Source organism: Anopheles maculipalpis, chromosome 2RL (genome assembly GCF_943734695.1).
Source record: "Anopheles maculipalpis chromosome 2RL, idAnoMacuDA_375_x, whole genome shotgun sequence".
Classification (NCBI taxonomy): Eukaryota; Metazoa; Arthropoda; class Insecta; order Diptera; family Culicidae; genus Anopheles; species Anopheles maculipalpis.
In genome coordinates this window covers 98,386,057-98,666,793 of record NC_064871.1, presented here as the reverse complement: position 1 = coordinate 98,666,793, position 280,737 = coordinate 98,386,057, and the positions used below count along the sequence as shown (strand labels likewise).

At 43.2% G+C, this 280,737-nt stretch overlaps 31 protein-coding genes across 34 annotated transcripts; 13 read left to right on the top strand and 18 right to left on the bottom strand.

The window, feature by feature from the left end:
• Positions 1-86,307: 86,307 nt before the first annotated feature.
• On the bottom strand, positions 86,308-109,597 carry LOC126568735 (insulin-like receptor). The gene is given in 17 exon segments (XM_050225250.1): positions 86,308-86,917; positions 87,907-88,029; positions 88,105-88,166; positions 89,212-89,342; positions 90,106-90,609; positions 102,297-102,469; positions 102,534-102,772; positions 102,872-104,393; positions 104,482-104,710; positions 104,782-104,899; positions 105,002-105,608; positions 105,690-105,834; positions 105,929-106,414; positions 106,480-106,645; positions 107,917-108,045; positions 108,609-108,895; positions 109,039-109,597. Coding segments are annotated over 17 exon segments (6,090 nt in total).
• An 8,663-nt stretch (positions 109,598-118,260) lies between these two features.
• LOC126568649 (uncharacterized) lies at positions 118,261-130,657 on the bottom strand. The gene is made up of 11 exons (XM_050225164.1): positions 130,561-130,657; positions 128,784-130,473; positions 128,511-128,692; positions 126,792-128,416; positions 125,470-126,608; positions 125,269-125,403; positions 124,239-124,301; positions 120,197-122,505; positions 119,679-119,778; positions 119,016-119,598; positions 118,261-118,951 (listed from the first exon to the last, which is right to left on the bottom strand). Exons 1-11 carry the CDS (start codon positions 130,593-130,595, stop codon positions 118,278-118,280), a joined length of 8,535 nt encoding a protein of 2,844 aa, XP_050081121.1. The 5' UTR covers positions 130,596-130,657; the 3' UTR covers positions 118,261-118,277.
• A 3,920-nt stretch (positions 130,658-134,577) lies between these two features.
• Positions 134,578-135,129, bottom strand: LOC126567708 (uncharacterized). The gene is made up of 2 exons (XM_050223924.1): positions 134,815-135,129; positions 134,578-134,748 (listed from the first exon to the last, which is right to left on the bottom strand). The coding sequence occupies exons 1-2, from the start codon at positions 135,127-135,129 to the stop codon at positions 134,578-134,580; spliced, it is 486 nt and encodes a 161-aa protein (XP_050079881.1).
• An 889-nt stretch (positions 135,130-136,018) lies between these two features.
• On the top strand, positions 136,019-137,955 carry LOC126568072 (feline leukemia virus subgroup C receptor-related protein 2-like). Of its 2 annotated transcripts, XM_050224482.1 has the most exons (4): positions 136,019-137,248; positions 137,326-137,420; positions 137,485-137,662; positions 137,731-137,955. In XM_050224482.1, the coding sequence occupies exons 1-4, from the start codon at positions 136,019-136,021 to the stop codon at positions 137,917-137,919; spliced, it is 1,692 nt and encodes a 563-aa protein (XP_050080439.1). In that variant the 3' UTR covers positions 137,920-137,955. The 2 variants fall into 2 exon arrangements, with proteins under 2 accessions (XP_050080439.1, XP_050080440.1); XM_050224483.1 differs by lacking the exon at positions 137,731-137,955 and having other exon boundaries at positions 137,222-137,248; positions 137,499-137,629.
• A 432-nt stretch (positions 137,956-138,387) lies between these two features.
• LOC126568628 (uncharacterized) lies at positions 138,388-138,991 on the top strand. Its single transcript, XM_050225136.1, has 3 exons — positions 138,388-138,464; positions 138,610-138,779; positions 138,851-138,991. Exons 1-3 carry the CDS (start codon positions 138,422-138,424, stop codon positions 138,905-138,907), a joined length of 270 nt encoding a protein of 89 aa, XP_050081093.1. The 5' UTR covers positions 138,388-138,421; the 3' UTR covers positions 138,908-138,991.
• Positions 138,992-139,266: 275 nt separating this feature from the next.
• LOC126567884 (exocyst complex component 1) lies at positions 139,267-142,089 on the top strand. The gene is made up of 3 exons (XM_050224225.1): positions 139,267-141,080; positions 141,143-141,653; positions 141,726-142,089. Exons 1-3 carry the CDS (start codon positions 139,267-139,269, stop codon positions 142,071-142,073), a joined length of 2,673 nt encoding a protein of 890 aa, XP_050080182.1. The 3' UTR covers positions 142,074-142,089.
• Positions 142,090-142,137: 48 nt separating this feature from the next.
• LOC126568474 (DNA-directed RNA polymerase III subunit RPC7-like) lies at positions 142,138-142,952 on the bottom strand. Its single transcript, XM_050224958.1, has 3 exons — positions 142,800-142,952; positions 142,599-142,727; positions 142,138-142,518 (listed from the first exon to the last, which is right to left on the bottom strand). The coding sequence occupies exons 1-3, from the start codon at positions 142,950-142,952 to the stop codon at positions 142,138-142,140; spliced, it is 663 nt and encodes a 220-aa protein (XP_050080915.1).
• An 894-nt stretch (positions 142,953-143,846) lies between these two features.
• Positions 143,847-144,489, top strand: LOC126567707 (mpv17-like protein 2). Its single transcript, XM_050223923.1, has 2 exons — positions 143,847-144,008; positions 144,077-144,489. The coding sequence occupies exons 1-2, from the start codon at positions 143,849-143,851 to the stop codon at positions 144,487-144,489; spliced, it is 573 nt and encodes a 190-aa protein (XP_050079880.1). The 5' UTR covers positions 143,847-143,848.
• Positions 144,490-145,035: 546 nt separating this feature from the next.
• On the bottom strand, positions 145,036-146,890 carry LOC126568017 (N-acetylgalactosaminyltransferase 6-like). The gene has a single exon (XM_050224415.1). The coding sequence runs from the start codon at positions 146,873-146,875 to the stop codon at positions 145,046-145,048; it is 1,830 nt and encodes a 609-aa protein (XP_050080372.1). The 5' UTR covers positions 146,876-146,890; the 3' UTR covers positions 145,036-145,045.
• A 1,756-nt stretch (positions 146,891-148,646) lies between these two features.
• Positions 148,647-150,393, bottom strand: LOC126567706 (G2/mitotic-specific cyclin-A). Its single transcript, XM_050223922.1, has 6 exons — positions 150,331-150,393; positions 149,995-150,230; positions 149,494-149,916; positions 149,202-149,406; positions 148,859-149,106; positions 148,647-148,781 (listed from the first exon to the last, which is right to left on the bottom strand). The coding sequence occupies exons 1-6, from the start codon at positions 150,391-150,393 to the stop codon at positions 148,691-148,693; spliced, it is 1,266 nt and encodes a 421-aa protein (XP_050079879.1). The 3' UTR covers positions 148,647-148,690.
• Positions 150,394-153,088: 2,695 nt separating this feature from the next.
• LOC126568259 (ceramide glucosyltransferase) lies at positions 153,089-154,347 on the top strand. The gene has a single exon (XM_050224706.1). It carries the CDS (start codon positions 153,151-153,153, stop codon positions 154,345-154,347), a length of 1,197 nt encoding a protein of 398 aa, XP_050080663.1. The 5' UTR covers positions 153,089-153,150.
• Positions 154,348-157,995: 3,648 nt separating this feature from the next.
• On the top strand, positions 157,996-209,406 carry LOC126567992 (protein pangolin, isoforms A/H/I/S-like). Of its 2 annotated transcripts, XM_050224386.1 has the most exons (4): positions 157,996-159,636; positions 208,253-208,376; positions 208,974-209,141; positions 209,232-209,406. In XM_050224386.1, the coding sequence occupies exons 1-4, from the start codon at positions 158,153-158,155 to the stop codon at positions 209,355-209,357; spliced, it is 1,902 nt and encodes a 633-aa protein (XP_050080343.1). In that variant the 5' UTR covers positions 157,996-158,152; the 3' UTR covers positions 209,358-209,406. The 2 variants fall into 2 exon arrangements, with proteins under 2 accessions (XP_050080343.1, XP_050080344.1); XM_050224387.1 differs by lacking the exons at positions 208,253-208,376; positions 208,974-209,141; positions 209,232-209,406 and adding an exon at positions 161,108-161,250.
• Positions 182,979-187,410, bottom strand: LOC126568074 (zinc finger protein 260-like). Its single transcript, XM_050224485.1, has 4 exons — positions 186,715-187,410; positions 184,003-184,386; positions 183,424-183,702; positions 182,979-183,340 (listed from the first exon to the last, which is right to left on the bottom strand). Exons 1-4 carry the CDS (start codon positions 187,408-187,410, stop codon positions 183,014-183,016), a joined length of 1,686 nt encoding a protein of 561 aa, XP_050080442.1. The 3' UTR covers positions 182,979-183,013.
• Positions 194,523-196,201, bottom strand: LOC126568133 (beta-1,3-glucan-binding protein 1-like). The gene is made up of 2 exons (XM_050224557.1): positions 195,160-196,201; positions 194,523-195,079 (listed from the first exon to the last, which is right to left on the bottom strand). The coding sequence occupies exons 1-2, from the start codon at positions 196,154-196,156 to the stop codon at positions 194,523-194,525; spliced, it is 1,554 nt and encodes a 517-aa protein (XP_050080514.1). The 5' UTR covers positions 196,157-196,201.
• On the bottom strand, positions 196,523-198,446 carry LOC126559936 (tRNA (uracil-5-)-methyltransferase homolog A). Its single transcript, XM_050216099.1, has 3 exons — positions 198,264-198,446; positions 196,865-198,185; positions 196,523-196,797 (listed from the first exon to the last, which is right to left on the bottom strand). Exons 1-3 carry the CDS (start codon positions 198,441-198,443, stop codon positions 196,523-196,525), a joined length of 1,776 nt encoding a protein of 591 aa, XP_050072056.1. The 5' UTR covers positions 198,444-198,446.
• On the top strand, positions 198,923-203,544 carry LOC126568171 (protein disulfide-isomerase). Its single transcript, XM_050224606.1, has 3 exons — positions 198,923-199,300; positions 202,057-203,327; positions 203,408-203,544. Exons 1-3 carry the CDS (start codon positions 199,147-199,149, stop codon positions 203,456-203,458), a joined length of 1,476 nt encoding a protein of 491 aa, XP_050080563.1. The 5' UTR covers positions 198,923-199,146; the 3' UTR covers positions 203,459-203,544.
• Positions 209,407-210,687: 1,281 nt separating the features above from the next.
• Positions 210,688-214,900, bottom strand: LOC126568174 (alanine--glyoxylate aminotransferase 2, mitochondrial). Of its 2 annotated transcripts, none has more exons than XM_050224613.1 (5): positions 214,606-214,900; positions 213,707-214,535; positions 213,519-213,632; positions 211,739-211,873; positions 210,688-210,822 (listed from the first exon to the last, which is right to left on the bottom strand). In XM_050224613.1, exons 1-5 carry the CDS (start codon positions 214,869-214,871, stop codon positions 210,703-210,705), a joined length of 1,464 nt encoding a protein of 487 aa, XP_050080570.1. In that variant the 5' UTR covers positions 214,872-214,900; the 3' UTR covers positions 210,688-210,702. The 2 variants fall into 2 exon arrangements, with proteins under 2 accessions (XP_050080570.1, XP_050080571.1); XM_050224614.1 differs by lacking the exon at positions 210,688-210,822 and adding an exon at positions 211,357-211,550.
• LOC126568409 (protein amnionless) lies at positions 211,986-213,504 on the top strand. Its single transcript, XM_050224879.1, has 2 exons — positions 211,986-213,021; positions 213,086-213,504. The coding sequence occupies exons 1-2, from the start codon at positions 212,007-212,009 to the stop codon at positions 213,502-213,504; spliced, it is 1,434 nt and encodes a 477-aa protein (XP_050080836.1). The 5' UTR covers positions 211,986-212,006.
• A 4,112-nt stretch (positions 214,901-219,012) lies between the features above and the next one.
• LOC126567737 (mucin-4) lies at positions 219,013-226,562 on the top strand. The gene is made up of 8 exons (XM_050224006.1): positions 219,013-219,029; positions 219,612-219,789; positions 219,887-220,825; positions 220,937-221,278; positions 221,343-225,122; positions 225,279-225,555; positions 225,625-225,891; positions 226,030-226,562. The coding sequence occupies exons 2-8, from the start codon at positions 219,751-219,753 to the stop codon at positions 226,506-226,508; spliced, it is 6,123 nt and encodes a 2,040-aa protein (XP_050079963.1). The 5' UTR covers positions 219,013-219,029; positions 219,612-219,750; the 3' UTR covers positions 226,509-226,562.
• Positions 226,563-233,136: 6,574 nt separating this feature from the next.
• Positions 233,137-234,174, bottom strand: LOC126567705 (exosome complex component RRP43-like). Its single transcript, XM_050223921.1, has 4 exons — positions 234,150-234,174; positions 233,620-234,089; positions 233,425-233,545; positions 233,137-233,347 (listed from the first exon to the last, which is right to left on the bottom strand). The coding sequence occupies exons 1-4, from the start codon at positions 234,167-234,169 to the stop codon at positions 233,137-233,139; spliced, it is 822 nt and encodes a 273-aa protein (XP_050079878.1). The 5' UTR covers positions 234,170-234,174.
• Positions 234,175-234,534: 360 nt separating this feature from the next.
• Positions 234,535-236,480, bottom strand: LOC126568047 (probable maltase). Its single transcript, XM_050224452.1, has 3 exons — positions 235,400-236,480; positions 234,717-235,312; positions 234,535-234,640 (listed from the first exon to the last, which is right to left on the bottom strand). Exons 1-3 carry the CDS (start codon positions 236,459-236,461, stop codon positions 234,559-234,561), a joined length of 1,740 nt encoding a protein of 579 aa, XP_050080409.1. The 5' UTR covers positions 236,462-236,480; the 3' UTR covers positions 234,535-234,558.
• Positions 236,481-237,413: 933 nt separating this feature from the next.
• On the bottom strand, positions 237,414-239,587 carry LOC126567704 (maltase A3-like). Its single transcript, XM_050223920.1, has 4 exons — positions 239,036-239,587; positions 238,393-238,959; positions 237,714-238,321; positions 237,414-237,555 (listed from the first exon to the last, which is right to left on the bottom strand). The coding sequence occupies exons 1-4, from the start codon at positions 239,510-239,512 to the stop codon at positions 237,414-237,416; spliced, it is 1,794 nt and encodes a 597-aa protein (XP_050079877.1). The 5' UTR covers positions 239,513-239,587.
• A 522-nt stretch (positions 239,588-240,109) lies between these two features.
• Positions 240,110-242,023, top strand: LOC126568028 (maltase A1-like). Its single transcript, XM_050224424.1, has 3 exons — positions 240,110-241,210; positions 241,269-241,376; positions 241,439-242,023. Exons 1-3 carry the CDS (start codon positions 240,110-240,112, stop codon positions 242,021-242,023), a joined length of 1,794 nt encoding a protein of 597 aa, XP_050080381.1.
• Positions 242,024-242,216: 193 nt separating this feature from the next.
• LOC126568414 (COP9 signalosome complex subunit 7) lies at positions 242,217-243,595 on the bottom strand. The gene is made up of 4 exons (XM_050224884.1): positions 243,386-243,595; positions 242,845-243,318; positions 242,630-242,768; positions 242,217-242,368 (listed from the first exon to the last, which is right to left on the bottom strand). The coding sequence occupies exons 1-4, from the start codon at positions 243,581-243,583 to the stop codon at positions 242,343-242,345; spliced, it is 837 nt and encodes a 278-aa protein (XP_050080841.1). The 5' UTR covers positions 243,584-243,595; the 3' UTR covers positions 242,217-242,342.
• Positions 243,596-244,142: 547 nt separating this feature from the next.
• LOC126568565 (DNA-directed RNA polymerases I, II, and III subunit RPABC3) lies at positions 244,143-244,743 on the top strand. Its single transcript, XM_050225062.1, has 2 exons — positions 244,143-244,410; positions 244,487-244,743. The coding sequence occupies exons 1-2, from the start codon at positions 244,196-244,198 to the stop codon at positions 244,722-244,724; spliced, it is 453 nt and encodes a 150-aa protein (XP_050081019.1). The 5' UTR covers positions 244,143-244,195; the 3' UTR covers positions 244,725-244,743.
• A 2,848-nt stretch (positions 244,744-247,591) lies between these two features.
• On the bottom strand, positions 247,592-256,814 carry LOC126568489 (gonadal protein gdl). The gene is given in 4 exon segments (XM_050224974.1): positions 247,592-247,780; positions 256,011-256,343; positions 256,415-256,575; positions 256,642-256,814. Coding segments are annotated over 3 exon segments (612 nt in total). The 3' UTR covers positions 247,592-247,780; positions 256,011-256,065.
• On the bottom strand, positions 250,492-251,773 carry LOC126568460 (peptide methionine sulfoxide reductase). Its single transcript, XM_050224941.1, has 4 exons — positions 251,762-251,773; positions 251,473-251,675; positions 251,139-251,399; positions 250,492-250,886 (listed from the first exon to the last, which is right to left on the bottom strand). The coding sequence occupies exons 1-4, from the start codon at positions 251,771-251,773 to the stop codon at positions 250,652-250,654; spliced, it is 711 nt and encodes a 236-aa protein (XP_050080898.1). The 3' UTR covers positions 250,492-250,651.
• Positions 252,694-254,054, top strand: LOC126568461 (peptide methionine sulfoxide reductase-like). Its single transcript, XM_050224943.1, has 4 exons — positions 252,694-252,705; positions 252,792-252,994; positions 253,068-253,328; positions 253,581-254,054. Exons 1-4 carry the CDS (start codon positions 252,694-252,696, stop codon positions 253,813-253,815), a joined length of 711 nt encoding a protein of 236 aa, XP_050080900.1. The 3' UTR covers positions 253,816-254,054.
• A 1,566-nt stretch (positions 256,815-258,380) lies between the features above and the next one.
• Positions 258,381-261,302, top strand: LOC126568544 (MAPK regulated corepressor interacting protein 2). The gene is made up of 5 exons (XM_050225040.1): positions 258,381-258,568; positions 258,720-258,798; positions 260,475-260,605; positions 260,888-260,947; positions 261,012-261,302. The coding sequence occupies exons 1-5, from the start codon at positions 258,517-258,519 to the stop codon at positions 261,188-261,190; spliced, it is 501 nt and encodes a 166-aa protein (XP_050080997.1). The 5' UTR covers positions 258,381-258,516; the 3' UTR covers positions 261,191-261,302.
• Positions 261,303-262,446: 1,144 nt separating this feature from the next.
• On the bottom strand, positions 262,447-264,622 carry LOC126567976 (uncharacterized). Its single transcript, XM_050224362.1, has 4 exons — positions 263,753-264,622; positions 263,076-263,646; positions 262,851-263,014; positions 262,447-262,790 (listed from the first exon to the last, which is right to left on the bottom strand). The coding sequence occupies exons 1-4, from the start codon at positions 264,620-264,622 to the stop codon at positions 262,452-262,454; spliced, it is 1,944 nt and encodes a 647-aa protein (XP_050080319.1). The 3' UTR covers positions 262,447-262,451.
• A 3,269-nt stretch (positions 264,623-267,891) lies between these two features.
• On the bottom strand, positions 267,892-269,135 carry LOC126568520 (mpv17-like protein). The gene is made up of 4 exons (XM_050225009.1): positions 269,007-269,135; positions 268,832-268,920; positions 268,182-268,294; positions 267,892-268,112 (listed from the first exon to the last, which is right to left on the bottom strand). The coding sequence occupies exons 1-4, from the start codon at positions 269,133-269,135 to the stop codon at positions 267,892-267,894; spliced, it is 552 nt and encodes a 183-aa protein (XP_050080966.1).
• Between the last annotated feature and the right edge of the window lie 11,602 nt (positions 269,136-280,737).

Genomic DNA, 280,737 nt, shown 5'->3' with positions numbered 1-280,737 from the left:
ATCGTTGGATGCGTCTTGAGCTCGCGCAACTTTTTGCTGAACACCCCGACCCGATCCGACCGCCCCCCGCTGAGTTATTCCGGAAAAACTGGTTTTCCGGGAATAACTCAGCGGGGAGCGGTCGGATCGGGTCGAGGTGTTCAGCAAAAAGTTGCGCAAGCTCAAGACGCATCCAACGATATGCCGGGCATGAGAATCGGACAAAAACTCAGGAAGTTATCGCCGATTCAAATTTGTGAAAAGTTTCAAAATTTTGAAATGTTTCAAAATTTTGAAAAGTTTCAAAATTTTGAAACTTTTCACAAATTTGAATCGGCGATAACTTCCTGAGTTTTTATCCGATTCTTATGTCCGGCATATCGTTGGATGCGTCTTGAGCTCGCGCAACTTTTTGCTGAACACCCCGACCCGATCCGACCGCCCCCCGCTGAGTTATTCCGGAAAAACTGGTTTTCCGGAATAACTCAGCGGGGAGCGGTCGGATCGGGTCGAGGTGTTCAGCAAAAAGTTGCGCAAGCTCAAGACGCATCCAACGATATGCCGGGCATGAGAATCGGACAAAAACTCAGGAAGTTATCGCCGATTTTCCACGGGAATGCTGCTGGCGGGACAGCATTCCCGTGGAAAATCGGCGATAACTTCCTGAGTTTTTGTCCGATTCTTATGCCCGGCATATCGTTGGATGCGTCTTGAGCTTGCGCAACTTTTTGCTGAACACCCCGACCGATCCGACCGCTCCCGCTGAGTTATTCCCGAAAAACCAGTTTTCGCTGGAATGCTGCTGGCGGGACAGCATTCCCGTGGAAAATCGGCGATAACTTCGATTCTAATGTCCGGCATATCGTTGGATGCGTCTTGAGCTTGCGCAACTTTTTGCTGAACACCCCGACCCGATCCGACCGCCCCCCGCTGAGTTATTCCGGAAAAAACTGGTTTTTCCGGGAATAACTCAGCGGGGAGCGGTCGGATCGGGTCGGGGTGTTCAGCAAAAAGTTGCGCAAGCTCAAGACGCATCCAACGATATGCCGGACATAAGAATCGGACAAAAACTCAGGAAGTTATCGCCGATTTTCCACGGGAATGCTGTCCCGCCAGCAGCATTCCAGCGAAAACTGGTTTTTCGGGAATAACTCAGCGGGGAAGACGCGGTCGGATCGGGTCGGGGTGTTCAGCAAAAAGTTGCGCAAGCTCAAGACGCATCCAACGATATGCCGGGCATAAGAATCGGACAAAAACTCAGGAAGTTATCGCCGATTTTCCACGGGAATGCTGCTGGCGGGACAGCATTCCCGTGGAAAATCGGCGATAACTTCCTGAGTTTTTTGTCCGATTCTTATGCCCGGCATATCGTTGGATGCGTCTTGAGCTTGCGCAACTTTTTTGCTGAACACCCCGACCCGATCCGACCGCTCCCCGCTGAGTTATTCCCGAAAAACCAGTTTTCGCTGGAATGCTGCTGGCGGGACAGCATTCCCGTGGAAAATCGGCGATAACTTCCTGAGTTTTTTGTCCGATTCTTTATGTCCGGCATATCGTTGGATGCGTCTTGAGCTTGCGCAACTTTTTGCTGAACACCCCGACCCGATACCGACCGCCCCCCGCTGAGTTATTCCGGAAAAACTGGTTTTCCGGGAATAACTCAGCGGGGAGCGGTCGGATCGGGTCGGGGTGATCAGCAAAAAAGTTGCGCAAGCTCAAGACGCATCCAACGATATGCCGGGCATAAGAATCGGACAAAAACTCAGGAAGTTATCGCCGATTTTCCACGGGAATGCTGCTGGCGGGACAGCATTCCCGTGGAAAAATCGGCGATAACTTCCTGAGTTTTTGTCCGATTCTTATGCCCGGCATATCGTTGGATGCGTCTTGAGCTTGCGCAACTTTTTGCTGAACACCCCGACCCGATCCGACCGCTCCCCGCTGAGTTATTCCCGAAAAACCAGTTTTCGCTGGAATGCTGCTGGCGGGACAGCATTCCCGTGGAAATCGGCGATAACTTCCTGAGTTTTTGTCCGATTCTTATGTCCGGCATATCGTTGGATGCGTCTTGAGCTCGCGCAACTTTTTGCTGAACACCCCGACCCGATTCCGACCGCCCCCCGCTGAGTTATTCCGGAAAAACTGGTTTTCCGGGAATAACTCAGCGGGGGGCGGTCGGATCGGGTCGGGGTGTTCAGCAAAAAGTTGCGCAAGCTCAAGACGCATCCAACGATATGCCGGACATAAGAATCGGATAAAAACTCAGGAAGTTATCGCCGATTCAAATTTGTGAAAAGTTTCAAAATTTTGAAACTTTTCAAAATTTTGAAACATTTTCAAAATTTTGAAACTTTTCACAAATTTGAATCGGCGATAACTTCTGAGTTTTTGTCCGATTCTTATGTCCGGCATATCGTTGGATGCGTCTTGAGCTCGCGCAACTTTTTGCTGAACATCCCGACCCGATCCGACCGCCCCCCGCTGAGTTATTCCGGAAAAACTGGTTTTCCGGGAATAACTCAGCGGGGGGCGGTCGGATCGGGTCGGGGTGTTCAGCAAAAAGTTGCGCAAGCTCAAGACGCATCCAACGATATGCCGGGCATAAGAATCGGACAAAAACTCAGGAAGTTATCGCCGATTTTCCACGGGAATGCTGCTGGCGGGACAGCATTCCCGTGGAAAATCGGCGATAACTTCCTGAGTTTTTGTCCGATTCTTATGCCGGCATATCGTTGGATGCGTCTTGAGCTTGCGCAACTTTTTGCTGAACACCCCGACCCGATCCGACCGCTCCCCGCTGAGTTATTCCCGAAAAACCAGTTTTCGCTGGAATGCTGCTGGCGGGACAGCATTCCCGTGGAAATCGGCGATAACTTCCTGAGTTTTTGTCCGATTCTTATGTCCGGCATATCGTTGGATGCGTCTTGAGCTTGCGCAACTTTTTGCTGAACACCACCCGACCCGATCCGACCGCCCCCCCGCTGAGTTATTCGGAAAAACTGGTTTTCCGGGAATAACTCAGCGGGAGCGGTCGGATCGGGTCGGGGTGATCAGCAAAAAGTTGCGCAAGCTCAAGACGCATCCAACGATATGCCGGGCATAAGAATCGGACAAAAACTCAGGAAAGTTATCGCCGATTTTCCACGGGAATGCTGCTGGCGGGACAGCATTCCCGTGGAAAATCGGCGATAACTTCCTGAGTTTTTGTCCGATTCTTATGCCCGGCATATCGTTGATGCGTCTTGAGCTTGCGCAACTTTTTGCTGAACACCCCGACCCGATCCGACCGCTCCCCGCTGAGTTATTCCCGAAAAACCAGTTTTCGCTGGAATGCTGCTGGCGGGACAGCATTCCCGTGGAAAATCGGCGATAACTTCCTGAGTTTTTGTCCGATTCTTATGTCCGGCATATCGTTGGATGCGTCTTGAGCTTGCGCAACTTTTTGCTGAACACCCCGACCCGATCCGACCGCCCCCCGCTGAGTTATTTCCGGAAAAACTGGTTTTCCGGGAATAACTCAGCGGGGAGCGGTCGGATCGGGTCGGGGTGTTCAGCAAAAAGTTGCGCAAGCTCAAGACGCATCAACGATATGCCGGGCATAAGAATCGGACAAAAACTCAGGAAGTTATCGCCGATTTTCCACGGGAATGCTGCTGGCGGGACAGCATTCCCGTGAAAATCGGCGATAACTTCCTGAGTTTTTTGTCCGATTCTTATGTCCGGCATATCGTTGGATGCGCTTGAGCTCGCGCAACTTTTTGCTGAACACCCCGACCCGATCCGACCGCCCCCCGCTGAGTTATTCCGGAAAAACTGGTTTTCCGGGAATAACTCAGCGGGGGGCGGTCGGATCGGGTCGGGGTGTTCAGCAAAAAGTTGCGCAAGCTCAAGACGCATCCAACGATATGCCGGGGCATAAGAATCGGACAAAAACTCAGGAAGTTATCGCCGATTTTCCACGGGAATGCTGCTGGCGGGACAGCATCCAACGATATGCCGGGCATAAGAATCGGACAAAAACTCAGGAAGTTATCGCCGATTTTCCACGGGAATGCTGTCCCGCCAGCAGCATTCCAGCGAAAACTGGTTTTCCGGGAATAACTCAGCGGGGGGCGGTCGGATCGGGTCGGGGTGTTCAGCAAAAAGTTGCGCAAGCTCAAGACGCATCCAACGATATGCCGGACATAAGAATCGGATAAAAACTCAGGAAGTTATCGCCGATTCAAATTTGTGAAAAGTTTCAAAATTTTGAAACTTTTCAAAATTTTGAAACATTTCAAAATTTTGAAACTTTTCACAAATTTGAATCGGCGATAACTTCCTGAGTTTTTGTCCGATTCTTATGTCCGGCATATCGTTGGATGCGTCTTGAGCTCGCGCAACTTTTTGCTGAACACCCCGACCCGATCCGACCGCCCCCCGCTGAGTTATTCCGGAAAAACTGGTTTTCCGGGAATAACTCAGCGGGGGGCGGTCGGATCGGGTCGGGGTGTTCAGCAAAAAGTTGCGCAAGCTCAAGACGCATCCAACGATATGCCGGGCATAAGAATCGGACAAAAACTCAGGAAGTTATCGCCGATTTTCCACGGGAATGCTGCTGGCGGGACAGCATTCCCGTGGAAAATCGGCGATAACTTCCTGAGTTTTTGTCCGATTCTTATGCCCGGCATATCGTTGGATGCGTCTTGAGCTTGCGCAACTTTTTGCTGAACACCCCGACCCGATCCGACCGCTCCCCGCTGAGTTATTCCCGAAAAACCAGTTTTCGCTGGAATGCTGCTGGCGGGACAGCATTCCCGTGGAAAATCGGCGATAACTTCCTGAGTTTTTGTCCGATTCTTATGTCCGGCATATCGTTGGATGCGTCTTGAGCTTGCGCAACTTTTTGCTGAACACCCCGACCCGATCCGACCGCCCCCCGCTGAGTTATTCCGGAAAAACTGGTTTTCCGGGAATAACTCAGCGGGGAGCGGTCGGATCGGGTCGGGGTGATCAGCAAAAAGTTGCGCAAGCTCAAGACGCATCCAACGATATGCCGGGCATAAAAATCGGACAAAAACTCAGGAAGTTATCGCCGATTTTCCACGGGAATGCTGCTGGCGGGACAGCATTCCCGTGGAAAATCGGCGATAACTTCCTGAGTTTTTGTCCGATTCTTATGCCCGGCATATCGTTGGATGCGTCTTGAGCTTGCGCAACTTTTTGCTGAACACCCCGACCCGATCCGACCGCTCCCCGCTGAGTTATTCCCGAAAAACCAGTTTTCGCTGGAATGCTGCTGGCGGGACAGCATTCCCGTGGAAAATCGGCGATAACTTCCTGAGTTTTTGTCCGATTCTTATGTCCGGCATATCGTTGGATGCGTCTTGAGCTTGCGCAACTTTTTGCTGAACACCCCGACCCGATCCGACCGCCCCCCGCTGAGTTATTCCGGAAAAAATGGTTTTCCGGGAATAACTCAGCGGGGGGCGGTCGGATCGGGTCGGGGTGTTCAGCAAAAAGTTGCGCAAGCTCAAGACGCATCCAACGATATGCCGGGCATAAGAATCGGATAAAAACTCAGGAAGTTATCGCCGATTCAAATTTGTGAAAAGTTTCAAAATTTTGAAACTTTTCAAAATTTTGAAACATTTCAAAATTTTGAAACTTTTCACAAATTTGAATCGGCGATAACTTCCTGAGTTTTTGTCCGATTCTTATGTCCGGCATATCGTTGGATGCGTCTTGAGCTCGCGCAACTTTTTGCTGAACACCCCGACCCGATCCGACCGCCCCCCGCTGAGTTATTCCGGAAAAACTGGTTTTCCGGGAATAACTCAGCGGGGAGCGGTCGGATCGGGTCGAGGTGTTCAGCAAAAAGTTGCGCAAGCTCAAGACGCATCCAACGATATGCCGGGCATGAGAATCGGACAAAAACTCAGGAAGTTATCGCCGATTTTCCACGGGAATGCTGCTGGCGGGACAGCATTCCCGTGGAAAATCGGCGATAACTTCCTGAGTTTTTGTCCGATTCTTATGCCCGGCATATCGTTGGATGCGTCTTGAGCTTGCGCAACTTTTTGCTGAACACCCCGACCCGATCCGACCGCTCCCCGCTGAGTTATTCCCGAAAAACCAGTTTTCGCTGGAATGCTGCTGGCGGGACAGCATTCCCGTGGAAAATCGGCGATAACTTCCTGAGTTTTTGTCCGATTCTTATGTCCGGCATATCGTTGGATGCGTCTTGAGCTTGCGCAACTTTTTGCTGAACACCCCGACCCGATCCGACCGCCCCCCGCTGAGTTATTCCGGAAAAACTGGTTTTCCGGGAATAACTCAGCGGGGAGCGGTCGGATCGGGTCGGGGTGTTCAGCAAAAAGTTGCGCAAGCTCAAGACGCATCCAACGATATGCCGGACATAAGAATCGGACAAAAACTCAGGAAGTTATCGCCGATTTTCCACGGGAATGCTGTCCCGCCAGCAGCATTCCAGCGAAAACTGGTTTTTCGGGAATAACTCAGCGGGGAGCGGTCGGATCGGGTCGGGGTGTTCAGCAAAAAGTTGCGCAAGCTCAAGACGCATCCAACGATATGCCGGGCATAAGAATCGGACAAAAACTCAGGAAGTTATCGCCGATTTTCCACGGGAATGCTGCTGGCGGGACAGCATTCCCGTGGAAAATCGGCGATAACTTCCTGAGTTTTTGTCCGATTCTTATGCCCGGCATATCGTTGGATGCGTCTTGAGCTTGCGCAACTTTTTGCTGAACACCCCGACCCGATCCGACCGCTCCCCGCTGAGTTATTCCCGAAAAACCAGTTTTCGCTGGAATGCTGCTGGCGGGACAGCATTCCCGTGGAAAATCGGCGATAACTTCCTGAGTTTTTGTCCGATTCTTATGTCCGGCATATCGTTGGATGCGTCTTGAGCTTGCGCAACTTTTTGCTGAACACCCCGACCCGATCCGACCGCCCCCCGCTGAGTTATTCCGGAAAAACTGGTTTTCCGGGAATAACTCAGCGGGGAGCGGTCGGATCGGGTCGGGGTGATCAGCAAAAAGTTGCGCAAGCTCAAGACGCATCCAACGATATGCCGGGCATAAAAATCGGACAAAAACTCAGGAAGTTATCGCCGATTTTCCACGGGAATGCTGCTGGCGGGACAGCATTCCCGTGGAAAATCGGCGATAACTTCCTGAGTTTTTGTCCGATTCTTATGCCCGGCATATCGTTGGATGCGTCTTGAGCTTGCGCAACTTTTTGCTGAACACCCCGACCCGATCCGACCGCTCCCCGCTGAGTTATTCCCGAAAAACCAGTTTTCGCTGGAATGCTGCTGGCGGGACAGCATTCCCGTGGAAAATCGGCGATAACTTCCTGAGTTTTTGTCCGATTCTTATGTCCGGCATATCGTTGGATGCGTCTTGAGCTCGCGCAACTTTTTGCTGAACACCCCGACCCGATCCGACCGCCCCCCGCTGAGTTATTCCGGAAAAACTGGTTTTCCGGGAATAACTCAGCGGGGGGCGGTCGGATCGGGTCGGGGTGTTCAGCAAAAAGTTGCGCAAGCTCAAGACGCATCCAACGATATGCCGGACATAAGAATCGGATAAAAACTCAGGAAGTTATCGCCGATTCAAATTTGTGAAAAGTTTCAAAATTTTGAAACTTTTCAAAATTTTGAAACATTTGAAAATTTTGAAACTTTTCACAAATTTGAATCGGCGATAACTTCCTGAGTTTTTGTCCGATTCTTATGTCCGGCATATCGTTGGATGCGTCTTGAGCTCGCGCAACTTTTTGCTGAACACCCCGACCCGATCCGACCGCCCCCCGCTGAGTTATTCCGGAAAAACTGGTTTTCCGGGAATAACTCAGCGGGGGGCGGTCGGATCGGGTCGGGGTGTTCAGCAAAAAGTTGCGCAAGCTCAAGACGCATCCAACGATATGCCGGGCATAAGAATCGGACAAAAACTCAGGAAGTTATCGCCGATTTTCCACGGGAATGCTGCTGGCGGGACAGCATTCCCGTGGAAAATCGGCGATAACTTCCTGAGTTTTTGTCCGATTCTTATGCCCGGCATATCGTTGGATGCGTCTTGAGCTTGCGCAACTTTTTGCTGAACACCCCGACCCGATCCGACCGCTCCCCGCTGAGTTATTCCCGAAAAACCAGTTTTCGCTGGAATGCTGCTGGCGGGACAGCATTCCCGTGGAAAATCGGCGATAACTTCCTGAGTTTTTGTCCGATTCTTATGTCCGGCATATCGTTGGATGCGTCTTGAGCTTGCGCAACTTTTTGCTGAACACCCCGACCCGATCCGACCGCCCCCCGCTGAGTTATTCCGGAAAAACTGGTTTTCCGGGAATAACTCAGCGGGGAGCGGTCGGATCGGGTCGGGGTGTTCAGCAAAAAGTTGCGCAAGCTCAAGACGCATCCAACGATATGCCGGGCATAAGAATCGGACAAAAACTCAGGAAGTTATCGCCGATTTTCCACGGGAATGCTGCTGGCGGGACAGCATTCCCGTGGAAAATCGGCGATAACTTCCTGAGTTTTTGTCCGATTCTTATGCCCGGCATATCGTTGGATGCGTCTTGAGCTTGCGCAACTTTTTGCTGAACACCCCGACCCGATCCGACCGCTCCCCGCTGAGTTATTCCCGAAAAACCAGTTTTCGCTGGAATGCTGCTGGCGGGACAGCATTCCCGTGGAAAATCGGCGATAACTTCCTGAGTTTTTGTCCGATTCTTATGTCCGGCATATCGTTGGATGCGTCTTGAGCTTGCGCAACTTTTTGCTGAACACCCCGACCCGATCCGACCGCCCCCCGCTGAGTTATTCCGGAAAAACTGGTTTTCCGGGAATAACTCAGCGGGGAGCGGTCGGATCGGGTCGGGGTGTTCAGCAAAAAGTTGCGCAAGCTCAAGACGCATCCAACGATATGCCGGGCATAAGAATCGGACAAAAACTCAGGAAGTTATCGCCGATTTTCCACGGGAATGCTGCTGGCGGGACAGCATTCCCGTGGAAAATCGGCGATAACTTCCTGAGTTTTTGTCCGATTCTTATGTCCGGCATATCGTTGGATGCGTCTTGAGCTCGCACAACTTTTTGCTGAACACCCCGACCCGATCCGACCGCCCCCGCTGAGTTATTCTGGAAAAACTGGTTTTCCGGGAATAACTCAGCGGGGAGCGGTCGGATCGGGTCGGGGTGTTCAGCAAAAAGTTGCGCAAGCTCAAGACGCATCCAACGATATGCCGGGCATAAGAATCGGACAAAAACTCAGGAAGTTATCGCCGATTTTCCACGGGAATGCTGCTGGCGGGACAGCATTCCCGTGGAAAATCGGCGATAACTTCCTGAGTTTTTGTCCGAGTCTTATGCCCGGCATATCGTTGGATGCGTCTTGAGCTTGCGCAACTTTTTGCTGAACACCCGACCCGATCCGACCGCTCCCCGCTGAGTTATTCCCGAAAAACCAGTTTTCGCTGGAATGCTGCTGGCGGGACAGCATTCCCGTGGAAAATCGGCGATAACTTCCTGAGTTTTTGTCCGATTCTTATGTCCGGCATATCGTTGGATGCGTCTTGAGCTCGCGCAACTTTTTGCTGAACACCCCGACCCGATCCGACCGCCCCCCGCTGAGTTATTCCGGAAAAACTGGTTTTCCGGGAATAACTCAGCGGGGGGCGGTCGGATCGGGTCGGGGTGTTCAGCAAAAAGTTGCGCAAGCTCAAGACGCATCCAACGATATGCCGGGCATAAGAATCGGATAAAAACTCAGGAAGTTATCGCCGATTCAAATTTGTGAAAAGTTTCAAAATTTTGAAACATTTCAAAATTTTGAAACTTTTCACAAATTTGAATCGGCGATAACTTCCTGAGTTTTTGTCCGATTCTTATGCCCGGCATATCGTTGGATGCGTCTTGAGCTTGCGCAACTTTTTACTGAACACCCCGACCCGATCCGACCGCCCCCCGCTGAGTTATTCCGGAAAAACTGGTTTTCCGGGAATAACTCAGCGGGGGGCGGTCGGATCGGGTCGGGGTGTTCAGCAAAAAGTTGCGCAAGCTCAAGACGCATCCAACGATATGCCGGGCATAAGAATCGGACAAAAACTCAGGAAGTTATCGCCGATTTTCCACGGGAATGCTGCTGGCGGGACAGCATTCCCGTGGAAAATCGGCGATAACTTCCTGAGTTTTTGTCCGATTCTTATGCCCGGCATATCGTTGGATGCGTCTTGAGCTTGCGCAACTTTTTGCTGAACACCCCGACCCGATCCGACCGCCCCCCGCTGAGTTATTCCCGGAAAACCAGTTTTTCCGGAATAACTCAGCGGGGGGCGGTCGGATCGGGTCGGGGTGTTCAGCAAAAAGTTGCGCGAGCTCAAGACGCATCCAACGATATGCCGGACATAAGAATCGGACAAAAACTCAGGAAGTTATCGCCGATTTTCCACGGGAATGCTGTCCCGCCAGCAGCATTCCAGCGAAAACTGGTTTTTCGGGAATAACTCAGCGGGGAGCGGTCGGATCGGGTCGGGTGTTCAGCAAAAAGTTGCGCAAGCTCAAGACGCATCCAACGATATGCCGGACATAAGAATCGGATAAAAACTCAGGAAGTTATCGCCGATTCAAATTTGTGAAAAGTTTCAAAATTTTGAAACTTTTCAAAATTTTGAAACATTTCAAAATTTTGAAACTTTTCACAAATTTGAATCGGCGATAACTTCCTGAGTTTTTGTCCGATTCTTATGTCCGGCATATCGTTGGATGCGTCTTGAGCTCGCGCAACTTTTTGCTGAACACCCCGACCCGATCCGACCGCCCCCCGCTGAGTTATTCCGGAAAAACTGGTTTTCCGGGAATAACTCAGCGGGGGGCGGTCGGATCGGGTCGGGGTGTTCAGCAAAAAGTTGCGCAAGCTCAAGACGCATCCAACGATATGCCGGGCATAAGAATCGGACAAAAACTCAGGAAGTTATCGCCGATTTTCCACGGGAATGCTGCTGGCGGGACAGCATTCCCGTGGAAAATCGGCGATAACTTCCTGAGTTTTTGTCCGATTCTTATGCCCGGCATATCGTTGGATGCGTCTTGAGCTTGCGCAACTTTTTGCTGAACACCCCGACCCGATCCGACCGCTCCCCGCTGAGTTATTCCCGAAAAACCAGTTTTCGCTGGAATGCTGCTGGCGGGACAGCATTCCCGTGGAAAATCGGCGATAACTTCCTGAGTTTTTGTCCGATTCTTATGTCCGGCATATCGTTGGATGCGTCTTGAGCTTGCGCAACTTTTTGCTGAACACCCCGACCCGATCCGACCGCCCCCCGCTGAGTTATTCCGGAAAAACTGGTTTTCCGGGAATAACTCAGCGGGGAGCGGTCGGATCGGGTCGGGGTGTTCAGCAAAAAGTTGCGCAAGCTCAAGACGCATCCAACGATATGCCGGGCATAAGAATCGGACAAAAACTCAGGAAGTTATCGCCGATTTTCCACGGGAATGCTGCTGGCGGGACAGCATTCCCGTGGAAAATCGGCGATAACTTCCTGAGTTTTTGTCCGATTCTTATGCCCGGCATATCGTTGGATGCGTCTTGAGCTTGCGCAACTTTTTGCTGAACACCCCGACCCGATCCGACCGCTCCCCGCTGAGTTATTCCCGAAAAACCAGTTTTCGCTGGAATGCTGCTGGCGGGACAGCATTCCCGTGGAAAATCGGCGATAACTTCCTGAGTTTTTGTCCGATTCTTATGTCCGGCATATCGTTGGATGCGTCTTGAGCTTGCGCAACTTTTTGCTGAACACCCCGACCCGATCCGACCGCCCCCCGCTGAGTTATTCCGGAAAAACTGGTTTTCCGGGAATAACTCAGCGGGGAGCGGTCGGATCGGGTCGGGGTGTTCAGCAAAAAGTTGCGCAAGCTCAAGACGCATCCAACGATATGCCGGGCATAAGAATCGGATAAAAACTCAGGAAGTTATCGCCGATTTTCCACGGGAATGCTGCTGGCGGGACAGCATTCCCGTGGAAAATCGGCGATAACTTCCTGAGTTTTTGTCCGAGTCTTATGCCCGGCATATCGTTGGATGCGTCTTGAGCTTGCGCAACTTTTTGCTGAACACCCGACCCGATCCGACCGCTCCCCGCTGAGTTATTCCCGAAAAACCAGTTTTCGCTGGAATGCTGCTGGCGGGACAGCATTCCCGTGGAAAATCGGCGATAACTTCCTGAGTTTTTGTCCGATTCTTATGTCCGGCATATCGTTGGATGCGTCTTGAGCTCGCGCAACTTTTTGCTGAACACCCCGACCCGATCCGACCGCCCCCCGCTGAGTTATTCCGGAAAAACTGGTTTTCCGGGAATAACTCAGCGGGGGGCGGTCGGATCGGGTCGGGGTGTTCAGCAAAAAGTTGCGCAAGCTCAAGACGCATCCAACGATATGCCGGGCATAAGAATCGGATAAAAACTCAGGAAGTTATCGCCGATTCAAATTTGTGAAAAGTTTCAAAATTTTGAAACATTTCAAAATTTTGAAACTTTTCACAAATTTGAATCGGCGATAACTTCCTGAGTTTTTGTCCGATTCTTATGTCCGGCATATCGTTGGATGCGTCTTGAGCTCGCGCAACTTTTTGCTGAACACCCCGACCCGATCCGACCGCCCCCCGCTGAGTTATTCCGGAAAAACTGGTTTTCCGGGAATAACTCAGCGGGGGGCAGTCGGATCGGGTCGGGGTGTTCAGCAAAAAGTTGCGCAAGCTCAAGACGCATCCAACGATATGCCGGGCATAAGAATCGGACAAAAACTCAGGAAGTTATCGCCGATTTTCCACGGGAATGCTGCTGGCGGGACAGCATTCCCGTGGAAAATCGGCGATAACTTCCTGAGTTTTTGTCCGATTCTTATGTCCGGCATATCGTTGGATGCGTCTTGAGCTCGCGCAACTTTTTGCTGAACACCCCGACCCGATCCGACCGCCCCCGCTGAGTTATTCCGGAAAAACTGGTTTTCCGGGAATAACTCAGCGGGGGGCGGTCGGATCGGGTCGGGGTGTTCAGCAAAAAGTTGCGCAAGCTCAAGACGCATCCAACGATATGCCGGGCATAAGAATCGGATAAAAACTCAGGAAGTTATCGCCGATTTTCCACGGGAATGCTGCTGGCGGGACAGCATTCCCGTGGAAAATCGGCGATAACTTCCTGAGTTTTTGTCCGAGTCTTATGCCCGGCATATCGTTGGATGCGTCTTGAGCTTGCGCAACTTTTTGCTGAACACCCGACCCGATCCGACCGCTCCCCGCTGAGTTATTCCCGAAAAACCAGTTTTCGCTGGAATGCTGCTGGCGGGACAGCATTCCCGTGGAAAATCGGCGATAACTTCCTGAGTTTTTGTCCGATTCTTATGTCCGGCATATCGTTGGATGCGTCTTGAGCTCGCGCAACTTTTTGCTGAACACCCCGACCCGATCCGACCGCCCCCCGCTGAGTTATTCCGGAAAAACTGGTTTTCCGGGAATAACTCAGCGGGGGGCGGTCGGATCGGGTCGGGGTGTTCAGCAAAAAGTTGCGCAAGCTCAAGACGCATCCAACGATATGCCGGGCATAAGAATCGGATAAAAACTCAGGAAGTTATCGCCGATTCAAATTTGTGAAAAGTTTCAAAATTTTGAAACATTTCAAAATTTTGAAACTTTTCACAAATTTGAATCGGCGATAACTTCCTGAGTTTTTGTCCGATTCTTATGTCCGGCATATCGTTGGATGCGTCTTGAGCTCGCGCAACTTTTTGCTGAACACCCCGACCCGATCCGACCGCCCCCCGCTGAGTTATTCCGGAAAAACTGGTTTTCCGGGAATAACTCAGCGGGGGGCAGTCGGATCGGGTCGGGGTGTTCACTGGTTCACGGGGAAAAACTGGTTTTCCGGGAATAACTCAGCGGGGGGCGGTCGGATCGGGTCGGGGTGTTCAGCAAAAAGTTGCGCAAGCTCAAGACGCATCCAACGATATGCCGGGCATAAGAATCGGACAAAAACTCAGGAAGTTATCGCCGATTTTCCACGGGAATGCTGCTGGCGGGACAGCATTCCCGTGGAAAATCGGCGATAACTTCCTGAGTTTTTGTCCGATTCTTATGCCCGGCATATCGTTGGATGCGTCTTGAGCTTGCGCAACTTTTTGCTGAACACCCCGACCCGATCCGACCGCTCCCCGCTGAGTTATTCCCGAAAAACCAGTTTTCGCTGGAATGCTGCTGGCGGGACAGCATTCCCGTGGAAAATCGGCGATAACTTCCTGAGTTTTTGTCCGATTCTTATGTCCGGCATATCGTTGGATGCGTCTTGAGCTTGCGCAACTTTTTGCTGAACACCCCGACCCGATCCGACCGCCCCCCGCTGAGTTATTCCGGAAAAACTGGTTTTCCGGGAATAACTCAGCGGGGAGCGGTCGGATCGGGTCGGGGTGTTCAGCAAAAAGTTGCGCAAGCTCAAGACGCATCCAACGATATGCCGGGCATAAGAATCGGACAAAAACTCAGGAAGTTATCGCCGATTTTCCACGGGAATGCTGCTGGCGGGACAGCATTCCCGTGGAAAATCGGCGATAACTTCCTGAGTTTTTGTCCGATTCTTATGCCCGGCATATCGTTGGATGCGTCTTGAGCTTGCGCAACTTTTTGCTGAACACCCCGACCCGATCCGACCGCTCCCCGCTGAGTTATTCCCGAAAAACCAGTTTTCGCTGGAATGCTGCTGGCGGGACAGCATTCCCGTGGAAAATCGGCGATAACTTCCTGAGTTTTTGTCCGATTCTTATGTCCGGCATATCGTTGGATGCGTCTTGAGCTTGCGCAACTTTTTGCTGAACACCCCGACCCGATCCGACCGCCCCCCGCTGAGTTATTCCGGAAAAACTGGTTTTCCGGGAATAACTCAGCGGGGAGCGGTCGGATCGGGTCGGGGTGTTCAGCAAAAAGTTGCGCAAGCTCAAGACGCATCCAACGATATGCCGGGCATAAGAATCGGACAAAAACTCAGGAAGTTATCGCCGATTTTCCACGGGAATGCTGCTGGCGGGACAGCATTCCCGTGGAAAATCGGCGATAACTTCCTGAGTTTTTGTCCGATTCTTATGTCCGGCATATCGTTGGATGCGTCTTGAGCTCGCGCAACTTTTTGCTGAACACCCCGACCCGATCCGACCGCCCCCGCTGAGTTATTCCGGAAAAACTGGTTTTCCTGGAATAACTCAGCGGGGGGCGGTCGGATCGGGTCGGGGTGTTCAGCAAAAAGTTGCGCGAGCTCAAGACGCATCCAACGATATGCCGGGCATAAGAATCGGATAAAAACTCAGGAAGTTATCGCCGATTTTCCACGGGAATGCTGCTGGCGGGACAGCATTCCCGTGGAAAATCGGCGATAACTTCCTGAGTTTTTGTCCGAGTCTTATGCCCGGCATATCGTTGGATGCGTCTTGAGCTTGCGCAACTTTTTGCTGAACACCCGACCCGATCCGACCGCTCCCCGCTGAGTTATTCCCGAAAAACCAGTTTTCGCTGGAATGCTGCTGGCGGGACAGCATTCCCGTGGAAAATCGGCGATAACTTCCTGAGTTTTTGTCCGATTCTTATGTCCGGCATATCGTTGGATGCGTCTTGAGCTCGCGCAACTTTTTGCTGAACACCCCGACCCGATCCGACCGCCCCCCGCTGAGTTATTCCGGAAAAACTGGTTTTCCGGGAATAACTCAGCGGGGGGCGGTCGGATCGGGTCGGGGTGTTCAGCAAAAAGTTGCGCAAGCTCAAGACGCATCCAACGATATGCCGGGCATAAGAATCGGATAAAAACTCAGGAAGTTATCGCCGATTCAAATTTGTGAAAAGTTTCAAAATTTTGAAACATTTCAGCGTGAAACATGCGTCTTGAGCTTGCGCAACTTTTTGCTGAACACCCCGACCCGATCCGACCGCTCCCCGCTGAGTTATTCCCGAAAAACCAGTTTTCGCTGGAATGCTGCTGGCGGGACAGCATTCCCGTGGAAAATCGGCGATAACTTCCTGAGTTTTTGTCCGATTCTTATGTCCGGCATATCGTTGGATGCGTCTTGAGCTCGCGCAACTTTTTGCTGAACACCCCGACCCGATCCGACCGCCCACCGCTGAGTTATTCCGGAAAAACTGGTTTTCCGGGAATAACTCAGCGGGGGGCGGTCGGATCGGGTCGGGGTGTTCAGCAAAAAGTTGCGCAAGCTCAAGACGCATCCAACGATATGCCGGGCATAAGAATCGGATAAAAACTCAGGAAGTTATCGCCGATTCAAATTTGTGAAAAGTTTCAAAATTTTGAAACTTTTCAAAATTTTGAAACATTTCAAAATTTTGAAACTTTTCACAAATTTGAATCGGCGATAACTTCCTGAGTTTTTGTCCGATTCTTATGCCCGGCATATCGTTGGATGCGTCTTGAGCTCGCGCAACTTTTTGCTGAACACCCCGACCCGATCCGACCGCCCCCCGCTGAGTTATTCCGGAAAAACTGGTTTTCCGGGAATAACTCAGCGGGGACAGTCGGATCGGGTCGAGGTGTTCAGCAAAAAGTTGCGCAAGCTCAAGACGCATCCAACGATATGCCGGGCATGAGAATCAGACAAAAACTCAGGAAGTTATCGCCGATTTTCCACGGGAATGCTGCTGGCGGGACAGCATTCCCGTGGAAAATCGGCGATAACTTCCTGAGTTTTTGTCCGATTCTTATGCCCGGCATATCGTTGGATGCGTCTTGAGCTTGCGCAACTTTTTGCTGAACACCCCGACCCGATCCGACCGCTCCCCGCTGAGTTATTCCCGAAAAACCAGTTTTCGCTGGAATGCTGCTGGCGGGACAGCATTCCCGTGGAAAATCGGCGATAACTTCCTGAGTTTTTGTCCGATTCTTATGTCCGGCATATCGTTGGATGCGTCTTGAGCTTGCGCAACTTTTTGCTGAACACCCCGACCCGATCCGACCGCCCCCCGCTGAGTTATTCCGGAAAAACTGGTTTTCCGGGAATAACTCAGCGGGGAGCGGTCGGATCGGGTCGGGGTGTTCAGCAAAAAGTTGCGCAAGCTCAAGACGCATCCAACGATATGCCGGACATAAGAATCGGACAAAAACTCAGGAAGTTATCGCCGATTTTCCACGGGAATGCTGTCCCGCCAGCAGCATTCCAGCGAAAACTGGTTTTTTCGGGAATAACTCAGCGGGGAGCGGTCGGATCGGGTCGGGGTGTTCAGCAAAAAGTTGCGCAAGCTCAAGACGCATCCAACGATATGCCGGGCATAAGAATCGGACAAAAACTCAGGACGTTATCGCCGATTTTCCACGGGAATGCTGTCCCGCCAGCAGCATTCCCGTGGAAAATCGGCGATAACTTCCTGAGTTTTTGTCCGATTCTTATGCCCGGCATATCGTTGGATGCGTCTTGAGCTTGCGCAACTTTTTGCTGAACACCCCGACCCGATCCGACCGCTCCCCGCTGAGTTATTCCCGGAAAACCAGTTTTCGCTGGAATGCTGCTGGCGGGACAGCATTCCCGTGGAAAATCGGCGATAACTTCCTGAGTTTTTGTCCGATTCTTATGTCCGGCATATCGTTGGATGCGTCTTGAGCTCGCGCAACTTTTTGCTGAACACCCCGACCCGATCCGACCGCCCCCCGCTGAGTTATTCCGGAAAAACTGGTTTTCCGGGAATAACTCAGCGGGGGGCGGTCGGATCGGGTCGGGGTGTTCAGCAAAAAGTTGCGCAAGCTCAAGACGCATCCAACGATATGCCGGGCATAAGAATCGGATAAAAACTCAGGAAGTTATCGCCGATTCAAATTTGTGAAAAGTTTCAAAATTTTGAAACTTTTCAAAATTTTGAAACATTTCAAAATTTTGAAACTTTTCACAAATTTGAATCGGCGATAACTTCCTGAGTTTTTGTCCGATTCTTATGTCCGGCATATCGTTGGATGCGTCTTGAGCTCGCGCAACTTTTTGCTGAACACCCCGACCCGATCCGACCGCTCCCCGCTGAGTTATTCTGGAAAAACTGGTTTTCCGGGAATAACTCAGCGGGGAGCGGTCGGATCGGGTCGGGGTGTTCAGCAAAAAGTTGCGCAAGCTCAAGACGCATCCAACGATATGCCGGGCATAAGAATCGGATAAAAACTCAGGAAGTTATCGCCGATTCAAATTTGTGAAAAGTTTCAAAATTTTGAAACTTTTCAAAATTTTGAAACATTTCAAAATTTTGAAACTTTTCACAAATTTGAATCGGCGATAACTTCCTGAGTTTTTGTCCGATTCTTATGTCCGGCATATCGTTGGATGCGTCTTGAGCTCGCGCAACTTTTTGCTGAACACCCCGACCCGATCCGACCGCCCCCCGCTGAGTTATTCCGGAAAAACTGGTTTTCCGAGAATAACTCAGCGGGGAGCGGTCGGATCGGGTCGGGGTGTTCAGCAAAAAGTTGCGCAAGCTCAAGACGCATCCAACGATATGCCGGGCATAAGAATCGGACAAAAACTCAGGAAGTTATCGCCGATTTTCCACGGGAATGCTGTCCCGCCAGCAGCATTCCAGCGAAAACTGGTTTTTCGGGAATAACTCAGCGGGGAGCGGTCGGATCGGGTCGGGGTGTTCAGCAAAAAGTTGCGCAAGCTCAAGACGCATCCAACGATATGCCGGGCATAAGAATCGGACAAAAACTCAGGACGTTATCGCCGATTTTCCACGGGAATGCTGTCCCGCCAGCAGCATTCCCGTGGAAAATCGGCGATAACTTCCTGAGTTTTTGTCCGATTCTTATGCCCGGCATATCGTTGGATGCGTCTTGAGCTTGCGCAACTTTTTGCTGAACACCCCGACCCGATCCGACCGCCCCCCGCTGAGTTATTCCCGGAAAACCAGTTTTCGCTGGAATGCTGCTGGCGGGACAGCATTCCCGTGGAAAATCGGCGATAACTTCCTGAGTTTTTGTCCGATTCTTATGTCCGGCATATCGTTGGATGCGTCTTGAGCTCGCGCAACTTTTTGCTGAACACCCCGACCCGATCCGACCGCCCCCCGCTGAGTTATTCCGGAAAAACTGGTTTTCCGGAATAACTCAGCGGGGGGCGATCGGATCGGGTCGGGGTGTTCAGCAAAAAGTTGCGCAAGCTCAAGACGCATCCAACGATATGCCGGGCATAAGAATCGGATAAAAACTCAGGAAGTTATCGCCGATTCAAATTTGTGAAAAGTTTCAAAATTTTGAAACTTTTCAAAATTTTGAAACATTTCAAAATTTTGAAACTTTTCACAAATTTGAATCGGCGATAACTTCCTGAGTTTTTGTCCGATTCTTATGTCCGGCATATCGTTGGATGCGTCTTGAGCTCGCGCAACTTTTTGCTGAACACCCCGACCCGATCCGACCGCCCCCCGCTGAGTTATTCCGGAAAAACTGGTTTTCCGGGAATAACTCAGCGGGGGGCGGTCGGATCGGGTCGGGGTGTTCAGCAAAAAGTTGCGCAAGCTCAAGACGCATCCAACGATATGCCGGACATAAGAATCGGAGCGAAAACTGGTTTTTCGGGAATAACTCAGCGGGGAGCGGTCGGATCGGGTCGGGGTGTTCAGCAAAAAGTTGCGCAAGCTCAAGACGCATCCAACGATATGCCGGGCATAAGAATCGGACAAAAACTCAGGAAGTTATCGCCGATTTTCCACGGGAATGCTGTCCCGCCAGCAGCATTCCCGTGGAAAATCGCATAAGAATCGGATAAAAATTAAGGAAGTTATCGCCGATTCAAATTTGTGAAAAGTTTCAAAATTTTGAAACTTTTCAAAATTTTGAAACATTTAAAAATTTTGAAACTTTTCACAAATTTGAATCGGCGATAACTTCCTGAGTTTTTGTCCGATTCTTATGTCCGGCATATCGTTGGATGCGTCTTGAGCTCGCGCAACTTTTTGCTGAACACCCCGACCCGATCCGACCGCCCCCCGCTGAGTTATTCCGGAAAAACTGGTTTTCCGGAATAACTCAGCGGGGAGCGGTCGGATCGGGTCGGGGTGTTGAGCAAAAAGTTGCGCAAGCTCAAGACGCATCCAACGATATGCCGGGTATAAAAATCGGACAAAAACTCAGGAAGTTATCGCCGATTTTCCACGGGAATGCTGCTGGCGGGACAGCATTCCCGTGGAAAATCGGCGATAACTTCCTGAGTTTTTGTCCGATTCTTATGCCCGGCATATCGTTGGATGCGTCTTGAGCTTGCGCAACTTTTTGCTGAACACCCCGACCCGATCCGACCGCTCCCCGCTGAGTTATTCCCGAAAAACCAGTTTTCGCTGGAATGCTGCTGGCGGGACAGCATTCCCGTGGAAAATCGGCGATAACTTCCTGAGTTTTTGTCCGATTCTTATGCCCGGCATATCGTTGGATGCGTCTTGAGCTTGCGCAACTTTTTGCTGAACACCCCGACCCGATCCGACCGCTCCTCGCTGAGTTATTCCCGAAAAACCAGTTTTCGCTGGAATGCTGCTGGCGGGACAGCATTCCCGTGGAAAATCGGCGATAACTTCCTGAGTTTTTGTCCGATTCTTATGTCCGGCATATCGTTGGATGCGTCTTGAGCTTGCGCAACTTTTTGCTGAACACCCCGACCCGATCCGACCGCTCCCCGCTGAGTTATTCCGGAAAAACTGGTTTTCCGGGAATAACTCAGCGGGGAGCGGTCGGATCGGGTCGGGGTGTTCAGCAAAAAGTTGCGCAAGCTCAAGACGCATCCAACGATATGCCGGGCATAAAAATCGGACAAAAACTCAGGAAGTTATCGCCGATTTTCCACGGGAATGCTGCTGGCGGGACAGCATTCCCGTGGAAAATCGGCGATAACTTCCTGAGTTTTTGTCCGATTCTTATGTCCGGCATATCGTTGGATGCGTCTTGAGCTTGCGCAACTTTTTGCTGAACACCCCGACCCGATCCGACCGCTCCCCGCTGAGTTATTCCCGAAAAACCAGTTTTCGCTGGAATGCTGCTGGCGGGACAGCATTCCCGTGGAAAATCGGCGATAACTTCCTGAGTTTTTGTCCGATTCTTATGTCCGACATATCGTTGGATGCGTCTTGAGCTCGCGCAACTTTTTGCTGAACACCCCGACCCGATCCGACCGCCCCCCGCTGAGTTATTCCGGAAAAACTGGTTTTCCGGGAATAACTCAGCGGGGAGCGGTCGGATCGGGTCGGGGTGTTCAGCAAAAAGTTGCGCAAGCTCAAGACGCATCCAACGATATGCCGGACATAAGAATCGGATAAAAACTCAGGAAGTTATCGCCGATTCAAATTTGTGAAAAGTTTCAAAATTTTGAAACTTTTCACAAATTTGAATCGGCGATAACTTCCTGAGTTTTTGTCCGATTCTTATGTCCGGCATATCGTTGGATGCGTCTTGAGCTCGCGCAACTTTTTGCTGAACACCCCGACCCGATCCGACCGCCCCCCGCTGAGTTATTCCGGAAAAACTGGTTTTCCGGGAATAACTCAGCGGGGGGCGGTCGGATCGGGTCGGGGTGTTCAGCAAAAAGTTGCGCAAGCTCAAGACGCATCCAACGATATGCCGGGCATAAGAATCGGACAAAAACTCAGGAAGTTATCGCCGATTTTTCACGGGAATGCTGCTGGCGGGACAGCATTCCCGTGGAAAATCGGCGATAACTTCCTGAGTTTTTGTCCGATTCTTATGCCCGGCATATCGTTGGATGCGTCTTGAGCTTGCGCAACTTTTCGCTGAACACCCCGACCCGATCCGTTCGCTCCCCGCTGAGTTATTCCCGAAAAACCAGTTTTCGCTGGAATGCTGCTGGCGGGACAGCATTCCCGTGGAAAATCGGCGATAACTTCCTGAGTTTTTGTCCGATTCTTATGTCCGGCATATCGTTGGATGCGTCTTGAGCTCGCGCAACTTTTTGCTGAACACCCCGACCCGATCCGACCGCTCCCCGCTGAGTTATTCCGGAAAAACTGGTTTTCCGGGAATAACTCAGCGGGGGGCGGTCGGATCGGGTCGGGGTGTTCAGCAAAAAGTTGCGCAAGCTCAAGACGCATCCAACGATATGCCGGGCATAAGAATCGGATAAAAACTCAGGAAGTTATCGCCGATTCAAATTTGTGAAAAGTTTCAAAATTTTGAAACTTTTCAAAATTTTGAAACATTTCAAAATTTTGAAACTTTTCACAAATTTGAATCGGCGATAACTTCCTGAGTTTTTGTCCGATTCTTATGTCCGGCATATCGTTGGATGCGTCTTGAGCTCGCGCAACTTTTTGCTGAACACCCCGACCCGATCCGACCGCCCCCCGCTGAGTTATTCCGGAAAAACTGGTTTTCCGGGAATAACTCAGCGGGGGGCGGTCGGATCGGGTCGGGGTGTTCAGCAAAAAGTTGCGCAAGCTCAAGACGCATCCAACGATATGCCGGGCATAAGAATCGGACAAAAACTCAGGAAGTTATCGCCGATTTTCCACGGGAATGCTGCTGGCGGGACAGCATTCCCGTGGAAAATCGGCGATAACTTCCTGAGTTTTTGTCCGATTCTTATGCCCGGCATATCGTTGGATGCGTCTTGAGCTTGCGCAACTTTTTGCTGAACACCCCGACCCGATCCGACCGCTCCCCGCTGAGTTATTCCCGAAAAACCAGTTTTCGCTGGAATGCTGCTGGCGGGACAGCATTCCCGTGGAAAATCGGCGATAACTTCCTGAGTTTTTGTCCGATTCTTATGTCCGGCATATCGTTGGATGCGTCTTGAGCTCGCGCAACTTTTTGCTGAACACCCCGACCCGATCCGACCGCCCCCCGCTGAGTTATTCCGGAAAAACTGGTTTTCCGGGAATAACTCAGCGGGGGGCGGTCGGATCGGGTCGGGGTGTTCAGCAAAAAGTTGCGCAAGCTCAAGACGCATCCAACGATATGCCGGGCATAAGAATCGGATAAAAACTCAGGAAGTTATCAGGAAGTTATGTTTCAAAATTTTGAAACTTTTCACAAATTTGAATCGGCGATAACTTCCTGAGTTTTTGTCCGATTCTTATGCCCGGCATATCGTTGGATGCGTCTTGAGCTTGCGCAACTTTTTGCTGAACACCTCGAACCGATCCGACCGCTCCCCGCTGAGTTATTTCCGGAAAACCAGTTTTTCCGGAATAACTCAGCGGGGAGCGGTCGGATCGGGTCGGGGTGTTCAGCAAAAAGTTGCGCAAGCTCAAGACGCATCCAACGATATGCCGGACATAAGAATCGGACAAAAACTCAGGAAGTTATCGCCGATTTTCCACGGGAATGCTGTCCCGCCAGCAGCATTCCAGCGAAAACTGGTTTTTCGGGAATAACTCAGCGGGGAGCGGTCGGATCGGGTCGGGGTGTTCAGCGAAAAGTTGCGCAAGCTCAAGACGCATCCAACGATATGCCGGGCATAAGAATCGGACAAAAACTCAGGAAGTTATCGCCGATTTTCCACGGGAATGCTGTCCCGCCAGCAGCATTCCCGTGGAAAATCGGCGATAACTTACTGAGTTTTTGTCCGATTCTTATGCCCGGCATATCGTTGGATGCGTCTTGAGCTTGCGCAACTTTTTGCTGAACACCCCGACCCGATCCGACCGCTCCCCGCTGAGTTATTCCCGGAAAACCAGTTTTTCCGGAATAACTCAGCGGGGAGCGGTCGGATCGGGTCGAGGTGTTCAGCAAAAAGTTGCGCGAGCTCAAGACGCATCCAACGATATGCCGGACTTAAGAATCGGACAAAAACTCAGGAAGTTATCGCCGATTCAAATTTGTGAAAAGTTTCAAAATTTTGAAATGTTTCAAAATTTTGAAACTTTTCACAAATTTGAATCGGCGATAACTTCCTGAGTTTTTGTCCGATTCTTAAGTCCGGCATATCGTTGGATGCGTCTTGAGCTCGCGCAACTTTTTGCTGAACACCCCGACCCGATCCGACCGCCCCCCGCTGAGTTATTCCCGGAAAACCAGTTTTTCCGGAATAACTCAGCGGGGGGCGGTCGGATCGGGTCGGGGTGTTCAGCAAAAAGTTGCGCGAGCTCAAGACGCATCCAACGATATGCCGGACATAAGAATCGGACAAAAACTCAGGAAGTTATCGCCGATTTTCCACGGGAATGCTGTCCCGCCAGCAGCATTCCAGCGAAAACTGTTTTTTCGGGAATAACTCAGCGGGGAGCGGTCGGATCGGGTCGGGGTGTTCAGCAAAAAGTTGCGCAAGCTCAAGACGCATCCAACGATATGCCGGGCATAAGAATCGGACAAAAACTCAGGAAGTTATCGCCGATTTTCCACGGGAATGCTGTCCCGCCAGCAGCATTCCCGTGGAAAATCGGCGATAACTTCCTGAGTTTTTGTCCGATTCTTATGCCCGGCATATCGTTGGATGCGTCTTGAGCTTGTGCAACTTTTTGCTGAACACCCCGACCCGATCCGACCGCTCCCCGCTGAGTTATTCCCGGAAAACCAGTTTTTCCGGAATAACTCAGCGGGAGGCGGTCGGATCGGGTCGGGGTGTTCAGCAAAAAGTTGCGCGAGCTCAAGACGCATCCAACGATATGCCGGACATAAGAATCGGACAAAAACTCAGGAAGTTATCGCCGATTCAAATTTGTGAAAAGTTTCAAAATTTTGAAACTTTTCAAAATTTTGAAACATTTCAAAATTTTGAAACTTTTCACAAATTTGAATCGGCGATAACTTCCTGAGTTTTTGTCCGATTCTTATGTCCGGCATATCGTTGGATGCGTCTTGAGCTCGCGCAACTTTTTGCTGAACACCCCGACCCGATCCGACCGCCCCCCGCTGAGTTATTCCGGAAAAACTGGTTTTCCGGGAATAACTCAGCGGGGAGCGGTCGGATCGGGTCGGGGTGTTCAGCAAAAAGTTGCGCAAGCTCAAGACGCATCCAACGATATGCCGGGCATAAGAATCGGACAAAAACTCAGGAAGTTATCGCCGATTTTCCACGGGAATGCTGCTGGCGGGACAGCATTCCCGTGGAAAATCGGCGATAACTTCCTGAGTTTTTGTCCGATTCTTATGCCCGGCATATCGTTGGATGCGTCTTGAGCTTGCGCAACTTTTTGCTGAACACCCCGACCCGATCCGACCGCTCCCCGCTGAGTTATTCCCGAAAAAACAGTTTTCGCTGGAATGCTGCTGGCGGGACAGCATTCCCGTGGAAAATCGGCGATAACTTCCTGAGTTTTTGTCCGATTCTTATGTCCGGCATATCGTTGGATGCGTCTTGAGCTCGCGCAACTTTTTGCTGAACACCCCGACCCGATCCGACCGCGATAACTTCCTGAGTTTTTGTCCGATTCTTATGTCCGGCATATCGTTGGATGCGTCTTGAGCTCGCGCAACTTTTTGCTGAACACCCCGACCCGATCCGACCGCCCCCCGCTGAGTTATTCCGGAAAAACTGGTTTTCCGGGAATAACTCAGCGGGGAGCGGTCGGATCGGGTCGGGGTGTTCAGCAAAAAGTTGCGCAAGCTCAAGACGCATCCAACGATATGCCGGACATAAGAATCGGACAAAAACTCAGGAAGTTATCGCCGATTTTCCACGGGAATGCTGTCCCGCCAGCAGCATTCCAGCGAAAACTGGTTTTTCGGGAATAACTCAGCGGGGAGCGGTCGGATCGGGTCGGGGTGTTCAGCAAAAAGTTGCGCAAGCTCAAGACGCATCCAACGATATGCCGGGCATAAGAATCGGACAAAAACTCAGGAAGTTATCGCCGATTTTCCACGGGAATGCTGTCCCGCCAGCAGCATTCCAGCGAAAACTGTTTTTTCGGGAATAACTCAGCGGGGAGCGGTCGGATCGGGTCAGGGTGTTCAGCAAAAAGTTGCGCAAGCTCAAGACGCATCCAACGATATGCCGGGCATAAGAATCGGACAAAAACTCAGGAAGTTATCGCCGATTTTCCACGGGAATGCTGTCCCGCCAGCAGCATTCCCGTGGAAAATCGGCGATAACTTCCTGAGTTTTTGTCCGATTCTTATGCCCGGCATATCGTTGGATGCGTCTTGAGCTTGCGCAACTTTTTGCTGAACACCCCGACCCGATCCGACCGCTCCCCGCTGAGTTATTCCCGGAAAACCAGTTTTTCCGGAATAACTCAGCGGGAGGCGGTCGGATCGGGTCGGGGTGTTCAGCAAAAAGTTGCGCGAGCTCAAGACGCATCCAACGATATGCCGGACATAAGAATCGGACAAAAACTCAGGAAGTTATCGCCGATTCAAATTTGTGAAAAGTTTCAAAATTTTGAAATGTTTCAAAATTTTGAAAAGTTTCAAAATTTTGAAACTTTTCACAAATTTGAATCGGCGATAACTTCCTGAGTTTTTGTCCGATTCTTATGTCCGGCATATCGTTGGATGCGTCTTGAGCTCGCGCAACTTTTTGCTGAACACCCCGACCCGATCCGACCGCCTCCCGCTGAGTTCTTCCGGAAAAACTGGTTTTCCGGGAATAACTCAGCGGGGAGCGGTCGGATCGGGTCGGGGTGTTCAGCAAAAAGTTGCGCAAGCTCAAGACGCATCCAACGATATGCCGGGCATAAGAATCGGACAAAAACTAAGGAAGTTATCGCCGATTTTCCACGGGAATGCTGTCCCGCCAGCAGCATTCCCGTGGAAAATCGGCGATAACTTCCTGAGTTTTTGTCCGATTCTTATGCCCGGCATATCGTTGGATGCGTCTTGAGCTTGCGCAACTTTTTGCTGAACACCCCGACCCGATCCGACCGCTCCCCGCTGAGTTATTCCCGGAAAACCAGTTTTCGCTGGAATGCTGCTGGCGGGACAGCATTCCCGTGGAAAATCGGCGATAACTTCCTGAGTTTTTGTCCGATTCTTATGTCCGGCATATCGTTGGATGCGTCTTGAGCTCGCGCAACTTTTTGCTGAACACCCCGACCCGATCCGACCGCCCCCCGCTGAGTTATTCCGGAAAAACTGGTTTTCCGGGAATAACTCAGCGGGGGGCGATCGGATCGGGTCGGGGTGTTCAGCAAAAAGTTGCGCAAGCTCAAGACGCATCCAACGATATGCCGGGCATAAGAATCGGATAAAAACTCAGGAAGTTATCGCCGATTCAAATTTGTGAAAAGTTTCAAAATTTTGAAACTTTTCAAAATTTTGAAACATTTCAAAATTTTGAAACTTTTCACAAATTTGAATCGGCGATAACTTCCTGAGTTTTTGTCCGATTCTTATGTCCGGCATATCGTTGGATGCGTCTTGAGCTCGCGCAACTTTTTGCTGAACACCCCGACCCGATCCGACCGCCTCCCGCTGAGTTCTTCCGGAAAAACTGGTTTTCCGGGAATAACTCAGCGGGGAGCGGTCGGATCGGGTCGGGGTGTTCAGCAAAAAGTTGCGCAAGCTCAAGACGCATCCAACGATATGCCGGGCATAAGAATCGGACAAAAACTAAGGAAGTTATCGCCGATTTTCCACGGGAATGCTGTCCCGCCAGCAGCATTCCCGTGGAAAATCGGCGATAACTTCCTGAGTTTTTGTCCGATTCTTATGCCCGGCATATCGTTGGATGCGTCTTGAGCTTGCGCAACTTTTTGCTGAACACCCCGACCCGATCCGACCGCTCCCCGCTGAGTTATTCCCGAAAAAACAGTTTTCGCTGGAATGCTGCTGGCGGGACAGCATTCCCGTGGAAAATCGGCGATAACTTCCTGAGTTTTTGTCCGATTCTTATGTCCGGCATATCGTTGGATGCGTCTTGAGCTCGCGCAACTTTTTGCTGAACACCCCGACCCGATCCGACCGCGATAACTTCCTGAGTTTTTGTCCGATTCTTATGTCCGGCATATCGTTGGATGCGTCTTGAGCTCGCGCAACTTTTTGCTGAACACCCCGACCCGATCCGACCGCCCAACGCTGAGTTATTCCGGAAAAACTGGTTTTCCGGGAATAACTCAGCGGGGAGCGGTCGGATCGGGTCGGGGTGTTCAGCAAAAAGTTGCGCAAGCTCAAGACGCATCCAACGATATGCCGGACATAAGAATCGGACAAAAACTCAGGAAGTTATCGCCGATTTTCCACGGGAATGCTGTCCCGCCAGCAGCATTCCAGCGAAAACTGGTTTTTCGGGAATAACTCAGCGGGGAGCGGTCGGATCGGGTCGGGGTGTTCAGCAAAAAGTTGCGCAAGCTCAAGACGCATCCAACGATATGCCGGGCATAAGAATCGGACAAAAACTCAGGAAGTTATCGCCGATTTTCCACGGGAATGCTGTCCCGCCAGCAGCATTCCAGCGAAAACTGTTTTTTCGGGAATAACTCAGCGGGGAGCGGTCGGATCGGGTCAGGGTGTTCAGCAAAAAGTTGCGCAAGCTCAAGACGCATCCAACGATATGCCGGGCATAAGAATCGGACAAAAACTCAGGAAGTTATCGCCGATTTTCCACGGGAATGCTGTCCCGCCAGCAGCATTCCCGTGGAAAATCGGCGATAACTTCCTGAGTTTTTGTCCGATTCTTATGCCCGGCATATCGTTGGATGCGTCTTGAGCTCGCGCAACTTTTTGCTGAACACCCCGACCCGATCCGACCGCTCCCCGCTGAGTTATTCCCGGAAAACCAGTTTTTCCGGAATAACTCAGCGGGAGGCGGTCGGATCGGGTCGGGGTGTTCAGCAAAAAGTTGCGCGAGCTCAAGACGCATCCAACGATATGCCGGACATAAGAATCGGACAAAAACTCAGGAAGTTATCGCCGATTCAAATTTGTGAAAAGTTTCAAAATTTTGAAATGTTTCAAAATTTTGAAAAGTTTCAAAATTTTGAAACTTTTCACAAATTTGAATCGGCGATAACTTCCTGAGTTTTTGTCCGATTCTTATGTCCGGCATATCGTTGGATGCGTCTTGAGCTCGCGCAACTTTTTGCTGAACACCCCGACCCGATCCGACCGCCTCCCGCTGAGTTCTTCCGGAAAAACTGGTTTTCCGGGAATAACTCAGCGGGGAGCGGTCGGATCGGGTCGGGGTGTTCAGCAAAAAGTTGCGCAAGCTCAAGACGCATCCAACGATATGCCGGGCATAAGAATCGGACAAAAACTAAGGAAGTTATCGCCGATTTTCCACGGGAATGCTGTCCCGCCAGCAGCATTCCCGTGGAAAATCGGCGATAACTTCCTGAGTTTTTGTCCGATTCTTATGCCCGGCATATCGTTGGATGCGTCTTGAGCTTGCGCAACTTTTTGCTGAACACCCCGACCCGATCCGACCGCTCCCCGCTGAGTTATTCCCGAAAAAACAGTTTTCGCTGGAATGCTGCTGGCGGGACAGCATTCCCGTGGAAAATCGGCGATAACTTCCTGAGTTTTTGTCCGATTCTTATGTCCGGCATATCGTTGGATGCGTCTTGAGCTCGCGCAACTTTTTGCTGAACACCCCGACCCGATCCGACCGCCCCCCGCTGAGTTATTCCGGAAAAACTGGTTTTCCGGGAATAACTCAGCGGGGGGCGGTCGGATCGGGTCGGGGTGTTCAGCAAAAAGTTGCGCAAGCTCAAGACGCATCCAACGATATGCCGGACATAAGAATCGGATAAAAACTCAGGAAGTTATCGCCGATTCAAATTTGTGAAAAGTTTCAAAATTTTGAAACATTTCAAAATTTTGAAACTTTTCACAAATTTGAATCGGCGATAACTTCCTGAGTTTTTGTCCGATTCTTATGTCCGGCATATCGTTGGATGCGTCTTGAGCTCGCGCAACTTTTTGCTGAACACCCCGACCCGATCCGACCGCTCCCCGCTGAGTTATTCCGGAAAAACTGGTTTTCCGGGAATAACTCAGCGGGGAGCGGTCGGATCGGGTCGGGGTGTTCAGCAAAAAGTTGCGCAAGCTCAAGACGCATCCAACGATATGCCGGGCATAAGAATCGGACAAAAACTCAGTAAGTTATCGCCGATTTTCCACGGGAATGCTGCTGGCGGGACAGCATTCCCGTGGAAAATCGGCGATAACTTCCTGAGTTTTTGTCCGATTCTTATGTCCGGCATATCGTTGGATGCGTCTTGAGCTTGCGCAACTTTTTGCTGAACACCCCGACCCGATCCGACCGCCCCCCGCTGAGTTATTCCGGAAAAACTGGTTTTCCGGAAATAACTCAGCGGGAAGCGGTCGGATCGGTTCGAGGTGTTCAGCAAAAAGTTGCGCAAGCTCAAGACGCATCCAACGATATGCCGGGCATAAGAATCGGACAAAAACTCAGGAAGTTATCGCCGATTCAAATTTGTGAAAAGTTTCAAAATTTTGAAACATTTCAAAATTTTGAAACTTTTCACAAATTTGAATCGGCGATAACTTCCTGAGTTTTTGTCCGATTCTTATGTCCGGCATATCGTTGGATGCGTCTTGAGCTCGCGCAACTTTTTGCTGAACACCCCGACCCGATCCGACCGCTCCCCGCTGAGTTATTCCGGAAAAACTGGTTTTCCGGGAATAACTCAGCGGGGAGCGGTCGGATCGGGTCGGGGTGTTCAGCAAAAAGTTGCGCAAGCTCAAGACGCATCCAACGATATGCCGGGCATAAGAATCGGACAAAAACTCAGTAAGTTATCGCCGATTTTCCACGGGAATGCTGCTGGCGGGACAGCATTCCCGTGGAAAATCGGCGATAACTTCCTGAGTTTTTGTCCGATTCTTATGTCCGGCATATCGTTGGATGCGTCTTGAGCTTGCGCAACTTTTTGCTGAACACCCCGACCCGATCCGACCGCCCCCCGCTGAGTTATTCCGGAAAAACTGGTTTTCCGGAAATAACTCAGCGGGAAGCGGTCGGATCGGTTCGAGGTGTTCAGCAAAAAGTTGCGCAAGCTCAAGACGCATCCAACGATATGCCGGGCATAAGAATCGGACAAAAACTCAGGAAGTTATCGCCGATTTTCCACGGGAATGCTGCTGGCGGGACAGCATTCCCGTGGAAAATCGGCGATAACTTCCTGAGTTTTTGTCCGATTCTTATGCCCGGCATATCGTTGGATGCGTCTTGAGCTTGCGCAACTTTTTGCTGAACACCCCGACCCGATCCGACCGCTCCCCGCTGAGTTATTCCCGAAAAACCAGTTTTCGCTGGAATGCTGCTGGCGGGACAGCATTCCCGTGGAAAATCGGCGATAACTTCCTGAGTTTTTGTCCGATTCTTATGTCCGGCATATCGTTGGATGCGTCTTGAGCTCGCGCAACTTTTTGCTGAACACCCCGACCCGATCCGACCGCCCCCCGCTGAGTTATTCCGGAAAAACTGGTTTTCCGGGAATAACTCAGCGGGGGGCGGTCGGATCGGGTCGGGGTGTTCAGCAAAAAGTTGCGCAAGCTCAAGACGCATCCAACGATATGCCGGGCATAAGAATCGGATAAAAACTCAGGAAGTTATCGCCGATTCAAATTTGTGAAAAGTTTCAAAATTTTGAAACTTTTCAAAATTTTGAAACATTTCAAAATTTTGAAACTTTTCACAAATTTGAATCGGCGATAACTTCCTGAGTTTTTGTCCGATTCTTATGTCCGGCATATCGTTGGATGCGTCTTGAGCTCGCGCAACTTTTTGCTGAACACCCCGACCCGATCCGACCGCCCCCCGCTGAGTTATTCCGGAAAAACTGGTTTTCCGGGAATAACTCAGCGGGGGGCGGTCGGATCGGGTCGGGGTGTTCAGCAAAAAGTTGCGCAAGCTCAAGACGCATCCAACGATATGCCGGGCATAAAAATCGGACAAAAACTCAGGAAGTTATCGCCGATTTTCCACGGGAATGCTGCTGGCGGGACAGCATTCCCGTGGAAAATCGGCGATAACTTCCTGAGTTTTTGTCCGATTCTTATGCCCGGCATATCGTTGGATGCGTCTTGAGCTTGCGCAAGTTTTTGCTGAACACCCCGACCCGATCCGACCGCTCCCCGCTGAGTTATTCCCGAAAAACCAGTTTTCGCTGGAATGCTGCTGGCGGGACAGCATTCCCGTGGAAAATCGGCGATAACTTCCTGAGTTTTTGTTCGATTCTTATGTCCGGCATATCGTTGGATGCGTCTTGAGCTCGCGCAACTTTTTGCTGAACACTCCGACCCGATCCGACCGCTTCCCGCTGAGTTATTCCGGAAAAACTGGTTTTCCGGGAATAACTCAGCGGGGGGCGGTCGGATCGGGTCGGGGTGTTCAGCAAAAAGTTGCGCAAGCTCAAGACGCATCCAACGATATGCCGGGCATAAGAATCGGACAAAAACTCAGGAAGTTATCGCCGATTCAAATTTGTGAAAAGTTTCAAAATTTTGAAACTTTTCAAAATTTTGAAACATTTCAAAATTTTGAAACTTTTCACAAATTTGAATCGGCGATAACTTCCTGAGTTTTTGTCCGATTCTTATGTCCGGCATATCGTTGGATGCGTCTTGAGCTCGCGCAACTTTTTGCTGAACACCCCGACCCGATCCGACCGCCCCCCGCTGAGTTATTCCGGAAAAACTGGTTTTCCGGGAATAACTCAGCGGGGAGCGGTCGGATCGGGTCGGGGTGTTCAGCAAAAAGTTGCGCAAGCTCAAGACGCATCCAACGATATGCCGGGCATAAGAATCGGACAAAAACTCAGGAAGTTATCGCCGATTTTCCACGGGAATGCTGCTGGCGGGACAGCATTCCCGTGGAAAATCGGCGATAACTTCCTGAGTTTTTGTCCGATTCTTATGCCCGGCATATCGTTGGATGCGTCTTGAGCTTGCGCAACTTTTTGCTGAACACCCCGACCCGATCCGACCGCTTCCCGCTGAGTTATTCCCGAAAAACCAGTTTTCGCTGGAATGCTGCTGGCGGGACAGCATTCCCGTGGAAAATCGGCGATAACTTCCTGAGTTTTTGTCCGATTCTTATGTCCGGCATATCGTTGGATGCGTCTTGAGCTCGCGCAACTTTTTGCTGAACACCCCGACCCGATCCGACCGCCCCCCGCTGAGTTATTCCGGAAAAACTGGTTTTCCGGGAATAACTCAGCGGGGAGCGGTCGGATCGGGTCGGGGTGTTCAGCAAAAAGTTGCGCAAGCTCAAGACGCATCCAACGATATGCCGGGCATAAAAATCGGACAAAAACTCAGGAAGTTATCGCCGATTTTCCACGGGAATGCTGCTGGCGGGACAGCATTCCCGTGGAAAATCGGCGATAACTTCCTGAGTTTTTGTCCGATTCTTATGCCCGGCATATCGTTGGATGCGTCTTGAGCTTGCGCAACTTTTTGCTGAACACCCCGACCCGATCCGACCGCCCCCCGCTGAGTTATTTCCGGAAAACCAGTTTTTCCTGCTGCTGGCGGGACAGCATTCCCGTGGAAAATCGGCGATAACTTCCTGAGTTTTTGTCCGATTCTTATGTCCGGCATGTCGTTGGATGCGTCTTGAGCTCGCGCAACTTTTTGCTGAACACCCCGAGCCGATCCGACCGCCCCCCGCTGAGTTATTCCGGAAAAACTGGTTTTCCGGGAATAACTCAGCGGGGGGCGGTCGGATCGGGTCGGGGTGTTCAGCAAAAAGTTGCGCAAGCTCAAGACGCATCCAACGATATGCCGGGCATAAGAATCGGATAAAAACTCAGGAAGTTATCGCCGATTCAAATTTGTGAAAAGTTTCAAAATTTTGAAACTTTTCAAAATTTTGAAACATTTCAAAATTTTGAAACTTTTCACAAATTTGAATCGGCGATAACTTCCTGAGTTTTTGTCCGATTCTTATGTCCGGCATATCGTTGGATGCGTCTTGAGCTCGCGCAACTTTTTGCTGAACACCCCGACCCGATCCGACCGCCCCCCGCTGAGTTATTCCGGAAAAACTGGTTTTCCGGGAATAACTCAGCGGGGAGCGGTCGGATCGGGTCGGGGTGTTCAGCAAAAAGTTGCGCAAGCTCAAGACGCATCCAACGATATGCCGGGCATAAGAATCGGACAAAAACTCAGGAAGTTATCGCCGATTTTCCACGGGAATGCTGCTGGCGGGACAGCATTCCCGTGGAAAATCGGCGATAACTTCCTGAGTTTTTGTCCGATTCTTATGCCCGGCATATCGTTGGATGCGTCTTGAGCTTGCGCAACTTTTTGCTGAACACCCCGACCCGATCCGACCGCTTCCCGCTGAGTTATTCCTGAAAAACCAGTTTTCGCTGGAATGCTGCTGGCGGGACAGCATTCCCGTGGAAAATCGGCGATAACTTCCTGAGTTTTTGTCCGATTCTTATGTCCGGCATATCGTTGGATGCGTCTTGAGCTCGCGCAACTTTTTGCTGAACACCCCGACCCGATCCGACCGCCCCCCGCTGAGTTATTCCGGAAAAACTGGTTTTCCGGGAATAACTCAGCGGGGGGCGGTCGGATCGGGTCGGGGTGTTCAGCAAAAAGTTGCGCAAGCTCAAGACGCATCCAACGATATGCCGGGCATAAGAATCGGATAAAAACTCAGGAAGTTATCGCCGATTCAAATTTGTGAAAAGTTTCAAAATTTTGAAACTTTTCAAAATTTTGAAACATTTCAAAATTTTGAAACTTTTCACAAATTTGAATCGGCGATAACTTCCTGAGTTTTTTTCCGATTCTTATGTCCGGCATATCGTTGGATGCGTCTTGAGCTCGCGCAACTTTTTGCTGAACACCCCGACCCGATCCGACCGCTCCCCGCTGAGTTATTCCCGAAAAACCAGTTTTCGCGGGAATGCTGCTGGCGGGACAGCATTCCCGTGGAAAATCGGCGATAACTTCCTGAGTTTTTGTCCGATTCTTATGTCCGGCATATCGTTGGATGCGTCTTGAGCTCGCGCAACTTTTTGCTGAACACCCCGACCCGATCCGACCGCCCCCCGCTGAGTTATTCCGGAAAAACTGGTTTTCCGGGAATAACTCAGCGGGGAGCGGTCGGATCGGGTCGGGGTGTTCAGCAAAAAGTTGCGCAAGCTCAAGACGCATCCAACGATATGCCGGGCATAAAAATCGGACAAAAACTCAGGAAGTTATCGCCGATTTTCCACGGGAATGCTGTCCCGCCAGCAGCATTCCCGTGGAAAATCGGCGATAACTTCCTGAGTTTTTGTCCGATTCTTATGCCCGGCATATCGTTGGATGCGTCTTGAGTTTGCGCAACTTTTTGCTCAACACCCCGACCCGATCCGACCGCTCCCCGCTGAGTTATTCCCGAAAAACCAGTTTTCGCTGGAATGCTGCTGGCGGGACAGCATTCCCGTGGAAAATCGGCGATAACTGCCTGAGTTTTTGTCCGATTCTTATGTCCGGCATATCGTTGGATGCGTCTTGAGCTCGCGCAACTTTTTGCTGAACACCCCGACCCGATCCGACCGCCCCCCGCTGAGTTATTCCGGAAAAACTGGTTTTCCGGGAATAACTCAGCGGGGGGCGGTCGGATCGGGTCGGGGTGTTCAGCAAAAAGTTGCGCAAGCTCAAGACGCATCCAACGATATGCCGGGCATAAGAATCGGATAAAAACTCAGGAAGTTATCGCCGATTCAAATTTGTGAAAAGTTTCAAAATTTTGAAACTTTTCAAAATTTTGAAACATTTCAAAATTTTGAAACTTTTCACAAATTTGAATCGGCGATAACTTCCTGAGTTTTGGTCCGATTCTTATGTCCGGCATATCGTTGGATGCGTCTTGAGCTCGCGCAACTTTTTGCTGAACACCCCGACCCGATCCGACCGCCCCCCGCTGAGTTATTCCGGAAAAACTGTTCCGAAAAAAGTTATTCCCGAAAAAACAGTTTTCGCTGGAATGCTGCTGGCGGGACAGCATTCCCGTGGAAAATCGGCGATAACTTCCTGAGTTTTTGTCCGATTCTTATGTCCGGCATATCGTTGGATGCGTCTTGAGCTCGCGCAACTTTTTGCTGAACACCCCGACCCGATCCGACCGCCCCCCGCTGAGTTATTCCGGAAAAACTGGTTTTCCGGGAATAACTCAGCGGGGAGCGGTCGGATCGGGTCGGGGTGTTCAGCAAAAAGTTGCGCGAGCTCAAGACGCATCCAACGATATGCCGGACATAAGAATCGGACAAAAACTCAGGAAGTTATCGCCGATTTTCCACGGGAATGCTGTCCCGCCAGCAGCATTCCAGCGAAAACTGTTTTTTCGGGAATAACTTTTTTCGGAACAGTTTTTCCGGAATAACTCAGCGGGGGGCGGTCGGATCGGGTCGGGGTGTTCAGCAAAAAGTTGCGCGAGCTCAAGACGCATCCAACGATATGCCGGACATAAGAATCGGACCAAAACTCAGGAAGTTATCGCCGATTTTCCACGGGAATGCTGCTGGCGGGACAGCATTCCCGTGGAAAATCGGCGATAACTTCCTGAGTTTTTGTCCGATTCTTATGCCCGGCATATCGTTGGATGCGTCTTGAGCTTGCGCAACTTTTTGCTGAACACCCCGACCCAATCCGACCGCTCCTCGCTGAGTTATTCCCGAAAAACCAGTTTTCGCTGGAATGCTGCTGGCGGGACAGCATTCCCGTGGAAAATCGGCGATAACTTCCTGAGTTTTTGTCCGATTCTTATGTCCGGCATATCGTTGGATGCGTCTTGAGCTCGCGCAACTTTTTGCTGAACACCCCGACCCGATCCGACCGCCCCCCGCTGAGTTATTCCGGAAAAACTGGTTTTCCGGGAATAACTCAGCGGGGGGCGGTCGGATCGGGTCGGGGTGTTCAGCAAAAAGTTGCGCAAGCTCAAGACGCATCCAACGATATGCCGGGCATAAGAATCGGATAAAAACTCAGGAAGTTATCGCCGATTCAAATTTGTGAAAAGTTTCAAAATTTTGAAACTTTTCAAAATTTTGAAACATTTCAAAATTTTGAAACTTTTCACAAATTTGAATCGGCGATAACTTCCTGAGTTTTGGTCCGATTCTTATGTCCGGCATATCGTTGGATGCGTCTTGAGCTCGCGCAACTTTTTGCTGAACACCCCGACCCGATCCGACCGCCCCCCGCTGAGTTATTCCGGAAAAACTGTTCCGAAAAAAGTTATTCCCGAAAAAACAGTTTTCGCTGGAATGCTGCTGGCGGGACAGCATTCCCGTGGAAAATCGGCGATAACTTCCTGAGTTTTTGTCCGATTCTTATGTCCGGCATATCGTTGGATGCGTCTTGAGCTCGCGCAACTTTTTGCTGAACACCCCGACCCGATCCGACCGCCCCCCGCTGAGTTATTCCGGAAAAACTGGTTTTCCGGGAATAACTCAGCGGGGAGCGGTCGGATCGGGTCGGGGTGTTCAGCAAAAAGTTGCGCAAGCTCAAGACGCATCCAACGATATGCCGGGCATAAGAATCGGACAAAAACTCAGGAAGTTATCGCCGATTTTCCACGGGAATGCTGCTGGCGGGACAGCATTCCCGTGGAAAATCGGCGATAACTTCCTGAGTTTTTGTCCGATTCTTATGCCCGGCATATCGTTGGATGCGTCTTGAGCTTGCGCAACTTTTTGCTGAACACCCCGACCCGATCCGACCGCTCCCCGCTGAGTTATTCCCGAAAAACCAGTTTTCGCTGGAATGCTGCTGGCGGGACAGCATTCCCGTGGAAAATCGGCGATAACTTCCTGAGTTTTTGTCCGATTCTTATGTCCGGCATATCGTTGGATGCGTCTTGAGCTTGCGCAACTTTTTGCTGAACACCCCGACCCGATCCGACCGCCCCCCGCTGAGTTATTCCGGAAAAACTGGTTTTCCGGGAATAACTCAGCGGGGAGCGGTCGGATCGGGTCGGGGTGTTCAGCAAAAAGTTGCGCAAGCTCAAGACGCATCCAACGATATGCCGGGCATAAGAATCGGACAAAAACTCAGGAAGTTATCGCCGATTTTCCACGGGAATGCTGCTGGCGGGACAGCATTCCCGTGGAAAATCGGCGATAACTTCCTGAGTTTTTGTCCGATTCTTATGCCCGGCATATCGTTGGATGCGTCTTGAGCTTGCGCAACTTTTTGCTGAACACCCCGACCCGATCCGACCGCTCCCCGATGAGTTATTCCCGAAAAACCAGTTTTCGCTGGAATGCTGCTGGCGGGACAGCATTCCCGTGGAAAATCGGCGATAACTTCCTGAGTTTTTGTCCGATTCTTATGTCCGGCATATCGTTGGATGCGTCTTGAGCTCGCGCAACTTTTTGCTGAACACCCCGACCCGATCCGACCGCCCCCCGATGAGTTATTTCGGAAAAACTGGTTTTCCGGAAATAACTCAGCGGGGAGCGGTCGGATCGGGTCGGGGTGTTCAGCAAAAAGTTGCGCAAGCTCAAGACGCATCCAACGATATGCCGGACATAAGAATCGGACAAAAACTCAGGAAGTTATCGCCGATTCAAATTTGTGAAAAGTTTCAAAATTTTGAAACTTTTCAAAATTTTGAAACATTTCAAAATTTTGAAACTTTTCACAAATTTGAATCGGCGATAACTTCCTGAGTTTTTGTCCGATTCTTATGTCCGGCATATCGTTGGATGCGTCTTGAGCTCGCGCAACTTTTTGCTGAACACCCCGACCCGATCCGACCGCCCCCCGCTGAGTTATTCCGGAAAAACTGGTTTTCCGGGAATAACTCAGCGGGGAGCGGTCGGATCGGGTCGGGGTGTTCAGCAAAAAGTTGCGCAAACTCAAGACGCATCCAACGATATGCCGGGCATAAGAATCGGACAAAAACTCAGGAAGTTATCGCCGATTTTCCACGGGAATGCTGTCCCGCCAGCAGCATTCCCGTGGAAAATCGGCGATAACTTCCTGAGTTTTTGTCCGATTCTTATGCCCGGCATATCGTTGGATGCGTCTTGAGCTTGCGCAACTTTTTGCTGAACACCCCGACCCGATCCGACCGCTCCCCGCTGAGTTATTCCCGGAAAACCAGTTTTTCCGGAATAACTCAGCGGGGGGCGGTCGGATCGGGTCGGGGTGTTCAGCAAAAAGTTGCGCAAGCTCAAGACGCATCCAACGATATGCCGGACATAAGAATCGGACAAAAACTCAGGAAGTTATCGCCGATTGTCCACGGGAATGCTGTCCCGCCAGCAGCATTCCAGCGAAAACTGGTTTTTCGGGAATAACTCAGCGGGGAGCGGTCGGATCGGGTCGGGTAGTTCAGCAAAAAGTTGCGCAAGCTCAAGACGCATCCAACGATATGCCGGGCATAAGAATCGGACAAAAACTCAGGAAGTTATCGCCGATTTTCCACGGGAATGCTGCTGGCGGGACAGCATTCCCGTGGAAAATCGGCGATAACTTCCTGAGTTTTTGTCCGATTCTTATGCCCGGCATATCGTTGGATGCGTCTTGAGCTTGCGCAACTTTTTGCTGAACACCCCGACCCGGAAAACCAGTTTTTCCGGAATAACTCAGCGGGGGGCGGTCGGATCGGGTCGGGGTGTTCAGCAAAAAGTTGCGCGAGCTCAAGACGCATCCAACGATATGCCGGACATAAGAATCGGACAAAAACTCAGGAAGTTATCGCCGATTTTCCACGGGAATGCTGTCCCGCCAGCAGCATTCCAGCGAAAACTGTTTTTTCGGGAATAACTCAGCGGGGAGCGGTCGGATCGGGTCGGGGTGTTCAGCAAAAAGTTGCGCAAGCTCAAGACGCATCCAACGATATGCCGGGCATAAGAATCGGACAAAAACTCAGGAAGTTATCGCCGATTTTCCACGGGAATGCTGTCCCGCCAGCAGCATTCCCGTGGAAAATCGGCGATAACTTCCTGAGTTTTTGTCCGATTCTTATGCCCGGCATATCGTTGGATGCGTCTTGATCTTGCGCAACTTTTTGCTGAACACCCCGACCCGATCCGACCGCTCCCCGCTGAGTTATTCCCGGAAAACCAGTTTTTCCGGAATAACTCAGCGGGGGGCGGTCGGATCGGGTCGGGGTGTTCAGCAAAAAGTTGCGCGAGCTCAAGACGCATCCAACGATATGCCGGACATAAGAATCGGACAAAAACTCAGGAAGTTATCGCCGATTCAAATTTGTGAAAAGTTTCAAAATTTTGAAATGTTTCAAAATTTTGAAAAGTTTCAAAATTTTGAAACTTTTCACAAATTTGAATCGGCGATAACTTCCTGAGTTTTTATCCGATTCTTATGTCCGGCATATCGTTGGATGCGTCTTGAGCTTGCGCAACTTTTTGCTGAACACCCCGACCCGATCCGACCGCCCCCCGCTGAGTTATTCCCGGAAAACCAGTTTTCGCTGGAATGCTGCTGGCGGGACAGCATTCCAGTGGAAAATCGGCGATAACTTCCTGAGTTTTTGTCCGATTCTTATGTCCGGCATATCGTTGGATGCGTCTTGAGCTCGCGCAACTTGTCCCGCCAGCAGCATTCCCGTGGAAAATCGGCGATAACTTCCTGAGTTTTTGTCCGATTTTTATGCCCGGCATATCGTTGGATGCGTCTTGAGCTTGCGCAACTTTTTGCTGAACACCCCGACCCGATCCGACCGCTCCCCGCTGAGTTATTCCCGGAAAACCAGTTTTTCCGGAATAACTCAGCGGGAGGCGGTCGGATCGGGTCGGGGTGTTCAGCAAAAAGTTGCGCAAGCTCAAGACGCATCCAACGATATGCCGGACATAAGAATCGGACAAAAACTCAGGAAGTTATCGCCGATTTTCCACGGGAATGCTGTCCCGCCAGCAGCATTCCAGCGAAAACTGGTTTTTCGGAAATAACTCAGCGGGGAGCGGTCGGATCGGGTCGGGGTGTTCAGCAAAAAGTTGCGCGAGCTCAAGACGCATCCAACGATATGCCGGGCATAAGAATCGGACAAAAACTCAGGAAGTTATCGCCGATTTTCCACGGGAATGCTGTCCCGCCAGCAGCATTCCAGCGAAAACTGGTTTTTCGGGAATAACTCAGCGGGGAGCGGTCGGATCGGGTCGGGGTGTTGAGCAAAAAGTTGCGCAAGCTCAAGACGCATCCAACGATATGCCGGGCATAAGAATCGGACAAAAACTCAGGAAGTTATCGCCGATTTTCCACGGGAATGCTGTCCCGCCAGCAGCATTCCCGTGGAAAATCGGCGATAACTTCCTGAGTTTTTGTCCGATTTTTATGCCCGGCATATCGTTGGATGCATCTTGAGCTTGCGCAACTTTTTGCTGAACACCCCGACCCGATCCGACCGCTCCCCGCTGAGTTATTCCCGGAAAACCAGTTTTTCCGGAATAACTCAGCGGGGGGCGGTCGGATCGGGTCGGGGTGTTCAGCAAAAAGTTGCGCAAGCTCAAGACGCATCCAACGATATGCCGGACATAAGAATCGGACAAAAACTCAGGAAGTTATCGCCGATTTTCCACGGGAATGCTGTCCCGCCAGCAGCATTCCAGCGAAAACTGGTTTTCCGGGAATAACTCAGCGGGGAGCGGTCGGATCGGGTCGGGGTGTTCAGCAAAAAGTTGCGCAAGCTCAAGACGCATCCAACGATATGCCGGGCATAAGAATCGGACAAAAACTCAGGAAGTTATCGCCGATTTTCCACGGGAATGCTGCTGGCGGGACAGCATTCCCGTGGAAAATCGGCGATAACTTCCTGAGTTTTTGTCCGATTCTTATGCCCGGCATATCGTTGGATGCGTCTTGAGTTTGCGCAACTTTTTGCTGAACACCCCGACCCGATCCGACCGCTCCCCGCTGAGTTATTCCCGGAAAACCAGTTTTCGCTGGAATGCTGCTGGCGGGACAGCATTCCCGTGGAAAATCGGCGATAACTTCCTGAGTTTTTGTCCGATTCTTATGTCCGGCATATCGTTGGATGCGTCTTGAGCTTGCGCAACTTTTTGCTGAACACCCCGACCCGATCCGACCGCCCCCCGCTGAGTTATTCCGGAAAAACTGGTTTTCCGGGAATAACTCAGCGGGGAGCGGTCGGATCGGGTCGGGGTGTTCAGCAAAAAGTTGCGCAAGCTCAAGACGCATCCAACGATATGCCGGGCATAAGAATCGGACAAAAACTCAGGAAGTTATCGCCGATTTTCCACGGGAATGCTGCTGGCGGGACAGCATTCCCGTGGAAAATCGGCGATAACTTCCTGAGTTTTTGTCCGATTCTTATGCCCGGCATATCGTTGGATGCGTCTTGAGCTTGCGCAACTTTTTGCTCAACACCCCGACCCGATCCGACCGCTCCCCGCTGAGTTATTCCCGAAAAACCAGTTTTCGCTGGAATGCTGCTGGCGGGACAGCATTCCCGTGGAAAATCGGCGATAACTTCCTGAGTTTTTGTCCGATTCTTATGCCCGGCATATCGTTGGATGCGTCTTGAGCTCGCGCAACTTTTTGCTGAACACCCCGACCCGATCCGACCGCTCCCCGCTGAGTTATTTCCGAAAAACCAGTTTTCGCTGGAATGCTGCTGGCGGGACAGCATTCCCGTGGAAAATCGGCGATAACTTCCTGAGTTTTTGTCCGATTCTTATGTCCGGCATATCGTTGGATGCGTCTTGAGCTTGCGCAACTTTTTGCTGAACACCCCGACCCGATCCGACCGCCCCCCGCTGAGTTATTCCGGAAAAACTGGTTTTCCGGGAATAACTCAGCGGGGAGCGGTCGGATCGGGTCGGGGTGTTCAGCAAAAAGTTGCGCAAGCTCAAGACGCATCCAACGATATGCCGGGCATAAAAATCGGACAAAAACTCAGGAAGTTATCGCCGATTTTCCACGGGAATGCTGCTGGCGGGACAAGTTGCGCGAGCTCAAGACGCATCCAACGATATGCCGGACATAAGAATCGGACAAAAACTCAGGAAGTTATCGCCGATTTTCCACGGGAATGCTGTCCCGCCAGCAGCATTCCAGCGAAAACTGGTTTTCCGGGAATAACTCAGCGGGGGGCGGTCGGATCGGGTCGGGGTGTTCAGCAAAAAGTTGCGCAAGCTCAAGACGCATCCAACGATATGCCGGACATAAGAATCGGATAAAAACTCAGGAAGTTATCGCCGATTCAAATTTGTGAAAAGTTTCAAAATTTTGAAACTTTTCAAAATTTTGAAACATTTCAAAATTTTGAAACTTTTCACAAATTTGAATCGGCGATAACTTCCTGAGTTTTTGTCCGATTCTTATGTCCGGCATATCGTTGGATGCGTCTTGAGCTCGCGCAACTTTTTGCTGAACACCCCGACCCGATCCGACCGCCCCCCGCTGAGTTATTCCGGAAAAACTGGTTTTCCGGGAATAACTCAGCGGGGAGCGGTCGGATCGGGTCGGGGTGTTCAGGAAAAAGTTGCGCAAGCTCAAGACGCATCCAACGATATGCCGGGCATAAGAATCGGACAAAAACTCAGGAAGTTATCGCCGATTTTCCACGGGAATGCTGCTGGCGGGACAGCATTCCCGTGGAAAATCGGCGATAACTTCCTGAGTTTTTGTCCGATTCTTATGCCCGGCATATCGTTGGATGCGTCTTGAGCTTGCGCAACTTTTTGCTGAACACCCCGACCCGATCCGACCGCTCCCCGCTGAGTTATTCCCGAAAAAACAGTTTTCGCTGGAATGCTGCTGGCGGGACAGCATTCCCGTGGAAAATCGGCGATAACTTCCTGAGTTTTTGTCCGATTCTTATGTCCGGCATATCGTTGGATGCGTCTTGAGCTCGCGCAACTTTTTGCTGAACACCCCGACCCGATCCGACCGCCCCCCGCTGAGTTATTCCGGAAAAACTGGTTTTCCGGGAATAACTCAGCGGGGGGCGGTCGGATCGGGTCGGGGTGTTCAGCAAAAAGTTGCGCAAGCTCAAGACGCATCCAACGATATGCCGGGCATAAGAATCGGATAAAAACTCAGGAAGTTATCGCCGATTCAAATTTGTGAAAAGTTTCAAAATTTTGAAACTTTTCAAAATTTTGAAACATTTCAAAATTTTGAAACTTTTCACAAATTTGAATCGGCGATAACTTCCTGAGTTTTTGTCCGATTCTTATGTCCGGCATATCGTTGGATGCGTCTTGAGCTCGCGCAACTTTTTGCTGAACACCCCGACCCGATCCGACCGCTCCCCGCTGAGTTATTCCGGAAAAACTGGTTTTCCGGGAATAACTCAGCGGGGAGCGGTCGGATCGGGTCGGGGTGTTCAGCAAAAAGTTGCGCAAGCTCAAGACGCATCCAACGATATGCCGGGCATAAGAATCGGACAAAAACTCAGGAAGTTATCGCCGATTTTCCACGGGAATGCTGCTGGCGGGACAGCATTCCCGTGGAAAATCGGCGATAACTTCCTGAGTTTTTGTCCGATTCTTATGCCCGGCATATTGTTGGATGCGTCTTGAGCTTGCGCAACTTTTTGCTGAACTACCCGACCCGATCCGACCGCTCCCCGCTGAGTTATTCCCGAAAAACCAGTTTTCGCTGGAATGCTGCTGGCGGGACAGCATTCCCGTGGAAAATCGGCGATAACTTCCTGAGTTTTTGTCCGATTCTTATGTCCGGCATATCGTTGGATGCGTCTTGAGCTCGCGCAACTTTTTGCTGAACACCCCGACCCGATCCGACCGCTCCCCGCTGAGTTATTCCGGAAAAACTGGTTTTCCGGGAATAACTCAGCGGGGAGCGGTCGGATCGGGTCGGGGTGTTCAGCAAAAAGTTGCGCAAGCTCAAGACGCATCCAACGATATGCCGGACATAAGAATCGGATAAAAACTCAGGAAGTTATCGCCGATTCAAATTTGTGAAAAGTTTCAAAATTTTGAAACTTTTCAAAATTTTGAAACATTTCAAAATTTTGAAACTTTTCACAAATTTGAATGGGCGATAACTTCCTGAGTTTTTGTCCGATTCTTATGTCCGGCATATCGTTGGATGCGTCTTGAGCTCGCGCAACTTTTTGCTGAACTCCCCGACCCGATCCGACCGCCCCCCGCTGAGTTATTCCGGAAAAACTGGTTTTCCGGGAATAACTCAGCGGGGGGCGGTCGGATCGGGTCGGGGTGTTCAGCAAAAAGTTGCGCAAGCTCAAGACGCATCCAGCGATATGCCGGGCATAAGAATCGGACAAAAACTCAGGAAGTTATCGCCGATTTTCCACGGGAATGCTGCTGGCGGGACAGCATTCCCGTGGAAAATCGGCGATAACTTCCTGAGTTTTTGTCCGATTCTTATGCCCGGCATATCGTTGGATGCGTCTTGAGCTTGCGCAACTTTTTGCTGAACACCCCGACCCGATCCGACCGCTCCCCGCTGAGTTATTCCCGAAAAAACAGTTTTCGCTGGAATGCTGCTGGCGGGACAGCATTCCCGTGGAAAATCGGCGATAACTTCCTGAGTTTTTGTCCGATTCTTATGTCCGGCATATCGTTGGATGCGTCTTGAGCTTGCGCAACTTTTTGCTGAACACCCCGACCCGATCCGACCGCCCCCCGCTGAGTTATTCCGGAAAAACTGGTTTTCCGGGAATAACTCAGCGGGGAGCGGTCGGATCGGGTCGGGGTGTTCAGCAAAAAGTTGCGCAAGCTCAAGACGCATCCAACGATATGCCGGGCATAAGAATCGGACAAAAACTCAGGAAGTTATCGCCGATTTTCCACGGGAATGCTGCTGGCGGGACAGCATTCCCGTGGAAAATCGGCGATAACTTCCTGAGTTTTTGTCCGATTCTTATGCCCGGCATATCGTTGGATGCGTCTTGAGCTTGCGCAACTTTTTGCTGAACACCCCGACCCGATCCGACCGCTCCCCGCTGAGTTATTCCCGAAAAACCAGTTTTCGCTGGAATGCTGCTGGCGGGACAGCATTCCCGTGGAAAATCGGCGATAACTTCCTGAGTTTTTGTCCGATTCTTATGTCCGGCATATCGTTGGATGCGTCTTGAGCTCGCGCAACTTTTTGCTGAACACCCCGACCCGATCCGACCGCCCCCCGCTGAGTTATTTCGGAAAAACTGGTTTTCCGGGAATAACTCAGCGGGGAGCGGTCGGATCGGGTCGGGGTGTTCAGCAAAAAGTTGCGCAAGCTCAAGACGCATCCAACGATATGCCGGACATAAGAATCGGATAAAAACTCAGGAAGTTATCGCCGATTCAAATTTGTGAAAAGTTTCAAAATTTTGAAACTTTTCAAAATTTTGAAACATTTCAAAATTTTGAAACTTTTCACAAATTTGAATCGGCGATAACTTCCTGAGTTTTTGTCCGATTCTTATGTCCGGCATATCGTTGGATGCGTCTTGAGCTCGCGCAACTTTTTGCTGAACACCCCGACCCGATCCGACCGCCCCCCGCTGAGTTATTCCGGAAAAACTGGTTTTCCGGGAATAACTCAGCGGGGAGCGGTCGGATCGGGTCGGGGTGTTCAGCAAAAAGTTGCGCAAGCTCAAGACGCATCCAACGATATGCCGGGCATAAGAATCGGACAAAAACTCAGGAAGTTATCGCCGATTTTCCACGGGAATGCTGCTGGCGGGACAGCATTCCCGTGGAAAATCGGCGATAACTTCCTGAGTTTTTGTCCGATTCTTATGCCCGGCATATCGTTGGATGCGTCTTGAGCTTGCGCAACTTTTTGCTGAACACCCCGACCCGATCCGACCGCTCCCCGCTGAGTTATTCCCGAAAAAACAGTTTTCGCTGGAATGCTGCTGGCGGGACAGCATTCCCGTGGAAAATCGGCGATAATTTCCTGAGTTTTTGTCCGATTCTTATGTCCGGCATATCGTTGGATGCGTCTTGAGCTCGCGCAACTTTTTGCTGAACACCCCGACCCGATCCGACCGCGATAACTTCCTGAGTTTTTGTCCGATTCTTATGTCCGGCATATCGTTGGATGCGTCTTGAGCTCGCGCAACTTTTTGCTGAACACCCCGACCCGATCCGACCGCCCCCCGCTGAGTTATTCCGGAAAAACTGGTTTTCCGGGAATAACTCAGCGGGGAGCGGTCGGATCGGGTCGGGGTGTTCAGCAAAAAGTTGCGCAAGCTCAAGACGCATCCAACGATATGCCGGGCATAAGAATCGGACAAAAACTCAGGAAGTTATCGCCGATTTTCCACGGGAATGCTGCTGGCGGGACAGCATTCCCGTGGAAAATCGGCGATAACTTCCTGAGTTTTTGTCCGATTCTTATGCCCGGCATATCGTTGGATGCGTCTTGAGCTTGCGCAACTTTTTGCTGAACACCCCGACCCGATCCGACCGCTCCCCGATGAGTTATTCCCGAAAAACCAGTTTTCGCTGGAATGCTGCTGGCGGGACAGCATTCCCGTGGAAAATCGGCGATAACTTCCTGAGTTTTTGTCCGATTCTTATGTCCGGCATATCGTTGGATGCGTCTTGAGCTCGCGCAACTTTTTGCTGAACACCCCGACCCGATCCGACCGCCCCCCGCTGAGTTATTCCGGAAAAACTGGTTTTCCGGGAATAACTCAGCGGGGGGCGGTCGGATCGGGTCGGGGTGTTCAGCAAAAAGTTGCGCAAGCTCAAGACGCATCCAACGATATGCCGGACATAAGAATCGGATAAAAACTCAGGAAGTTATCGCCGATTCAAATTTGTGAAAAGTTTCAAAATTTTGAAACTTTTCAAAATTTTGAAACATTTCAAAATTTTGAAACTTTTCACAAATTTGAATCGGCGATAACTTCCTGAGTTTTTGTCCGATTCTTATGTCCGGCATATCGTTGGATGCGTCTTGAGCTCGCGCAACTTTTTGCTCAACACCCCGACCCGATCCGACCGCCCCCCGCTGAGTTATTCCGGAAAAACTGGTTTTCCGGGAATAACTCAGCGGGGAGCGGTCGGATCGGGTCGGGGTGTTCAGCAAAAAGTTGCGCAAGCTCAAGACGCATCCAACGATATGTCGGGCATAAGAATCGGACAAAAACTCAGGAAGTTATCGCCGATTTTCCACGGGAATGCTGCTGGCGGGACAGCATTCCCGTGGAAAATCGGCGATAACTTCCTGAGTTTTTGTCCGATTCTTATGCCCGGCATATCGTTGGATGCGTCTTGAGCTTGCGCAACTTTTTGCTGAACACCCCGACCCGATCCGACCACTCCTTGCTGAGTTATTCCCGAAAAAACAGTTTTCGCTGGAATGCTGCTGGCGGGACAGCATTCCCGTGGAAAATCGGCGATAACTTCCTGAGTTTTTGTCCGATTCTTATGTCCGGCATATCGTTGGATGCGTCTTGAGCTCGCGCAACTTTTTGCTGAACGCCCCGACCCGATCCGACCGCATCCCGCTGAGTTATTCCGGAAAAACTGGTTTTCCGGGAATAACTCAGCGGGGAGCGGTCGGATCGGGTCGGGGTGTTCAGCAAAAAGTTGCGCAAGCTCAAGACGCATCCAACGATATGCCGGACATAAGAATCGGATAAAAACTCAGGAAGTTATCGCCGATTCAAATTTGTGAAAAGTTTCAAAATTTTGAAACTTTTCAAAATTTTGAAACATTTCAAAATTTTGAAACTTTTCACAAATTTGAATTGGCGATAACTTCCTGAGTTTTTGTCCGATTCTTATGTCCGGCATATCGTTGGATGCGTCTTGAGCTCGCGCAACTTTTTGCTGAACACCCCGACCCGATCCGACCGCCCCCCGCTGAGTTATTCCGGAAAAACTGGTTTTCCGGGAATAACTCAGCGGGGAGCGGTCGGATCGGGTCGGGGTGTTCAGCAAAAAGTTGCGCAAGATCAAGACGCATCCAACGATATGCCGGGCATAAGAATCGGACAAAAACTCAGGAAGTTATCGCCGATTTTCCACGGGAATGCTGCTGGCGGGACAGCATTCCCGTGGAAAATCGGCGATAACTTCCTGAGTTTTTGTCCGATTCTTATGCCCGGCATATCGTTGGATGCGTCTTGAGCTTGCGCAACTTTTTGCTGAACACCCCGACCCGATCCGACCGCTCCCCGCTGAGTTATTCCCGAAAAACCAGTTTTCGCTGGAATGCTGCTGGCGGGACAGCATTCCCGTGGAAAATCGGCGATAACTTCCTGAGTTTTTGTCCGATTCTTATGTCCGGCATATCGTTGGATGCGTCTTGAGCTCGCGCAACTTTTTGCTGAACGCCCCGACCCGATCCGACCGCAACCCGCTAAGTTATTCCGGAAAAACTGGTTTTCCGGGAATAACTCAGCGGGGGGCGGTCGGATCGGGTCGGGGTGTTCAGCAAAAAGTTGCGCAAGCTCAAGACGCATCCAACGATATGCCGGGCATAAGAATCGGACAAAAACTCAGGAAGTTATCGCCGATTTTCCACGGGAATGCTGCTGGCGGGACAGCATTCCCGTGGAAAATCGGCGATAACTTCCTGAGTTTTTGTCCGATTCTTATGCCCGGCATATCGTTGGATACGTCTTGAGCTTGCGCAACTTTTTGCTGAACACCCCGACCCGATCCGACCGCTCCCCGCTGAGTTATTCCCGAAAAACCAGTTTTCGCTGGAATGCTGCTGGCGGGACAGCATTCCCGTGGAAAATCGGCGATAACTTCCTGAGTTTTTGTCCGATTCTTATGTCCGGCATATCGTTGGATGCGTCTTGAGCTCGCGCAACTTTTTGCTGAACGCCCCGACCCGATCCGACCGCCCCCCGCTAAGTTATTCCGGAAAAACTGGTTTTCCGGGAATAACTCAGCGGGGGGCGGTCGGATCGGGTCGGGGTGTTCAGCAAAAAGTTGCGCAAGCTCAAGACGCATCCAACGATATGCCGGACATAAGAATCGGATAAAAACTCAGGAAGTTATCGCCGATTCAAATTTGTGAAAAGTTTCAAAATTTTGAAACTTTTCAAAATTTTGAAACATTTCAAAATTTTGAAACTTTTCACAAATTTGAATCGGCGATAACTTCCTGAGTTTTTGTCCGATTCTTATGTCCGGCATATCGTTGGATGCGTCTTGAGCTCGCGCAACTTTTTGCTGAACACCCCGACCCGATCCGACCGCCCCCCGCTGAGTTATTCCGGAAAAACTGGTTTTCCGGGAATAACTCAGCGGGGAGCGGTCGGATCGGGTCGGGGTGTTCAGCAAAAAGTTGCGCAAGCTCAAGACGCATCCAACGATAGGCCGGGCATAAGAATCGGACAAAAACTCAGGAAGTTATCGCCGATTTTCCACGGGAATGCTGCTGGCGGGACAGCATTCCCGTGGAAAATCGGCGATAACTTCCTGAGTTTTTGTCCGATTCTTATGCCCGGCATATCGTTGGATGCGTCTTGAGCTTGCGCAACTTTTTGCTGAACACCCCGACCCGATCCGACCGCTCCCCGCTGAGTTATTCCCGAAAAACCAGTTTTCGCTGGAATGCTGCTGGCGGGACAGCATTCCCGTGGAAAATCGGCGATAACTTCCTGAGTTTTTGTCCGATTCTTATGTCCGGCATATCGTTGGATGCGTCTTGAGCTCGCGCAACTTTTTGCTGAACACCCCGACCCGATCCGACCGCTTCCCGCTGAGTTATTCCGGAAAAACTGGTTTTCCGGGAATAACTCAGCGGGGAGCGGTCGGATCGGGTCGGGGTGTTCAGCAAAAAGTTGCGCAAGCTCAAGACGCATCCAACGATATGCCGGGCATAAGAATCGGACAAAAACTCAGGAAGTTATCGCCGATTTTCCACGGGAATGCTGCTGGCGGGACAGCATTCCCGTGGAAAATCGGCGATAACTTCCTGAGTTTTTGTCCGATTCTTATGCCCGGCATATCGTTGGATGCGTCTTGAGCTTGCGCAACTTTTTGCTGAACACCCCGACCCGATCCGACCGCTCCCCGCTGAGTTATTCCCGAAAAAACAGTTTTCGCTGGAATGCTGCTGGCGGGACAGCATTCCCGTGGAAAATCGGCGATAACTTCCTGAGTTTTTGTCCGATTCTTATGTCCGGCATATCGTTGGATGCGTCTTGAGCTCGCACAACTTTTTGCTGAACACCCCGACCCGATCCGACCGCCCCCCGCTGAGTTATTCCGGAAAAACTGGTTTTCCGGGAATAACTCAGCGGGGAGCGGTCGGATCGGGTCGGGGTGTTCAGCAAAAAGTTGCGCAAGCTCAAGACGCATCCAACGATATGCCGGGCATAAGAATCGGACAAAAACTCAGGAAGTTATCGCCGATTTTCCACGGGAATGCTGCTGGCGGGACAGCATTCCCGTGGAAAATCGGCGATAACTTCCTGAGTTTTTGTCCGATTCTTATGCCCGGCATATCGTTGGATACGTCTTGAGCTTGCGCAACTTTTTGCTGAACACCCCGACCCGATCCGACCGCTCCCCGCTGAGTTATTCCCGAAAAACCAGTTTTCGCTGGAATGCTGCTGGCGGGACAGCATTCCCGTGGAAAATCGGCGATAACTTCCTGAGTTTTTGTCCGATTCTTATGTCCGGCATATCGTTGGATGCGTCTTGAGCTCGCGCAACTTTTTGCTGAACACCCCGACCCGATCCGACCGCCCCCCGCTGAGTTATTCCGGAAAAACTGGTTTTCCGGGAATAACTCAGCGGGGGGCGCTCGGATCGGGTCGGGGTGTTCAGCAAAAAGTTGCGCGAGCTCAAGACGCATCCAACGATATGCCGGGCATAAGAATCGGGTAAAAACTCAGGAAGTTATCGCCGATTCAAATTTGTGAAAAGTTTCAAAATTTTGAAACTTTTCAAAATTTTGAAACATTTCAAAATTTTGAAACTTTTCACAAATTTGAATCGGCGATAACTTCCTGAGTTTTTGTCCGATTCTTATGTCCGGCATATCGTTGGATGCGTCTTGAGCTCGCGCAACTTTTTGCTGAACACCCCGACCCGATCCGACCGCTCCCCGCTGAGTTATTCCGGAAAAACTGGTTTTCCGGGAATAACTCAGCGGGGAGCGGTCGGATCGGGTCGGGGTGTTCAGCAAAAAGTTGCGCAAGCTCAAGACGCATCCAACGATATGTCGGGCATAAGAATCGGACAAAAACTCAGGAAGTTATCGCCGATTTTCCACGGGAATGCTGCTGGCGGGACAGCATTCCCGTGGAAAATCGGCGATAACTTCCTGAGTTTTTGTCCGATTCTTATGCCCGGCATATCGTTGGATGCGTCTTGAGCTTGCGCAACTTTTTGCTGAACACCCCGACCCGATCCGACCACTCCTTGCTGAGTTATTCCCGAAAAAACAGTTTTCGCTGGAATGCTGCTGGCGGGACAGCATTCCCGTGGAAAATCGGCGATAACTTCCTGAGTTTTTGTCCGATTCTTATGTCCGGCATATCGTTGGATGCGTCTTGAGCTCGCGCAACTTTTTGCTGAACGCCCCGACCCGATCCGACCGCCCCCCGCTAAGTTATTCCGGAAAAACTGGTTTTCCGGGAATAACTCAGCGGGGAGCGGTCGGATCGGGTCGGGGTGTTCAGCAAAAAGTTGCGCAAGCTCAAGACGCATCCAACGATATGCCGGACATAAGAATCGGATAAAAACTCAGGAAGTTATCGCCGATTCAAATTTGTGAAAAGTTTCAAAATTTTGAAACTTTTCAAAATTTTGAAACATTTCAAAATTTTGAAACTTTTCACAAATTTGAATCGGCGATAACTTCCTGAGTTTTTGTCCGATTCTTATGTCCGGCATATCGTTGGATGCGTCTTGAGCTCGCGCAACTTTTTGCTGAACACCCCGACCCGATCCGACCGCCCCCCGCTGAGTTATTCCGGAAAACACTGGTTTTCCGGGAATAACTCAGCGGGGAGCGGTCGGATCGGGTCGGGGTGTTCAGCAAAAAGTTGCGCAAGCTCAAGACGCATCCAACGATATGCCGGGCATAAGAATCGGACAAAAACTCAGGAAGTTATCGCCGATTTTCCACGGGAATGCTGCTGGCGGGACAGCATTCCCGTGGAAAATCGGCGATAACTTCCTGAGTTTTTGTCCGATTCTTATGCCCGGCATATCGTTGGATGCGTCTTGAGCTTGCGCAACTTTTTGCTGAACACCCCGACCCGATCCGACCGCTCCCCGCTGAGTTATTCCCGAAAAAACAGTTTTCGCTGGAATGCTGCTGGCGGGACAGCATTCCCGTGGAAAATCGGCGATAACTTCCTGAGTTTTTGTCCGATTCTTATGCCCGGCATATCGTTGGATGCGTCTTGAGCTTGCGCAACTTTTTGCTGAACACCCCGACCCGATCCGACCGCTCCCCGCTGAGTTATTCCGGAAAAACTGGTTTTCCGGGAATAACTCAGCGGGGGGCGGTCGGATCGGGTCGGGGTGTTCAGCAAAAAGTTGCGCAAGCTCAAGACGCATCCAACGATATGCCGGGCATAAGAATCGGATAAAAACTCAGGAAGTTATCGCCGATTCAAATTTGTGAAAAGTTTCAAAATTTTGAAACTTTTCAAAATTTTGAAACATTTCAAAATTTTGAAACTTTTCACAAATTTGAATCGGCGATAACTTCCTGAGTTTTTGTCCGATTCTTATGTCCGGCATATCGTTGGATGCGTCTTGAGCTCGCGCAACTTTTTGCTGAACACCCCGACCCGATCCGACCGCTCCCCGCTGAGTTATTCCGGAAAAACTGGTTTTCCGGGAATAACTCAGCGGGGAGCGGTCGGATCGGGTCGGGGTGTTCAGCAAAAAGTTGCGCAAGCTCAAGACGCATCCAACGATATGTCGGGCATAAGAATCGGACAAAAACTCAGGAAGTTATCGCCGATTTTCCACGAGAATGCTGCTGGCGGGACAGCATTCCGGAAAAACTGGTTTTCCGGGAATAACTCAGCGGGGAGCGGTGGGATCGGGTCGGGGTGTTCAGCAAAAAGTTGCGCAAGCTCAAGACGCATCCAACGATATGCCGGACATAAGAATCGGATAAAAACTCAGGAAGTTATCGCCGATTCAAATTTGTGAAAAGTTTCAAAATTTTGAAATGTTTCAAAATTTTGAAAAGTTTCAAAATTTTGAAACTTTTCACAAATTTGAATCGGCGATAACTTCCTGAGTTTTTATCCGATTCTTATGTCCGGCATATCGTTGGATGCGTCTTGAGCTTGCGCAACTTTTTGCTGAACACCCCGACCCGATCCGACCGCTCCCCGCTGAGTTATTCCCGGAAAACCAGTTTTTCCGGAATAACTCAGCGGGGGGCGGTCGGATCGGGTCGGGGTGTTCAGCAAAAAGTTGCGCGAGCTCAAGACGCATCCAACGATATGCCGGACATAAGAATCGGATAAAAACTCAGGAAGTTATCGCCGATTCAAATTTGTGAAAAGTTTCAAAATTTTGAAATGTTTCAAAATTTTGAAAAGTTTCAAAATTTTGAAACTTTTCACAAATTTGAATCGGCGATAACTTCCTGAGTTTTTATCCGATTCTTATGTCCGGCATATCGTTGGATGCGTCTTGAGCTTGCGCAACTTTTTGCTGAACACCCCGACCCGATCCGACCGCTCCCCGCTGAGTTATTCCCGGAAAACCAGTTTTCGCTGGAATGCTGCTGGCGGGACAGCATTCCCGTGGAAAATCGGCGATAACTTCCTGAGTTTTTGTCCGATTCTTATGTCCGGCATATCGTTGGATGCGTCTTGAGCTCGCGCAACTTTTTGCTGAACACCCCGACCCGATCCGACCGCTCCCCGCTGAGTTATTCCCGAAAAACCAGTTTTCGCTGGAATGCTGCTGGCGGGACAGCATTCCCGTGGAAAATCGGCGATAACTTCCTGAGTTTTTGTCCGATTCTTATGTCCGGCATATCGTTGGATGCGTCTTGAGCTCGCGCAACTTTTTGCTGAACACCCCGACCCGATCCGACCGCCCCCCGCTGAGTTATTCCGGAAAAACTGGTTTTCCGGGAATAACTCAGCGGAGGGCGGTCGGATCGGGTCGGGGTGTTCAGCAAAAAGTTGCGCAAGCTCAAGACGCATCCAACGATATGCCGGACATAAGAATCGGATAAAAACTCAGGAAGTTATCGCCGATTCAAATTTGTGAAAAGTTTCAAAATTTTGAAACATTTCAAAATTTTGAAACATTTCAAAATTTTGAAACTTTTCACAAATTTGAATCGGCGATAACTTCCTGAGTTTTTGTCCGATTCTTATGTCCGGCATATCGTTGGATGCGTCTTGAGCTCGCGCAACTTTTTGCTGAACACCCCGACCCGATCCGACCGCCCCCCGCTGAGTTATTCCGGAAAAACTGGTTTTCTGGGAATATTTCAGCGGGGAGCGGTCGGATCGGGTCGGTGTGTTCAGCAAAAAGTTGCGCAAGCTCAAGACGCATCCAACAATATGTCGGGCATAAGAATCGGACAAAAACTCAGGAAGTTATCGCCGATTTTCCACGGGAATGCTGCTGGCGGGACAGCATTCCCGTGGAAAATCGGCGATAACTTCCTGAGTTTTTGTCCGATTCTTATGCCCGGCATATCGTTGGATGCGTCTTGAGCTTGCGCAACTTTTTGGTGAACACCCCGACCCGATCCGACCACTCCTTGCTGAGTTATTCCCGAAAAAACAGTTTTCGCTGGAATGCTGCTGGCGGGACAGCATTCCCGTGGAAAATCGGCGATAACTTCCTGAGTTTTTGTCCGATTCTTATGTCCGGCATATCGTTGGATGCGTCTTGAGCTCGCGCAACTTTTTGCTGAACGCCCCGACCCGATCCGACCGCCCCCCGCTAAGTTATTCCGGAAAAACTGGTTTTCCGGGAATAACTCAGCGGGGGGCGGTCGGATCGGGTCGGGGTGTTCAGCAAAAAGTTGCGCAAGCTCAAGACGCATCCAACGATATGCCGGACATAAGAATCGGATAAAAACTCAGGAAGTTATCGCCGATTCAAATTTGTGAAAAGTTTCAAAATTTTGAAACTTTTCAAAATTTTGAAACATTTCAAAATTTTGAAACTTTTCACAAATTTGAATCGGCGATAACTTCCTGAGTTTTTGTCCGATTCTTATGTCCGGCATATCGTTGGATGCGTCTTGAGCTCGCGCAACTTTTTGCTGAACACCCCGACCCGATCCGACCGCCCCCCGCTGAGTTATTCCGGAAAAACTGGTTTTCCGGGAATAACTCAGCGGGGAGCGGTCGGATCGGGTCGGGGTGTTCAGCAAAAAGTTGCGCGAGCTCAAGACGCATCCAACGATATGCCGGGCATAAGAATCGGATAAAAACTCAGGAAGTTATCGCCGATTCAAATTTGTGAAAAGTTTCAAAATTTTGAAACTTTTCAAAATTTTGAAACATTTCAAAATTTTGAAACTTTTCACAAATTTGAATCGGCGATAACTTCCTGAGTTTTTGTCCGATTCTTATGTCCGGCATATCGTTGGATGCGTCTTGAGCTCGCGCAACTTTTTGCTGAACACCCCGACCCGATCCGACCGCTCCCCGCTGAGTTATTCCGGAAAAACTGGTTTTCCGGGAATAACTCAGCGGGGAGCGGTCGGATCGGGTCGGGGTGTTCAGCAAAAAGTTGCGCAAGCTCAAGACGCGACGCTGGCGGGACAGCATTCCCGTGGAAAATCGGCGATAACTTCCTGAGTTTTTGTCCGATTCTTATGCCTGGCATATCGTTGGATGCGTCTTGAGCTTGCGCAACTTTTTGCTGAACACCCCGACCCGATCCGACCACTCCTTGCTGAGTTATTCCCGAAAAACAGTTTTCGCTGGAATGCTGCTGGCGGGACAGAATTCCCGTGGAAAATCGGCGATAACTTCCTGAGTTTTTGTCCGATTCTTATGTCCGGCATATCGTTGGATGCGTCTTGAGCTCGCGCAACTTTTTGCTGAACGCCCCGACCCGATCCGACCGCCCCCCGCTAAGTTATTCCGGAAAAACTGGTTTTCCGGGAATAACTCAGCGGGGAGCGGTCGGATCGGGTCGGGGTGTTCAGCAAAAAGTTGCGCAAGCTCAAGACGCATCCAACGATATGCCGGACATAAGAATCGGATAAAAACTCAGGAAGTTATCGCCGATTCAAATTTGTGAAAAGTTTCAAAATTTTGAAACTTTTCAAAATTTTGAAACATTTCAAAATTTTGAAACTTTTCACAAATTTGAATCGGCGATAACTTCCTGAGTTTTTGTCCGATTCTTATGTCCGGCATATCGTTGGATGCGTCTTGAGCTCGCGCAACTTTTTGCTGAACACCCCGACCCGATCCGACCGCCCCCCGCTGAGTTATTCCGGAAAAACTGGTTTTCCGGGAATAACTCAGCGGGGAGCGGTCGGATCGGGTCGGGGTGTTCAGCAAAAAGTTGCGCAAGCTCAAGACGCATCCAACGATATGCCGGGCATAAGAATCGGACAAAAACTCAGGAAGTTATCGCCGATTTTCCACGGGAATGCTGCTGGCGGGACAGCATTCCCGTGGAAAATCGGCGATAACTTCCTGAGTTTTTGTCCGATTCTTATGCCCGGCATATCGTTGGATGCGTCTTGAGCTTGCGCAACTTTTTGCTGAACACCCCGACCCGATCCGACCGCTCCCCGCTGAGTTATTCCCGAAAAAACAGCGCGAGCTCAAGACGCATCCAACGATATGCCGGACATAAGAATCGGACAAAAACTCAGGAAGTTATCGCCGATTCAAATTTGTGAAAAGTTTCAAAATTTTGAAATGTTTCAAAATTTTGAAAAGTTTCAAAATTTTGAAACTTTTCACAAATTTGAATCGGCGATAACTTCCTGAGTTTTTATCCGATTCTTATGCCCGGCATATCGTTGGATGCGTCTTGAGCTTGCGCAACTTTTTGCTGAACACCCCGACCCGATCCGACCGCCCCCCGCTGAGTTATTCCCGAAAAAACAGTTTTCGCTGGAATGCTGCTGGCGGGACAGCATTCCCGTGGAAAATCGGCGATAACTTCCTGAGTTTTTGTCCGATTCTTATGTCCGGCATATCGTTGGATGCGTCTTGAGCTCGCGCAACTTTTTGCTGAACGCCCCGACCCGATCCGACCGCCCCCCGCTAAGTTATTCCGGAAAAACTGGTTTTCCGGGAATAACTCAGCGGGGAGCGGTCGGATCGGGTCGGGGTGTTCAGCAAAAAGTTGCGCAAGCTCAAGACGCATCCAACGATATGCCGGACATAAGAATCGGATAAAAACTCAGGAAGTTATCGCCGATTCAAATTTGTGAAAAGTTTCAAAATTTTGAAACTTTTCAAAATTTTGAAACATTTCAAAATTTTGAAACTTTTCACAAATTTGAATCGGCGATAACTTCCTGAGTTTTTGTCCGATTCTTATGTCCGGCATATCGTTGGATGCGTCTTGAGCTCGCGCAACTTTTTGCTGAACACCCCGACCCGATCCGACCGCCCCCCGCTGAGTTATTCCGGAAAAACTGGTTTTCCGGGAATAACTCAGCGGGGAGCGGTCGGATCGGGTCGGGGTGTTCAGCAAAAAGTTGCGCAAGCTCAAGACGCATCCAACGATATGCCGGGCATAAGAATCGGACAAAAACTCAGGAAGTTATCGCCGATTTTCCACGGGAATGCTGCTGGCGGGACAGCATTCCCGTGGAAAATCGGCGATAACTTCCTGAGTTTTTGTCCGATTCTTATGCCCGGCATATCGTTGGATGCGTCTTGAGCTCGCGCAACTTTTTGCTGAACACCCCGACCCGATCCGACCGCTCCCCGCTGAGTTATTCCCGAAAAAACAGTTTTCGCTGGAATGCTGCTGGCGGGACAGCATTCCCGTGGAAAATCGGCGATAACTTCCTGAGTTTTTGTCCGATTCTTATGTCCGGCATATCGTTGGATGCGTCTTGAGCTCGCGCAACTTTTTGGTGAACACCCCGACCCGATCCGACCGCCCCCCGCTGAGTTATTCCGGAAAAACTGGTTTTCCGGGAATAACTCAGCGGGGGGCGGTCGGATCGGGTCGGGGTGTTCAGCAAAAAGTTGCGCAAGCTCAAGACGCATCCAACGATATGCCGGACATAAGAATCGGATAAAAACTCAGGAAGTTATCGCCGATTCAAATTTGTGAAAAGTTTCAAAATTTTGAAACTTTTCAAAATTTTGAAACATTTCAAAATTTTGAAACTTTTCACAAATTTGAATCGGCGATAACTTCCTGAGTTTTTGTCCGATTCTTATGTCCGGCATATCGTTGGATGCGTCTTGAGCTCGCGCAACTTTTTGCTGAACACCCCGACCCGATCCGACCGCCCCCCGCTGAGTTATTCCGGAAAAACTGGTTTTCCGGGAATAACTCAGCGGGGAGCGGTCGGATCGGGTCGGGGTGTTCAGCAAAAAGTTGCGCAAGCTCAAGACGCATCCAACGATATGCCGGGCATAAGAATCGGACAAAAACTCAGGAAGTTATCGCCGATTTTCCACGGGAATGCTGCTGGCGGGACAGCATTCCCGTGGAAAATCGGCGATAACTTCCTGAGTTTTTGTCCGATTCTTATGCCCGGCATATCGTTGGATGCGTCTTGAGCTCGCGCAACTTTTTGCTGAACACCCCGACCCGATCCGACCGCTCCCCGCTGAGTTATTCCCGAAAAAACAGTTTTCGCTGGAATGCTGCTGGCGGGACAGCATTCCCGTGGAAAATCGGCGATAACTTCCTGAGTTTTTGTCCGATTCTTATGTCCGGCATATCGTTGGATGCGTCTTGAGCTCGCGCAACTTTTTGGTGAACACCCCGACCCGATCCGACCGCCCCCCGCTGAGTTATTCCGGAAAAACTGGTTTTCCGGGAATAACTCAGCGGGGGGCGGTCGGATCGGGTTGGGGTGTTCAGCAAAAAGTTGCGCAAGCTCAAGACGCATCCAACGATATGCCGGGCATAAGAATCGGACAAAAACTCAGGAAGTTATCGCCGATTTTCCACGGGAATGCTGTCCCGCCAGCAGCATTCCAGCGAAAACTGGTTTTTCGGGAATAACTCAGCGGGGAGCGGTCGGATCGGGTCGGGGTGTTCAGCAAAAAGTTGCGCGAGCTCAAGACGCATCCAACGATATGCCGGACATAAGAATCGGATAAAAACTCAGGAAGTTATCGCCGATTCAAATTTGTGAAAAGTTTCAAAATTTTGAAATGTTTCAAAATTTTGAAAAGTTTCAAAATTTTGAAACTTTTCACAAATTTGAATCGGCGATAACTTCCTGAGTTTTTATCCGATTCTTATGTCCGGCATATCGTTGGATGCGTCTTGAGCTTGCGCAACTTTTTGCTGAACACCCCGACCCGATCCGACCGCTCCCCGCTGAGTTATTCCCGGAAAACCAGTTTTCGCTGGAATGCTGCTGGCGGGACAGCATTCCCGTGGAAAATCGGCGATAACTTCCTGAGTTTTTGTCCGATTCTTATGTCCGGCATATCGTTGGATGCGTCTTGAGCTCGCGCAACTTTTTGCTGAACACCCCGACCCGATCCGACCGCTCCCCGCTGAGTTATTCCCGAAAAACCAGTTTTCGCTGGAATGCTGCTGGCGGGACAGCATTCCCGTGGAAAATCGGCGATAACTTCCTGAGTTTTTGTCCGATTCTTATGTCCGGCATATCGTTGGATGCGTCTTGAGCTCGCGCAACTTTTTGCTGAACGCCCCGACCCGATCCGACCGCCCCCCGCTAAGTTATTCCGGAAAAACTGGTTTTCCGGGAATAACTCAGCGGGGGGCGGTCGGATCGGGTCGGGGTGTTCAGCAAAAAGTTGCGCAAGCTCAAGACGCATCCAACGATATGCCGGACATAAGAATCGGATAAAAACTCAGGAAGTTATCGCCGATTCAAATTTGTGAAAAGTTTCAAAATTTTGAAACTTTTCAAAATTTTGAAACATTTCAAAATTTTGAAACTTTTCACAAATTTGAATCGGCGATAACTTCCTGAGTTTTTGTCCGATTCTTATGTCCGGCATATCGTTGGATGCGTCTTGAGCTCGCGCAACTTTTTGCTGAACACCCCGACCCGATCCGACCGCCCCCCGCTGAGTTATTCCGGAAAAACTGGTTTTCCGGGAATAACTCAGCGGGGAGCGGTCGGATCGGGTCGGGGTGTTCAGCAAAAAGTTGCGCAAGCTCAAGACGCATCCAACGATATGCCGGGCATAAGAATCGGACAAAAACTCAGGAAGTTATCGCCGATTTTCCACGGGAATGCTGCTGGCGGGACAGCATTCCCGTGGAAAATCGGCGATAACTTCCTGAGTTTTTGTCCGATTCTTATGCCCGGCATATCGTTGGATGCGTCTTGAGCTTGCGCAACTTTTTGCTGAACACCCCGACCCGATCCGACCGCTCCCCGCTGAGTTATTCCCGAAAAAACAGTTTTCGCTGGAATGCTGCTGGCGGGACAGCATTCCCGTGGAAAATCGGCGATAACTTCCTGAGTTTTTGTCCGATTCTTATGTCCGGCATATCGTTGGATGCGTCTTGAGCTCGCGCAACTTTTTGCTGAACACCCCGACCCGATCCGACCGCCCCCCGCTGAGTTATTCCGGAAAAACTGGTTTTCCGGGAATAACTCAGCGGGGGGCGGTCGGATCGGGTCGGGGTGTTCAGCAAAAAGTTGCGCAAGCTCAAGACGCATCCAACGATATGCCGGGCATAAGAATCGGACAAAAACTCAGGAAGTTATCGCCGATTTTCCACGGGAATGCTGCTGGCGGGACAGCATTCCCGTGGAAAATCGGCGATAACTTCCTGAGTTTTTGTCCGATTCTTATGCCCGGCATATCGTTGGATGCGTCTTGAGCTTGCGCAACTTTTTGCTGAACACCCCGACCCGATCCGACCGCTCCCCGCTGAGTTATTCCCGAAAAACCAGTTTTCGCTGGAATGCTGCTGGCGGGACAGCATTCCCGTGGAAAATCGGCGATAACTTCCTGAGTTTTTGTCCGATTCTTATGCCCGGCATATCGTTGGATGCGTCTTGAGCTTGCGCAACTTTGCGAAAAAACTGGTTTTCCGGGAATAACTCAGCGGGGGGCGGTCGGATCGGGTCGGGGTGTTCAGCAAAAACTGGTTTTCCGGGAATAACTCAGCGGGGGGCGGTCGGATCGGGTCGGGGTGTTCAGCAAAAAGTTGCGCAAGCTCAAGACGCATCCAACGATATGCCGGGCATAAGAATCGGATAAAAACTCAGGAAGTTATCGCCGATTCAAATTTGTGAAAAGTTTCAAAATTTTGAAACTTTTCAAAATTTTGAAACATTTCAAAATTTTGAAACTTTTCAAAAATTTGAATCGGCGATAACTTCCTGAGTTTTTGTCCGATTCTTATGTCCGGCATATCGTTGGATGCGTCTTGAGCTCGCGCAACTTTTTGCTGAACACCCCGACCCGATCCGACCGCCCCCCGCTGAGTTATTCCGGAAAAACTGGTTTTCCGGGAATAACTCAGCGGGGAGCGGTCGGATCGGGTCGGGGTGTTCAGCAAAAAGTTGCGCAAGCTCAAGACGCATCCAACGATATGCCGGGCATAAGAATCGGACAAAAACTCAGGAAGTTATCGCCGATTTTCCACGGGAATGCTGCTGGCGGGACAGCATTCCCGTGGAAAATCGGCGATAACTTCCTGAGTTTTTGTCCGATTCTTATGCCCGGCATATCGTTGGATGCGTCTTGAGCTTGCGCAACTTTTTGCTGAACACCCCGACCCGATCCGACCGCTCCCCGCTGAGTTATTCCCGAAAAAACAGTTTTCGCTGGAATGCTGCTGGCGGGACAGCATTCCCGTGGAAAATCGGCGATAACTTCCTGAGTTTTTGTCCGATTCTTATGTCCGGCATATCGTTGGATGCGTCTTGAGCTCGCGCAACTTTTTGCTGAACACCCCGACCCGATCCGACCGCTCCCCGCTGAGTTATTCTGGAAAAAACTGGTTTTCCGGGAATAACTCAGCGGGGAGCGGTCGGATCGGGTCGGGGTGTTCAGCAAAAAGTTGCGCAAGCTCAAGACGCATCCAACGATATGCCGGGCATAAGAATCGGACAAAAACTCAGGAAGTTATCGCCGATTTTCCACGGGAATGCTGCTGGCGGGACAGCATTCCCGTGGAAAATCGGCGATAACTTCCTGAGTTTTTGTCCGATTCTTATGCCCGGCATATCGTTGGATGCGTCTTGAGCTTGCGCAACTTTTTGCTGAACACCCCGACCCGATCCGACCGCCCCCCGCTGAGTTATTCCCGAAAAACCAGTTTTCGCTGGAATGCTGCTGGCGGGACAGCATTCCCGTGGAAAATCGACGATAACTTCCTGAGTTTTTGTCCGATTCTTATGTCCGGCATATCGTTGGATGCGTCTTGAGCTCGCGCAACTTTTTGCTGAACACCCCGACCCGATCCGACCGCCCCCCGCTGAGTTATTCCGGAAAAACTGGTTTTCCGGGAATAACTCAGCGGGGGGCGGTCGGATCGGGTCGGGGTGTTCAGCAAAAAGTTGCGCAAGCTCAAGACGCATCCAACGATATGCCGGACATAAGAATCGGATAAAAACTCAGGAAGTTATCGCCGATTCAAATTTGTGAAAAGTTTCAAAATTTTGAAACTTTTCAAAATTTTGAAACATTTCAAAATTTTGAAACTTTTCACAAATTTGAATCGGCGATAACTTCCTGAGTTTTTGTCCGATTCTTATGTCCGGCATATCGTTGGATGCGTCTTGAGCTCGCGCAACTTTTTGCTGAACACCCCGACCCGATCCGACCGCCCCCCGCTGAGTTATTCCGGAAAAACTGGTTTTCCGGGAATAACTCAGCGGGGAGCGGTCGGATCGGGTCGGGGTGTTCAGCAAAAAGTTGCGCAAGCTCAAGACGCATCCAACGATATGTCGGGCATAAGAATCGGACAAAAACTCAGGAAGTTATCGCCGATTTTCCACGGGAATGCTGCTGGCGGGACAGCATTCCCGTGGAAAATCGGCGATAACTTCCTGAGTTTTTGTCCGATTCTTATGCCCGGCATATCGTTGGATGCGTCTTGAGCTTGCGCAACTTTTTGCTGAACACCCCGACCCGATCCGACCACTCCTTGCTGAGTTATTCCCGAAAAAACAGTTTTCGCTGGAATGCTGCTGGCGGGACAGCATTCCCGTGGAAAATCGGCGATAACTTCCTGAGTTTTTGTCCGATTCTTATGTCCGGCATATCGTTGGATGCGTCTTGAGCTCGCGCAACTTTTTGCTGAACGCCCCGACCCGATCCGACCTCCCCCCGCTAAGTTATTCCGGAAAAACTGGTTTTCCGGGAATAACTCAGCGGGGGGCGGTCGGATCGGGTCGGGGTGTTCAGCAAAAAGTTGCGGAAGCTCAAGACGCATCCAACGATATGCCGGACATAAGAATCGGATAAAAACTCAGGAAGTTATCGCCGATTCAAATTTGTGAAAAGTTTCAAAATTTTGAAACTTTTCAAAATTTTGAAACATTTCAAAATTTTGAAACTTTTCACAAATTTGAATCGGCGATAACTTCCTGAGTTTTTGTCCGATTCTTATGTCCGGCATATCGTTGGATGCGTCTTGAGCTCGCGCAACTTTTTGCTGAACACCCCGACCCGATCCGACCGCCCCCCGCTGAGTTATTCCGGAAAAACTGGTTTTCCGGGAATAACTCAGCGGGGAGCGGTCGGATCGGGTCGGGGTGTTCAGCAAAAAGTTGCGCAAGCTCAAGACGCATCCAACGATATGCCGGGCATAAGAATCGGACAAAAACTCAGGAAGTTATCGCCGATTTTCCACGGGAATGCTGCTGGCGGGACAGCATTCCCGTGGAAAATCGGCGATAACTTCCTGAGTTTTTGTCCGATTCTTATGCCCGGCATATCGTTGGATGCGTCTTGAGCTTGCGCAACTTTTTGCTGAACACCCCGACCCGATCCGACCGCCCCCCGCTGAGTTATTCCCGGAAAACCAGTTTTTCCGGAATAACTCAGCGGGGGGCGGTCGGATCGGGTCGGGGTGTTCAGCAAAAAGTTGCGCGAGCTCAAGACGCATCCAACGATATGCCGGACATAAGAATCGGACAAAAACTCAGGAAGTTATCGCCTATTTTCCACGGGAATGCTGTCCCGCCAGCAGCATTCCAGCGAAAACTGTTTTTTCGGGAATAACTCAGCGGGGAGCGGTCGGATCGGGTCGGGGTGTTCAGCAAAAAGTTGCGCGAGCTCAAGACGCTTCCCGATCCGACCGCTCCCCGCTGAGTTATTCCCGGAAAACCAGTCTTTCCAGAATAACTCAGCGGGGGGCGGTCGGATCGGTTCGGGGTGTTCAGCAAAAAGTTGCGCGAGCTCAAGACGCATCCAACGATATGCCGGACATAAGAATCGGATAAAAACTCAGGAAGTTATCGCCGATTCAAATTTGTGAAAAGTTTCAAAATTTTGAAACTTTTCAAAATTTTGAAACATTTCAAAATTTTGAAACTTTTCACAAATTTGAATCGGCGATAACTTCCTGAGTTTTTGTCCGATTCTTATGTCCGGCATATCGTTGGATGCGTCTTGAGCTCGCGCAACTTTTTGCTGAACACCCCGACCCGATCCGACCGCTCCCCGCTGAGTTATTCCGGAAAAACTGGTTTTCCGGGAATAACTCAGCGGGGAGCGGTCGGATCGGGTCGGGGTGTTCAGCAAAAAGTTGCGCAAGCTCAAGACGCATCCAACGATATGCCGGGCATAAGAAACGGACAAAAACTCAGGAAGTTATCGCCGATTTTCCACGGGAATGCTGCTGGCGGGACAGCATTCCCGTGGAAAATCGGCGATAACTTCCTGAGTTTTTGTCCGATTCTTATGCCCGGCATATCGTTGAATGCGTCTTGAGCTTGCGCAACTTTTTGCTGAACACCCCGACCCGATCCGACCGCTCCCCGCTGAGTTATTCCCGAAAAACCAGTTTTCGCTGGAATGCTGCTGGCGGGACAGCATTCCCGTGGAAAATCGGCGATAACTTCCTGAGTTTTTGTCCGATTCTTATGTCCGGCATATCGTTGGATGCGTCTTGAGCTCGCGCAACTTTTTGCTGAACACCCCGACCCGATCCGACCGCTCCCCGCTGAGTTATTCCGGAAAAACTGGTTTTCCGGGAATAACTCAGCGGGGAGCGGTCGGATCGGGTCGGGGTGTTCAGCAAAAAGTTGCGCAAGCTTAAGACGCATCCAACGATATGCCGCGCATAAGAATCGGACAAAAACTCAGGAAGTTATCGCCGATTTTCCACGGGAATGCTGCTGGCGGGACAGCATTCCCGTGGAAAATCGGCGATAACTTCCTGAGTTTTTGTCCGATTCTTATGCCCGGCATATCGTTGGATGCGTCTTGAGCTTGCGCAACTTTTTGCTGAACACCCCGACCCGATCCGACCGCTCCCCGCTGAGTTATTCCCGAAAAACCAGTTTTCGCTGGAATGCTGCTGGCGGGACAGCATTCCCGTGGAAAATCGGCGATAACTTCCTGAGTTTTTGTCCGATTCTTATGTCCGGCATATCGTTGGATGCGTCTTGAGCTTGCGCAACTTTTTGCTGAACACCCCGACCCGATCCGACCGCCCCCCGCTGAGTTATTCCGGAAAAACTGGTTTTCCGGGAATAACTCAGCGGGGAGCGGTCGGATCGGGTCGGGGTGTTCAGCAAAAAGTTGCGCAAGCTCAAGACGCATCCAACGATATGCCGCGCATAAGAATCGGACAAAAACTCAGGAAGTTATCGCCGATTTTCCACGGGAATGCTGCTGGCGGGACAGCATTCCCGTGGAAAATCGGCGATAACTTCCTGAGTTTTTGTCCGATTCTTATGCCCGGCATATCGTTGGATGCGTCTTGAGCTTGCGCAACTTTTTGCTGAACACCCCGACCCGATCCGACCGCTCCCCGCTGAGTTATTCCCGAAAAACCAGTTTTCGCTGGAATGCTGCTGGCGGGACAGCATTCCCGTGGAAAATCGGCGATAACTTCCTGAGTTTTTGTCCGATTCTTATGTCCGGCATATCGTTGGATGCGTCTTGAGCTTGCGCAACTTTTTGCTGAACACCCCGACCCGATCCGACCGCCCCCCGCTGAGTTATTCCGGAAAAACTGGTTTTCCGGGAATAACTCAGCGGGGAGCGGTCGGATCGGTTCGGGGTGTTCAGCAAAAAGTTGCGCAAGCTCAAGACGCATCCAACGATATGCCGGGCATAAGAATCGGACAAAAACTCAGGAAGTTATCGCCGATTTTCCACGGGAATGCTGCTGGCGGGACAGCATTCCCGTGGAAAATCGGCTATAACTTCCTGAGTTTTTGTCCGATTCTTATGCCCGGCATATCGTTGGATGCGTCTTGAGCTTGCGCAACTTTTTGCTGAACACCCCGACCCGATCCGACCGCTCCCCGCTGAGTTATTCCCGAAAAACCAGTTTTCGCTGGAATGCTGCTGGCGGGACAGCATTCCCGTGGAAAATCGGCGATAACTTCCTGAGTTTTTGTCCGATTCTTATGCCCGGCATATCGTTGGATGCGTCTTGAGCTTGCGCAACTTTTTGCTGAACACCCCGACCCGATCCGACCGCTCCCCGCTGAGTTATTCCCGAAAAACCAGTTTTCGCTGGAATGCTGCTGGCGGGACAGCATTCCCGTGGAAAATCGGCGATAACTTCCTGAGTTTTTGTCCGATTCTTATGTCCGGCATATCGTTGGATGCGTCTTGAGCTTGCGCAACTTTTTGCTGAACACCCCGACCCGATCCGACCGCCCCCCGCTGAGTTATTCCGGAAAAACTGGTTTTCCGGGAATAACTCAGCGAGGAGCGGTCGGATCGGTTCGGGGTGTTCAGCAAAAAGTTGCGCAAGCTCAAGATGCATCCAACGATATGCCGGGCATAAGAATCGGACAAAAACTCAGGAAGTTATCGCCGATTTTCCACGGGAATGCTGCTGGCGGGACAGCATTCCCGTGGAAAATCGGCGATAACTTCCTGAGTTTTTGTCCGATTCTTATGCCCGGCATATCGTTGGATGCGTCTTGAGCTTGCGCAACTTTTTGCTGAACACCCCGACCCGATCCGACCGCTCCCCGCTGAGTTATTCCCGAAAAACCAGTTTTCGCTGGAATGCTGCTGGCGGGACAGCATTCCCGTGGAAAATCGGCGATAACTTCCTGAGTTTTTGTCCGATTCTTATGTCCGGCATATCGTTGGATGCGTCTTGAGCTCGCGCAACTTTTTGCTGAACACCCCGACCCGATCCGACCGCCTCCCGCTGAGTTATTCCGGAAAAACTGGTTTTCCGGGAATAACTCAGCGGGGGGCGGTCGGATCTGGTCGGGGTGTTCAGCAAAAAGTTGCGCAAGCTCAAGACGCATCCAACGATATGCCGGACATAAGAATCGGATAAAAACTCAGGAAGTTATCGCCGATTCAAATTTGTGAAAAGTTTCAAAATTTTGAAACTTTTCAAAATTTTGAAACATTTCAAAATTTTGAAACTTTTCACAAATTTGAATCGGCGATAACTTCCTGAGTTTTTGTCCGATTCTTATGTCCGGCATATCGTTGGATGCGTCTTGAGCTCGCGCAACTTTTTGCTGAACACCCCGACCCGATCCGACCGCCCCCCGCTGAGTTATTCCGGAAAAACTGGTTTTCCGGGAATAACTCAGCGGGGAGCGGTCGGATCGGGTCGGGGTGTTCAGCAAAAAGTTGCGCAAGCTCAAGACGCATCCAACGATATGCCGGGCATAAGAATCGGACAAAAACTCAGGAAGTTATCGCCGATTTTCCACGGGAATGCTGTCCCGCCAGCAGCATTCCCGTGGAAAATCGGCGATAACTTCCTGAGTTTTTGTCCGATTCTTATGCCCGGCATATCGTTGGATGCGTCTTGAGCTTGCGCAACTTTTTGCTGAACACCCTGACCCGATCCGACCGCTCCCCGCTGAGTTATTCCCGAAAAAACAGTTTTCGCTGGAATGCTGCTGGCGGGACAGCATTCCCGTGGAAAATCGGCGATAACTTCCTGAGTTTTTGTCCGATTCTTATGTCCGGCATATCGTTGGATGCGTCTTGAGCTCGCGCAACTTTTTGCTGAACACCCCGACCCGATCCGACCGCCCCCCTCTGAGTTATTCTGGAAAAACTGGTTTTCCGGGAATAACTCAGCGGGGAGCGGTCGGATCGGGTCGGGGTGTTCAGCAAAAAGTTGCGCAAGCTCAAGACGCATCCAACGATATGCCGGACATAAGAATCGGATAAAAACTCAGCTCGCGCAACTTTTTGCTGAACACCCCGACCCGATCCGACCGCTCCCCGCTGAGTTATTCCGGAAAAACTGGTTTTCCGGGAATAACTCAGCGGGGAGCGGTCGGATCGGGTCGGGGTGTTCAGCAAAAAGTTGCGCAAGCTCAAGACGCATCCAACGATATGCCGGACATAAGAATCGGATAAAAACTCAGGAAGTTATCGCCGATTCAAATTTGTGAAAAGTTTCAAAATTTTGAAACTTTTCAAAATTTTGAAACATTTCAAAATTTTGAAACTTTTCACAAATTTGAATCGGCGATAACTTCCTGAGTTTTTATCCGATTCTTATGTCCGGCATATCGTTGGATGCGTCTTGAGCTCGCGCAACTTTTTGCTGAACACCCCGACCCGATCCGACCGCTCCCCGCTGAGTTATTCCGGAAAAACTGGTTTTCCGGGAATAACTCAGCGGGGAGCGGTCGGATCGGGTCGGGGTGTTCAGCAAAAAGTTGCGCAAGCTCAAGACGCATCCAACGATATGCCGGACATAAGAATCGGATAAAAACTCAGGAAGTTATCGCCGATTCAAATTTGTGAAAAGTTTCAAAATTTTGAAATGTTTCAAAATTTTGAAAAGTTTCAAAATTTTGAAACTTTTCACAAATTTGAATCGGCGATAACTTCCTGAGTTTTTATCCGATTCTTATGTCCGGCATATCGTTGGATGCGTCTTGAGCTTGCGCAACTTTTTGCTGAACACCCCGACCCGATCCGACCGCTCCCCGCTGAGTTATTCCCGGAAAACCAGTTTTTCCAGAATAACTCAGCGGGGGGCGGTCGGATCGGGTCGGGGTGTTCAGCAAAAAGTTGCGCGAGCTCAAGACGCATCCAACGATATGCCGGACATAAGAATCGGACAAAAACTCAGGAAGTTATCGCCGATTTTCCACGGGAATGCTGTCCCGCCAGCAGCATTCCCGTGGAAAATCGGCGATAACTTCCTGAGTTTTTGTCCGATTCTTATGCCCGGCATATCGTTGGATGCGTCTTGAGCTTGCGCAACTTTTTGCTGAACACCCCGACCCGATCCGACCGCTCCCCGCTGAGTTATTCCCGGAAAACCAGTTTTTCCGGAATAACTCAGCGGGGAGCGGTCGGATCGGGTCGGGGTGTTCAGCAAAAAGTTGCGCGAGCTCAAGACGCATCCAACGATATGCCGGACATAAGAATCGGATAAAAACTCAGGAAGTTATCGCCGATTCAAATTTGTGAAAAGTTTCAAAATTTTGAAATGTTTCAAAATTTTGAAAAGTTTCAAAATTTTGAAACTTTTCACAAATTTGAATCGGCGATAACTTCCTGAGTTTTTATCCGATTCTTATGTCCGGCATATCGTTGGATGCGTCTTGAGCTTGCGCAACTTTTTGCTGAACACCCCGACCCGATCCGACCGCTCCCCGCTGAGTTATTCCCGGAAAACCAGTTTTTCCAGAATAACTCAGCGGGGAGCGGTCGGATCGGGTCGGGGTGTTCAGCAAAAAGTTGCGCGAGCTCAAGACGCATCCAACGATATGCCGGACATAAGAATCGGACAAAAACTCAGGAAGTTATCGCCGATTTTCCACGGGAATGCTGTCCCGCCAGCAGCATTCCCGTGGAAAATCGGCGATAACTTCCTGAGTTTTTGTCCGATTCTTATGCCCGGCATATCGTTGGATGCGTCTTGAGCTTGCGCAACTTTTTGCTGAACACCCCGACCCGATCCGACCGCTCCCCGCTGAGTTATTCCCGGAAAACCAGTTTTTCCGGAATAACTCAGCGGGGAGCGATCGGATCGGGTCGGGGTGTTCAGCAAAAAGTTGCGCGAGCTCAAGACGCATCCAACGATATGCCGGACATAAGAATCGTATAAAAACTCAGGAAGTTATCGCCGATTCAAATTTTTTAAAATTTTAAAAATTTTTAAATGTTTCAAAATTTTTAAAAGTTTCAAAATTTTGAAACTTTTCACAAATTTGAATCGGCGATAACTTCCTGAGTTTTTATCCGATTCTTATGTTTTTATCCGATTTTCCACGGGAATGCTGTCCCGCCAGCAGCATTCCCGTGGAAAATCGGCGATAACTTCCTGAGTTTTTGTCCGATTCTTATGTCCGGCATATCGTTGGATGCGTCTTGAGCTCGCGCAACTTTTTGCTGAACACCCCGACCCGATCCGACCGCTCCCCGCTGAGTTATTCCGGAAAAACTGGTTTTCCGGGAATAACTCAGCGGGGAGCGGTCGAATCGGGTCGGGGTGTTCAGCAAAAAGTTGCGCAAGCTCAAGACGCATCCAACGATATGCCGGGCATAAGAAACGGACAAAAACTCAGGAAGTTATCGCCGATTTTCCACGGGAATGCTGCTGGCGGGACAGCATTCCCGTGGAAAATCGGCGATAACTTCCTGAGTTTTTGTCCGATTCTTATGCCCGGCATATCGTTGAATGCGTCTTGAGCTTGCGCAACTTTTTGCTGAACACCCCGACCCGATCCGACCGCTCCCCGCTGAGTTATTCCCGAAAAACCAGTTTTCGCTGGAATGCTGCTGGCGGGACAGCATTCCCGTGGAAAATCGGCGATAACTTCCTGAGTTTTTGTCCGATTCTTATGTCCGGCATATCGTTGGATGCGTCTTGAGCTCGCGCAACTTTTTGCTGAACACCCCGACCCGATCCGACCGCCTCCCGCTGAGTTATTCCGGAAAAACTGGTGGGACAGCATTCCCGTGGAAAATCGGCGATAACTTCCTGAGTTTTTGTGGTATAACTGGTTTTCCGGGAATAACTCAGCGGGGAGCGGTCGGATCGGGTCGGGGTGTTCAGCAAAAAGTTGCGCAAGCTCAAGACGCATCCAACGATATGCCGGACATAAGAATCGGACAAAAACTCAGGAAGTTATCGCCGATTCAAATTTGTGAAAAGTTTCAAAATTTTGAAACTTTTCAAAATTTTGAAACATTTCAAAATTTTGAAACTTTTCACAAATTTGAATCGGCGATAACTTCCTGAGTTTTTATCCGATTCTTATGTCCGGCATATCGTTGGATGCGTCTTGAGCTTGCGCAACTTTTTGCTGAACACCCCGACCCGATCCGACCGCTCCCCGCTGAGTTATTCCCGGAAAACCAGTTTTTCCGGAATAACTCAGCGGGGGGCGGTCGGATCGGGTCGGGGTGTTCAGCAAAAAGTTGCGCGAGCTCAAGACGCATCCAATCCATGCTGCTGGCGGGACAGCATTCCCGTGGAAAATCGGCGATAACTTCCTGAGTTTTTGTCCGATTCTTATGTCCGGCATATCGTTGGATGCGTCTTGAGCTTGCGCAACTTTTTGCTGAACACCCCGACCCGATCCGACCGCTCCCCGCTGAGTTATTCCCGGAAAACCAGTTTTTCCGGAATAACTCAGCGGGGGGCGGGCATCCAACGATATGCCGGGCATAAGAATCGGACAAAAACTCAGGAAGTTATCGCCGATTTTCCACGGGAATGCTGCTGGCGGGACCCCGACCCGATCCGACCGCTCCCCGCTGAGTTATTCCCGAAAAACCAGTTTTCACTGGAATGCTGCTGGCGGGACAGCATTCCCGTGGAAAACCGGCGATAACTTCCTGAGTTCGATCCGACCGCCCCCCGCTGAGTTATTCCGGAAAAACTGGTTTTCCGGGAATAACTCAGCGGGGAGCGGTCGGATCGGGTCGGGGTGTTGAGCAAAAAGTTGCGCAAGCTCAAGACGCATCCAACGATATGCCGGACATAAGAATCGTATAAAAACTCAGGAAGTTATCGCCGATTCAAATTTGTGAAAAGTTTCAAAATTTTGAAATGTTTCAAAATTTTGAAAAGTTTCAAAATTTTGAAACTTTTCACAAATTTGAATCGGCGATAACTTCCTGAGTTTTTATCCGATTCTTATGTTTTTATCCGATTTTCCACGGGAATGCTGTCCCGCCAGCAGCATTCCCGTGGAAAATCGGCGATAACTTCCTGAGTTTTTGTCCGATTCTTATGTCCGGCATATCGTTGGATGCGTCTTGAGCTCGCGCAACTTTTTGCTGAACACCCCGACCCGATCCGACCGCTCCCCGCTGAGTTATTCCGGAAAAACTGGTTTTCCGGGAATAACTCAGCGGGGAGCGGTCGAATCGGGTCGGGGTGTTCAGCAAAAAGTTGCGCAAGCTCAAGACGCATCCAACGATATGCCGGGCATAAGAAACGGACAAAAACTCAGGAAGTTATCGCCGATTTTCCACGGGAATGCTGCTGGCGGGACAGCATTCCCGTGGAAAATCGGCGATAACTTCCTGAGTTTTTGTCCGATTCTTATGCCCGGCATATCGTTGAATGCGTCTTGAGCTTGCGCAACTTTTTGCTGAACACCCCGACCCGATCCGACCGCTCCCCGCTGAGTTATTCCCGAAAAACCAGTTTTCGCTGGAATGCTGCTGGCGGGACAGCATTCCCGTGGAAAATCGGCGATAACTTCCTGAGTTTTTGTCCGATTCTTATGTCCGGCATATCGTTGGATGCGTCTTGAGCTCGCGCAACTTTTTGCTGAACACCCCGACCCGATCCGACCGCCCCCCGCTGAGTTATTCCGGAAAAACTGGTTTTTCGGGAATAACTCAGCGGGGAGCGGTCGGATCGGGTCGGGGTGTTCAGCAAAAAGTTGCGCAAGCTCAAGACGCATCCAACGATATGCCGGGCATAAGAATCGGACAAAAACTCAGGAAGTTATCGCCGATTTTCCACGGGAATGCTGCTGGCGGGACAGCATTCCCGTGGAAAATCGGCGATAACTTCCTGAGTTTTTGTCCGATTCTTATGCCCGGCATATCGTTGGATGCGTCTTGAGCTTGCGCAACTTTTTGCTGAACACCCCGACCCGATCCGACCGCTCCCCGCTGAGTTATTCCCGAAAAACCAGTTTTCGCTGGAATGCTGCTGGCGGGACAGCATTCCCGTGGAAAATCGGCGATAACTTCCTGAGTTTTTGTCCGATTCTTATGTCCGGCATATTGTTGGATGCGTCTTGAGCTCGCGCAACTTTTTGCTGAACACCCCGACCCGATCCGACCGCCCCCCGCTGAGTTATTCCGGAAAAACTGGTTTTCCGGGAATAACTCAGCGGGGAGCGGTCGGATCGGGTCGGGGTGTTCAGCAAAAAGTTGCGCAAGCTCAAGACGCATCCAACGATATGCCGGACATAAGAATCGGACAAAAACTCAGGAAGTTATCGCCGATTTTCCACGGGAAATTTTCCACGATCCGACCGCCCCCCGCTGAGTTATTCCGGAAAAACTGGTTTTCCGGGAATAACTCAGCGGGGAGCGGTCGGATCGGGTCGGGGTGTTCAGCAAAAAGTTGCGCAAGCTCAAGACGCATCCAACGATATGCCGGACATAAGAATCGGACAAAAACTCAGGAAGTTATCGCCGATTCAAATTTGTGAAAAGTTTCAAAATTTTGAAACTTTTCAAAATTTTGAAACATTTCAAAATTTTGAAACTTTTCACAAATTTGAATCGGCGATAACTTCCTGAGTTTTTATCCGATTCTTATGTCCGGCATATCGTTGGATGCGTCTTGAGCTTGCGCAACTTTTTGCTGAACACCCCGACCCGATCCGACCGCTCCCCGCTGAGTTATTCCCGGAAAACCAGTTTTTCCGGAATAACTCAGCGGGGGGCGGTCGGATCGGGTCGGGGTGTTCAGCAAAAAGTTGCGCGAGCTCAAGACGCATCCAATCCATGCTGCTGGCGGGACAGCATTCCCGTGGAAAATCGGCGATAACTTCCTGAGTTTTTGTCCGATTCTTATGTCCGGCATATCGTTGGATGCGTCTTGAGCTTGCGCAACTTTTTGCTGAACACCCCGACCCGATCCGACCGCTCCCCGCTGAGTTATTCCCGGAAAACCAGTTTTTCCGGAATAACTCAGCGGGGGGCGGGCATCCAACGATATGCCGGACATAAGAATCGGACAAAAACTCAGGAAGTTATCGCCGATTTTCCACGGGAATGCTGCTGGCGGGACCCCGACCCGATCCGACCGCTCCCCGCTGAGTTATTCCCGAAAAACCAGTTTTCACTGGAATGCTGCTGGCGGGACAGCATTCCCGTGGAAAACCGGCGATAACTTCCTGAGTTCGATCCGACCGCCCCCCGCTGAGTTATTCCGGAAAAACTGGTTTTCCGGGAATAACTCAGCGGGGAGCGGTCGGATCGGGTCGGGGTGTTGAGCAAAAAGTTGCGCAAGCTCAAGACGCATCCAACGATATGCCGGACATAAGAATCGAATAAAAACTCAGGAAGTTATCGCCGATTCAAATTTGTGAAAAGTTTCAAAATTTTGAAACTTTTCAAAATTTTGAAACATTTCAAAATTTTTAAACTTTTCACAAATTTGAATCGGCGTTAACTTCCTGAGTTTTTGTCCGATTCTTATGTCCGGCATATCGTTGGATGCGTCTTGAGCTCGCGCAACTTTTTGCTGAACACCCCGACCCGATCCGACCGCCCCCCGCTGAGTTATTCCGGAAAAACTGGTTTTCCGGGAATAACTCAGCGGGGAGCGGTCGGATCGGGTCGGGGTGTTCAGCAAAAAGTTGCGCAAGCTCAAGACGCATCCAACGATATGCCGGGCATAAGAATCGGACAAAAACTCAGGAAGTTATCGCCGATTCAAATTTGTGAAAAGTTTCAAAATTTTGAAACTTTTCAAAATTTTGAAACATTTCAAAATTTTGAAACTTTTCACAAATTTGAATCGGCGTTAACTTCCTGAGTTTTTGTCCGATTCTTATGTCCGGCATATCGTTGGATGCGTCTTGAGCTCGCGCAACTTTTTGCTGAACACCCCGACCCGATCCGACCGCCCCCCGCTGAGTTATTCCGGAAAAACTGGTTTTCCGGGAATAACTCAGCGGGGAGCGGTCGGATCGGGTCGGGGTGTTCAGCAAAAAGTTGCGCAAGCTCAAGACGCATCCAACGATATGCCGGGCATAAGAATCGGACAAAAACTCAGGAAGTTATCGCCGATTTTCCACGGGAATGCTGTCCCGCCAGCAGCATTCCCGTGGAAAATCGGCGATAACTTCCTGAGTTTTTGTCCGATTCTTATGCCCGGCATATCGTTGGATGCGTCTTGAGCTTGCGCAACTTTTTGCTGAACACCCCGACCCGATCCGACCGCTCCCCGCTGAGTTATTCCCGGAAAACCAGTTTTCGCTGGAATGCTGCTGGCGGGACAGCATTCCCGTGGAAAATCGGCGATAACTTCCTGAGTTTTTGTCCGATTCTTATGTCCGGCATATCGTTGGATGCGTCTTGAGCTCGCGCAACTTTTTGCTGAACACCCCGACCCGATCCGACCGCCCCCCGCTGAGTTATTCCGGAAAAACTGGTTTTCCGGGAATAACTCAGCGGGGAGCGGTCGGATCGGGTCGGGGTGTTCAGCAAAAAGTTGCGCAAGCTCAAGACGCATCCAACGATATGCCGGGCATAAGAATCGGACAAAAACTCAGGAAGTTATCGCCGATTTTCCACGGGAATGCTGCTGGCGGGACAGCATTCCCGTGGAAAATCGGCGATAACTTCCTGATTTTTTGTCCGATTCTTATGCCCGGCATATCGTTGGATGCGTCTTGAGCTTGCGCAACTTTTTGCTGAACACCCCGACCCGATCCGACCGCTCCCCGCTGAGTTATTCCCGAAAAAACAGTTTTCGCTGGAATGCTGCTGGCGGGACAGCATTCCCGTGGAAAATCGGCGATAACTTCCTGAGTTTTTGTCCGATTCTTATGTCCGGCATATCGTTGGATGCGTCTTGAGCTCGCGCAACTTTTTGCTGAACACCCCGACCCGATCCGACCGCCCCCCGCTGAGTTATTTCGGAAAAACTGGTTTTCCGGGAATAACTCAGCGGGGAGCGGTCGGATCGGGTCGGGGTGTTCAGCAAAAAGTTGCGCAAGCTCAAGACGCATCCAACGATATGCCGGACATAAGAATCGGATAAAAACTCAGGAAGTTATCGCCGATTCAAATTTGTGAAAAGTTTCAAAATTTTGAAACTTTTCAAAATTTTGAAACATTTCAAAATTTTGAAACTTATCACAAATTTGAATCGGCGATAACTTCCTGAGTTTTTGTCCGATTCTTATGTCCGGCATATCGTTGGATGCGTCTTGAGCTCGCGCAACTTTTTGCTGAACACCCCGACCCGATCCGACCGCCCCCCGCTGAGTTATTCCGGAAAAACTGGTTTTCCGGGAATAACTCAGCGGGGAGCGGTCGGATCGGGTCGGGGTGTTCAGCAAAAAGTTGCGCAAGCTCAAGACGCATCCAACGATATGCCGGGCATAAGAATCGGACAAAAACTCAGGAAGTTATCGCCGATTTTCCACGGGAATGCTGCTGGCGGGACAGCATTCCCGTGGAAAATCGGCGATAACTTCCTGAGTTTTTGTCCGATTCTTATGCCCGGCATATCGTTGGATGCGTCTTGAGCTTGCGCAACTTTTTGCTGAACACCCCGACCCGATCCGACCGCTCCCCGCTGAGTTATTCCCGAAAAACCAGTTTTCGCTGGAATGCTGCTGGCGGGACAGCATTCCCGTGGAAAATCGGCGATAACTTCCTGAGTTTTTGTCCGATTCTTATGTCCGGCATATCGTTGGATGCGTCTTGAGCTCGCGCAACTTTTTGCTGAACACCCCGACCCGATCCGACCGCCCCCCGCTGAGTTATTCCGGAAAAACTGGTTTTCCGGGAATAACTCAGCGGGGAGCGGTCGGATCGGGTCGGGGTGTTCAGCAAAAAGTTGCGCAAGCTCAAGACGCATCCAACGATATGCCGGACATAAGAATCGGATAAAAACTCAGGAAGTTATCGCCGATTCAAATTTGTGAAAAGTTTCAAAATTTTGAAACTTTTCAAAATTTTGAAACATTTCAAAATTTTGAAACTTTTCACAAATTTGAATCGGCGATAACTTCCTGAGTTTTTGTCCGATTCTTATGTCCGGCATATCGTTGGATGCGTCTTGAGCTCGCGCAACTTTTTGCTGAACACCCCGACCCGATCCGACCGCTCCCCGCTGAGTTATTCCGGAAAAACTGGTTTTCCGGGAATAACTCAGCGGGGAGCGGTCGGATCGGGTCGGGGTGTTCAGCAAAAAGTTGCGCAAGCTCAAGACGCATCCAACGATATGCCGGGCATAAGAATCGGACAAAAACTCAGGAAGTTATCGCCGATTTTCCACGGGAATGCTGCTGGCGGGACAGCATTCCCGTGGAAAATCGGCGATAACTTCCTGAGTTTTTATCCGATTCTTATGTCCGGCATATCGTTGGATGCGTCTTGAGCTCGCGCAACTTTTTGCTGAACACCCCGACCCGATCCGACCGCCCCCCGCTGAGTTATTCCGGAAAAACTGGTTTTCCGGGAATAACTCAGCGGGGAGCGGTCGGATCGGGTCGGGGTGTTCAGCAAAAAGTTGCGCAAGCTCAAGACGCATCCAACGATATGCCGGGCATAAGAATCGGACAAAAACTCAGGAAGTTATTGCCGATTTTCCACGGGAATGCTGCTGGCGGGACAGCATTCCCGTGGAAAATCGGCGATAACTTCCTGAGTTTTTGTCCGATTCTTATGCCCGGCATATCGTTGGATGCGTCTTGAGCTTGCGCAACTTTTTGCTGAACACCCCGACCCGATCCGACCGCTCCCCGCTGAGTTATTCCCGAAAAACCAGTTTTCGCTGGAATGCTGCTGGCGGGACAGCATTCCCGTGGAAAATCGGCGATAACTTCCTGAGTTTTTGTCCGATTCTTATGCCCGGCATATCGTTGGATGCGTCTTGAGCTTGCGCAACTTTTTGCTGAACACCCCGACCCGATCCGACCGCTCCCCGCTGAGTTATTCCCGAAAAACCAGTTTTCGCTGGAATGCTGCTGGCGGGACAGCATTCCCGTGGAAAATCGGCGATAACTTCCTGAGTTTTTGTCCGATTCTTATGTCCGGCATATCGTTGGATGCGTCTTGAGCTCGCGCAACTTTTTGCTGAACACCCCGACCCGATCCGACCGCCCCCCGCTGAGTTATTGCGGAAAAACTGGTTTTCCGGGAATAACTCAGCGGGGAGCGGTCGGATCGGGTCGGGGTGTTCAGCAAAAAGTTGCGCAAGCTCAAGACGCATCCAACGATATGCCGGACATAAGAATCGGATAAAAACTCAGGAAGTTATCGCCGATTCAAATTTGTGAAAAGTTTCAAAATTTTGAAACTTTTCAAAATTTTGAAACATTTCAAAATTTTGAAACTTTTCACAAATTTGAATCGGCGATAACTTCCTGAGTTTTTGTCCGATTCTTATGTCCGGCATATCGTTGGATGCGTCTTGAGCTCGCGCAACTTTTTGCTCAACACCCCGACCCGATCCGACCGCCCCCCGCTGAGTTATTCCGGAAAAACTGGTTTTCCGGGAATAACTCAGCGGGGGGCGGTCGGATCGGGTCGGGGTGTTCAGCAAAAAGTTGCGCAAGCTCAAGACGCATCCAACGATATGCCGGGCATAAGAATCGGACAAAAACTCAGGAAGTTATCGCCGATTTTCCACGGGAATGCTGTCCCGCCAGCAGCATTCCCGTGGAAAATCGGCGATAACTTCCTGAGTTTTTGTCCGATTCTTATGCCCGGCATATCGTTGGATGCGTCTTGAGCTTGCGCAACTTTTTGCTGAACACCCCGACCCGATCCGACCGCTCCCCGCTGAGTTATTCCCGAAAAACCAGTTTTCGCTGGAATGCTGCTGGCGGGACAGCATTCCCGTGGAAAATCGGCGATAACTTCCTGAGTTTTTGTCCGATTCTTATGTCCGGCATATCGTTGGATGCGATACGATACGCCGGACACAACATTCAACAAAAACTCAGGCAGTTATCAGCAATTCAAAATTTATGAAACTTCTCAGCGATTTTGGAACTTGAACAAAATTTGAAAACGGCCTTGTATCCCTTTGAACATCCTTTGAACAACCCTAAACGATGCTGGGAGGGGTGGGAAGGCCTTGGAATGACCCCACAGACACATGCCGAAGGTACTGGCCGTGTATCCCTTTGAACACCCTTTGAACACTCCTAAACGATGCTGGGAAGGGTTGGAAGGGGGTGGGTAGGCCTTGGAATGACCCCACGGACATATATGCCGAAGATACTGGCCGTGTAACCCTTTGAACACCCCTAAACGATGCTGGGAGGGGGTGGGAAGGGGGTGGGAAGGGGGTGGGAAGGGGGTGGGAAGGGGGTGGGAAGGGGGTGGGAAGGGGGTGGGAAGGGGGTGGGAAGGCCTTGAAATGATCCCACGGACACATATGCCGACGGTACTGGCCGTGTATCCCTTTGAACACCCTTTGAAAACCCCTAAACGATGCTGAGAGGAGATGGGAATGGGGTGGGAAGGCCTTGGAATGACCCCACGGACACCAATGGCGAAGGTACTGGCCTTGTATCCCTTTGAACACCCTTTGAACACCTCTAAACGATGCTGGGAGGGGGTGGGAATGGGGTGGGAAGGCCTTGGAATGACCCAACCGACACGTATGCCGAAGATACTGGCCTTGTTTCCCTTTGAACACCCCTAAACGATACTGGGAGGGGTAGGAAAGGAGTAGGAAGGCCTGGGAAAGACCCCACCGACACATATGCCGAAGGTACTGGCTTTGTATCCCTTTGAACACCCTTTGAACACCCCTAAACGTTGCTGGGAGGGGTGGGAAGGGTGTGGGAAGGCCTGGGAATGACCCCACGGACACATATGCCGAAGGTACTAGCCTTGTATCCCTTTGAACACCCTTTGAACACCCCTAAACGATGCTGGGAGGGGTGGGAAGGGGATGGGAAGGCCTTGGAATGACCCCACCAACACATATGCCGAAGGTACTGGCCTTGTATCCCTTTGAACACCCTTTGAACACCTCTAAACGATGCTGGGAGGGGGTGGGAAGGGGATGGGAAGGCCTTGGAATGACCCCACGGACATATATGCCGAAGGTACTGGCGTTGTACCCCTTTGAACACCCTTTGAACACCCCTAAACGTTGCTGGGAGGGGTGGGAAGGGGATGGGAAGGCCTTGGAATGACCCCACGGACATATATGCCGAAGGTGCTGGCCTTGTATCCCTTTGAACACCCTTTAAACACCCCTAAACGATGCTGGGAGGGGTGGGAAGGGGGTGGGAAGGCCTGAGAATGACCCCACGGACACATATGCCGAAGGTACTGGCCTTGTATCCCTTTGAACACCCTTTGAACAACCCTAAACGATGCTGGGAGGGGGTGGGAATGGGGTGGGAAGGCCTTGGAATGACCCCACGGACACATATGCCGAAGGTACTGGCCTTGTATCCCTTTGAACACCCTTTGAACACCCCTAAACGATGCTGGGAGGGGTGGGAAGGGTGTGGGAAGGCCTGGGAAAGACCCCACCGACACATATGCCGAAGGTACTGGCCTTGTATCCCTTTGAACACCCTTTGAACACCCCTAAACGATGCTGGGAGGGGTGGGAAGGGGATGGGAAGGCCTTGGAATGACCCTACGGACATATATGCCGAAGGTACTGGCTTTGTATCCCTCTGAACAACCTTTGAACACCCTTTGAACACCTCTAAACAATGCTGGGAGTGGGTGGGAAGGGTGTGGGAAGGCCTGGGAAAGTCCCCACCGACACATATGCCGAAGGTACTGGCCTTGTATCCCTTTGAACACCTCTAAACGATGCTGGGAGGGGGTGGGAAGGGGGTGGGTAGGCATGGGAATGACCCCACGGACACATATGCCGAAGGTACTGGCCTTGTATCCCTTTGAACACCCTTTGAACACCCCTAAACGATGCTGGGAGGGGTGGGAAGGGTGTGGGAAGGCCTGGGAATGACCCCACGGACACATATGCCGAAGGTACTGGCCTTGTACCCCTTTGAACACCCTTTGAACACCCCTAAACGATGCTGGGAGGGGTGGGAAGGGGATGGGAAGGCCTTGGAATGACCCCACGGACACATATGACGAAGGTACTGGCCTTGTAACCCTTTGAACACCCTTTGAACACCCCTATACGATGGTGGAAGGGGGTGGGAAGGGGGTGGGAAGGCCTGGGAATGACCCCACGGGCACATATGACGAAGGTACTGGCCTTGTAACCCTTTGAACACCCTTTGAACAACCCTAAACGATGCTGGGAGGGGGTGGGAAGGGGGTGGGAAGGCCTTGGAATGACCCCACGGACACATATGCCGAAGGTACTGGCCTTGTATCCCTTTGAACACCCTTTGAACACCCCTAAACGATGCTGGGAGGGGTGGGAAGGGTGTGGGAAGGCCTGGAAATGACCCCACCGACACATATGCCGAAGGTACTGGCCTTGCATCCCTTTGAACACCCTTTGAACACCCCTAAACGATGCTGGGAGGGGGTGGGAAGGGGATGGGAAGGCCTTGGAATGACCCCACGGACACATATGCCGAAGGTACTGGCCTTGTATCCCTTTAAACACCCTTTGAACACCCTTTGAACACCCCTAAACGATGCTGGGAGGGGGTAGGAAGGGTGTGGGAAGGCCTGGGAAAGACCCCACCAACACATATGCCGAAGGTACTGGCCTTGTATCCCTTCGAACACCCTTTGAACACCCTTAAACGATGCTGGGAGGGGGTGGGAAGGGGGTGGCAAGGCCTTGGAATGACCCCACGGACACATATGCCGAAGGTACTGGCCTTTTATCCCTTTAAACACCCTTAAACGTTGCTGAGAGGGGTTGGAAAGGGTGTGGGAAGACCTGGAAATGACCCCACCGACACATATGCCGAAGGTACTGGCCTTGTATCCCTTTGAACACCCCTAAACGTTGATGGGAGGGGTTGGTGAGGGGGTGGGAAGGCCTGGAAATAACCCCGCGAAAGCATATGCCGAAGGTACTGGCCGTGTATCCCTTTGAACACCCTTTGAACACCCTTAAACGTTGCTGGGAGGGGGTGGGAAGGGGGTGGGAAGGCCTGAAAATGATCCCACGAACACATATGCCGAAGATACTGGCATTACAGTATCTTTTTTTCTGTTAACGGGAAGGGAACCTTTAAAAGGTCCCCATCTCGGAAGGTGGTGTGCGGCTACAGACCAACCCTCAAGATGGTGTATGTGGGATTTATCGTGACGCTGGGGCCGTTAAGCGGACCCGGCAGCCGATGCGACCCAACTAAACCACTCCTTGACCTGATCCGAAACCTGCCGATGCGCTGATGTGCGTAGTACTCCATGCAGGTTCGTTTGTGCGATGCACTCATCCAGTTGATGCGCGGTTGCTGCGTCATTCGTCCTTGTTGTCTCAGCTGCTGCTGCTGCTTCGTGCCTTCCTTTCCGCTGCTGCTGCTCAGACCCGTCCGTCCGTAGCCGTTACTCCCGGTTGGGTCTAAGCTCCTGCTGCTGCTCTGGTTACTCATCGCTGCTGCTGCTGCTTCAGTTGTCGTTGTAGTCCTTTGTGGGCGGTTACGGCGGCAGTTGTTGCTGCCTTGTTTGTTCCGTGTTCCGCCGTCGTTGTTGTCGCCTCCGTCTTGCCGTTGGTGGACTTTCTTCATTCCACCTCACTTGGAGGCTTCTGAAGATGGTCCGAGCGGCAGTCCGGACTGCTTCCCATGTGTCGCGGTTGGCACACATTTCCGCCGCCAGATTGTCCATCGTCAGGCGGGTGTGGCCCTGCTGCTGCATCTCTTGTTAGGTCCGAGCAAACCGTGGACAGTGGAACATTACGTGGTCGACATCTTCCACGTCGTGTTCACACACCGGGCAGTTTGGCGAGCCGTCGAGGATGCCTTTCTCGACGAAGTAGCTCCGGAGAATCCCATACCCTGTAAAGAGTTGAGAGAGATAAAAATCAATTTCTCCGTGCTTGCGATTTACCCAGGACATAATATCCGGGATAAGTTACCTCGTCTTCATCCCCGGCAATCCCTGCTGCTCTGCTCCGGCTGTCCACTGTTGTTGCCAGCGTTCCATGGTCTCCTCTCTGCGACGCTTTCGTATGTCTGGTCCAGTACATCGCCTCGCTATCTTATCGTCATGGCAGCGAATATCCTCCTCTAGGAGGAGGACTAGCGGGATAGTACTTGCGACCACGCAAGCTGCATCGTAGGAAACCGTCTGGAAGGCTCTGGCTACTCGAAGTACTCCTGTGCGGTGTGTCTTCTGATCGGTGGTGCGATGGCTGTCTCTCTGTAGAAGTGTCCGTCCCCACGATGGTGCCGCGTAACGAACAATGCTATTCCCAACGTTGACCAGGGCTCTCCTTCTGCTGCTTTTGGGGCCACACTTGTTCGGCATCAGAGCGGTCAAGGATATTTGCGATACGCGTCGCCTTGGTGCAAACCTTCTCCAGATGCCGGCCGTAGTACTGCTTGCGGCAGAGCTCGACGCCGAGGTACTTGAGCGATTCCGTGGAAATGATCGTGTGTCCCCCTGCCTGTAGTTGACCTACTTGCGGGTTGTGATGTGTGCAGAAGATCATGTAGCCGGTCTTTTGATGGGCCAACTGCAGACCCACTCCGTCTATCCAACGCTCGATCATCTCCAGGTTCCTCGTAGCATGGTAGGTGCTGATTTCCTGTGGGTCTCTTCCGATAAGGGTGAAAGCCACATCATCCGCAAATCCGATAATGTCCGCACACTTCCCGGACAGCTCCAGACGTAGAAGGACGTCGTACATGACGTTCCACAGTGTTGACCCTAGAACCGAATCCTGCGGAACACCTGCCGTCACTGGTAGCGAGAACAATCCTTCGTCCGTCTCGTAATGGAGCGTGCGATTCATGAAGTAGTTCCGCAGCAACGCCTGAATGTACAGTGGCGTGTTTCTTCGCTGCAGAGCTGCTCCAATCGCAGTCTAGTTAGCCGGTATTACATTATTTTGTTAGGTTTATAGTACAAATATATAGTATATTATATATTATATTAGTATATTAGTTTTATGATTTCACTTCAATTTAACGATATTACCGATACAAATAAAGTATGGCCAAGCTATTCTGTTCAATATGAAGCAAAATAACAATCCCAGTCATATAATTTAACTATTCACAGATATGACGAAAGAAAAAAACCATAAACGACTGTCTTACATTCTTCTTCTTGCCAGTGGCGGGTGTTACCAGCGTAGAGAGCTAGATGCTAGTGTTGGCCGTTCCGGTTCGAGCAAAATAGTTCCGTTCCTTTTCTTGATCGTTCCTTTCCGATACTTTTGTTTTGATCCGTTCCGATACTTTCGTACCGTTCGGATACTTTCGATCCGTTCCACTACTTTCATTCCGTTTCGTTCTTTTTTGATATTCATCTCATTTTCTATTTGAAAAGTAAGCTTTAGGACAGTTTGAAGGTTTCGTACTTTCATGATCATAATTCAGTTTCGGACTGTGGATGGAGCGTCAATGTTCCACAAACAAGTGTGTCAAAGGTCAAAGGCTACCTTGAGCCCGGTACGAAAACCCGTGGAGTTGAAACCCGACCAAATACGCTCTTCTGGACCGCAGTGGGCGCGCCCAGTTAGGTGAGTGTTTCTTATATCCACTAATGTTTCTTGTGTAGAAGTATAGTGTACTGTACAATATAGAAAGTAACGTGTTGTTTTTAATTTCGCTTGATGCATTGTACCTCCTATTATATTCTAGAATACGAATGTTTATTTCTTTCAGTCGTCGAGGAGCCGACTAGGTGGATTACAACAGTTATATTCAATGAAAATCATCATTGTATTCAGTTACATTAAATAAATGTAGTTTCTTGTACATTAATAGTGTTCGATCATGTTCCTTTATTACTAGTGCATTCCTGAACATGTATAGCGATCCTTGCTTTTAATGAATATTTCAACATAACATTGTTTTGCTATATATTCCGTTATTATTCATTATTATTTGTCAGTATCATATTTCAATTAATCACAAACAAATATATAAATATTCAAAATTGTCGCTTTGAAATCATACTCATTTGTAGCTTCTTGAAGCTCAATTTAATTCATTTGTTTAAATAACTGATTCATTTATTTATAATTAATAATGACGGTCCAGTGCCTAAATAACTGATTCATTTGTAAATGTTTTTGGCCCACTTACTAAAGTGTATTTAGACGAATTAAATTCGTTATTTATTTTAATTAAAGATTTTGACTTGAAAAAAATTTCTTTGAATGCCTCACGAAACTGGCGTGACATTCCACAATAAATAGCAAAATTAATAGGGTAACTAGCTATAAGGAAAAAATTTGCAAATAAAATAAATAGGTTAACTATGTAATAATCAAGAAACTCGAACATGAGAGATGAAATAATATGTAGTGCAGTTATAATTCCTAATGGTATTTCTACTACCAAGAATACTGTAACCACAACGATCAACATAAGTGTGCAGTTAGAATCGCGCACTCGTTTACTTTCACGTTTTTTATTTTCTTGGAAAAGTCGTTCCCTTTTCTGTTGAGCTTGCTTCATTGCACTAAAAAGTAGAACATTCAGAGTTACAAGACTAGCACAAGGTATCAAATGAACAAACAATATACGAAAGGAAAAATAAGCGGTATAGTATATGTCTTCGCTAGTATATTCCTGTATCCATTTGGCCGTTTCAACGTGACAAACGTTCGTTAATTGACCGTTCCATTCTATGGTTGTGAGTGTGTACGACCTGGAAGAAAATAGAAAAGATGTGAATGTAAATGGAAAAAAATCCCGTTAATTATGGAAAAAAAACTGTATTAAATTTTTCCAGCGAAAAATTAAAAATTATCTTACATTAACTATATTTTTTTTAAATTATTGATAATTTTTATGGAGCGTATACCCAGTAGTGACGACTGACTATTAAACTGCGCGGTATCAAGAAATCTAGTAAGTCATTCGTTGGCCGGCGTGACCTAGTAGGTCGTTAAGAAAAAAGGAGTAGATCATAGTAGGCTCTGGTGCATTTATTATAAATTTGGGAACATCTCGTTTAATGGACTCTTAAATTAATCTCTTTTAATGTACTAATTACTTGTTTAGTCATTAATTAGTCCATTAAAAGAGATTAATTTAAGAGTCCATTAAATTAAACTTCAAAAGCAGAAGAGATTTTTTTTAATTTACTACAATTAAAAAAAGACTATTAAATTCAATTTATCAGATTTTTTACATTCATTTCCATGTTACGAAAAAAAAAAGAAATAAATAGATTAGCTATAAAAACAATCAAAAGTAATCAGTTCATGTAGAAAAAAAAACAGTTCTACGTTACCAACTACTTGGATAAAACTGAGTACAAATGTGCCACGAAAAGAGTGCTTTCGCGCGGCGATCTTTCCGCAACGATCGAGTAAGTCGATTCGGTCCACAGCCCAAATTTGATTCTAAGGTTGTTTTTTTGAAGATCAATCTATCATGGGCGCAGCCTTCATTTAATCTGAACTTTAAAGTGCTCTCTAAGCACAGAGACGGTTCTTGCTACAAGAGGTTTGCGCGAGCGCGTGGAGCTTCAGGTTGTGAATCGAAATGACGCCATACAACGGCCTTCAATACGAGTTGGTCCCTGGTCACAGGATGTTAAATTACAGTCATCCACGAATGTGCCCCAAAATTTGTTTAGCTTAGGGCCTCAGAAAGTCTAAATTCGCTACTGCCTATGCATGAACTACGTACCGGTCAATAAATCTGCTACTTTGATGTAACAATGCTGCAACACATATATAAGTAATGTATTTCTTTATTCTAGGAATAGTACACCAAGTTCGAGCGGCAGGAGCATGACAAACGTAAATATACCTGTAACAAAAAATGTTCCATTAAGAAATTATAAGGGTAAATTCATGTCAATTTAAAGAGCATAACAATACTTACCTTTGTACTGCTAAGGCTAATGTAAGCCAAACTGATGCTGTGTGACACATTGCAGGTAAAATCTACAAAAAATTACACAACAAAACAAAGGTTTTTATATTATAAATAACGCTAACGATAGCAGCTTTCTTAATTGTTTGAACCCATTTTAAATTTCTTGATTTTAAAGTAGTAATAATAAGTACAAATTTTGGGCGCTCTTTTGATTAGATTTTCCCTAAGACAATTCATGAACCTTCTTCTTCTTCTTCTTCTTCTTCTTCTTCTTCTTCTTCTTTATCTTGGCTTAACGACCTTTAAGATCACGCCGGTCATCGAAGGGCTTACTAGACGCTCCGATACCACGTAGTTGGATAGTCAGTCCTCACTACGGGGGGCGGTTCGGATGGGATTTAAACAAGTCCTGCCGTTTGAAGACCGACGCCGCTGTCGCCTATTCCTCTGGGCCGCCTTCATGATCATTAAAAATTATATAAATTATTATAAACACCGGAGGCATGATGGCCGCTTTTTCATTTTTTCATTGATTACAGAAGCTTTGAGTATCAGAGACTACATACGCCTCTCGTGATGGACGTTATTAATATAAAGACTTTTTATTCACTATACAAAGTGATGCTAATCATTCTGTGCAAAAGGCAAATCAATATGTAAAAATGTGATAGTTTTTTTTTACATTTATCACACTGCCTCCGTATTGCCAGTCAACATCTGATAAAAATACAATAGGAAAAACAATTGTGGGAATAAGACACTCGAAACTTTTTTACATAAAATACTATCATAATCTTCTTCTTCTTGGCTTAACGACCCTCAAGGTCATGCCCGCCATCAGATGGCTTACTAGACGCTCCGATACCACGTAGTTGGATAGTCAATCCTCACTACGGGGGGACGGTCTGGATGGGATTTGAAACCCGGTCCTGCCTTGTGAAGACCGGCGCCCTTATCGCCTGCACCACCGGGCCGCCCCTATCTATCATAATGTTGATGGAAAATAATGTATATTGTAAACATTTATAAGGAACAAATGTATAAGAAAAGTAATTATGTGTATGTGGGTTTATGGATTTATAAGATTTTTATGGAATTTATATTAATACTTACTTCATTTAGTGCATTCCACACGTAACAAGCTATTACAGGAGCAAGTGGCTTGTAATGATTGCCAAATGTGTACATGTAAATTAAACCAGGAGCCGGAAAAAGAAGTGTAAACATGTCGCAGATAGCCATTGCTGCAATTAGTCAAAACATGTTTAGTATTGGTTCAGGAAGAAAAAATATTTCTACCACTATTAAGGTTGTGCTCTGGCAACCATCGAACACGAACAACTCCATCGATTTACATAGAGGTGCTCGGCAAAACATCCTCGAACAAGAAAATGCCCAAATAAATTTGTTTTTGTAGGGCATGTTCGATATCCCTCACCTGTACTGTATCTATGTCGGTCGTGAAAGTTTAAAAAAGCAGCATTTTTTACTGGCATCGATCGTTTGATTGCAATAAATGGTGTGCTAGTTACTTCCAAGTCTATTGGATCAGTTTCATGGACAACCAAAACAAAATTGGCTACAAAAATTATGTGCGTATTTTTGGCATCTTGAATGACACTCCCATAAAACAACTGGCAGTTGTTAGTGCACCCCATAGAACTTGTTTTGTTCGATGGTTGGCAGAGCACAGCCTAAGGTGAATGAGGTGAATGGCATTATTCTGTCTATAAAAATGAACACCAAATACATATACGTTTCAAAGAATGGTGAGAGTTTGTTTTTTTAGTTAGTGTCAGTAACAGTTGTAAATAGATAATGAAGCCGGTTGTTTCATGATACAATCTGGCAATACAGCTTTTCAATTAAAAGATCAATAACTTGTTTCGTTCTTTGCCTTTATGAATTTGCAGGATAGATAGTAAAGCAGGTCGAATAGAATTTGGTAGCTAACAATATATTTAATAATGATTTATTTATATAACGTAAAATATATGCTTTACTCACCCATAAGGATAAAATTCGTCGGTGAAGCCATGGTTCTCTTTTTAAGAATTATGGTTATCAATGAATTTGCTGCGAGTGTAACGAGCAGTAGGATAGGAATGCAGTATCCATACAACGGAATGCTGTAGTTGAGAATAGTTTCACAAGATACATTCAAGTACGTTGTGTTTCCTTGAAATGTATCACAATTATAGTAACTGTTTGATGCGTCGTTATTATATTTTTCAATATAGGTAGCGTTAAAGGAACTAGAGTTGTACGGAGATGCATCATAGTTATTAGAACTTGATACTGTAATTTGATAGTTTGACTGAGGAGATAGGGATTCATTGATATAGCTATGAGTTTGAACCGTATTTAGAGCCTCCATTGGAATAATTGGAGTTTCGCTGCTTCCTGCGCTTACCATATCAGACACTTAATGATAATCACTAAACATGCGCAACGAATTATAACTGATTATTTCATGCAAGTCGCTGTTCTGGCGTTCGAAGAATAATTCATCTGTAAATAAAAAATGTGCTTTTTAACACCCCTAGTAACGTTTAACTCTATTTAAATTTAAATGTATTTCTGCATTATTTATTGCAACATTCTGAATTTTGTCTAAGATCAGAAGGTCTAAAGAAACGCCTACACGATTTATAAATAGCGTTTCGTAGATCATCATCATGACGAGCTTGACGTATATTTTATTTAAAGCAACACCAGATTGCTCCTCATAAAAGTCTGCTGTGTCTTGCATTCTTCGGTTGCATTTATTACCCTCCCCTTAAATTTTTGCCCCTATTAACAATAATCGACACGACTAGCAGCAAGGAATAGAATTAGGATTCCCTATTTTAATATTTCTTAGATGAAAAGGTATTTGTTAAACCTCTAGTTAACCATAGAATACTTACCGATATATGGAACTAGCATCAGGTTTCAACAAGTTCTCAACATTGCATTCTCAGCATGTAAAATTTCTTCTTTTACTCTTAATGGTAATCATGCCCTATCCCTTCAAGCAGAACCCAAACAACTTCGTTGGTGTGATATAAAACAACAAGTATTTGATATCAGCCACGAGCCAGTTAAGTTCCCTGCTTTTGTATTTATGGTTGAAATAAATTTTGCAATTTACTGTGCAGCCATTGCTTTTTGAAACAAGTTTAATAAAGCACATAAAATTATTATTTTTAACCACTAAGAACATAACATATGTTTCGTTCATGATTTCCAATAACGTGTCATTTTCTAGCTAGGCAAACTTTTTTGCAGTGATACAATAAATGCTGCAGTATTGTATTTAATAGAATATTTCACCATACGGCATGGCTTTTATTCTATCGGAGCGTTCAAGCACTTTTTTCACTTTGTATATGTAATTGTATTCAAGTTCACATGTTGTTATTCATATGCATCACAATTTAACACACGCTATCGCTGCAATTATATACCATAGGGTATAAAAATTACGAAGAACAATATGGACACGTTAGAAGCCAAACACTGTTTCTGCCAGACTGAAATGTTTTGAAGGTTCGTTCAAACGAGAGCTTGTTTGTTAGTTGCCTTTTGCTAGAACACATTTTATGTGCATCCCTCGACGCACTTTCTGAGGCCGGGTTTTAGTTCGGCTGAGGTGCGCAGTTGCGTAAATGAGTGCCAATTTTTAACGATGCGAGAGAGCGATATGGAACTCACAAACATGCTAGACTACGAAGCAATGAAGACTTGCAAGAGAACCAAATAACGTCTAAGTTCTAAATAGAATAAATATCAGTTATTGATCTAATTTCTTAATAATTGGAAGCAGGATGTGTTACTTACAACTAGGCTAAAGTTTTACAAGAGCGTTCACAAACGATACAATTCACTACATTCACTATGCTGATATTTACTAGATAATGACAAACTCCTGCATGCAACATACATTAGAATATTGTGTGTGAATATTTTTGGATATAATATTATCATGCACCTGCAGTCTGGTGCAGTCATTGATAATCATTTTAATATTGAATATCCAAATAATACATATATTAACATTGAACATGCACAATTCATGCTAATTGCATGAATAGAAGATAAATAGGTAGAAGATAAATATTACAATACTCCTTTTTAATGAAATGTTTTGAAATGCATCACTTAACAAACATGTTATTTTTAAACATATTTTACTTTTGTACGCATACTGTAACGAATACTAACGCAGTTTTGCGTTTGCAAAGTTTAGCGACGACGAATAATCAATCTAATAATCATTTTTGCTATGATCGAAACAATCATAACGGATAGATGGTTTGCCATCAAAAGTTATATTGTGATAAATATTTTATTACATGTGCGTCACACATTATAGCCATTTTTATTCGTCACTTGAAGAAATCGTCGCTGGAAAAAATAGATGTGCAGTGATAAAGAAATCGATGAAAGAAGGGTCTATTTTTAGGCTAATGAAATAATGAAACATAAAAAGAGTGAATGATTACATTACGAAAAGCATCTACAACAACTAGTAACAATATTTCTATTCATGTTTAAAAATAACTTGTTTGAAACCAAGTATGCCCGGGATAAGGCAAGGAATAAGGAGGAAATGCCTTATCAATATGATTATAGGATTTGTTCAACACAAGCGGAACAATACGGCACTGGACCGTCATTATTAATTATAAATAAATAAATAAAAATAACATGTTTGTTAGGTGATGCATTTCAAAACATCACATTAAAAAGCATTATTGAAATATTTACCTTCTACTTTACAGTTGCATGTATTGTGTATGTTCAATGTTAATATACCATTTTGAAATTCAATATTAAAACCATTACCAATGACTGCGCCAAACGTTAAGATTGAGCAGACGTATATTATATCCAAAAATATCAACATACTATATTCTAGTGTATGTTGCAGGCATTGTGGATAACATGTAAGGAATAATCCCAAAATGTATCAGTAATCTTTTTTTCTAATCTAAAAATCTGTTAGGAAACAACATAGTAACATGCTAAGAAAAATGTAAATAATTTAAACACTCTTTGTCCTGTGAAATGTGAAGCAATTTTGTGTACTATTGTACATGGGAATCAGGAGAGTTTGTAGAGCAGGATGAATTACAATGAATTTATGTTTAGAAATGAATGAATTAAGTCAGTAACAATAAAGAGGTCAACCTATACAAAGCTATCGAAACACTTTTTGTGCTGGACCAAGTCCTGACCAACCATTCGTTGGTCATGGAGTTAGGCGTATGGCTCGATAGTGGCCTTATCTTCACGTTCCACATCCCTCTGTCGATATCGAAGGAGCATTGCTCATTACTCTGGACACCAACTGATCGGATCCATATTGACCGAATCGAACGGTTGCCTATTTTACCGGGTTTTACCTTTTACTGGATTGCATAGATGCTCATTTTTTGCTTTCCTTCATCCCGTGTTATGTTCTTAACCGTTCCTTTCGTTTTCATATTTTATTTTTGTCCAGAACTTCGAAAGTTGTTCTGTCAGTTGGAAACCTTTTTTGTTTGCCGGTTCTCAGAACCGAAATTGTTCGCTCTATCACATTAGATGTGCTGACTTACTGAAAAGGAAAGTTCTTTGCGTCGCGACTCTCCGCGACCCCTCAGTCTGGTTCTACAGTTGTGGTTCGACTATGTTGCTTGCACACATTGTATTCCAAGCAGTCCAGTAGCGACAGTTCAAGCTCGACCAGTTGCGCATCGATTTCAATGCGGGATGATCGGCGAATTCTACTCCGCAACAGCAAGAGCGACTCCCAAACCCAATAAAAACTTAGTCTAACTCGGTGTGTCAAGGCTAGACAGACTTGGAAAACATAGTTACAGTGAAAAAAAAGCGTTAGTTTTTTGTGTCTATACCGACAAATTTGCAATTAAAACCCATAGACGATGTTTAAAGCTTTTCCAAATGTTACGCATGCGAGAATGTACAAGATTTCTTATCCTGTCATCATATTAACAAAATTATTAAAGTTTAAAATTTGAAAAAATTTACCTCGCGATTTAAAAAAAACACACACAAAAACCGGCTTTAAAAAATCAAAAACCGTACGGTTTAAAATATTTTATATCACAATAATGAAACACAATAAAACATACATAATTTCATTGAAAGCAACTGTTGCAGATAAAAAATTCTTAAATCTTATTAAACCTTAAAAAAACTCTGTCTAAAGTAAACCTATATTATCTATATATTTTTTATTCATCAGTAACACGACGTTCCAACTCTTTATACAGAAAAATAATATTAATCTGTAATTTGAGGTTTCGATAAAATATGTTTCTTCAAGTGTCACACGAAATGTTCACATTTCTCCTCAATGTTCCATATACTGAATTTAAATGTAAAGGTAAACCCCCCAACGCCAAGGACAGGTGAATGGGGCGGCAATCATTCTTCGCACAGTCTTTCTTTGTTGATCGCGAGATAGCATGCTAACTGTGCGTGAAAAGATCTCTGAAATTTGTTACCAATCTACCGTTGATTGATTAAACTAGAAACAAATTATGCATAATTATTTGAAAGTACAGGATAAACGTTCGCCAGTATCAACGCTTTACTACCAACCACCTAGCAAAAATAAAGTTTGTAGAAGGAATCTGAAGCTAATTTTTTAAGGTTATATTCAAAAAATTGACTAGATTCTTCTACTGAGGCATTAGCGGGCGTGTTTAGTGTTGAAACGTGGTTGGCCTTGAGACAACACGACGTGTAGGCTCACGCAATCGATTTCGTATTGTGTGGTTTAACCACACAATACGGCAGCAACTTGACGGCATTAAGAAACACTGCTGTGATAATGATAAAGATAAATGATAAATTTTATTTTATTTATATTTTAGTCTTATCGGATTGACGAATGATAAATTTTAATGCAATTTCCTTTTGTTTGTATATTAAACATCCATTTTAATCAAATGAATTTATAAGCAAGTTTGAACGTCATAAATGATTCTTACATTCAAGCTAGGCAACTCACAAAATCTGGCGAAGCTTATCTATCGGATGTTTTTTTCCGTATTTTTTTTTTTTAGATAAGATAGTAATTACTGCTGAGCTGAAAGGAAAATAACGAAAGCTTATAAGTTAGAGTAAGAGGCAAAAACAAATGAAAAGGATGTTTGAAGGTATGTGAGGTACAAGCGTTATCTACGGAGATACGATGTGCCGATGCGATACGATGTTCGATGTGACGCAAAGTAAAATACGGCTTCATTCCAGACGTGCTAACACTGGTCTCATGTAATTTAACAACTACATTCCAGTTAAAAAAAAAACGAACAAGATCGGGGAAACTTTTATGTTTCTATTGAAAGCAAATACTGCTGCTAAAAGTGAAAACAATAATAACTAATTGTAGAAGAAAGTAATTAAAATAAAAAGTTTGTTCGTTCGTTCTGGCTACAATTACTTCCACAGTTTGTATTTACCTCTATTAGGGTGTGTCTTGTGCATCTCTAACAGTGATAAGCCTGACCTTAGTAAAATTAATAGCAACATACAAAGGAGTGAAAATGCGATCATTTGTGCGACAGAAAAATTTTTCTCGTCGGTTGTTTCTGCTAGCTACAACTACTTTAATTCAAGCGTTTACTTCCGGTGTTGTATTTGCAGTCGATGCTGTTGAACAGGTAAATTATAGCCATCCTTCGAATACGCTTTTGAAAAGTCATACATGATTAGTGATAATGCATCACAAAAATATACTTAATATGCAAAATATACCTAATGCAAAGTTGTTTGATTTAATTTAATTTAATTTATTTCATTTTAGTTTAATTTAATTTACTTCACGCTTCATTAATCCCAAAAGCGTCTGCATTCATTTACGAAAAAAAAGATTGGTGTAAGTTCATAGGTTTCAGCCCTTTTTACAAATTTACAGATTAATACAATAACTTAAACGGCTTTAGAAGTTCCCAGCTCTGATGAAATCTTTGAACACATGAGGTGCGAAAACGTGCTTATCGAAAAGATAACGAAATTGAAGTTCTGAGTTTGATGTTTAGGCACGAAACAAGAAACACACATACACACTTTTAGCCCAATTAAAGGTATTTTACGATTATAACCTTTTAGATCATTGCGGTCACATATTGGCTTATTAGACTTATTCACATCATGTTGTAGAATAATAAATCTATGTAAAAATATGTAAAGGCGCGTCCACACGAGAGAATACACTATTATTTACCTATTAGCTTAATCGCATTTTTTTTATGAGCATACCATCATCAATGTACGTACAAATGTTCTCGTAAAAAATTATTCCCTAATTTTTTTCATTTTTTCAGTCCACGACAATTGCCAGCACTTCTACTCAAAATTCTGCACAAACGACAGCTTCTGTATTGCAACCGTCTAAACTATGCGAAAAATGCACATGCAATAAAGATATTGGCATGTTTGATTGCAGCAGCAAAAGGATTGATGCACAATTTTCCCCAGATGACTGGCAAACGTTGAGCATGAGCGGATTTGATGTCAAATCAGTGCTTCTTGTATCCACAGGCTTGAAACAAGTTACACGGTTCCCGCCAATGAACGTTACTCTTTTAGATTTAAGCCACAACGAGATTGCTACAATCGAAAGCATGTGTTTTAAGAATTTAACGTTGCTACGGGTCTTAGATTTGTCACACAATCGGCTTAAAAGTGAATCACTTACCCCAGACATATTTGTTGGACATTATTCTACAATAGATTATCTACCGATGAAGCAGTTGAGTGTCCTGCGACTCAGCGCAAATGAATTACACTCATTGAACCAGGACTTATTCGAAAGCCTACCGGCTCTAGAAGAGCTTAGTTTGGACCTAAATCCATTCAAGGTAATTGATCAACAGTCTGAAATCGCCATAGCCAGTATCGATCGTCTTGTCAGTTTGGATTTAAGCTATATGGAGCTAGAAGAAATTCCAAAGTATCTCTTTCATACACCTCAACGACTGCAATATCTGAACCTCACCGGAAATCTTCTACAAGAGGTACCACCAGCATTGGTCTACGCTAAGGGTCTAAAATGGCTCAGTGTTGATGAAAATCCAATCCGGTCGATCGTAGTGGGCACGTAAGTTTTTCAAATAATATCCTGTCAGCTTGATCGACCATAATCCTCAAATTGATAATTGTTTACCCATTATGCACTAGTGAATTTCCAACCTTGAAGCAGCTCACTTTCCTCAGCTTATCCTATATGACTCAGCTTAGAGTAATAGGACGTGGAGCTTTCAGTGGACTGGTGGCGTTGCAGGAAATACATATTACGAATAATCCACATCTGAACTACATTCATGGACAAGCCTTTCTGCGCAATGACACTGATAATCCCGAGCGTTTTGACTGGCCACCGATCAAGCGTTTGTATTTACACAACAATAACATTTCCTACCTAGACGCACAATTACTAGTTCAGTGGGAATCGATGGAGGTGATTGACATTCGCGTTAACCCATGGGCTTGTGATTGCAATAACCGGTGGGTTCTGCTTTCACTACTACCTATCATCGAACGGATAACACCAGCGATCCTCAATAATATCGAGTAAGTTATTATGTATTATGTTATATTATGTTATGATTACATAAACTATAAAACAGATTTTATTATTTTTGTTTTACAATTTCTTCAAACTCTGCTCCTCACAGCTGCAACAGTCCACCACAGATGGCCGGTTTGTCAATGGTGGATTTAGAGCACAAGAACACGCACATGCGATGCCCTGACGGGGCTGGTAATAATCCTTCAAATGATGGGGCAATGCTGCTAGGGCTATTAATCGGCGTACTCTTAGCGATTCCATTCACTGTCGCTATTTGGTGTGTATATAGACGAGGATGCTTTGGATTGTTTGGTCATGGAAGCTCGGCCGCTTATTCACGTGCATTCTATAGTCGCACAACGCTCAACGAAGAATTTTAGTGTTGACAAAGAGAGAGAGGAAAGAGACAGAACATTATGTGTCAAACCAGTTGTAAATCTGTATGCTTGTACTTGGAAGTTGTTACTCACCGTATTGTAACTAAATGTAACATGTAACTGCATGTAAATGATGATTGCTAAATTGCGCCAATGAACGCGAATTTCAATAACAGATCATCGAATCGACAGTACACTTAAACATATGTTCAGTGTGTGTGTGTGTGTGTGTGTGTGTGTGTGTGTGTGTGTGTGTGTGTGTGTGTGTGTTTTGCGACCAAAAGCTAAAAAACAAATGAAAAGCAAAACATACGAAATTGTGCTTAAAACCTCAAAGTCCGGAAGCCTTTTTTACTACTTTACTATTTTTTTATCGAATTTGAAAAGGAAGATTTGCATTCAAAATTTATTATAGTAAGTGGCTTCATAGATGTAATATTTTAAACAATTTTCAAACATATCAGTAAAAAATATGAGTGTATGTTTTTTTTTATTCTCTACAATTTTGCAGAAAATAGCTTTTACCTATCACTTCAACTTTTCCAGTTATTCTCAAAAAACTAGTTGCCTCATTGTTCTGTTGCGCACTGTATGTACTCTCTATAGGTGCATTTTTTAAGCCCAAATAATTCTGCCACATTTGTTAACAAACTATTTGTAATACTGCTCATTGGATTGGCAAGTAGGCAATCTGAATGAAAATTAGAATGATAACAAAATAAATCACATACATGCAATGGCAATACATAACACGAGGCAGTAAAGACGAATTCTGTACCATCAAAACACTTCATTACACTTTTAACTGTATTTCAATTGCACTCTATTGTAGCTGTTATATTCCGAAAACGGAATGGAAGGTTGGTCAAAAGATGGGAGTTTTTTACGTACTGTTTCTATCAATAAACTACATCCAAAGAAGGGTTTAAATAAAACACGCATCACTTTTGTGTAAAGTCATTTCTGCGTTCTCTTCTGTGGTACAAACATTATTTTATTGTACCATCTCCTTTTCTGTGTAACAAAAAACGCCTATCCTACCTTAATATATCGCCGTATGAATTTAAATTCTGATTTAAGCTTCCTATGTACATCATTTACTTTCACGATAACTAAATTAATTACTAAAGATAATCTACGACATTTACTTACAATGCTGTGTTGTATCCTCATTTCAAACCGGCGTATTTTTTACAATATGTTTGACAATCTTCCGACGCGGTTTTGTGTTGAATGTTATAAAGTATTTGTGTATGTATGTTAATGCTGGATGTTTCTAAATTGATTTTCATCTCTTTCTGTTCGATTTAAACCACTTGCGATGTTAATAAAATAATAAAATGAATATTGTATTTATCGAACGTTGATGTTCATGTTACCTAAAGATAGTACCATATTTAATTAGCTCCTATTTTGAGTAATATACTCGATATTTCGTTACCATTTTTACTTCCTCATATACAATACGCGAAAACATTCTTTTACTTCTATTCAAAAACATATTTTAAATAACAAGAATCAATCGCAATATTACTTATTTCTAACACGCTTGACTGGAAAACAAATTGCTAACGAACGATTTTTGGCTTCTCTCAAATAAATTATAAAACTGCCTTATAATTAAATTCCATTTACATTCTTTTGGTTTTTCCTGCATTATCCAGTTTGCCTGCTCCATTAAACGGAAAGATATAAGAATATGAGAGCTTTCGAAGGGCATATTTAATTTGTAACTGATATAATTCACCGGATTATTTCGCAGCAAGATTTCTGGATCATTTTTACTGTGCCTTAAACAATCTTTCAAATTTACTCTGTTTCATTAATTTTTGTCTAATTTCGACTACATTACAGCTAGTGTGTCTAAGGAATTTTAAAAATAATCACTCATATACTGTACACAAAGCAATAGGATCATGATTATTTGAACTCGAATTTTGTCTTGAAAATGGCGAAGCTTAACAGTGTAAAATTGTTAGTACACGGTGGCACTGTTGTTTATTTAGCTTTGCAGCTAAGGAACTGTGTTTTGTTGATATACTTTCTTTCATTTAAGATGTACAAAGGAAATTGGCAATTCTACTGCTTTCCTTCTTTTTTCATCTATCTTTTGGTTCTATTTGCTTTTACCATAACACTTCGCTTATTTGATTAGTTACTTTATCTGTTTTGCATGTCTAGCAAATTCAACAGTTGAAGAATTCCATTTGCTTTTAATGAATACAACTAATACTAAGAGAGTTGTTAAATTTAAATTCGTAGTGTCATGTGAGCCCACTACAGCCCATGACAGCAGACTAATTCTTTTTTACTTTTGTCGTTTTGTCTAATTTGTTCTTGATGTATCTTCTGCTACTAGAGCTTTTAGCGATACTAGCGTTTTGCGATGAAATACCCATTCATTACACTTCTTTCAATTCGCTTGTACGTAGCAACTATCATTTTAACAAACAATATTTCTCAACTGAATTTATGCTGATGGAAACTTCAATTTAATAAATGTAATAATGTATTAGCTATTTCTCTAGGTTTTTCCTCCTGTTGTCTTGAATTATCAGTCAAAAAGTTTTCAGTTTTTTTTTCAAAGGAATAACTTTTTATGTTAAACTCAGTGTTGAATTCTGCTTCATATTTTCGAATATATTGCTAAAAGCCTCCAGTTTGCACACTTGTAGTGATATTTTACGTTTGACAATTTAACCACCAAAAAGATACATTTACATAATTATCGGTCAATTGTAAGCACCGTTACCTTTGCATGTTCCATATAAAGTATTTTTCATAACTTAAATTATAACCTATATCTTACATTTTAACCTTACTTGCTTTACCATCAGGATCCGAGCGACAAGCAAAGTACTGCTGTCAGATAGTTCATTTATAATATTCTTTGATGCTTAAGCGAGAATTATGTACTAATTTGTATGTGTTATATTAACTTGGCTGTAAGTGCATTTCTTCATGTTCGCGAAAAAATCAGGTAATTAAGACTCACGAATATAACTAAGAATTATCTATTTTAATTGGCATATGTTATACTCTATTGGGTTGGATTGTTATGGTAATTTCGTACAAAAAAACACTGTAAATAAAACGACTCTGTTGCCAAAACAAAAATGGAAAGAAACTAAACTTGCTTAAACCCCATCAATAAAAATCAAAATAATTTCCATTCTATTCCTTAATTCAACACACATTAAAAATATACTGATGTAAAAGAAAACATTTATATGGAACTAAAATGCTGTGCCTAAGCATATTTAGTAAGGACTTCTAAACAATGCTATATGGCAAATAACTTTACCTTTACAAATAATTTAGAAATTTTGAATTCAAAATTAAAAATAGCACAAGAAAAAATCTATTTTTTTTTCTTTTTTAACAAGCTTTCACATTCGTTACTTACGCAAAGAATTCGAAACATTAGTAGGAATTGCGTTGTGCGGCTTTCCAAGGATTTCATAATAGTCTGTATTGAATCCTGGATGGGGAGCTGGTAACAAAGGATTCAATAATATTGAATCATACAACACCAGGAGCCGTGAGGTTAATGGTATAAGAGTTTTATGAACCCTTGGCTTAGTATTTGGTGGCATTCGTTTGCTTTTTTTTTGTTCTTTTCGCTCGCAATACCGTCAGACTTCAGAATTGTATTTCAAACCGGACTAGCAACAATTGTTTCACAGTTATCGCAATAGTTTCATACCAACATAGTTGCATATGTGTGCAATGCTGCTAAATATTCGAATCTTCATCCTGTTCAACCTGTTGCATGTGACACCACCAAGATGACACCACCGGGCATGAAATTTACAATATATCATGAATCAGTAGCACTACCTCCGTAGTAGGCAATTCGAAAGGCAGGCGCAAGAATCTTCTAGAATCGTTGTCCTGATGAAAGCAACGAATTGTCCGACTCATTGTGGATCGAATATACTTGTAATAAAGCAATGCTTATTTAACTGGTACAACGATGGTTGTACCGTATTAGTACCAACTTCGTCAGACACAAAGGATTTCTAATAAAAGTATATATTTCATTATGCCGCCCCTTCTATCAATTTACTTATCCTCCTTCATTTTCTACGTATTTTTGATAGCTTATTTGTTCACGGTATCCATAAATTTAAAACTTTATAATGTAACTATATATTGGTAGACCATATGAGCGTTATTGTAATTATTACAATTAAATAATAGAAAATTGCTCGGTCCGTATAATACACTCTACTTACTTCAGCCTTATGCACCTAAAGATTTTGTTCACCTTTGCGGGGAGTGAGGCGACCGAATATCAGGTTTGGGCCCATTATTCTGCATTAACCGACTATCGGTTCCTTCAATTGAATAAGGATAATCTTCATCCTCATCGAAACCGTCCTCATGCGCTCGTAATGGTTCTGTAACATCATCCAACAATGCTATAATAAAGGAAAAAATTAAACGAATACATATTATTCAACATAATTATAAACTTTGCTGGTAGATTACCTGGCTGAACAGAACTATCAATGGCATCTGGAGAGTAAAAGAAGGATACCATTTTGAAATGATCATTTGCATCCGGCAATAGCATTCGAATAATGTCCACGAAGGAAGGTCGCGCTGTAGCCCGATGTTGCCAACATATTCGCATCAGCTCGTAGAGCTTATCGGGACAATTCTCAGGACGTTCCATGACACCACCATCTATAACGTATCGCAATACTTGGTCATTTGTTAATCCCTATAGAGACAAAAATATAAAGAAGAATGACATAAACAGTCAGCACAAGTGCCAGTGTTCTAGAATGCCCGTTCACGATATTTTGCTTAAATCATGTACCTGATACGGTTGCGAGGCAAGGGTGGCCATCTCCCACAGAACAACTCCATAACTGAATACATCGCTGCTACTCGAAAACATACCATCTTTTAGACTCTCTGGAGCCATCCATCGTACAGGTAAAAATCCTTTTGTACCTTTTCTATAATAGTCAGTTTCGTATATATCGCGTGTCATACCAAAATCACCTATTTTCACAGTTAGATCCTCAGCTACCATACAGTTTCGAGCAGCTAAGTCACGATGGACAAATTTTTTCGCCGCAAGGTAAGCCATACCATCCGCAATTTCGATTGCCATTTGGTAAATCTGTTTCAGTGTTGGAGGCTGTGGTGACGATTCTTCACCATTTTCGTAGTCCGGCCGATGACGCCGAAGGTAGCTTTTCAGATCGCCATTCGCCATCAGCTCCATGATAACTAGCGTCGGTTGGCCAACAGAAACAACACCATAGAGTCTAACAACATGATGTGTATGAAATTCTTTCATAATCGTTGCCTCAATGAGAAAACTATCGCGCTCCCGCTCGGTAGCGTTCTCCGTGACAGTCTTGATGGCACAAGGTACGTTTGTATCATTCCCCAGTTTCGTCATGATACCTTTGTACACCATACCGAACGAACCTTGACCTAGTTCTTCTAGTTGGATTATGTGATCACGAGGTACTTCCCATTCATCTACCTTGTATGTAACTCCTGCATAGTCAGGATTAACCTGCGCAAACAGCCGCATATTTGACATTTGCTTATATTTGTTCATAACATAGCAGACACCAATTATTATCAGCGATACGAGCAACACTGATACAGCCCCAATAGTTATCAACCATCCTACAGTTGGTGTATCTGACTCACGCTTCTCCAAGCTCAGAAACTTCGGTGGAGAATACGGACCATTGCCTGCGGTCGTTGTGGCCATTATACGTATGCTATAGTTTCCTGCATCTAGCTTTGTTAGTAATGCATACCCAAGCAAAGTGTGTACATCCACAGTGACACATCGCACCGTAGGTTGCACTGAGTCTAGATCAGTTCGATGATACTTTATCGAGTACGATACCAATGCCCCATTTGGCTTCGAAGGACCCTTCCACCGCACTCGAATTACACGTTGCGTATGGTTAGACTGATCATCAAGTTCGATAGAATCTATAGGTATATCGTCTGCATCTAGTTTTGTTGGTGTCCTATATATAAATAGAACTTCTGAGCCACAAGGGTCTGCCGTATCTTGTACCAATACTCCAGGTACCTTTGTCGCATGCTCACGGCAAGCGAGAACTCGAAAGTTGTAAAGGGCAAAATGTTTAAAATATGATAAGGGAAATGTTATTCGTGTTTGATTGGTTGTTTCTCCTAGTGTGCGATAGTATTCTTCGTTAGGTTCTTTACTGCTCTCATAATTTGAAGCTATTCTTGGGGCGTTCGCTCTATTAGATGGAAATATAATAGAGTTGTTCCCAGCTGGAACAGTTCGGCTGTTATTACTATCTTCCCTCCGTTTTCGACTGGATTTTGGATTTCTGCAATACACAAATTATAATGTTACTGTTTTCATGACATGCCGTCACAATGTGCCAAATTGCTTAATTGTTCTAAAAATATACCCACTTTATGTAAACATAATTATGCAGCCAATCCTCAAACCCTATTGACATCTCCACCTCATTCACATCTATCTTTAATCCGCTCTCTGATTCCGATATGCCCGAAGCTGAACAGTAGGCCACACACTCTTCCTTTGAGCATTGATTTTGATTATCTTTAACTGGCGAAGCTGTAGTAGCGATTGATGTACTTTCTACAGGAATGTTTGGCTTTGATTCAGGTTTTTCAATTTCTGTGAGAAAGATAAAACAATATTATCTGATTGTTGTCTGTTTTGAGAATGACAAACACTGTACAGCTTACCATCATGACAGTAATTGCGTTGTCTAATCATGTCATTTTTCTCGTCGTTTAAAGTAGCGCCTATTTTATATGCTGATAGTTTCCCGTACATTTTGGTCGGTTCTTGCCATGAAACAATCTATAGTTGATAAGATAATTACAAAGATACATCAAACGAAGACTTTTCAAATCGATAATTCTATTCATTATCGCATATCATTACCATGCTGCTGCTACTTACCAGCGTATTATTTTCTATGTAAACATGTAAATCTCGTACTATTCTTGGGGTGCCCGGTAATGTTCGAAAGTAAGTAATATCCGTTTGCCCACCTAGATTCTCCGAAGACAATGTATATGTTTTAACATAATATGCGTACTGTGTAAAAGGTTGTAAACGTGTAAGAATGTGAGTGGCCTGATCTAATTCCTGCATGTTAGCCACGTCGTCAACACGCCATCCCTGTGAGTTGCATGCATCGCGTCCATCATAGAAGGTAACGTTTTCGTGCGGTGCCTCTATATAGTATACGACGTATCCGAGCAATTGCCGCATATCTGGCAAGTCTTTAAATGAGTCCCATTGAATAATGACTGAGTCTAATGAAATTTTGGTCGGCTTTGTTCTAAGCTTCTTAATTTCACAAGCTACTCGAACCCCGTTAGTTTTGTTTAATTGTTCTTCATTTTCAATGCCCACACCTTCTCCGAAATGACTTTTAAGAGAAATAATTTTCTTCACGCATAACATTGGATTGTCATTGAAACGAACATTGCCACGTTTAATGGTAACATTTTGATTCCAAAGTTCTTGAAGGTTCTGGTTATCAATAACGCTCAACGAGAGGCTGCAAATAGAAGTCGATAATTACCATATTTTCATAACTTCGCGACTATCAGCAGCATGCCTGGTAACAGTATTTACTTACTTTGCATTTAACACAGTACCATGAATGATTTTAAGATTTCTGAAGAATCCCAGCGACATCAGAGCATAAGAACGAACAATTAAGAGATAGCCGTAAATTTCTTCGATCGAATAAAGAACTTTCTCCAATTCACGCACGACATTTTCTACACAATAACGTTGATGGACAAAAAAAAATTATTCATATCATTTTTAAATTCGTAATTCCTTCGGTAAAAATTTTGGAATTGTAACACATACCTCCTCCAAGTTGCCGTAATCGAATTGAAAGAGATCCTTGAATGATGGTGCACCCGCGCAATTGTTGTATCTGCGATATGCTTTCAATAACCATGGCCTTGCATTCACTGCGACATGGACCCTTACATGGAACACAGGTTAGCCGTTGAGTACCAGGGGCAGTTGTCAGGGTGTACCCGACAGGACAATCGAGACGACATTCACCCTGAGCAGGCACATACGGATGATCTTCGGTAATATCTGCTACACGCTGCAGTGGCTTGTACAATTTATAGCATTCTTCTTCCGTTAAGCACCGACTATCGCTGAACAGGAACATATGATCTGGACATTTGTCCACACACCGGGTGTGATTATTGTGAATATAATAGTAATTCCGACACACCATGCAATGCGAATGGTTTCCACCGCTGCACTGACCAAGACAGGATGTGTTGCAGCATTCACCTGTTTTTGTGCATGATTTCGGACAGTTTGCAGGACATTCTGAGGAAAAATATAAAATAAGTTAACTGAATCCATTTTTTCTAATGTAATAATTCAGAACATACTTTGTTGGCAGTGGTTGGATGACCAGCATAGATGGCTTGGTTTATCATTGTGAATCAGTCGATTTACCTCTCGCGATGGACATATGATTGTCTGAGTCATCCCATTTGGAAGCGAAATTGTAACATTGCTCGGACAAGTTGTGCATTCATTTGCATCTTGATTAGCCTAGATTTAAAAAAAAAAACAGCAGAGCAGAGCGATTAGCGAGAAGAATTGTTTGCGCTTGCAGAAGCAAGAAAGCTTAAGCGCGAGTATAATTAGAATTGGCGCCAACAAAAAAAGCCTTTGTGAAGAGAAAAAGAAAGAGAGAGAGAAAGAGAAAGAGAGAGAGAGTTGAATTGCAAAGGAAAAGTTAGGGTTGTAATTATAATAGGAATTATAGTTCGATGAAAAACTAAGATTAATTAGGAATAAAATTTAAGATTAGTTAAGTTAGGATAGGACAAGGTTTTTTTTAGTTTAAAACTATTCCGGAAAACTGGGTTTGTGTATCGCTAAAGAAGCACAGTGTACAAAAGGGAGCTACGGAAAGGTATCCCCAAATAAACTAGTTCCTCTCATAACCAAAAACTCAAGCGTTTCGTTGTTGGTGGACTGCAGTTCTCGTTGGGCTATTCCTTTACCATCTCTCACCATCAGTCGGAATTTCCTATTTCGGTGCGAGAGGTCAACATCGATTATTTGCCGTGATGTGCACTGAAACACACAGTAAGCTCGCTTTTCACCCAAAAATTATACTTACTAGCTAAAGACAATTTGACACAGATAAAAAAAAACATTCGTTCATACAAGCAACACAACACTTTAAATACAAACACCTGTACACATTAGGCCATGTCAGATAGAATACCAATCGGCTCGATTCAGATAAAAGCCCAATTGAATCTTCGAATCTTCCTAGTCCCGAGTGTGCTAACACTAAGTTGGACGCTCTCTGCAATTTTTGATCCAATCGAAAATATTTGTTCCAATTAAGTCAACGATGAATATTTATCAAAAATGTACTTTTACATCCAATATGTTATTTTTAATTTTAAGCAATAAGGCCTTGGCCGTCCTTTATGAATAAAAAAAATTTTTTTTTAATTTTCACATTGATAATATTTATCCAAATTTTGTCAAGTATAAACATATACCTCACATACCTCGTGTTTTTTCGCCACGTTTGTAAACATCAAATTAAAAAGTTGACGCTTCAAATAGTCGAGCAGCAACTTTAAAACCTGAAATCTGTATATTTTGGCAATGCGTTTTAATTTACAATGTTTCGGTAATTCTATAAACTTTGCTCTACGGTAGGCAACGCATAATTAATGGATACGCTCGCATTTATACATTTATACTGCGCGTATACAAGCTCTACAACAAGAAGCTTAACTACATGTGTTTCTGTGCAAGTGGAAAAGCTCTCGTGTGGACGAGCTGTTACGTATTACCTTTATCCAATTCTCTCCTTCAGGTGCTATCGCCTTCCAATCAATTGTATCTGCATGACATAAGTTGGGATTTTTCTCAATACGCACGCCTCCCCGCTGGATGTCGATTAATGAAGTAAGGCCCAGTTCCTAAAACGATAGTAGAAAAACATTTTTTTTTTTGCATAAGCGTTAATAGAACGCGGATAGGCAGCTCTTATAATTATTTTTCTAGTGATTCTTGATCTTTTGGTTGGCTAAACGATCTGCTAGGTCACGTCGACCAACGATTGGCTTAGTAAAACTAGCTGATATCACGTAGTTGGATGGTCAGTCCTGAACTACGAGGGAAACGCCCCGAATGGGATAAGAATTCCGGTCCTGCTAGACGAAGATCGGCGCCGCTGTCTACTCTACCACCTTTAGTTTTTGTAAAATTCTTTTATTGAAGAACTGGTTGTTTGTATATTATTTTCCAGTTGAACATGAACATTTGGAAAGTGATATTGTTTTTTGATAATTTCGTGAGGGCCCAAATTGTTTAAACATTAATTTTTTGAAAATTCAAAACTGTAAAATGTGTGACGAACATAATTTTGATAATAGTAATATCCAAAGAGTAGATACGCGCTTTTAATACTGAAAAAAAATTAAAACCCTCATGGTCCCTTTTCTTCTACCTTTTCTCAATTACAGCATAAATGTAAACTTACCTTTATATGCATCAATTCGTAAACTACAAGTGCATAGTTATTAGCAAGCTCGCTACCTCTGATGACAGTCAGATTCGGGAAAAGTTGGCCCAGAGTTTGCAACCCATTAACACGAAACAACAGCAGATATCCCGTAATTTCCGTAAGCAATGGAAAGGTGTAATTGTCGAAACTGTCGTTGCCATACTTGTCAATCAGCATAATCTGTACGAAGCCCTCCACCACTCGACATTTTCTTAACCGTTCCAAATGGAGAGGTGTATTACGCACATCAACGCTCGAACAAACTACAGCAAAATAAGATCGTATTAAAATCATAAACATAAAAACATTTGCATTATGTTATCAAACAGATGTAAAAAAAAATCTCCATCAATCGAATCATTCACAACGAACAGTGCAAGTAATAACGATTTTCATATCAACCTACCTTCCCCGGAACTCACTATAACGGCCTCTTCCTTTGGCGATGCTGTGCTTCCCATCCGATGTGTGTTCAGCAAAGAATCCGCTCCTTGCGTTGCTGCAACGTTTGTGCTTATTGTGATAACATATAAGAAAAAGAGTGCCCTTCCAATGGCAGACATTCTTTTCCAGCGCCATCGCTTCCACAAGCTAGTGCGACTGTGCCGCCTCACGCCTCGAAGGTACTCTTTCGCAAAGCAATGCACAATGCTGCAACGACTATTATTTGCTACGCAGCTACCACTATCACTCTTCCTTTCCTTCTTATGATCATTTTTTAAGTAATTGTTAATCATGTTGCTATTGTTATTGCAGTTACCGGCACGAGTAACAGAAGCACTGTTTATAATGATATCATTCAACCGAGGGTATTTTCGAATGTGATGGTGGTATGAACAATATAAACTCTGGGATACCCACTGATTCCTCAGCTCACGCTCGTAATTTAAAACAGCGCTCAAGTCACATCCATTGCAATATTCATCAGGCGCAACGAGAGTTTTCAACAGAAATGTGTCCCTCATCGTGATTAGGTTGATGCAACAATTGTGTTTTTTATGTTTAACAACTAATTATTCATTTCACGACCTTTCATGTGCGAAACACATATAATAATCTTTTTACATCGGTGCCATCATTGCATGATGGATTCTGTCACATATCTCATAAAACTATGCCGTCATGACTTTACACTTTTACACTTCATCACTTGTGTTCTGGTTGCACTTTTTGCTTGTATTATTTCTAATCACAATTCTATGATGTTTTCGTTTTCTCTGACGTGGAGTCAGAACAAAACGAATTTTGATGGATTGACACATTTTCTAAAATTCGCACGTATTTCAGCTTGCTCTCATTACTATGTAAGTTATTCATGACTTTTTGTTCTTCCACGATACATGGTTCATTTTTACAATTTCTTGACACGGGCAGGGTCGAGCTGCAATTAAGTCCTAGAAAAACTTATCCTTTTATTAACCCTTGGTTTTGTTCCAAACAGCAATTTTTAATTTCATCGTTATATTCTAGTTTTTCGTTGAGCGGCGTCAATTCACACAATGTACAACTTTCGATGCGTCGAATTCAATCATCATGACTGTCAATGGAAAGTAGCATATTAAATCGGATTCAAATCTACACTACATCCGGTTACAAACCAAATCATACATATGTAAGAAAATAAGCTTCAAATGTGCAGTTTTTACCCAACCTAAACCAGCTGCTACAATGTGGACACTACCATGAAAATCTCCAGAGGAAAATCATAATCATGAAATTTAAATCAAAATAAAATTTACCACCAAAAAAACAAACACATATAATTTAGCAAACCAAACATGCAAAGAGAAACCAATCACATGAAATCATGAATCATGGTACTTAAGACTGAAGGTAAGTAATACATTTGTTTTTGTACATTATTAATAATAAGTAATACATTAATTAAAATGATATGGCAGCAAATTCGTTAAATATACTTTCAAGATTGCAATCTCAATTTCGGGCTTCCTAAAACTATCAAAGCGCCACACATTCAGCCTAGTGAACTAGTTAACTCTTGCAGAAATGGGCTCGGTATTGCAGCAAGGCTAATGTAAGGCTGGTATCACTGGTTATTAGATTTCTATACGGGATTTGATGGATGATGTCGGATAACATATTTGGTTACGCACGCACACGCTCACATACACATTAAATAAAAACTTCACCACATATTTCCTTGCACATGTTTATAATATGCATATTGCTTTAGTCATATCTTTTTCTTTCATCACAAAAATCTCAACAATGTAACTCTCTTAACAAGATGCATTTGTGCGTGTAACACGCTGAATCTAAAACTAACTCCAACGGTTATTGGTATTGCAGCGCCTACATTCCAACCGTATCGCAGCATGCCGCGATACGTTGTTTCCAATTGTACAACTCAAACTTTCTTAATTATTTGAGGTTTTTCACTGCAATTCAAATAGTGTTTAAAATGTAAACGGATTCACCAAACATTGCATTATACAAATGTTTAAATGTATGTTTAAGAGAGAGAAGTTAGTGAGAATCGTACAAATATATCCATAAATTTGACATGTGTGCTCATTCTCATTCAACAGCTTACCAGCTCACTTCTGCGTCACAACTAAAGGTATAAAATTGAGAAACGGTCAACAAAACATCATACGTCACCTGCACGTCAAACGTAGCTTGTGCAAAACTTATATGCATGTTCAGGGACATCATTTCTACTTTTGGTTTGTACCCAAGTCCCGAACTTAGTGAAATTTTTCACTTCCGACCAACCAATTCGACTTGCCATCATCTCTTGTTAGGTTTATAACATCAATACTCGAACTTATATGCATGTTCAGGAACATCATTTCTACTTTTGGTTTGCGCCCAAGTCCCGAACAAAACAACACTTCATACATTAGATGTAGAAATAGGAAAATAAAGCAACAAATAATGGAAGTTACATACTCAGCCACCCGGTCCCTGTTCCCTGCGCTCTTTCCAACATCCATCCACACTATTACATTGACAACATCCAACTCTACCGAAACGAACGTGTGCTATCTATGCCAATATAAATATATATAAATATATATAAATCTTTGAACGAACTTTGCTTTTCTGTAAGTGTAAGCACAAAACAAGGCACAATGAATTGGGGACAAACGAGCCCATAACTTCAGTGTTAAGTGAAGTTCAGTGAAAATTCAATCAACAAATAAACTCCATATATTACGGATAGGTTCACCACTGAAATCTTGTGTCATTCGGGTTTTGTTAAAACTGTGGCTTACGAAAATATGATTTTCTTGTTAAACAAACGGAGATTCAAGAACAAGGAAGAACCGTGTCAATCGCAACAAAGATCCACATGCATTGAATCGTGAGACAGTAACATATATTAAATATATAAACTGCAATAAAACCGCCTTACTAGGCGGTAAAACTGCCTCCACAGCATTTCACTGTGGGTTTACACCCCTGTGAGATGGTTGAGTGTCGAAAATCACTCGTCAGAACTAGAAATATAAACCAAAACCGACGAAATACCGAATATACCGTTCAAAACTGGCAAATTGACTGGGTAAGCCCTGTAAGAGCAAATCCCATAATATTCTCCTTGATGATTTGTTTTGTTTTGCGCGCATAAAAATATGCACCCCTACACTATCACAATCACAATTCATTGTTGCTACTACACCACTATATCAACACAACACATTCGCACAATCATTCTTCTCTTCTGATCCTTCCAACCTGACTGCTTTTACTGCGGATATTTCTGATTTAAGCACATGATTTATATTTATTGAATACTTCAATATGTTCTTATTATTACCATTTTAGCATTCTACTTGTGTGTGTTTCAAAACTCACACCTTTCACTCACTTCCGACGAACAAGGCCAACACCGAATACTGTATTGAGCGTTGGCGTCATGGATTTGAAACGTACTACGAAACTTGTACGACTGACCACATGCACGTAGTAGTAATCGGATTTTTTGTAAAGCCATTCATGATCCCGCACACGCACACGCGCATATGCACACTCACACACACTCACACACACAAGCGCGCGCTCGTACACACGCACACAATCATATCACGAACACACACACAATCATATCAAGAACACACACTAAAGCGCAAACGATACCAACAATAGAGCTAAGGTTCCATTGATAAAAATACTCATCGTAACGTACACCGCCGTAACTACACCCTCAGCTTACACACATTTTTAAAACAAAAACAAGAGTAGCATCGGTATCTTGCTTTCATATTTTCTATCGAATAATACAATTTTTCATGCAGTGCGCCAAATTTCTCCCGCCCATTGCCGATAGTGGAAACCAAAGTATCATCGGTTGAAGAAGAACAGTATAAATGAATAATTTTTGCATTGCTACAAACTAATAAACTAATCACATAATAAATGGCTTCGAACATTGGCATAAAGAAACATTTTCAAATAGTTTAGAGAGCATTATGAAGATGCCACAAAGCGCACACAATAATAGCAGTAGTACGTAAAGGTTTAACAAACGCAGGAATGCACGCACAAACGAACGAGCTCACAGGATCCATCTGTTTTCTAGGCAATAAAGGGCCACCATCATTATTTACGACATTCTTTCACGCACACAACTAAACACAATCTGTTTCACTTCGCCTGTTTTGCGTCGTTGATAAAAAGAATAATACGCATTTTGAAAGATCTGTGGGCACACTCGCTCACATGTTAACGAGCATTATATATACTATTATATATGTATAAACAAATATATAATCTGACGCATTCCCATTACTTCAATCACTTTACTGTACTGTGAACTGAACTTAGACGCATATATATGTATATATATATATATATATATATATATATATATATATATATATATATATATATATATATATATATATATATATATATATATATATATATATATATATATATATATATATATATATATATATATATACACACACACACACACACACCACATCGCAGAGTAGACACGTTGCTCGCGTTGCACGTATTTTTCAGGCAGAATTTTTTCTGTCGATTCATCGTATGCTCTTCTCGCGCTCTCGCCATTTTCCGTGTACGCAATTTTACACTCACACACACACACATACACTTCGAGCACAAACCGGCGTAGAACTTTTTTTTACACACCGACGGATATGTATCTCACTCATACTTTTTATCATTCATATTACCATTATTATATGTGATTCAAGATACCCATATGTAACTAAAGTCTCTCTAAGTCGTCTAAAACAAACATATTTCCGTTACCAAATCGTAACCTTTTGCACCCCTAGCTAAGAAAACACTTTTCTTCTCCACGCTATAAACACGACTGACCGCGATGGCGACTAACTGACGACGACGTGGAATTGACGTCGTTCTGGTGAGATGATGCTGGCTGCGGGATGGTGGTATCCTGTTCGAGGGTTTATACCCTTGCGATATGCTCGCACACACAACACATTTTTTACAGTAGAAAAACAAACACTACCTTGGTTATGGATTAACAAGCTTCAGCTGTCACTCAAGATCGATAATAAATACTGATTCTGTGTTATTTTATTGTCTCAATTGCTGTAACTAATTGTACACAGTATGTACCACTTAGGCGCAATGTTACTAATACATAATACATAATACAAAAACTAATACGCAAAGAATATCAACCTCTTTTATATGTCACGAGCAGTTCATCAATTACAAAGAAGAAGGAAATTCTTACACACATTTCGGTTAGCATTTATTACATATCTGTACGGATTTTATGCTCTACACCATGCTGAAGTTGCAGCCTTTGCTATCGTTTGTCAAACAATTTATATCGCTAATGATTTCCAACAGGCATGTTATGACGAAATCGTAGTCCCATAGTTTCTTTTGACTTGTTATGAGTAATGTAAACCCATAGTTCAAAAAATGGAAAATGCGTAGTTGAAATACTTTAGCAAAGAGCAACAATTTGTCTCAGAAGAATTTAATTTATATCGCCAGTAAAATATATAATCCCACAAGCAAAGTCTGCAAGCATCTACTTTTTTACACAATTCAAAACGAAGTTTTATAAATTAAATAGGACGTAATTATCCATTCTTCTACTACAGTTAATTTATGCATGTAAAAATTAAAAAAAAAAAACATTACCAAAAAAATATATGAACCGTGTATTCATAGGTATTAGTCTTGAGAGTAATATTCTGTAACTGTTTACCATTTCCATTAAAGGTCAAATTCCATTAAACCACCAATACGTGCAAAAATTGCCTACCAACCGTGACGAAATGTTTTTCGTTGATTGAATTGACCAATGGTACGCTCAATTGAAAATAATTCCAAAGCATTCTACTTCGCATCCTACTGCCTATATGAGCACATCCCAAAAGACATAGCTTTGAGTGGTTTAAATTATCAGTATATCCTTTTGTGGTTGAGATTAAACATGCGATCGTGAGGAAACATTATTTTTCAAATCTTTATTCATCGCTCGTGAAGCCTTACAACAGAAAGCTAGAAAGCACATTTATGATGTTCTTTCTTCCATGTATTCGATGTATTTAGTTAGGGCCCTATAACATTAATCACTTTTGGAAAGAATACTCCACGAATTTTCTGTTGGTTCGAATCGAATTGACACATTTTAGCGCGGCATGGCAAAATGAATTTACATAATTTCGCTATGCAAACGAAAAAATATTCCATAGTTGCGATCGCATAAAAAACCTTGAAATCATTTAAATTCCAACTTATGCTGACATGAATTGCGAACAAGATTTCTTACACAAGGTTAAGGAGTAAATTAACTATGCAAAGTTAAAAAAAAACCGTCATACCCCGTTTTATCAATATGAAGATTAAAGGTGATACCGGGCGCATATTTCATCGTAATTGAATTATCATTCGATTTCATACTTGCCGACATCAGACGAAAACAACATTCCCGTGCGTGACAAAGAGCACGATTCAATTGTCTTGATGAATGTAATGAACGTGAGATGTTCTTCAATAAAGCCCTGAAAAACGGAATGACGATACTGGAGCTCGGTTCGATAGCTTCCAATCCAAGAGCTATCGAAGCTGTGAATATTTCAATGTCGGTAAAATATTTTTATTTATTATTAAGTATGACGGCACGTCGCGGTGTTGTCAATGTCGGTAAACTAATTGTAGAGAATTTGGTGTGCACAACAGGCGTGGTAGCAACCGTTACGATATGTACTATAGTTGTCATAACCGCCATCGAAACGGGTTTAGACGTAGTTCCCAGCTAAAAACCGAGAACTTCCATTTCAAGCCTAGCAATGACTGCCTCACCATAAACATTAACCAACGTCTCAAAACTTTGTAAAGTCAGCCTGGAAGATTTAAACGCTGAAGTTGGGTAGGAGCCAATATACATCGCCAAAACATTGGTCACAGTCACAGTCTACATAAGCACAGTAGTGATACTAATGTTGGTAGTAGATCCAGCTCACAGCCGTAGGCAATTTGGTCGTTGCAAGAACCAACTTTGCTCGTCGTTCGTCGTCCACAAAGTTACTTCTTACCAGACAGACCATATGTTGATCACCTGCCGAGGACAGTTTAGCCTGTTAATTGGCAGAACGTAACGAACAAGACAGTATTGAATCTAAGGCTTCTCAAATTTTAAAACTATCCCCATGCTGCCAAAAACAATATTTTCGGCCTGATTTGGGTATGAAGCCATCAACATGGAAAAAAATGAAAATTGCATGATTGCGTACTTCTGATGACATTTCAAAGTTAGTGAAAAACTTGTTGGGTGCAAGCAATTACGCCATTTTCCATTCGGCCAAATTTATCTCTTGAAAAGAAGTAAAAAAAAATAATACATACAATGGTCAAATTCATTACTATTTTTTAAGCTAACTAGTCATCGAAAGAAAACAAAATAAAAATTCAAACGCTCGGGGCCTCTGAAGCGAATTGTTTCCTTTTGGCACCATCTATAAGCACTGCAATTGAATTCTACAATTGTACGTAGGAGTTGTGCATGTAAGGCAGACAATAAATTTTTTTATAGTATCGGTGTTTGAGTTTCTTTGTGTGATTACATATTTATTGAATCCCTTTTGCATATTGAATTTGGTATCAGCAAATTTGTACAATCAAAAGAACCTTACAGATCCATTCTGATGATAAATTGGCTTGAAAATAAGTGTAAAATCACTATACATATTCAGCGGGATGTGAATGTATATGTATTACCTTAAATATGTTGAATAGAATATGATATAGCATGTTTCAGAGTAACTTCGTTCGTGGTACCGTCAGATTCTCAGTTGAGCTTTTAAGAACTATTTGAACGAATACTAAAAACATTAAAGAATGCAAATAAACATAGTGCATTAGCTTCTCAATAATCCTATCACATATTTTACTGTTGATGCCTATTGTTACCATAAAAAAAATGAATGCTCAATATTCTGTTTAGCTTACTTATCCCGTTGAATCTTACTATACCTTATTCTTCTTCTTCTTGGCGTAACGACCTCTAAGGTCATGCCAGCCATCGAAATGGCTTTCTAGACTGCCGATACCACGTAGTTTGTTAGTCAGACCTCACTACGGGGGACGGTCCGGATGGGATTTGAGCTCCGGTCCTGCCGTTTGAAGACCGGCGCCGCTATCGCCTACACCACCGGTCCGTCCTTGCTATACCATTGTTAAGTATTTTAGGATGAAGGTAGTTGGGTCATAAGAAAAGTAAACACACGCATAACGGAAAAAATTGAAACAATCTACAGTTATTTTTTTCTGTCATAGCTATAATCAATCATTTCATAAATGTTGTATACGTTCTACAGTTTCGGGGTTCCATTTTTATGACACGTTCAGTAATATATTTAGATGCCAGCATTTTAATTTTATAATCACACTCGCATACAGTTTCTTGTGCAGCAATTTTAACCTTTTTATATTTTGTTTGTAATATTTTAAAATCCCCGTAAATAACTTTCAGTGTCTCCACAATATCGGTAGTAAAAAATCATGTAACGTATCAACGGTAGCTTAGCAAAGGATTATTTACGCCATGATAATCACACAAACTAGGATCTTCATATAATGTGTCGTTAAAATAGATCTGCATATTTGCACAATATGCTTAAAATATACATTTAAACATAAACTGTGTGAAGCCAATTAATGTGCAAAAAATAACAAATGTAATTATTTATTCGTTATACTTTCGTAAAACAATTTAATACAGGAGTCGAATATACTACTTGCACAATTTATTGTTTATAACATTGTAACTCGTACTAGCGGTACAACAAATTCTCATTTTAGCATAACGCATGTGATACTATAATATTGAAGAAAGGTTCACCGTGTATTCGGTCATTGATGCAGGAACATGGAAAAGAACTAATACACCGTTAGTAAGTGTCCTGTTAGTTAGTGTAACGTCCTGGGTGTAAACATGCTTTATACTGGGTATTTTGATATTTTTGGCTTTTTATAGAAAAGAAAAACGTTTTCGAATAGTAATAGCAACTTAAAATATCGACAATCGTTAAGAAAATCATTGGTTTACAATTTGCAACTCGTACACACTCAAATATATAATTACACGACCAGTACACAATTCAATACTTACCTATAGATAAATATATTTTCGACTGTATAACTCCTGTATTATGTTTGCTACTGTTGATACTGTTGATTTGGTAGCTGATTTTGGAACTGCTGCTGCTGCTGTAACATGGTCTTAATAGCATCTACACTATTGGAAGCAGTCGCATTAATTGATTCTAACTCCAGCTCTATATCCGTGGCACTGCCAGCCCCGTTGTCTGTGTTACAGCCTGCGCTATAAGACGATGTTGTCGTCAAGGACATATTTTCTGTACTGCTAACCTCATAATATCCGACCTGGTTCACTGCAGCCAAAGGAGGCGAATCCGACATCACATCGATGGCAGAAACTGATGTCGAAGCGACCGATTGAGAAGAAGACTGACTGGGAATAATTTGCTGCGTTTGATTTGCATGGGGTCCAGATGATGCAACAATACCGGAAGGAAATTTCATTTCCTCTTTTTGCTGCTTTAGAAATTTTTCCAATTCAAGAAAGTGTCGCAATTTCAGTTCCTCGTGTTCTATTTGCTGCCGTTGGAGTAACAAATGTAGTTGTTGTCGAGCGCTTGGCATTAACTGCATTCCACATAGGAGATTTTGAATGGCGATCAAATTATGTCCAATATCCGAATTGTTGAAATTTGATTCCAATGGAATTTGTGGGACTACTGCAAGTGATTGAGAGGGTTGAGTACCGATAGAATAGTTGGAGCTATCCATCAAAGTTGTCTGTACGTTATCTGTAAAACATATAAGATAAATTAGCATTTAGAATAACAAGGACGATACGGGTTGACTGCTTACTGTTGGGATTGGAGGATATTGCAGCTGGAGCGTTCATTTGTGGTTGTGATTGTATTGATTGTGAAGAATGCTGCTGATGCTGTTGTATATGCTTTGTGAATGTTGCATTAGCCGCAGATGCCGCAACTTGCGACGGTTTTAAGGAAGATGATGGTAAGCTTATTTGTTGAATCTTTCCTTGCGATGTCATGTTGAGAGAACACGATGTTGATGATTCTAAATTTGGAGTTTTTGGAAGCATTTGATTCAATTTCGCCTCCAGATCATTTGTGGTTGGAACTTCACACATAATTGGTGCCATCTGTTGGTTTTGTTGATATTGGGATGGAAAGGTTTGACAATATTTTTCATCCGTTGGTGAAGAGAAAGCCGTGTTTGTCTGAGTATCAACAAGCTTCGTCACGACTGGTTTGAGCTGAATATTAATTGTCTGTGGTTGCAACTCAATGGCTTGTGGTGATTCCAGAACGGGCTGAATGTGGAACCGCGACACTTTGCGTACTAATGTTTTTTGTTCATTTGGACTCTTTATTTCTCCACTTATCTCACCACATGGGCTTTTAAGAACTGATTGATTATGTTGCTGCAATGCAAAAAATCAAATTTAGTTTAAAGAAATAGAGAGAATTTTGCATTAATGTTGTTTTTTTTTACACTCACCACCAACAATGCTGAGTGATCCGATGATCCACATGCAGATACTGGTATAGACGATTCCGATCCAACAGTCGCGCTTGGTAAATTCAGCTGCAGTTCTATTACGCTATAAGAACAAAGCCAATGTTTATTATTATACAATAGCGTAAACTTAGCAAATGGAGAGGGGCAACGTCTAACGAACATAGACAAAGCACGTTACAAATTGGTAGACAAAAGATGGGAAAGGATAGCGGCAAAAGATATTTTGTTTTTTTTGGGACTTGGGGCCTCATTCATTTTAAAAGAGATACATAGTGGAAGTACAAAAAACCCACGTTATTAAGTCCCGATAGCACGCGCACCCAAAGATTACAATGGAAAAAACCACGTGCGTCTTAATGAGAGCGAGAAACCATGCTGGGAGGTAGGGACAAGCAGGTAAACAAGGGTTAGGTTAGACAGGTTGTTAACAGACTCTTTGTTTGTAGGTGTAGCCGTGACATGATAATCTTTGTTTTCTTTTAATGGCCTCTGTTACTGACCTGTCGATGCGATCAACATTCCCTTGACTGGCTAGTTGTTTTTCCCGATTATCATCAATGTTGATACTAGATTCCCGAACCGATTGCTGCGAAGCACACGGTTGCGATGAGTCTGATTCCACTATAGACACATTGTTAAGCTCCGCAGATGTTTGCCTTGTTGCATGTTGCTGCGGTTGTTCCTGTAATCCGATGTTGGATGCATCTTGCACTGAACTGGATTGTTGCTGCGTTGACTGTGATGTAAATTCGCCAGCCACAACTGCCGCGTAACTTGTTCCTTCAACTATATATTCTTGAGTTGTAGGAACTGTGCCTTCTTTTGTGACAGTCTCATGTATTTCATTCGATGACGCACCATTTCCATCCGATACATATTCTTGCGATTGGTAAAAAACCACCGGCTGCGATTGAAGTTGTTGCGATTGCTGTGATAATAACGGTTCGGAAGGATACGGAGCTGGATGAGGGGAAATCATCGCTGACAATGCAGTAGCACTGGCCTGTGATGAAAGACTTGTGGACGCGCCTGATTTATTTGTGTTCACATGAACGTGTGTTATGTTCTCTAAGCCTATTTTGAGCTGCTCCAACGTTTCTGGCATCCGATTACTATTAGCCATTGATTCACGAGACCCTTGATCAAGAGAAAGTTGGGCAGTTATTAAACTGTTCGGTTCTACTGGCCTCATTTGCTGATTTTGTTGCATTTGTTGCTGCTGTATCATTTGCTGTTGCTGTTGCTGCATCTGAAATACAACTTGCTGCTGCAGTTGTTGATGATATTGATGTTGCTGTTGAAACTGTAATTGATGTAGCTGTTGTTGATCACATTCTGTGAGATTACTTTCGTTTACCAACAAGCTATTTCCTTGTTGTTGCTGATACTGTATCTGTTGCTGTTGAAGGATAGCTTGTTGAATCGATAGTTGTTGTAACTGTTGCTGCTGTTGTATCTGGTATTGCACTTGTTGCTGTATTTGTTGTTGCAGAACCGTAGGTGCTTCGAAACTGTTCGTTAGTTGTTGTGTTATTGCATAAGACTGTTGTTGTTGGTTTGCCATGTCCAGTGATTGCTGTTGAAAGTACATTTCTTGTTGCTGTTGCATGCCATCGTTAAACGTATTTGGGAGCATTAGATTTGTTGATTCCGTATTTAACAGCTGTTGAGTTGGTGCAGATTCCATCAAAGCAGACTGACGAGGTACGTAATCCGAAGTTTGTTGTGGAAGGATGGGTTCTGCAAAAGGATCCACAAAATCAGTTTGGACTTCTATTCCAGCGTCAGGCAGCATAGGCTTAGACCAGTCCACCACTGTTTTTTTCTCGATCTGAGGCTCGTTTACATCCACAACATCCGGTAAAACCACGGGAGTAACAGAAAAACGAGAAAGCTTTCGTTCCTTCAGCTGGGGGGTCGCAATTGGTGTTTTTGATAGTTCGTTAGAAGGCGAATCAACCTTACTTTCATCAATTAGAAGCACTGTTTCTTCACCAACTTGCATCGATTCATTTGTCCTAATATTTTCGGAATTATTTACATGAGATGCCGAAATCTGACATACATTTTGACTAGAAGATTCCATCACGGAAAGGTTGCTAATAGCTGTGGAAAGTAAAGCACCTTTAACTGAATTATCTGCCACTGCTATGTTGGATGACTCAGAAGTGGAAACACTCTGTTGTGGTTGTTCGATCTGTTTAACTATTGTTGTATTGGTTTCGATTTCTTCCGATACAAAAGTTGCTTCATTAGCAACCACTGTAGCCATAAATTGACGGTCGTCTGAACATGATACTGTGCTCATATTGTCGTGTTCGCCAAAACTTGAACGAGACTGTAGAATGTCAAAATTGCTTGCAGAAGTAATTGTGTTCTCTGGTGTGTTCTCATGTGATGTATAATCTGTACTAACAGTACTTGCTTTACGCGAGTTTTCATCGCAACTGCTGTTATTATCATTTACACTTTCGTCAGTTATCATGCATACAGTAGTAACAGACGTTTGATGGGTATCGTCACTGTTGCAGATCATCTCATTTTTTTGCTCTTGGTCCTGCAGTGCAGATGCAATGGAAGTATTTTCGGTACTGTTACCATCACTTGGCTGTGGTTTTTCCAGGGAAGTCACTTCACCGTTCGTTTGTGATGAAACAAAGGATGCGATAAGTTGTTGTTGAGACAGTGGCGAAGACGATGTCGAAGATGTAGTTGTACTTGATATTCCTGTTCCAAGAGCTTGGCGATCAATGATTGTAGGATCGAAAATGTGTGTAAAATTTGCTGCAGTAGTCGACGTTTCATCGCGCTAACAATGGGCATAGATCAAGATAGAAAAAAAACAAAGAAAAGAACAAATAAAAATAACAAGAGTTTGTATGACTGTTTAGCAGTTAAGTAACATATTTGTTGTATAAAAAAATACTTGTTTATTTTATTTCAAACAAAGCAAAGAAAAATTCTGTTCGTAAACTTTGCGCAAAATTTAAGCATAGATCAATAAAGAAAACAATAAAAAATTTGTGATATGGTAAGATTTAAGCAGCAAAGACGTGACAATATACCAACAAGTCAGCCATACCCGATTACAAATTTGAAAGAAGTTTTTTTTTTCTTCAAAGAAAATAATTAATAATGACAATATCATTGTTTCCATAACAAAAGCTACTGAAACATGACAAAAATTACAATTTTAACAGTTTAAAAAAATCTAATTCTAATAAACGAACATTTGAGTAAGACGTTCTATCAAATTAAATATTCTATATGTTTTATCATATATACAGTTAACTGCCACAAACATTTGTGATGCCCTTTGAAAAGATATATTGCTCTATATTACCGGTTAGTTAACAAACATTCTTTTATATAATTACAGATAGCACCCTCCTGTACGCTACAGTATCAAAATAAAATGACTAGTAATTCTCACGTATATCAAGTTCGTAATGACAACCTTGTTGAGCAATATATTGCTAAAATACAGAAGGATGTAACACATTTACAGTAACGAATTAAAATAACATGAAGTGAAATATCGTTTCATCGTGAACACTCTCAAATCTGCAAGTCGATAGGACTGTCGAATGACAGCGGTTTTCAGTTTAGAAGATTCTTTCAAGCATGCAATTTCATGTCAGCTTGATCCTGGATATAGAATGTAAACAAATATCAGGTGTAAATGTATTGCACCTGAAACTTTTCGCAATTCATCTGAAATATGTTCTATTATGATATTATTTTAACTTTGAAACTTTAAAATGATTTCCAAATTAGAGAATCACACCATAGAATCGGTGTATATATAATAAAAAAGAGAAAAGAAAAAAATAGGGAGCTTTTCAGGGAGGGACAAAAATGCATCGAAAATGAAGGTACTGTGAAATAAGAGGGATTTTCCGAATATGAGAGATTGAATGTCATAGGGGATCCACACTTATATTCCGCTTAGGGCCTCCGAGGGGCCCCTCACTAGGTTTGGGTATTGGAGTTCATTGTACTTTTTAAATGCCGATTTGTTTATGTGAATGTATACATTATTCTGAAGTACAGTTCATTTCCAATTCCTTTCTCTAATCCAATCCAATCCTGTAATACTCTGTACTGCATACCACGGTAACTTACTGTACTCACAGTGAATGAAACTCATATTAAACGTATTATCATTACACAACACAGATCAACAAAAGAAGATTCACAAGTATTACGGCATCAAACATTCGAAAAATTTAATAAGTAAAAAAATTTGCAAATTATTGATTGAAATACCAATTCAACTGTCCTGTCTGACATGACATGTCTTGATTAAAATGTCTTTACTTATATACGCACAAATCAACAATTAGATAATTTGTATCAACAAACAAAAAGATAAATAAACAAGCAAACAAACAAACAAACAAAATAAAAAAACTAACAAACAGAGCAAAACACATATGCAAGTAATATAAACAGTGCGAAACGATAAATTAAACATAATAACACGAGCAGGAGTAAAAACGCACAGTAAAAAAATGGGAAAATTTCATATTGTTCACTTACGGATCTATGCCTCTGATGTGTTTTAAAATTCGAACGCTGTCGTGTTAGAGACGCATGGCGCACCTGGTAGTAGTGGGTTGTTGTATGTTGATATTTATCGTTGCAGAAATTGCAGTGATGTTCATTTAAATGCATATTAACGAATTAATAATATGATCAGAGTAACTATATATAAGTACATTTTTTGCACACATCTTAACGAATGATAGGACAAGGATATAGGATTTTATGAGAGAAAACTTCCATTCATAGACATGATTGTTTCTGTGCATACGTAAGTTATATGTTACATGCTTTTTGGTTTTAAACCTAGATCACGACGTCCATCTAATCGGTCATAACTTACTAAACTTGTTGATTCCACGTAGTTAGAGAATCACTATTCACTACCGAAACACTGTTACATACGGTATGTTTTGGTAGCCTTTACATGATAGTTTAGTAATATATTTAAAATAATCATCATTCTTTTGAAAAAAATAAACGAAAGTGTAAGCAATTTAAAATGGGTCTCGTCTATCTAGATTCCTTATGGATTTAATTTTCTTTAATTCCGTTTGAACGGCCTGACTGTATTGCTTTATGACTTCAACTGATAAAGTAGAAGACAGTAAAGAAGAAGACAGATTATGCATAGCGACTGAAAAGCATGGAAATTTCTCTGAATAGAATGTATATTTTTAATATGACATGGTTACCAATTGCTACATACACATACACATCTTAATAACTGATGTTGGTTTGTGGACATGGGAAGTGTATCTATACGACACTGGAATTGGAGCGGTTTGAATTTGTATTTAAACGACACTTTGGCATGGCAACATGGCAAGAATGGCAACTGACTCGTTAAGGCGATAATTCCTTTTTATATCCTTTCCGCGCATATCCTGAGAGGTAAGTATGAGGATATAAAAGGGAATGGCAGTGGAAGTGAAAGCAAGGCTATGTGTATGAGCAGACTGGTTTAGCTTAGGGCTCAACAGTGTTAAAGAATGAAAAGCCTGAATCGATTAAATAGGTTTCTTACCTTTTCCATCGACCGACGATAGCATTGCGATGCAATCGGCAGTTGGTTTGGATTTTCTTTCAGTTGTCGTTGAATATCGCGAACCATTTCGATGAATATAGTTGTCTGTGATTCACTTAGAAGATCTTGTTTCACCTAATGTTTAAACAAAAATAAATATTATCAGTATGTTTAATTTTTGTTTTCTTTTTTAACACTTACTAGATCTTGGGCCACCTCTACCGGGTTAACGTTGCTTGGATCAAACTTAAATTTAATAGTTTTTGGTCGATTTTCCATCTCGCATTCAATGATATTATTTTCGTATCCGAGTACATGCAATTTCGGATTTCGTTCTGTAGAACGATGATTGCGGCGTTTTTTCATTTCACTTGTCAATCTTTTTGGTAGCGCAGCCTGTGATGAAGGAGCAGCTGTCGATATATTCTGATCTAGCATAACAGTCGCTGTAGGCAGGTTTCCAGCAGAGGATGTTGCAGGATTAACGATATTAGAACCTTTCTGCCCCACGAGATTTCCGCTACCATTATAATTTGATGCTAATGCTCCGGCTTGATGCAGAAATGTGGCTTCTTGTGAATTAAGGGTCATTTGATGAGCAACTTGTTGCTGCTGAAAGTTCTGTTGTTGCATTAAAGGTTGTTGTAAGAACTGTTGCTGTTCTTGTTGTTGCTGGTTGTACTGTAATTGCTGTTGCAGGTGTGAATTGTTTTCATTCGATGAAACTGGAACTGTACTCGAAGTCAATGAGCCATCATTTTCTTGCTGAGAAGATCCTTGAGAAACTAGTTGAGAAATCGTTTGCTGCACTGCGACTGGGGAGGGTTGCTGCGCCATTAGAGCATTATGCGATGGAAGCGCCTGAGCGATTTGGGACTGCTGTGGCTGTTGCTGATTTATTAAAGATGGTGATTGTTGTTTTACAAATTGTTGTTGCGAAGCTACTTGATGATGTACCAAATTGGTGGTAGAAGAACTCGGTTGTGGTGGAGCTTGCGATGCTGCAATTTGATTTGGCATGGAGTGGTGTAACTGCGCTGAAGTATCGCATAAGTGTTGAGCCATGTAAATATTTTGATTTGTATGTATATGCAATGGTTGATTATGTGTAACGTTATTGGTAGGTTTTTGAGATTGTTGTTGTATATAAACATTTTGCGATTGCATTTGTTGATGGTGCTGTGGTTGTTGCGGCGTTTGCTGATTTGTCTGTTGTTGGGGCTGCTGTTGTGTCTGTTGTTGGGACTGCTGCTGTGTCTGTTGTTGGGACTGCTGCTGTGTCTGTTGTTGGGATTGCTGTTGTGCCTGTTGTTGAACTTGTTGTTGTGGCTGTTGTTGTGTTTGTTGTTGCTGCTGTGGCTGTTGTGTTTGTTTCTGTTGCTGTTGTTGTGTTTGTTGTTGCTGCTGTGGCTGTTGTTGTGTTTGTTGCTTTGGCTGTTGTTGTGTTTGTTGTTGCTGCTGTAACTGTGGCTGTTGTGTTTGTTGTTGCTGCTGTAACTGTTGTTGTTGTGGAGGTTGTTGTTGTTGTTGTGGAGGTTGTTGTTGTTGTTGTGGCTGTTGCAGCTGCTGTAGTTTTAATTGCTGCTGGGGATGTTGTTGCTGTTGAATATTCTGTGCTGGCTGGCTATGAATAGGAATGATTCCCTGGAGTTGTTGTTCAAGAGTGGAAATTTGTTCCTGTAGTTCGGCCTGTTGTTGCTGTTGTTGCATCATAGCAAAATTTTTTTGCTGCAGATGTAATATTTGCTGCACCAACTGCTGTTGTGCTCCAATTTGGTTCATATACTGCAGATTTCCTCCTTGAGATTGACTCTGATGTGAAGCTTGCTGTTGTTGTAGCTGAAGAAGAAAGTTCTGTTGTTGTTGTGAATCCACGAAGATTTGCTGTTGTATGAAGTTAGTTTGTTGTGTTGATGCATGATTAGTCTGAGTTGGTTGATTTGTAATAATTTGACTAAGGAACTGCTGGTGCTGCTGTTGCTGCATAACTTGTGACATTGGTTGTTGTAGAGGAATATTTTGTCCTATAACAAACTGACTCCCAACTGTATGCTGTTGATAGGTTTGTTGCAATTGCTCATTGCCCAATGGGACAGAAATCTGTTGTTGATAAATTATTTGCTGAGTTTGCGACGCTGGAAGGGATGATGCTTGATAATATCCTTGATGCGATTGAACCAGTTGTTGCTGTTGTTGTTGAACCGGTTGCGCTATTTGCGGCACTTGAAGTTCGGTTACTTGGAGATCATTTTCTAACTGCTGTTGTAGCTGCTGTTGTTGAAACAATTGTTGTGCAATCAGTGCTTGTTTTTGGAGAATTTCTTTGTCTTTTTCAACTTGTTGTTGCCGAGCTCTCTCCTCTCGTTCTTTTAACAATGTTTGAATTTGAACTTTGAGAATCTTCGCAACCGTCTTAGAATCGTCTTCCATCAATATGCCAGACTTGTACATTTCGTTAGCTATCTCTTCTGCATCATCCACGCGGATGTCAAAGTCAAATTGAATGGCTTCATTTTCTTTATGTTTATTAACACGTTTCTTTGGATCCATAATGCGCAGGCGAAATTCCATACGCACATTATCCGGATTGGTTAAGAAAAGATCCTTCGATATGGGCTCCAACCGAATACCAATATCTTCACAAAAAAATTCACAATTGAGTAATTCCTTACAAGTAGGCCGACCTTCTTTTTTATCGTGTATGCAACGTTCAATGATCTCACGCACTTCGGGATTCTCGACTTTTTCCAGACTTTGTGGTTTCACGCCGGATGTTACTTTTTTATAAATCTGTGCTGGCGTATTACATTCATTGTATGGATACTCTGAAGTAGCCATCTCCAACATACACATTCCGAAAGCGTACACATCAACGGCTTCGTCGTAATGTTCTTCGTACATTTCAGGTGCCATGAATTCCGGCGTACCAATAACCGACTTGGCAAAGCTTCGATTTTTCAGTGTGGCTAATCCTAAATCACCTATCTTGACACTCCCTGTCGTTCCGGTTATAAATATATTATCACATTTCAGATCACGATGAATGATAGGCGGCATGCGTGAATGTAAGAAATGCAAACCCTTTAGAATTTGCCGACACCAGGACTTCAGCACCTTTGGATTAATTTTTTTAAATCGACGCAAATACCTGGAAAGCAAAAATACATATTAGAATTGGAATCAAGGTACTTCATTGTGTTTTGAACACATCCATATAAAATTCAATTAATGATAACACTTACGACTTTAATGTACCGGAAAGCATGAGCTCGGTAACGAGAACAATATTTTTCTTCTTGTTTCCAGTCGTTGGTGCCGCCTCCCAGTAATTGTAAAATCTGACGATGTTTGGATGTTGTAGTTTTTTAAGCATTTCCGCTTCTTCTCGAAATCTGGCTCGTTCGACACGATTAACCTTTTTCTCCTAAAATAATAATATAAAATAAAAAAACAAACAAATAAAAGATGTTTCTTATGTTTTACCCGTTAAAAATCAATGCAAATTCTGTACCAACCAATAATTCACACCACGCTACGGCTACACCGGTTTGAGTATCTAATCCACGATAAACGGTTTTGAATGATCCCCGACCAACCTCTTTATCGTATTTTAGAAACCTTCCACAGGGAGATATTCCGATAGCTTCATCTTCGTCGTCCTCTTTTTTTTGTTGCTTACGTTGCTCCTCAAATTTTTCTAGATCAAAGATTGGGCCATACTGCACCAATTTTTCTTCGGAAGGCTTAAATTGAAGAGCTAAATTTTCTGCTTCACGACTTAATATTTCAATATTATCGTCCAGATTTCGTGGATATTCGGTTTCGATTGTTTCATTTTCGATAAAGTTTTTTGAATATATTACTGACATAGCCGTATTTTCAAGACTTTTGCGCACAAATCGAAGAATTGTTCGACTTTTTGAATTATCCAATCCGCGTGAGCTTCCTTCTTCTGCGTTATGCATATTCTCTGTATCTTTTAGGCGTGTCTTTACATCCATTTCTTTTTCGTCGTTTCCACGAGCTCCTTCTTTATCATTTGCTTTCATTCCCTTCTCATCTATATTACTGTACGTATGAGAGTCATGAGTTTCCACTTGCGAAAGACGTGTCTCTTTTGCTTCCGCGCTAGAATTTTCCTCGTAGCCTTCTGTCAAAGACTCTTTCGTTTCTTTTTCGTTAAGCTTTGCCGTCATTTTGACTGGGTTACTATTCTCTACAGTACGATCGCCCTCGATAGGTGTTACATGTTCCTGTGAGTCGCACAGTTTTTCTATATCTCCTCTCGTCTCGTTGTTTGTTGTTTGGATGATTGTTTTGGATTCTTCAATTTGCTCGATCGCCATATTTTCTTCTTTGTCCGCAATCACGGGGGACACTTTTGAGATCATCCCGTGACTTCGGACAGTATTGCGTTTCTTTGGTGACGTTTCACTGATGGCCAAACCTCCACTTTCATCCTTTCGATTTCGCGTTTTACAAGTTGTTGGAGTTGCATCGCGCGACTGCTGATGTGATTTAACGGGGGGTTTTTGTTGTTGCTTTCTTTCATCCATTTTATCATCGTTTTTATTTTGTGAATGGATTTTTTTATCACCAGGGGATGCACGACGAAAATGGTTTCCTGCCCCTGGAATGGCTCCACCAACTGTTGTTACTTCAGTACAAATAGCACTGTTTGCAGAATCGCCTGCAGTTGATATGGATGCAGTAAAATTAGTTACAGTAGTAGTATTTACTGTGGTGTTGCTGCAGTTCAATGAGTTATTACTGCTGCCGCTACTGCTGTTATGTTCGAAAACCCTTGATATTAAACCCCCCGTGTTGACAGCCGTTGGATTCGTACTAGAAGTACTAGGTCGAATTGTATTAATATGATGATAGCGTTGTTGTCTTAATGTACTGCAATTGTTTTGGTTATAGGTAGTAGTGTTGTTGTTGGTACTTGTAATATTACTAGAGCTAACGCTACTGCTCGTGCTTGCAGTGCAATTTGTAGCGTTGTTACAAGAAGAACTTCCAATGGTGCTACCACTGCTATTATTGTTTATACTGTTCAAGCTTGACGAAGAAGTCGATTGACTAGAAGAGCGTAATCTTCTTGCACGATGGTTAATGAATTGCTGCTGATTACCCGACGAAACTCGCAAGCTTTGCTGTGTTTCTTGATGGTTTCCTACAGTTGTAGTTGCCTGCACCGAATTGCTGAAAAACGAAGATAATTAAATGTTTAATTGGTCTTCATACTGAATTAGTCAAAAATAGCAAAATCATACGAACGATTATGCTTACCTTCTGCCAATACATGCTCTTTTCGTGGCTCCCATTTGTAAGGCATTATTGCAACATGTTCTACCCGATGTTCATGAACAGTGATTCTAAAGCGATGTTGTGATGGAACTCGTAGCTACAGTTACAACGGTATGTTTTATGTTTTCCGAATTTAATTTTTTTTTATAAGGTAACCGTTTTCATTGCCGACTCCTTTAACATCGATTTGTAGTGTTTCACTTTGTATTTTGGTGCGTTTTTGCCATTTGAAGTAGTCCAAGCAGTTTGTGTCCGTCGTTTGATCAACAAATCTATTAAAAGGAATGTATAAATATTGTAATTATATATACTAATGCAAAAACTCATCCATTTAGGTAACAAAAACCAGCGTTACATAGCTATTGTAGATACCAAAATATGAGCAGTATGTGTTAATATTATATAGATATGTATGTATACATGGATATGTAAATATACAAATTTATAACAAATTATTTTAGCATAGCAAATAGTAAATGTAAAATGATATACGTATGGAAAATTATAAATAATTCTATGTATTTCAATGAAATGCAAAAACTATCCCATACACACGGATAATATCATAAAATCGTTAAAACCATCCTGACACATGGTCAAACTCATCAACACCAACTCCGCCAGCAGCTACGCCACCAGGACAATCTCCTTCAAGGCAAAGACAGTGTATAATGAACACGTTGCTTCGGATATTTCTCCCTCCAGTTTGATCGCCCGAAAGAATGCCTAGTCAGCTCGTCCAGGGTAAGGTTAAATAACTGCGTTCCCGGTTCTCGTTGGAAAATGAGCAGGAAGAAAAGGAGCCATTACTTTGCAATTGATGCAATTTGATCCAGTTCCATTCCGTTCGTTTTTTCCACCAAATTTCCCAACGCTATTCACAAACTTGAAATAACGTTCAACCTGCTGGTGATGTTGCTAATGTCATTCGAAGGATCATTGCATATTGTGAACTTCCCCTTCCTAAATTGCACCTGATGAAAGTAATTGGGATCAAAGTGCCCACGATATAAGGCAATTTTCACTTTTATGCCACCTACTGTCCTGTTCACATTCGCCCACCGAGCTGTGCTGAAAAGGGACATGTTCTTTTACCTAGTTGTCGTGTCGGTACGTGATAGCTGCGCTCTACTAGCAGTGGGAAAATGTACGTGCCAACAGAAACGGTGATACACTGTTGTGGAGGGACTCGCTTACGGGTTCCCACTCAATCCATTCATGCCTATCTTCCAAACGAGTCGTTTCTGTTCGACGTTGGATTTGTTCTTGACCAACAATGGACATTCCGGCCACGCTAGTTATGCTGTGTTCAGACCATTTACCGGTGATCATGAGGATCGGCAAGACAGAGACGCATGTCAGGAGACAGCGGAGGAAATACCGGGAAGCCCACTGACTTAGCTTAAGACACCACGTGAAAGAGGCAATGGATAAGTGCGACCCTCCATCAACCCCTGGTGAGACCAACGCTGCCCTCACCATACTAGTAAGTAACCCGAAGGAAGCTGAACGACTCTCGGTCTTCAAAAAATAATAAAAATATACAGCCCCTTTTTACTTTCTACCGTTTACCGATTACCAAAGCGATCGCCAGACGAACTAACACCCGCACGACACTTCTCACGTTTGGTCAATGAAAGATCAACGCGTAAAACCAAGTAGTGAAAAGTAGTGACATACCGCAGTACAGTTATCTGCAAGGTGAGTAAATATTGATGTGAAGTGACAACACAAGATGATCTAAGTATACGCTGAAGTATAAAATAGTGTATAAGTCAAAGGAATGATTTATTGTGAGTTAGTTGTGCTGCAATGCATTTATGAGATTTTTTATATATGAAGTTTGAGTAAATAACGTTTTATGCTTCACTGTTTTTGTGTTGGGAGAGAGATATGAGAAATATGTTGGGACTCTTTTTGCCAAAGCGAAGTGAGGGACACAGATGAATCGAACCACTTATTGGAAATGCAGAAATGCCGAAATTCCTTGAAATTATCCTTTGAACAACAGTGCTCTATCCTTCTTGGAGATAAAAGTCAGGAAGAATTTAAAGCAGAATTCTTACTTGTTTTTTTTGGTCGTGCCCCGCTCTAGACGTCTCACTGCGCTGTATGGAAAAAAAGATTTCAACACCTTCCTTAACTCTCTCTCCAAATGTAAACATAGAGCAGGCACAAAACATTTAGTAGGTAAAATTTATAAAAACTCCACACAGGAAGCAACAAAATAAAGATAATTATGCATTCTTGGCGACCGATGTGTTTGGCGAGGCACCGGCGTTTTCTGGTGCCTGAGCAAGTGTCGTTGTTTTGCAAAGTTAACTTTTGCCTAATTCTTTGTAACAATAAGGAGTTCGTCGGGCGATACACTTTATTAAGAGTATCCTAAGAAAAAGATGCTTAAGCGATACATTACTTATCACATCAAAGTAACTCGCAGCGATGACACAATGTTAATTGAATCATAACAATTCTTTATGTATCTAAAGTATTTCAAGAAACATAAAAAATATATTGTTTTTTTATGTCATGAATTTTGCTAGATCTTATGTTTTGCTTACCAGCATCAATTGGCATATTTTTTACATCACAGCACCATTCTAAACAATGCCTGCTAGATCTTACCATCAAACCATTTTCATAAAGTGTAGCTCTTACAAACAAAAATCAACAAAATGATTGCATTCAAAGAATACAGTAGTTGCTAATTTCAACTAGCATATGATAGTGTCTGTCAACGAAGCAAGCACTTGCTCGTTGCTAAAGAAATAAAAACGAAATGTCAGAATAAAACGAGAAAAAGATAATTGATTTCAGGAAATTTTCTTACGTCGAATTCATTAGCGCACACACTGCATAAACACGCACACATACACGTACACTATGCTACACTAACACTAATGCTAACACGCGAACATTATCTTCATCTTCTTATGCGACACGATTCGCTTGACAAGGCGACGACCGAAGAATCTCTGCTTCATCGCTGAATGGCAAAATGAAATTTAAAATGTGAAAATATGGCATGGGGAATGATGGTGATTTCATCATTTTCAAATGAAAAGAAATCATCTTTTGCCAAGAACAACAACAACGATTAATAGCAACATTTCGCCAGACATGACACTGACTGAAATATTACGGGCAGGGTGGGGCGTGAGAAAGGACGAATAATCCAATAGATATCGATCTAGAATTTATGCGTTCCTTTTTCTTTATAATGTTAATTTCTTCGTACCCGTGTTGCATGACGTTTACACTACGTAGCAATAGTGACTGCAGCATTGTATGGCAAAATGAAGAGAAAAAATATGAGGAAAGCATTGAGGGCACAAAGTTTTTTCACTATATTTGGCACGCACCTTACTGCTCTTATCACACTGTATGCTATGCTTGCTGCAACGAAAACTGTGCACAATTCAATTCACTTAACACATACTTTTGTTTTGCTTCTAGGTATCGCACCTCCAATAAAATGGCTTTAAATTTTTCTGATCCAATAACACGGGAAACCGGCTCGAACGAGGAGGTTTTGGGTACCGTAGATTTTGCATCCGAACGGCACGAACTTTTCATTACAATTACGTGCAATTCCGATTATCCGTGATGGTTCACGGATAAGCCAACTGTTGTTTGACAGTTTAGCTGCATATTTATGTCCCATGCAACGTTCTACTCAGTTTCTACTTTAAACAATTAAACTAAATGTTTAAAATCAGGCTTTCTCCAGATTTATTTCAATTCCGTGAATTTATTGAGGATATTTAGCATATTGCCAGCACGATGCTACATGCATTGGACTTATGAACAGCTATAGAGTAGATGGATGTCCCAGAACCGGCTGCGCGTATGTTGTAGAAATCTGTTAGATATTTTCGCTGCAAGATATTTTCGTTATCATCGTAATCGTTACATCTATTATAGACGATGAATCCGATAATGCGTGACGAGAGACTTCTGAGGGAAGAGAGCCAGAGCCAACAAGGTAACATCTGCGAATTAGTTGCCAATATTTATTGGATCGCGTCCACTATTGAACACCCGTGAAATGGTTTCAATACAAAATTCGATATCATGCTCATTACGACAAGGCGCAATAGTGTACAATAATAAACGTAATGTCTTTTGATCGCTGTACATTGGATGTGTGAGCGTGCCGAAGAAGGAATTCTATAAAGATAAACAAATGATAGTTATGTTTGTACATTTACGTTTACACTAATATCACAAACTTACCCTTAAAACGTTATCTAGTCCACAAAACTTATAATTTTGAGACGCTAGACGGAGGGTTCTGATAAAAATATCCCAATCGTGCTTTGTGATGGATGTTTTAAAAATTTCCATCCAGTTCTGCTTCCATCCGATGGGTTGCACATATGCGTGCGTGTTCAGTTGTTTATTTACCGTACCATGCAGCCTAGGAATGTTTCTTTCGTTTGTTGTTGTTACTGACCGCAACTTTTGCAGTCTTTGCAAAGCTCGGCATAGTTTTTTGCGTGATACTTTGAACTGTAATTTTGGTTTTACTTTATTCTTGACACCACGCATAGCTACTTTCTGTTTTGTTGTTCTCGTTACATCCATTGACAGCTACAGGGGGATTGTAAATTTTTGGGTGGCACAGTGGGATGCTCGATGTTCCCCGGAGGACAAATAATCAACAATTTATTTCATTTAAATAGGAAAGTTGATCACATACAGTACAAACAGCATCGATCATTGAATGTTCATCCTCCTGTGCACCACAGTTTATGCTAGTCGATGTAGTATGCAGCGAACTGAACTCTTTTGTTTATATATGTACTAAACTGAACTCTTTCGGTATTTTTCGATTCAATAACAAACTGAATTATTCCGAAAAGTTGCAATGGTGAAAAACAAATGATCAATATTAACAAAGACATCGATAATATTAATCAGTGTTATCAATAAATTATCAATATCTTCATATTATCTGCATGCTATTGTATATTATCATATATATTATATTAGTAGATTATTAATAATCAAAAGATTAATAACTATTATTCCCATTGATAGTCACATGGGAGCTACAATATGGAATATGTTGGTATGTTTGGCATTTGCATTCGGTGGACCACAAAGCACTTGCCTTGTGCTGCTACATTTAATAGCAACAGTGTGTGCAGCATCTTATCATGTAAAACAAACACTAAATTGAAGAAAGCGAGCAGTAGATAAACAATTAAAACAACCTTATCGCTCAATCTCCTTGCTTGCTTTGCTTTGGCAGCTTCCCTAGAATGTTACAAGTCAAGTTTAATGCATTAAATCCACATACACGAGTAGCGCACCAAAGTGTATATTTTTTCAATAACGTGCACCAACAGATCACTGTTTTATTTATATACTAACGTATAAATGTTGCATTTTCTAAACAAAAAAGTGTACGTTCATCTGTAAAAAAAGTGATAAAATGAAAGTGCGACGCATCCCCGACGAAGCTAGTTTCTTAGTGCATTCAGTGCACCAATCAAATCTTGCATGTGCATTAGATAGAAAAAAGTCCCTGTCGACTCCGATAATACCATCACAAAATGAAAATTATTTGTGCGTTCCAAAAATGGGTCATAATGGATTGCGACAAAAGCATCCGGAGGTGGGAACAGATTGTTTTTTCGACGATATTGCCATTCATACCGAAGTTCAACGTGCAACAACATATCAAACGATCACCAAAAGTGCATCACAATCTACATTAACAATTCCAGAAAATTATAGTTTTACATCAGTGCAAATACAAGTGTACAAACGGCGATGGTTCCTCCTAGTTTTGACTGTCCTTAGTATTGCCATATCGTACGTCCAATGGATACAATACAGTATAGTGGCAAACATAATGGCTAAATACTACAACATTTCACCAGCATGGATCGACTGGACATCCATGATCTTTATGGTGATTTACATATTTGCTGTGTTTCCTGTGTCGTACATCATGGACGTTAAAAACATGCGACAATCTGCAGTAATTGGAGCAGTTGGAACAGCCCTGGGGGCATGGATAAAAGTGTTTTCTGCTGATCCTTCACAGTTTCAAATAGTCATCGTTGGGCAAATTGTATCAGCTATTGCACAAGTATTTTTACTTAGTATTCCATCGCGTTTGTCGGCTACATGGTTCTCTCCACAAGAAGCGTCGTCCGTTTGCGCTTTTGGTGTTTTCGGAGCCCAGTTAGGAATTGCAATTGGATTTTTCCTAACCCCAATGGTTATTGTTAATCATGAAGATTTTGAAGCGATTGGTGTTGATTTGCAAGTTTTCCTGATGGGAGTAGCTGGTATATCCACTATGATAGCATGCATGGTAATAGCTGTATTCAAATCGGAACCACCTTTCGCACCAAGCCACGTGCAAGCCTTGCAAAGAACAATGAAGCCCCGAAGGAAAGACTATTGCCCATCGGTAGGACGTTTGCTAAAGGACGAAAATTACCTTATACTGGTTATAGCTTATGGCATAAATGTGGGCTTATTCAACGCATTCTCAACCTTGCTGAATCAAATCGTACTGAATTACTTTCCTGATAGTGCTACCGATGCTGGACGAATTGGGCTGTCGTTAATTGTACTAGGGTTAATTGGTTCGATGGTATTTGGTTATCTACTTGATACAAGTCATAAGTATAAAGCTACGGCTGTATGGGTAAGTTTCTGCAATTTCACGTATGCCGTCGCTTTTATGATGCAAATTAAAAATTCTTTTCGTACATGTCTTTCCAGTTATGCCGGCTTTCGGCAGTGACGCTGGTAATATTCGCACTTGCTTTAGAAAGCCGTTCGAAAAAATTATTGGCGGTAGCTTCTGTATTTCTTGGGTATGTTTTCCTTATTTATATATACATATGTTGCTAAACATTTTTTACAACATATTTTTTACAGTTTTTTCATGACAGGTTTCCAACCAATCGGATATGAGTTTGCTTCTGAGCTTACTTTTCCTGAACCTGATGGCCCGGTAATGGGAATATTAAACATTTCTACACAGATTTTTGGCATTGTTATTACACTGATGATATCTGGAATCCAAAACGTGTTAGGCGATTTTGTGGGAAACGTTGTGAGTATTTGAGCCATTTGTAGTTAAATGAAATACATTCATATTTATATAAAGTTTTCCCCAACCAGGTTTTTGCAGCGTTCCTCATATTAGACGCAAATATTATCAGTTTGATTCGTTCGGATTTGCGACGTTACAATACTCATTTAGAAATAGAGAGCGAGGCTGCAAGAGAATTTGCGGAAGATGCTGGTGTTCGCTATGGAGATATTTCAAACTATGAAGATTCTGCACTGAAAATGAAGATTGACACCTAACAAATATTCCTGTGCTAGAAATCCAAATTTTTGTCGTAATTTTAAGCAATATATTTTAAGCAAAAATTTTATTGAAGCTACTAATAGCAAAGAAGCTAGATGAGATATATTTTTTATATATTAATGTATAAAAAATACGTTTATAAACAATTTCTCACTCATGCAATTACATTAGAATACAACACATTTTTATATCCCGAGATCTTATAATTGCTCTTTATATTATAGAATTTGTAATACAAACTACAATACATACCTTCAGTGTGCAGTTATCCTTTTTCGCGTTAACTATATTTATGTTCATCGTTTTCTAGTTTCCAACCGTTTACAGGAGTTGATTTGAAGTTAATCGTCTGAGAGAGTTGGCAACGTCTGACTGCATTAAACGTCTTACGTCAGCTGGCAATGTTGCTGTCAAGTGTCCCATAGAATATAAAAAGAAGAAAATTTCTTGTGATCTAGACTGCACATCTTCTGCGTTTTCAGCTTTCCAAGAAATAAAATGCTGCCTGTTCGTTCGGTTGCCAATCTGGCCATTCGCAATGGTAACGTATAAACAAAATATCTTCATACTGATTCGGTGTGGCAATTCAACGATATTATGTTGATATTCTCCTCTATTACATAATCTCGCTGCTTTCCGCACAATCTAACCTATCTGACTCCCGGTGCATGGATGCAATGTATCAGCTGCGTTCCTGTCTCGAGGATATCATGCACCCAGTAATTTTCGCGTTTATACAATGAACGACCAGCCTGTCCCAGAGGGTGATTTCTTCGAAGAACACCGACGCAAGAATCGAGTGTACAACACCGTACTCGCCGCCGGGATTGTTATTTTTGGAATTACTTTAACCGTGGTAAATACGAGTTAGCGAGTGTTAGCGGATTACTATGGAAGTCTGCTCATCACTCTAATATTCCTTTACAGGCAAAGGAGAGCGGATTAATCTACCTGAACTACAGTCCTCCGAAGAGCCTGGATTAAATGAGCATCTGGAGAATGTCGTCACACTAGTGACATGTTAGCTGATCCGTGGAAATAAATCAATATAAATGATATAGCCATAAACCTGTAGCGTGATGTTTGTCCAACTATTTATTAAATGCCCCTTAGATTACTTAAATTACATGATAATATGAAACATGGTATGGCTACAAATGGTATTGATCTTGAAAAAAGCTTTTGACAGCTGAACGTCACCAAAGTAAAATGACATTATGTTGGCACACAAATTAAAAGCAGAAAAGTTGTGGTGAAACGAGAGATAAAGTTACTGTGAATAATAGTTGCAGATTTTTCGTGCATTCACGTAAGGATAAAGTGTTTCCTTTGCGCAACCTAACATGGCGGCAGGGATAAAATACATCTTTCAGAAGGAACTGTTTGATGCTTTTGACGAGCGAATATTGTCCGTATGCAATGTTAGCAAATTGCACAAAAGAAAAAAAACATCATACTTATGTATTATTTCTACGGTAAAGCCAAGTGTCGTAGTCAGTGTTTGCCAGATCAAGCAATACGATAAAGGTGTGTACAAGAAAAAGCGATCCTGGTCATTGCAAGAGATCAAGTGCATTGATGGACGCAATGACGCTGCAGACACTCATGATTTCGACTTGATAATGGATAAACCATTTCGATGGTTTGCGACTAATCTGCACGAGAGACAAAATTTCATTTCTGTTCTGTGGAAACAAATGCACAAGTATTGCACCGTAAGCGAACGGGCCGTGTTCAAAAATATCCCAAAACAGTGGCTTTCGGAAAAATCGCCAGAGAAACAAATTTATGATAAATACACGAATCGTGGCAATGCATCTCATGGTGAGGAAGAGGAGGAATTGGAAGGGTTCGAAAACGAAGAGTTCCATGCACTTACGGATAAGGAAGAAGCACACCTTAGTAACCTAATTGCAGAATGCGATTATGCGATTAGCAATGCCGAACTGTTTATGGATGATTTGAGTCACAATCTTTTACAACTCGACGGTGCCAATATCCAAAGTGTGTTGGCTTCCGAAAAGCAAGTGCAAATGCTAATGGAACGGATTGAGGAAGCCATCAAGGAGGCGGAAAAGGTTGAAAGCAGGCTAGACGACTACGACGAAATTCTCTGTCACGTACGAGACACAATGGAAAAGATGGGAGAGAAGAATCAAATGATTGAGGTTGCAAATACGAACAATGTGAGACTGTTGCAGGAACTCGAAAAGGTAGTTACTCAGCTAGATTTGCCTCATGTGCATCAACTTGCTCTCACAGATACTGATCTGACGCCGAAAGGTTTACCAGCGGCAATTGCAGCAGGCAAAGCGCTGCAGTTGGCGATGAACAGCGACATCGAACCCGCGCTTTTGCGGCTCACAGCGGTACAGGATCAACGAAAGCGGTTTGATAAATGGAAGGCAAAATACTCACAAACAATTAGCCGCCACCTGAATAATTTGTTCATCCACCTCGGCAATCTAGGCGACTCACAAATATCAGTTTCAAACGAATTGTCTCTACCAAAACACCATAACGTGCATAAGGAGTTGTCTGCTTTCACTGAGCTTATGCACTGGATGAAATCTATGGATCGTAAGGCTTACGATGCGCTAATTAAAGTTTATACTACTTCTCTAAGCAAAGTTTACGACCGGGATATTCATTTGTTTTTTGAAAGTGCAAAACAAGCACTAACCGTGAAGCAATTTGATTCAAAAGAGGACATCAACAGCAGTTCCATGAGCAACAAGCTAAAGATTGGCCCACAATCAAATAAACAACCGGTGCAGCCGTATGGTATATTGGGCATTAACAAAGAAATGTGGTCCCTGGGGGCTGAACCATCAGAACGTCAACGATTTGATTCTATTTTGGAAAAAGTGCTTGCCGAACTAGAGCCAGTGGCGTTGAGCGAACAACATTTCTGCATTGCTTTCTTTCTACTGGACGTGATTAGTCCAATCGGAAGGAATACGCAAACGACACTAGATACAGGAAGTAACGAGGCAGAGAACCAAAAGGACGAACGTGACACGGCATTGCAAATTCCGCAGCGAAGGCTTGATCGTCAAATAAACGAGGAAGTGCGGAGAATGATGGGAGAACTGTTTGCAAACCTTGAATCAGAAATTAATAACTTTATACTCAGTTTCGAAAAGCTGGATAACTAGTAAGTACCCTGATTGGCCAGTAACTGCCGACACTAACATAAACTTTTTTTTCTATCACTAGCTATTCCTTATACGTATTGGTGCGCCTTACGCAACATGTGATGTCGGCTCAAGATGCACAATCATTCCTGAGCATGACATTTGCTTCGGCTCTTATACATGTCAAGCGTAACTTTGATAAATTTATGCAGATACAACTGCAATCAATTGAGGAAGCCAAACTCCCGAAACGATCCAAGTGTGGCCTTTTGCCTTATGTGGAAAACTTTGAAGAGTTTGCAACAACCGCCGAAATTATTTTCAAAAAAACTGCACGGCGCAACGATCTAGACAAGTGGTACCTAAAACTGGTTGAAGCTGTTTTTGAACGCATTCCTGTACATGCCGCGGAACATTCAAAGACGCCTAATCAAGTGATTAAAATGGAAAACTATCATCGTATGCACTCTACATTGTCCCAACTAAAAATTCCAGTGCTAGAGCTGTTAAGGAAGGAAGCGAAGACACGCTACAACGACGCTCAGAAAGCATATGTTACAAAATATTTCGGTCGACCATTGGAAAGATTAAACGTAAGTATGCGTAACGTAAGTAAAATGGATTCGGGTGATGCATTTTATATTTGTTTGGTTCGGTCTTTGCAGCAATTTTTCGAAGGAATTCAAGTACGAGTTCAACAGGGCGTTAAAGATACGGAAATTAGCTATCAAATGGCATACTCCAAGCAAGAGCTACGCAAAGTCATAAGCCTGTATCCAGCCCGTGAAGTGAAGAAAGGACTCGAACAACTATATAAGAAGGTCGAGAAGCATCTTTGTGAGGAAGAAAATTTACTGCAGGTGGTCTGGCGTGCTATGCAACAGGAGTTCATAAACCAATATAATTCCTTAGAGCAATGGATACAACGTTGTTACGCCGGTTCAATGATAACCCTAGAATTTACGATTAACGATCTTTTGGTATTTTTCTCCGAGATCGCTCAGTCCCATTAGCTCTCAGCTGGGTCTGATCTCAAGGTAACCTAAGTAAAAAAAATCCTTAACAGCGGCGGTACATTTAATAAACTGGACCATCGTCCAAATTATCATCTTCATCGTTGTATGCTTCCCCGTTATCGAAATAATTGTTACCATAATCATTGTCATCGTCCATCTCTTCGTCGATCAGCTCTTCTTCCTGTTCTTCGCCATCTTTTTCACCTTCCGAATCACTCTTCTCCTTTTTAACCACATCAACATCATCGATCGATGATTCTTTTTGTTCAAGTGCTTTCAGTTTAGCATTAATGTCATCTGCATTTCGTATCCGTTTCGCTGTCGTTGATCCGGATCCGGATGCTGTTTTCAGGCGTTTGAAACTTGGTTTCAATTCGGCAGGCATCAGTTTCCAAAGAAAATCTCCTTCACGTTTTGTTTTTGGATCGTTTTCTATGACATTCTGAAGTTTATATGTATAAAAAAAGGAAACATATACAAATATCAAATAAGAGAACAAAGAGCACGCAAACTCAAACTTACAATCACTTTATCGCAATAACGTTGGACAGAAATTTTGGAGCTTTTCCTGGTTGTGTAATAAGCTGATTCTCGCAAATACGAGATGAAGTCTTCTTTCCATAGTATTTTATAACTTCGGTCAGCGTTAGACTGGAATGAGCAATACGGATGTTTTGGAAATATTAATAATATTACACATTCAACAACAACGCTTTACGTTACCTCTAACGGCACCGGTTTCGAGAGTAATGGCGGATACAAAGGTGGCGGAGCTACTGAGGTAACTGCTTGAATTTCTTTACTAGTAACTCCCAACGATTGCAGTTGATCCTGCGTTAGAGTACCACTGGTTTTTCCACGTCCACGTCCAGCCATATCTAATAAGGTGACACCGAGAATTGCACTGCTATATGCTTTTAGATTTGGAGTTTCTTAACCACACCTGCTGTTTTTTGTACTTGCTAATTTACTAGATTCTACCAATGTTTGACTACTCCGATCCGATGGAAGTTGCACGTACTAAATGCGAATGAAAGCTGCAAAATTTTTTTACACTTCCTCACCGGAGAAAGTAGGATATCCGTTTCCAGTAAATGCGTGTTGTACCACCGCTGCCTTGTTAACAACCCAACATGTTGTTTATGTGTTGACATTTTATTTACAGGAGCAAAGGGCGAAATTCCGATTGTCATGTTTAGAAAATCCATGTTTTCTATTTCACAGGGTTCGATTGAAAAACAGTTATAGTTCGAACTTCACCATTGCAGTCACGTTGCGTTGTAACTTAAAAGAACGAATTAATCAGCGAATAAGTTAAATGAAACATGTGCAAGTACAACTCTGAGCAACACTCGAATAGGGAATATCTCGCTCCACTTTCCCGTACATATATCATGATATTCAGCTCTGCTACCATAGCGTTGCACGTGCAGAACGATACTCTCTTGAAATTAAAATATAGATATTAAAGCAATTACTAGTTAACATTCTAGCATTACTACCAATTGACTAACGCTTTACATTCCTTCTTTTGTTACACGTTTGAGGAGTTATGTTTTGTTGGATTTTCTGATGAACGGTATCGTTTGATTAGTTAGGAACACCGTGCGATCAGCTGACAATTATGCAAGTACACTTTCTTTTAAAAAATACACAACATAAACATTGCGCTGAACAACCCATTCTCATTTACTGACCGGTGCGCGTTTGTCCTTTGGGATTAATAGTGCTTCCTGCACAGTGCTTCCGCCAATCCCATTTTGCAACCTGCAATGCGAAGAATTTGGAAGTTGCTTTTCGGACGTTATCTTTTAGTTACCAACACAGTTAGTTCCGGTGTGTTAATGTTGGCTGGCGATATGGCAGCGCAGGAAATTGAAAACAGAATTAATAATAAAACAGCATCTACAGGGCGCGACTGGAAACGGATGTGTAAGTAACGCTAGGATGACTTCATAAAATGTATAACATAATATAGGTGTTTATCCTTTCCGGTACAGCCAATATGACACTGGTCGGTCTATCTCAAGGGCCTTTGCATCACTATCTGTACAAGTGGATGGACGTATTTCTTCCCGGGGCTTCGGTGCGGACAGTGTTAAAAAAAATTGCCATCGACCAATTTGCCATATCTCCCATTTTTATCATCACCTACTTATACAGCGCTGGTTTACTGGAAGGTGCAACCATTACAGAGTGTACCGCCGAACTACAGCACAAGTACTGGACTATCTACACAGCAGATTGGCTTGTTTGGCCACCGACGCAGTTTATCAATTTCTATCTAATCACTCCAAAATATCGTGTCCTGTACATTAATGTCATCACCATGCTGTATAATGTGTTTCTTTGTTACATTAAGCACAACAACGATTTGATTTTGCCAGTAACAGGCAAAGCACCAGTGGATTAAGGTACCTTCGTCTAGCAACCTCATCGTGATATTGACGACACAAACTATAAGCAGTTCCGAAGGAAAAGCACACTTTTATAGTAATATTTATAGTTAGCTTTTTTGTAGATTGTATTTTAAAAATCTCAGTAGTTTCTACCAATTGGTTCCCAATACTGTACTTAATAGTTACGTACGATATAGAAACGATGTTGATTCTATATGCGCGTTTTGTTACAACTATTCTCACTTGTTTAGCACGTATCGCATAGTTGGAATTAAATTACTGATTTGTCTTTCGAAGTTGTGTGTATAATACAGGATTCATTAATTGAAAAACATCCGTACAATAAAGTAAGAATCAGAATGCTCTGTTATTGTTATTCGTAGTAGCACGCAACTATGGCAGAATATTATGAAACTGTTGAACTACTCGTTTTACTACGATCCATCCAATATTTGAGCAAGCTTTTCACAACCAATGCTTGTGGCAAAGACAATTTACACTAGAGTCCTAGAATTTCGTTTTGAAACATTGACTTTGTCTTTACCGATAGTCATATCCAGTGAGGTTTGCTCAATCGATGATCTTAGCGCCATAAGAATCCCATTGTGCTATCGAGGTCATGTTAACGAAGCCCCAGTGCCATTTTTGTCGCTGATTAGCAAGATCGCACGGATTTACAAATATTTCCCGATTGTCAAGGTCCATATCAAGGCAACGATTGTTTTTGCCTTGCTTCAGCATTTGCGTTTCGGGGTCGTACCGCCAGAGCTGGTTGCCTTGTCCACCGTGGCAATGGTAGAGTAGAATCTTGGCATTAGGCACACTCTCCGAGACGTCCCAACACAGTTCGCCGAATTTGATACGTAAATCCCGATGCCAAGACAGTTGGAAAAACTGATTAGGCTGTGGCTGTGTCTTATCCTTTGCGCATGAATAAAGACCAATGGTTTGCTTTTCGCCATGATTCAACGTGTCGACGCAAAGGGCTGGATTAGCGACACTCTGGATGGCACCGTTCGCAAAGTCTGGCGGTTCTATTGGTGGATACTTTTCCACTAGATCGAATGCTACATGCGTCATGAACCATTTGAACGGTTTACATTGCAATCGTTCGCGGATTGCCAGCTGTCGTGAGATGTCGCCCACATCCGTGTTTTCGTATTTCTTCCGATCGCGCATATAAAGATATTCTTTATATTCGTCCATCCATACCTCGGCAACGCGTTTGTAATTGCGAGTTAGGAAATCTTTCTTGCGCGGGTTACCAAACGGTGCATACCCACGATAGATGTGACCGACTCGCGAGCACGGTGCGTCGTACATCTTGCCACCACACTGCCATATTTTGAAGCTCAACTCGTACTGTTCGCCGCCCCAAATATCCAACCCTTCGTCGTAGCCACCAATCTCCCAGAAAAACTTAACACTAATCGCAAACAGACCACCTGCCATCACCGGACTTTCGAACGGTTCTGTTGGGTTTTGTAAATCCTTTGGTAACAGCGGAAGTCGTTTGTAGAAAAATTTCCAATCGAAAGCACCGCGAGCCCCTTCATCCTGCGCCCGATACTCGAACGTATCCCAGTCGATAACGTCAATGAAAGGACATACGCAGGTGCGATAATCCATGGCAATCGGTTCTAGCAATGGAGGCAGCCAGTTCACATTCGCTTCTGTGTGCGAATCGAGGAAGATAAGCACATCGGCCGTGGCAATTTTTGCCCCAGCCAAACGGGCAGTAATTAAACCGGAACGCTCCGGTAGTCTAACGATCTTCACTTTTCGCATATTTTCTGCAACGTAATCATCCAGTTGCTGCTTCAAAAAATCCTTTGTGCTACAATCGTCCACAAGGATAATTTCAGTAATGAGCTCCGGCGGCGAGCGAAGCAGCACGCTTGACGCAGTTCTTAGCAATGTGCTCCAGTGTTCATTGTAGAACGGAATAACAACACTTACGGTGGGAAGTTCGTTCAGGTATTGTTTCTTCCGGCATCCGCGATGGCGTATGTCCGGAAGTGATCGATTCAGTGAAATCTTATCGCTTAAAACCGCATTAAAACCATTCTTTTTAAACAGTTTGTCCTTCATCTCGGTTTCGGTTTTGTCCAAATGGCCAGCCTTGCCTTGTTCTCCGATACCGCTGCGTTTGGCCTCCTCATGAATAAGATCGTAATTGTGCCAATCAATGCGTTTTTGAAGCACATTCTTCGGTGGTATGTTGAAAAACGATCCTTCCCTTGCATGTGGCTCTTTTTGGACTAACGCTGTCATGTCGAAAACGCCATTCAGCGCCGTTTTTGCATCTTCGCTGAAGGACCGGATGAGCAACGTGAGAAACAATAGCACTCCAGCCGAAATGAAAGCGAATTTCACTAGCGTACGTCCGTTTCTCCTCATTACCGCACCTGCGCCTGAAAAGGAAATGCATTGACAATCATGAAAAATATTATATGAACTAATAAATGCAACATGACAATACGGCACTGGACCGTAATAATCAATTGTAAATAAATAAATAATAAATGCAATATACTACTTACCGCTCGTGAATACACCGATATCTATGCAAACAGCCAGTATCGCTGTCAATGATATCGTCAAAATGATGACCTGGCACTGGTATGCTAAAATGCCGTGCAATCGCTCGGTGCAAGTAACAACTCGTTTTCAGCAAACAGGGACAGAAACCCAGAAAAGTATTAATCCCTTTTCTACCAACAATTCCAGATGGTGCATTCTGCATCCAATCCACTTGCCGTTCTTGCACTTTCACGCCCTTCACTGAACAGTCGGGAAAAGATAAAAACTACCACAAGAAGAAACTTCAAACCGGTATAACGGGACTTTATGCTAGCAAAGCACGTCGTGTAATGTTGCTATTCTCAGAATTGATCAAATTGTGTTGCTTCTCGTACAAGAACGCAAGCTCCGTTAGCGTCCGTCCAATTATTTGGGAGTCCCAACAATAATAAAACACCCACTCCGCTGTGCTGGTCGATTGTTGTTATTTCATTCGTGACTGCAACAAGTGGTTTGCGTCATTGGTTAGGTTAATTTTTGTTCAGCAATTTCATTTGACATTCTGATCAGATGCTTTACTTGTAAAGCGCTATCCGCTTCGGAGAAATATCTTTCCAACAACTGCCCTAGGGTGCATTATGCGGATGACTAAGTTTATTTGCTTTCAGAAAACTAAGTATAAGACCATAAGAAAATATGGTCACAATAACAATAATTCTGCGAAAGCGAATCAAACTCATGGAGGACAAATGGGCGTTACCTATGTAATGTACAGGATTAAAGCGGCTGACAAAACGAATGGAACAATTCGTCTTATTTGCTAGATAAACGGCAACGAGTATAAGGCTACATAACTGAAAGAGACAATTTGTTTTCGGAGAAAAAGGTTAATCTTCTTTCAGTGCTTCGGTTTATTTCAATGTAAAATACATAACAAACGAATGAAATTATTAATAAACGTTGCACCTTATAAACCTGTATGTGTTAGCCGTTATTGCTCCAAATAGTTAACACAAATGAGCAAATTATCGCCTGAACTGCAGACCGTATTATGGCTTCTTTATTGTCATAAAAAGTATACAAGGTGGTTCCCACGTGTACGCTAGAAATTGTAACAAGTAATTGAAATTTGTCGCGAGATTCGGGCCAAACCTTACGTTTTTAAGCGGCGAAATCATTGTCATGACTGTGTAGCTGGATCTCTTATTGACAATATCTTTGTAAATCTGTCAACTAAGGAAAATTTGTATTTAAAAAACTCTTAGTAGTGGTTATTGAGGCAATTATTTAGTCAATAGGGTCTACTGCTATGTAACTACGGTATCAAAAAGCACATGATAGAATAGAAAAATGTGCTACAAAACGTTTGTAAAATATTTCAGTCAAAAAGTATCATAGCAATTATACAAACTCAAACAGTACTACAGGTTTCTTATACAGTACTACAAATAGGAAAAAAAACATTACTTAACAGATAGATCGAAAATGTGTATAAACGCATACGAAATATTTCCGGGACGTTAGCCTGTCCTTTGAGCGTCATTCTCTACTCAAATATAAATACATAAAAATGAAATATTATCACTAACAGCTTGGGGTACTGATGACTGGTTTTAACCATAAAAAATCGGGCTGGTTTTCCATTGCCATACCCTTTGTCAAGTAGCTATCAGTATATGTTTGCAGCAGGGTTTATGAAGAAGAGTTACATAGCACCTCACAAATGTTGTCTAGTGAAGTTTTAGAAAGTTCAGTAACGGCTAAAGTTGCGACTTCGTGTAATCTGAAAATTTAGAATAAAAAATACAAAGTTAAGACCGATCATACTTTCTCTTTTTCCTTGTACATGTGGGTACACACTTTTTTGATTTATACTTTTCCTGAATTGCTTGTTGTTGCATCGTCGCCGCATCGACATGCGTTTTGTTTAGGTCCAATATTATATCTTTCAAATCGTCAACTTTGTACCCAGTGTTATTTTCTAACATCTTGCACCACATCGGAAGATTGAGAGCGCGTCTAGCCAATGCTAACGCTCCAGCAGCGATTTTTGATGGCATGTAGGTGAGGTAAGGATCCGCTTCGAGCAGCGCCAATTCACAAAGATACTTCATATTGTGAAAGAAATTTTAATTGTTATTGTATTGATGTGATTTGGTGAAAAAATGTTTTTTTCATGTGCAAAAGGAAGCGCATTACTTACCATAGCCAAGTATTTAACCTTGTCCGGTACGTCATTCATAACGCAGTAAGTATTGATAAATACTAATGATGTTGGCACGGTCAAATCGAATGATAAAACCTTCAAAATCAGTTGTTCCATGCGTAATACTTGTGTTTTTGTGTACGTGTCGTCTGTGATGTAAACAAACTCGCTAACATCCGGTGGGTATATTTCCTCGTATTTGCTGTAATTGAAATGAGAAATCAAATTAATTACTGCTATATGTACATCGAATCTGACTTTTTGAACTTTAGTGAACATGAATGCTTACGCTGCAATAAACATAGCAGCAGTACCGACCAGCTGCAGTTTGGCACGCACTACCGACATGAAGCTAAGAAACCGATCAATGTAGGAGACAGCCAGGGCAAGAGTTTCTCCTTGCAGTTTATACTCATCCGAAACTTCCACCAACCAGTCGACGAGAATTGTACGCATGGAATGAGTTATATCGGTCTGTTTCAGCATATATCCCGGTTTTGGGCGATTTCTTTTTTCTGCCTCTTTAAGGTAAATTAGGATATCTTCTTGGTATTCTTCAACCTCAAAGAAACGCTCACGATCGTTCCTTGGAATGGGTACGTCAACAAGGATTAAGCTTGCCGATTTGTCTATGGACATTGGAGAGTAGTTTTCTGCTACCGACATAGGAGTTTCGAGCAGTTCTTCATGCTTCAACTCTTGCAATGGAGCGCTAACGGGATCGAAAAAACGTAAAATTATTACATTAAGTTTCAATTTCTCACTCGTTTCTCATGCTTAAGGAACCTACCGCTTCTCCTGGAACGTATCAACTTTTTTCGCAACACACATTTCTGCCACATTTTCCTTGGATTCGTCGTATATCTCAAACCCTTTAAACGGTTCAGTTAGTGCGGTCGATTTGGTAACAACCTTAGTTAGTAAGGTCTGCTTTCCCTCCACAGTATTTTCATCTCCAAGCTTTCCTGGTTTTGGCAACGGATTAACTCCGACGGTTCGTTGATATTTTATTTTAGCATCCTTTACCTGAGAGCAGTGTTATTTCAAGTACAGTTTAACATGGGTACAATATGGGAGTGTAGGACTTTTCAAAATATACAATTGCCGGCTTTTCCAGATTTCTTACCTTGTTGTTTTGTACATCACTCAGCACGCTAAATACCGTGCTTTGCTGTTGCTGATTGCCCATGGAAGGTAAAAGCACATTTTTTCCAAAAGGTACCGGGACATTTGTCGGATCAATGATAGCATGTTTTTTGTTTCCGGCTGGAGGAAGGATTCGGTTCTCCTTTTCCATATCTTCGCGAACACGGAAAGTGGCCATTTTTTACACAATTTCGTATCGCTTCCTTCCTTTACAATAGTCAGACTTTCTGCTTCCTTGCAGCTTATGAGCAAGTAGAAGGTTGCTAAGTGTGACGAGTGTACGCGTCGGAGGCTGCTTCGTTACGAGACAGGGAAGCTTTTGTTTTGCGTAGTGGTATGTGTGCGTATCTTGGACAATCTTTTGCGCACTTTGAAATGTGTTGCTTGCGGGCTAATTAATATTAAAGGCAGTGAGACTTCGCATGACTGATGATTGTTCAATGATTGGGTAAAGCCTGAATCAGGACTAATGAAACAGTAGCATCAAAAACGCTAGTTTGGGCGAAAAGGCATGCGGTACAGTTCGCTTGGCTTCGGGCCGCGTCTTAGCAGCCGAATATTAAAGGGCAAGCTTATAGCATACGAATATGTACAAGAATGCAAACAACCCCGATGATTGAGTAGAAATCACTTTAGAAGACACATTAACACACGAAGGAAACCACCAGGAATACAAAACGAACAAGCACAATTGACGGCTCTTTAACAAAACGAGCGCTTCCTTTTTTCAAACAGAGAAATGGAAGAAAATGGAGGCAAACGAATTAAACAGCTGTCGGCAACGGTTTTCCGGCCGTACCCTAGTGCAGGGTTTACAATACGTAGCTGGAAACTGTGACGTCACAGTTGTGCACTGACGACTGAACAATCATATTTTAATATTCATTATTTTATTATGTCAATTAGTTTATTTATGTTTAAATTGTATAAATATATTGGTGGATTGGTAGAATTTGCTGCCTTTTGCGTTATTACGTGGATAAGTTGGCCTGATAACGACGTGTTCAATTTGTCGGTAATATGCTAATTAGAAATCAATCACAATGGGATTAAAAATCAATATGGCCTGGCCGTCCCTTATGAATAAAAAAAAGGGATTTAAAATCATGTTTATTGAATAAATTTTTTCATAGCAAGTAAATAAAATTAGGATATATTTATCTGTTAGTACATAGTGCTAAAATAAAAAAAAAACGTGTGGTAAAAAAAAAAACTTGAGATTAAGTGTCACCTGAACTTCATGAATCGTGTCCCGTAATAAACTTAGTGCGTGTTGCCTGACATGACAGCCATCGTACGGGTGCGTGTGTGAAAGTTTTTCTGTGATTTCTTGATAATTTTACGTACTCACGGCTGATGCAGTTCAGGATTGGCTATTACTATCGTGTACAGTAATGCTAGTGTTACTAGTGTTACTGTATGTACATGTGTTCGCCCTTTCTGAGTCAACAGCGTTGTTGCAGTTCGTATGCACACTGCAACACTCCAACCCTAGAAAATCATTACTGTTTCAGTAAAACAACAAACAGTTGAATCATCTTTCGCTTCTGAGGTAAGTTGTAGTATTATATGGTTTATGTGTATGTATATTAAGCGAAGCAAGTAAACCATGCAAGAAAATGAAATTCCAATAGTGTGTAGGTGTTCATGGCATCAGCATCTTCTACACGGCGTGCGTATATCTGACTTCCGATCGGTTCTTTTGCACAATGCAATCCGTCGTTGACATATTCGCTGTTACATCCGTTCAATATCCAAACGATAGTGGTATTATGAGGTTTGGAATAAGATTTGCAGTCATGTGATTGTTCTTGCATACAGATAAATGATCAACGTTTTGATCCGAGAAAGTGCCCTTATCAATCGCCTGCCCCATGATGAATTAATTCTCTGATTCTTTATTTGAGTTAAACTTATACATTCCCCTTTGATTTTTGTTTAAATATTTGTATTTCAGCGAAATACTTTACCTGTTTTTGTTTTTCTCATCTTCACAGCTCTTCATCATTGCTCTAAGGAAAGTACGGGCGAGCGACTAATTCTGTTCCGAAGTATACACATTCTATCGTCATTCAAATCCGACCCGAACTGATGCCGAAGGGCAATTGATTGACCTATACATGGCGTAACGCATACCATAGTCGTCGGTCATCAGACATTCATTCAATTCTAGTATAGTCATTCATAAACTAAACAACACGCTCTTGCGTAATGATAACCCAAAATTGATGGAACTTATGTATACAACACCGGACTGGCAGTAATTTCTTCGCCCAAGACCGTTCGAAATAGATCGCAAGAGTATGCTAGTTGAGTCAAAAGCACCGAATACACGAATCTCTCAGTTCGAGATGCAGCCGCGTTTCGGTGCAGGTTGTACATTGCCTTTGCTAACTTTATCACTGTATGCGTCATCGTCTGTTATCAGAAAGTCAGTGTACCCAGAGGAGCTTACGATGGTCTTTACTGTCAGCGACTGCTAGGCTCAGTGATCGTGCGAATGTGGTCAGGCTGATAGCAGTTCTGGATCTGGCAGATTGATTAACGGCGGTGAAATAATATTATGCGATAAGGAAGGACGAAACAACCGATTCGTATTACTAGTGAACACAATAGATTGTGCGAAGTATCGGAAGTAAGCAATAACTAATGTAAAGCATAATTTTGCATACTGTGCCGTGCTCGAGTATCTCTAAGAGTGTTTGTTTGCTTGTGTGTGTGTGTGTGGGTGTGTGTGTAAGAAGTGGCCGTTGGTGCCTTTAGCGAACGAGAAGACACAGAACAGATTAATCATGAAACAATGTCGCCAACGATGATAACCATCATACACTGCTTGGCTATCGGTATCCTGATATTTTGGTGCGGAAAATGGATCATTCATCTGACTGCGATCACGTATGGGAAGATAAAGCTTCACAAAAAGGCATCCCAACAGCCCCGAGAAACACCATATCCCTCGGTGTCCATTTTAAAACCGCTGATGGGGGTCGATCCGAATCTGTTAAGCAATTTGGAAACATTTTTCCTGATGGACTACCCGCTTTATGAGTTGCTGTTCTGCATCGAATCCCAGGACGATCCAGCGATTGAAATAGTAAATCGGCTATGTGATAAGTATCCTAGCATTGAGGCGAAGCTGCTCGTTGGTGGCTCGAACGTCGGAGTGAATCCAAAGATAAACAATCTCTATCAAGGGTATGTGCAGGCACGGTACGAGTTAGTAATGATTTCCGACGCAGGCATTCGCATGAAGAGCGACACACTTACAGATATGGTAAACCATATGACAGAGAAGGTTGGTCTTGTACATCAGATGCCATTCGTTTGCGACCGAGAGGGCTTTGCTGCCGCATTCGAGAAAATTTACTTCGGCACGGTGCAGTCACGTATTTACCTGTGTGCCGATCTGCTCGGCATCAACTGCCACACGGGAATGTCGTGCTTAATGCGAAAGGACGTGCTGGACCAGCTGGGAGGTGTGCAAGCGTTCGGTTGCTATCTGGCGGAAGATTTCTTTCTTGCCAAAGCGTTCCACGATCACAATTGGAAGTTGACGATCAGCAGCCAGCCAGCGTGGCAAAACTCTGGGATTTGTGATATTAGCAGCTTTCAGGCACGACTCACACGTTGGGCTAAACTGAGGGTGGCAATGGTACCGACGACCATCCTGCTCGAACCGATGTCAGAGTGCATCATCGTGGGCTTGTTTGCGTGTGGTGCTGCCAAAGTACTCTTCCGTTGGAATCCACTGGTATTTTTTCTCATTCACACGCTGGTTTGGTTCTTGTCCGATTGGCTTCTGCTGTCGATAATTCAGAATGGAGCATTACCATTTAACAAATTCACTTTTTTCGTGGGATGGGCTTTTCGTGAAATCAGTGGCCCTTACTTGTTTTTTAACGCCTTGTGGAATCCAGCGATAAGATGGCGAACCCGCGTGTATAAATTAGCTTGGGGCGGTGTTGCATACGAACTTACATCTCAAATTAAATCATAATTTTCAACATAGCAATAGCAGTTAATTAACGATTTCTCAGGATCGCACGGTTCCCTCTTTCCGTAATTATTGCTTTCTTCTTATTCGATTTCCATTTTGCAATAAATTGTGCACATGTCGTAGCTCTTTTCCCTTTCAGTAAAGCGCAAACGTTGGCCGATATTACGATCATTCCTAATGATATAAAGTCGTTGAATGTGTCGTTATCTTTTTAACAACGGTAATGTTGTGTTTAGGTAATTTTTGCTATAGCTTTTACTTTTTACTCTAAACAGGCTAATTGGAAAGCAAACAGAAGCAAAACCTAGGTTCGAAAATCAGCATTTGACTGTTGTTAGTTATTTTCATTGAAAAGATTCTTGAGCTTTTTTACAAATTTGATAGGATTGTTTGCTGCAGTTGTACGTGAAACGTACATAACGAACCTTTTAATGGGAAAAGCTAACCTTTTTGTAAAACTATTCAATGTATATAAATATTTATAAACTCGGCGAGGACTATGAATTAAGTTAGAACCCAATTTGGACAAAAGGAAAACAAAAATAATACGACGAACAATTGAACGTAAGAAAACAAAATAAAAGCAAACAATGAAAAGTGTGAATGCAAATCGAATGGCTACCGTGTGTACAAAAAATAAGTGAAAGAAAACCTGTGGATGGTTTTGATTAGAAGATTAAAACATGTTAAACAATATAAAAAGAAACAAATTCTATGGTTGACTGATGAACTTTTTCTCAAAATTGATCGCACGAATGTTAATCGTTATGATCATAGCTTATGTTACTGCTCAGAAACTAATCAAGTGAAATGAAATAACAAGCACCAATTTTGCGTTGACTGTCCGAAAACTGTTGGTTTTCGGAACATCAAATCATAGCACATCCATTTTTTGTACCAAAAGGGGTTTGAACCAAAGATAAGAAAAACGGAATTAGTGGAAATTGAAATGAGTTTACTGTAAGGATTGATAACGATAGCGCAGCCGAAAACGATTTGAACAGAAAAAGGTTAAAAAATGTCTTAATCGTTATGGGAAGTCGATTTCAAATCAGAAGACTGTTGTGCTTATCAACACATGACAAAATTTGTTTCGGTAGCATCCTTGTGGATCTTCAGCACTGTTCAAAATTAGGCTCTCAAATCAGAAGTATTATTCTGGAAAACATTTTAATCGCAAGAACTAATCGTTCGTGCCATAATTTGATTGAAGTCTGTGTTTTATTATCATTGAATAGTTTGTACATGGAGAACAATTATGAATCAGTTCATTTTCCTGTAATCATCCTCTTTGATTAAGTCGAACATTTTTTCATGTACATGTTCTCATTCTGGGAAGAAATTTTGCCAAAAACATGTTATTGATGAATATTCACAGCAGACGGGTACATTTAATTATTGAGAAGAGACATTTTCAGCACCTTGAAGTATAGCAGCTACTTGTGACAATTATTATTATATTTATAGAATAGAAAAACATAGAAATGTGTATAGAAAAATATATGAAACTTATGTATAATAATATGCAAAATTTATGCTTTTTTGATAATATGAATTCGCTGATTCAGATATTTTTAGCCTATTGAAGGTTAAAATTCGGTCATAATACGAACGGCGTATAGTATTCAACCTAGTTATAAAACAAACCTATTGCTTTCACGGATAATCCGTGTTGTCGAACTATCCGGGAATTTCTGAGAATGAAAAACCACGGATAAACGGGGCGTCATTATTTTCTTCTTCGTGAAAGCAACAACACGTCGAATGCGGGACGCAAGAGTACCCGGGAGATTTAATGGAAGAATATAGGTACAATATAGCCAACAGCATCATGAATCGCAGTAATAAGGAAAAATACGGTCCCTTTTTTAGCTGAGCGTAGTGATTGGCAGAGTGTTTCGTTGCCGAAAGTAAGATACACATGTGTCAATGGTGCCAAAGTTTGAAGACAAAAAAAAACAACCATGGTGGTTTGTAGTTTGAAATCGGCGCTGTGAAACTTTTCTATCTTTGCTTGGTGTGTCGTTCGGACATGATTGCAAATTGAACAAAAGAACCATTATGTTTGCGTTGTGTTGCGATGAAACCATAATCTCGCGGTTGCGTTGGAATATATACATGTGTTTTGGGTATCTTGTTATCTGAGCGATAGGAGTAAAGTGTAGTGCAAAGTGAAACATATATTGAGGCATGTGTTTGTTGCTGTTTATTGCAATTGTTGCTGATTCCGTTGCAGCTTAGCAAAATTGGCTGAGCTTGACGGTTGTTATTTGCGAGGATTATGTACCGCGAAGGGAGTACGGCGCGGGTGAAGTTGATGACGACGAGTTCTAATTTATTTATAGAATTGCCTCCCTCATTCGTGTGCTGCGTTCCTGTTGCGGAACATTCATAAATTTATGCTTATGCTCGCGTGTACTGCAGCTAGTCAACCTGCGATAGTCGCCATCTGTGTACGGCTTTGATGTAACTGGGGAAAAAAAGCAAACATGTCCACGAACAAGTTTGCGACCATCGCCGTACAGAAAGTCCCGAGAATACCATCGTGAAAGCAACACATGACGCAGCAATACAAAGATGCACTACGAAAGGTGTATGTGTGTTACACATTTTCTTGGAATTTTCCGAACAGAAACCGAACGAAACAAGAGGATTAGCGACGATAAGGTGCAACAATTTACCATCTTCAAGCTTTCTTAAATGTTTATTCGATGAATGTTGTTGCATTACTTATTCAACAGTGTTTAACCACTTAAGCAACAAGGCGTCTCCATCGGCGGGATACATAGCGTACGTCTGTATCGTGTTTAATGCAAATAGTGAGTCATCCGGTTCTCTGTGTGTCTTTACATACATCTGTACATGTGTTTAAACGGTGAACGCGTGTTTGTGTGTGTGTGTGTGTTTGTGTGTGTGTGAATTTGAAGGTGTTGCTCATGCTATAGGATAAATGCATCGAAGAGTGCAACAATTCGACCAAATTGTTCTAGAGCGCAAATGTTAAAAAAGTGATACTACTCATATAACAAGTGTAATGAAAGTAATAAATAAGCGCGAAAAAAGTAATATGTGAAGCTGCAAACGCGAAAATCAAACGGGGGAAATGGAATTAATGGAAAGGAATGCAACCATTTGCTTGTTTTAGTGTACCGTATGGTGAAAAAGTGCAATATTATGGATCGGCTTGTCGGGCAATTGTGGTGCAAAATTAAATAAAAAAGAAATCATATTATTTTTTGCAGTACTAATACGGTCAGCTCGTACTGACGGGAATCTTTGCAGTAATCCTCCATCTGTTGCTATATAGAGTTAAAAGTTCAGTTAAGAAAATGATTATCTATTGATGATCAAAGTCACCCCCACCCCCCTCACCCCCCATTATCATTGGCTCTTGTGGTGGATGAAGTATCAATGGTTAGCTCATCTGTGGTTGTCGTAAAAGAAACAAAGTTCCGTGCGTACTGCGTGTAAGAAATAGTAATGTGCCATAACATATTTCTTCGATTGATAAAATTGTCGGAGTGTAATGGTATCTAGGAACAACCCGAAAACCTGAGCACAGTTCACAACTGTTGGCTATAAGCATAGTTCTCGTAGCTTGCCAATAAAATATAAAGCAACATAAGTAATATTAAAGCAAAGAAACCACTTTCTAACGGCGACAAGCGGGTGATTGTGCAATATTTATGTACAGTGGCCGCCAAGACGGTTTCCGCCGTGGTGGTGGTGTGGTACATCAATCTTATCGAAAATCATACCAAATCGTTAGCGAAGTACAGAGAACGTTGGGTTTGATGTGCACAGAATGCCAAACACAAACGAAAGCTCGCATTCCGGCACAACTACGACGGCGGTGGCAGCGGCAGCAGCAGCGGCAGCAAATGCTGGAGATGACCTCGGTAGCACAGATGAGGTGAAAGTGTTTAAGGACGAAGGCGACCGGGAGGATGAGAAGGCTTCGTCTGAGAACCTGCTAGAAGAAAAGTTTAACTTGATCGATCTGACGGAAAGTGCAGAGAATCTTGTGAAAAACTCATCTGCTCGCCAGGACCTCAGCCCCACGTATGTGCCCGTCACCCGTTCCGAGCCCACGCCGAATGGAAGTGGTGCAGCCGGTGGCAGCGGTGGTACTAGCAGTGCAGGAAAGCTCAATTCTCCGAACCATTCGCCTAGTTTCACCGGGATGGGTTATTTGCCACCATATCAATACTCCAGCGGGACCGCCAGTGCATTGCAGGCGGCTGGTTCGATGGGAAAAGGTGCTTTGGGGTTGTCGCAGTTCTTTTGTAATGAGGATGTGCTTTCGAATCCTCCACCAGCACACTGTGGCATTTTGCCCTACCAGCTTGATTCGAAAGCGATCGGACTCTCTGCTCGACAGTCGTTGTATTCTTTCTCCACCAGCCAGTATCCGTACCCGTCGATTCTATCCTCCAACATGTTGCCAGTACCACCGTCATGGCACACACCATCCATGTACTCTACTGCACCGAGCTTCCGCAATTCGTATCCCTCCTCATTGCAGATTTACACCACATTGGCCAGCGATCTATATTCGCGCTATCAATCCTCGCAGTCGCTGCTTAATTCAGTCCACTCTCACAACGTGCTTAATCAAAGTCTGCAGCAGGTCAAACAGGAATCGGGAGTGAGCTTAGTGGGAGCGGGTGGGAATGGGATTGGGCAAGATGTCGGGCTCGGGCACAATTACAGCGTGCGGCAACACGTGCTAAGCCCGGGAAGTAAAACGGTGGGAGTTGATCTGCCCCAAGAGTTGACAAATCGTTTTGGTCGAGCACAAAGCGTCGGAAGCACAGGAAGTGGTGGTGGTGGAGGTGGAGGCGGTGGCAGTAGCGCAATCGGTAACGGAGCTAGCAGTGGAGGAAGTAGTGGGAGTGGAGCGGTCAGCGGTGGCTCAAAGAAAAAGTGCGCATCCGAGCGAACTCACCAGCCGCAACAGGCACAACAACAGAATCAGCAACAAGCAAACCGGCCACATATCAAGAAACCACTCAATGCATTCATGTTGTACATGAAAGAAATGCGTGCTAAGGTGGTGGCCGAATGCACGCTGAAAGAATCTGCCGCTATTAATCAGATTCTTGGTCGCAAATGGCATTCGTTGTCGCGGGACGAGCAAAGCGTTTACTACGATAAAGCGCGCCAGGAACGGCAGCTTCATATGGAAATGTATCCCGGGTGGACGGCTCGAGATAACTATGGATACGGTTCGAAAAAAAAGCGGAAAGCGAAAAAGAAGGATCAGCTGGGCGGTGAACCTCCTAGCAGGTAAGTTTATTTCTGATACTACTGTCCCAATTGTGTTGCATTTTTTTCTATTTCATTCATGTATGTAAGATTGATTTTGTAACATAGAAGAAGAAAAAAGCATGAGCATACGCTGCTGCTAGCCAGTGATCATGCATGTTGATTGATTTAAGGTATGGACCGTCCATTTGCGTGCAGTGCATTTTCGAACAAACACTCCAAGCCGTCATTTATTTTGGGAGGGAATATGGTATATTGGCCATACATGTGTTTTGCTTTGCTGCCTTGTACCATGTCTTATTTTGCTGAATTACTGAATCGTGTAACGATGACTGCCTGCGAGACATAACATCCACATAACACGGTGTGTTAAAAGCGTGATTGGTGTTTTTTTTTTCGTGGCTATTTGGTAAAAAAACATGAGAGGAACAGCTTTACCATGTTGACATTGTTGACATGTTGAGCAAAAACGGTGTCTTGTACAATAATTGATGAAACGTATGTTTAATCGATCTTTTGTTTTCGATTTTCTTCGTTGAATTTTGTATAGCCATTTTTTACAACTAGTGCTTTTTACTGCTTCTCGTTTTTACTTTATATTCGAATCAATGCACTACATCTGCAGTATTATTGTTTTTGAATGTTTCGCTATAGAACATCAAGCTTTCGTTTTGTGACGCTGAAAAATAGAGCAAACACATCAATCTATCGACAAAAAATTGTTTAAGATACGCCTTTTTTATAACTACCTTGCAAAGCATCATGGAGCAACGTAGGAAACATCCAAGAAGGTAACTTCTTGGTCATTGTTCCTCATTTTGCAGTCTACGGTTGTGATGTCCTAAAGCATAGATAGTATACTGTTTTAGAACACTCATAAAATTCTCTATTGTGTTGGAATTTTTTAAAAATAATGATAAATGAATCATTATTTTTCAGTCAGTCAACAGTCTTCATGCCAAAATTCTGCAAAAAATATATTTTCAATTCTTTATTTTGGCTTACCGACCTTCTAAGTCACGCCGGATATCGAGTGGCTTACTAGACTCGGAGATACCACGTAGTTGAATAGAATGTTAGAATTGATATTCAATTGCTTGTCCGTTTTAATTTTCTATTTGAATCAGTAGAATTTTAATAGAATCTTTGGTAGTGTTTGTTTGCAAACGAAATGAAATATGGCAACTATATTAAAAATAACACGGCTTGCATCCATAATCAGAACAATGTACTATTTTAAAAAGATTAATTTTTGATGCTTTTTTCGTCTCATTGTTTTGCCATGAAACAAAATATAGCATGTAACGAGCTCATTTTTTGTTATCCGATTAGTTTTTCTGTTTAAATTTTAAGATGATCATTAATTTTGTTTACATAGTTGTATATAGTGCATCCCCTAATTCTAATAAAAACCATTTAATACAGTTATATACAGCGCCAAAGAAACGTAAAATGAAATCCAGAATCCGTCAAACAATTCATTTTATTGCAGGCGTAAAAAAATTTGTATACGTAATGATGAATCTGACAACTACGATGGATCGCGTATGTCGGACGAGTACATGGGAAGCTATGGCACAGTAGTGTAATAAAACACCTCTAATGCATCTCCCACGCCAAGCTCTAGTCACCTTTCGTACCGCCACGAAGATGCTTTCCTAGAGGAATGGGAAACCTTCTGCATCCCCCTTAAAAGGGAACAACAGCGCCACGAAGAACGCGAAACCTTACTCAATAAGACTTCAAACGACACCGTGTATATGTGTAGGAAATAGAAAGATAAGAGAAACAATCGAGCGAAGCAAAACAGAGCGAGCTAGTCTACGCGAGATAGTAGTGCGATATCTCTGTTAGCATTTATGCAATGGTCGAAAAGTTTTACTTTCAGATCAACCAAATTGCCGAAGGATGTACCGAACCATTTTTTGTGTTTAATTTATCTGTGTTCTATTATATTACATAACCTTAAGCGGTAGAAACACTTGGCCAAAGATAATGTAAGCGGAGAAGAATATGGTGTGAGACTAGATGCAATGTAATTGTTAAAGAAATTTCAGTGCAATCCTAGACATGATGAAACAACACTCCTAGCGATTTTTTGGGATTGTGTGCGCCACACATTATTAATTTCTGTTATAAGAAATGCAACAGCAAGAACAAAAGTTTAGAATCGCACTTATGCCCGGGCCCCCTTTACTTACTTGGCGAGGAATGAACATTTTTATTTAAAAAAAAAAAGAATTAATTTCATAGCCCGCTTTAGCATCTATGAAAGCTCGTTTATAACTCTGATTTAGTCGAATTAATAACCAAGTACAGGGAAGCCTTGACTGGCACAAATAAAAGATAACGTACTTTTAAAAACAAGGCAGAGTGTTTCATGCTTAGAATATTATAAAACGTGCAAAGTGACGTTGAGAAATTTTAAATTTAAATTTTAAAATCATCTAAAGAACTTTTTTTTAGTAACCAGTGAAATGAAGAGGAATAGTCAATCGGTTCGTCAATATCATTTGAGGACGATTGATTGCAATCTAAAACCTTTTCACAATCATAAAAAGAAGATTTAACTGCAGGATCCCAAATAGGCACACATTTGATTTAGTATTTTAGCACATCTGAGATGGATAATTTGTTTCACTGTCTGTTTTGAATTCAAATATTAAAAAAGGGCAAGATTTATAAGAGAGATTTGGTTTGGCAAGATGCTGAAATGAGAATTAAACACCCGTTTGTCTAGCGGTTTAAGTTACAATGTTTTAAAATGAGTTATAATTTTTAAATCTAATCACGATTTCGATTGCTGATATACATGAGTTGAGTTTAAGCAAACCATTTTCACATTCATTCGCAGTATCGCACACGCATACAATTGTACACAGCTTGCATAAACGCTGGTTTACCGAACGAATGTCGTTCAATTAGTAACGCGTACAATTCAACTGTGAAATTGTGTTACAGAATAAAATAACGTTTGCCGTTATCGTCTGTCAATTTAGGAATCATATACCTCAACCGGAACTACGTTAATTTGTTCTAGAGCGGGATTTTTGTCACCAATGGCGCTAGATAAGTTGGAACTGATAAGGAAGGCATTGAATTTGGCTCTGGTAAGGGCCAACCATTTTCTACTGTTCAACTCTGCATAATGGTAACAGATGAATAGATGGTACCGGAACAAGGCTAATTAAAAACTTCCGCGAAACCGAACCGAAGTTCTCTCGTAATCATCATTCTTTTTCAATACATCCTTCCACCGTGGGTAAGGGAACAGTTATACTTATCCCTCCGGTTCATTCGTAGATGGGTTCTACACGATGTCGTGCGCCATTTTGCGCCCCTAATTTGTGTGGCTATGCCTCTGCATGCTCCTCTATGGACGAGCATAATTGAACCTTTGGTTTGTTCTACGGTACACCAGGCGAAGGATCGTTCTGGCGTCTGCTTCGTACCAGAGGGGTAAACGTAAAAGTGTAATCGTGTATATGTGCCACTTGCAGTTGAAAGATGGACTGCGTGTGTCCCGTTTAACAATGCTACCGATTGCTAGCAGCGTTAGTGTCATCATTAGAGAATTCGCTAATAATCGGATGCGCGCTCTGTTGGTACTGGGTTCCGCACAGGAGTAACAGAAACGTTGCTAGTCTCTTCGTTTTGTGAGGGATGGATGAACTCATCCGATGCTCTGGCGAGCGCTTCCACTAGGGGAAATAAAATCTTTTCATTTTGCCACCTTCACCTTTTGCCCTCCTATTGCTAACGTACCTAACAGGCTCCGTTAGCATGAAAGACGGTGTTTCATGCTGGGCAAGAAAAATTGAGTAATAGAAACGATGTAAGGGAAACATGAACAAGCATCATGTGTTTCGAAGCATAATTTCAAGCTTCTAAATGAAAATTATGTAAAGCAATAGGGATTCCGTAGTAATGCAGATTCAACCGCGAAGAAATGGTTAAAACAAGCACTATTGAAATGTAGCTTTGAAAATGACGCATGCTAAACAGTTGAACAGTTGAACCTTTTATGTGTTCGATAAGGGTTGAGGTATAGCTTTAAAAAATATGTTATAACAACCGCTCATCATCGCTTTGGCAATGAAACATATTGTTACCAAAACACTGATGCCTGATGCTTTGATATCTATCGAAGTTGATTGTGGTGCATGCTTAATAACCTTGCCCAGATGTTAATTTTAAAACTCCGAAACTATGAAAGTGATTAGAAGTCACGAGCGAAATGGGTTTAGATGTATTATTAAAGGTATCGAACGAGAACTGATTAACATTGCAAGTTTTTTACACACACAACTCTGCGCTTATTTAGTCACAACATTTAACGAGCGACATAGTTAAGGGTTGAGAATCGCATTTTCCTTTCCCTCCATGTGTTGCGGTCTACGTAGCAAAAGGGATTAATGCATTGTGTGCAAAAGGCTTTTCTTTCATGCACGCTTTTCAACGGAACAATATAGCAAAATGTGATCCGAAATGACACAACTGCATACGTGTGGAGCCGTATTATCGTTATGATGATTTTTCTTGCGAAATGCGCTATTCATCGGTGCGCCGGGTTTGAAACAGAAAGTAAGCAACGATTTTCAGCAACTGGCACCCTTCTCGTGTGCCATGGTTTGAAACATGTGCCCTGCTCGGGTGTAGGTTTAATCTTCAAATGATTTCTAGGGCGGCTGAAAGGATTCGAAGAGTGCGCAAGGATCAGGGCCAAAGCGTATTTACAATAGAAAGGCAAACAAAAGCAGTAACTTTTGACAACAATAACAATAACCACAGCACACCCTACACTCCTCGGCAAAGCCACACTGAAACAAACGAAACAGTAGATGCGAACCAAAGAGAAATGATGGATGTTTGGGGAGAATGATGTTAATATAATTGTAAACAATACTATACCTCCATTCCTTAATTCGCAGTTTTTGTTTCATTCCTGGTGAACAAGTATCTTATGGGAACTCTATAGGAACATGCGCTCTATGGCAAAGGAAGCCCATTGTAAGCTTTACATGTTGTAAAAAGTGTACGATTTGCCAACGGATGTTTCATGTAAACAGCACATGTCTCACGCGAAGAAAACCGATCGTTGTCGGTTCAGCCGGCTACAGTCAAAATTTCACACATAAGATGAAGTGCTGTCGAAGCGAAGAACCATGAATATGGACGTGTAAATACTGTGCGATACGCACTGACCTTGGGTACGGCATGGTTCGAATTATTCATGGTGTACCTTAATTTTTCTCACGAAGGAAGAGCAAAAAAAAATCATTCACAATTTTCTATGAATTAGAAAATTAGAACAAGGCCTGAATGATCAGATCAAGACAATTTTCCTGTTTTTCCATTTTATCATAAATGGTAGGAAATACAATTAAAACGGCTCATGGAGTGAGTATAGCACGTGGTTGTTGATTGTTGGCATATTTTGATGTGAAATGGTTTGAACGGTTGTTGTACATACACAGCCCAAGGGCAAAAGCTTAGTAGCACTTATCTTCAACTCTACGTATTTGGTAGTTTACCTCTTTATTCATGCAAGCAGTTTACCTCTCCTTTTAATGCGTCCACCGTAAACGATCAGCACATTATCATGACGAGCGAAATTTTCTGCCAAATTAACGTAAGAAACATACTTTGAAATTAAATTTGTTAAAATCGATTAACAAATCAACAATCGAGGAAATCGAGCTAATGTTGTGTAAAACAATATAAATTCTAATTATAATTCAATTGAGGCATTTGGATTAAAAATTTAAACGATTTCTTCTAGGCGGATTGCATATCGACAACCATCCCTAAGTAAACACTTACTGGGTGTCAATAGTATCTGTCCGCAGTGAACACGAGCGCATGTAAAACATCAAACGGAACAACGGTCCACAACTTGAACTCGAATGAACACATCCATTGCAGCATCCACTGCTGGCCATTAGGATATGCTGTTCATGTCTGAACTGAATTCTTCTCCCATATCTCCCCTTCAGATGAGAGGTATCCAGCGAGAGCGAAGGGACAGGATAAAGATAAATAAACAGATATCGTTGTGTTGTGCTCTCTTAGATGTATAAATAACCGAAACAAAACAAAAACAAAAAGATTAATGTTTTGTTATGATGTACGCCGACCATCTTTTCCATCCACTGTCGTACTGAATCGTGGTGAGCGTGTACGGGCAAAGACAGTCGGAAAGCGTTGTATGAATGCAGGTTTTGTGTCGGGTTTCTTTAGAATTCCACGGCTAGAAAGCGTGTCAGGGTTTGTCTTAATAATAGAAATCGATTGATTACATTATTTTTATATCCCGTACCGTGCCAAATTCTATGCTAGTTATGAATTTAACTTCCTTTGCATCTTGCATGATTTTACAGCCTTAAGAGGTCTTGGTGTACCATTACTGGATTCCTTGACATGATTATGCCCTCTGCTTGATGTTCACTCCTGCGTACAATACCCGGCCATGCCGTGTGAATATCCACCCCGCTATCGACTCTGTCACCGGATCACCGTCATGAATTTGCATAGACAAGTCTGTTCTCTCTGGTGCTCTATGCGGTCATAAATGGAATTAAAACATATTCAGGAAATAATGTGAACGAAAACCAAAAACTCTAGTTGTTGAGCATAACGTAAACGCGCCTTTCAAACAGATGATGTGGCATTCAATGAAGCAGAAACTTTCACTTTCACCCAATCTTCATCCGTATGTGGAGTATTTTTTCTTCGAAAAAATTACCTGTTTTATTGTGGATTTTCCCCCAAATCACAATTGTCATTCAAATCATCAAATCATTCAATTGTTATTTAAACAAATGTGTTGAATCTACCCAGTACTTAGTAGTGCAACGTTTGTTATTTTTGTAAGTTTTCGAATGCGATTAGAACAGATCCTGGCTGACATATTTCACATTTCCTTACATCAGTGCCAACAGACGAATGTTACCAACAGAATGGTAACAATAGGAAAATGTGTCGCATACATCAGAATAATGCATAGTTTTGAATAAAAGAATTTGCCAGCATTGAGCAAATGCTCAAGCATTACATGCGCATATAGAAAGACAGGATATTGTGATTACATGTATGTTCTAAAGATCTTTCCACCTACTTCTTCCGACAATTTTCTTATTTTTTTTTTCATTTTGTCACTACCGAGCCGTCGTTGGTTGGGATTCGTGTCCACGTACGGTGGAATTTTTTGGATCAGTATCAGTTCTATAGAATAATACCTGGCACCTGTATCATCTGGTTGCCAATCTTGTTCTTCAAGCGAACCCAAATTTATCGGGCTTGTAAGCGGGTTAGAATAGGCTGAATAGTCCTATATTCCTAGAGAGAGAGAGAGAGAGAGAGAGAGAGAGAGAGAGAGAGAGAGAGAGAGAGAGAGAGAGAGAGAGAGAGAGAGAGAGAGAGAGAGAGAGAGAGAGAGAGAGAGAGAGAGAGAGAGAGAGAGAGAGAGGGTGAGGTTTTTGATACGCCAAAGAGGCTATAAAAATTTAACAAAATATAGTATCATTGCAAGAACTTTGCGTTTCAAAGTTCTGAATAAAAAGTAATAGTTTTTTTTTTAGAAAAATTATTGCACATTATTCGTTGGAGGCAGCTGTGTACGCGGGCGTGCATTTTTGTTGCATAAAACCATAAAAGTAAAAGTTGCATAAAAGCATCTCAGGACTTGACTTAGTTCACGCGCTACCTGTGTTGGCTTTTGGTTGCTATAACGTAGAAAGAAGACAATGCTTAAGAACGATTGCATGGTCAAAATCCCTCTTTTACTGTTGGAAATAATTGAACTTCATCGTGCAACAGCACACAAAATGCCTCGTGGATACAACAGATTGTATAAGGTTGTTTGCAACTTTTGCGATTTTTTAGCCCAGCACAGAAGAAGTAGCTGTTCATTTAATTAAATGTGTCAGAGAACAAGCATTCACCAAGCTTCTGGTATACTTCTGTATACAGAGCAGGGAGACGTTTGTAACAACCTTTGGGAAACATGATAAAACGTTCAATTTAAATCATGCTGTGATTTGCTTCATAAAACATACATTTTCTGTGCAGATGTATTTGCTTATTATCGGATTGAAAAACGACTGTCAAAACCGGGTGCAACATCCAAACAGGGTTTCGCCGAATCGATCCCTCACAACAATAATGGGTTGGACACGTTTTTGATGGCCACGTGCCGGCAATAAGCAGCACGGAAACGATGGGGCGTATACAAAACTCTATTCTACACGAAGAAAGAACCTTTTTTCAAAGCATTTCAAAAGTTTGAGCACTAACAACAGACGTAAAAAAGAACATTCTAAAAAATCATTCCATTCTGCAGCACGAAAAAAGAAAAATTGAGTCGTTGGTTTATTTCTGTTTTGGTGTAACAGTTTTGTTTGGTGATAAGATACCAGCTTCTGGCATAAGCCAAACGAATCAACAATTGAGAAATGTTTATTTCTGGCTCACTAAATAAATATTCATTAAATTTTATGCGAGCATAATGATTGTACTCTCATTACCTTCCGTTCCGTAAGACGCGCAACTAAGAAGTCAACGATGGCGGTCACAAAAGGAGGAACGGTGGGAGTTTAAAAAAATGCCCTTTTCGTTACCTTTATGGCATTTACGCATGTAATCCGTCGTTTAGGGGTTCTTTCAGTGCTGGGGGAAGGTTTTCGTTTTATCATACAAGGAGGTAGATCTGCGGCTTGTGCAGTAATGCTTCCATTCTGAATGAAGACATTTACGCTTCATCGGCATTTTGATAAACAAGAACGAAAAAAATCCGGCTTGCAATGGAATAGTATGGAAATAACTGGGCTAGTGCAATAGCTAAATCCAAAAATGCGACCCAAATTATCTTTGGACGAATTAATGTTAATGAATATAATTTTGTAAGGTGAATAGTGTACGACGCTTTCGTCAGCTAGTGTCTGATTATTTTGGCTTCAGCATAGCATCACATTTACTATTTCTATGCCTTTGGTATTTATAGAGTCCTCCGGATGATAACATGAACTAAGACGTGTGTTGTGTGTTAATACTATCCCCTCATAGTTCCTTCTGTTTCATGTGAATTGTATAACTCTGTTTCTTTGTATAAATGGCATGAGGTCGTAATGAAGCCAGTGAAACAGTGGTTTCGAGCCTTCCACAGCCTTTAAACTGCTGTTCAAACCTATTAGTTTACTTGATTACTTGCAAAGCTGGCTTACGATTCTACCATGTTCCCCTATGATCGCTATAGAAATTGGAAGAAAACATCCCAAATTACTTTATTACTATATTCAGGCAGTATTTTTATACCATACCGCTTAATGGAAGGCAAAAACTACGAGATATATCGTATTAACAGATTAAAGATTGCGTCTTGTTGCAAGAGTTATCAAGAGGACGCTCAGTGAATGAAACAATACAACAATGGGGAGTGTATTTGAATTAATTGTCTGCCAAAGAAACTTAGTTGTTTTATGTTTAGTGACTACTATTGCTGGTAAATTCAACTACTGGCTCCTTGTTGCTAATGTAATCTCTCCAGTGCTTTTTACGCAATGTAAGCTCCTCTCTCCAGCGAGTCACGAATGGACTGTGTTAATTATTAAATTATTTTTTGGATACGAAATTCCCCTAGTGTAACAGGTTTCATCCACCATTGTGATGCATTACCTACATCTGCAAGGATGATATTAGCGATTTTCTATAATTCCTAATATTTATCTTACCCCCAAGTGGCACACTTCACTTGCTTTTTCCTTATACAGCAAAAAATTTCCCCAAATTTTCTCAGTAAAATATGCGCAAATAAATGCGTTTTTCCTGGCTCGATAGTTTATGCAGACTGGAAGGAAAGGCATTTTCCAATTCTACTATGATGATGTAGGGCGGAGTTTTAAAGGAACTTGATGTGAATCAAGTCATGTTTGTACTTCAGCTTTACAATTTGTTCCCTTTGCTCTAGTTCATGCGACAGTTGATTCACATCGTACACATCGGGTATAATCAGCGGAAGTTTAGCATTCGGTTCGGTAAAAGTGTAACCCATAGAAGCGAATGAACGCGCAATCGCTTTAACAATCATTTACGACATAGAATACACTATTTGCAATCGTACCATCCTATGAGGTACTGAACAAGAAGCAAGTTTTTAATGAGTATTTACTCTGGGCATCAGTACTGCTTCCCTTTTGTTCCTTTTGTAGGGTCATCCCATGAAGGATTCATTACGAGAGAGAGAGGCATTAATAACCTGTTTGAGTAGTAGATATTTTTCGCCAACTGTTGGTGGTGGAGCTAGTAAACAATAACACAGTTTCTTTTGAACTTTTTGAAACAGGCCGCTAAGTGCAGCTAGTTTTTTTTTATATTATTTTTTTACTCCTTACAGAGGAAAATGCGACTACAATCAGAATGATTGCGGAAGATGATTTGAATTAAACTTACTCATTGTATAACCGCCGAGAGGCTAGTTTACAATCTAATAATGCAACTTCTGGATGCAGTGCATAATGAGAGAAACAATGTAATTTGTTGTAGTATTTATAAATGAACTAATTTGAAGAATTTGTGCCAAAAAAGAGTAACAGTCGTTTAGGCCTTAAGCAATATATTATGTTCGTAGCTAGTCAAGAAGTAATACAAAGTTGCATTAAATTATTTACGATGCCGCCGAAAAAATCAGAACAGTATGAAAATGAGAAATTTATGTTTTATATGTCAACAAGTAAGAATTTAATTCGAAATATCGGTGATTACTAAGCAAGTCTTTGTCTTTTAACTTTCTGTTTTGTTTTCATTACGTTGTTTTGGCTCGATAATTTCATTAACACCGCTACGTACAACAACAAACAAACTCATAGCTATTTCTTGTTTAGTTTTCCCGCCGAGGCAATGAAGAGAAAGAGACTTGATTATAGGAATACAGGGAAAATCATTGAAAGCCATTTAACTGCGACACATGTTATAAAGTGGCATATTGCAATGACTAATTATTTGAGATTATTTTCATAGAAAGAACTGGTTATCTAACGGATATGTAAAAAGTGTAACAAGATTTGGCAAAAAAAAATTACACTTTTAAGGATAATCTACGAAAGAGATTTTTCTTATTATATGTACTTTAGAGAATTTTGAATTGAAATCTCAACGCAGAGAGCAAACCTGTTGCTAAAGAGTCTGCAAAATTATTTATTTCGTAGACAAATGTATCAAAAGAATACCAAAAGATTTATAAAGGATTCGTAACATATGAGGATTTGTCAACTTCAGCATGATCCCTATGGAACGAAATTCAAGACGTATCCCTAAAGAACACAAGTAAGTCAAACTCGAAAGAATAATATGAAGGCGCCAAAAATGAATATACCAAAACAGAAGCATGTTCGAGGAGAACGTTGATGCTTAAAGGTAAAAACGATCGAATTTATCACAAAGTAATTATTTAAAATAATGAATTTTTTTAGACTTTTTGTAATAAAATCATTTTTAGAGCTTAAAGAAGTGTGCATGGTGAACGACACGTTTACCACCAACAATCAAGGTGAATCTAATAGATGAACAAAATTGCAAAGCTGTCCGTCACTGCAGAAAGACGGTGATTCGAATACGATTAAATAAGTTGGAGTTTGATTCCTAGCATGTACGGAACATAAATGGGACAAATAAGTTTAAACCATGAAAAATTACCGGAAACCCAATAGAATCGAATCACAACCTTCGGCACAAAGTGAAAACATGTAAATACCCCCCCATTAACAAATGATGGCATGTGTGTATTACATGTCATACAAAAAGATTGAATTTTTAAAGAAATCTGTACACAACGCACCAAAACATCAAAGAACGAAGCTAAGGTACTAGCAAAACCAAATCATTTGGAGTTAAAAACAGCTCTTGCACAAAAAGGATAGAAGTGAAGACATAACATTTTCACATATTTCACGCAAAGACGATGAAAAAAAAACTATTTCGATGAAAAAGTATGAAGAAAGTGGTTTTAAAGGAAAAGCAAAGAGAGCAAACCGTGTGTGAAAAATTAAGAATTAATATTTGTGAAAATAAAAGAGCTATATATACAAAACATCTACAGCAACAAAACACAATTCAGAAGCATGTTTGCAATGCAAAAAATAACTACAAAAAAAAAAACAAAAATGGAAAATGACGGATTATAAAATCACATTAGTCGAAAACACAGTATATGTTATTGTAAACATTTAACCGTGATTCAAATTGTATGATTTATTAGAAAATTGAGAAAAATCAAATGCTTAGTACCGGACACTTTTACCATTACATTTGTCCGTCCTTTGGGATTGTGGTACAATCTTACTGGTGAGTATTGTATGTAATTTTCCAAGCTTTTCTAAAAGATTTTCATTTTACTAGTATTGCAATCTCGTATAATGCACCCTTAAGACAGTACGGCACGCACTTTATTGCATTTATCCCGGGCGTACATTAAAATTATTCATATTTATTTATTACCAAGTAAATGACGGCACGTTGCCGTATTGTCAATGAATATTCATATGTTAAAGAGCTTGATGCGACAAAAATAGCTTATTAGGGTATGGATAATAATTGCACGTGTCCTTTTTTATTAGGAACAAACGAGAGATGAAGAACGGCCTGGCCGTAATGCTAATGCACATGCAAACTTAGTGTGTTTGTCAAACAAAAAAAAATATTTGAATGCAAGATCCAGTCAACGTTGAATATTATTGAAGGAGTCATTGTTCAACACAATATTCTGATAGTAATAGATGAATTTTGGAGTCGGTCCGGAGACCGAAGCAATAGCGGGGTCGATCTTTAGCTATGTGCAGCTATCGGTTGAAAGAATACATGACAAGCTAGTAATGGCAGACTCTGACCCTTCGAGGTTATAGAGTCAAAATGATGGAGACGCCTGGTATCTGACTATCACTTGGTGAGAGGGCATGCCTTATTACGCCTTATATTACTTGTGTTGAGCGGTGTCATGCAGGCATCCTAGGACGAAATTTCAAAGCCTTGGGTATAGAAAGAATAGCATACTTCTGACATCAAATACCTAGAAATTGAGGTCAAATTTCTAAAAACTATTTCTGGAAAACAATGTCTTCGATTGCAGCATTTTATGCAGTTCTACTGCACAATATGCTTTTTTGTATTTCTTTGATTGTTTTGATATACCTAACTTTTTACGATGCTTCGTTATGTTGCTTTTCAAGAAGCCCTTGATAATACCTAGAATGATTTCGTTACTTACTCTCGTTCATAATTCTACTTTACATCTACATCATCTGTTCCTGCTACTTACCCGGTAAATGGCTAATATGTAGAGAATTTTCCCGGCATATTGTCGTATACAAAATAACGATGACGTGGTCGATGCGGTGGATTTTTTAACGCTGAATTACATAATTTGTTGTAAATTATCATGAGCATTCCCGCTTTGTTGTCACGCATGCATTTTGTTCATGTACTCATTTTTGTCCCTAAGTATGCTCACAGAGGCAGCCAAAGTGTTTTTCATCAAACAAGGATAATCGGTTGGAGTTTGGAAGAAATGGATTTTAAACGCCCATGGCATATAAAACTCCACAGCCCATTGTTCGACGCTACCCAAAGTTATTTCATGACGTGTGCGTGAGTGATATCCCTCCGTAGAAAATGTTCATTTCCCATTCTTGGGACAATAATCGGCTGGAAGAGAAACTATGCCGTTACTTGTTTCATTTGGAGCAAAATGGATAAATACAAGAAGGGAGTTCAGTGGTGCGGTAAGGCGTTGGTTTTTTTTTTGTACTTTTTGTTTTGTTCCCTGGCCCGCAGTATCCAAGTTTTGCCCCTTTCTACCAGCCGACAGCGCCGGTGGCAACGGCCGGGACAAGAAAACAACAGGATACAAATTGTGCAGCCACATTCGAAGAGACGGGCTAGTGATAAATGGAACTGGTTCGCAATTAATGAGCGGCACCTCCATGAATATTGTACACCTCTTAAAAAGAAACAAAAGAATCATGCTGCCACTGCAAGCGAAGCGGTGAAACAAAGAATGAGTGATTAAAAAATGTGCACCTACACTACACTGGACATTATGTCGCTACGACCAATCTGTCATCGCGACACTCACCCAGTTCATACCATTGGTGTTGTGTTGAAAATGTTAATACAATTAGACACAAAAATGCTACCTAGTAGCTTCCTCACTCGCTCCAACAATTTATAGTTCCGCTATACATGTTTGTATGTACGTATGTTCCTCATGATTGTTTCGAACAATAAGGCATAAGGGGATAAGGCAAAGAATAAGGAGGAAATGCCTTATCAATATGATTGTAATTTTTTTTTTCAACACATGCGGTGTTGACAATACGGCACTGGACCGTCATAATCAATTGTAAATAAATAAATAAATAATAAACAATCCATGAAATCTATGTATAATTGTTATTTTATATCGAACTACAAATTATTTTAATCAAGAAGATACTAGTTTTATGATTTGAACAACGTAGTGTAGTGTATTAGAAATGCAAAACAACAGTTAAGAAACAGTTTAAAAAAACTGTTAACTTTACATAAAACGCATATGATTTTGTTACATATTGGTTTTATGATCCTTTGATCAATATTGTGTAAATACTTTTAATCACACGCTATTCTTCTGCAATGGGCTTTACAATTGTGTTGACAACTTGATCCTATTCGTCTCGGTAATACCCTTGTTTTGCTTAACATCCGACCATTATCCGAGGCGAGGCATTCGAGTGAATTACTAGATGGTGAATGTTGTAAATATTTGGATAAGAAATGTTCATGTCCGCCACTTCCTTATAACCTGCTAAAGCAGTTTCGAAAATGACTACATTGGCCGTACAAACAGTGTCGGAGTGAGTGGTTGCGCGGAGCCCTGAATTCTCAAAGAATAGGGCCCCCGAAGGGCTAAATCTGCCACTGCAGACAGAAAAAATATCTGATTTATTGTTTTTCACTTGCATTCGTAACACACTAACGAAATGTCAAACGGAAGTTTCATTCGGTAGGTGGCATTGTATAGTTCTATAAACAGGATGAAATATCTACTAAAGGTAAAAAAAACAATTTGAAGGCCCAGCACATCGGTTGGCGGATGTAAATCTAATTATTCACCGCCTGGGGGGGCTCGTTTCAATCGCAATTCATGAATAGAAATCTAGAAAACAAACGACTTAAGCCAAACTTTCATTCCAACTGCTTGTACATCATTACAAACAATATATGCCGTGTCTAGTATGACGTGTGGCATGGTTGATCGGCAATGAAACAACAAAATTTCTGCGTTACAATGAAATGGGATGCAGTTTTTTCAAACGCTATGATGTTTATAATTAAGACGGCCCTGTGGCCGAGTCGGTAGTGACGCCGTTCTTTACACGGCACGACAGGATATCGAACCCCTTTTGGATCGCCTCCTTTCTCCGTACAGTGACTGTCCAACTTAAGGGTAAAACGAAGTCGTGGATGAACAGCAATATCAGACCAAAAAAGTACCTTCCGAGGGTAGTACAGGCAAATAAGAAGAGCAAGGAAGTTTTTTCTGTAGCTTTTGCTTAATGTAATTTATTAGTTGCTTAGCTGAACAATGTTTTACATATATTTTATCCATTTTTCATAATACACTTGCCACGGAAGGAACGCTTGATTATCCAAAGCAGGGGTTCGATTGCAACACATTCCTAATTTCTGTTTTCGAAAATTAAAAATCTTTCTTCGCCAACCATTCGGTTGCATCCCGTTTGCACACAGACCGTTTTGATGCAATTGGTTACCGTCTGCCTTTGTCGCCGTTCATTCTTGTATTGCTTTCTTATTGCTCAACTCTTGTCGGACGTATCTCGCGCGATTTGCTTTGCTTTTTCACTCGCCTACTTTGTTGTAAATGTTGCCTGCTGGGAAACCGGGGAAAGGGGGGGGGGGGGGGGGCATTGGAGCATTGGAGCTGAAATGTTGCCTTTTTCCAATTTACTATTATTGATTAAAATCTTGCAAGCGCAACAATCTACAAAACGAACGAACCGAACGAAACTGAACCGAGATGAACTGAACTGTACCAAACGAATTCATGGCGCTGTTGCTGTTGTTGTTACTGGTGCTGCAGGAATATAACCGGAATCGAGATGAAAATTGTACGCCGGAAACGAGAAGGACGATTGTATGGATGCGAATGAACGGTCGGTAAGGTTTGCCATCAACGTACCCCTGGCTTGGCTTGCCCAGCACGCCCCGATCTCGGTATGTAGCATTCTCGGAGGGTAAAAAGCGATGCGAAATGGAAAACAAGGGAAAACATTGGGTTGGTGGATGGGCGGCAGGTTGACTGGTTATGCTACAGCATGCCGTGCTCCATCGACGGTGCAGCCTTAGGGTTTGTTGGATGAGTTTGATATGGTGTGCTGGTTCTGGCAAGTGGCAGTATGCCTACCCCACCTGCCCTCTCACCCTTCCATACTCCCTTCGTATATTATCCCACGCTTACTAGCCGATTCTGCCTATTTCTCTTCCTGTCCCATTCCATCGTTATAAGGTGAATGAATGAAAAGCTTGAACATGCATTACAATGGAACAAAAATCTGACTAATGTACATGACACAGCGTAGCGATGTAGGACAGGACAAGCGGGTCAAGCAAAGGGATGTGGTAGAGTTGTGGAAAAATGTGAAAAAGAACAGTCTTAATATTGAAGAGGAAAAAGGAAATCTCGACGTACGTTCTATACTCACATACACACTAACACTCACGAACAGAAGAAGGTCTCGGCGCTGCTCGTTCACGTTTCGCGTGCTTCGAAAAGTTCTATAGCCATGTCATATTATACCGCTGTGCATAAAGTCAGCTCGCTCTTCAAACGGGGTTGCAATCTTTTCATAACTCACCTCACGACGCTTGTACCTTCTTCTCTTCACGGTAGCCTTAAGCCTGTCGGAAGAATATACACCCTATATCGGGCTCAGCTCTCAGCTGCTGTTCTGCTGTGCATTCAAACCAGAAACACGCGAAACTAACGAGCAAACGATTGAGTGAACTTTCGCGAAGGCCACCTCTCAACATGTTTCTTCCCGCTTTCTTGCTGAAACCCATCTCCTACTCCGAAACGCCGTAATATTATGGAGGAACCATCGGGGAGCGCGGCTGCCGGTGGACCAATTGCAAAAATTGCTTCTTCTTTTTCCTTCGTGAAAGTAGTGTAACCGAATAAGGAAAGCGCGAGAGTGGCATACAGTAAGTGGAAAGAAATGAGAAAGCCAACATGTGACAGCAAGTAGAAGAAATTGTAAGAACCGGGATCGCATCTAGCACGAGCTGGAAGAACATAATTGCACCAGTGCAACATCGCTCGCATTCTCTCCATGCACTTATCTCTCTCTCTCTATCTCTCTCTCTCTCTTTAATGCACTCATTCTTTTTTGTTCTCTTTTTTTTTATTCACTCAGTCCTGGGACAAACGGAAAAGCATCCTTCAACAACCCCCACTGGAGAGAGTGCTGAGTAGCAAGTAGTATTGCAACGGTGTAACACCTCGATTGAGTTGACTAATGGATGGAAGAAAACACATGCATTTTCACTACGGTGGCCATGCTGCTCACTGACGCGGCTTGCACCATGCATCTTCGGACAACCAAGTCGCGATATTATCGCGATGTACATTTTCTTTTCTTTTAGTTTAGTTTTGTATGGTGTGTAACTCTTTTTATCAATCCGTCGATTGATTTTACAGTTATCAAATGAATAAGTTAGTATTACGCAGCTTAATAGTTGCGCAAACTTCAAATGCTTGAATAATCATAACCTAGCCTGAATAATCATAAAATTTACTTTTGGCATACACATTTGTTGTTCCAAGAAGTGTAAAAGAATATCCATTCCTATTTCCCATATGAGCATAATCTATCATGCTTCATGCATTTCTTATTTCTATCAACTGTTGTCTGTTGTGATGTTGTGTTTTAAAAAGGGCTGAGATGTGACATACAAAATGTCCCCCTCGAGCAAAAATATTTATTCGAAAGTTTGTAGCGCGATCGTACCATCGTTAAGAATGTAGTGCCAGTTGTACCACGTAGAATGTAGTTACATCGTATTTGTTCAAGCTGCCCTTAGTTCCTGGCGCTGCGAGTGCGAGGGTACAGCGAAATTTAAGCGATTTTCCTCCAAAAGGCGCCGAAAAGAAACAGGCGGTCTGGAGTTTGAACAAATTAAAAAGGATATATACGCCTCAACAAATAATAATCGATATTGGAATGTAAAAACGTTGCGTAAAGTACAACGAAAATCAACTTTTCCCGCACAAACCGCTGGTCGTGTTATTGAGGCTGTAACTGGACGCTTAGTTAACAATGATCAGGCAACGCGAATGAGGACAGTTTCCGTGTCGCCGCCTGTGTGTCGTGCCGCGTCCGAGGCCATGTATATAATCTAAACGGATAAAGCTAGAAATTAATGTTAAGAACAGCGAAGTTTGTTGGGAAATTTTGCGTAAAAAGTACTTTTGGTAGGCTCCAACCAAACTAGTTATACGACAGTGTTACTGACTGCAAGTTGCTAGTAACAAAGCACTTTGTCGATCAAATCGGAAATGGCTTTATGGTATGGAATTGGTAGCTGCACCATATGCTAAAACACGAATGGCCTGGCATCGAATTTTACGCGGGGAACATCTTTCCGTGCACTGGACGGTTTTGCAGCTACGGATAACTTAGATCAAGGAAGCCAGAGATGAATATTTTTTTTGACGTTGATCTCTTTTTTTACATTCTGTTTTATTTAATATTTGTCGGTAATTAGGAGCTATGAAGTCAGTAAGATTGCTAATATTAATAGCTAATATTTTATGTAAGCAATCGTAACATGGTGCGTTGATTGATTGTGCCCAGACTATGAGCCAATCGAGAAGATGATTGCCTGATATTCGCATATACAATCATTTGCAAAGGCAAAATGTATCGTCATGTGAAGTGAAAAAAAGGATTCATTTTGCCGGTGAATAATTAAATGATCCAATAAAGCCTGCCAATTTTATGACTAGTTGAGCCATCGCAATCCGAAAAAGCCGATTCGAAATTATCTCAACCGTACCACTCTGCCAATAGCTGCTCCCCTGGCGGATGATACCATTTCAACCCGAACAGATATTGGAATGGGGACAAAAGAAATTCCGGAAAACCTTTGGCAAGACGGAAAATGAAATGGCCGCATGACTGAATCTGTCATCCAAAACTGAAGGACATCCATAAAAAAAAAAGTTTTACCTCAGCTGGCCACGAGGAGCAAGCTTTTCTAGCATACCGGCCATGACAAAAAGTCATGAAAGACTTTTGAGTCCCCACAAGACTATCTGAGCTAAGAAGGAGCCTACCACTTTGCCTGTGAGACTAATGAAAGTCTGAGCAAACGAAACGGGCAGGAAAGATGTAAAACAGAAAATCAGCATTGATACGATTGAAAAGAAAATCTTCATTGAACATCGATGTTCCCGGCCCCGTCCTGGTCGTCTTCCTCGATGACGAAATCATGGGACGCTGCGATAAGCCAGTGCTGGTGAGCAATGGTTGAACCTGCGGCATAAATGGGTGTCGTTGAATGATTGGGTACGGACGAATTCGAAGCGGAATTCGAATGGGGCGGAAAATCGAGTCGAGAGTTGATAGAATGTAAAAATAATTGGAATAGGGTTGTTGAGTACGACGAAGCAAAATACTAAGGAACAAGTGATTGTGAAATCAGCGTGCAAAAAAGGCACAAAAGTTAGTCGTATCGTATCGGTGCGAGGAACAGTGCCGTGGTATGTAGAATGGTGAATAAAATGGTCTCGAAATGGCACACAGAGCCGAATACCGTGTTTCGATAGAAACATAAAAAGGAAGCATGAAGTTTCGTAGAAAAAGTAAAAGAGAAAAACGCGAACAAGATTCAGGAACAATCCAAAAATTATCGATTCTGTCCTCGTGGGGCATGTAGGGGTTCTTACATACAAATAACAATGTTGGGCATGTAAGTCAGCAGTACTGGTGTGCGTTTTTCTATGATGTACAACATTAATTTCTTATTGCGCCTGTTCGCAAATAAATTATTACGACAAGCTAGGCAACTGGCGACCTGTTCGGGAATAAAGGACGCGCTTGAAACTTAGGATTGCAAGAGATCAATAAAGCGTCGAGTTGTGCTGGGATTGCGACCTCCATGCTGTATGATGTAGAAGAGCAGCTAGCTGCTGATTCTGGTATTCATTGACTTTGCTGACTCGAGCAGAATGCACTTCACTCAACAATCTGTGCTCTGAGTTCTGGGTCGAATCCGATCGGCTTTGGTTCCATATTATCTTGGTACGATGCAGTAATAGGAATGCCAATCGAACTCACCAGGCCTGTCCTGTCCTTTTCACCATGAAGCCGGGACGCGTAGAACATAATGAGCTAACAGCTTACAACAGAGATACATGCGGATATCGACAATGCATCGATGCTTATGCAAGCTACCGCTCCTGAATGCGATGGTGGTGATAAGCATATGTGCATTTGAATGCATTTGAAGTATTGCTGTTAAACCTGTTCATTTCGACGATGTAGTAGCTTGAGCGCGAAACAAGCAAAAGCATATTAGAAATCATTTAGCATTGGTGAAGTGTATCTGTTGTGACTTGTGTTTGGAAAATAAAAATAGACTTTAGGATACATAACATACATTAGTTGGATAGTCAGTCCTCTCTACGGAGGAACGGTTCGGATGAGATTTGAACTCCGGTTTTGACGTGTGAAGACCGGCGACGCTGACACATATGCCACCGAACAACAAAGGGGAAGCCTCCTTTGTATTGTACAGTGACACTGACTGAATCATCGGACCAAATTGAAACGAGATGTAATCATGCTTAGAAGAAGAAATGCATCATATACATAATACTATACTCCTTCGTTGAGTGAGAATCTTTTATACAAAAGAACACTTTCTTAGTTTCGCGAGTTTGCCATAACAGTATCAATGACTGAAGATGTGCGTTTAAACTCTTCGAAACATAGACTACAACTCAAATAGATCTGCACGATGGTAATGACGAGACATTGCAAAAATTAAATTTAAACACTTCAAGGAAAATAAATCTTTACTTCGGGGGTTATACTTCTTTAAAACTAGCCACATAACTACCGACACATAAGGAATCTTACCAAATTTTACACATTTACACTTACACATTTGTTTTTTTCTATCACCCACTTGAAGAAACAAAGATTATTGTATAGATACTTACTGTGGCATATACATTCATGCATTCTTAATGCAGAGAGCAGTTATGAACAAAGCTATTCAACAAGGTCCCGGTCTTCACACGACTGTACCGGGTATCGAATCACGCACGCAGGACTGATTATCCTGCTGCTGGTAAAATCAGGTTAACAAAAGCCAGTTAACATACCAGGCCAAAAGTTATCGAGGGTTTGAAGCCAAAAAATGTAGAAGGCCGGTGCCGCTGCCACTCGGCCACCAGTCGAAGTTATACCATTCATATTTAAAATATTTGATCTGGAGTTGATTATACATCACAATTCACAAATATTTTTTATTGTATTGCAATACATATTTTATACAATTGGCCACGGAGCTTAAAAGTTATTCATCTGGTACATGTTTACTGTAGATAAGAAGTGAACTGGTCAAAATTTGCAATAATTTACATTGATTCCAAACATTTTGGATACGTGTGTTTTTATTTCCGTATTCCACACAAAATACTAGTACATTTATCTACCAATTGCTAAGATTAAGTTTTTGGACACAAATTGGATACAAAGAGCAGCACAGCGTCGTCGCATTTCTGTCATTATCATTTATAATGCATATTCTCGCGATTTTGCTCCCCTGTGAGGTTTACTAAACATGTGCAAACAAGGATTTCAACAGATACAGATACAGATACTGCGACTTGTTGTAGCGCCAAATATCAACGTTTACAGGATTCCGAATCTCTTTAAAACATACACAGCTTGTTAACTTTTGTGTTAATTATCGGAAATGAAAGATCGTTACATCGATATCAGATGAATAATTAGATATAAAATTTACTATTCTAACACGTTTCAGAATGCATACGAAACCGCTCGGTTCTGGTTCGTGCCTAATATGGCCACGTGTTCCTTGCTGAGAAAGAGTAGCCGAATTACGATTATACACTTATTCGGTTAAAATCGACTTATACCAACTGCGACTCTCTGTCTCATACTGGGTTAAATATTTTCTTTTGATTTTCACTCATATCTAACGTAAACTATTGTTTGCATTCTTTCATGCAGATACAGATGGCAAGCCGAATTTCAAACTACAATTTGGTAACAGTGCTGATTTCAGGGTTTTATATGCTATAATGACTACTACACGCATTACCGTACGATCGCGGTGCAGCGGGTTAGTGTTTGTTGCGTTTCATGTTTTTGGTATTCAGCTGAAGTATTCCAGTTCATTGGAATAATGATTACATTTGTATTATAAATTCTTACGCAAAAAGGTAACTAAGACAGAATCGGCACCAAAAGCTTTTTAATCCCAAAACAATATTCTTCTTACATTTGCGCTTGACCTGGAAAATTCATTTTATATGCATGATTCGTCTAACCTACCGGATAACCTAACCATGCATGCAATTCAGTGCCTTTTTCATGAAAATTAGACTAAGATAACAACAATGGCGACTAAACGTATAGCTGGCTGTTAAGGCAGATATGCATTTATCCTTAACTATGTTCTCCACAATTGCTAGCGATTCCGACGATGTGTTACATTTACTTAGATTTTTCCAATTTTTTGTCAAAATTGTGGAGTAAACTTACATAACATTTAACTGTAACTTGTTATAACTAAAAAAACTAAGGAAAAAACATGAAATGGCAATCGAATCATCGTTCATTTGGCATGGCTTTCATGCGCAAGTTTTGTGCGCAGTCATTGGTTTGTTTCTTTGTATGTTTGACTGTTTTACTTTTTTTCCGCACATTACTTTGTGCGTTTTTGGGCAGTGCTCCCCCCTACATTTTCCACCAATATTCTGCATTTGTATAAATGTTAGTAGGACATTTGAAAGTTATTGTTAGTTTAGTTTTCAATATTTAACAAAGAAATCGGAAATCTTTAGCATTACTTCGTATTGCTCTTTTCAGTCATTAACAAGGATGGTAAAAGAAAACAAACATATTTTTCAAAAATACTCCCTTCACCTTTGTAAGCTGCACAACTACTAAACAGGATAGGTTAAGTTTTAGTAAAAAAAAAAAAAAGAAAACTAGTTCCAAGTCTCGATGAAACAAAACAAACTGAACATTGCTCTTACTCGCCGAAGACCCCTCCCCCCGGTAAAAGCCAATGATCGATCAAATTGACGATCTTAGTTGGTGAGTTCTTCTAGGAGCTCTTCAGTGCTACGATTGGCACCGCGAAATTCTTCCATATAGTTTGTTGGTACGGTCCATTCAAGTAGTTCCTGTACGTTCAGCTTCAATCGTTCTAGCGGATCATATGACTTGTCATCGCAGACCTTGCGCCCTGCACACTTTAGGGAACCGATTAGAACGTTGTCAATCAATCGCTTATCGAAGCCCAGCTCCTTCAGTCGATCCTCGCTGGATATTTTCTTCAGCAAAATTGCCACCAAAAACCGCATGCGTGAAATGGTCATGGGGGGATCAATGCCGTTAGTTTCCGTCGGTCGATACTATGTGCCAAAAGAGATAGGGATAAAGTGATAAGAAAGTTTCAAATCATAATCGGTTCTGCCGATGTCGATAATTCTCTTACCATGGGGTCCAGCATATTGTCGAGATTTTTTACTGCTGCCGGATCTTTATAGCACGCTGTAACGTGTAGTTGATAGTCCATTTTGGTCTTGAAAAATTCCTTGCACTTTTGACATAAGTACGATTTGTCCTGTTGGTGAATAGAGAGCATGTGCTTCTTCAAATGTGGTAGCTGTGAAAAACTCGAGCTACAAAGCGGACATTCAAACGGTTTCTCGCCTGTATGTTTACGAATGTGTAACTTAAGAACACTTGAGTGGGCGAACGCCTGCCAGCAAACCTGCAAAGAAATATAAGTTAGAAAAATCACAGATTAAGAATGAGCTATTTAAAATCATCATATCATATATATAGTAATAGTATATATATATATATATATATATATATATATATATATATATATATATATATATATATATATATATATATATATATATATATGTATATATATATATATATATATAAATATATATATATATATATATATATATATATATATATACTATTACTATATATATATATATATATATATATATATATATATATATATATATATGTGTGTACATTTATATAATCTTACTTGACAGCGATATGGCCGTTCACCACTATGAATGCGCTGGTGAACGATAAGTTGCGACCGTTGCGAGAAAACCGAACCACACACAGCACAACCGTGCGGACGCACCTTCAGATGCGTCCGCATGTGCTGCGGCAAGTGTCCTTTGAACATTTTGTTACATATGTTGCAGTGAAACGCTTTCAGATTAGCATGATAGCACAGAAGATGTTTTTTCAGCGCATCCGGTCGATAGAATCCTCGACCGCAAATATGACACGTGTAGTCTCGAATGTCCATGTGGCTTTTAAGGTGCATTTTCAGGTTAGCCGCGCAAGAGAATGCTGCTGTGCACTGGTCACATTTGTGCTTCTTTACCCCATTGTGTGTAGCAAGATGTTGCGTTAACTAAAACAAGAATAGAAAAAGAAATAGAAATGAGCAATGTTTCTCGATGCTTACGGATACTTATATACTTTATAAAAAAGACATAAAATATGCAATTCCCGTTACCCGCTTCAGTTGTATGATCTACTCTCTAGTTGGCGAGGGATACACAACAAACCTAACCAACGCGGAGGGTCAAACATAAGTTCTACGGCATGTTACTGTTGAGTGTTGCTGACAGATTTGCTACGCCCTCAAGGAAGATTTTTCCCTCGAACGAAAATGAAGTGGATGCAAACGCTTTGTTGAATTACTCTCGGAAAGCGAGCGTATGAATGTTTGTTTAGTAAAGGACGGCCTGGGCGTTTATTTATAGATTTATTATTTTTTATTTATAGAATATTATGAACACATTTCGTTTAAAACGTCCTTTTTATATAAGATCATGCCAGCCATCCGGAGTCACGAGCTTACGGGATTTACTGATATCAAGTACTAACCGGATAGTCAGGTGGAATTTTGCCTGTATCACAGGGGCGACGATAAATCTTTTTTTCATATAACATCTGTGTGGTTGTTTCTATTAGCATGAATGAATATTATAATTAAAAACCTTATTCAACTTTTTCTAGTTTCTCTGTCGATTTTCCGGAGACTAATGAAATTTTTTATCTGTGTTTTCTACAGAATGTCTTTGCAATATCAAAAATAAATATGCTATATTTACGAATTTCAAACATTTTGCCGAACGTCGAAGCGAGTAGTTGTTTCGATCAAACTTTTCCTAAAACAAAACACATACAAAAATATGGATACATAGATCAGTGTATAAAGCTTATTAAAGCCTCTAACCTTTCAACGCCAGAAGCGGTGGCAAAATCAGACTTTATAATCATCATACATTCTTGAAAATAATTCCTGTTTCTGACACTCTTTTCCCACTCCACCTTCCACCATCTACCCGTTTAACGCATCCTTCCAAGCGTTCGTAAGCAATTTTTCGGGGGTGATAAATTTTCCAAATGGGATAAGGCAAAGAATAAGGAGGAAATGCCTTATCAATATGATTATAAAATTTGTTCAACACAAGCGGTGTTGACAATACGGCACTGGACCGTCATTATTAATTATAAATAAATAAATAAATAAATAAATTTTCCAAATCACTTTTCCTCGTATCACGTAACGATAAGTTTTCAAATTACTTTCACCATATCAAACCATCACATTCCGACCACTAAATTATTTACTTATACAGAATAGTCGAACTTTTACTAATGCAGTAGACAGTATTATTCAAAGTTCGCCTATTTCTTATTTTGACTTTTATTTTAACCCCGCAATGGTTTAATCCGCCAGTAAAGTCTACATACTAAATACGCCCTTCTACCTTTTAAAAAGACATGCTGCATTATCATTAATCTATGAGGTTTTAACAAAATATTGTTAAAATCCATTTCCGATACATTTCTGGTACACTTCAATCTAATATTATTTATTGAATTTTCTATTACAATCTCGAACGCTTTAAACAATAATCTATTTTTGACTTACAAAATTCTAGCCCTGAGTAAGGAGATGGTGGGAAGCGTTCAACTCAAGTTGAGCTCTCGTGTCCTTTTAAAAAGCACGAGTGGAATAGCCTGGCTTTAATCAGCACGACGTTAAATTGATCAAATATACAAATATTCCTTCTCTTCGGTTTTGTTAGTTCCCTTTTTTGGTTAAAATTTTTCCTACAATTTTTCGCGCAAACACTCGCAAAAGCCTGATAAAGGTACAATTTTCAATCTCCTTCTTGTTTCTGTTCAAAGACGAAGTATTACAACATCAAAACCGATCCTGGATATAAACTAAAAGACGCTGTTTTAGCACATCCACAGTTGGCTAAACTTACTTGCTGTGCGTCGAAATTCCGTTCCCTGAAAATCTTTGCACAATAATTGTGCATTGGCTTCGTTTGTTTAGCTGACTTTTCGCTATACCCAAGCATTAAAAGAGCAATCGGAGGAAGCGCTGAAGCAAATTCGCGCAAGGACCGTTCGTTTTGCTTTCATCTTTTGATGATAAACAGAAAAAAAACAATCAAAAGAGACAGGATTTCCCTGCCGGAATGCAGCCTGTAAACCAACACACACACACACACACACACACAGTTTGCGGAACGTAGAATTGATTGCCAACTGCGCCCGATTGAACAGGCAGCAAAACGAGCGTTTTGTAAAGGAAGCATATTGCAGGCCCGTCCGGCGAGCAGTAGGTGCCTATATTCACCTACATGTTGAGAAATATTTCTTTGATATTTCAAACAAATAAAAAAATAAATAAATGTCTTATGCTTGTACTCACCTGTCCACCACGTGCAAACGTTTTCGGGCAAAGCGAGCAACTGTACGGTTTTTCGCCCGTGTGAATGCGCATATGCAAACGTAGCCGCTCCTTAATCGGAAACGATTTGCCACAAAGATCGCAAGTATACTGCTCATCCGTGCCGTGCTGTGAAGCAATGTGGTTCTTTAGGCATCCTGCCTGCCGGAAGCGGTTCTTGCAGTGCGGGCATGGGTACGGTCGTTCATCATTATGTATACGCAAATGTTTGCGCAAATCGTTCGTGCCCATAAACTCCTTTTGGCAAACTTCGCATTGATACAATTTCCGTTCTTGGCGCTTTCGACCGCGCTTCTGCGATGATGACCCACCAGCAGAGGATAAAGTTGCATCGGTTCCACTTCCAGACTCAGCACCATCGCCTTCCTCGCCGGCGTCATCGGTGGCATTGACTAGCTTCTTCACATCCGACTTATCATCCTCCTCCTCACAGTCGGCAGATGTGTCGTCGTAATTGATCGGTTTTTCCACGATGAACGAAGGAAGTTCCATCAAAGCCATTTCTTCGTCGCCACTCGCTATCTTCACAGATGTTGGGATGGTACCTTTGCTACTGATGTTGACATTATTGTTGCCTTCATCCGGAGTCGCGATCTTTGGAGAATGCTTACCCACGTACCGAGACATTCGCGTTTGGCGCGTTGATTTTTTCATCATGTACTATAAAATAGCGATACGAATTGGCCACGAAGCGTAGTACAAGCTACCTCTCTCAGCAAAAAATATGTATTCTTTGCCCCGTTTGTAATCGTACACGCTGTTTACAAACGCGTACGAAACGAAACAAACGCACCACGATGCCGTATCGTTCGTTGTGTTCTCCCGGGGTGGAGGAGGGGGAGATGGGGAGTGTGCTTCTAGCAATGCGTCTTGAGACTGAATCGGTACACTTAAAGTTCGGTCGTTTACCAGGGTTTTATGTTTCGTTAGCTGCACAAGTCTATTCAAGCACCGACGTATGCGTTTCCGCACCGTAATCGTGTTAGTGGAAAGAGTTTTCAGCTCGCTGATAAGAGTCGTATCACCATCACCATCAGCACTGTTAGTTTAAGAAAAGCACCTAAAACATTACCACAACCAGTAACACCACCACCCCCAGAGAAAAAGAGATCACATAATGCCTTATCGCACTAACACATTGTATTTTGGGCGCGAATTCTCTCATCTCCTGGCTGCAGACACCACCCAATTATGAGGTTAGAATACACCGCACACACCATACGCTTATTCAACAATGTTTAACGAATGTATCTACATGTTAAGCTAAATGACCAACAGAGTATTGCTACACTTTTGCAATCAAGCTGTAAAACTGCTCTTGGCTGTTCATACTCTTCTGTAGCGAAAACGGTTTTCGATGGATAAGTCACATCAATTGCCTGCTCACTGGCCGTCGTATTTGGTGTCGTTGAACGAGTTAAGGTCAAGATTATGCATGCAACACATTTCAAAAACTGAACCTCCGTTGTTCAGCTCTTCGCTTCGTTTCAATCAGATCGTATCGATTGGGCTTTCGTGGAGTTGAACCATTAGTTGACCCTACTGCGCTTCCTTCCGTTGTGTATTTACTTTGCCTGTAGGAGGTATTCTTGTGTAGAAGTTGCTTTTTTTTCAGAAGTACAGTGAGCAGTTCCAATGCGGTAGACGAGAGCTGTGAAAATGAATTTATATGTTTATGAGAACGCATGAACCACATCTGCTTATAGGTTGAATAATGTTACATGCATCAATAAGAACATTTTTACGTACAAGATAGACATATCTTAACTGATTTACCTTTTGCGGATGCTAGAAACATCGAATGCACACCATACCAGATAGCAGCAACAGGACACTTGGGTTCATATTATTTTAAGCAGGCTCACCATTATTTACCAAGCCGATCGAATATAACCGTGCGCTATATATGTTGCTTCAGATAAGCTGAATAAACAATTTCTATTACGTAGCCGCTAGCACTCTAGCACAGCCCACCCCTATAATCACAACTTATCACGTCCTATCTATATCGTTAACTCTGTTTCGTAGCTCTGTGCTACCCAAAAGTCACACACCGAAGCACCATAAGCAACATACCATGGCGACTTGCCGGGTTCGCGTTCTTTGAATGCCCTAAGTAAACTGCACAGATTTCGACCGTGATGGCCCCTCGAAGTAGAATATCATCCTGGTGTAATGCTAGCATGAATGTCACACACAAATGCGGGTTCGATGATCCCTTACCCATAAAACTCGGGCGAGTCAAGTCGGCGCTTGAAAAACTTCAACACGCCTCCAGACTGGAAACCCATAGTGTGATGTTGCTCCTACCATTATGTCGGACCAATGAAACGTACCAAAATCTATATTTTGGAAACGTAGTTTTACATACTCAACTACCATTTAGAGGCTATCATTCGACTGTAATGTCCCTGAAATATTGAAATGTAATGTTGTAAGCAATATTCAAAGTGCAACGTACACAGACAGCTACACTTAACACAATTATTTCGTCCTTTTCTTTTCTTCAAACAAAACTTGTGTCGCATTGTTCGTTTTTTTCTGTTCTGTTTTATGTGCATGAGCATCTGTACCGCACGTGTTGTGTTGTTTTTGTTTCATATATTCTACTCAGATACTGGTGAGTTCAACAAGAAAAGTTTGTTCGAAAACCAAATCCTCGTCCTCCGTCTTTATCACCGTTACATATCCCACCGAGGTTTCTCTGTCAGACGGCGTTGAAATCTTTACATTGAAACATTCTTTTTTTAAACTCCCCGGGCCGAAAAAACCAAATGAAGCTCATCGTGGGAGAGGCGGAAAAAGTCACTCAAAAATACATACATGTGTGGCGCAATCTGAAACGATCGCAAGCGAGCATCAACGAGCGTCACCCAGAAGAGAACTGCCTGTTACTGTTTCCCTACACATTCGGCTTCCTATGTCGCGTTCCGTTTGTGTTTGTAAGATGTTGTATGATTAAGCGTTACCCTCTGACTGATGTCAGCAAAAAGGAACCCGTCGCAGAGAACCCCAGTCATGTTCTGGGTTTATGTTGATATCTAGTTCATGATGGAATTGAAAACCGAAGCTTCAGGGAGGCCAGTTTCCTGCGTTGCCTTAAATCAACTAAAGACGGGTTGAGAACGATACAGGCCAGGAAACTCATCATCTCAGCAACAAGATATAACCGCTGCTCCGTTCCTGCTGTCTGGTGAAGATATTCTTAGCTCTGAAGTGCAATATGGTCACATGCGTGCGGCGCACAACCAGCGCTCTGAACAGCATACAAACGCTGAGCGCGAGGTTCGATGCTACCAATCCCCGATCTACTACTCTCAGCCGAGAGGAAACCACAACAACATATCCATATGCAATGCTTGAATGATTAAAAACAAAACCATTCCGTCGGTCTTCCGATCGTTGCCCACTCCGGCCTTTCTACTCTTGCGCATGAGGGTCTATATTATTGATTCAAAGATGCCACGAATCAACGCTACTTAAACATAATATTTAAATATAATTATTTCCTTTCAGCTGAATGTGAAATTATTTTCGCCTTTTTAAACGTCCAACCCGTGATTGATTTTCATGCATACGGCGATCGTCAAAAAAATATGGATCGTTTTCGCATAAAACGGCTTTCGTCTTAGCGCTCAGAATATGTCGTTAAGCGTAGCATGTGTATTCCCTCAGCATATCAAATTAATAGTTTTTGACTCGTATCTTGTACTTTATTTTAAATGCGGCTAGCCTTAATTTTTTTAAATCGGTTCTTTTAAAAATTTGAGCGGTTTTTTGCAACATCTGCAATCGAAACAATCGAATGGTTTAGAATTTTTTTTTTTCACAAACACTAGATTTCGTTTCTTCGTTGAAGTCTTTCATTGCTGCCATATCGCATTGTTTGGCACAACATACAAAGATAAACGCACCGTAGCATACAGCGTTTGTGTTGGTTTTGCGCAAATAGAATCTTATCAAAATTGTGTTTATTTGCTTGCCTTCAAAACTCCTACCCTTCTATGACGCGCTAGAGTTTGTTTAGACATTTCTCCATCGAGCCTTGCCTAACCATTTCATTTGTATTTCCCCGCATCCATGATTTATAGTAAGCAGAGCAGCGAATCCTGATGGTGCGACCGGAATGGTGCATCATTCGACGTAATATTTATCGATATGGTATGGTACTCTGTAGTGTTGTACAAAAATATTGTTGAATGCTTTGAGACAAAGAAGTAAAACACATGCCTGTACACTACACACACATACACACACACACACACACACACACACACAAGAAATAATACTTACCTAAGCGCGTCGCTTCCGAGGAATATCCAATTATTGTGAGTACTGTTTGAACACCAATTTGTATTAGGACATTATTCTCTGAAGAAATGTTGAAACCGCACGATCTAACTGTACTGTTGCGTGCGCCATGCAAGCGGCACGACCGATCGATTTGATCGCACACAAATGAGTGAGTTTGACGGAATCAGAACAGTCCTATCACGCCCCAAAAATACTCTTGGCGGTTCAACTCCGAGAGAGAATTTCGACCACGAGGAAAGAATGCGTAGAGAACATGGGGCAAGAGTGCATGTTGCCTTCTAACATCTCGCAATTCGTGGGGCAGCGAAAAGGTTTAACTATGCTTCGGCCTATGATTGCGGTGTCGGAAATGTTTGTGCATCTTCCCCAAGGTGGCCTGCCACATACGCGGGTGCAAAGAACAGTGAAAACATGTTGTTTTCTGGAGAGTCTTTTCACAGAATTATTGGCTGCATATGTATACGTTGCTTTATTTTTCAAACGCACATTCGAGTTGGCTCGCCGTCACTCAACACATCGCTAGACTTATGAAGTCATATGAATATAACATTTTGTAGCGAATTACACGTACAAGAACCGGGCACTTTTGGATAATGTTCGATGTGTTGTATTCACAAGAGCTCGATTTGTATTAGTAGGTTATGCTCTTGGCTAACGATAAGTCCCTCATTTCTTAACCTAACCGCTATCGCGTTGCGAGTAGATAACACGTGTACCGTGCACCTTGTAAGTGACGGTGCACTAGCAGAACTAGCAGAGGAACGTCTCCAAAGCAGGAGATTCCACAAACAGACTGCTTGTGTTGTATATTAGGCCATCACATGAAGTTAAACTCCCGAAAAAACCCTGCCACCACAGTACCAAGAAAGCAACGTGTTTGCTCATGCTTGTTGGATATTTTGATAAGCAAACGCGATCGCACCAACACGTGCACTGGGGGAATGCATCGCGTAAAAAGACGCGTCTTGATCGCGGGGCTTTTGTTGGTTCGTTTGTGTTTGTGTGTGTGTGTGTGTGTATGTGTGTGTGTGTTGGCAAGCGATCGAAAGACAGAGAGAGAGAGAGAGAGAGAGAGAGAGAGAGAGAAAGAGAGAGAGCGCGTAGCGATATTGGGTGGATGATTTTATGTTTAATTAAGTGGCAGCGAAAGATAAATTAATAAAACGGTTCCTTTCCAGTTACCTCTGCTTCACCGCAAATTCTATGACTGCAATTTGTTTCAACAGTGTGACAATTGCGAGAGAGAGTGCCAGCACAATGAGAACTTTAAACGCCAATTGTGCAGCCCTTCGCTGTTTTTGTCCATTGGATTGAGCGGCGAATGTGATCATATCTTATACATACTATTTGCTGGGTACAATTCTCCATTTTCTCTACTCTTCAATGTTGTATTTATGGCAAGGAGGGCAATACTTTTTAAAGAAAACTACATGTATTTTTAGTGTAGGGTACAGGCACGTAAAGTTATTAGCATAAACCAGTTTTTTGCTACCTTTTGCTTCCTACATAACGTGCATGCATGTTTCCTACTGTAAGGACTCTATTTATCAAATTGGTCAAAACGTCGAACCAAAGTAGACACTTACTGCATACTGCATACTGTTTGATGCAGTATAAAGTCGTTGGATCGAATGCTGTCCCTCTAGCTCAAATAGTTTCATATGTACCAAGCAGCTCCCCGATATATAGAATATATCGTTATACAAATTCAAAGGTTTTGTGAAAAAAGTATTATAAACGCTGTTACATGATTAAGAACATTTACTCAGCACAAACGTTAAGGATTATTCGTCCTAATAATCCTTTATTGAGTTCAGTTCTTAGAATTTCTCATTTATTTCAACGACTGTCCGACTGTTCAACGACGCCCGAAAATTTTACAAATCCCCGGAAAGGGTAAGAACCGTTCTCCAGATGTTCCGAGATCATCTGCGGTGAGAGTTTGCGCTTGTACCATCCGCTCTCTATTGGTTAACATCAAGATGCGATTCCAAGTGCCTAGACTAGAAAGACCTCTGGAACTGTGGCTGGTTCAAGAAACCCATTTGTCAAACACAAACCAAAATAGGCAACCGCGCATTGAAGTCTTTTTCTTAGACTTTAATTCCCAGTACTTCTTTATACTGATAAGAATCCAACCGAGCGGTGGCAAGAAACATGCGCGATAGGTACAGCACGGAGATAGTGGACGAAAAATAAAAAAATATTGATAAGCTTTTCAAGGTTCTCGGCGGTGTGCTGCTGTATTTAGAAGAGTGGGAATGCACCGTTCTTTGTACTCTGTTCTATTTGTTTCACGCTAAAGTTTGCTACAACGAACTATATTCTACCAGCGTTTTTGGTCATGGTACATATCTGAATTTTCGTTTCCTATGTTTGCTTACGCAACGATCTATTTTAAGATTATTCTCATTTGAGCTGCACTCATTTTATTACAAACAGTATACAACCATGTGGCAACGGGCTGAGAAAACACAGTATAAAAGTCAGGCACCACCTATACTTGCAACTCACTAGACATTGATTCACTTTTAATAATTGCTGGTCCAAATTATTTGGATTATTTCTGCCCTTTGCTTTCGATCTTTTTTTCTTTTTTTTTGGCAACAGCGACACTACTTCCGCCCTGCAAAAAGTAAAGTTAAACAAACAACATTCGTGCATACTACCTACCGTGGAACAGCAATCGTCACCGGGATCGAGCGATAAAACGAAAGTTTCTTTCTTTTGCATGTACGAATCACTTCACAAATCGCATGCACAACATTACCATACGAGTCAGGCTCGCATCATCTCATGCAAACATACTTCGTACTTACGATTATCTCCTTGTTCGCAAATCACTTTTCTACAAGCCAGAATATTTAAATTGTGTTGTAATTAGAATACATTGCACTGGAACAACTATTTATTAGAAAACTAGTACCGCCGATTGTTTTACATTGGAAATGTAATCTTGCGAATTTCAGCCTTAATTTTAACACTCTACCATTTGACAGTTCACACACACTGCGAAGATTGCTTTGTTTACGTTTTGCGCAGGCGCGGCCGTGCTGCCATCTTTGCTTGTTTGTACGAAATGCTATACAGTGCATTACAAACAATATAACGTTCGTAGAGAATTTATATTATAAGTATTTTTGGAGCAATGGAAACATATGAATATTTGCAATACAAACGGAAAGCCTATATATAGTATGTGTTTACACTGTTGCGTAGCAAATATTGCATAGCATTACATGTTTTTACAAAACTGCCTTGCTTTCGGCACGCTACCATGCAGCGAGATGACTGCACAATGTACAAGTTGCACATGTTGCACATGTCCCTATTGACAAAATTGAGTTAATAATCACTACTAAGGTTCTTTTCACTATAAATTTGCCTTAGAAGTGCCTTAGTTGACGGATTTACATCGATGGAGGTTGCTAAAAAACGAAACTAACAAACTAAACTTATACACCAAAAACCCGAATGAAATCTATCAACATGGTACTATTAGCGTTCCATGTAGGATACCAGCTGTCTCTTGCGTTCCAAAACGTGTACATCGCTTTTACACCTAAATCTTTCCATGGCTTTCTATCGAAATTATGGAAATCGTAATGACCACCGACACCTACGCCTAGCCCTAGATAAAATTCTTTATCGAAAGGGGCCATGTTGGTACCGCTTAGTCGCCAGAGGTTTGCAACTTCTGGTTTGCTAGATTGAATGTCTTTGTGAAAACCATTTCCCGGATCAATCATGCAGTATACTTCCCCATCTACTTCCATCCAGACTCCATCCGATGTCCATTTGAGACCGTACTCGTGAAAGTCGGCATTCCATTGTATATTCCTTGTCAACGTGCACATCTTAGAGCAGCGTAAAGGCTCTCGGTCGCTCACAATCAGTCCTCCTGATAGCTGGTTTCTGTAACGAGGTCCTCCCGGCACAAATGCAACACGCATCAACCCAGAAGCATAACTATCTTGCCCATAAAAGTCTGTTGCTGGGATGATATACAATTCTAAAAATAAATTATTAAAACGTTTATCATTAGCATGATGACACCACAAACAAAAAACGCACTAATTAGATTTTACTTACGTGGGAATATCCAATCCCCCTGTGGTAGCTTTGCTCGGATCAACACTCTACCATAGGTAAATCTGAAACTGTTGATGGTAGTAATCTGCGCGGTAAGCACCGGTGGTATCATATCAAAGTCAATTTTCGTGTCGCGGATACAGTCCCGTGAACTCCGGTAACCCGTACATTCTTCAGCGAATCGAAATTGCTTTGATGTCGTACCTAGACCGAATTTCTCTTCGAATAGAGTGGGCCGAATAGCTAGGTGACCATTCTGCAGCTTTATATTGTCCTTAAAATCTGCGTATACCACAAATTCGTTGTCTGGATCGGATGCAAAACGGTTCTCTATACGCCATTTTTGAATATTTATCGCCAGTCCGTTAAAATCATCCTCGAACAATATTTCTCCAGGACAAGCGTTTCTTCCATTTACTGTACTACGTCCGTAAGTGCAACCTTTTGCCATGCGATCCTCGAAATCATCAGTTTGTGTTGCGGTTGATCTCACATCTTTAGTGCGTCGTTCATTCGAGGATGATGGCTCGTAAGGGAACATCCCGGATTTAACGGAACGTGGCGCAATAACGGAAGCAGGTATTATAGGTGAAGGGGTAGCCGCAGGGCGTAACTCTTGTACGGTAAATGATCCAGCATTGGTACGGTACGTTTGTCCGTTGCGGACGATCACTGTACGATAGTATATCGTATCACCAGGAACGAGTTTTGCTTCACGGTCGATAAACAGATAGCGTCCATTCTTTATTTTGGTTATCGTTTGTGCCCATCGCCCCACATCGTAGTACTTAACGAACTGTTGATTAAGTTTACCGTGAAAAGTAAACGAACTAATTCCTGGATCAGCATTAATCCACACGATTAGTCCTTGTGGATCAAATATTTCAAATCGTGGCTTCGGTGGTTGATAACGTCCAATTCTACTGCGCGGATCGCAATCAGAAAAATGCAGCACAAACAACAAACTAACGAGTATCAGCAAAAAGTGCATCATCATGCCTCTAGATGTAGCCGTTCACTAATATTACACACCGAAGCATCCAGTATCGGTGGATGCTTCAGTAGCTTTACACATTTTCTAGATAGCGGGATTTCCGTTACTTCGCTGCACATTTGATTCGGTTCGTGGGAATTGCGGGAAGTCATTGCGGTGTTTAATACAATGGATGCACGATCTAGATCAAAGATGCACACGAACACATCGTATCAAACGCATGCATAGCGTCATTAACGTACGTCATTAGATTGCAAACACAAAATATTTTTCACATATATCGAATCGATATTTCTACCCAATGGAAATCGTTTGAAAGTTTATTTATATTTTCCGAATTAAATGTTTCACGTCAGAGGTGCATCTTGCTTAATTTCCTTCATCTCCTGCTGCATGTTCAGCGACGAGCTCTGGTTTGCTTTCTGCTTCGCGTTCAAATAATATGACCAATTCCGTGTGTGGGGTATGCGGAAATAAGTCCACTGCGATAGCTTTCTTAGCGACGAATGCATTGCCACGCAGTTGCTTTGAGCAAGGACGCATTAAATCAATCCAATTTTTGATAGCGCTTTGCGGTGAGCATGACACGTATACCAATTTATTTAAACCTCGTGCATTTCTCAGTTGTGTGATCGAGCGAATATCTGAAAGACAAAACAACAAAGCTTATAAAAATGTTCAATATAACGCAATGTTCAATCTGATACGTACGTAATCCAGCTCTCGGTGGGTCGACAATTGCTATCAATGTTTCCTGTTGTTCTGGGATAACGTTGGCTTGCCTTAGCAGTGACACGATTAAATCATCAGAGTTTCCTGCGAAAAATTTACAATTTTCCACTCCGTTCCTTTCAGCATTGTATTCCGCATCTTTGATAGCTTGTTCAACAATGTCGACACCAAACACTTGCTTGCAGTGGCGCGCGAAACATAAGCCGATTGTACCTGTTCCGCAACAAATATCCAAGATGGTTGTGTTTTTATCGGGCGCAGCAACATCGATAGCACACTGATAGAGTAGTTCCGCTGCAGGAGTGTTGATTTGGAAAAATGCTCCTGGACTGATGCGAAATGTGAGACCCAATATTTTGTCTTCGATGTGTGTATCACCGTACAAATGCTCCAATGGATTCGTGTGCTGGCCTTGTTGGCGTTTTTGAATTACTTCAAAGTAGATAGAACAAATGCCCGCTTTCTTCCCGGCATCCGAAATCAAGCATTCGAGGATGGCCGCTTTCATCATCTTTTGTTCGTCCTCGGATAGTGACTGGAGATGCACGCCTACGATCACCATCACCTGACCGGTCGCGTGTGACATCCGCACTGTCAGCTGGCGAAAGTAGCCCTGGTATGTTTCGGCACTGTAAACATCGAATGATGAAGTTTGCACAAACTGTTCAAAGAGTGCCACGGTTTGTTTCATACAGTTCGGGATGTGCTTGAGATGCTCAATTGATTCAACCTCTAGAAAACCATTAGAATAGCTTCCGACTCGAAAGCCTACGCGCTTTACGCCTTCTGCATCCTTCCCGATAGAAAACTCGCATTTGTTACGGTATCCATCTTGCATGGGGGATGGTCGAATCGATTCTAATGCGCAAGGCAGACCGCCGTGCTTTTGACGCTGGTTTTCCACATACGATCGTAGCGTCGGAATCAAGGACCACAGCTCTTTGCCAAACTTTTGAAGTACGTTTTCCATTTCCGATTGCTTTTGCTTCAGCTGCTGCTCGTATGGTAGGTAAGCGAGCGACGTTGATGATGCTTCAACAGTACGACGCTTTACGTTTATTGGCTCGCCCTCTGTTGTGGCTGCTTCTTTGCGTCGTCGTACCAAAGGATCTGCAGCAGGCTTAGCTTCGAATGCTGACAATTCTTTACCTTTCCATTTGTAACCATCAAGCGCTTTGATAGCGGCTTCACGGTCCTCTTGGTTGCGAAAACAAATGAATATGAAGGGACTGCCAGGCTTCATAATTTTAATTTTGTTTGTGGACAGTTTCATCTTCACGTTCAGTAACTTTTTCAGCTCCTGCAAAATATGTTAATGTAAAGTATTGTGAGAACGAAATGCTGAAAACATTGATCTAAATAATCTTAATATACATACGCCTATGCCATAGTACTTGGGAAGCCCTCTAAGTTCGATTTTGAACAATTCTGATGTGAAGCCAGTAGCGTCGAGGTACGCATATTCATCACCTTTTAATTCACTTGTTATATCTTGCTTAAGAACTACCTGCTTTGTAGGAGATTCCTCAGATTCAGCAGACATTTTTTCCGGTTCCATTCTCTAAAGATTTCCAACAATTTAGTTCCTTTTTTGTCAATTTTCTACCGATGGCAAAGAGCAGCAAAGCACGTGTTTTGTAAACAAATAAAACTGACAACTGTCAGGCGTACATTGTATATACACCTTGGTTGCGAGCCGCTCTGTCATGGGAAAATTCGAGTTCAGTGCAAAGTGTGTGTAGGTGTATGCGTGAGTTCATTCAACGGCTCGCCGCCACGTCAGTGGCAAAAAAACATTACCTTGTTCCCTTTTTCGGCGAATGTAAGCGTTTCCGACGTGTTGTAAGTAGAAATTGTATAGATTTTATAATCCTTGTACTTCAGCAACGCTTTCCAAGCCTCCCATCGATGTAGCTGTATAACAGCAATGTTAGCTTGTGCCCCTAGCAGGTACCGCTCTACCCCTTACGCACACTTACATTCCGCTCAGACCACAGATCTGTGTATCAAGCGCATTGAGGCGTTAGCATAAAGTGCTTCCTTTCTCTTACGAGCTTCCATTGATCAACTTTCCGTCTATCAGTTCGGTCAAGTCGGTGCTCGAGGCAGTGGTGCTCCGCAGTTCGGCCATATGCGAGGCTAACAGTACTTTCGCTCTTATCCTTTCATTATCTCCAACGCGTGTACAGTTTTCCCGTGTCCAGTTTTCCGACCAAACGGCAGTCGCATTTTCCTGCATCCTTAAGCAGTACCGAGCAACGATGAGACTACTATCGGTATTCGCGCTGGTGCTAGCGTTCACCGCTGTGGCGCTTGCAGAGAAAGAGGTCAAAACCGAAGATGGTGTGTTGGTTCTAACTAAGGACAATTTTGACTCGGTCATCGCAGACAACGAATTCGTGCTCGTGGAGTTCTGTAAGTACCTGACCATTTTTTCTCTTTAGCTTTTCACGGTCACCATATGTGATCCAAGCAACGCGGCAGCGATCTATTTTACCATCATTTTTGCTTTTGGAAATGATTCGACGTGCAAGAAAATGTCTCCGATTCTATCTGAACGACAATACAATGTCAAATAGTATGGTGCGACTGAGATTTTGGGGCAGGGTAATAATTTCATCCCCAAGATTGTTTATGGACAGAACAGGCTGATGCGTACGTGTACAGAAACAGAAAAGCAGCTCCATGGGCGCTGTTCCGTTACGTTGCGAGTTCTCTATGTCTTAGACTGACTTGGCAGTGATTCTTGAATCATTCGGCTGCACTCTCTTACAGATCCGCTTTTATAGGTGAACCGTATCGGGTGGCACCAGAGGTTTGTGTGGGAACGTTTGGCGCGCGTGCTCGCTTGTTGGCAAAACCTAAACGTCCAGCGGTCAGGGTTATTACAGTTGGCTGTAGAAATCTTTGTATACGTGGAACATTTTTATGCGTTACTAGATCCACCCTATGATAAATCGCGAAACGCACAGCAAGCAGCGTGCTACGTCTGGTTTAGTGAGCAAAGGTGTTTCCGACCGGTTCTCCCAAAACAACCGGCCGGCAACGTATGATGTGTGTGTAATTTTAGCTTCCATTTGTTGTCTATTTCGACATTTCGTTCCAACCGATTTACTACTACCAACCGGTTAGCACCGGTAGAGTATAGCAAAGCGTTCATTATTAAAGGTCAATTTTGATTCAAGGTCAGTTTTCCATATTTACGCCATCTGTTTGTATGAGGAAAAACACTTTTAAAAATAACTTCATCCATGCTTCATCCGAAGCTTGTAACAGGAGGCCACTGATGCTTTTTTCTTATACACGTTTACACACGCACTGGCAAAGAATTGCATCATTGACCATATTACGTGTACCTTTCGTTAAAGCAGTGCTTGGCAAATTCGCTTACGTGTTCCAAGATTAAAGAATGCGATTGTAGGGGGCCACGTCGATAGGAAAGGATGCTTTCTATGTTTGTTATCAACCGCTTGTCAACGTACTACGGCGGGGCAGAGCCTACCACCAATGTTTTGTGGACCATACCTGTTCAAATACGCAACAAGCAGTAGAGAATTGGTAGAGCGAACAGAAGAAGAAAAATAAAACGTTGGTTCAGATTTTCAACATGTTTACACACATGTTTCCCTTGGAGAGAGTGTCTGTTTTCGGTTGTGTGTCGCCGGCATATTTTTCTCCTCAAGGTGCCCTAGACGTTTCCCTGTTGAGAAGGAGAGGCTCAAGCTTATTTCTTCGGGCAACATTGACGTATCCGCAAACCTAAACATGCACATCACAACCTACTTTTCTTCAGTCTTTCTGGTCCAAATTAGTGCGACTTATTCACGTTTCTGTACAAATTTCAAAACCTTTTATAAATGTATTCTAACTTGTTTGCGCGTTATCGTTTTTTAGCTTTAAAAACCAATTGCATTGTGTCGTACTCGATGTTTTTTTTATCAGTTATAAGCATCCAAACTTGTTGATAAACTTGGGCCACCTAAGAGGGGGTTTGGGTTTGATGGTTTCTGTCGAACAGTTGTGCATTGGACGTACCGGACATACTAAACAATATACACTTACTAGTAAAACAATATTACACTTACTAATATGCTAATACTTTTTTCATCTTTCAAACAATTGAGAAAATCATTTTGTGACATCATCTGATTTATATACTTCAATTTGGGGGCTGCCCGGTGGTGATGCGACAGCGGCGCCAGTCTTCTAACGGCAGGACCGGGGTTCAAATCCCATCCGGACCGTCCCCCCGTAGTGAGGACTGACTATCCAATTGAGTACGTGGTATCAGCAAGTCTCTAGTAAGCCATTAGATGGCCGGCATGACCTTAGAGGTCGTTAAGCCAAAAAGAAGAAGAAGATACACTTCGAACCGGAAGGAAAGCGCTCTAAGCAACGCCATTTGGCCGGTTTTTCTTCTTCTTTTTTATGAACAAGCTGTCCAGTAACCGTGACGTGTCGAGAAGTGACGGGTTCGAAATACCAACACATAGTCTTAACGGCCTGTATGTGCGGCATTCGCATCGCGTACGAGTTCTCCGTTGCTTGTGTATGTGTCTCAAGACGAAGCACACGGGCTTTCATAGTTGGTTGCTTTGCTCACGGGATGCCACTCACAGTCGTTTATGCGTATGGTCAATGACCTCGGTCCATTGCCGTTTGTACGATAGAACGTAACGTATTATACTAAAAAGTAAAACTAATTAATAATATCTTGCACTTCTCATTTGCCACTAATCGAGCTCACAAACCCGTACTTGAACCTGAAAATCGGGCATTTCATCTTTGTTTGATGATATTGATGGTAGTCTTTTGCTTGTTTTGCATCCTGAATAACAAACTTATAGCAGCTTATGCCCTCGATACTTTTGATTCGATAACTTTTCGAAACGACTTTTGATCTTGGAGGCAACGCAAACGACCCAAATGATCTTTCATTAATTACATTTAGACTTTTATTACAAGTACAACCTGGAAAAGAATATTCTTCAGTTTTAGTGGGCAAAACATTGCTATCTTTCAATAAATCGTTCAAGAAAAATCACTTGATTCCGAATAAATTTAATTCGTTGTTTGTAATATATTGATCGAGCTGTAGAATCGAATGTCTTCATTCTTTTAATCATTAATGCAATTAAAAGTTTAATTATCATGTAAAACTCCTTCTGCAGACGCTCCGTGGTGCGGACACTGCAAGGCGCTGGCACCAGAATACGCTAAAGCTGCTAAAGTGCTAGCGGACAAGGAATCCACGATTAAGCTTGCCAAGGTGGACGCCACCGTGGAGCCCGAGCTTGCCGAGAAGTACGGAATCCGAGGATACCCTACACTCAAATTCTTCCGTAGTGGATCGCATGTCGATTACACTGGTGGGCGCGAACAGGACACAATCGTGTCGTGGTTGGAGAAGAAAACGGGTCCTGCGGCGAAAGAACTCGAAACAGTTGAGGCTGCAGAAGAATTCCTGAAGGAACACAATGTTGCTGTTGTTGGATTCTTTAAGGATCGTGAGTCGAAGGAAGCGAAGGCATTCTTGTCAACGGCAGTCGCCGTAGATGACTATCCTTTCGGTGTGACAAGCAGTGAGGATGTGTACAAAAAGTATGAAGCTAAGTGTGGCTCGGTGATTCTGTTCAAACATTTCGATGAAGGAAAGGCTGTGTTCGAGGGCGAAGCAACCGAGGAAGCTCTGAAAAAGTTCGTCACCGCTCAGGCACTCCCATTGATTGTCGACTTTAGCCATGAAACGGCCCAAAAGATCTTTGGCGGAGAAATCAAGAGCCATCTTCTGTTCTTCATCTCGAAGGAAGCGGGTCACTTGAAGGAGTTTGTCGAACCAGCCAAAGAAGTAGCCAAGAAGTTCCGTGAACAGATCCTGTTCGTTACGATCGATGCCGACCAAGAGGATCACACTCGCATCTTGGAATTCTTCGGTATGAAGAAGGACGAAGTTCCGTCGTTACGTATCATCCGGTTGGAAGAAGACATGGCCAAATACAAGCCCGAAACGAACGACTTGTCAGCCGATAAGATTTTGGAGTTTGTGCAGTCGTTCCTCGATGGTAAGGTGAAGCAGCATTTGCTGTCCCAGGATCTTCCAGAGGATTGGGACAAGGAGCCGGTTAAAGTGCTCGTAGCCACCAAGTTCGATGAAGTTGCGTTCGACAAGACAAAGGATGTGTTGGTTGAATTCTATGCACCATGGTGCGGTCACTGCAAACAGCTGGTGCCAATCTACGACAAGCTTGGAGAAAAATATAAGGACAGTGACAGTGTGGTCATCGCTAAGATTGATGCCACCGCAAACGAGCTGGAACACACCAAGATTTCGTCATTCCCTACCATCTATCTGTACCGAAAGGGTGACAATGAGAAAGTTGAGTTCAAGGGAGAGCGAACACTGGAAGGTTTCGTGAAGTTCCTAGAAGGAGAAAAGGACGAGGTTAGTTGTGTGTACTAGATTTTTTAACTGCTCTGCTAATACTTGGAATTTAAATGAACATTTTTCAATGCTAATTTCAGCAGCCCGAGGAAGAGGAAAAGGAGGACAAACCGACGAAGGACGAGCTATAAGCGTAGTGAGAGTGGGGCCTTAACAAAACACGCGATTGCCATCAGTGTGTGCCTGCCCTCGTACGTTAAACAACAAGCAGAAAGGAAAGAAAAGTAAAGTAAATGAAATGAAATGAAATGAAATAATAGAACAATAAGCTACACAAATATTCGTCGTCCAAAAACCAATCATCATCAAATTGGCAAACTTCCGTTTCCGTGTAGCAGGTTTTAAAACGTAATTCGTCATGTTGCAAACCTACGGTGCAGCCTCATATGCAGAATTAATTGAAGAGCAGGCATGTGTTGTGTGCGTAGTGGTTATATACTTCGCAAAGAGACTGTAATATACTATATGTTATCATGGAACCTGTAGGATGTTAGACGAAGCGATATAGATAAATTACACAAACTCCAACATCTAATACGTTCATGATACAAGATATACACTTTCTTTACAATAGTATGTCATTTGAGCATTTAATAACCGTTGATCTGACTTTTCTTCGTTGCAATTATCCATCGTCCTTGATTGGTGCAAGAATAGGCAGGCACCAAATAAAAGAAGACGAAAATAGAAAAGTGTTGCTAAAGAAGTCGTACAAATAGAGCATCATCATGCAGCGACATTCATGAATTCCAATTGAAAACTAAGTTCGATGCCGTTAGGGAAACAAATATTAGAAAACGTATACAATTGTATTGCATTTCATAGTATCCTTTTTTAAGAGCACGGCGAGAAGAATGTTATATTAACATTAGGAGCAAAATCTCCATCAATTTTCCAAGATGGTTAAAGAAAAACCGATGAATTCTTCCTGCACACCAGATATACGCGGAATCCACATTTACAATTACACTCACACATACACACACTCAAAACATGTAACAGAATCGAGGCATTAAAATGAAACCTTCACAAAACTGAAACGAAGCGGATCTTTTCCTTGTTTAAATGTTTTTCAAATGCGACCATCGTTTACATTTGATTGGTTCACATTCCTTTGGAAAAGCATTCAACGTCTCTTCGTGGTATTACTCCCAGCTTCCATACCTTCTATATTTCAATACATACAAAATACTAATAAAAGAGTTGCCGGAGTGCTTATTTCTGATTTGTGTTATTGAGATTATATAGCCGAAACTTTGTAAAAAGCATTAAACCGGTAACAAGTGGAAAATAAAGTAATAACTAAGAAATACATGTCTTCTGATTTGTGTCCATAAGCATCATTAATTTACCTACAGTAGATTGCAAACGATAAGAACGCGAAACAGCATGAGCAACGCACAAATAAAATTGCGTACGCAACTAGCGCGGCAGAAGAAAATTATGACATTTGTACACACAGTACGATTTGACGTTTCCGGCCCGCGAAGTTCTAGCATAGACCGCTGGCTAAGCACTGCATCGTCTCTTTTCAATAAACAAATCTCTCCTTCTCTTTCGCGTGCTTTCTCTCTCTCACTCACACGTGCTACGAGTTGTCAGAAAGTCTCCTTACTAAATCCAACCAACAATATATCTCGCATTCATTTGAAGGAAGTCGTCGATAAAACAATCCTGCCAGTGTAGACTTTCTTTGCGTTTATTAGAGGAAAAATAGAGTTCGCCATCATGCACATGTACGGTTCGTGAAATTCCAAATCTATCATCAAATCATTACTAAACTACAGAACGGGGAAGAGGCGATGATCGTGTGTATGAAAAAGTGAAATCGTCTGTGACCTGTGTAGTGAAACTCGAAAGTAAGTGTTTAGGCACGCTTTTTTTAAGTGTTCCTTGGAAATGTGTCCTGGAAGTGTAAATGTGACCAACTATGTTGTGCGAATGTAGCAACAACCTTGCGAAAAAGCAAACATCCGAATAGCATTACAAACAAAAGAAGTTCGTTTACAAATCCGACCATGTTGTACCATCGCTGAGTAAGTGGGTTGTAAAGCAGAAGGGTACGCTTTGGACGGGTTGTGTGTGTGGTCTCGAACTCCCGTAAAGTCAGTGTGTCTGGAAAATGGACAGCATTAATCTGGAACCACTACAATTAGCAAAAGTCACATCAGCGAGGAGTGAACAATGCGTACCGTTTGCGTGCAAAATTGGTAAATTTGTATATTTGCTTCTCCTCTCTTTTGGTGGTGGTGTTTTGATGGTGAAGATGAATTTATCTTTAGCGAAAGTGGTTTTGCAATGTAAAACATGGAATATGTTCAAACGTTAGGCGAACAATCTTTATAAATGTACACGTTATTGCGTGTTTCGTTTTGGTAACACTGCGAAAGAAGGATCGATATTTCTGCGCGCCTATTTTGGTACGTCCTTTTAGACCGACATAATGTTAGAAACTATACATTGTCGTCAGCAAGGCAACTGAAAAGATTAACAAACGTGGAACGAAGTTCGCTGATGAATGACGGAAATTTTATCATCGTTTAGTAGTCAGATGTGTCATGTGTTTTTGCTTTTTTGACGAAAGCCAGCTTTCACTATTACTCTCTGTGCTCGTTTTTGACACCATCCCAGCGCCGACTTAACAGCACGGGCCCTGTCGTCAGCGTTTGTTCACAAGGGGAAGGTTAACTCTCCCTCGGGTTTTACACAAAAAGGGGGAATCACTAACTCTCGCACCCTCAGATAGCTCTTCCAAGAAGCGTATACTGATTGGTGTTATTCGTTTTAAATTAACCAGATTCAGCATCCTACGTGCGAGCGTCGATTGCCGGTCAGTATGAGCTTTCTGGATGAGGATGGAATCGAATTCAATGAGCAAGCAGTATCATTTCACCAAACTCCGAACACAGCGGAGAAGCATTGCAATCTACAGGGGCTACCTTCTCCCACATTTGTTTTATCGAACACTCCAACCACAACGACAACGGCAGTCCCAGCATATTGGGGATCGCTTTCCAACACTTCGCGATACGTTTCGAACCCCATGCTGAACTCGGCGCATCAATTCTCACGTAATCGGACGTTCCCCAGACCAGAACAAGCGACGGAAACAGCGAATGGTTTTACAGCCACACCGGCATTAACACTGGCTTCCGAGGCATTCTACACTGTCGTGTCACTCGAAGGAACACCATTTTCAAAGACAACAGCACCGAGAAGCTTTCTTGTTGATTACGACGCAATATCTAAACAAGCGGCCAACAACGTTCATTCATCGGTGCTCGATCAACAGCAATTTGAAAGCTGCCTACTGTTCGAGGAAACATCTGCCGAAGCTGTTTTGTCAAGACCTATCTCGCTGCCCGTTGCCAGGCAAGCGGTTGCTAACGATCGAAAGCGAACCGAACCGATCGTAATGCGCGATAATCTGCTGTACCGGCTGCAGCGAACTCTGGCTAAACAACGAAAGCCCATGCTCAACTTATTGCTTCCACTGTGCCTACTGATTGGGATTATGCTGCTGATCTACTCATTCCGAGACACCGCGAAAGGGGCTATGTTCTGGATCGAAACTCAAAATACGTGGATCACGTTTGTCATATTTCTGTTCATGTTCATCGTCGTTAGCTTCCCCGTAACAGTCGGCTATCTGGTGCTGATCATTGCCAGCGGTTACCTGTTTGGGTTCATTCGCGGATTGCTGACCGTGATGATCGGTGCAAACCTTGGTGTAGCCATCGCACACAATACAATCAAATCACTCCAAAGCAAACTGCCCGTGCACAAGTGAGTATTTCATGTCTGTAACCACCTAGCTGGTATGTGCTGTGTTATACGCTAACGAAACAGTGAAGCATGTTAATTAATAGTGCACACAACGAGTTCACACATGTTGTCGGGTTTTGGGATGAACGGTATCAATTGGTACGGAAAAGCTACATAAAGCATTGTACAACTAGATTTGACGTTGATAACGTCGATTAGGAATGATCTGTGAAGAATGATCCAATCTGGGATTTTTTGTTTTGTAATAGTCAACAGCAGTTTTAGTTAAATTATTTATAGCTTACTCTATAAGAAAAAGAAATTGTCCAGGTCTTCTTCTTCTTGGCTTAACGACCTTCTATAGGTCACGCCCGGCGATCGAACGGCTTACTAGACTTGCTGATACCACGTAGTTGGATAGTCAGTCCCCACTACGGGGGGACGTTCCGGATGGAATTTGAACCTCGGTCCTGCCATGCAAAGACCGGCTGTTGCCTACACTACCCTATTTGTGGTCCTTATTTGTCCAGGTACGCTTCTATAAAAAAAACTAGCAAGATACATCCATGCGATTATGTGATAAAAATTATAAATTTTATTGGCTTTAACAATGGTAAATTTTTCAGATTATGAAAATTACGCGGTTTAGCTGAAATAATATGTTTTGCAAACACAAAATTAACCTTCTTTATGCATGGCATAATTCGAAAGATATTTTTCAATATATTAATTTAATAGTGTGCAATGCAGTAAGATAGTCTTTATTCGATGTAGTTTGCAAATAGGACGGCATACTTCTCTGCCCATGTATGCGTTGGTATCATAACAGCTTCTCTAAGCCGTCATACCCTCTTAACTTTCAGTAACTCAAAATTGTACTTGCTTCGAGGTTAACCACATGTCCCAAAACATACGCAACGATGGATAAAACCACAGAGGTTTGGGGTCAAACAATCATTACCAATGTTTGAATGTATTGTGCCTCACGATGAAGCAGAATTCTATGCTTGGCAACCATTAAGTATAAGGCAAAATTAAGTATAAGGGCAGCAATCGTTTCCCGTGTGTATTGTCGTTTGGTCGACAGAATAATGTTCTTTCGTTTGACTATAAGTGTAGCTTGCCAACGAGCTACATATGTTTGTTTTACTTCTTTTTAGGCTTATCAAAAACGAAACGGGTCGTGCCATTTTGCGTGTGATTTCTGGACCAAGGGCCTTCAAAATCGTACTGTTTGCTCGCCTAACGCCAATACCTTTCGGTCTGCAAAATACCATATTTGGAGTAAGTTGAATTCTTAGTGCTTCACACAGACATGTCCGTAAAACGTGCTACAGTTAGATTTTATTTCACGTGGTGTTGATTAAATGTTCAACCTACAATGGTCACGTGATGTGGCACTAAATTAGTAGCAGAGAAATAACAAAGTATATGCTGTATGGACACATATGCATGTGGAAACCTCAAATTTGGTTTATTCTGAAGTTACGCGCCTTTTCAATGTTCGTATAATGTTTCGTTATGTAATTTGGAGCTGCCCCTTTGACAGGCTATTTTTATTTAAAATTTCCATCTTATTATCAGATATATTGAAAAGGCGCCTAAATATTAGAGTATCAAATATCTTATCCTAGTTCGTTTAGCATTTCATACAAACGAAAAGATAATGTTTACGGATTTAAATAGTCTTAGTATTGTTCGACTGCTAATTATTGCTCCAAGAACGGATTTTTTTGTTTGATTATTATTGAACTTTGCTTTTTCCCCTTTCAATACTCTCAATCATTTCATTTCTATTTAGTTTCGCGTGTCATTTAGTCATTGGCGTAGAAAACTATGTTTAAGTGCTTATTTACTTAACGTCAATCTTGTAACCAACAGATAAGTTCTGTAAACACACGGAGTTACCATACAGGGACGGTAATTGGGCTGCTCCCAGCCCAAACTATCAACGTTTATCTTGGCTCAAAATTGCGTTCAATTCATGAAGTGCTAAATGATCACAATGCTGCTCTGGGCCTCGCTGGATACGGTGTATTTGTAGTAGAGGTAAGAGCAAAAGCACTTAAATATTTCCTATTCATAGAGAATACCTTTTAAATATTTCCTATTCTAATATGCTCATATTTCGGTTGGTAGGTGATTGTTGGTGCGGCTCTTATGATATGGGTGATACAGAAGGCCCGTTTGGAACTTTCAGCAGCCCTGCTTTCATCGGCCGATGTTAATTCTGATGAAAAAATTTTAATTGAAATTGAGGCATAGTTATGGCATAACTGCAAGTAACGGCTCGACTGTGTGCGAGTCTTCCTCGCTAGGCTAGTGAAAAAAGTCAATCAGTTGTTATTATTTTGTATTGTCCTTAAGGATATCAATATTTATTGCCCCTTCCAAGACTCGACGTGAAGGATTAAAAGTGTGTGAATAATGTGTAAGCGGAATACTTGGAGCAACAGGAAAACAATGGTATCTGCTTATATACATTAAACATATGGATAAGGTAAACAAAAACTAACACGTTAATAAGTATCTCAATCTCCCAGTCCACGTCAAACCATGATCAGACTGTGCACATTCTTGACTGTCCATAAGCCGTCCACAAACAAATAAGTCTTTGTGAAATTGTTTTTATGCATTTTACTATTCATTTTCAATATGCTGATAAGCAAATGTTTCTTAGAATATCAAAATTTTGAAAAAGAAGATCACAAAGAATGTAAGATGAACCTGGTAAGGGTTGTGCATTAAACTCGAAGATATTGTCATCTTTTCGCCATGTATTTGTCCCAGACTATTAGTAAGAACCGCATCACAATCACGCGTTATTTACTTCTGTCCTGAAGCCTGTTTTGGCGCAAATGAATCTTTTTAAAATATGTTTGCAGGGTACGTATGTACATATGTACGTATTTTATTATTTTAACCAAATGAAGTATTGAAGTGTAGTTGTACACAATCCACCATCCACCGCCATCACAAGTATTCGGAACGTTTGAGAACTGGTCTGTCCTCTCAAATCACAATTCCCGATTCATTCCAATGCTCTAAATAACGAGCAAATTGCTTTATTTTGTTTAGCCATTTTTACAAGCATGTTTGTCATATTTCAGTCTCTTCTGGTGTACTACTTAAACATTAACGGTCCCTTTAGCCTATGCTAGGCTGTTTGGTCCCTTCAGGACCGCTTACCTGTACTCAGGACTAAATGTCCTACTACGGGTAAAATAAGTCAAGCAAAGTCAAAAATGGCAGGTAAAGGCCGCTCAAGGTACAGTTTTAAATAAATTCTGGAACACGAGCATATAAAGAGCTATGAATGTAGAGTAATTTCAGATTTGCGAGTGAAACGTAAACAGACACTAAATATTGTTTGTCAATTGAATTTGTAATATTTTGAATGTATAATTTATTGTTTTCCTTTACGTCTGATGTTCTTTGCATACATCACAGATAAAATCAGGAATGTTATGTTTCGTAAGAGTTGATTATATAAAATAACTTAACGCAAAAATACTTGCACTATCGACGCTTAGCGTAGGTGTTCTAAATTCGAGGGTTGTTTTGAAAATGTCACAGCAGAATACAGTTGGAAAGCAGTCAGCACGTTTGTCTAGCGCTTCGATCCGCGTTTTTGTTTCTTCATGTACTGATCGCAGCAGTAATCGATGACTGCTAGTGCATAGTCGGCATCCGTTCGACTAACACACATTGGTGGCTTGATACGTAGCACCTGTAGCAGGGGTAATTAAATTCAACATGAAAAAGTATGTCATTGAAACCATCATGAAATATTAGCCCGAATTGTAAGAATCTCGGGAAATCCGTGTTATGAAGAAAAAAAAGCGTTCTAGCTCAAGTGAATTAATTGAAGTGCAAATGAATTTTTGGTGGCAAAGCTTTAGCTGGTGCAAGTTACTTCGTATCTTAAGTTTGTTAGATGTACACAGAATGAATATGTTAAGTTAAACACAAACATACACAAAAACATTTACAATGTTGAAAAAAACCTTTCGATCGTAATGGTAAGAAATACAATCCATCAATACCGTGCGGATGCTGTTGATATTCGCTCACCCGTGACCAGCAGATACCGGTTCTTCATCAAACAATTTTGTAAAGTAGTTAAAATTAGCCATTTACTAATCAAATCGATTTTCGTAAATTGATGTATATTATCGTTAAATGATGAGGAGCAAACGAAATTGATAAATTTGAACGTTTTTGGCGGTATTTATTAAATTATGTTATAATTTATTCATTTTCTCATGTGTTAATCAGCTCATTGATGCACAATTCTTCTATTCCATTGATGTATTGCAAAAAAAACATCGAATTGTAACGATTTTACGAATTTTGTCGCACTTTTTCCGAGTGCTTGCTCAAGGCAGTGTCAAGAATATGCAAGGAAAAATCGACGTCCGCTTTTGTTATGCACATCGGAGGCTTAATTCTAAGGACCTGTTGGAAGTGAAAAGGAATAGCGTAAGATTCTTTTCGTTAGTTTCTAAGTCGTGTTAAATGATTGTTCATTTGCTGTTAAAAAATGAAATCAGTTCCGTTTGGAGGGTGAACTGACCTAACGAAAGAGGTGTGTAGTTTAGATAGAGGGAATAAAAAGGATGTTAAATTATGTTAAAAGTACTTACATTTGCATTTAGTCCGCCCCTTCCGAACAAGACGCCCATGTCTTTGCACATTTCCCAGATATCGACGAAATGCGGAGCGCTCAAATGCTGTCGCGTCTCCTTATCAGCAACTAGCTCCACGCCAATCATCAGTCCCTGCAAGAGAGCCAAATAACAACAGATGCTCTTCAGTGACTTACATTTTGTGCATGTTTGAGGCTTTCGATTGCGACGCCCCCATTGTGGATACTATAAAACTCTAATACACAGTTTACTCCAAGCTCTCAATATGAAAACAGCTCGACAAATTGGTGTTGCCGTGATTTTGCAAGTGTTTGCTACTCAAGTGATTCAGAGTAGCAAAGTGTGGCTGCCACGTGTAGATTTTATGGACACTGCGAACTGGATACCAATGATGTTGCCTTCTTCGGAACAAACGATCGTTTTTCCTAGTAGACTAAATGCCCTTGTTGGCTTACCGGAGGGAATTTTGACAGTATCTGGGCTCATCCTTCCACAGCAAGGTGGATTGCTCTTCCCTGGCCATTCGTTTTCGCTTAACGTTGTGTCCCAAGAACCGTCATCGATATCTGTGGCGATCTTCAAAGCCCCCGGCCGTACGCCATACTATTCTGGTGCCAACTGGGCATCTTATGACGAGCAACGATCTTCACGCCAAGCACCGAACGCAGCAGTGCCACATTCTGAGCGTGTACCGTGTCAATATGAAACAGTTATTTTTGAGACGGGAAATAGCTTGCCCAAACCAATTGATCTGCAGTACCACGAATCAATCGAAGTCAGTAACGTGCGTCTTGGGGAAACGATCGAAGGATTGGAAAATTTCCGAAATTTCATATTGTCCGAGCTGGGGCAATATTTATTCTACAATGCTGAAGACACACTCATTCGACAAGGTAAATGTATCAGTGCTGAAAAGTGTCCTTGCCAGGAACCTCGTCAAATGGATGCAATTTGCTCGAACGAGCGTTGCACTGCACCGCACTGCCTTTCGCCGATACAGCCACCAGGACACTGTTGCCCCATTTGTGGTAGTTTATTTCGTATGAACATGGCTTCGTTCCAAGGGGTGTTTAACCTGCAATCGTTCACGGACAAACTTCATCGTAAGTTTGATTCCGCGGATGTTAATGAAGCGGATGTGGTGTATCACATTGGCATTGATCGGCTGCAGGGAGCGAACGTATTGCAGCTAATTATCATCGATAAGGGCGAGTATGGCGAAAAGAGTATCCGGATGATGAACAGTCTGCGACCGTTTTTCGAGAAACAATTTGCATCCGGTAAGTTGATTGTTGTTCACATTTGTCCCGTGTAATCGAGTATTAGATTTCATTTCTTCCCCAGGTTTTTATATAACGCATGCCGGTCAACCGTATACACCGCTGGAGGGAGATCAAGTGTTGGCATTTGTGCTGTTGACCTTAATCATCAACTCCGCTTTTTTCACAGTCCTTTACGTATACTACTACGACAATACTTTTCTACCACGGCTTAGAGCAGCGGTTCGCAATCGTCAGTTCTTCACAACGCCTTTTGTATTTGCACGTTTTCAACCCAATAGTGATGCAGACCGTCTTTCGGTGGACGTTAATTTTCCCATCGAAAGGCAGCTGCCAGCCGAAGAATGTGATCAAACAGTATCTTTGGAAAGTGTGGACAATCATCTTGTCTCTTCGTTTAACAATCCTATGTATGAAAAGTCGCCACAAACGTCGAAACCCGCTCCGGAGTTATTCAACGATGTGGAGCTACATGCCAAATAGCAGGAAATTCTTACCTTCCCTCGAACATCTCCAATAACATCGTGCTTCTCGCGGAGTTGTTGCAGTCCTTTCAACAAGTAGGTACCCACATTTAGTGAGTTCTTTTGCAATTCTTCTTCATCGATTACCTGTGTGAAAAACATCATATGATACTGTTTTGTTCGTTCCTGCTAACAATAAATAAAGTGTATCATATGCTTACATCGAGAACCGCTATCCCCACAGCACATGCTAGCGGGTTGCCTCCGAAAGTATTGAAGTGCAAGGCCTGGGAAAGCACCTCCGCGATTTTCCGCGATGTAATAACTGCACCCATAGGAAATCCGTTCCCAATGCCTTTCGCCATTGTCACTATATCCGGGACGAAATCATGTCCTTCAAAACCCCAATAGTGTTCGCCAGTACGCCCAAATCCGGACTGTACCTCATCCGAAATGAACAGTCCACCGTTAGCGCGCACAAGCTCCGCGGCACGCTTTATGTATCCCTTCGTGTACTGTACAGTGCCTCCAACGCCCTGAATGGACTCGGCGAACATTGCGGCCACCTTGCCACGTGGAAGTGAATATTTGAATATTTGTTCCAGCTGCTCGTAGTACTTGTCCGATGCCTTACATTCACCTTCCTGGCAGTCGCAGTTCCGTGTAGTTTGAACAGGCGAATCTCGGCACTGCTTACCACCCCATATTCCCGTGTATGGGTCGGGATTCATTGCGTGGAGTATACCACTATTAAGCCCGGGCAGTGGGTATCGCCAGGTGGAGTGTGCCGTAAGTCCCATCGTATATGGAGACGCACCATGATACGCATTTCGAAAACTAATGATGTCATGGTTGCCTGTATACAAACGAGCCATAACCATGGCTAAATCGTTCGCCTCGGAGCCTGAATTAACAAAGTATACGTTTTTCAGATCGCCGGGCATTTTGGCCACTAATTTTTCCGCATATTCGTGCAGCTTGGGATGCATGTAAATATTTGTCGTGTGCCACAGTGTGCGTAGTTGTTCCTCCAAGGCAGCATTCACTTTCCTGAAAAACGATACACGTTTCAATGGTTTAAAAAAAAAAACACTATCGTTACTGTATCCAAAAAACTAACGGATGGCAGTGGCCGACGGAGACAGTAACTATTCCACCAAACATGTCCAAATAACTTTTTTCTTGGTCAAAAAGCTGTGCACCGCTGCCTTTATGAATCAACAACGGCTTCTTGTAGTACGAGGTCACATTTGGCGTTAGATACTTTTTGCGAAGTTTCACGACGTCTTCGTAAGATTGTCCTTTGTATGCCGGGAAATCATGCGGATGCTGCCTAGGTTGCTTTAGCGACTCTGGATGTTGAGTTTTTGGTTGTGTTGTGAGCATCCGGTGCAGTTTTTGGTCGCGAAGTGTACCAGCTGGAAAAAAAAACAAAATGAATGGAATATATATATATATATATATATATATATATATATATATATATATATATATATATATATATATATATATATATATATATATATATATATATATATATATATATATATATATATATATATAATTTTAATTTAAGTATGACGGCTCTACGCCATATCGCCAACGAATGAATTTAGATAAATCGATTATTCCGCTTTTCAAACGAATGCTTGTGTGTCCTTCTAATCTGGAAGGTGAAACGTGTTCGAGTTGCTTTTATTTACATAATTTTGTAGTTGTCTTTTCTATTTCCTTTCAGACGGTTTTTGTGAATCGTAACTAGTTACTTGTGTTGCCAAACTTCTCTTTAAATTTTTTACTATGTTACTTTCTTATTGTTGTTTGTGTTTAAAGTTGTATGACAGAAGAAATGTTAAATTAGCTTTAACAGGCTCTCAATTTTTTAACAAAAAGCGTTGACGAATTGGTTTAATAAATGTTCATCTCTTTCTGTTCGTCTTAGCATCGTCAAAGTTTGGGGTCTTAAAAGAAGACTCATCGACAAAACCTCGGCTTGAGGTGATCGTGAAGGTCAAGTTTATTTACAATTTTATTTGCGCAGCAAAAGACCCGTTCAATCTTCTATTTCTAGAGCCGGTATTTGCTGCAATACACGAGATGGAGCGTAAACCGGTTGAGCGCAAAATGAATGAGCAAATTCAAAACTTGTGTTTTGTTGCACAAGCATTAACTTGCCTGGAAACTTGCCTGTGTGAGCCTGTTTAGGGTGCTGGATCAAAAAACGGATCCATACAAAGACGATTTATTTATTTTATCGCGCCTTTCTCAAAACTTGCTTAAGAATGTCGACCAGTTTGTGATGCTTTATCAACAGGCAGAACCTGCTAAGACCGCGACTAAAAATAGCCCAAGATCAACGGTAATCATAATCTATGCCGCATTTCATTCTTTGTTAACCAACGAAACATAACGATCGCGCGCGCGGCTATTTGTAGTTGACAGAGCTTTGGTTAATCAGCTGAACTATATCCGCAACCAAACCTTAGTCAGGTTTGCTGTAGACATTTTGTATTACGATCGTCACTACTAGGTATGTACCTACTTAATTCATGATGGTCTGTCTTAAGGAACTATGACCCCAAACCACAATGTCAATTTAAAGGAGATAAAACGCACACATTGCCGTGTAAACCATTGTATGTATTTTATGTGCGTGCGTACATGGGGATCTTCATGTACGTGCTCCCGGCACAGTTTACGACACGGCAAAGAAACATGTGTAGATATGTGAAAATACGCATAAACCCGTTAGCTAATTTCATTCAAAGACAAGCTAGTGAACAACATCGAAATTATTTCCTTGTGCATTAGTTGTTCGGTTGTAATTGATTCTACAGTGTTATAATCTTATGATCATCGCCGCGAACTAACCTGATAAGGTCCGACGGTTCATCAGGAGGAGCATCTCAAAATACTTGTGCTTTAAAGCTTATGAAATAACACAGATGTACTAGAGCAAACCTCACATGAAATGAAAATTAATTGTCACTAAAGATCAGGGAACGGATGCGCACTGACGAAGCTATGGACTTTGTTCTCAATCGCCGTTAATGCACACAACGTTGCGTGTCTGATTAAAATTATTCCTGTCCCTGTTTGAGTGTTCCGCAACGACGAACTTTAACACTTGACGTTCTATGGAAGACTGGTAGGATCCGATTAAATGAATGAATGTTTCCGACCCACAACCAACCAGCAAACCTCAACTCTACAAGCGTGCTCAACTAGAATGTGTTGTTGCGTGCGACGTTTCTACTTGTTTGAAACTTAACGTACGCAATTTGTGCACTATGACATGTATTTTACTTGCAAATTAAATGAAATAAAAAGCAAAAGGTGCACTTCAAGAAAGCACAATATAATTACATTTTGTGCTGCTAGTCTGCTGATGAAGCATCCTTTCGTACTAATATCTATTTTTGGTGATTTTGGAATAATGTGCTCGTACGTTTTACATTTGTAAATTTCCAAACTTGGTAGATCGTAGATATAAATCTCTCTCCAATATGAACCTTATCTCCATGAGCAAGGCATATTTGCATGCATACAACTAGACAATACTATTCATGCTTGTTATTAGATTGTTGATTGAACTTTTCTTCACTTTATGTATTTTAATTTGGAAAATTGAAAAAAGTTTTTATGCAGCTTTCATATATGTATGCATATAAATCTATTGGTACAAATCAGACAAGCATTATCTTGTATGTTGAATGACCAACATAGATCGAAAATATTCTTGAGTTTCAGTATGCAATTTAAATACATAAAGGTTTGCAGAGTTAAGCCGTACAAAACGTAGTAAAGAGCAAATGGTTAAAATGTAGATGAATACATTTTAATAATTTGTAGATAGGTTTGAAAATTACACTATCGATGAATAGAAATTCTTTCGTCAGTTTGTAATCTTTATTTGCCAACTTCTGTAAGATCGCTTGACAATACGGCGGTAACCCTAAATAATATAATATAAATTAACCTATGGGATCGGTTTAAACAAACCCATAAACTTTAAAATTGAGACAGCCGAACTGATCTAAAATATTTTGACTAAAATAATATTGCATACAGCATTGCGATGTATTACACGTGTAAACAGTGCTCATTAAGCAGGCGATAGTGTTGCTGTGTAGTCAGTGCAATATCTTTGATTCCATTGTATCGAATGTTTGGCAACGCTGATATCAATTGCAAGAAGCATGAAACGTCATAATTATGTTTATAAACCAGAGCGACATCGGAAAAGATTTTTTTCCATTTCCATCTCACAATTTCTTGTGTTCCTGATCGAAAAAAACACGCAGTTGCAGCTTCTGTAGCTCGTCTAATGTCCTTTGAACTTGCTACAATCGTGAATCGGAAACATCTCTCCGCCCATGTGTAATAGTGGAACGGTAGCTTGCTCTGGTTGACCTGCTTCGCATTTTCAGTGACAAACGTTTTCCAGCAGGTTTCCAGTGAAAAGTAAACAAAATGAAAGTGAAAAAAAGACCTGAAAAAAGTGTATGTGAGGTTTGGTCATTTTACGTATCGTCTGTGTGAAATACAGAAATATGTTTTTTGTGCGCTACTAGCTTGTGAACAATAATTGGAGGTAAGTTAGTGTTCCCTACCCAGCAGCGTGCCAAACCCTTCACGTAAATCGCATGGATTATGGTGCAGAACGTTCGATGCCATTGCAGCCATACAGTGTTGATTCAGAGAGATTTTGTCAACGATTTGAACGAGTTTAATCGTGCGGTGTGAAGCATACATTATGCATAAGCTCCCTTCGATTCTAGCTCTTCTAGCAGTAGGTATATAGACCGATACAAAACAACTTTTGTTGTGAAGCTTCATCTAAAGAAGAATGTGGCTTAATCAACCCCTTTTCTTCAGTAAAATTGGAAAAAGATACGATATCGATTATACAATAGTGGAGCCGCAAATAACAGCATAGCTCAAGTGTCAAGCTCCGCAATGTAAACATGCGGTTCAGGCATGCTGCAGATTTTCCACGAGAGAACTGTCAGTTGTGAATTGTCAAATTCACATGAGAGCGATAGGGAGAGACGACCAGCAGAGGCAAGGGAAAGAAGATACAGAGAGCACACGGAAACGAGTGGTGTGAGCGAAATCGAGAAAAACTGAAAAGTCTACCCAAAAGCAGGGACAAAAGGCAATCGAATCAACCAAAAGAAAACGCTAGCAAAAATGAATATTTTGTGAAAACAGAACCGCCGTAAGACTGTGCTGCGTTGCGTGTTGAAGTGTGAATCAAACATTGTCGCGAATGTTTGCCAAACGCTACACTGCATAATGGATAAAGTAATGCTCTGCGAATAGTGGCAACAAGGATTCTGTCTGTTGTTGTTGCTGCTGTTGTTCTCATGCACCTCGACTGCAGTCGTCGGATCCTTCGGAAAATTGGTGGTATTAGCTTATCGTCCACCTTGGATATCACTGCTCAGGCAGCCGGATTATAAGAACATATCTGCTTTTTAGTTTTGCGGTTACCAAAACTACGGCGAAACATCTCCGTCGTGTGACAACAACATCATTACGGTAGGGGTTAGAGAAGCGCCAGCACTAGATAGAATCATCTCTCACGGTTGAAGCTTATACAGTTGCCAGCAGAAGCCTCCTAAATGGATTAAAAGTGAAAAAATAATGTAAGGATTTCGGCTAAACGTTGGATTGTGTTGCAATCGTATTATAGTCGATTATTTGTTTAAGTGGAAAGTGAAAATTGGTTTCGGGTTCGTTCTTTCGAGACACTCAAGGACGACCCGACCTAAATGTTTCAGGGGTGTAGACTGTCTCGTATTTGTAATGAATTGCTCATACTGGTCCTCAAACTAATCTACTATCTATCTTAGAAGAATCTTACTTTCTAATAGAAGATCCTTAACACGACTTTTCGTGGGAAAATGTGAAAGGGAATATTTGTGTTTGTATCGAAAGTTTATTTCGCAGCACATGGTTGGCATTTTGCATTGGCTGCCAAATCGGCACTCGGGCTTTTGTAGAGTAGATATAGGTTCTCTGCAGACGAAACGAAGCGAATTGGAGTGGCTCTAACACTGCTCGACCAGAAATTTTACCATTTAAAAATCAAAATCTAACCTAATGTTGTTTCCTTTGCAGATTTCTTATATAAGTTGTTCGATGTAGAAAACAAACAAGTTTGCTCTGTACAGTTGTGTCTAAAGAGGGCAATTCCTTGATTCGCTGTCTGGGTGAATGTATCAACAAGCGATAACGGTCAGTGGTGGCAATAAGCACAATGCAAAAGCTAGAAACAACAGCATGCCAAGAAGCCGACGTAAGTATATCGGAACATGTCATGTATCCATCAGCCAGCGTGGTAAAACCAACGAAAGAGAAATAACCATTATTATTACAATCTGTATTTGTTGTAGTTCATGCTGAATGATGCTTACTGCAAGCTGAGAAAGTCTCCTACGCGGCAATCGTCGTTGCTCATAGATCCTCCGCCGCAGTATCCGAATCTTCCCAGTCCATTACTTAACGACAGTACGCCACTGTTTAACACATCGTCTGAAGGCAATAGTCCTAGTCCCGCATCACCATCAACTACCTTCACTTCACTTAGCGCTGGCCATCACACCACGTCACCACCGTCTACATTGCTGGCCTCGCCTTCACCATCTTCCTCGCCTACAAGCAGGACGACGTCGACGACAATAACAGCCGTACCGACTACTCTTTCGGAGAACACTTTAAAATCCTTGTCCAATTCATCGCTGGGTGCGCTTAATCATCATCCCGTAGAAAAGCGGCTAGCAAGCGATTCGGCTGGCTATGGGAGTCCATCCAAGAAGACGAAACTCTCTCCCTCATCTTCATCAGCATCATTATCGTCGACATTGTTTTCCTCAACATCTTCAGCTTCGTTTCAAGTGTTAGTTCCGTCACCGTCTTCGTCTTCCGTCCTATATCGTCACAATCATCATCACCACAACAGTGGAGCAGATGTTGGAAGTGGGGGAAGCAATATTAGTGGCAATGGCAGTACGCTTCTCAACACGGTACTGCAACAAACTCAGAGACTTGGCGATGGTCATCTGTGCTTCTCGCCAACTGCAAGCAGCAACACTGGGCACGCAGGTGTGAACGAATGTTTGAACATACATGACAAGCTCAGGGAATTATTTCTGGAGTTGCTTTTGGAGGGTTCGAACGAAAGTGACAGACTTAGTTTAAGGAATACATCTTTTCTGTTGGAAAAACTAATCCTGCGCGAACAGCTGAATACCTTGATAGTGAACTTATACCCTGGCAACAAAGGATATTCGCTAGCATTTCGATTAGGATCGCAAGACGACGGAGGAAAAAATGTATGTATAATCGTATTATTATTATTATAATTAATTTATTATTCCTCACATTATCTGAGACTCTGTTAAATCATCTCCTCTATGATTTTTATATTTTGTTTTCCGTTAAAGGTTTCGAAAACTGGAACATCTGCAAACTTGACAGTCTTTTCGACGATGGGTACAGGTATTGGCCCACCATCCATTTCCGGCAATGATTCACTGACGGTAAATGCTAGTGATCTCAATAGTGAAAATCTGCAAGAAACCATACGATGGCCATACGAGGAAGAAGATTTGTTAGACTCTATTGATCGAGAAGAGCTACCATTGGTGTTAGTGGACCTACTTGAAAATAAGTGTCCTGCGCTGTTCTATTGCGGTTGCGTAGTTGCGGAAATACGCGATTATCGGCAATCGTTTCCTATTTTTACCTGTGATACTTTCCACGTGTTACTGAAACCCACCAATCAGGTAAGCGATCTTTCGGTACTTATACACACAGGTGCAGGTTTGCTAATGAATTTTGCAATTTTAGACCTTGTTGGCCGACGTGAATATTCTTACAGCAGAGGGTGAGTGGACCGCAGAGGACAAGCTGGCGCTTGAGAGTCAGCTAGTGCTCGCAACTGCGGAACCGCTGTGTCTCGATCCGAATCCGGCGGTCGGAACGATGTCTATCAACCACCATCACCGAAGGCAACTGCTAAACACGGCTCCTATTCGACGTCAGGCAAAGAAATTCTCTCAGATAGCGGTCAATCGCAAGAGGAAAACCGACCAATTCACACACAACTTCGGGCTGGAACTAAGCGACTTTATCAATAAGTACCGGGCACGTCCGCCTCGCCAACAAAGCGTTCGGCGTGGTGTGGTCAGTTTCACCTTACCTAAGAAACCGTCCGAAGTGGTGCCAACGGTAAACTTACCCAATTTGGAACTACCGGAACTGTCGATACCATCTGAAGTTAACGTGGAAAAGTATGCCCGCAAATATGAAGCTCCTAAGGAGAGCCGTGACTGCATACCGCAACTGATAGAGGAGTACATACTCGAAACGGACCGCGTCATAAATCGAGGCGATACTCGAGTGTACCATATTAAGCTTTCTATTTTTCAACGACCATCAAATTCAGAGTATCTTGGCGAATTGTACGTTGATCGAGATTACCATGAGAATAAACGGAACGGCGAGGCTTGTCAATTTTCATTAGGGACACGAGCGCACGCTCACCGTTACATTCAACAGTTTACGGAAATTTTCACCGAGGAAGGTAGAAAATCGGTCAAAATTACCCATCTGGTACCGGGACAGGTTCCCAAAGTATTGCACACAGCTGGCATGCGAGAGCAGAACGTGCAGCAACAGCAATTGCAACAATTGCAGCAACAACAACAACAACAAATACAGCAACAGCAACAACAGCAAACGTTGGTACAACAACAAATATCTCAGATTCAGCAAAGGTTACAATCTCATCCAACACAGGCGCTGCTGACGCGGTTGCAAGCAACAAATCCTGCTTTAGCATCACAAATTGCGACGGCCACGGGTGTTAATGGTAACATCACACTGAATGCAACAAATCCAAACACACTTCCTGGCAATCAATCACAACAGGCACAACCAACATTGACCACATCGCAACCTGCCGTTCATCATAGTTTGCCCCATCAGCAGCTTACATCGAACACAACTGCCGGTCCGAATATTATAAGCATTGGACCGGCCGTGTCAACTACACAACCACATCAGTCTCCCGTCCAGCAACCAACGCAATCGCAGATCCATATACAGCCGCAACATCTGATAGCATGTTCCAGCCACCAGCAGCAACTGTTTAATGCAAATTCTTGTGATACAAGCAACGCTACGACTAGCGTTGTAGGTGCAGGCACAGGCACTACAGCAAGCAACGTAACAACTTCCCAAGGAACGACTATAACGATACAAACACAGTCATCGGCACAGCAGCAGCAGATCCAACAAAGTCAACCAACGCAACAAACACTGAACCTGGGCAACGGATCATTGCTGCTCGTGCAACCTTCTGGACAAATATCGAACCTAACGATGACCACTAACGCTTCAGGACAGCAGCAACTATTGGCAACGGCCGCTGGTGCGGGAACAATTAGTAACACTGTCGGCAGTGCTGTTAGTGGTGCACAAAGTTTTACGTTTGCCTCAGGAGGCCAGACGGCAACAATAATAAATCAGACAGGAGCCCGCACCTTGGGAAGTACCGTTCCGCTGCTCGTACGTCTGGACAATACCAAGGTGTCGCGTGATACAGCGGGAAATTTGATATCAACTATTTCACATCAGTCAACTTCCTCGGGACAAGTACAACTGAAAACGCAACAACAAAATTTGGTACAAATCCAACAGCAGCAGCAGCCGCAACAGTCGCCGCAGCTGCAGCAACAACAGCAACATCAACAGCAACATCAACAGCAAAAACAGCATCAGCAACAACAGCAATCGCAACAAACACAACAATCAGCATCGATTCACACGACAAATCCGGAGATAAAGGCAATTGCTATAAGCATTATGAACTCAGCAAATCAGTTTACGAACCGACAGCAACAGCAACAGCAACAACAATCCGGCGCGAAGTCGAGTAGCAATGCCGCTATTCTTAGTCTTCTTAACAGTGCCCCAGCAGCAATGACCAATTCACCGGTATTGAGTGGTAGTCTTACACTACCAATTGGGAAAACATTGACTGAACTGCAGCAACAACAACAACAACAACAGAGCCAACAACAACAGCAGCAACAGCAGCACACAATACATCATCTTCAAACAACAGGGGGAGGTACGGCGACGACGATCAGTGGAAACGCGGCAGCGGCCCTTTTCAATAGTGTTGGTGGGCGAAAGATAAACATTCAACAGGCACAGACAAACCAAAACCGTATTCTCAACCATACCAATCTAATCACCGTTACTGGTGGCACTAGCGCCAGCAATCATCAAACACAAATCCTCAATATACAAGCAGGTGATTTGCAACAACAACAACAACAACAACCGTTACAAACATCGACACAAACAGCATCCCAGCAACAGCAATCACAGCAACCAGGAGGAAATATACGCGTTACTATGTCAGCTCTCGCTACACAGCTGGCATCACCGCCCGCCATCCTGACCACCTCCAATCTGCCACAGAGCTTTAATGTTGCTGCAGCAGTCGGTGCTACTTCGAGTGTCAACGTTTCTGGTCCCACCGTTTCGACGACAAACGCTGCCTCGTTTAGCGGAGGCACAGCATTAACATCAGCGGGAAGCAAGCTTATTATTAATAACGCAAATCAGCGTGTGCTGAATATCAATTCAAACCCTGGTACGTCAACATCCACGGCTGCCGTCGTTGCTGCTGCTTTCGGTGGAGCGATACGGCGCGTTAGTGCAACGGGAAATTCTGGCACTGCTGAAGGCATACAGATGCAAATTCAGGGTCTCGCTGCTTCGCAAAGTTCGGCAAACATTGCAACAGGTGTTAACGTTAGCAATATTGCAGGCATCACGTCGGACAACGGATTGCGCCGCACAGTGGTACCGGAACAACTACAGATACAGAGCATCGCTTCACCTGGCAGTGATCACTCCAACACGTCCTCAGTTTCTCTGGCCAGCAATGGAGTGAGCGGTGGTGGGAGCGGCGGCACCACAGGCACATTAAATGGTGCTAACTCAAACAACATCATCTTCAACAACATGTCCGGCTTAACCGCTTTACTTTCAAACACGACCACTTCTGCGGTAGTACAACCCCAACTAGCTACCAGCAGCAGTGGGAATGGAGATGGATCGTTACAGAACTCGGTGTCTGTAGTCGGTACGTCGACCCTCGTTGGCTTAGGTGGGGTATCGAACAATGCAAATTGTAGCAGCAACATCCCAAGTACCAACAGCAACTCTACCGCGTGTGGTAGTAACAACACAAACTCAGCATTAATAGAAAGACTGACTTCCTCTAGTAGCTTAAATCTAACTAATAATAACTTGCCGGCAGCGAGTCCCGGTTTGCAGTTTACCATACCTTCACCAAAAACGCCTCAGCAGCAATCTCAAGCGCATATACAGATACAATCACCTGCTGGATCGATATCGCCTCTCTCTAGTCCTCCGCCCCAGGTCACCATCCATCCACAGCACCATCAAACCCAGCAATCGCAGCACAGTCAGACGCAGGCGCTACCCGCCCATCAAACGCAACAACCTACCACGGTCAATTTGCAAGGATTAAACTTTGCCAGCCTTCACGGTGCAATGACGTCCATCCCCGGATTGCAAAATGTGCAGGTAAGCTTAGACCATTGTTTTTTTTGTCAGCACCTTGTTGTAAATTGATCAATCTATCATCATTATAAATGTGAAAAATATTTGTTTAGTTATTGTTATACTCAAGAGCCAAATAGATTGTTTCAGTTAATCATGTTTATGTTCTATGAATTACAGGTACAAATACCAGGACTTGCGCAGCCCATTTCTTTATCCCTTTCCTCTACGCCATCCGGGGGAGGTACGGGCGCGCTAAATAACACGTCGGCGGGAAATGCAAACCAAACAACTAGCTTACTAGTTTCAGTCCCAGTAACCAACACAACGCAAGTTGTGAATACCATTAATGCTGGTGGTACAGGTAACCTACTGCCCGGTAACTCTCAGACGACACAAACAGTTGTTCTTACAAATCCACAAACGAGTGGATCTAGTTTACTTTCTCTTCCAATTGGTAATTTGAATTCACAAAAATTTTGTAAGTACTTTTCACGCACATACTTATCGGTAAAAATTATTTCAGCTCAAATTGTAACATCTGGAATGAAAGGGCTCGGCCAGCAGAACATACGAACCGGTACCCCGTTAGCTGTTAATACCGGTCAACCTGGACAACAGATTCAACTACTCAATATTAGTCAACGTCCTCGCGCGGGACAGTTGCCCGTAGTGAGCTGCTCGGGAACAACACCGATAACTGCCAAGCAGCTGGCAGCGCGTGTGGTTCAGCATCGGCAGCATATTGCCTCAGCAGGCGGATCCGCTTTAAAAATCGCTACCCCGATTACAGGTGAGTGAATAATATACATATGTTTGTTATTCATTAGGGACGGCTGCTTGCCGTACCGCTAAACGAAACATATTCAGTAATATGTATAAATGGGTTTAGTGGTTTAACATAATGAAAATGCGTTAACGCTTTTTTTAGGATCGCATAATACAGGGCAGCTGGGTAATAACTTAAACGTGACCTCTAATACAACGGCAAATCAGCTTATAATGAGTTCGAAACAGCTGCAGCTAAAGCTTCAACAGCAACACGTTCAGCAACATCAACAGCAGCAGCAACAACAATCACAGCAGCAACAGCAACATACCCAACAAATAATTGCAGTAACTACTAACCAGCCACAACCAGGTACGACTCAAATCCATATTCAACAACAATCACAACAAGCGTCACAATTGTTGCAGCATCAACAGCAACAGCAAGCACAACCGCAAGCTACTCAGCAAATCAATATTATTAACAATACGGCGATGACCCCATTGTCTCTGCCTAGCCCTGTTTCAGTGACAAATGCGGTGGTTTCCCAATCCACTGGCCATCAAAATGTGAGTGCTATAACGGTACCAACTGCATCCGGAAAGCACAGAGGCAGATCGGCCGCTGACATGAACAAGTAGTGGAAGAATACGTTAATAGATCTGAATTTGTAGGACTGACACAGACGTCGTTGGCAATAGCACTTGGGGGTAAGTGCTATAACTACAATTAATATTATCTTTATGACTACTAAGAGTGCGTAGCTGTGCCGTAAAAATGTATGATATGGTTTTAGCTGATGTAGTTGTAAGCTTATGATTAATTGTCCGGTGAGTTCGATTATGTGACGCAAAACAATGGAAATTGCGTGCTATGCGCGTGTTGTAATAGTATACAACGCACTGCTCTGCTTGTTGTAAAAGAACTTGCACATGGCTAACCGTAACGATACTGTACTTTGTTACGGTACGGAGTTACGGATGTATAACGTGTCGCGGTGTTCCACTGCACAAGAATGCAAAATGGACAGCACGCTTTCCACAGCGAGATACGGCAAAGGAATGGAGTGTACACTATGGTACCTTTTTATTTTTCAATAAGATGTGAAAGCTCTTGCTATATCTGAATGCTGTCAACTTTTTCGTAGAGTGTACTTTGATTTCCGAAGCGTCATTCTTATAACTTTTCCATTTGTACCTGTAGAGCCATGAATTATTTATGCCAAAATCGTTGAACGCTTTTTGAGCATGTGTTACTGTGTTGTGTATTTTGCCCACCTTCGAAAACCATCTCCCGTATCCCATGCTACTCATTTGTGAATTTTTTTGTACAAATTTAATTGAAACAACTGATGCACTTTATTGAAATCTTCATTCGTCAAACACCGCAAAGTTTTACCGCTGTATGTTTTTCATTCTACGATGTTCAGTCGGCTCAACAGCTTGATGGGAAAAAGCAAATGAATGGATAAAAATGATTTTGTTTTTAACGCATCCCGTTCAGTTACACTGAATTGAAAACTTTGGGATGAATCAACGATAAGGAGTCGGTATTGTTTGATAAGCAGTACGGTGTTAACCAGCCAACCTTACTGTTATAATGCACTCGCTGTCCGAGACATCATCATACAATCGCATAACCTTATTCAAATAGGTAGTCAGACAAGTGCTATCTTGCAGCAATGGCATTTGATGGTCAGAACCAAGATATTCTATAAGATGAATAGAAAAGTGTTTGACATACGCGTATCTCGCAGAAACAATAGCAACAATGCAACTAAATGATAGGGCCAATAAATGGAGATGGGGAGAGTACGGTTTGCAAGGTGGATAATAATTTGTTGATATTACTTGTACCGAAAGCTACGGGTGAATGAAGAAGAGTCATGATAGATTACAAAAACAAACTGAAAGTTCTTCGTGACCCCGATTTATAATATTGCAATGATATGAAAAATTGGCGAAGAAATTAGATAGACCACGGATAAAGAATGTTACAAGAGCACTGTTTAAAATTTTAGCTGCTAAATGTTGCAGTAAACGGAAATTACAATGTCAACAAAAGCCAACACTACTCATTTTCTGATATTCGACGCTTGGTGGCTGGTGTAAACGGAACATTGACCGACCAGGCAATTCAAAAGCAGTATGAATCCAGTCATTGCAAACGAAATCAAATGTTTGTTTTTTATTTGTTTTTAAAATTCGATTGTGTCAACAAACCAACAGATAACAGTGTATTGTGTTCAACATATCTCAGTGTAGGCAAGCGAGAACAATACCACAAAAGGGATGATATGTTTTAATTTGAGTTAGTTTTACATGCGCAGGAGAATGATTGTGCGCGATCCTGAAAATCTTTTCGATTAGTCATGACTGAAAAACGAAAAGCAGCTGATATACTTTCGGTGTAAATAAATTTTGTATTATTTAATAAAATAAGTTAGCTTTTGGTTAGGTGCAATCATATTTTTTGCTGCCTCCAGTCGATTAAGGAAGGTACGGTAAGTTATAATGGACAGTTCATGGTGGAAAGCTAGTTCAGTCAGCTAATCTAGACGAAATGCATGTTAGAGAGTCCGTAGGGTTGCAAATATAGATACTTTCCTGGTGTAAAACTCCGTGTCACCGGGTTGCAGATAGTTTCGTTCCTAATCGGTTCCGATAATGAAATTTGTCTTAACGATTATCGAACTAACCGGCGCAGTAATATAGGATAGCATTTATTGGAAGAAACACAGGAGTGAGATCGATTAAAGGTGAGAGGCTACATGGACAGATGCGTGTTATTTGAGGACATGAGTAGTAGGTGATGAAGTAAATGGTGGAATTCTCAACTTCATGTAAGCACTTATTCTACCCATATGTCGGCCGGAATATGAACGGCTGATGTGTACGTATATTTCTGTTACAAAATGGAATAATGAACTGAAACCCAATTGAAATTGAGTTATATTTATGACCAAAGCCGAACGATTTTGTTTAATTTATCTGTTTCAATTTATTCATCATGATTTAATTTCTTCACGTTTTACAGGCCGTTTGCGTTTCAAATACGTTTTAGTTTGGAGTGTGGATTGTAGTTTTTTACATCCTGCTGGTAATCAGTGAGTAAACAGCCGTGAAAACCCCCAATGCCATTCATTCCTGTATGTGTTGAAACATCGAAATGTCTACTCTGCACTTAAAACTTGAATAAAATGTGTTTCATATTTGCTAGTGTTGTGGGCCTGGGCCTGGGTTTCCTTTGCAAGAACCAAATAGGGACAGGAAAAATCTTCTACCGCTGATACTGCGATCATTCAAAATGAAATCTCAATCTTTACTCGCTTTATTTTCTTTTCAGTTTCGAATATAATAATATTCTTCTCTGTCAAGTACGTTCAAGGCAAAGTTGCCCTAATTTCTTTCTCCTTCCTGGTCGGTTCAATAAAAACCGGTAAGAAACAACCAGTTACCGATACCAGAAGCATACTTCACAAGAGGTATCAGCGATCGGTACTCAGCGTGAATAGGTGAGTTGAAGATATATCCCTCCTCAGTCCCCATCGATTGTCTCCTTTTCACAAACCCTGGAGACTGATCGTTTGATTCGGAACGAGAAAGAAGATACCTAAACAAAATGCGAGAGGGGATTGGGTGATAGCCCTGCTGCCAATTTTGTATCCCTGCCTTTCTTGAATCTGTATCGACTTTGTAAAATGTGCGTGTGTCATCAACGCCAAATCATGAAAACCAAAGATAGTGTTTGCTTGCAAAGTAGAAAGCACGTGCAAAGTGCTTCTGCGAGAAAATACGTAAAAATATCGATAGAAAGTGCAGTTTCCTGGTGCGTACACTGTTGAAGAATGTAAACATTGCTGGGGAATATATTTTTCTTTGTTTTTTAGTCTCTACCTTCTAGTTTCATGCCGTGGTTTGTTGTAGCGCCTGTGCTTACTACAACCCAAGCTTTGTTCGGCTGCCGCAGTAAAAATTGCAGGTGATGCTTGTAACATTATTTTTCCCCAACCAACCAATTGGCATGACTGCTACAAGTGATAAATCCGAACAATTTTGCCCGAAGAAGTATGGAACTACCGGATCCGATACGACAGTCGGTGAAACATATGTTTAAAAAATGTCCAATGTGCTGGTGTTCACATGATCGCAAATATTTACCAGCATCAAGAAAGTGATCTCGACCTGAGAGCTGGACGCCTGGTATCCTCATAATCAAAATGATACGCAACCAACGCACGCTAGTTATTTTCCCTCTCTCTCTCTCCCTGATCGGACGAGTGCGTGTGCCATGAACGTCATCTCTTGGAAAACGAAGATGGCGTCCATTAAACCCAAGCCGCAAAGCACGGAGAAGGTACACCGCTAGCTGTGAGAAAAATCGTGAAAATATCGATGGAAAGTACAATTGCCTGGTGCGCATAGTTTTGTGGAAGGTAAACATTACCGAGGAATATGTTTTTCATCTTCTCCCTTCTAGTTTCATACCGTTGTATTTTGTAGCGCCTGTGCTTGCCACAACCGGAGCTTTGTTTGGCTGCCGCAGTAACTATTGCAGGTTATGCTTCTATCAGTACTTTCTGCCCAAACAATCATTCAATCAACCTGCTTGGCATGACTGCTCCAAGTGAAAAATCCGAGCATCCAAACTATTTTGCCCAAAGAATCATGAAGCTACCGGATCCGCTACGACAGCTTCTGAAGCATGTGTGTAAAATTCCCCCTTTTGATAGTATTTTCATGATCGCAAACATTTACCAGCATCAAGAAAGTGATCTCGACCTGGGAGCTGGGCGTCTGTCATCCTCATAATCAGAATGACACGCAACCAACGCACGCTAGCTATTTCCCCTCATTTATCGAAAACCGGTTTAATTGCCCACTTTGATCTACATGATAATTCCCCGCTCTCTCTCCCTGATCGGACGTGTGTGTGCCATCAACGTTATCTCTTGAGAAACGAAGATGGCGTCATTTCAAGCCAAGCCACGGAGCAAGCAGAAGGTACGCCGCTAGCTGTGAGAAAAATCGTGAAAATATCGATGAAAAGTGCAGTTTCCTGGTGCGGACTGTTTTGTGGAAGGTAAACATTGCTAAGGAATATGTTTTTCTTTGTTTTTTAGCCTCTACCTTCTAGTTTCATGCCCTTGTTCAGTGGTTCAAGAGTATGTATGAGTGTGCTTGCCGCAGCCGCAATTCGTGGTAGTACTGTATCTATCACGACAGCCGCAGAAACATTACAGTGAAAAATAACTCCTGTGCCATGTGTATAACTGAAAGCGGCTGCTATCCGATAAATCGAACGACTTTTTCAGCTTGGTGTGATGCAACCAGAACCAGTGGGACAGGTACTCCAACTCTTGAACGTGCGCAGTAGGCGATATCGAAACAAATATTTTATACATATCACATACCTTAAGCTGGGAATATCACATACCTTAAACGCTGTATTTTATTAGCTGTGAATCCTGTTATAGATGACACCCACACCAACGTATGCTTCCAAGTGATCTACTGTGATCGGTTGATACAAGGCTTGTGTTACCTCCTGGTTTAGACGCGATCCTGGTACTTTAATTTAAAAAAATAGACCGGTTTTATGATAGGTTTGTTAAAATTACGATTGAATTCGTCAGTGTAAATAAATATTTCTCATTACCTTTAAAAAATAAACGGGAATTAAATCTAAGCAAAATTGATAAAACAATTATTAATAAAAAAATTAATCCGAAAAACATTCTGAAGCCCCTGCAATGATTGTCACACGCATACCAATGTGACAAATTCGACAAATGCTGCCTCCTAAAATTCCTGCTCTCCTGTTACTTCGACTGGTAAATTTGACTGATTTTGAGAAACATTTTGCGGTTTTGCCGGCTCAATTTTGCCAGCTGATGTAACAGGAGAGGAGGAAATTCTGGAGGTAGCATTTGCCGGATTTTCGACTGGTGCTGGGCTAATTTTGTTCCCAAAAACCGTCAATTTACCAGTTGAAGTAACAGGAGAGGAGGAAATTTTGGAGGTAGCATTTGGCGAATTTTAAGTATGTTCCAATTGGTAGTTTCAGAGAGGGAAAATCGACCAATCACGTCGATCGAATGGAGCGATTTGATTGGTTGTCGGTAAAAGAGGGGAAATTGATCATTTACATTGGTGTGCGTGTGATATTCATTGCAGGGGCTTCAGAATATTAAGATGATGTTTTTCGGATTAATTTTCTTATTAAAAATAATTGTTTTATCAATTTTGCTTAGATTTAATTCCCGTTTATTTTTTAAAGGCAATGAGAAATATTTATTTACACTGACGAATTCAATCGTAATTTTAACAAACCTATCATAAAACCGGTCTATTTTTTTAAATTAAAGTACCAGGATCGCGTCTAAACCAGGAGGTAACACAAGCCTTGTATCAACCGATCACAGTAGATCACTTGGGAGCATACGTTGGTGTGGGTGTCATCTATAACAGGATTCACAGCTAATAAAATACAACGTTTAAGGTATGTGATATTCCCAGCTTAAGGTATGTGATATGTATAAAATATTTGTTTCGATATCGCCTACTGCGCACGTTCAAGAGTTGGAGTACCTGTCCCACTGGTTCTGGTTGCATCACACCAAGCTGAAAAAGTCGTTCGATTTATCGGATAGCAGCCGCTTTCAGTTATACACATGGCACAGGAGTTATTTTTCACTGTAATGTTTCTGCGGCTGTCGTGATAGATACAGTACTACCACGAATTGCGGCTGCGGCAAGCACACTCATACATACTCTTGAACCACTGAACAAGGGCATGAAACTAGAAGGTAGAGGCTAAAAAACAAAGAAAAACATATTCCTTAGCAATGTTTACCTTCCACAAAACAGTCCGCACCAGGAAACTGCACTTTTCATCGATATTTTCACGATTTTTCTCACAGCTAGCGGCGTACCTTCTGCTTGCTCCGTGGCTTGGCTTGGAATGACGCCATCTTCGTTTCTCAAGAGATAACGTTGATGGCACACACACGTCCGATCAGGGAGAGAGAGAGCGGGGGATTATCATGTAGATCAAACTGGGCAGTTAAACCAGTTTTTGATAAATGAGGGGAAATAGCTAGCGTGCGTGTGTGCGAAATAGCTAGGCGAACAATAATTATCCAGATGATGATCCGTGTGTAACCTTATCGTTTGGATGCTTTTTGGTGTAGAAAAACTGAGCGCTGATTATTTCCAGGACGGAACGACGGACAGCTGGTTTTCTGCTCATCATTGCTCATTTTGCTCATCAATTTATTTTATGCATTATGTTCTGAATTATCCGCTTCACAGACCGTTCGCGTTTCATTGCACTCTCGGTACATTTTTTCACCGTTACGCTGTCAAAAGGATCGCCTCCAGATTGGTTGAAAAAGCTCATCTTGCCATCGCTCACCGTTACGGTAAATGTTGTGCTGGCAAGTTTTTCTTCTTCGGCAGTCGGATCGGTCAGTAACCGGCTGAAAGATAAACAAACTTATTAGCAATGCATTCGGGTCCAAAATCTATGGAGAACACAGCAGCGGTCTTCATTTACTCATTAACCATCACAAACGATGTCGTGACAGGCACACCGTGAACCGGCAACGGGGAGAGCCTTGATGTATCCGTGCCTGTTTCCCCTGTATCATCGTTATATTGAATGGCGGGAAGTTTCACTGCACAAACACAAAAAGGGTATGAAACCAATATTGATTGTTCTGTCCAAACCAGCTATATACACTCTCCTTACCTGTGTGCAAAGCGGCTACCAGTGCTACGATGGCGGCATCAAAAACGCACCCATCATGGTCTAGACACACCAGATCACAAAACAGAACCCATACGAGCTTTCCAGGGGAAATGCACAGGTCCTGCAGATCGATACAGTGAGCATTACTTATCGCATCGGCTAACGATCGACTGTAAACTTGCGCTTCGTCCGGCGGTGGACCCGGCCGGTACGACGGTGAGCATACAGGGGAAAAATCAACATTCGGAACGAGAAAACCCTTTAGAGGTTCTAGCGCCTTGGGTGCAGCCAATTCTGCCTTGATTCCGCAGACGACTGTTGTGTTGCCTATCTTCACAATTGCTGATCCATCTGCACTTTTGATTACACCGAAGCTGATAGCCAAGGGACGTATATCTTCCAACTCCCGCCCATCGGGACGAATGTTGTTTTCCAGATAATCCTTGTAATATTTCACCGGATGTAGCAATCTGTAGGGAGACAATGCACTAAAGTTACAAAGAAATGTGTATTAGAAAGATAAATCATACTTAAATGTTTTGAGATCCATTGTTTGCTGGTCAGCATCCACACCGGCTGGTCAGAATGCTTGTTTACAATTTTACTGTGCTGTTGCGAGCGTGAAACGAGGTTATACACAAATGTCAGATTGTACGTTAACGTCAAATCCTGTTCTAAAAGCAGTCGGCCGTAAATTCAACATTTCAAAAGCCAACTCCCAATGTGCCCGTTCATGGTGTGCAATATGATATTTAAATTTCGTATTTTTATTACTTGTTCCTTCACTAGAATGAGCTGAATCAAAGGTGGGACGTCGAGAAACATTTATTATTGATTATTGAATGATGATTATTATTGATGACGAAAAATGTGTGAATATTTTTTATTCCCTTTTTTTTCAAAATCATTTCGTGCGCTAGATTTACAGATTTGTTGAAATTAAATTCCATTCGCAACGTTTCCCTCCACAACAATTGCTGCATCGGCGGGCAGAACGATTTCATCTCTTCCCACGACCGTTCTGAAATGAAAAAAAGATACCAAATTTCAATAATGAACAGAACAGGTGGGCCCCACAGATCCAACGAAACACATACCCATCGATGTAGTTGGTTTGCATGGACGAGGTAATCACCTCGAACGCAGAAGGCAACCCTTCGAAGACGGACGATAGCTTGATGGTTTCTGTCGTTTTGTTAAAGTTAAGCACGGCCACAATGGTGCTTACTCCTTCCAAGTGTCGCTTAATTACAATTATGTTATCTCCTACTAACTGCATTTCCATCGTACCCTCGCGCAGTGTTCGCTGCTTACGCAGACGCACGAGCGATTTAAATATCTTAACGTGAGATCGCGGAGCAGCTTTTTGTGCCTTATAGTTAAGTGTTTTGTAGTTGGGTGCAACGGGCAGCCAGGTTGTGTGATTAGTGGAAAATCCTGCACTAGTCGAATCATCCCACTGGAATGGGGTTCTCACCGGATCGCGACTGTACATTAAATAGTCCTTAGGATTAGTGTTACATGCAGCCGGGTCGATAGTATCCTTCCACGAAATAAACACATCCTCCATCGCTAGCTCATCGCCGTTGTAGGTAACGGCAATGCCTGGTAGCACATTTAGGGCAATTTGGTATAGATCGGCACGTGCCACACCTAGACGAGACGAGACCCGCTTGTTGTCGTGATTGCCAAGCTGAAAATGATTAAAGCATGTGAGTAAGCATACATGCACGTCGAACAATATTCGCGGGCGTTACCAACCCAGCTTTTTCCTACATACCACCCAGTTTGAGAACCTATTTGATGGCACCACATCAAGCCAACGTTTGATGTTGTCGTGAAATTCTTTTCCTGTCGTTTCCTTGAACGTATTGCTAAGCACCTCAAAATTGAACGGAACATGCGCTCCTTCCGAGTTTTCATCTCCAAATAAACGAATAATGTTCATCAGGGGAGTGTACGCTTCTGCCATCAGCACTATATCTTCGGATTGTGTCTCTTGCTTGTAGTCATCGACAACCTTCCTCCATTGGTACACCATATCGAATGTTTCGTCCAGATTTTGCGTAAGCGTATGCACTAAATACGAAGGATTATCCGGATCATCGGTTTCTCCACTCAGTTCTTCGTCCGGATACACCCCATTAACTGGCGTGGACTCAAAGAGGTACGGTACAGCATCGATGCGGAATCCGTGCACACCTTTTTCTAGCCAGAATCTGATCACATCCTTCATTTCTTGTACCAGTGCCGAATTGCGGTAGTTAAGGTCGGGCTGCTTAACAAGAAACTGATGGAGATAGTACTCCTGGCGGACGTCATTCCATTCCCAGGCAGATCCACGGAAAACGCTCACCCAGTTTGAAGGGGGCACACGTGTCCCATTTGCCAGTGTCTTTCCCGGGTGCCAAACGTAATAATCACTGTACGTTGGATCTTTGTTGGCGGACTTTGTGAACCACTCGCTCTCGTCACTGCTATGGTTAGGAACAAAATCCAAGATCAGCTTCAAACCTTCGGCATTGCAGGTGGCAGCTAATGCTTCCAGATCGGCAACTGTTCCAAACTCGGAATGTATATCACGGAAGTCGGATATGTCGTAGCCAAAGTCTGCCATCGGCGATTTAAAGATCGGAGACAACCATATCGCATCGATGCCTAGCTCGCGACGCAGATAGGGCACCTTTTCCATTATGCCCCGCAAATCGCCCACACCATCGCCATCACTGTCTTTGAACGATCGTGGATAGATTTGATAAAAGTTGGCATGCTGCCACCAGTGTTCTTCTGCGAGAAGCGTCGGCGCGAGCCAAAGTACGCAGGAAATTAATGACAACCACATTTCGACGAACACTGCAACCCGTTGCTTACACTCACTATGATCTATGCCACTTGGCAGTAAGCATTTTTATAGGCTTTTTGGCCGTAAGGGTAGTGCCGAGCTACCGGTAGTTGATCTTGTTGATGATGATGAGTATTTGCTGATGATGAGTTCATTTGATGCGCAAACTAAACAATGCCTTTTACAGACGCGAACCAAGCTAACGGAAAAAAACATTCCTAAAGCAATGACTTGAAAGATGTTTGCCGATCGATATCAGGGTTCTATCAATGGTGTTTTTCCTGACACTCACGAGGCGACAAATTGTTCATTTGTATGGCCTTCCAACAGCGCCCGGGGAGGTTTATTATCTTTTGTAGTTTCTATATGCATTTGCAGTGTGTCCAGGTCTAACTGTAGCACAATATACAACAACCAATCAGTTCACAGTTTGTTTTCACGCCTCTAATCACAATCGGGATAAGGTATAGAAATCAAGCTGTAATGTAGCACACTTCTATCTAAAGTGCATGTAAAAGGCAAGCACAACTCTGCTGTATGAAGTTTGTTGTTTCAAAATGATTGTTTGTAAATATTTTGCGAAAGAAATAAGGTTACAGTGTAAAAGGGAATAGGATGGAGTCAATACAAATGTGGTTCGTACCATTTGTGGTTCTTGCAAATGAAAGGAAAGCTTGTTAAGAAGATTGGTGCATGTGTTAAATTTTCCAAAAGATCAGCTCCTTTTTGTTGCTACCAACAAGCTACCCATCAATCTGCTGCTGCTTTATGTATTGATATATGCTTGAAAGCTTAGCATAGTGCCGCAGCATTTCAGCAAGCAAACACACTTTTCGCCCTTTTTCCCCGCACGCAAATATTATGTACACATATCATTCAGGTCAGTTACAATATTCTGTTTATTTTCTTTATATGAGCTAAATACATCATTGTGCTGCAATGTTTGTATTAATTAATATTTAAACAACTTAAAAACCACCAACATCAAACTGACGAGCAATGTAAAGCTTGGCACAACCGCAAGCGTACCATGGTTGCTTAATAATACTGCTTCATAAGGTTGTAAACGGATGTTATTGGTCGCAACAGTTTCCCTGAAATTGGAAAAATAGAAAAATTTTGTTTTTTATTCGGTAGTTCAGTATATCTACAAGCACTGTGTGTGTGTGTGTGTGTGTGTGTGTGTGTGTGTGTGTGTGTGTGTGTGTGTGTGTGTGTGTGTGTGTGTGTGTGTGTGTGTTTTTCCACGTACCCCGTGGCATGTTTTGATGATACGCTCACCACTCGAAACACCAGATCGTTGGGCAGACTACTCTCCAGCTTTGTAGCATCTATCGTTTCGACCGTGCTGCCAATATTAGTTAATACAACGAACGTCCGCTTATCGTTTGGAAAAGAGCGAACTAAAGCGTAAACGTTAGTTCCGAGTACCAGTGATTTGAACGAGCCCCAGACAATTGTGTTTGTGGCACGTAAATTCATCAGCTCTTTAAACACCTTTAAATGGCTGTTTTCGATAGTTTCTTGCTGTACTTTTACATTTACCAACGGATAATCGGTGGCTAATGGAAGCCACGGCTTTACAGAAGCATTTGTAAAGCCGGCGTTCGCGGTTGAATCCCACTGAAATGGTGTCCTAGCTGGATCCCGCGTTCCCTCCTGATATGTTTCTTCGGTCAGTTGACACGCGGCAGGATCTTGCGTATCGGCCCATGATATGTCTACGTCATGCATTCCAATTTCTTCCCCTTGATAAGTAACTGTTATTCCAGGAAGGGTCAGTTCAATCATAGCCATAATGTCAACCATGTGATCACCACCCATCCGCGATGAAACCCGTCGTTTGTCATGATTGCCGAGCTATAAAAAAAAAAAAAAACAAATTAATGTACCAGCCATTGGCTATGATTACGAATAGGGTTTGCACCTACCACCCAGTTGGGCGTATGTCCGGAAGGAATTATATCCAGCCACGAATCGATCACCGTTTTGAAATCGGATGCCTTGGAATTGCTATCCAGGCGCATGATCAGTTGAAAGTTGAAAGGCATGTGGGATCCTTGTCGATTGTTACTGTCATTAAAGTACGTCTTCACAACATCCAACGACGACCATGCCTCCGTCATGAGTATCTTGGTCGTGGTATTATACTCCCGCTTATACTCGTCCAGCAGCTCGCGCCATTGATACACCATGTCAACGGTTTCCGGTTGATCGAGTGTGTAAATATGATTGAGATAGTTTTGACTCAGAGGATCATTCGATTGACCGCTCACGGGTTCATCTGGAAAACCGATCGTCTCGAAAAGCCATGGTACTGCATCTACTCGAAATCCATCCACTCCCTGCTCTAACCAAAATCGCAGCACATTTTTCATTGTTTCAACTACGTACGGATTGCGATAGTTGAGATCCGGTTGCTTTTTGTGGAACTGGTGAAGGTAGAATTGCTGTCGGTCATCGTTCCACTCCCAAGCCGAACCATACCATGCAGCCACCTTTTGTAGGGAAGCAAATCAATTAGTAACACCATAGCCCAATGTTTACTATATTCAAAGGTCTACATTTTCATACCCAGTTATTTGGTGGATCACGATCCGAGCCCGGTTTAGCGTCCTGCCACACGTAAAAATCTTCATACCCGGCTTCGCGTTTGACGCTTTTCTTGAACCACTCGTGTTCGTCACTTGAATGATTTGGCACAAAATCGAGTATGATGCGCAGTTGAAGTTTTTTCGCTTCCTCTACGAGTCGCTTGAAATCGGCCATGGTGCCAAAGCTGGGATGAATGTCGGTAAAGTTCGAAATGTCGTATCCAAAGTCGGCCATCGGTGAGGGATAAATTGGCGAAAGCCAGAAGCCGGTCACGCCCAGCGATTTCAGATACTGTAGCCGACTTGTTATACCGTTAAGATCGCCAATTCCATCGCCATCGCTGTCTTGAAACGATCGTGGATAGATCTGATAGAAACTGGCCGTTTCCCACCAATCTTTCTGGGCTGAGACTAACGATCCAAAGGTCAGCAGAGCCGCCCAACAGTAAAACCCCATTCTGAACGCAGACAACAGAGAAACAATGATACTCGCACAGCACACCACACTGTCGTTGGCGTTTGGCAGTAGAAGAGCATTTATACCTGCAACGTAACAACCAACACGTTATCAAGCGGATCTAATAATCTCGCAAAGTGTCTACGGCGGTTTCTTATTTGCAAAACCCTCGACAACACCCTCGAAGGACAGTATCGGGTAGTTCGATCAATATCTTACTTCACATGTAGGGGGTTAGCGTACGTTGTAGTTGTGCGTTCGAGCTGTATAGATATGCTCCGTAACGATTCATGTTTTCAAACCTACTGGTTTGAATAACATACATATACTCTTCAAATTTAAACGAAACGCACATAACGCAATCACACTTTGTGATTTCTGTATGCCTGCGATGTTGAATCAGAATAGAACGTCCAGGAGTCAAATGGGCGCGTTATGCGACTCCGTAAACAGCAAACAAGATGCTGCAAGTGATAATGTAATCTTCTTTTGTACAACAAGGGATGAAAGCTAACGTACGATCGCTTTTCTCCTCAGCCAGTCAGTCGGTCAATCGTCGTTCTTTGCGACGGTGAAATGTTGAACAATAGCTCTCTGATGGTGACCTCACTGGTAGTGCTACTGTTTGGCCTAGTGCCATCCACAGTGCGAAGTGTGCACATTGCACCAAATAGCGATAGTGAGTGGTGGAAATCGGGAATATTCTATCAAATCTATCCACGTTCGTTTATGGACAGTGATGCAGATGGCATTGGTGACTTGCGTGGTATCACGCAACGGTTGGAGTATTTAAGTCAGAACAAAATTACCGGATTCTGGTTGTCGCCAATTTTTAAATCCCCAATGGTAGATTTCGGGTACGACATTTCTGATTATTACTCTATACAGCCCGAGTATGGTAGTTTGGCCGACTTTGATAAAATGGTAAGGGAAGCCAACGCACTTGGGATGGAAGTTATTCTAGATTTCGTCCCTAACCATACAAGTGATGAGCATGAGTGGTTTAAAAAGTCCGAACTGCGAGTGCCTGGCTTCGAAGATTTCTACATATGGCACCCGGGGCGGCCGAATCCAAACGACAGCACGGCCCGTCCGATTGTACCATGCAATTGGATTAGTTTCTTCCGGGGTAGTGCTTGGCAATGGAGCGACGTGCGCAAGGAATACTATCTGCATCAATTCTCGGTAAAACAACCCGACTTAAACTACCGAAATCCTGCCGTAGTCGAGGCAATGAAAGAGGTCATGCGATATTGGCTTGGGCGAGGGGTAGCGGGATACCGCATCGATGCAGTGCCGACCTTGTTTGAAGTGGCTCCAGACGGAAACGGGAACTATCCGGATGAGCCGCTTAGTGGCAATACAGATGACCCGGAAGATCCGGGTTACCTTGTACACATCTACACCCAGGATCAAAATGAAACCCTCGATATGGTGTACCAGTGGCGTGCAGTTATGGATGAATTCGTACAGCAATATGGCGTTAGAGAGCGCATTATAATGGCCGAGACGTACTCTCCGATCGACACCGTCATGAAGTATTATGGAAATGAGACCGTGCATGGTGCACAAATTCCTTTCAATTTTCATTTCATAACCGATTTAAATCAAAATTCCTCGGCTAAGGATTTTCAGCGCACAATCAATTACTGGATTGATCATATGCCAGCACTGGAGACCATCGTTCCGAATTGGGTGGTAAATATTGTCTGTGCGATGGTGCAAGATTTGGTAATTAGTCTGTGTCACCTTCCAGCTAGGCAATCACGACCAGCACCGTGTGGCAAGCAGATTCGGTGAGGACATGATAGATGCGATGAATATGATCATGCTTATGTTGCCAGGTGTTAGTGTCACCTACAACGTACGTATATGCATATTTGGTTATGTGATGGATTTGATTGATCGTTACTCTTCTTTGGTCAGGGCGAGGAAATTGGAATGGAAGACGTTTGGATATCTTATAATGATACTGTAGATCCAGCAGCTTGTAATGCCGGTCCAAACCGATATCAATACACTACACGGGATCCAGAACGAACGCCTTTCCAGTGGGATTCGAGCAAAAATGCAGGTTTTTCGACCGCCAATCATACTTGGCTGCCCGTTTCATCCAACTACACGCTGGTAAATGTTAAACTACAGCAGGGGATAGCAAGAAGCCACCTTAACGTGTATCGTAGTTTGGTTGAAATGAAGCAAACTGTAGCATTTGTTCCACATAGCTTAGGAATATTTGTGCAAGGAGATGTGCTAATCGTTCTCCGACATGCTAACATCGACGGGATTTTAAGCTCTATATATACAGTTGCAAATATTGGCAATCAGCAGACAACGATCAATCTCACCACATACGAGCCGTCGCTTGAAACGGGCATATTAATCCTTACGAGTGTTACATCAAACCATAACAAAAACGACTTAGTCTTGATGAAGCACATTGTAGTGGAATCAAAAGAATCTTTCGTTCTGGTAGCTTACCACAATGTTCCGGAAGTTATACAGATTTAACTTTAAAATTTCCATTAATTAAAATTGTGGTATAATTGCAATATCTAAAAAATCAATCATTTTCGGAATAACATTCAATGCGATTCGTATTCAATGGGAAAAAAGTACCGGCGATGTTTTATTCGTATTTTGCATCACAATTCTTACTTCTGATCATCAAACAAGAAACGACACAATGTGTGTGGGCTTTCTTGAAAACGCCAGTTTAAAATAAAGGAAACATAACATAAGAGGAACGAAACTAATGATTTAACATCCCAACATTGCCCTTCGGATGGCGGTCTGTGGCGCCTGTGTCTTCTTGGTAGTAATAGGCCAATCATTTCGATACTGACTTGCCTGGACCTTCCGAATGAGAAAGGAAGTAGATGCATGAAAAACAAAATAGAATAAAAATAATAAAAGAAAAACGACGAATGAAGATAGTCACCAAAAGTAACATAAATAAAAAAACTAAATCCACGTATAACGAAATTGCAACAAAGGGTTTCTATAGCAGGTCTTGAGTATACAATCATTGTTGTAATACGAAAGAATATAAAAGAAAACTGACCGCTGATTAGCTTCTGCGTTTGATTTAAGTAAAATTTTTAAACCACGACTTACCCGAACCTTTCAGGCTCTTGGATTTGGTTGTCTTTTTCCGTAGATCCAACCCACCAGCAATATCCCGGCAGCCGTCTGTAGCCATTGCCTCGTCCGATTCCACAGATTGAGTCTTTATCGTTTTCTTAAGGTTGGAAATCTTAAAAATAAAAAAGAATATTCTAGCATTTACATCCTTTTTTTTCGCCATTTAATTCCTTCTGCCGCAGATGTACCTCTTGCTCAATCGCTTCCTTATGCTTTATACGCTTTTGCTTCTCGGTATTGGCTCGGTTGATCTGTGTCTCAAGACATACCAGAATCGTTTCGCACGAATCGCTCCATTCTTGGAGAGTGGATGCAATTTCTTTTATATCGCCCATGCGAATATCGCGACCGATGGCATAATCTACTTCCAGCTGCTTGTTCTTTTGGTCAAGCTTACCGTGAATGACGTCGGCGTATATTGCTTCGATGATTAAGTCTTCCAGCACTCGCACATTCTTAATGTCCAACTCATCAAGCAGTTCATTGTACGGAATGCATTTGCTCTTGATCGCCAAAGACACCACTGTGAGGTGCTGCAGCTTCTTCTGCATTGCCGGAGTAAGCTGTATCAGTTTTGCTTGATTTTCAAGGTATTGACGATAAGTGCCATAAGCAAACAGATTCAGTGTATTGTAGTAGTTTGCGTGTGGACCATTTTGTAGCTAAAAGGCGCGGAAAGGATGATAAATCATCTAGATTTGGTTTTTCACAATCGTTAGCTATGCATACCTCTTCTATGTTTGGCATTGCCAGTAGCTCTCCAAATACGTGCACTCCCGGCGCTTCCAGCACTTGTTTGATCAACTCAATGCAAGCCGCTCCTTTGGCTCCCTTGGCAAGCAAAACATACTGCTCGATTGGATTATGCGCCGAATATTGCTGGCGTGCTGATGAGTCGTTTTCAAAGTTCGATAATTCCGGTGCCATTTTCCTAGCAAAATTGCTCTGAATACAAACTTCCTATTTATTTGTCTTTGCTTGTGAAAGTGGTTTGGAAACAAAGCATGACATCTATTCACTGATGCGGCTGTGTTTATGCCTAGTAGTTTACATCTGCAAACAAAACAATCGATTTCAGCTTCTACACCATTTTTTAGTAAAGTTAGGATAAGGAAAATAGTGTGAAAAATAATTATCTAATTTATTAATCATAAGCAAATAACTGCACTTGAAGCGATAGGGATAGAAATTCGACACATTTCTAAAACAAAAGTGTGTCATCCACGCTACACGGAGACCCACAATGGAATTGTTCATCAATGGCCAAAATGTCAAACTGTCAGATTGGCATCAAATAAACAAACCAGAACCTAAATCGAAGCAGCAAGGAACCGGGAACACGTTTAAAAAGGATATTTGAAAGTAAGTAAATGTGTACCCCCGACAGTCGAGTGTTTCTAGCATTCAATTTCAATCACCTTTTTTTGAAAATAAGCAAGTTTCATGTAGATAGGTTTCTATTTTACAGGAGCAACAACAACAAGCAAACCGTCATAACCTCAAGATTGATAGGGACGCGCACACTTCGGCAAGCACAAAATGTCTGGAATACTTTTCGAAGACATATTCAATGTGAAAGACATGGATCCGGAAGGTAAAAAGTTCGACCGAGTTAGTCGGCTTCACTGTGAATCAGAGTCGTTCAAAATGGACCTTATACTGGACATAAACTCTTGGCTGTATCCTTTAGAATTGGGCGACAAATTTCGTCTAGTTTTAGCGACTACACTGCACGAAGACGGCACGGCAGGCAAGTCTGGCTGCGAAACATCAACAGGCTTTCAAAATGATCAACTTTTATCCATGAGTTTTTTTTTCTATTACAGCTAGCATGGAGTACAACGCAGCAGAAATAGAAGGATCGCGCGCTGACAGCTTCGAATACGTAATGTTCGGAAAAGTGTACAGGATCGAGGGGGATGACTCTCAGACAGAATCCTCCAATAGGTTGTCTGCCTACGTTTCATTTGGTGGCCTATTGATGCGGTTACAAGGCGATGCAAACAATCTGCACGGTTTTGAGATCGACCAACACATGTACCTGCTAATGAAGAAGTTGGCGTTTTAGGGAAAATTCTTCCTTATGTATGACGATCCTGCCCATGCCTGTGTTGAATAAACCGTGCATTCTTTTGTCTCCCATGTTTGTTGCTTATTATTATTGACGCAACACAGACGATAGACGAATCCACAAATATATGTTAAGAAACATGCTTATAAACATAAGCAGCACAACTAGCAATGATGATATTGCACTGAAAGACATAAACGAAAAAAAATTACTTTGGTTAACCAAAACGAACCTAAGCGGTTCTTAACCTACCACAACCAAGAAACACTTCGAATTTCGGAAGCTTGTGTAGAATCCATCTCAAACTATTGTGGTGAAGCGTTGTCTCGCTAACCAAGGTATACTAAGATTTTTTCGTGTGCGATCTGTTACACAACCACAGACGTGCCTCTATCTGGAGCCTGTGTGCAGTTATGCCATCCGTAAGAGTTTTAAAAGTAACTCGTCTTTTAAATATTTCAAATGAACTGACGCTTTATTTTTAACATCATAGATAAAAATTGTTACAAAAAGCGAATGAATAAATTAGCGCACTGCAAAGAGATTAATTTCAGATCCATATACACAGTGTAGAACTACCACACGAGGTAGAGGTATGTGACACGCTCACTGAATAGATTCATCTGTTGTTTGTATAAATTGGAGCAAATACTTCTTCCATTCTCAATAGCTGGCACATATTTGGTTATGGGTAGCATAGCATTTCAGGTGGTATCAGGCATGCGGTCAGCGTTTAACGGCCCAGACAGCAGTGCCATATTCAATCGTCGCTTAGCTTTTTCAAGCCATCTTTAATGGAATGCTTTATTTTTGATCCTGTTTCCTTGATTGTATCGGAAGCGTTCTCGTCGACGTGAATAACTCCATAGTAAATAGCAATCGCAATGGCGATCGCAAATAAAATGCAACTGTGAAAAAAATGTAAAAAATGGAAATAATTATACGAAATTCAACAATTATACAAAAGCAGTAGCTTCCAACTGTATCGTGACTCATACTTCACTGTGTAAAACTTTAATAGATCATTTCCGCATGTTGTTAGTTGTGTTTATGTGTGCGTGCGTGTTTGTAAACGTGCGAAATAATACGAATAGCTCTTGCCTCCGTCTATTGCTATTCTAATTTATGCACTTTTCCTGTGTGTTACAGCTCCAAAACATAAGAATCTATTTGAATACAGTTTCCAATGTTTCAATCGTTCCATCAATATTTAGCAACACTACTTTCATATTTCATGAAAAAAGTAAGTGCATACTTGCGAACCACAAAAAATATTGTAACCTTGGAACGGAGGCTTGGATGTTACGGTAAGCAAAATGTCTATGCCTTCATATTTAATACTGTGGACACGTTTCATCCCCATAGCAAGAAGTTTAAATTTTAACAAAAAAAAAAAAAAACACACACGCACACACAACAATAACATGCAACAAACAGAAACTTCCACTTTCCACTTGTTTCGTCGGGCAGTATTGCTAATGATCGGTACGTATTATTGTCTTACAAGTCTTCCATAATATCGACCATTCCACCAATGGTTCATTAAAAGAATGGTAAATATATATATATATAATTACCAAACAATGATTGTTCCGCAGTGACACATAGTTAAGGGTACTTTTCCAACAATTTATACACTTTTGATGTGAACGTTTCAAACCACGTCTGTCGATCTAGTAAAACAACTTGCAATTAAATTCAATGTTTATACGACCATACGATCGCACATACATCCCTCTCTACGGGCGCACTAATACATAGGCATGAATTCCACAGCTATGTATGTATGTATGTGGCAGCATACCTGTTTAATCCAATAAAACGACAGAGAGGGTGAGTAAATTCACCCCTTGTTGGAAACACACTTTTCTTTGTTGCTCATTGCGAGAGATTTTACCCTTGAGCAGTGGTCAACACATCCATTTGTCTGTTTTCCTATGTACGAATAAGGTACTTAAATGATGAAATATGTTTTTACCAAAATGCTAAAGTCTTTCGTATTTTTGCATAATTAAATATCCTGAGGGAGTTTAAACTCTTCATTGATTTTAAACAGTAAACAGTAAATTTCAATTACTGAACGTGTCCTGCTGACCACTGACGGCGCATAGCACTAATAGAACAATAAAATTCTTCTCCTCTCTGCGTATGCACAGGCCGACCAATATTCCTACGCTACAACAGTACTAGCTAAGCAAATCCTTGAGCTTCGCTCCTGTGTAAGGACATTGCTGATTGAACTATAGATGAACTATTTTTTTCATCATACGGTTAAGCCCTACCAAGGGTAAGATATAAACGTAGGCAAATCAATTAGAGCAGCATTACAACAGAACATAGACATTTCCCAATTAGTAAAATCAAATGAAGATATAATGAGGGGAAGAATCGTAATACTCAGTCATATGTAACGAAATGATAAAATCGAATTATTGCTTAAGCTATATGTTACAATCCAACAAAAACAAGCCTTTTATTGATACAGTTGTTTTAAAATGAAATTTTGAGTCACTTAATTTCTCGTCCGTTACTCATGGTAATGATAATGTTTTGTGCGAAAATTAATACGGTTTGATTATTGGAAAAACTTACCATGTATAAGCTGCGATGAAATCCATCCAGAGTATGAATGTTTCCTGAGCATGTTTATAATGTGATTACATCTGCATTTTGTTGGAATGGCTGACAGTTCGATGTATATAGACGAATAAAGCACTTTTTTTTGTACGAATGACTTTTTGCCTACATGTTTAAGCAATATTTATCCACATAAAATCTGAATGTGGCACATTAAATATATTATTTGAAGATTCGTTATTGTGATGTGAAAGTTTCAAAAAAAGAACATGCGATAGGGGAAAAGTCATTAATTGAACGTATTCTTAATGCCATCCTTAATTGAATCGCCAGTTTTGTGGACAAAGTTGGACACATCCGGAGCTGTATCATGGACGTTCAGCAAACCAAAGTATATTCCCAAAGCGACCGCTACAGCCACCAATATGAAGACGGTCAGAAGAGATATGAATACGCTCATAGCGCATTGGCAGCAGCTGTAAAACACGAGAGATAAAAAATCACGGTCATTATTTTGATTAAAGATTGATTTGTTTTAGCGGTTAATGGAGGAAACATGCAAACCACAATTCTACTGAATACAATCAAGAGATTCAGACGAGCATATTGTATAAAGCGAGAGTATAAGGCGATCAACTGGACAGCTTGTTGCAAGTTCAAGATTTATACTCAGCAAGTACAAAGCGAGACGAAAAGTTTAACCGATATGCTGGCGTTCATTTGGATTGGATTATCATCACTAAGTATAGGATACTGCACAGCACATTAATTAAGAAGCAACAAATTGCTGCAAATTTTTCTTACCAGCAAACACATGTTCCAGCAATACACTTGCACATTTTGAAAGGAAAAGAGGTTGGGCACTGTTTTCTGGGATGAATTGGTCAAGTATTCAATATACTATGTGTTAAAGTGCAGCAACTAGTGCATGTATCTGCTGCAGGGAAAATTCGACAAAAAGTAAACAAAGGTGCAATACAGATTGGTAAGCTGACAGTATCTAGTGTCAAATATAATCTGTGCTAGCGAGCAGGCTGGATTGAAACTGTCATTTATAGCTAATACAACAACCGTGTATGGCGCACGCGTGCTTCCCAGACGATAGAAAATACGACGTTAGACGATGCTGGCGTGCGTCTCGATGTAGAGCAAGTCGTGTATTGGTGGTAGTGAACATCGATTATTACTACATACAGATTCCCGCGCCTGTTGTATGTGTACGATCGGTTGAGCGTGAGGAATTCCGGACACCGGCTAATTTATGCTTAGCTCTGTCACATGTTCGTGAAGGTGTACGCATCAACATTAATGCACAATCTTTTCATTAAACTGCATTTTATTGGTCTCTTTTTGTGACTTACGATCGAAAGATTTCCCCGCGGTGAAAAGAATTTAGCGATCAGTTGTTTCTGTCTCGCAATATTATGCGTTTAAGATTCATACATTGGAAGACGCATGCTCTGCATAAGCAAGATACAGGGTTATTGACCTTACGTTGTAACCTTCAAACAAACAAATCATCATGCTGGCTTTCAAACGAACTTTAGTTCCTCTCTTACGGTTATAACTATTTTTATTCTTAAATTAAAGCTACACTTCCAAATTCAATATATACGAGCCATACAAGGTCCAAATTAATGTCTCTTGAAAAGTGCATCACAATATAGATCTCGTCTCAGGCTTTCCAAAAAGCCCACTTTCACTTAAGTCCGCCCGCTGGAAAGGGGTGAAATTGAGGATGGAAATATAATTTGAATGAAATTCACCTCTAAGCTCTACTCGCGTGTCCGTTATCATCATCACGAGCAAGGTATTGCCCCGATGCGACGGGAAGTCTTGAATCATCGCCAAACCAAACGTTGCGTGGAAAGCGGAGTAAGCGTAGCAAGAGAGCGAGCGACGCGAGACAAAGCTGAACCATGCCGGTTATTGCTCATGCGCACGAGCGACTGTTTGCGCTAAGCTATGCAATGATCTTGAATGGCCACCCGATTATTCGCAAGCATTTTCAACGGCTCCTAATGTAAGCGTGTCATCTTGCCTTACGGAAGCCGGTACGACATTGTACTTTCAATAAGTAAGCCATGAAGGATTATGCCACATGTTCTGTGGGAACACGAAGGGACAGAGTGTTTTGTCCGACAACGCAATAAGGGCAACTTTTCAGTGAATTACTGAACATTTTATTTTGTCAATTTTGATTGTCTTTGATTATCTAAAGAATGGACCCATCCATTCATGCACCACTGGATCTCCCAGCTAACTTCCACTCCCTACCAAACCACCATGTGCTAATTGAAAACGAGCAGCTTCGTCGCTAAAAAAAGTCGCTTGATTGATGTCGCACACGATTCTTTTCGCACACTCTTACCATCGACCCAACACTAATGTAGCCTACGTGCACATCTAGGGACGGTCCAACAGACACAAAAGCGCACAGTTGGCACCACCCGAGATAACCTTGCCGTCACTTATCGGTCGACAATTTTGCAAATCATCCTATTTTTCCATCTCAGTTTTGTGACGTTAAATGGTGTAATGGAGTCATGCGATCACTCATTATCCAAAAGGATTCATTAATCAGCATCATTCTTTACAAATTCCGAAATGAATAATTAAACTAAATTAAACTGTTAGTTTTTAGTCAGAGGAAAATCATTGTTAGTAGAAATTATCTCGATTTCAAGCAATGTAACGCATCCAACTACTATATGTGGGTGCTACTATTAAGAATCAAGGCTCAAAATGTGCTTGTATTTAAAGTTTACAAACCGTACAGCTTTTTTAAGGTTATCATACTACAAGATTAAACGAATGCCGGCCTTCACGCCATAGATGATATTTACACACGCACACACCAAAGAAATTGTGGAAACTTTGGGATTAAAATATAACAGAATATTTCTTCTGCTTCCACTATGGACTAATCGACTATGGAACATTTAGCAGCAATACGAAATTGTGTTTTCTCTCAAATAATATCACCTCAAGCACATTACTTCAGTATTTTGTTTCTGTTTTATTTTATTATCTAATAGCTAAAAATATTTGACATCTTAAAAATATTTGACACTTACTATCTTATTATTACCGGCTGGATCAGAATGTAACAGCCACAAACACGTCTTACTTATTATCAGCACAACTAAAACTAACATCACGTATAATTTGCCTCGCTTCGATCGATGCATCTACTCTCTCTGCGTTCCAATTTTTAAACGCAAGAATGACAACGCTTTATGAAACCGTTATCAGCCATCCTCAATCAGAAACGAAATCAGCATGATCTTTCCCCTGGCCGAGAATGCCTACTATACATTGTTTCATCACAGCTGGTTCGAAATGCTTTAGCAGAAAATGCCACCACCTTCGTTCTCTATGACGTATTGTCGAACGTACTGTACCTGATCCTTGCTCAATCCCAGCAGATCGGCCTCTTCTTCGAATTGTTTCAGTCCGGAAACACCGATGAGATATCCGTTCAAACGAGCTGCTACATGCGATGTGTGCAGTAATTCCGGTGTCAATCCGATGCCCTTGGCCAGATCGCTGTGACCCTGAAGGCGATACTTTTGATGGTAGCTGAATGAAGAATGTAAAAGAAAGGTATCAAACATAAATAAGTATCTTTAGATTATACTGAATACCAAATTATTGAACATTGAACAGTACGGTCAGAAGACCAAACGGGTGTGTTACATTTCGTGTCTAATGGAACATGGTCAATGTTGGTACGCCGTTCTTATAGGATCTGAGCTGACAATGAACTTGCAAGCCTCATGTATGTGACCGTGAAAGTGTATCGGTCTTTCGTGACCCACATAAAATACTCACTTTTCGGCAGGATAAAAGGGGCCTGCTGGGGCAAGTTCGGTGATGATTTGCTCCGGTGCTCGCTTAATCTGTTCGTGTGCAAGGCTTGCAGTCGCGATCTGGCGTTGTTCCTCGTTGTGATACAGTATCAGGGACATGTACTGGCGCTTCATGCGAGTTGTCAAACCGTACTCGTGATTGTTCCAAAACAAATCCAGCAGATCACTGTAGCTGATCTTTACCGGATCGTAATCGATCTCAATGACTTCCGTGTGATCTCCCCTGTTTCAGAACACACATAGCATAGTCTTAGAACCATCTATCGAGACAACAGTATTCCACGAATTGTACCTACATTTTCTTGTAGACAGGAGCCTCGGTAGTGCCCCCCGCATATCCTACACGTGTACGCAGAACGCCTTTAGTGGCTCCGAAGAGCGAATCACAACCCCAAAAGCAACCCATTCCGAAGGTAGCCTTTTCAAAAGGAGTATCGATATGATGCAAGGGTTGTTGCGGAATATTTTGCAGGCGCTGAGCTGGATCGATAACGTGTTCCTGTAGGAGAATAGCGATCGGTTTAATAGAGACAGTGCTATTGTATTTGCGGAACATGGTACAAGGTTCAGTTTGATTCAACTTACCGTAGCTACCATGTTGAGCAGATTAGGCAAGAAGTTGACCTAGTAGAAGAAAAAGTGTGCAAGGACTGTACGAGCGCTTTTTACAAGCAGTGAAATGTTTATGATGCTACCGTCTCTCGCGCGCGAGATTTATATACGTCCGCGGCTGGGTCTAGCGCAAAAACAAACCGGTACGCTTGCAATACTCACACAACATACTGTTTAGCGTCGCGATAATACCAACGATGTGATATCATTTGTGATAGAGTATATTTGATTTTTATATTTACAAAACTGGGTGATGTTACCGGGTAGATGTGGGTGAGAACGTGGTGCATTGTAGTAACAGCAGTTAGTAAAGTGCATGCCACAGGCGGACTGAACAGCTGAATTTTTGAAAAGCACGAAACTAAATCCACCTAACTGAAGCTTATTTTCAATATTGGGAAAAACGCTAAATTCAAACTGGAATGGCCATAACTAGCTGGGTTAAACAAACGTATATATCATAAGCTGATAAATTATTTAGTTCACTACACATTGTATGTAAATAGGATTAATGACCTTTTTTACCAGCAATAGTCATTGTAAACAATTAAATAATACGCTTGCAATTAAGTTTTTTTTTTGTTAAACTTAACTACACTCGTTTATGCTACATACAACAGCATAGAAGTAACACGCACACATTTGTAAAATTATATTCATGTTGCTACAATAAGGCAACATCGTGTAACGACAGTGCGACCTTATCGCGACGCTAAACAGTATGTTGTGTGAGTATTGCAAGCGTACCGGTTTGTTTTTGCGCTAGACCCAGCCGCGGACGTATATAAATCTCGCGCGCGAGAGACGGTAGCATCATAAACATTTCACTGCTTGTAAAAAGCGCTCGTACAGTCCTTGCACACTTTTTCTTCTACTAGGTCAACTTCTTGCCTAATCTGCTCAACATGGTAGCTACGGTAAGTTGAATCAAACTGAACCTTGTACCATGTTCCGCAAATACAATAGCACTGTCTCTATTAAACCGATCGCTATTCTCCTACAGGAACACGTTATCGATCCAGCTCAGCGCCTGCAAAATATTCCGCAACAACCCTTGCATCATATCGATACTCCTTTTGAAAAGGCTACCTTCGGAATGGGTTGCTTTTGGGGTTGTGATTCGCTCTTCGGAGCCACTAAAGGCGTTCTGCGTACACGTGTAGGATATGCGGGGGGCACTACCGAGGCTCCTGTCTACAAGAAAATGTAGGTACAATTCGTGGAATACTGTTGTCTCGATAGATGGTTCTAAGACTATGCTATGTGTGTTCTGAAACAGGGGAGATCACACGGAAGTCATTGAGATCGATTACGATCCGGTAAAGATCAGCTACAGTGATCTGCTGGATTTGTTTTGGAACAATCACGAGTACGGTTTGACAACTCGCATGAAGCGCCAGTACATGTCCCTGATACTGTATCACAACGAGGAACAACGCCAGATCGCGACTGCAAGCCTTGCACACGAACTGATTAAGCGAGCACCGGAGCAAATCATTACCGAACTTGCCCCAGCAGGCCCCTTTTATCCTGCCGAAAAGTGAGTATTTTATGTGGGTCACGAAAGACCGATACACTTTCACGGTCACATACATGAGGCTTGCAAGTTCATTGTCAGCTCAGATCCTATAAGAACGGCGTACCAACATTGACCATGTTCCATTAGACACGAAATGTAACACACCCGTTTGGTCTTCTGACCGTACTGTTCAATGTTCAATAATTTGGTATTCAGTATAATCTAAAGATACTTATTTATGTTTGATACCTTTCTTTTACATTCTTCATTCAGCTACCATCAAAAGTATCGCCTTCAGGGTCACAGCGATCTGGCCAAGGGCATCGGATTGACACCGGAATTACTGCACACATCGCATGTAGCAGCTCGTTTGAACGGATATCTCATCGGTGTTTCCGGACTGAAACAATTCGAAGAAGAGGCCGATCTGCTGGGATTGAGCAAGGATCAGGTACAGTACGTTCGACAATACGTCATAGAGAACGAAGGTGGTGGCATTTTCTGCTAAAGCATTTCGGACCAGCTGTGATGAAACAATGTATAGTAGGCATTCTCGGCCAGGGGAAAAGATCATGCTGATTTCGTTTCTGATTGAGGATGGCTGATAACGGTTTCATAAAGCGTTGTCATTATTGCGTTTAAAAATTGGAACGCAGAGAGAGTAGATGCATCGATCGAAGCGAGGCAAATTGATACGTGATGTTAGTTTTAGTTGTGCTGATAATAAGTAAGACGTGTTTGTGGCTGTTACATTCTGATCCAGCCGGTAATAATAAGATAGTAAGTGTCAAATATTTTTAAGATGTCAAATATTTTTAGCTATTAGATAATAAAATAAAACAGAAACAAAATACTGAAGTAATGTGCTTGAGGTGATATTATTTGAGAGAAAACACAATTTCGTATTGCTGCTAAATGTTCCATAGTCGATTAGTCCATAGTGGAAGCAGAAGAAATATTCTGTTATATTTTAATCCCAAAGTTTCCACAATTTCTTTGGTGTGTGCGTGTGTAAATATCATCTATGGCGTGAAGGCCGGCATTCGTTTAATCTTGTAGTATGATAACCTTAAAAAAGCTGTACGGTTTGTAAACTTTAAATACAAGCACATTTTGAGCCTTGATTCTTAATAGTAGCACCCACATATAGTAGTTGGATGCGTTACATTGTTTGAAATTGAGATAATTTCTACTAACAATGATTTTCCTCTGACTCCCAAACTAACAGTTTAATTTAGTTTAATTATCTATTTCGGAATTTATACAGAATGATTGCAGATTAATGAATCCTTTTGGATACTGAGTGATAGCATGGCTCCATTACACCATTTAACGTCACAAAACTGAGATGGAAAAATAGGATGATTTGCAAAATTGTCGACCGATAAGTGACGGCAAGGTTATCTCGGGTGGTGCCAACTGTGCGCTTTTGTGTCTGTTGGACCGTCCCTAGATGTGCACGTAGGCTACATTAGTGTTGGGTCGATGGTAAGAGTGTGCGAAAAGAATCGTGTGCGACATCAATCAAGCGACTTTTTTTAGCGACGAAGCTGCTCGTTTTCAATTAGCACCTGGTGATTTGGTAGGGAGTGGAAGTTAGCTGGGAGATCCAGTGGTGCATGAATGGATGGGTTCATTCTTTAGATAATCAAAGACAATCAAAATTGACAAAATAAAACGTTCACCAGTTCACTGAAAAGTTGTCCTTATTGCGTTGTCGGACAAAACACTCTGTCCCTTCGTATTCCCACAGAACATGTGGCATAATCCTTCATGGCTTACTTATTGAAAGTACAATGTCGTACCGGCTTCTGTAAGGAACGATGACACGCTTACATTAGGAGCCGTTGAAAATGCTTGCGAATAATCGGGTGGCCATTCAAGATCATTGCATAGCTTAGCGCAAACAGTCGCTCGTGCGCATGAGCAATAACCGGCATGGTTCAGCTTTGTCTCGCGTCGCTCGCTCTCTTGCTACGCTTACTCCGCTTTCCACGCAACGTTTGGTTTGGCGATGATTCAAGACTTCCCGTCGCATCGGGGCAATACCTTGCTCGTGATGATGATAACGGACACGCGAGTAGAGCTTAGAGGCGAATTTCATTCAAATTATATTTCCATCCTCAATTTCACCCCTTTCCAGCGGGCGGACTTAAGTGAAAGTGGGCTTTTTGGAAAGCCTGAGACGAGATCTATATTGTGATGCACTTTTCAAGGGACATTAATTTGGACCTTGTATGGCTCGTATATATTGAATTTGGAAGTGTAGCTTTAAGTTAAGAATAAAAATAGTTATAACCGTAAGAGAGGAACTAAAGTTCGCTTGAAAGCCAGCATGATGATTTGTTTGTTTGAAGGTTACAACGTAAGGTCAATAACCCTGTATCTTGCTTATGCAGAGCATGCGTCTTTCAATGTATGAATCTTAAACGCATAATATTGCGAGACAGAATCAGCTGATCGCTAAATTCTTTTCAACGCGAGGAAATCTTTCGATTGTTAGCCAATGAGAAGATTGTGCATTAATGTTCATGCGTACACCTTCACGAACATGTGACAGAGCTAAGTATAAGTTAGCCGGTGTCCGGAATTCCTCACGCTCAGCTGATCGAGTACGCCCACCATCATAGTCGAAAGACTAGTAAGTATATAGTCATCGTACTTGGTGATTGGGATAGTTAAGCATAGCAGTGCTAATTTTACCTGTGATCTGGTTGATTTCAGCAACGGCCATCAATTATTCACGTTCCTCTGAATGCTATTTGTGCGACTCAAACTTGAGTCTGCTGAGTCGAAGAATGAAGTCTAATAAATACATCTGGATATTGATTTCCTTCGGGTTGTCTGTCACATAGAATCCGGGCACTCCTGCCTTCTCAAGAGTGGATTGCTGATCCTTCACTTTTTGGTCTAGATGCAGTACCAGTTTCATGTCAGTTTCTTTCAAATTTTTCCCATGTTTAATTTTCATTAGTGCAATGATGTGTTCCAGTTCTTCGGGATCCTGTATTTTTGACTCCCATTGTTTTACTTCCACTAAAATGAATACGATAAGATTGATGGGTTTAAAATCGGTACTCAAGTGGTACAGTTTCATCTTAACTTACATTGATGGTCATTCTCAACCTTCTCTCGAACTTGCATCAAATGAGCCTCGGTTACGTGCTGAATCTCCATTAACCCTTTCACGATTTCGAAGATCGTATCATTTAGCAAAGAGTTGGCAAGGCCAGCTAATAGGTCGTAAGATATTCTCATCTGATATTGCCTAGCAATGAAATGTTTATTTGGGTATCGCAACAGAGTCAACACTACAACGAAAGCTTCTACTCACTCTGGCAGATCGCTGTGCATTTTCTTCAGATGTTCCAGTAAAAAATAAAGCTTTCTTTGAAGATATTCTTGATTGCTGAACGGGTCTACAACAGCGGCGGTAGACATTTCAGAACTTGTTTCTAAATTCGTTTGCTTTTCCATATTTTATTTGTTTACCACTTCTAGCGGCATAAAATCCAGACAAACTGAATTGACATCTGTCAGGCACAGTGGCATAATCAGCTGAAATAGGTGGTCAAAATTGATTCCAATCAACTAGCCCATGTAGCAAAACGGTTTAATTATATTAAGCGTTTTTGTCAAACATTTGCAATCGACAGATACTTTTCTCAAGATTCAAATCCTTTTCTCAAGATTCATTGGTATAAGCTTTACCAGGTAACAGCTTTTGTACAAAATGCCAAGAGTATTTTGCATCTATTATTTTACAGGTAAAAAAGCCCAATTTAATATCATATATTAAAAATAAGACCTACCTGCGAAACCTTCAAAGCCTTTTTCAAAATAAAGCAAAGGCTGTAACGTACTTAATAATTCTCAGGTATAGTTTAAAAGATAATGCGGTACCCGATTACCTATAAATCAGAAACCCTCTTGAGGCCCTTAATGTCCTGTTGCTGTGAGTTTTGAGAATATGAAATGATTTAAATTCTACCCATAATCTGGCGTCACAAACATAACTTGAGACGCAGGTATGAATTGGAGTTTCGAGCCGTCTGGATTTGTTGTTGTTGAGGTTATTTGAAACGGAACGCCAAACATTTCTTCAGTACATAAAACAAAACAAGCTGGAACGCACGTATCGAACAAAGCATGGAGTTGGTAGAGTGGATAAGTGCAATCGTTGTAACTATAGTGATCAAAATAGCTTGGACTCTACGCCAAACTATGGAATCTTTGCATGAACACTACACAGAAAATGTTCACACTGCGCATCACATCGCACATGAAAATGGATATTCAGAACAAACTCAGGGAGGAGGAGCAAGTGAAAATGACCACAGCGCTGTGTTTGTAGCATCAACTCCAGTGATGTGTAGTACACCAAACAATATACATACGTATACGTTTGAGCCGAGCAATTGCTCTAGTATCGTCGAACTAGAAATTGACGAAATGGAGTTTCGTAGATTAATGAGCAAACCAAGAAAAGGCTACGGAATTACATACGGATCTACTACGGATTACAATTTGCTTAGTCAGTTTGATTATATAAACATTCCGAAAGTACAAGTACAGCTATCACCAGAAACTCAGAGTAAATATGAACGTATCTACAATAGACAACCAAGAAATCAGAGGAAAAGTTTACGCATTTAGACAACACGGCAATACGGCACGGTACTACAAAGAAGTATGGGAAAATATAAACAAGCGAATTGTTAAAAAACATATAAATTTAGTTTAGCAATGTTATTTATACTGAATAAATATATAATAAAATGTAAATAACAGATAGTATATTTTTATGCGAGTATTTTAACATTTCAAGAGACCAAGTGAAGATTCAAACTGAAAGGAAATTTTTATTTTCAATTTCAATTTGTTGAGAATCTTCTAAAACTGCTGATAAAGTGAAATCACAAAAACAATCACAAAAAAAAATCACAAACATGAGAAAAGGAATTATTGTGCTTCGAAGTTTTACACCTTTTGTCCGCCTACTGTGTTGTCAGAATCATTTTAGGTGCAGTGGTTGAATTGTTTTTGGGAGCAGCGTTGCTTTGGCACGGAGAGAATCTCTCAAATGTAACTGTCACTTGGGCAGAGTTGGTCGATGCGTTTAAAGGGAGTTGTTTTCGTGGAGAATTTTTTGTTTGAATTGAAATTGTTAGCAAAAGTTTATTCGTGATAAACGTGAGCGGAACAAAACATGTATACGGTATCAAAGGGACCTAGTAAATTGGTGGCAAAAACAAGACGAGGTAAGGTTTTAAAGCACTTGTGCGTGAGTTAAACAGCGGACAAACAGCTGAGGCAATGTTGTGCAATAGAGTTGGTGCCGAAAAGCAACGGAAACGTGATTTTAGTAATATATACAAATATTTTGTTGTGCCTTCTTATTTGTGACCACAGGAATACCACAAAACTACGAAAAGTATGAATTGTTTCGCGATCTTGGCCGAAAGGAATGTGATATTACGAGTGAATTCAGGTGAGTGAAAGATTCGCAAAAGTTTACATAACAACCCTCGAACCATGGTCAAAGCGTGTGGAACGCGTGATGGAGGGAAGAGCACGACAGTGGGACAAATGCATCGGAACCAAGAACTGTCTTCTGATATATGTTCTGACGGTGCTCTTTGTACAGGATTATGTAATGAACCAACACAAAGTATGTGCGACGTGCCGGTACATAGTTCGGGGTTCGGTTCTTTCTGGAATGGTTTCGAAGTGCTAATTTAATTCACATGTTCGGTGAACCAGCGTATCGCTTCGGTTATAAACCGTACAGGTGAAACTAACGCTACACGTGGTTTCCATGCTGGATCATGTTTTTTTTTTATTTATTCAAGCACGATTGTAGCTGCAACGGATGCTGGCAATCGGTTTCTCGAGGCTTGTAAAACCAAAAGCAAAAAGGTTTGCTTGGATTGAGAAATGTTCAAGATCCCCTGCCAAGTTGCAGTGACGGTAGCGCGCCGTCTGGTTGTCACGTGGTCCCGTAGCTAGGAAGACTCTAGTTTTTACATAACGTTTCTTCTGCAAAGCAGAGAAACAGTAGCATGGAAAATGATTGACAGGATTATTTTTACCACGCCAGTCCCAGGATGGATTCATTCGGGATTCGTATGTACAAATATATCTTCCTCTTTGGGTAGCCCCTAGCATGAATTGGAAATCAATCTACTGTTTCCGTTGCGGTTGCTAACGGCAACATCTTAAGAGGTTGTTTATGGTGTTGATAGCATAAGCAAGTGATAAGGCGTTTGTGGTAAAATGGAATAAAATCCGTGTAGTGATTTGTTTGACAGGGCTTACGGAGGCCGCCCGATGGACGATGTGTGCATGTAAAGACACAGTTATCACGTTCGACAATTTGCCTTGTTTTCTCGGTGAAGGAGCTGCACGATGATGAACAATAACAATTGCTTAAGTTTGTATAGTTCAATGTTGTATTGGATTGAATCCAATGTATTTTTACATCCTTAAACACAAAGTATATATAAACAAAATGTGACATTGTGCGGCTGTACCGTAGCAACATCGATTGTAGATGAAACAGACCCCATCTCTACATGGAAAAAAGCTGATATTTTTTTTGTTTAGAGAATCCTTTTTAACTTCATAAAAGTTTAATATTAAATTAAAAGCACCATTAGCCTAAGAAGTGTACACTATCCTACATATATTCTCGGCCTTTTGGTGGCGTTTTTTGGTTTATGAAAGTGTTGGGCAAATATAATGTGCAATTACATACGCCTTCCGCTTATCTTCCAGCCATGTTAACATTTCGTCTACATAGATTTTGGGATGAATGAATAGCATTGTGTTATCTTCCCAACATGGACTGATCCTTCAAGACCTCTATGTCAAAATCAGAGATACGCAAACAAGGAATAAAAATGCGTCCGCATAAAGGCTGGCATTTCGTATATCCAAATGTCGACACTCTTCCCTTCATCTGAAATATGTGCTTTAACCATCACCAACAATTTTTTTCATTTCCACCCTTTTCCATCGGCGTTTCAAGATGAATGTGATCTGCAAGAAGGAGGGTACAGGTCTTGCGAAATAAATATTTAATGTTACTTTGCACAAGTATTGGTCTGAGCAAATAGTGTATGCATGCTGTTTGTCTTATATGTCTGTTTTTTTCTTCTGTTGCAGTGTACCGCGACCTGTGTTCCAAGCGTCCACAAAATCTGCTGCAGTACAATATCTGAAGGCACAACAGCAGCAATCACATGAACAGAATGTCACGCCGCAGCACGAAGAGCTCATCAAATATATCAATGATTGTACGTATTTCTTAATATGCAGTCAACCAACCTGCGATCAATTAACAGTCCCCCTACCAATCAAGGCAATGCACAAATGAGCGGAAAGTGTTGATTCAGTGCACTTTTCAAATTTTATGAACAATATTCATTAGCAATACGGCCAGTCCGTCTTTTATGAGTAAAAACAAATAATTAATTATCTTCTGCTCAAACTGATTGGTCGGTAGGATGGAGCCTTGTGTTGGATCAACCAATATGTGATGAACATACTAAATGAAAATTATTCATATTTGCTAACAGCTTGGAATATGGTAGTTGCTGCTAATCCTTACGATGTACCTGGATCACCTGATAGTACGGGTAAAACTAACTCTCAGGATGTGTACTTTATCTTCCAATTTTAATGCTTTTGGAACTTTTTTAGGATCGCATTGTTCGCTGTCATCCAATAGCAGCACATCCTCTGTATCCTCTACAGCATCAACCGCATCTACACTGTATTACAATGAACCACCCAACCCGTTGCTAGTCGATTTCAAACCGTTCGACCTCGAGACCTGGTGGGGGAAAAGAATATTCAACAACATTACTAAAAGTCTGTGAATTACCTCCACCGCTTACCTAAGCCATTATATTTTAAGCGTTTAAACGAATACCAAACTCTAGCGATCAGTGACTGTGTCATGCCGCAAAGCCGTCATTTATTCGAGGCTTTGTAAGACGCTTGCGATAAGTTGCGGCGTTCACACAATGAGACATGCGATACATAAGGTTGGCTAGTAGTTGAGTAGCTCATATCGGAGCAAACCTGCTGGAATCATTGTTCATTTCCTGTGTTTTCGATCAATTTTTTGTTGTTGGTTTTTGTCGTTAGAAATTTTGGCATTATGTTTTGTTTCCAAAAACGTTCATTGAAAAAATGATCTAGAGCTTACTGTGTAGTTCCTATCAAAGAAGTGTATTCATACGTTTGTCATGCATCATGATCATTTATTAGTGTTTAGCGTAGGAAATGTGAAATTCGTTCAACTAATTGGCTTATTAGGGTTGTAACTATCAATCAATTAGTTAACAAAACTCGCCGGAGCATGTTGCGAACAGTTGCTTCACTCATTTGATGTTATTTGAAGTGTGGAAACGTCATCGTAATGTGCTCCTGAGAAAAGCACGTTACAAAATATCGTATTGAGAGGAAACACCAAATTATATATTCCTTCTCACAGCTCAAACTACTCTCAGTTATCTAAGTATGTTATTAAAACTTTAATTTAAATCATGTCTCTAATTGTTATCCAATTTAAGAGATATTTGAATTATTAACTGGTAGTCATACATATTTGAAAAGTGCTTTAAACAAAAATAACAACCCGAAAAACATTCAACCACGTTGGTTATAAAGGGTATGATAATCATTATGCCGGATAGTCTGATATGAATAATTGAGAGTAGTTTGTAAAGATAACAAACACATAAGCCGTAAAAAGTTGCTCGTCCTGAAGCCGTAGTACTGTTTTATGGACAAAAGGGGTAGTGGCAATAGATAGAACAAATGTGGTGTAACGCATATACAGCGCAGCAATTGCAATTGTTTTGGTTAACCCAACTACGGCAACTATGAAAATATAGCGTCACATTGTTTGATATAATTGATCAGGATAATTTATGATATGAAAGAAATGGAATAGTAACTCTCAATTGGTTCACCTCGGATAGGTTTAGATAGTTTAACAAACAGCTTTAGTCACAAAACGTTCACGGATGGTATAGGTTATAGGACGATTTTTGTCATTTCTGCGATTGTAAAGTTTTTTATTGTTGATGTAAGTAAATCAGGTATAGTTTAGAAATCGTACAATGGAGTCAATTACACCTCCTCCAATAACTGGCCCATTCGTTCGATCTCTTCGATAGTTCCCAATAGAATGCTATGAGCTGCGTCCTCTGTGCGAATAACCGCACGGTCAGCTAGTATTCCAAGTTGAAGTTTGCCACCGTACGAAAGAAGCGTAATCCCAACGGCGGTGGTGCCAAGGTTTGGAATGAAAAAACTGAGGTTTTTCAGTTCCCTGCCCTGAATACGAGGCAACTGCTGTGGTCCAGGTAGGTTCGAAATAGCGAGTGTGCTGTGTGCGCTTTTCAAAATTTTTCTCAGTATGGCCTCCGGAAAGAGACAAGTCATTTTTGACATGATCCAGTAATTGATCTGAGAATAAGATAAAATTAACATTGTATCCGTCTTGGCCTACTAACTTCGCGTACTTACCAAATAGTCGGATGAAGAGCGCAATCCGTCCGAATATCGTTTAACCGCTAGAATACGTTTAGCAAGCGCGTAATGTCTGTTTGTATCGTTCAACAGTATACCGGGGCTTATGGGAAGCGTCTGTAGCGCTACCGAAAACCGATTGTGTAGCCTTAAGTGAGGCGCTGCGAATGGTTATGACATGTAAAATGAACGTGCAAACATGTTTTACCAGCAAATACATACTTTCTTTTTCTATTCTTGCTGGTAGTACGACAGTGAGATTTTTCGGTGGTTTGCCAGTTTGCTTGCTGAAATAAACTTCCAAACTGGACGATAGTGCAGTGAGAAAAACGTCCGAGAACCTAGTCCCTGGAAGAAGTCGCTTCGTGCGTTTGATAATCTCAACCCAGCTTGTGCCACTATTGTGATCTTCGTGTATCCAGCTGACCACCTTGTCGTTGGCCATTTGTGATGCATGTATACAGTTGTTGTCCGCTTGACGTCGCGAGACATCATGAAAAAAGGCAGGAGCCGTGTAAATTGTCCAGAGCATTCTGACAAGCTTGTCCCTCTGTGTTGCTAGCTCTGCCGCAGACGGGAGACTTTTTCGCACGTGATGGAAGAATGTCTCGGCTACAGCTAAACGATGATGGTTGGCAGGTTTTTGCTGCTTCAAAATGTAGTTAATGTTCATGACCTTCAACTTAGACAGATGCTTCCACCGTGATGGTACCTCCTTGTCGACGATCGCTTCCAGTAGCAAACGCATCAAGGCTACCCCATCACCTAATGAGTGATGAACGCGAAATAAGATCTAGCGGAAAATGGACAAAGTTGTAGCGAAACGAAAAACGTTATGGAAGCGTCAACATTATCGCTTCTATTACTCATAAGTAGATTTGCAGAGTTGCCATACGTACAGGGTATTTAAGTATATTCCGTTTCTCATCAAACATAGGTTGCTTGCCAACAAGAACTTCCCACGAGGCGGTATGATCTGCCGGAAGATGACGATTGTTAATTTTACTCAGCAAGCTTCGTAACTGGTTTTCCTCGATGAAACGCACTCCCGTTGCGAGGGGAATAGTGTCCATGTAGCGAATGTAGTCCTCCACCGTCAGCTCGGATTGGTCGGACCAAAAGTAGTACCCAAGTTCTACATTACGTTTCCAGAACATTTTTGGATGTGGCTGATGGTTGCGCATCAGACGCGATGATATACGTTTGCGCAATGTCAACAAAATACCGGCGCTCATAGAACCGTCAACTGAACTCCAGTCTGTGAAGGGTTCCTCCACGTTTGCCATAATGTTAATCATGCCACGAGAGTTTTGATCCTCAATTGCCCAAACGACATCTGCACCATCCAGCAATCCTTTGAAATGGTTCCCGTAGCGGTACTGCAATACTGTCTGTATTACAATGCGATAAACTTGGAAGACCAGTACAATCGTGAGCAAAAGTGGAGAAATCACTAGAAACTCAAGAAACGCAAGGAATGTGTAAACGGCACGGCGTATGTCGTCATTGCTGGTCACTTTCAGGTGGCTATGTTCTTCTCTCCATCGCGCTATTTTGTGCCTCAGGAATAGAAATAACACCAACCCAGAGAGTAGTCCGAACTGTGTGGGCGAAAGGAGTATATCTAGCCGGTTTTCTTCTGCAGTTAACTGTACACAGCTCGATGTTTGCAGCGGACCGTGGTGAGTAAAGTTGCGAGCCATGACTTCCCAAAAAGAAACACCCTGGCTCGAAGCCCAACCGAAGAAAGTGGTCCCTTCGTGTGCCATTTCACAAGTGCACTAGGCGGATAGAATTCTCACTTCAATAAAATAACGACGGAACCGAACTGAACGCCACTCCGAATCTTGAAACGTGGGAGAATCACTAAGTAAAAACTTTCTAGTATTCAGCTGTTGATTTTTATTATTCGGAATTGGCAGGGTAGGATGTTTCCGCCTTGGCACAGCACGGCAATGCGTCGTTGTTATCAGGGATCCGCCACAGACCAAGTAATTTGAATGAAATGTTGCTGGTGGGTTTTTATAGCTTTCTACCGGACCGAAGGTTCGAACGGTAGCTGTCAACGGAACGTAGTCTTTAAGGGCTACGAACGAAGCTTGCAAAGATGTATATTAAATTATTGTGGTTCCGGTTGCATGTTGTGCTAGTTGTTATTGCCAAAGCATTAGGTCGCTTTGTGCATACTTTTTCATGCGGCGCATAACAGAGTACTTGTGTGTGTGTGTGTGTGTGTGTGTGTGTGTGTGTGTGTGTGTGTGTGTGTGTGTGTGTGTGTGTGTGTTTGTGTGTGTGTAGGGACTAGACGAGATGGGAGGAGTGGTGAGGTCCATAGCAGGAATCCTTATCAATTCTACGAGTATGGAGGCAACAAAGTCAACCATGAAACCATTACAGGGCATGATCCGTTAGTAAAAGTGGTTATGTGCGAAAAAGAAAGAGTCAACAAACTTGGAAACAAGAAGCGATGGGCAGAGAATTAGGCAAAACTACGTATTGCCTTGAAAATATTAAATGCTAGACAGTACTGTAAACATAAACATACCTTTTGCACACCGATAAGCTTCAAAAAATCAATTATCTCATTGAGCTCCGTTGCTGACATTAAGGTTAAATTGCCGATAGCAAGCGTGTGTTTACCTTTTAGTGTCAAAACAATGTTAAGAAACATCCCGCAGAAGCAACAGTATTGCGCCAAATGGGTAAGATAACAACCCGGTTAAGATTTGTTTAATTATGTACGTAACGAAACTTAAATTTGAATTTTTGCCATTTTCTGCATGTCGTTTAAGAAAATAAATCAAATAACTAAATCCTATGTTTTAATAATAATTAACATGTGCGATGCTTTGTTACGAGCACACCACCGCTTTATATGCAATTTGCGCGCTAAAAATGACCAGGCGGCCGCTTTACTCGCAGCGCAATGGTATTATGCATCGTACGTTTGTTACGATGCCATTTTTCTCTGCACCTATTCATTGTAGCAGCACTGCCATGTTCCGCTTGTTGGATGGGCTCGGATGATCGGCCTAAGGAACAGACCGATAAATCGGAAGAAACGTGGACATATACTGAACACGTGCTGCAGTGTGTGCCTACTGTGAAGCACGAGTATTTTAGTATTTTGTTGTTGTTTATTTTCAGTTAGCCGAACTGTAACCTTAACCTAACACGTGTAAGGAGCTTACGTGGTCAATTTTTATCGTACATGTTAACGGAATACGGTCCCAAACTCCGTCATCAACCGTCATCAAGCCTTGCTTAGAACAGAAGGCGTAAAAAAGCAAATATACGTACATATTCTCTCCTTGGGTTACTCACTACGATTACGTTGTTTAGCCAAACAATTTTCAATGGATTGTAGCACGTTTTGTGCTGCGGAGCTGCGGTTTACGGGAATGCCTTGCAGGTAGGGATGGGAATTTATTTTCGCCCACAATTACGCTACCATTGGTCAGCGGAAAATGCGTGCGGTCGGTTTTTGGGGAAACACTGCGCCATGCGGTGCGCGGTTTACGACAAACTACCTCTCCCTGTACATAAACCACGCGTGTACGCGTATCGAGATGGGTACGCAACGGTACGCGGGGTTGAGGCGCTAAATACGTGCATCCATCGTCCGCTAGATCGTTAAATAAATCGTACATCCCTCTGACTTTACGCAGTACTCACTGCTGAGCCTGTGCATACATATAGTTTCATCTCATTCGTACGCCTTTCAGAGGCTTTATTTCCTTCTAGTGGAGCGATCGAGCTAGACGATCTTATTTGTTGGTGTAGTGAGGTTTTCGAAACGATCGACCTGGACTGGAAGCTGCGTTGTTTTTGTTATTTCTATTTTTTTTATTATACACAATAGATGTCTGGACAGGAGGCGGAAACAAGCATGGCGGGTGTGGAAGTGATACGCACTGACGTGAGACGTTGAGCGAGTTCACCCGTGTACGCGCAAAACGTGGCCGAACGAGTGGCGAAAAGAATTGTATCTCTATTGCTTATTTATTTCTACTGCAACGATTGACTTCAATTCATTCTTTTTTAATACAACAATCAGTGGTATTTGATACCCGTGTAAAGTTGTGAAATTTGAAAACAATTCACAAGGATAATTTAATGGATAAAATTTATATGTACCAGAGAGTACGCTGGTCTTCTGCCAATGAGGATAGAGTTTCAAGTGTACATTTTACACGTCCATATCATCTCGCCACCGTGCTCTCGGCGAGTAAGCTGATGAGAGCGAAATACGATCGAGTAAAAGCATTTGTTTATAATCAATTTTTCAGTTTTGTATACAACAGCGAAATGCGTTGTCGAAGTCTAGCCCAGCCCCGCTGCATTACCGTAAGCTTCGTTGCTTCTCACGTGTACACCTCAGGACAGCCGTATGGCATTAAGATTGCCCAGTATAAATCGTTCCACCGCGCACTATGGTCTGTGCTGGAATCATATTAATGTAGTGAGAAAGGTGGGAAAACGGCCAAGGTATCATGAGCGGGGAAAAATGGTGTGAAATATTTTTATAAATCGTGGCTAATATTAGGGTATCTTTCCCACCTACGTGGTCAGATCACTGGGGATGGGTGGCTTCCAGAGCACAGGCTGGTGGGAACGATGAAAAACGATGGGAAACAGGAGCAACACAGCTGAGCAAATGGACAGAACTGGGTTGTACGGCGGATTCATTATTTACAATATGATAGTTGATTTAGAACGAACGTACCAATGACTCAAGAATTCGAAGCGTTTAAAGTAGTATGAATAATTTTCCATCCCTGACAGCTTGGAACCAGGCTTGGACTATTTTGGCTGTTAGGATTGTAATTCATTCGATCGGTTGATGATGACTTTATTGTACTTAATGGAAATAAAACAAACTTTCATATCATACAGTATCATCATTTAAGCGGTAGCTTATGCCTCGATTTTGGTAGCATAAACGCGAACATTCTAATCCTTTGCGTAGCCCTTAGCAATGAATTAATAATCATAGTAAAGAAATAAGCGTGTAAGAAAAGATCGCATTGTAAACCGGTTAATTAGAATTAATCATCTTCTGGCGCTTAACCCAGCACAAAATATTCACCCAAGCGAAGGCACAGGATCCGACGTAGACAACGCGAAATTTTGGTGGCACGAGCACAAAGTTGAGTGTTTGGGCAGGAATCCAAAACAGGCAAGATCGTGCGAAAGTGGGCACAAATTTTTGGCGGCACTCTTCGGTGATTGATGTTTGTCGTTCCATCAGGGACATTCCTGCAAGGCAAAACAGGGGAACTACAATTTCCAGATGCTATGCATAGGCACAAAAGATGTTGCACAAACCGGTAAAGAATATAACTAATAGTGGAGGTGTTAGCACAAACTGATCCAGCAGCAGTTTCTTCACGATTATTCGTTTGGTAGTGCCGGGGAAGGTTTTATCCAACCACTTGTACCTAGAAATAAATGGCAACTAATGAAAGCGGCACATTCACTCGTGGCATAAACCCGTGGCACAAATATTGAGCCTTGTTCTCTTTGTCTTCTCAATGTCCTGAACATTCGTGACAGCACTCACGGTTTTTATAGGAAAAGTTGACATTTTCTTCAGGGTAAATTACCTTCGACGATAAAAGTTCAGCAAATTTCCTTGATCCTCGTTTGTGCAGAAATGATTGGCAAGCGATGGCTTAACGAAAACGAGATGTGTGTGTCCATGGTGAAAATAGGAATTCTATTTTTTATTTCGTACCACTTGATTAGTTCAGTGGAAGCATGTTATGATCGATGGACATGCATGCAGATTGAATGGTGTTGAAATGGAAGAAGAAAAAAAAACAGTATGTGTAAACAAAAAAGAAACCAAAATTGTGTTTTTTTTTAATTGGAGCAGTGAATGGAAAAGAAAAGCTTGATTAAGAAGTGCGTTTGTTTTGTCGTTTTCCGTACAGTTTAAAAATTATGAAGGAAATCGTGCGGTGCAGCATACTCACCAGTTGTACAGTATTGGTGAGTAAATGAATGTGCCCATTACGGCGTATCGCGCAAGCGTGGGCTGATCGAGGGCCTGGGGAGGGTCATTCTAGAAAAAAAGTTTATACCAGAAAGATAATTACGTTACGGTTCTTATTGGTGATAAAAAAAATTAAACCATTTACAAACACCTACCAAGAATTTTCGCGTAATTGTTTGTTGCGAAAATTCTGCCCCGACATACAGTGTACCATACACGAGCCCATTTCCCGCCAAAGGATGCTTCGTAAAGAAGCGACCAAAAGCTTTCAGCAGCGTTGCCATGGCAGCTAGCTATTATGTAGCGTGTCGAACCGATCCCGGCGGGATACGCACTGTTGAACAGCTGCGCTTATGCTAAAGTGGAGAAAATCAATGAAGTAAATGCTTGGGGCGAGACATTTCGCTATTCGGACAGTATTGTATCTTACGTGCAGATATTCCACACCACGCACAAACGGGTTGGATCGGTGGCAACGACACCACGATGGAAGCGTAACCTTGGCAGGAAATGTCTAAAACCTTGGTAGGCGAAACTCGTGTGTATACAAGTATCACAAATTCAGCATTTCGGATGAAAGCGGACCAGCTAGTTCCGCACTATGTACGGTTGCTCTGCAGAACCCTAACGGTAGTTGGCAAGAAATGTTGGCATTAGGTGCAAGAAGCGTAGCAACAAACGTACCACTTTGCACTGTGATCTGTTTAACGTGACCGCACCAATTTACTGAATTGTCAAACGTTGGTAAATCAATGCTCGGGGTTGCGAGCAACTTCACACAAGCACCAGTGAGTGGGATACCGTTCATGCGCAATACGCAGCGAGCATGTTTCGGATGGTTCTATCACACGTCAAACGTTGGCGTTTGACGTTTTCCCGTTGTTATGCTATTGCCATGCGTTTCGTAAAACCGCGTGCTTAACCGAAGGGGAACTGCTTACCTACGATGTGATCGTTGCTGGCGATACTCGATTTGGATGTGACCAGCTGACATCAGATAGCTGTGATGTCGGGTAAAAGACTGAACAGAGTTCCGACGGAATGCTCCTAACGCGTGCAATTCCCGTGCTGAAGCATAAAAAAGCGTGCGCTGAAGTAATCACCGTCAATTGATACTAATAAACTCGCCACGATCGTTTTAAATTGAAATCGACCAAATGTTATCGGGCGGTAGACGAGGCAGATGGTCCCAAGATGCCATGTTTTGATTCGACACCCTGCCATGGTTCCGACGACGCACAATGCAAGTTGGTTTATGGAATCGGAATATTTAAAACTGTTGGGCGGGTACGAAAAGGATTGAGAAAAAGCTACCTCGCTCATCTTTTTTTCCTGTTCGTGAAAACTGGAAAAAAGCTTTCTATGTTCTCTTGCTCTTTCTTGTCTTAACGATTTTCCAGGTCACACCGACCATCCAAAGGCTTACACACTAGACTCATTGTACCACATAGCTGGATAGTTAGTAACTGCTCGCTACAAGAGAACGCTTCGAAAGGGATTTGAACCTAGGTCCGGCCGTGTGAAGACCGGCCCTGTTGTCGCCTAACCTCCGGATCGCTCTGCACAGCATAACTGATACTATGAATATGCAAACATGAAGCTCGTTTCGAAGCTCGAAGAATTTTTTTTTTTCATAAAGGACGGCCAGGCCGTATTGCTAGCTCGAAGCATCTTTTAATGGTAGAAATATTAGAAACGCAGTATGTGTATGTGTGTACGGGTTCACTTTCGACTTATTGTCGCAATGTTCAGTAGAACATTGCGCGAATCGATTGCTCAACCGTTCGTTTTTCATCTCGTTCGTGTATCACCGCTGATTGTACTGGTTCGCTACTGTACGCTCTACTACGTTGCAGTTGCTCCATGTGTTGCATTTGACATAGTGTAATGGAGCTAACGACATTAACATGCGCCTCGGCCTACGCATCGACGAATGGAGACTGCTATTCTTGTTTTGGCGCGGAGTCATGACGGCAAACTGGAGTATTGCAGCTAGAAGACCGCATAACGATTACTGTAGTAGCAGTACACCCGCCCTACAGCGATGGCGCCAGTTCGCCAGATGATCGTTCGATGACATGATCGATGAAAATATTCGCCTGTATGCTGTATATGGCTAATAGCATACAAGTAGATTCGTACTATTTGTGGCTTCAAAAATCCTACTCTATTGTGCAGAACAATTATGCAAGAGATACAATTTATACATTATACATTGTTTTTGCAACTTTCTTTCGCAATTTGAACTCCATGCGAACATATTAAGAGCGGAATAACTACGTTCGAATGGGTAAGTTAGCTGTTTCTGCAGGATTGGAGACGATATACAAATGTCGCTCCATTCTCTATAAAGGCAGACGCCGGAATGACATCACTGAGTGTGGCAGTAGTTGCTGCACTACACCCTGTATGGCAGACGGTGCGCGGCAGTCTCTTTGAACCTTATGTCACGTACACGTCGCCGTGAACAAAACTCCGGAATCGGGTGGCATTGGTTGGCCGAACCGCTAGGCGCTTCTGGCCACCCCGAAAAGGCACCTGAACTCAAATGATCGTAATGAAATGAGCATTCCGTATCTTGCGTATAGTGTGGGTAAATAAAACTATTGGAAGATTGATATGTTTTCATTTCCAACAGCGAACGCGGACCGTACGAAAACAAACAGATATAGATGACTAAATACCGCAAGAAACCGTAGCCCCTGGTCAAGTCCATTTGGCATTGAAGGTGAAGAGCTTTCGAACAAAGTGGTAAGAAAACGCTTTGCAATCGTCTTCTGCACACGGATGGGCGTACTTTACAATCGCGTTGCACAGGAATGATTAGCGATATTCTTCAACCAGCAGCACAAACATAGCGTAGATGCCTAAAAACGAGAGCGTTTTTATGTGGTTATATGACGAGGCAGTTGGTGGAAGCAAACAGGCACCAAACGGTCGTTACGGGTACGTCCGTTGAGGCGAAACCTCAGAAGGTCCATAATTTCCCATATCCGATCTACGGCAGCCGAGAAAGGTGAACGATTGTTGTTCGATCGTACAGTGTGTGCTCCGTCCAAATCGCGGATGCAAAGACTCGCCAGGGGAACGAGCCGTTAAAGCAGTCCGATTGAACGACAGGCAGCAGATTATGGGAGTGGAGGCGAACTATTAGATTGAACAGTAGAGCGCAGCATTACCATACTAATCAACTATCTCAGCGTCGGGGCACGTCGATCGATGTGGTTATGGATAGAACGATCTGTGCCGAGATCGGAAAATCCATACTAATGCGGTCGAGGAGGCAATCTGGAGAGAAAAGTATTTCCGGTCGCCATCCCACCACCCCTCACCGTAGTGAATGCATGATTAAAACCGAAATCCTGACTCATCAACCCGTTGCTCGATAGTAGATGCTGGCGGGCTGGCTGGGCCAAGAAAACGGCGAAAGATAGAAAGGAAGGAAAGGAAAACCATACACCCGTCGCCGTGTTCGAAGATAGTTTCCCTCGTGCTTGTGTGCCATTGAAAACAATTTAAGCGTAATTGAAATTCTCACACAATGGATGTAAGTGCATAATTATAATTTATTCACGAAACGAGAAGACGACAGACGCAACACGCCCTCCAAGCGGAGGCGCAAATGCATTGGTGGATGTTGGCCCCACGGCTTGAAGCAGGGCAGCCGCGTCGATTGCAAACTATGTATTTCTTTCTTTGCTTCGACTTTACCAGCTAAATGCGAGCTACTTTTGTCTGGTGTGTTTTGGCGAAACGAATGATCGCGAAAAAAGGACATAATATGTTGCAGGGTTAGTGGTGAAACGCGCTGCGTCATCGGCTCTCGACGGTACGATGCAACAATCAGCAGCAAAAAAAAAACAAAAAAACCAGGCCTCCGATGCGAACTGCATGTCATTTTCATTGTAGTCCTTTTTGTCCTTGAACGCGCGTGTACAATGGTGAACTGTGCTCTGGTGCTCGTTACTGAGGAAACTAGTGTCCAGAACGCAGCAAACGACGATCGTTCGATTTTGCGCGCTCCGCGCTCCATAGTGATGCGATTTGCGCGATGCCTTCCGCCCAGGAAGCAGTACGAGCCATACGTTTTCCGGTATTGCTTCCTTTGATTTTATGCTCGGGTCCGCGCCATTTCGGGCACCGTCACAATGGCAGCAGGATGGCCGGTACTGGGGTGGTACAAACACCGACACACCGTGCAATTGTACTGCACAGATGAGCTCGCCATCGCTCGTGTGAGGTTGATAATTGGCATGCATAACGATTGGCTTCAATGCCACGGCGGTCGCTAGTCGTGTCGGGCGTTCGATGCATTCGAGGCGGCGAACCGGGTGCGTCAATTGTCACTCTCACCGGTTTTGTGCATGCAGCGCTGATCCGCGCCGTGTACACAAAAATTTGCACAAAAAGGAAATCAATTATTGATTATGTCCGCTTCTAGTGCACCATTCGACATATGATGCAAGGGGTTAGTCAAACGCACCGATCATTAGAATGCGATTCTGTAGAACGGAACCAACGCCGAAGTACTGCAGTAAATGGCGCCATAACCGATCAAAGATAAAAAGCGATGATGGGCGTATGAGCTCATTGAACTTATCAGTCTGGTACTTTTTTGATGTTGTTGTTGTTAAAAACCGTTTGTGGTTAAACAGAAAGCTCCGTGAAAACTCCTTTATGCAGACACAATTCGCTCGTCAAAGTATACACGGCATAGATAATTGCCTCAAATTGAACCGATAACGGGGCCGATCCGTGGCGAGTAGGAAAAGTGGTAGCAAAATGCGTTTCCACACACACACACACACACACACACACACACACACACACACACACACACACACACACACACACACACACAAACGAGCGCTCGAGCACACCTATTCGCTGTTCCTATTGGCCAGAGAGAGAATCTGTCATCGTCTTGAGCCACCGTGGAAATGAGCAAATGCGCAAAGTGAGTGCGAGGAAACGTGTTAAGTAACAGACATACCCCGCGCTGAGGGTCGATGGTAGGTAAGAACGCCGCAAGAAAATTATCTTAACAGCGATGGCGAAAGGGTAACATACAGGGCTTTGCAATGCAGTTCAGCACTTTAGTATTTGGGTTTCAATGTCTCGCTGTATACGCTCCTGGAAGCATCCACAACACATCGGTTTAATAAACTTCAAATAAGTTTAGCATAGATCGGGAAAACGTTTAACATTGTGTTGCAAAAACCCTGCAAAAGGTAGAAATGGTCAGCAGCAAACGCAAAGTGCTGACGTTCTCTGCGTGTCCTGTCTGTGCATGATGATGAGCCGATTCTTTCCTGGGTCGGGTCATGTTGCACACGCATCGCACCAGTGCAAAATTTACTCGCCCCGTCTGCATCATCGAGACGGGGCGAGAAAGAGAAAACGAGAGAGCATAAAAATTATTACGCTCGATTAGACATCATTCACTTAATTATCCAGCCGGAGTGCTGGGTCCCGGGTGCCGAGAGTCCGGGTACGCTAACCATGGACCAAGGAGGGAAAAGCTTACACAGATGATCGTTCTCCAACTTGGTCGGATCGGGATCGACGTTCGAGATCACGCAGAGCGAGGCGTGTGAGAGCGACAAAGACTGTGGCCACGTAAAGCGGGGCCGTAAACAAGGTCCATTCTGTGCGTTCATCTCATGCTCTCAGCGCCACGGAAAAGTGGAGGTCTGCAAAGTGTTGGCGAAGAATAATGTTGTTGTTGTTGTTAGTTTTTTCTTTTACTTTGCTCTTGCTCTAGCACATACGCGGGCACACACTATTGCAGCTGTGTATATGCCCACGACACGATCGTTCGAGGCTCTTCGTGGCCAACGCCTCGGCTCATCCATCAGCGTAGAGCTGTTTTCACCATGTGCTAATTGACCCAACTCAACTCTTCTAACGAGCCCTACAACCGGATTGCTGGCGCGACGGAGCAGAAAGAGCGGCAGCAGTGTGTGCTGGCCGCTCACTCGTTAACGGACCGCCCTTCCTATGCCCCGTTTACAGCCATTGTCGGCTGTCCACCATCATTCCGTATTCCTCCTCATCGTGGCCGTATTCGTCGCCGTCGTCGACGGATCAAGTTTCGCTATCGCCGGAGGTGTTTTTATTCACCTCACTTTGGATGATTCGCTTTCGCCCGATCTCGAAAAACCCGCCACCCCCTCCCAAACGAGTCCATTTTGCAGGGACGGGAGAAAGGGGATGGGAATCAAGTTCTGGGCCTCGTTCTTCCTTCGAGCACTCGTATAACCTTTTTGTCCGTATCTGCGTGTATTTTCGTTCATCGTCTCTTTCTACAAAGGATAATTTACGATCACGCAACGCAAAAGGTGTTTTGAAAAATTTGGGAACTTCATTCTTCCGCCTGCTCCGTTATTTGCTTTCGATACTGCAATAGTGCACCCGCCGCACATGCTTTTCGCGTGCAATGATGCAGATACGATACGATCTCCGTAGCTGAGCGTACGAATTTTAGATCAAAACGCCAAATGACTTGGTTGTTGCGTACTCATATACATATATAAGCATATATACATATATGTATATATATATATATATATATACATATATATATATATATATATATATATATATATATATATATATATATATATATATATATATATATATATATATATATGTGTGTATACATATATTTATATATATAACATAATATACTAGTGTAAACACACAAACACACTTTTGTTGTACTTGCTGTTGCGTCGTTCTCTATCTTCAAGAGCCTTCAACACCGGCCACCTATGCGCAGCATGTTCCGAGTGTTGGAAAGATTGTTTTACATTGCGTCGGCTTCTGCCTCTGGACCTGTAGGAACCCTTTCCAGCTTTACCGTGCCCGTGTGCCAATGTGTAACGGGGTAAATATTTGTTTTGTTTTCCTTGTTCTTTTCTCTTTCCCCGCCCAACACTCAGGTGTGTGCTTGATCTGACTTTTAGGAGTATCCTTGGCAGTGCCCTGGAGTGGCTCTAGCCACTTGAGCCTGACTCTAGCTGAATTGGGCTGCAAGCAGTGCGGCCATACGCGAGTGCGCACGTTGGCATACACACGGCTATGGTCGCCTGCTCGTGTGCTCGTGTGATTAGGCAAATGGGTCGAGATGGATTATGACGAGTGTGCCAGAGCTGTGTGTGTGTTTTAAGACGTGAACCTCTTAAGTTGCCTTCATGACTTCACGACGGTTCGGTTCGGTCTTTGCATCGCGACAAATGCAGCAGTTACAGCAGCTCCTAAAATGCGGCACGCATGGAACCATAATCGAGCAAAACGCCTATAAGCTACGCACCACTCACACAGATCGGCTCGGCTTAAAATGTAATGTATGTAAAATGCTAAGTATCGATCCGTACCCGTGCACCGAGTCGCAGCACATGTTCGGCATTGGCAAAGGCGGCCCACTGCGTCCTCTCGAGTGCGTTCTGTTTTCCCCCCGCTAATAGCTCCTTTCAGAGTACGGCTTGGTTCAACCTTTTGTGGGCGAGAAAACCCGGGGGAAGTGGGATCCGTTCGCTGTCGCTGGCAAAACTGGCGCAAAACCCAATCGCTGCCTCCAATCCACGAACGGATAGGGACGTGCATTTGAGCTGCGGCGACCCAAGTTTTAGCGCGATGGCGGCACCGAGAGTTGATTTAAGAGAGCGCACCCATAATGTATCAATAAAATGAAGTGAACCATTTGTAAGCGATTATTTATGCATCGAGCACATACCGAGTGCAAGGAGGAGGGCAGATATGGGAATGGCCGGTGCGGAGGGGGAAACTAACCTTGTCTTCGATACAGTTGCACATCGGTGGGGTGTATGTGTTTGTTTTGCATTTTCTTCGCGAGACCGCAACACGATGCAATACTTTGCTGCACCAGAGCCTGACTTATCACTAAATACCGCGCAGCTACTATGACACGAGAAGCGATCTTAACCCGCGCTCGTACCTTTCTTGCTCCATATGAACGGAATGCACCCAAGTGCCACCGGATTGACCAAAAATAGGCAACTCAAATTGCGACGACAAGCTGAGCTCGGTGTTGAGGGTGTGTACAAAGGATTGCGTTTTATTCGGCCTGTCCACTTCATGCAAGGCAATTGTTTATATTCGTGTCATAATGGTTTTATTTAGTAATTTTTCTTTGTTTTGTTGCGACAACGGCGCCGGTTTTCACACGGCAGAACCGGGGTTCAAATCCTATTCGGACCTTTCCCTGGTAGTTAGGATTGACTACACAACTACGTGGTACCAATGAGTCTAGTAAAAAGCTTTCGATGGCTGGCGTGATCTAGTACGTTGTTAAGCCAAGAAAGAACAAAACGATACATGCGGTTGCTTACGAATCCTTGTGTTTCCGCGTTGTGCAGCATCCATTTTTTTTGTCCAATCAACAGACTATCTCAAGACGGATATGCGCAAAAGGGTGAGCTGCTGTGACTATTTGGTTAGCAGGGAAAAAAGCGGTACAACAGCGGTACAACCTTCGATCGCGTTCCATCGATCACCTTCCCTCGACCAATACTATGATTTTTTCTGCCTCGCCGAATAATGGTCGTTTGATTTGGAGGATGCAAAGAGAGTGGTACGGGCAGGGATTCATCTCTTCGTGAGCATGCTTCGAACATAACAAATCATATGATTACTATTATCAGCCTGCGAGGAAAATCATGGGGAGAAGCATTTTGAGGAAGCACAGGAATGAGGGTGTGAAAAAAGAGATTGAGAAAATCGAATGGAAATAAACTCCTTGCGTTCTGTGTTCTGCCTTCTTCGGAGGAGGAAATGCTAACCACAGCGAGTGATCGGAACGACGGAACAGACAGGCAAAACAAACGATAACACGTCAAAACGATAATCGCACGTCGAACCGAGCGAAGGAAATGGAGGCTATAATGTAAAAGCAACATCGTGTGCATGGTCGAACAACTCGGCATCTCACAACGGGTGGCTGGCAGGAATGAAGAAGGATCATCATAATGTTGTACTATAGGTGCTATAGTTTGCGAGCGCGCGCAAAATGAGGCGCTAAAACTGTTCCGTCCCTCGTGCTTCCTGCAGATGCCTTTGGTGTAAATGAATCATCGCGTTAGCAGGAAGCGTGCGGGAGGACAAAGTTTAGTGGGACATAATTGTGTTTTTACTAATCACGGCAGATGAACTAATTGATAAACTGCGAATGACTTACCTTGAATCGTATAATGAACCTCGAACGTCTTGCAGCGTACGGGAATGGGCATGCTAACCGGAAACACTATCCGTCTTCTATTTCTTCTTATTTCACACCGGCAAAACCACATTTTCACACTGGCACAGCACTATGGGCGCGATTTTGGCACCTCGGCACATCTGCACTGCACATCACAATATGCACAGAACTGATCACGAATACGCTACGCGTGCACAGCCTCACGGACCCTGACGCACTACCACACGGTAACGATTCTTTGACTCATAACTTTAGCTTCACAGCACGGAAACATTGGCACATTTGCGTCCGCATATGCACCGCAGAACTAGCACAGGACACACTTTACACATAATTTGTAAACGCGGGTCACTATTCCACGAGGTAAAACGGCCTTTTTTTAGTACATCCTTTATAAAAGCGTATAGCACTGATTTGGAGGAGGAGGAGGAGGAGGAGGAGGAGGAGGAGGAGGAGGAGGAGGAGGAGGAGGAGGAGGAGGAGGAGGAGGAGGAGAACCCTTTAGCCATGCAGGTAAGTAAATAAACGATCTGCAGACACAAAGCAATAGTTTTTTTTTTTTTTTAGCGCGCCTACGAGTATTCGCCGTGAATAAATTTTTGATTACTAAACACTAATAGCGAGACTCCGAAAGGAAAAGAGCGAAACTGTGAGGTGTCTTCTAGCAGAAAAGGAAAAAAAATGATGGACTATCACTTCAAGCCGCAAGTCGACTTGCAACGTAAAATGGATGAGCTCGAGAAACGGCGTTTATCCGATCGAAGCGGTCAAGAAAGTGCCTCTGGAAGCAGTGTGTCAGTTGTTGGCAGTACATTGAAAATTGCTTAGTGGGTTAAATAAAAGCAACAACCGTTTTTCCCCATAAACTTCTAACAATCGGGAGCGATAGGTAATTGTCGAATAGCATCCTACATCCTCGGCATGCAGCAATGAACTACATAGTGAAAGGACAGTGAACGTCCTCAGACCAACTGCAGAACAAATAGCAAGGAGACAGGCATGGCCACGAAAACTGGCTTCTTTTTGCGAAACGCCGAAAGACAAACCTAGGTTCTACAACAACTTGTCAACAGGAAGAGCTTGTGTGAAAACTATCTCATCTGCTCGTGGAGGAACTAGTTGAAAAGGCAAGGAAAGTTACTCAATATATTCCTCCCAAATCTACCTTTCGCGACCAGCAAGGACGTTTATGTACATGCTCCAGCATGTCAGTACAACAACATCGACCCAGATGGATGTACGAACCCTTCAAGGTTCATCCATACATTTAACACACCATAAGACTTACTTTACTGGATAGCTGATCGTCTATAGTGTGACGATCCTTTCGCATCGCGTTGAACACTGCGAAAGTGTCAAATATATGAACCTTGAGGGACGCCAGGCCACCGTGAGGAGCTTTAAACTGTATCCTATTCCCTTGGGGATTCATGCTTCCAAACCATGCCGTTCTGGATAAGCCTGCCAAATTTCGGGTTGCTAAGAACGACATCTAAATCTGCTGCACGAGAGGCCGACCGATTGCGAGAGATCATGCAATTGGATGAGTCACATATCATAAGGAAGCAAAGGTGTTATCTACATTGTCCGGCTGGCCTCAACCTCACGTACAACGCAACAGCCCGTTCTATGGCGTAATCCTCGGATGGCTGCATAATCGATACTTATTAAATTACCTTTAATCACCCCGGGATAAGGTGCCCTCACACGATAAGACCATCGCTATGAACACTACTTTGGATTTGGATGACCGAATATACGCAACGGAACAACCGAGCACACCGGGGATATGGTGTGCTCGGTTGTTCCTCGGTTCACGGCTCGGAGAAGGAAATGTCGCTCAGCAAAGATGAAAGGAGTATATTACTTTTAAGTTTATTGTAAGCAATACGGCCTGGCCGTCCTTCATGAATAATAAAATAAAAATACCTTCAATGCAAGATTCCCTAACAATCCTGCCTAAAATGAAAGCGGTACATTTAGAAGCTTATATAGCGAAGTCTGCATTATGACGATAACCGAATCCTTTACCAACAACGCTCGTACAAGTTGGGTGTCCAATCTACTGGATGATGGAAGAAAGCTGAACGACGAGATACTCCTAAAATCACTAACCGATTCAGAAAGCCTAATCAATTCCTCCAACTTTTCTACATGCTAGAAAGTATGTCGATTGTGGAAGCTTTAACTATCAACCACTTCCTCGCTGGGTAAGCTCATGCGTTAAGAAGAAACAGCCGCTTCCCAACACAGGTTTGACGGATGCACTTCGAAGCAGCTACAAAATAGCTTCTGTTTTAACCGATTCGTTGCGGGATCGTTGATTAAAACAACATCTGCCAGCCATAAACACGAGATACAAATGGCGTTAGGATACATACTGTTTGAATGTTGGCTGTCTTGTATTTATTGCTGCATGTCCGTGGAAGAGTTGGTTGCCGGGGTGATGCCCCGATGTTGCGACGCGATTGGAACGGTACCACCGCGAACCTAGCACAGGAAACACTTAACACAGAATGTCGCGCGATTACACAGAAACGGGGTCCACTATTTCACGAGTTAAAACGCGCTTTTATGTTAACAAATCCTTTATAAAAGCGTAAAGCACTGACGGAGCGGGATGATGACGCGTTTGCCATGCGGTTTAGGTGACAACTGATTGTTGA

Excerpts from the sequence above, each read along its gene's own strand:
- LOC126568649 (XM_050225164.1), bottom strand. The coding sequence starts at position 130,595 with ATGGGAGCCACGAAAAGAGCATGTATTGGCAGAAG. Across the intron at positions 130,474-130,560 it reads AGAGCATGTATTGGCAGAAG|CAATTCGGTGCAGGCAACTA; the intron begins GTAAGCATAATC and ends TTCGTTTTTCAG. Across the intron at positions 128,417-128,510 it reads CTTTCCGGTACATTAAAGTC|GTATTTGCGTCGATTTAAAA; the intron begins GTAAGTGTTATC and ends TTTGCTTTCCAG.
- LOC126567708 (XM_050223924.1), bottom strand. The coding sequence starts at position 135,129 with ATGCGTGGTGTCAAGAATAAAGTAAAACCAAAATTACAGTTCAAAGTA. Across the intron at positions 134,749-134,814 it reads GACTAGATAACGTTTTAAGG|AATTCCTTCTTCGGCACGCT; the intron begins GTAAGTTTGTGA and ends TTATCTTTATAG.
- LOC126568072 (XM_050224482.1), top strand. The coding sequence starts at position 136,019 with ATGAAAGTGCGACGCATCCCCGACGAAGCTAGTTTCTTAGTGCATTCA. Across the intron at positions 137,249-137,325 it reads ATAAAGCTACGGCTGTATGG|TTATGCCGGCTTTCGGCAGT; the intron begins GTAAGTTTCTGC and ends ATGTCTTTCCAG. Across the intron at positions 137,421-137,484 it reads GTAGCTTCTGTATTTCTTGG|TTTTTTCATGACAGGTTTCC; the intron begins GTATGTTTTCCT and ends TATTTTTTACAG.
- LOC126568628 (XM_050225136.1), top strand. The coding sequence starts at position 138,422 with ATGCTGCCTGTTCGTTCGGTTGCCAATCTGGCCATTCGCAATG. Across the intron at positions 138,465-138,609 it reads CAATCTGGCCATTCGCAATG|CTGCGTTCCTGTCTCGAGGA; the intron begins GTAACGTATAAA and ends GCAATGTATCAG. Across the intron at positions 138,780-138,850 it reads TTGGAATTACTTTAACCGTG|GCAAAGGAGAGCGGATTAAT; the intron begins GTAAATACGAGT and ends ATTCCTTTACAG.
- LOC126567884 (XM_050224225.1), top strand. The coding sequence starts at position 139,267 with ATGGCGGCAGGGATAAAATACATCTTTCAGAAGGAACTGTTTGATGCT. Across the intron at positions 141,081-141,142 it reads TTCGAAAAGCTGGATAACTA|CTATTCCTTATACGTATTGG; the intron begins GTAAGTACCCTG and ends TTCTATCACTAG. Across the intron at positions 141,654-141,725 it reads GACCATTGGAAAGATTAAAC|CAATTTTTCGAAGGAATTCA; the intron begins GTAAGTATGCGT and ends CGGTCTTTGCAG.
- LOC126568474 (XM_050224958.1), bottom strand. The coding sequence starts at position 142,952 with ATGGCTGGACGTGGACGTGGAAAAACCAGTGGTACTCTAACGCAGGAT. Across the intron at positions 142,728-142,799 it reads CGAAACCGGTGCCGTTAGAG|TCTAACGCTGACCGAAGTTA; the intron begins GTAACGTAAAGC and ends TGCTCATTCCAG. Across the intron at positions 142,519-142,598 it reads GTTATTGCGATAAAGTGATT|AATGTCATAGAAAACGATCC; the intron begins GTAAGTTTGAGT and ends TATAAACTTCAG.
- LOC126567707 (XM_050223923.1), top strand. The coding sequence starts at position 143,849 with ATGCGAAGAATTTGGAAGTTGCTTTTCGGACGTTATCTTTTAGTTACC. Across the intron at positions 144,009-144,076 it reads GCGCGACTGGAAACGGATGT|CCAATATGACACTGGTCGGT; the intron begins GTAAGTAACGCT and ends TTTCCGGTACAG.
- LOC126568017 (XM_050224415.1), bottom strand. The coding sequence starts at position 146,875 with ATGAGGAGAAACGGACGTACGCTAGTGAAATTCGCTTTCATTTCGGCT.
- LOC126567706 (XM_050223922.1), bottom strand. The coding sequence starts at position 150,393 with ATGGGCAATCAGCAACAGCAAAGCACGGTATTTAGCGTGCTGAGTGAT. Across the intron at positions 149,917-149,994 it reads GATACGTTCCAGGAGAAGCG|CGCTCCATTGCAAGAGTTGA; the intron begins GTAGGTTCCTTA and ends CGATCCCGTTAG. Across the intron at positions 149,407-149,493 it reads GCTGCTATGTTTATTGCAGC|CAAATACGAGGAAATATACC; the intron begins GTAAGCATTCAT and ends TTTCAATTACAG.
- LOC126568259 (XM_050224706.1), top strand. The coding sequence starts at position 153,151 with ATGTCGCCAACGATGATAACCATCATACACTGCTTGGCTATCGGTATC.
- LOC126567992 (XM_050224386.1), top strand. The coding sequence starts at position 158,153 with ATGCCAAACACAAACGAAAGCTCGCATTCCGGCACAACTACGACGGCG. Across the intron at positions 159,637-208,252 it reads GGCGGTGAACCTCCTAGCAG|GCTTATCAAAAACGAAACGG; the intron begins GTAAGTTTATTT and ends ACTTCTTTTTAG. Across the intron at positions 209,142-209,231 it reads ACGGTGTATTTGTAGTAGAG|GTGATTGTTGGTGCGGCTCT; the intron begins GTAAGAGCAAAA and ends TTCGGTTGGTAG.
- LOC126568074 (XM_050224485.1), bottom strand. The coding sequence starts at position 187,410 with ATGATGAAAAAATCAACGCGCCAAACGCGAATGTCTCGGTACGTGGGT. Across the intron at positions 184,387-186,714 it reads CGTTTGCACGTGGTGGACAG|TTAACGCAACATCTTGCTAC; the intron begins GTGAGTACAAGC and ends TTCTTGTTTTAG. Across the intron at positions 183,703-184,002 it reads AACGGCCATATCGCTGTCAA|GTTTGCTGGCAGGCGTTCGC; the intron begins GTAAGATTATAT and ends ATTTCTTTGCAG.
- LOC126568133 (XM_050224557.1), bottom strand. The coding sequence starts at position 196,156 with ATGATGATGCACTTTTTGCTGATACTCGTTAGTTTGTTGTTTGTGCTG. Across the intron at positions 195,080-195,159 it reads GGGGGATTGGATATTCCCAC|AATTGTATATCATCCCAGCA; the intron begins GTAAGTAAAATC and ends ATTTATTTTTAG.
- LOC126559936 (XM_050216099.1), bottom strand. The coding sequence starts at position 198,443 with ATGGAACCGGAAAAAATGTCTGCTGAATCTGAGGAATCTCCTACAAAG. Across the intron at positions 198,186-198,263 it reads CCAAGTACTATGGCATAGGC|GAGCTGAAAAAGTTACTGAA; the intron begins GTATGTATATTA and ends CATATTTTGCAG. Across the intron at positions 196,798-196,864 it reads CCCACCGAGAGCTGGATTAC|ATATTCGCTCGATCACACAA; the intron begins GTACGTATCAGA and ends TTTGTCTTTCAG.
- LOC126568171 (XM_050224606.1), top strand. The coding sequence starts at position 199,147 with ATGAGACTACTATCGGTATTCGCGCTGGTGCTAGCGTTCACCGCTGTG. Across the intron at positions 199,301-202,056 it reads ATTCGTGCTCGTGGAGTTCT|ACGCTCCGTGGTGCGGACAC; the intron begins GTAAGTACCTGA and ends CTCCTTCTGCAG. Across the intron at positions 203,328-203,407 it reads TAGAAGGAGAAAAGGACGAG|CAGCCCGAGGAAGAGGAAAA; the intron begins GTTAGTTGTGTG and ends TGCTAATTTCAG.
- LOC126568409 (XM_050224879.1), top strand. The coding sequence starts at position 212,007 with ATGAAAACAGCTCGACAAATTGGTGTTGCCGTGATTTTGCAAGTGTTT. Across the intron at positions 213,022-213,085 it reads CGAGAAACAATTTGCATCCG|GTTTTTATATAACGCATGCC; the intron begins GTAAGTTGATTG and ends TTTCTTCCCCAG.
- LOC126568174 (XM_050224613.1), bottom strand. The coding sequence starts at position 214,871 with ATGCTCACAACACAACCAAAAACTCAACATCCAGAGTCGCTAAAGCAA. Across the intron at positions 213,633-213,706 it reads TGGGGATAGCGGTTCTCGAT|GTAATCGATGAAGAAGAATT; the intron begins GTAAGCATATGA and ends TTTTTCACACAG. Across the intron at positions 211,874-213,518 it reads TTGGAGATGTTCGAGGGAAG|GGACTGATGATTGGCGTGGA; the intron begins GTAAGAATTTCC and ends GCTCTCTTGCAG.
- LOC126567737 (XM_050224006.1), top strand. The coding sequence starts at position 219,751 with ATGCAAAAGCTAGAAACAACAGCATGCCAAGAAGCCGAC. Across the intron at positions 225,123-225,278 it reads CCGGATTGCAAAATGTGCAG|GTACAAATACCAGGACTTGC; the intron begins GTAAGCTTAGAC and ends TATGAATTACAG. Across the intron at positions 225,892-226,029 it reads AATCGCTACCCCGATTACAG|GATCGCATAATACAGGGCAG; the intron begins GTGAGTGAATAA and ends CGCTTTTTTTAG.
- LOC126567705 (XM_050223921.1), bottom strand. The coding sequence starts at position 234,169 with ATGGATCTCAAAACATTTAA. Across the intron at positions 234,090-234,149 it reads ATGGATCTCAAAACATTTAA|ATTGCTACATCCGGTGAAAT; the intron begins GTATGATTTATC and ends GTCTCCCTACAG. Across the intron at positions 233,546-233,619 it reads GGTAGCCGCTTTGCACACAG|TGAAACTTCCCGCCATTCAA; the intron begins GTAAGGAGAGTG and ends GTGTTTGTGCAG.
- LOC126568047 (XM_050224452.1), bottom strand. The coding sequence starts at position 236,461 with ATGTGGTTGTCATTAATTTCCTGCGTACTTTGGCTCGCGCCGACGCTT. Across the intron at positions 235,313-235,399 it reads ATAGGTTCTCAAACTGGGTG|CTTGGCAATCACGACAACAA; the intron begins GTATGTAGGAAA and ends AATCATTTTCAG. Across the intron at positions 234,641-234,716 it reads CAAACCAACTACATCGATGG|AACGGTCGTGGGAAGAGATG; the intron begins GTATGTGTTTCG and ends TTTTCATTTCAG.
- LOC126567704 (XM_050223920.1), bottom strand. The coding sequence starts at position 239,512 with ATGGGGTTTTACTGTTGGGCGGCTCTGCTGACCTTTGGATCGTTAGTC. Across the intron at positions 238,322-238,392 it reads GACATACGCCCAACTGGGTG|CTCGGCAATCATGACAAACG; the intron begins GTAGGTGCAAAC and ends TTTTTTTTATAG. Across the intron at positions 237,556-237,713 it reads TCATCAAAACATGCCACGGG|GGAAACTGTTGCGACCAATA; the intron begins GTACGTGGAAAA and ends TTCCAATTTCAG.
- LOC126568028 (XM_050224424.1), top strand. The coding sequence starts at position 240,110 with ATGGTGACCTCACTGGTAGTGCTACTGTTTGGCCTAGTGCCATCCACA. Across the intron at positions 241,211-241,268 it reads CCATCGTTCCGAATTGGGTG|CTAGGCAATCACGACCAGCA; the intron begins GTAAATATTGTC and ends GTCACCTTCCAG. Across the intron at positions 241,377-241,438 it reads GTGTTAGTGTCACCTACAAC|GGCGAGGAAATTGGAATGGA; the intron begins GTACGTATATGC and ends TTCTTTGGTCAG.
- LOC126568414 (XM_050224884.1), bottom strand. The coding sequence starts at position 243,583 with ATGGCACCGGAATTATCGAACTTTGAAAACGACTCATCAGCACGCCAG. Across the intron at positions 243,319-243,385 it reads CAATGCCAAACATAGAAGAG|CTACAAAATGGTCCACACGC; the intron begins GTATGCATAGCT and ends CGCGCCTTTTAG. Across the intron at positions 242,369-242,629 it reads CAAGAGCCTGAAAGGTTCGG|GTCCAGGCAAGTCAGTATCG; the intron begins GTAAGTCGTGGT and ends CTCATTCGGAAG.
- LOC126568565 (XM_050225062.1), top strand. The coding sequence starts at position 244,196 with ATGTCTGGAATACTTTTCGAAGACATATTCAATGTGAAAGACATGGAT. Across the intron at positions 244,411-244,486 it reads GAAGACGGCACGGCAGGCAA|CATGGAGTACAACGCAGCAG; the intron begins GTCTGGCTGCGA and ends TATTACAGCTAG.
- LOC126568460 (XM_050224941.1), bottom strand. Across the intron at positions 251,400-251,472 it reads GCTCCTGTCTACAAGAAAAT|GGGAGATCACACGGAAGTCA; the intron begins GTAGGTACAATT and ends GTTCTGAAACAG. Across the intron at positions 250,887-251,138 it reads CCCTTTTATCCTGCCGAAAA|CTACCATCAAAAGTATCGCC; the intron begins GTGAGTATTTTA and ends TTCTTCATTCAG.
- LOC126568461 (XM_050224943.1), top strand. Across the intron at positions 252,995-253,067 it reads GCTCCTGTCTACAAGAAAAT|GGGAGATCACACGGAAGTCA; the intron begins GTAGGTACAATT and ends GTTCTGAAACAG. Across the intron at positions 253,329-253,580 it reads CCCTTTTATCCTGCCGAAAA|CTACCATCAAAAGTATCGCC; the intron begins GTGAGTATTTTA and ends TTCTTCATTCAG.
- LOC126568544 (XM_050225040.1), top strand. The coding sequence starts at position 258,517 with ATGTATACGGTATCAAAGGGACCTAGTAAATTGGTGGCAAAAACAAGA. Across the intron at positions 260,606-260,887 it reads CATCAAATATATCAATGATT|CTTGGAATATGGTAGTTGCT; the intron begins GTACGTATTTCT and ends ATTTGCTAACAG. Across the intron at positions 260,948-261,011 it reads TGGATCACCTGATAGTACGG|GATCGCATTGTTCGCTGTCA; the intron begins GTAAAACTAACT and ends GAACTTTTTTAG.
- LOC126567976 (XM_050224362.1), bottom strand. The coding sequence starts at position 264,622 with ATGGCACACGAAGGGACCACTTTCTTCGGTTGGGCTTCGAGCCAGGGT. Across the intron at positions 263,647-263,752 it reads GGAATATACTTAAATACCCT|ATCTTATTTCGCGTTCATCA; the intron begins GTACGTATGGCA and ends ATTTTCCGCTAG. Across the intron at positions 263,015-263,075 it reads AGCAAGAATAGAAAAAGAAA|CGCCTCACTTAAGGCTACAC; the intron begins GTATGTATTTGC and ends AACCATTCGCAG.
- LOC126568520 (XM_050225009.1), bottom strand. The coding sequence starts at position 269,135 with ATGGCAACGCTGCTGAAAGCTTTTGGTCGCTTCTTTACGAAGCATCCT. Across the intron at positions 268,295-268,831 it reads TCACCAATACTGTACAACTG|GTACAAGTGGTTGGATAAAA; the intron begins GTGAGTATGCTG and ends ATTTATTTCTAG. Across the intron at positions 268,113-268,181 it reads ATTAGTTATATTCTTTACCG|GAATGTCCCTGATGGAACGA; the intron begins GTTTGTGCAACA and ends TTTGCCTTGCAG.